General features: G+C 39.4%; 2 protein-coding genes and 3 pseudogenes across 5 annotated transcripts; 4 read left to right on the top strand and 1 right to left on the bottom strand.

Annotated features, from left to right (window-relative positions):
- Window positions 1–2,872: 2,872 nt before the first annotated feature.
- Window positions 2,873–3,422, bottom strand: LOC308550735 (ADP-ribosylation factor-like protein 6 pseudogene; annotated as a pseudogene). Its single transcript has one exon. The product of its transcript is annotated as an ADP-ribosylation factor-like protein 6 pseudogene (transcript).
- A 49,121-nt stretch (window positions 3,423–52,543) lies between these two features.
- On the top strand, window positions 52,544–87,754 carry GRPR (gastrin releasing peptide receptor). The gene is made up of 3 exons (XM_081125091.1): window positions 52,544–53,282; window positions 79,248–79,599; window positions 81,100–87,754. The coding sequence occupies exons 1-3, from the start codon at window positions 52,885–52,887 to the stop codon at window positions 81,487–81,489; spliced, it is 1,140 nt and encodes a 379-aa protein (XP_080981217.1). The 5' UTR covers window positions 52,544–52,884; the 3' UTR covers window positions 81,490–87,754.
- Window positions 87,755–92,052: 4,298 nt separating this feature from the next.
- Window positions 92,053–93,066, top strand: MAGEB17 (MAGE family member B17; the record flags this gene model as incomplete). The annotated part of the gene is made up of 1 exon (XM_081125429.1): window positions 92,053–93,066. The coding sequence occupies one exon, from the start codon at window positions 92,053–92,055 to the stop codon at window positions 93,064–93,066; it is 1,014 nt and encodes a 337-aa protein (XP_080981555.1).
- Window positions 93,067–94,688: 1,622 nt separating this feature from the next.
- LOC308551093 (ATP synthase membrane subunit K, mitochondrial pseudogene) lies at window positions 94,689–260,068 on the top strand (annotated as a pseudogene). The gene is made up of 2 exons: window positions 94,689–94,742; window positions 259,882–260,068. The product of its transcript is annotated as an ATP synthase membrane subunit K, mitochondrial pseudogene (transcript).
- A 22,590-nt stretch (window positions 260,069–282,658) lies between these two features.
- LOC308551092 (TATA box-binding protein-associated factor RNA polymerase I subunit D pseudogene) lies at window positions 282,659–283,289 on the top strand (annotated as a pseudogene). Its single transcript has one exon. The product of its transcript is annotated as a TATA box-binding protein-associated factor RNA polymerase I subunit D pseudogene (transcript).
- Window positions 283,290–288,358: the final 5,069 nt, after the last annotated feature.

The raw sequence follows: 288,358 nt of genomic DNA, 5'->3' as shown, positions 1-288,358 counted from the left end.
ACCACTGTTTGTTTTTCATTTTGTGCTTGGCACATCTTCTGTACATTTTAAATATTATTACAACTTCACTGCTGATTCTTTTTTTTATTACTTTTTTCCCCTCTTTTACCTTCTTCTACCTCCTCCACCCCCTTTCCCTCTGGTAATCACCACACTGTTGTCTGTCTTTGTGTTTATTTGGATTTTTTTGCTTGATCCATTCACTTTTTTCTTTTATCAAGTTTATTGCATATCTACTATATGCCAGGCACAGTTCTAGGTCCTGAGGAATACAGTGATGGACAAAATAGACATCGTCCTGCCATTATAGAACTTTTGGTCAGAGTGCATGATGAACATGAAACAAATAGTTGCACAACCCCTTAATTGATTATAATTGGGATAAGCGCTCCAAAGGAGAAGTTGTAAGAATGCACCTCTCATTTTTACTTTTCATTCTCAAATTACCAGTTCTATAGTGTTCTCTATACCTCCTTCAAAAACCTATTTGGAAACTGTGGTAATTGTAATGAGGAATGTTCCAGCTCATCTGGTTTCTCTCTCCCCACAAACCCCGTCTCTTGCACCACACACAGGACATGGTACCACCTCAGTTCCAAGAAGCCCTGGATTGCTTTGGGAAGGCAACATGTAAAGGCCCGCCTGGCTGTTGTGGCTCAGCAGTTGAGCATCAGCCTAGGATCCAGGAGATCGTGGTTTGATTCCTGGTCAGGGCACATGCCCAGGGTTCAGGCTTGATCCCCAGTGCGGGGCATGCAGAAGGCAGCAGATCAATGACTCTCTCATCATTGATGTTTCTTTCTCTCTCTCCCTCTCCCTTCCTCTCTCTGAAATCAATAAAGATATATATATATTTTTAAAAGATATAAAAGCCCTAACCCATGGAACAGGGCATTAAAAAAATACTGGCTTCATAGGAGGTCTCCAATGCAAAAGGACAAACCTCTGTCATCTTTAGAAATAAACCACTTAGACTAGTGACAAGAGGAACTTTTTCATGAGTTCAAGTCTGCATTTATTAATTTCTAACTTTACTTTTATCTCATCAGTAGTTTTTAAAAATATAAACAACACTTCACCTAGCACTGTTAAAAACTTCAGCAAACTCAGAAAGTCAGTCAGGGACAACCAGAAAGCATAGTTTTATCCAAGCAAGAAAATAAAACTAAAGCAAATGTAAAAATTAACTGGTGAAAATATACCAGACATTTCCTTTAAGTGGCTCTCACCCAGTTTTGAATGGACAGTTTTCAGAAGACCATCTTCATTATAGTCATTTTTTCATGGATCAGTAAGAGTTAGATCTTAAAATTCTGTTAAAGCTCAAACTGAAAGCCTGTTCTTTCTAAAATGAGAATTTATAGTGCAGTTACAATTGGGGTACTAGAGCAGTCCATCGGGCACAGTAGGATGCAACTTCACCTTCACATATTCCAGAAATCATCCCATACAATTGTAAATAATTCCCAGCCATGCTTGGTTGTAATAATTCTCATATATTCCTAGAAAACATCCAGAATCTTTTCAAAGCAAAACAGAACTGGAAAATTATTAAGTTTTAATCCACTAACATTTATACTCAAGTCCATTTTTGTATTGGCACAAGGTACGCAAATTGCATAGAATAAATGTCCCATGTCAAAGTCCTATTTCTTCATCCTAAGTGACATTCATGTTGTTGGACACTTTTACCTCAGTTAGAAAGTAGGTTTGTTTCCCATTCCAGACATTACAGTCTTAAATCTTTTCCCCTAATGCCTCTGTCCCTCCTTCCCTCCCCTAACTTTCAGCTGATGACATATCATACTTGAGAAAATTGAAGTCACTAGACAGGAAACCATCTTTTCCATATTTGCCATCTTTCACACTGCTACGATGGAAGTTATATGCCTTCATCTATTAAAAGTACATTTTTGTTGTAAGAGTTATCTCTATGTGCTGTTTTCACTTCCTTACCTCCCATTCTCTCCTCAGCTTATTCCAAACTGGCTTCCAAACCCATCACCCCACTGAAACTGCTATTGTCAATGTCATCATAGGTCATAACTTATTAAATCCAATAATCACTGTTTGCTCTTCATTTTACTAGACCTCTCAATAGCATTTTAAAGAGTTGACTACTGCTCTACTGTAGAAATACTTTCTCTTTTAGCTTCTATGAACTGACTGCAATGATTCTCAAAGTGTAGTTCCTGGACCACCAGCAACAGCATCATTTGGAAACTTGTTAGAAATGAAAATTCTTTAACCTAGCCCAGATCAGTTGAATCAGAAACTCTGGGGCCCAGCGATCTGAATTTTAACAAGCCTTCTAGGTGACAAAGTTTGAAAATCACTGCTCTATTGATTTTCCTCCTATCTCAATTAGAGTTCCTTTTTCTTTTCTTTTTCCATTACATTTTATGTTTTATTGATAGTGACATATAGTAAAAATATAATATACATTAGGGACTACCCAGTCCCTTATAAATATTTAAAGTTCTTTTTCACAGGCACAATCACACTGTAGTCATACTGTAAACTAATTTTTTAGAAGACAATTTAAAAATACACTTAAAGATGTCATAATTCATGATGATATATTGAGAAGGATTTTAACTCTAACTTTAAAGATTATCATTATAATCAGTGTAGACCTTTACCAAGAAGTTGATAATTCTGAGGAGCTCTTCTGAGGATTTAGTTTTCATATAATTAATGGCTAGATTAGCATACCTATATTCTTATAAAGCTCATTCAGAGTCCATAAATGCAAGCAGATTATAAAGTATCCTTAGACATACAAATATCTTTTTAAAAATTTAATGTATCAGTTTGCCTTAAGATATGTTCCTTGAATTGACCATTGTTGAGGTTTCCAAATACTATCTTTTCATGTCTTCACAGCCTGAATCTGATCTTGAAGCCAGTCTACACCTTCTTGCAATCCTATTATGCCATCACTAGCACAAATATGCCATGGCATATCTTTAATTTTTTCTAAACACAGCAACTGAGACACTTTCTCTGGTGTCACTGCATCTCTAAGATCCATTTTGTTTGCAAAGAATAAGATTGGTATTCGGTGTAGCTTAACATCTGGATGATTCAAAAGAGTATCAAGTTCTTATTTGACCATAAATATTCTTAATCTATTAGTACTATCAATGACAAAAATAATGGCTTGTCCATCTTTATAACAGTGTTCCCAGAGATTTCTGTATTTTCCTTGACCTGACATGCCAAACACTGAAAAAAACAAACTAGATTATTTGAATTTCTCTATGCTTAATTCTATCACTGGAGCTATATATTCAGATTGAGCATTTAAAGATTTAAGTTTCTTAATAACTGATGTTTTGCCACTATTATCCAGCCCAAGGCACAACATGAATCTCCTTCTTCTTCAGGCCAAGCAACCTTGAAAGGTCTGGCAATTGCATAATTTTGAATATTTACAAAACAGCTGGTCTTTGAGGTTAGTTCTGCAAGCCCAGGAACTGGTGAAGAACAGAAATGGATTCACTGGGATGGAAATCTGGTGCAGGTGTCCCTCAGCCTTTTTCTCTTTATGCCACCATAGAGAGAATCACTGGTCCTAAGAAAAGCCACCTATAGAAGTTGAGTGACCTGGTAGCCTCTGTCTCAGCTGGAGCAGGTGTCTAGGCCTGTTGCGTTCCCCTGGCAACCGGTTCTTCCTCTGAAATCATAGAAAGTCAGCAGCTATTCTCTTGCTTTTCCAATTGAAGAGTTCTTAAAAATGCCAGAGGCACATGTAGGAGTATTAAAGTAGGTATGAGCATGGGTGGCATGGTCTATAGTTCCTTCTTAGTGTTTTTTATTTTTTGGCTTGTATCAGTTAGCTTTTGCTAAAAATAATATACTCCAAAACTTAGTAGCTTAAAACTGCCAGAAGTTATTTGGCTCATATATATTTTTCCCAATTGCTTTGTATATTTTCTTAGGTTGGGCTCCCCAGAAGTAGGCTATGGGGCAAGAATTGGAGTATAAGTGGCTTATTTGAGAGAATCCCATGAAGCATTGCTAGCGGCCCAGGGAGGTCAGATAAGAATGGCTAATATGAGATGTAGTGACGACCAGGTTATTCACATGGACAACTGGGTTCTGTTCCTCAGGGGTTACTCCATCCAAGGGTGAAGAATTTGGGAAATGTTTCCACCAGCTCCCATTCTCCATTGGTTGAGGGCTGCTTCTTACAGCTATAACTCCCTTATACTTGCTCACCTATCTGGTATTGAGAGCCGAGCTTGAAGCAGAAAGTCCAAGTACAGTGGTGCCTGGGTTTTCGAATGTAATCCGTCCAGAAGACCGTTCTGAAACATTCGAAAACCGAGGGATCAACAGCCTACAGCTAGGCCTCAGAATCTTGCATTCAGCAGAAGCCACCGTGGCATGTTCGACTTGCAAGGCAAGTTCGAAAACCGAAACATTTCCTTCCAGGTTTACGGCATTTGTAAACCAGAGTGTTCATCAACGGAGACGTCTGAAAACTGAGGTGCCACTGTACTTCCGCAAAAAAGGCCTTTTGCATACGATGATGACCAGCTGATGTTGGTGGGGTACCACAACTTCTGGTTCAAGAATCCCTGATGGGCCTCAGGTGATCTCAAACCTTGGGAAACTTCCCCCAGCACACTGAGCATGGGTGGCATGGTCTATAGTTCCTTCTTAGTGTTTTTTAGGGTCTCTCTTCTCTGCTTCCCTGTCCTCTTAAGTGCATTTCACTAAGTTTTGTTCCCTGTCTACCCCCTTGAACTTGACCTATCAGTTCCTTAAAAGTAGTGATAGAATTAAGGACATACTAACACAAAATATGGTGCTTTGGCATATTGAATATTTTAAACTGAAGGAATTTGAGAAACAGGAGATAAGCATTTGACCCAAACTAGACCAATTAGAGTTTTCTGTAGAATTTTCTAGATTCAAAGTGTGTGTGCATGGGGGATGACTCTTCTTGGATTTTGTGTTAGGATGTATGCCAGGAACTGTTGAAAGGTGTTTAATTTACTATGTATAGCAACATCACTTCTAGTATGAGAGAATGAGGCCAGTACACAAGTAGAAGAACAGGTCAGCAGAGATGAGGAATAGATGGAAAGCCAGAGGGCATTAAGTTTCTGGTTCCAGCCCCTAATTCTGGACTTCTTGCAGACTCTTCTCATTTGCCTTTTAGAGCATGTTCTTTCTTGTTTCATCATCCCTGATTCTTTGACTCTGTAACTACCAACTGCTGCTTTATATCCTCTGGCTCTGATCCACCTTGGTGTTGGCTTTTGTATCTCCTCAGTCAGTTTTAGTTTTGTGAGCTATCCTAAGAACCTTCTTTAGCTAGGTGAGTTAATAACTCCCTTTCTTTGTTTATCATAGTTTGATTTGGATTTTACGGGGGATTTTTTTGCAACAGAAAGAGTCTTAACTAATACCAATGTGAATGCATGAATGATCTCAAGACAACTGAGACTGAAGCAAACCCATTACTGTAAGCCACCAATCAGGAGCCTAGTTTGTTTAGCCACCACTACTTGGCTACTCATGCATTCATGAAATTACCTCATCACTGGGTCTAAGAAATAAGGGGAGGGGGGGAATCTTGTTCTTAGAATGATTCATGAATAAGGGTCTATTGATATTGTTGATACCCTCAATGCCTTAAGTTCTGTAGTCTTTTTATGTCATCTTGTGAAGCCATCTAGAATGAGCAAGTATCTACCTACACTTCCAAAGTTCCCTTATGGTTTTCTATTTATCCATCAAATGAAGCTCTTCCACCCATTCAAAGAAGAGGACTTAACTGTGGCATTCTACTCCTCTTTCTGGACATTCAGCCTCCTTTCATTTGCCTGATGGGAATTGTTCCTCATACTTTCATCACTCCTGGTTCCTTAGCTCTTGCTTTGGGTACCCTGGCTTTGACAAACTACTTAACAACAGAACTATGGGAAGAGAGGTGGTTTGCAAAAGTTCCTTTCTCTCAAATTAGTTTAGATGGTTATCCCTTGATCCATTGTTTAAAAAAACTACAGCCTATTTACTTTCAAAACTGAAGGTGTTAGTAATGTGAGATTGTCATACTAGTTATTTTAATCTTTCAAATCCCACCCCCCAAAAGATCTCTCCTACCTCATCCTAAACTAATCAGAACAATGCCCATCTGGTGGCTGTTTTATAGTTTTGGAAACATGCTGGTCCACCAGCTTTCCTAAGGCTTCCTCTCAAGTTTAAAGATACTGCTTATTAGCCACACACACACAAAAAAAAAGATTAAAAAAGTACTCAACATTGGGTAGATTCCCAGCTAGTAATATGTAGAATCCTAAAAGGTGACACTCAGTAGAATTTGGAAGCCAATTAAGAATACTTTAAAATCAAGCTTTAAAAACTCTGTGTTAGAAATTTACATGAATATTTGAGTATGGAGAATTCCCATACAAGCTGTAGTACTTTAAGGAACTAACTTTATGAGTATTCTGAAACATGCAGAACAACACATCACTTGCAAAATTGTCTTTTATACTCCTAATCCCTCAACATAATGGCTTGAGAAAGCAGTTATGAAATTTCCAATTGGGATCACCATCATTCTAGCAGTTGTTCCTAGGGACAACTTTTGATTTTCCGTCTTAATGATGCTGATGATAGAATGAGGGAAAGAATCTTTTCCTCTCTTTGACACTTCAGAAAGCAATTTTGCTGTTATAGCATTTTTTTTTTACATTTTGTCTTTTTGTTTTTACAACTTATCTTTCAGAAAAGAACTTTTGGGGCTTTTTGATTAAAAAGAATATAATAGGAGAAATGTTATTAAAAATAAATAACTTCTCATAAATCACTATAGTAACAAAACAATCTGGTTCACCTTTGTGAAATTTGAATTTGTCTTTGTTCATATTTATCCACAGATATTTTACATAGTCCTTCAGAATGCATATGAAATTTACATATCTGCTCTTTCACTAAATCTTCATTGTTAAATTTAAAAATAATATATAGTTAATATGCAGATCTATAGTGAATATTTTTAATCCCTGTTGTTAGACATTTTGAGTATTTGTAAATTTTGCTGTTCTAGATATGTTTTGTAGAAGCTGTTAAGGATCTGGAGCCAGCCCAGATGGAAAGAGAGCTGGGATCCAGCATTCTTGATATTCTTAGTGAGCTAATGCTACTCCTCACCTACGTCTTTCCTCTAAATATTTTAGACAATGTTTTTTACCTATTTGTGATCATCCACAGTCATTTTGTACAAGCCATTGCTACAGATTGCCACCATGGTAACTGTAAAATATCAACTATATTGTAGTGGTTTTCAAATTGGGCTTTGAAGACTTTTCCAAAGGCTTCTACTAAAAGGAGTGGGGTGAATGGTTGAGGTTCTGAATCCCTACTCCAGCTCCAGCCAGAGCAGTTCTGTATTATCAGGGTCTAGTATTAAATAAAAGTTTGAATACAACTGGACTAAATTATTGAGGTTCACTGTAGTGGCAAGTGCACAGAAGTGGGCATGACAGAAGTATTTGAGCATTCAAAGACCTTGGTGGTATAAAATGATGTAACCACTTTGGAAAGAAGTTCAAGAGTTCTTATGTTAAACCACTACAGTTTAACATAAGTTACCATATGACTCAGCAATTCCACTCCTAGGTATATACAAGAGAAATAAAAACATATGTCCACACAAAAAAACTTGTACATGAATGTTCATAGCAGCATTTTTCATAATAACTAAAAAGTGGAAACAACCAAATGTCTGTTATCTGATGAATGGATAAATAAAATATAGTATATGCATAAAATAGAATATTATTCAGCAATATAAAGAAATGAAAGTGGAGGGAGTCAATGGAGGGAAAAAAGGAGACATTTATAATACTTTCAGCAGTAAAGATAAATTTTTTAAAAATGAAGTGCTGATACATGCTACAACATGGATGAACCTTGACAACATTATGCTCAGTGAAAGAAGCCAGGCATAAAATACCACATATTATATGATTACATTTATATGAACTGTCCAGAATAGGCATATCCATAGAGACACACAGTAGATTAGCGGTTGTTTAAAACTGGGTGGGTGGGGGGTGTTGTGGAATGAGGAGTGAGAGCTAATGGGTACCAGAATCCTTCTAGTGGCAAAGAAAATATTTTAAAGTGAAATGTGCTAATGGTTGCACACCCCTAAAAAATACTGAATTATACACTTTACATATGTGACTTGTACATATGTGAATTATATCTCAATAAAGCTGTCAAATGAGGAAAAAAGAGAAAGAAATAGAACCTTGTCAGTATCCAAGAAGCTCCTTTGTTTTAGGTTAGGCTTCCTGGAAGCATAACCAGAGATGGTGATTCTTGCGCAAGGGGTTTCCCGAGGGAGTGCCCTTGAGAGAAGGCGAGTGAGGAAAGCAGCAGAAAGCTAAGTGTGGTCTCAGCTGAATGTGCACCAGCCTCGGCCTAAGCCAGCGGGGTGCTCTGGAACATGCTGAATGATATTCTGTGAACAGCACCACAGCGTGTCCCAGACAGAAGCGAGGGAGCTGGTTTATTGTTTTGTATCCTTGTCAGTCAACAGTCTTTGGCTGTGGGCTTCCTCCCCTTCGCAAGTGTGTGCATGTGTGAGTGCGTGCCTGTAAAATCTAAAACCAATTCTAGAAAGGGCATCTGTGACCTATTAGCAGATGACAGTCACAGCAGCTGGAGGATGATGCCCCAGCCAGGACCGAGGATCTGGGCAGGACACCAACAGTGTCCACTACATGTCCTCATGTCCCCTCTCATTATTACGATCTTGATCCTTCCCACATTCTCACTTTGGTGGGGTTGTCACCAGCACACGATTCATGAGCAATCTGATTTATCTCAGTGTTTTACCTCTTCGAAAACTCTGTGCTTCACACTGGAGCTAATTGGTCCCTGTTCTGTGTCAAACAATGTATTAAACTTCAGTCTTCCATGAAAATTAATAGCACAGGCCTATTTACTTATTATCAGCATAAGTGTTTTCAGACATTATTTCCTCTAAGAAAACTAAGAGAGTCATAAAAACAGAGCATGAAGGTAGGAAAGAAAAGAAAGAACTTTCTCATAGAAGAATGCTGAAACCTAGATACTATGTCTCCCACTTCCCTCATCAATATTCCTGTGACAATATTTCTGTGACAGTAGGAATATTCACCAGGTACCTTGGAGTTATGAAAAGCCAAGAGGGTTTTTGATGCTGAACTAACCTATATTTCTGAGCTCATAAACAAGCCCCAAGAGAAAATTTGCTCCGGGAAAGTTGAAAAAAGAAGAAAAAAAAATTTTATTTAAGCTTAAGAAGAAAATCAAGGTTAGAGTGTGTATTAGTTTTCTACTGATGCATGACAAAATACCAGAAACATAGTGACTGCAAATAACCCATATTTTTTATTTCAGTTTCCGTGGTCACTCTCTAGGACCTTCCTCTCTGGGTCCTCTGCTCAGAGGCTCACTGGGCTGCAATTAAGGAGTCAGCTGGCACTGCAGTCTCCTCTGGAGTTTGGGGTCCTATTCCAAGCTCATGTATTGTTGGCAAAATTCAGGTCTTTGCAGTTGTAAGGCTGAGGTCCTCAACTTCTTACTGGCTGTGAGCTGGAGATTGCCTTCAGTTCCAGAGGCCTCCCAAACTTCCCTGCTACATGGCCTTCTCCACAGGCAGTTCACAACATGGTTACTTCTTCAAAGCAACCAGGAGAGTATCTTTCTCTAGTCAGCTACGATAGAATCTCATGTAACATGAAGTAGTCATGAGAGTGACATCCCAGCACATTTACCATCAGTTGGTTAGAAACAAGTGACAGTTCCCACTCACATTCAAGAGCAGGGAGGATTATACAAGGGTTTGACTCATTGGGAGTCACCTTAGGATGTTTTGGACACAGGTGGAAATGATTATAAATTTCTCCACTTCATTTAAAACTTTCTCTAAAGATCTATTGTCTTAAAAATAATTTAATCTTAATGTTTTGCTTTTAAAAACTTTTTTGGTAAAAAGATAATTGAATATGGCTTATTTCACTCTGAATATGCATAAGCTACACAGAGCTCCTACATGGTCTGGCTTCCTGGTACTTGCTGTTCCCTCTGCCAGAAAGGGTGCTTACATTACATAACAGCATGCCATGGTTCCAGGCACATAGTAGGTGCTCAATAAATACAGGTTGATTAAGTCAACAGATGCATAAAAAAGTGTATTTTCCATGCATATGGTGGATACCTGGCTTTTTTTTTTTTATACCGAAGAACAATATCATAAGTGTCTGTCTTAGCCTAGCTTCCCTGATGATGGAGGACTCAGGAGGAAACCAATAGCCTCTTGAGTGTGAAGGTGACAGTATCATCAAAAGTTATATCTTAGCTATAGTTTGTGGCACGCACAATGGGTTTCATGGTCAGCTACCCACTCTTCTAAAAAGAGTAAATAATATTTGGTTTACAAAAGCAGAGGCAATATAAGTGCCCAGAGTGTTACCCCTCTGAGTCACCAATTCTTGGATTAAGAACCCTGTGCGGTTTATATCAGGTTGATTGCTTATGGAATGGAATGTGCATGTATCAGTACAGTCCTACTGGGGACAACCCAAAGCACAGATAAGCTTCTTTGTTCAGTGAGCACATTTCCAAGACTCATGGCAAAAGATATTTGAAGTTGATTAATTTTCAGTTCTTGTGGAAAGGATGGTCAGCATGTGTAAAAGAGGAAAAATTTATCTTAAAGTATCATCTGACTCTTCCATGACAATACCCAAGGGTTTTATTATTCATAGTACCACACAATGAGTGAAACAAAGTAACGGGGCATTCAACTATTTATTCTGATGAGTTACTCCTTGGAAAGAAAAACTTGTATGTCTATAATTGTAATGGTTAATTACATATGTCGATTTGACTGGGCCACAGGGTGCCCAAATAGGTGATCACACATTATCTGGGGGTGTCCATCAGGGTATTTATGGATGAGATTAACATTTGAATTGGCAAACCCAACTAAAGCAGATTGCATTCCCTAACGTAGCTGGGCCTCACCCAGTCAAATGAACATCTTAATAGAACAAAGATCCTGACTCTCCCCAGAGTAAGAGGGAAGACCTCCTGCCTGACTTTTGAACTGGGAGCTCTTTTCCAGAGGTCAGACTCAAACAGAAACATCAGCTCGTTTTGGTCTGAAGTCTACTAGCTTTTAGGCTGGAACATATACCATCAGCTTTCCTGGTTCTCAGGCCTTTGGACTCAGAATGGAACTACACATTGGTTCTCTTGAGTCTCCAGTTTGCTGGCTACACATCTTGGGACTTCTCAACCTCCTATTGGTTCTGTTTCTGTGGAGATCCCCTACTAATGTAATCATATAATACTGGTGGGATTTATTACAGCTTAAAATGTGATAACAAATGTATTTGGTAATTATTTACTTTTCCCAGGTTGACTCCTTATGTCATCTTTACCTGTTTCCTAAATTCCCTTCCAGTGGCTTTTTCAAACTTTACAATTCTTCTCAGGCCCCCAAACTAATTTTTCTCAATCTCAGACAATGAACCAGGTCCCAGTTTCAGTGAACATGTCTTGGCTTGCTTGGTATCCCTTGTCTCAAGGTCAGAGCAGCTATCAGATAGTCCTTTCCATACGGCTTGTGCTTACGCTCACTCTTTCTCTTTCTCTTCTCATAATTCCTCTTGTTATTTCAAGCCTGGGAGTGGGAAACTGGTCCCGATTGTTGAGTTTGGGTTTGTACAACTTTCTCTGTGTAATTTTCCTGCTTCTCACTCAAATCTTCATATACAGTCTCTCTTTTTTTCAACTTAAAAAAACATATAAACTCACAAAGTCTTGGAAAATAGTACAGAGAAATTCTGTGTAACTTCCCCCAGCTTCCCCCAATAATAACATCTTACACATGTAAGAGTACCAAAATAAGGGAATTTACATTGGCACAATACTATTGACTACAGTATAGACCTTACTCAGATTTCATCACTTTTTACATTCACTCCTCTTTTTTTTTGTATAGTCCTATAACATTTTATTACATGTGCACATTTATGTAATCACCACCTCAGTCAAGATAAGATTGGTCCATCTGTATACAATTTCCTCATTAAAGCCTTCTGAAATTACCCAATTTGAGCATGCCTTCTGTTTCTTGCCAGCATCCCTACTGATGGACACTTAGATTTTCAACATTCCAATAGTGGAAAGTATCTATCCTTTTGTTTCTGAGTGAAGACCAAGAAGGCAGCAAGCCTCTGACAAAGGAGGGTTCAATGTGGCAACTGCAAAGTAAAAGTGGCAATTGGGCCTCTCTTGACAAAGAATATAGGAGATAGTTTTCACAGTGATATGGGAGATAATCTGAAGGTTTTATTTTACAATTGTTCTCACGCCTAACCATGTATCCAAATCACCCAGAGAGCATTTAAAAATCCCATCCATTAATCAACCAAACCAAAACAAACAAAACAAAAACAGAGACTTGGGTCTCATCACCAGAAGTTCTGATTCATTTTGTCCAAGGTAGAATGCAAGGACTGAAATTTTTACAAGTTCCTCAGGTGATTCTCATGTGCAGCCAAGGTTGAGAACCAGTTTTATGATATCTGGGTTTTATATCTTAATTAGAAAAAATTACACATTTTTAAAATGATGACCTCAAGCTTTCCTGTATATTTGCTTTAATTTTTATTGAATTTAAATGTTTAATATACCTTGAATTTATTTTTGTTATAGGGAGTGAGATACGAATTCATTTTAATTTTCCCAAACACAGGTATTTTGCTGTTCTAATATAATTTATTGCATAATCCATATTCTTTCCACTGATGTAAAATGTTACTCTGATGATTTACTGAATCCTTGAATTGTTTCACTCTATTTTAATAGTCTATATTTTGTTACATTGATCTATCTTTCTATTAAGTGCCAGAATCAAACTGTTTTAGTTATACTTATTTTATCATGCTTTAATTTCTGGTAGAAGTAGAGGGAACTGTTATTTTTAAGATATTGACTCTTTCCATTGAAAAAACAGATATATTTTTAAGTTCATTCCCCAATCTCTCTGTCTCTCTGCCTCTCTCTCTCTCTCCTCTTTAGAGTTTTAAAGTTTTCTTCATATAGATTCTATACTATATATAGGTTAAAAATATTTTTAAAAAATGGATCAGCTCCCTATTCACTAAAATTAATTTTGAGCCAGAAGAAAAAAAAAAGTCTGTGTTACTTATTCTTGATCATAAATGATGAAAATGACTGTCTTGTGTTATTCCATATGGGAATAGAACATGTGTTTAATATCTGGCATGATTAACAAATGTGTGCTACATTATCAAAACTTCTGGTATATCATATATAGAATAGTAAGTTTTAAAAACTAGAACCTAATAAAATACTAAATCCTACAGCAATAATATAAAATTTATTTTTTTGAAGACTCAGAAGCTATGTGTCATTATGAGCATGATGCACTGTAGATATTAATGGAAATTTTAGATGAGAAAATGCCAGATAAAAATGACTTTTCAGAAAGCAGGCACTACCCACAAAGACTCAGGATGAAAGCTACTCATTTTTTTCCAGCTTCTTTCCTGAAAGATAAAACTCCTACGGCCATGAGATACATAGAAACTTGGCTTTCTAAAATAAAATAAATGTTGGGATGAATCCATCTCAAGACCTAAATGCTCCAATATTTTCTAAAGCTGTAAATATTTAAAACTGAAAGATTTGAATCCATTTGCTGGGAGTCCTTTGTCCATACCCAAAGCTATACCAAAGGAATTTCTAGACTTATTAACCTGTGTCAAAGGTTTTTAATCAGTTAAATGGACAGTATTTGTGATTTCACAAAGAGTTAACATTTTGAAATAAATGGTGAAAATTCTGGAATAGGAAGAAGGGAAACACCCACAAAAACTTTAGAAATGCTACTTGGATATGCATATGGCAATATTATATTATAGTTAGTGGAAATATTATAAATATCAAGAAATAGCCATGACTGAACAATGTTTTTTATGTAACATTATCAAGGAAAATTAAACTATTCATAGCTACTATGTGTGTGTATTTTATGAATGTGTGTGTGTATATATATATGTGCATATATGTGAATTTATATATATGTATATGTGTGTATATAATGTCTATAATCAGGTTAGAGCATTCTTTTTGGGGGGACATAAATAGGCACGGGTGCATCTTGGGGTAACATTTCTGGGGCTACATCACTAGCATATATTGGCCTAACTGGCTGTAGAAACTTAACTTTAAACAACTTTTGTTATCGAGCTAACCACTTACTTACAAAAAGTGGATTGGTTCATTGTATCTAAATATGCTTTCCTCAAAAGAAGAGAGTGTTTTATGTAAATAAAATAAAGAGTAGTCCCCCTCCTTTAAAAAAAACAATGCAGTTGTCTGTTTACTTTTGAATACCTAATTGTAGAGTGCTGGGAACTGGCCAGCATGATTTGGAAATCAAAGGCAGACCACTAAAACCTTGCTGCTGCTCTTAGGCAAGTCCTGTGTCCCACCAGCAGCTTCTTCTCTTCTAAAAGAGAGCTAATCATTGTTCACACTTGCTTTCTGGGCAAACACAATCAATGATCCTCCTCTGTGTGTCAGACAGTATAGTAAAGTAATGAAGCATTCATACAAGCGCACTCGTGCCATCTACGTGAATAGCTGGGTGAATTCCTAGGAACTGTTTGGTGAAAGCTGGTGGTCTAGTTTCATTTTTTTGCATGTATGTGTCTAATTTCCCCAGCACCACTTTTAACAGCAAAATCTGTGTTTTAGAAAAAAAAGAATAACTTAATAAAATATTGCTAATATTTCTATAAATTCCAAATTTTGCTAAAATATTTTGCTTGTTTGGCACAATTATGTTGTTTAAAAATGTTAAATTGAATTTAACCCTGGCTACTGTGGCTCAGTTGATTGGGTGTCCTCCCTTGCACCGAAGGGTTGCTGGTTCAATTCCTAGTCAAGGCACATGCCTGGGTTTCTGGCTCAGTCCCCAGTAGGGCATGCAGGAGGCAGCCGATGTTTCTCTCTCTCTCCCATCCTCTCTCTCTGAAAATCAATAAAAATATTTTTCTAAATGTTAAATTGAATATAGACAAATTTCATGGAATAAAATTTAATTTGGCTTCTATTAACCTACTTTCTCCAATATTCTAAAACAGCTACATCTGTTAGAACCTATTTCTTTGCATGAGGTAGAAGCTCTGGCTTTTAGCAATGATCTGGGAAGAAAGGAATTGAAGAAAAGCAGTTGAAGTAGTTATTAGAAAGGAAATAAAAGATAAATAATGGTAGCAGAGCACAAGAGTGAGTCTGCAGGGTGACAGAGGACATGTGCTTTTATCACACACAGTTATGGTCACATGAGCATCCAGTTATGCAAGTAATTTTGTGTCAAGTCTGTTCCTTGATAAAATAATGCCATAGTGAGTCTTATGGGAAAAAAAAGGGGTGAGGGGCTAAAATGGAAAGGGCAGGATCTAGCTGGTAAAGGCAGAAATCTTCAGGAGAAAAAAAATAGGAGAATCTAGATAAGTTGGCAAGACTCAGCCCACCAATCTTGTCCCTGTCCAATTACTTAATAAAATATATACAATCTGGCAATTTTATGACTTCTACTACATCATTTTGGTGGGATGTTATCCAAATAGGGATAATTCCCATTCCTAAGAAATATTATCTGATGTGGCTGACTAGCCATTTTCAGTCAGCACAATGAATGGATCACCCACTAGGAAAATTGAATTACTTTAGGGAGATACTCATCTGTCTTTATTGAACACTTGTACTCAGAAGCTTTTCTGTTATTGAACTTTAAAGACACGCACTATGATATATGTCAATGCTGCTGTGCTAGAACCAAAACAAGTTAATTATGCCGACCCTAACACATGCCAGTTGCTACCCTTGGTGTAGGTTTGCAAACAAAGTTTTTGCAACCCTATCCACTTGACTGTAGAGGAGCTGCTGATCTAGCCTTGCATTTGTTTCTCTATTTTATATGTTTTTAAACATCTCAGTGTGATCCTAGCCATGAACAAGGACTATGATTGGTTCACCTACAATTCCCCTGATTCAGTTTATTTATTTATTATATACTTAATATATGCTGGACACTGTTCCACATGCTTTACAAATAGTCACTCATTTACTCCTTCTAAGGACCTTTAGGTGGGGTTTATCATTACCCCCGTTTTATAGATGAGGAAACCAAAGCACTGAGAGGTTAAGTAACTTGCTCAGTGTCATACAACTAGTAAGTCAAGAAGCCAAGTTTTGAACTCAGGAAGTCTAGTTCCAGAATCTGAGCTTAAACACTGTGTCCACTTTTTCTGGTTTCTTCATTCCCTTACTCACTCTTTCACCACCACACTTGATTGAGATGTTCTGAAATTTGTAATGCTCTTACTAGTTCATTATTTTAGCTAGAGCAATTTTATCATCATGCTGGTTCTTAGCTTCTGGTCAGACTGGGAGGGTAGAGGTAAAATGGTGTGAGATTACAGTGAGAGAGGTACACATTAGACTACAAGTCCTGGAAGAGCCACAGTTATCATGTAGTCATGGCAGTGAGTTTTCTTTCATAGATTTCTCTTTAATGTGGAATCAGAGGCCTGGATTCAGGTCCTAGGGGCACCAGTTGCCACTCTGTGACCTTGCCTTTGTTGCTTATCTCATTTCACAGACTCCTTTCCTACAAAATGGAAATTAATCTTAGTGCTTACCTCATAGGGTTATTGTGGGGATTGAAGGGGACAATATACAGAAACTAATTAGAATATGTCTGGCGTATAATAATTGCTCAGTGAACATTATCTAGGTTGTGATTACTGTGATGGCTCTATCGATTTCAGGCATGATCTGTCATGTAAGACCCAAAGCATCAGAGAATAGGTTATGTTTAGTTGTCAGCTGAGGCCATTCTCAGGCCAAATTTTCTAAACAGTTGGTATGTGATAGTAGTTTATTGAAAGGGGAAATGGAAGGCACATATTCTTTTTTTTTAAGTGATGAACGTTTTTTGTTTTTTCCCCATTTATGTATTTTGTGGGCTTTTTGGGGGGGAGGGTTGTATTTTATTTTTGTTCAAAATATTACAGATGTCCCTTTTTCTCCCCATTGACCCATTCCACCCAGACCACCCTCCCCAGTCTTGTACCACACTATTGTCTGTGTCCTTGGGTTGTGCATATATGCATATAAGATCTTTGGTTAATCTCTCCCCCTCCACCCACCAGCCCCCTCCATCCCTCTGAGATTCATCAGTCTGATCCATGTTTCCATGTCATTGAATCATTTCTGTTCATCAGTTTATTAAGTTCTTTAGATTCCACATATAAGTGAGATCATATGATATTTGTCTTTCTCTGCCTGGTTTATTTCGCTTAGCATAATATTCTCTAGATTGGAAGGCACATAATCTTAAGAAATACTCTGCTTCTATATTTTAATCATGAAAGGTCTCTCTAACATGCTGATTTGGGAATAGGGAATAATATTTTAAATTGACATTGCAAAATGAGTCTCAAAAGTGCCTGACACATAGTAGGTACTCAACAAATATCACCTTCTACTTATGTTATATAACCCACACCCCTGCTGTCATTCTTATTTCTCACATCCCCAAACCTTGATTCTAGTCAAACCACAGTCATTGCATTCTTGTTCTCACTCTATGCCTTTGTTCACATTATTATTCTTGCATGGAATGCCCTCAACTCTCTTTTCCATGCTTCCAAGACCTACATGTACTTCTAGGGCCAGATCAAGTATGATGTTCTTCACCAGGCATTTCTGAGCCACACAAGCCTGCTTAGGGGTGAAGGTGAATTGAGAAAAGGCACTGTGTGAGCTAGAACTGAATGTACAACCTTCCAGAGCCCCCAAGGTCGGTTGTCCTTCCAGAAAGAACAGATGACAAGACATCAACAGTGAACACAGAGGAACTTAAGGCAGAGTGACTCAAAAGTAGATTGTATCTTCCCCTTGAAGACACTTGGCTGTAGTTTTTCACAGTATCCTTCAGGCTTTGGAATTAGTGCCAGGGAAGAGAGGGGAGGGAGCTTGGAAGTAGACTGGGATTCTGCTAATAATACCAAATTTGATGGCAGAGTCACAGGACTGGAGTGAATTTACCTCACACCATCTAGAATAAGCTGATTGCCAGGGGTCAGGCTGGAAGTCCAGAGTCATAAATCAAAGTCAGTCCTACAAAAAATACTTTTGCTCATGGGAATTTTGAAATCTATGAGACTGAAATTCTATGCCTATTGCTAGTCAAACAGTTTTTAAATATAAAACTTGTTCAGAAAAATTATCTAAAACTTGGAAATAAAACAAAAGGATGACTGCATGTCCTTTCAGTGACATGTAGTAACCATTCCTAACAGGCCTGTCCACAGATTATTTTACCATAGAGGGAAACGTACCTCCGTTTGATTTCTTACTATTTGCTCTTGATTGAGGCCCACCCTCTGAGAGGTTAAATGATCACTTGAACCTTTTGGGGTTTGGTTGAGATGTAAATAATTTCTGTTCAGTGAAACAAAAAACCCCAAAGGTTGCATTTTTGTTGATCTATAGGACATTACTTTTATATCTAATTTAGTCATCTTACTCCTGCATTCCTTCTTTTAGTGCCTATATAGGCTCAGTCCCTCAAATTTTCCTTTGAACCAGCTTTACTATCTTGCTATTCTCTGATTACTGAGATAAATAAGACTGTGATATGTACTCACGCTATATTTGTATGAGAGTCACATTTTTAACATTTAAAATATTATACTTTGATAAACCCTGATCAGGTATTGGTGTGAACTCAATGCGAAAACCTCTGTGTGAAAGTTTTCCAATTCTTTTAGCAAATTTGAAAGAATCAGAGGTAAATAGCTGGAGCACTTAGTCGCTAATGAGACAGTGAGTCCAGACAGTGCCATTGTGAAGGATTCAAATGTGATCATCAGAAAGATGTACTAGGAATGAAATAATGCATAACAAAGAGCTGATGTGAGTAATTCACTAGCCAGGCGCCTTTTCCCCCCTTAGTTTGGGCTTATTTAACTTTAAACCCTGTGTCAGTTTTGGATTTAAAATAAACTATTACTTGACAATTCTTCTAACCTAATAGAAACCCAGAAAAATGAATTAAGATGAAAATGCTATAGCTTTTTTATTTTGCTTTCAGTAGCAGAACTTTTAATTTTCAACAATCTTCTTGATTTGTTTCATTCTTTGCCATGTATCCATGGGTATGCATCAAGGTTTACAATTTACTTTTGAGATACTACTATCTTTTGTTCTGAGAGATTTGATAGGTTTTTATTGTATTTTTCCTTGCAAATCTTTGGAAGAGACACTGGTGTTCCCCATAATGGAGATGTGTTAGAGTTGAGGGCCTAAGGGCGCTGAAAAGTTCAGGCTCACTGGGTAAACTCTCCAGGTTCAAATCGCAGCCCTACTGTTTCCTAGATTAATTCCAATTTTTTAACCTCGCTAAGCTTCAGTTTCCTCACCTGTAAAGTGGGGATAATAGTAGAACTTATCAAACAGAGTCCTTCTGAGGTATTTGACATAGTCACTGGCAAATAGTAAGCATTTAATAAGTGGGTGCTATTATTATTTTGGGGATGCAGAACACACAAATGTGTAATCTTTCCCATTTGTATGTAGTTCACATTTTGGGTATCTTTTCAACCATTCTCTCTCTTTCTCTTCTGTACGAAGTAAGGCCATAGTGAGAAATTAATAGAATTTGAATATTCATTTGTATGTATCCAATAAAGGTTTTGGCCTATCTTATTTGAAAACAGAAAAAGTGAAAATCAGAAAAGTTAAACATTTCATATTTCTGAAGGAGATGGTTGATTAAATTGTATTATTTCCCAGGAGTGCGTTCGTATATTTTTTTCCTTGTAGACAAGAATGCTCCCTCCACTCCTTTCATGGAATCGTTTGTCTTCTCCTGGGCCTTCAAGTCCAGTCATGGAGAGGAGGTCTTTGCTCCCTCTCGTTCTTACAGCAGCAGTCTGCGTGTAGCCTAATGCTGTGAGCTTGTACGAGAGGGGAAAAGCACATCCACGTCAGTCGCGAATTGAGCTCGTTGCCAACCCTGGCTTCATCGAGTATGACAGCCTAATTATGAGGCTTCCTGTATTAGTTACGTAGGCAACCAAGATCCTCAGCCTGCTTTCTTGTTCTGATGTGTGTCTCTTGTGTTGTAATGCAGTTTTTTTCCTGGCATATTCAAAGGACATGCTTATATGAGACTAATCTTTCAAAGGTCTCTGAGTGATTTTAGCCCAAATTTCCTAAAGTTGTCTAAGCTATTCTACTTATAATGATAACTGCAGGGGCCATGAGTGGCTTATAGAGGAGGAATTCTAAAGCGGCTGGAGAAGGCGTTGGTGCTTAGTATAAATATTAACTATGCTAACGTGAACAACTGGATGAGAGCATTCAGGGTTGACAGAATTCACTTAGAAGTCCTAGCTGGAAGAGGCTAAAAGTTTAGTTAATTGCAAGCCTAACATGAGCCAACAATGTGATTCAACCTAAACATGAAACAGAGTAGGCTATGATTTTTTGGTTCCCCTAACTGAAGCTTAGTGGTGATCCACTTGGGCTGTTGTGTGAAATTTTCTGACATTGAAATATAGGAGATTAAGGTGAAATGATCTTCAAGTTCCTTTACAAGTGTAAATTTGGATGCTACTATATTTTTATCTTTTTCTCAATTAAAGTGTAATATACTTCTAATGATATAAACGGATATTAAGTGTAGTGTTTGATGAATTTTGACAAATATTCCCTCCCCATTCAAGACATAGAACATTTTCATCATCCCATAAAGTTTATTGTAATCCTTTACAATCAATGCCCCCTCTCTATAGGAAATCACAGTTTTGATTCCTATTAATACAGATTCTAGAACTTCATATAAATGGAACTATATAGTATGTGCTTATTTATATCTGGCTTCTTTCACTTAACATAATATTTTTGAGATTCATCTATGTTGCTGTATGTATCATTGGGCCATCCTTTTTATTGCTGAGTTGTATTCCATTGTATGCATATAACACAATCTGTTTATCCATTCTCCTGCTGATGGACAATTGAGTAGTTGGCTATTATGAATAAAGCAGAATAAATGCTCTTGTATAAATCTTTCGGTGAATATGGTTTTGTTACTCTTGAGTAAATACCTAGGAGTAGAATTGCCTGGTCACAAGATAGGTGGATTTTAACTTTATAAGGAACTGCCAAAAAGTTTTCCAAAGTAATTGTACCGTTTTACACTCTCACCAGCCATAGGTGGGCTCCAGGTGCTCCACACCTTGGCCACTCTGTTTTTCTGTTCATCATGTGTTCATTCCTTTGGGTGTGTTCCTAAGGAAACCAAAAAAATGATCACCTGTTACTAGAAAAGGTTCACTTGAAAAATTACCCTAAGGTAATAGGATTACCAGAAAACAGCACACATTGATCACATTGAAGGTGACTTTTGATTAAGGATTAGTTATAAATCATCTTAAAGCAAGTTAAAGCTACAGTGTGATTTACAAATAACATGTGGGAGGAAATTTGCATCATAGCTTATCATTTCCTCATAGCTTGTTAGAATGGCCTGAAAGCTCTAATTTCTGGTGTTTTTATATTAAGAAATTTGGCAGTTTGCCCTGGCAATGGGCAGACAGTCAAGAGGAAAGTAGTAATTTGCTCATTCATCAAATTTTGAGATGCTTTTGGAAAAAGAATTCCTGGCAAAGTGGTGGTTTGTGTTAGTGGCTCTAGGAATAAAGAAGTAGGCTTAGACAAAATATGGATCTAGTATATATGGAAGAAAATGTTGTGCAGGGTGGCACTCATAATGTGAGTGAAGAGGTATTTTGCATGATAGATGAATGATTTGTCATCATTTATTAAATGCTTACTAGATGCCAAGCACTGGACTAAGAATTTTCATATATTGATTCATTTAATGTTTTCAACAACCTTACAAAGTAGGTAACATTAATTTCTCAAATATTGTGGAAGAGGAAACTGAAGTTCTTAGAGGTTAAATAACTTACTCAAAGACAGAACTATTTCACAGTACAGCTGGGATTTGAACCCAGCAGTGCCACCCATGGCTGAGCTACACTTTGGTAAAAATGTTGAACTGGATGGTCACATGGAAAAGTGTGTGTGTCTGTGTTTTGGATGACCAGAGTCTTTCCAACATAAAAATAAATTTCATTAGCACAATTTCAGTGGGAGAAATAGAGTGAAAATACGAGATTTGGGAGGAAAAGAAACTGTAAAATTTCTTTCTATATTAAAAAAAGTGAATGACGATAGGTATCAAATGGCATTTAGATTCTGTTGGATACATTGAAATGAATGATATATCTGTTTTATTTTAAAGTGTTCATATTTATAATGCATTGGTAATTCTAACCTTTATAAGTATTTAAACTTATGATGTAAAACTTGAGATATCAACTTAAAAATGGATGAGGAAGTTCGATGGGTTTTCAAACTTCTTTTAAGTGGCATGGCAGTTAAATTTCAAATACTGTGACTTGTGAAGGGTAGGGGTCTTGACTACTTAGTCACTTTTTTTGTTTGTTTTGTTTTTAATCCTCAACAAAAAATATGTTTATTGATTGTAGAAAGAGAGGAAAGAAGAGAGAGAAACATCAATGTGAGAGAGAAACTGACCAGTTGCTGCCGGTACGCACCCTATCTTTTGGTTTACGGGATGATGCTCCAACCAACTGAGCTGCATCGGCCTGGGCTACTTAGTTACTTTTTAATCCTTGCATTTAGCAGAGTGCCCAGAATATACAAAGTTCTCAATTTGCATTTAAGGAATGAAGATACAAGGAAAACCATGCATTGTGAGAAACTGTGCACAAAAAGAGCACAGGGCTGCAGAAAAGACTTCATGTGTCATCAGTACCAGTGCACAGAACTTTCCTCTGCCCAGAAAATAGCATTCTTAAAGGGTTACTGATGCCAACAAACTGAAACAATTTTAATGATGATAATTGCTGTGTTCATGGTATTTTACAGCTGAGAAACTCCTCTACAGATATCAGCTCATTAAAATCCTGGATGGGGAGTGTGGCATTTCCTTTCTTTTCTTTACTTTTAATGAGATATAACTGACATATAACATTATATTAGTTTCAGGTATACAACATAAATGATTCAATGTTTATATATATTGTGAAATGATCACCACAATGAGTCTAGTTAACATCTGTCGTCACACATATTTACAATTGTTTTCTTATGATCAGAACTGTTAAGATCTACTCTCTTAGCAACTTTCAAATGTACAGTACAGTATTATTAACTATAGTCACCATGCTGTATGTTACATCCCTGGGACTGACTTATTTTATAACTACAAGTTTGTACCATTTGACCTTTCACCCATTTTGCCCACCCCCACCCCTTGCCCCTGGCAACCACTAATATGTTCTCTGTATCTATGAGTTTGACTGTTTGAGATTCCACATATAAGTGAGGTCATACAGTATTTGTCTTTCTCTGTCTGACTTATTTCATTTAGCATAATGCCCTCAAGTTCCATCCATGTTGTTGGATGGAACAACATATGGAAATATCAAGGTTTACTTCTTTTTTATGGCTGAAAATTATTCCATTGTAAATACAGTTGACCCTTGAACAACATGGTTTTGAACTGCATGGGTCCACTTATACATGGATTTTTTTCAATAAATATATTGGAAAAATTTTTGGAGTGTTGCAACAATTTGAAAGAACTCGCACATAGCCTACAAATATTAAAAAAATAAGAAAAAGTTAGGCATGTTATAAATGCATAAAATATATGCAGCTAATAGTCTATTTTATTTATTTATTTTTTAATGCTCACCCAAGGATATTTTTTCCATTGCTTTTCAGAGAGAGTGGAAGGGAGAGAAAGAGAGAGAGACACATCGATGTGAGAGAGACACATTGATTGGTTGCCTCTCTCATGCACCGCAACCAACTGGGGCCAGGAATCGAGCCTGCAACTATGGTACATGCCCTTGGTTGGAGTGGAAACTGGGACCCTTCAGTCCATGGGCTTACACTCTAACCACTGAGCCGAGCTCGCTAAGGCTAGCTACTAGACTATTCTATCATTTGCTACAATAAAATATACATAATAATATACAGTAGGCTATTAGTAGTTAAGTTTGGGGGGAGCCAAAAGTTATATGTAGATTTTCAACTGTGTGGAGAGTCAGCACCCCTAACCCCTGCATTGTTCATGGGTCAACTATATGTACTACACCTTCTTTATCCATACATCCATTGGTGGATACTTAGGTTGCTTTCATATCTTGGTTATTATAAATAATGCAGAAATGAACATGATGGTGCAGATACCTTTTTGAGTTAGTGTTTTCATTTTTAAAAAATAAATATCCAGAAGTGGAATTGCTGGATATGGCAGTTCTGTTTACATTTCCTTTTTTTTTTTTTTGTCCCCGTTGGTTATGGACTTTCATCAAGTTTATTTCTCTGCCTCAAACAAGCAGCAAAGTGCTGGAATGTTACATGAAGGAGCTAAGGACAGGAGAGGGGAGGAAAGGGACTTTCCAGCTTGAGTATGAGTATTCTTTAGCCCCAAGACTATTATGGAGTACAGTATGGGGTCATTGATCTCTGTCCATACTGGGGATAAGTGGAATTTCTCAGTGGTTCACCCACCCATCCATTCAATCAACACACATTAAACACCCATTTTGTGCAAAGATCTTGGGATAGAGAGGTAAATAATACAAGGGCACTTTGGAAGAGGGAAACATATAGGTTAATAAGTAAATGCATATAACCAGGAGAATCCTGTTTTTCCTTCCAACCTCCCAACCCTGACATAAATGCTTTGCTGTTTTCATCAGAAGAAAACAGGGTCAGAGCCTTCTCTTTCCTCGCCTACCCAAGTGAATTATGAGGGCCCCAGCATTCTCTAAAGGATGTGCTGTCTAAACGTATAAGCTGAGGAATAGAATAAAACTCAGTGGGATTAATGTGAGGTGAGCTCCTGGACTTTTTCCTTTTGCTTTAAAAGGTTAGCTAGTGTAATGTGGAATATGAGTGGGGAAAGGTGAGCTTTGGGCTTTGCAAGAATGAAGGCAAGACTCAAACACTACCCAAAGTGGAAGAAAGAAAGTAGCTGGGTTTTACCTTCAAAGAGGCCATGTGATTGGGGTCAGCAGTTATAAGGGGTGGGCATAATATGTCTGCTAGCCACACACATCTGTTTAGTGGACAATTTGAATTCGAATCATGTTTAAACCGCCTAGGGCAGTTGTACCTCCCAGTTCATGCCTTTCGTCCTGGTGCTGTTACTAATAGCATTCCTTTTTGTTCTCACAAGTGTCCTAGGTTAGAAGATAAACTATATGGTCATGGTAATGACTCAGAAAAGCAAAGTCAAGCCCCATTCACATTCCGCATGGAGAGATATGACCAAAATATATTTGATATTAAAACCTTTCATGTTAACATTTTGCTGGTGTGGGAAGTTGTAAGTCTGCTCTAAAGTATACAGTTCAACAAACATTGCTTCTGGACTTGTGTAAGGAGAGTAAAAGAGGCAGAAGCATAAATAGGACAGAGGCCTACTCTGGAAGAGTTTATGGACTTATAAAGGTGACACATAATGAATAATGTATGCTTGAGGCACTAAAGGTTTACATCCCTGGAACTAGAATTCTGGAGCATGAAGAGACCTGGGAGCTAATCTACTCACCTCATCTTATAGATGAGGATGCTATTTGCCCACGTTCACATAGTCCTTAGGTGTGGAGACCAGAAGTTTTGTCTGGGACTGTCCCTATTTATGCTTGTTGTCCTGGTATAACTACTAATAGCACCCCCTTTCTATCTCAAGAAGGTCCTTATTTAAAAGACAAATTATATGGATCTCATACTATAGGGAACAGAGCCTCCTGACTCTGACCAATATTTCTCTACTGTGACACTGCTAGCATTTGGTGCTGGATAACTTCATTGTGCAGGAGCTGTGTCCTATGCATTGAAGGATATTTATCAGCATCCCACTAGAGGCAAGTAGCAGCCCCCTTCCCAGTTGTGACAGCCAAAACTGCCTCCAGACATTGCCAAATGTCCCCTGGGAGGCATAATCACCCTGGTTAAGAACCTCTGCCCTAGACAATGACCTTGACAATCGTCAGCCAGACTTTATGAGGCTGCCACAAGGCCCTAAAATACAATCAAGCAAGAATACTTTATTTGCTTATTTTTTGAACTCTTAATACGACAATCTCAAGATAATTATTTAAAGCAAATACTTAATGGAAGAATGTTTATTTTTAAAATCTGTAAGTAGAATTATTGTTTCCTGTGTGAATTAATATTTTCTGTGAACATAGTATCATCCTACACAAAGGCTACTGAATCTGAAATGTTGGTCCACCCACTTCGTGACAAGTTACAAGTTGTATGGATTGCTATTTTATCCTGTTGCCCAAGTGGAAAACAAAAAGGAGAGAGAGAGGATATTAACATTATTTGTAGAATACTTGGAACCTATTTTTAAAGTAATGTATCTGAGTATGTTTTATTCTAAACAGGAAGAGACAATACTGGCCTAAACTGGGAAATTGGTATTCTTCTCACAGACCTCACTTTCAACACTTCTTTCTTCTTTATTCTCTCCAACTTGGCATTACTATATTAAATTTTGATATTATGAAAAAGACTTACCTGTCCTCAAACAAGAATAATTTATTGATCTGAGCAATATATACTTAGTGGCTCCATGCCAGCCTGTTCCTGGTCACTGCTCTTGAGATGCCCATCGTCTAATCAGAACTCATTCACACCCTGGTGGACATCATTCATAACATTTAGCACATTGTGCTTCACAAACTTGAGCATACATCAGCATCACCTGCAGCAGTTGTTTCTGATTTATTAGGTCTGGAGTGAGGCCCAGAAAAATTTTTCAGTGATGCTGATGCTGCTGGTTTGGAAATTATACTTTGAGAACCATTGGTTTCATCTCAAGGATATCTATGCTTCATTAGGATTCAGGAACACCCAGGTAGATGGTAACATGGCTTCATTGGCTTCGTCTTCCTCCAGTCTCCCACATCTTTACCACTTTTCATGTTTTCATTCCCCATTTCACTTCATGTACCCAACATTCTCATGCTCCCTTGGCTCTCCTCTATCAAATATTCCTCTTAAGGAATAATTTCATATCAAACATCAGCATGGCATTAAGGTGATGTCTTACCTTTTCCAGGGTAATTGGTGTTAGGACATAGCCCAGCTTTTGAAATGGGATGCAATGTCCATGTCAACTTTTTAGGACTGATTTAAGAAAATCTCCTCTATATAAGTATCCTTACAGCACTGAACCTATTGGTGTAGATATTGGAGCTATATCAAGGGGTCTCTGTCATAAAAGAGAGAGAACTCATTGACATGGACAACAGTGTGGCAATTAGGGGTGGTTGGGTGGGTGGAGGTGGAAGAGGGCATAGAGGGGATAAATGGTGATGGGAAACATAAAATAAATTTTTAAAAGGGGGTGTCTCTGTCATATGGTATGCATACACACAAACATGAAAGAAAGAAAAGGAAGAGAAGAAAAGAGAAAAGAAAAGAAAAGAAAAGGAAAGAAAGAAAGAAAGAAAGAAAGAAAAGAAAAGAAAGAAAGAAGAGAGAGGAAGGAAGGAAGGAAGGAAGGAAGGAAGGAAGGAAGGAAGGAAGGAAGGGAAAGGGGAAAGGGGAAGGGGAAGGGAAAGGGAAAGGGAAAGGGAAGAGAGAGAGAGAGAGAGAGAGAGAGAGAGAGAGAGAGAGAAGAAAGAAAGAAAGAAAGAAAGAAAGAAAGAAAGAAAGAAAGAAAGAAAGAAAGAAAGAAAGAAAGAAAAGAAAAGAAAAGAAAAGAAAAGAAAAGAAAAGAAAAGAAAAAAGAAAAGAAAGAAAGAAAGAGTCTGTATAACAAGGGTATGATTGTTAAGGCATCTTCAAGCCCTGATCTTTTATGATGATTTAAGCCAATCCAGGGTTTGGGTAAACCTTGCTGAAGTGTCAGGATTGTCCTCGCTGTTGTTTAAATGCTAGTGACACTTAGGAGACCTCAGCTACCACCAACTCCACCATTTTCTTCATACCTATCAATTGGCAAGAGAGCAAATAAGGTATTCACACACTGGGATTTTGAAAATTAATCTAGATATGGAGGTGTGTGCAGAATAAAAAATTTTAGATGACACCTATGACTTGAAGACTGTTATTAAAGTTAAACCCTCTCAACATTCAAAGTAATCACTAGGTATTAACAATAGGAAGAAATAATTCTTTTTTAGAATTTTGATGGTTGCTTTCCTTCACCCCCAATTTACTGGGGTTAATCTTTGATAGATAAAGGGAAAGATCCTATAACTTCTACTGTGTGAAGTTGAGGGAAATCAAGATGAACAATCAACCTACCAATGAGTTTGTAACAGGTCATGTCTCTGTTCACTTGGGTTAATGTCATGTGCAGTTAATGAGAGAATAGTCTAATTGATTCTTGAACTAGTTAAATTTTTAGCTCAGTAGTTGGACCTGAATCCCAATTAGAGCAATTAGTGGAAAACAACCTATGTGCAAGTGTTGTAAATGATGACTTTAAGGAATAAGAAGGAAAGTGAAAAGCAAATGCTACAAAAAGGTGTTACAGGCAGAAACTGTCTTACTCTTTTCCAGTTCCTTACCTCCAACCTAAGGAGGAGCAGAGAGGAGCTTTGGTGATGAGCAGATACAAAAGGAAGGACGAAGAAAATTTCTACTTCGCCTAGAGGTTATATTTCAGGCATGATGTTTTTCTATTACTCTCCATTTCCTCTTCATATTTAAAAAAGTCCCATCCACTCATTCTCTTACCATCTGACCATTCTAGAAGCCTGATACGTAACGATGATGCAGACTTAGCAGCCTGATGAAATCAATACTGGATACAGGCTCTGTACATATAATTGGTAGCCTTATCATGCTCTGAAACTATTTGCAAAGCTATCAGATGTTTAAAGGAGGATGAATTGTCCAGTTAGATGAGTTGAAGTACCTAGAACAATAATGATAATGATATTAAATACTGATTATAAGATTTCACAGTGTATATTTATTTTGACAAGTACACTTTACTCCTTTGGTTCATCAGAGTATTGTACATTGAAACATTGTGATAGATGGTAAGGCTAAACGCATAGATAGTATATCAATTGGGAACGTATTTGGCTGCAAGTAACAAAAATCAAATTCTAAGTGCCCGGCAAAGTGTGAACTTCTTTTAAAACATGGTTTATTATCTTCACAACAACCTTTGAAGATATTTTTTAATAAGCTCAGAGTAACTAAGTAATTTGCCCAAGGACATAACCTAAAATAACAGCTTTGGCCTGATCGGCATGCTCAGCAGTTGAGCATTGACCTGTGATCCGGAGATCAAGGTTCTGTTCCCAGTCAGGGCACATACATGATCCCCAGTAGGGGGTGTGAAGGAAGCAGCTGATCAGTGACTCATTGTTGATGTTTTTATCTCTCTCCTCCTCCCTTCCTCTCTCTGAAATCAATAAAGACATATTTAAAAGATAATAATAATAGTAATAGCTTGGCCTGGTATTTTTCAAATTACTAAAGTTACAGTATTACTTGAAAAATATCAAAACTTTTAAATCAATCCAGAAAACTCAGAATCAATTTATATGTGGCCTGATGAAAAGTTCAGATGGACAAGTTCCTAAGTGGAACAGAGGTCCAGGGACAAGGTTATTATTTATTCGAGAATGCCCATGAGATGTATATTTGGTACTTGTTACAAGTGGATAGCTGAAGGTAAAGATTGCTTAGAGGTAGCAGTGATTGGGTACAGGGATCATGTATGTCTGTCCCCTTGTGGTAGACACTGTAGATGATCTCAACTCCTCTCATTTTTTTAAATTTATCTTTATTGTTGAGAGTATTACAGGTGTCCCATTTCCCCCCCCAATTTACCCCCTCCACTTTGCTCCCACCCCCTCCCCATGCCTTCACCCCAACATTGTCTGCATCCATGGGTTATGCATATATGCATATAACTTCTTTGGTTAATCTCTTCTCACCCTCCACCCCCCTTCCCTCTTTCCTCTGAAATATGATTGTCTGTTGCCTGCGTCAATGTCTCTGGATCTATTTAGTTCGTCATATTCTTTTGTTCATTAGCTTCTTCTTAAAGAAGACTCCTCAACTTTTCCTGTAGTGCTGGTCTGGTGGCGATGAACTCCTTTAGCTTTTCCTTACCTATGAAGCTCTTTATCTGACCTTCAATTCTAAATGATAGCTTTGCTGGGTAGAGCAATCTTGGTTGTAGTTCCTTGTTTTTCCTCACTTTGAACATTTCTTGCCACTCCCTTCTGGCCTGCAAGGTTTCTGTTGAGAAATCAGCTGACAGTCGTATGGGGGCTCCCTTATAGGGAACTAACTGCTTTTCTCTTGCTGCTTTTAAGATTCTCTCTTTGTCTTTAACCTTTGGCATTTTAATTATGATGTGTCTTGCTGTGGGCCTCTTTGAATTCCTCTTGTTTGGGACCCTCTGTGCTTCCTGGACTTGTAAGTCGATTTCTTTCCCCAGGTAGGGGAAGTTTTCTGCAATTATTTTTTCAAATAGGTTTTCAATTTCTTGGTCTCTTTCTTCCCCTTCTGGCACCCTAGTAATATGAAGTTGTCCCAGAGGCTCTTTATACTACTTGCATATTTCTGGATTCTTTTTTCTTTTTGCTCTTCTGGTTGGGTGCTTTTTGTTTCCTCATGTTCCAAATTGCTGATTTGATTCTCAGCGTCCTCTACTCTACTGTTGATTCCATGTAAATTATTCTTTATTTCAGTTCGTGTAGCCTTCATTTCAAATTGGTACTTTATTATGTTATCGATTTTCTCAGTTATTTCCCTAATAGTCTGCTTAAACATCCTTATAACCATTATTCTCAACTCTGTATCTGATAGCTTGCTTGGATCTATTTCACTTAGTTCCTCTTCTAGAGATTTCTTCTGTTCTTTCCTTTGTGACATGTTTCTTTGCCCCCCATTTTGGCTGCTTCCAGGTGTTTGTTTCTATGTATTAGGTAGAGCTGCTAAGTCTCCTGGAATTTGTAGAGTGGCTTTGTGTAGTAGGTGTCCTGTAGGGTCCAGTGGCTCAGTCTCCCCAGTCCCCTGAGCTGGGACTTCTAGGTGCTCCCCTGTGTGGGCTGTGTGCACTGTCCTGTTGTAGTTGAGCCTTGGTTGCTGTTGGCATCACTGGGAGGAACTGACCCCCAGGCCAGTCGGCTGTGAGGACCAGCTGCAGCTACAGCCAGAGAGCTGCTGTGCTGGAGACACCCCCATGGAGCAGAATTTACTTCAGTGGAGCTTTGGTGTTCACCAAGTGCACCCCTTGAGTGTCACTCGTGGATGTGTCAGGGTTGTAATCCAGGGTGGTCGAGTCTGACCCCCGGGTGCACTGTCTCTGGGGCCTCCTGGGAGATGCAAAGTCAGCCTGTGCCAGTGCCTTGGCCAGGGCCACCCAGCGTGAGCTACTCAGCAAACCGTAGTTGGCTGCTCCTTGTGCTGGGCTTGGAGGAGCCCAGGAGAGGCCCAGCTATGAGCCAGTGCAGCTGCCGCTAGTGCCAGGCCTGGGGCCGCTGATCAAGCTGCATGGGGCAGCTGCTGCTTGTTTGAGAGATTTTAGGAGAGTCCTAAGCATGGGGCTCGAGAGGCCACTTGCACAGAAAAGCCGCTGGAAAGGGCCCGGATGAGCTGCAGGTGGGGAGGGGCGGGGCCTCCGGGAATCACGGGGCGGGGCCAAAGGTGAGTCAGGTGCTGGCGACTCAAACATGGCGCCTGCCTGCGGGCTGTGCGGGGAGGACTCGCCACAGGAGCCATGGCCTCCGCCAGCCCTTCTGCCTGGGAGGAAGCCGCCCTCCGCCTGTCGCCCGGATCTCAGGCAGGTTAGTCCCTCCCCGAGTGTCCCGGGTCCTTTCCGGCTGCTCCCGGCGCTGGGCTCAGAGGGAGCGTCCGAGTGAGTCTGCACCGGGCCCTTGAGAGGAGCTGCTGGGGCTCCCTCGGCCTCCACGACCCTCAGGGACAGTCCCCGCTGGTTTCACAGCCCGGAGTGTGGGGACGTCTCTTCCCGGCCCTGGAGCCCTGGGCTGGGGCCTGCTGTGGGGCTGGGACTGCTGCTCCTCCGGGAAACCCCCGCCGCCGAGATTCCCTCCCGGGTTTCCCCGAGGCACCGGGTGTGGACCCGGCCGCGTCTCTGATTCAGCCCCGACCCGCCCGCGTCTCCCCCTCCTACCGGTCTCGGTGCTTCCTCAGCTCCCTGGTTGTTGGCTTCTGTTCAGCTGGATCTCAGGAGGCTCTCAGTGACGGTGGTTCTGCGTTTTAGTTGTGATTGTGATGTGGTTGCTGGAGGCGGCGGGTGCAGCTGTGACCTGCGCCGCCATCTTGTTTCTTCTGCCCTGTGAATGGTTTTTTAGGCAAAGAAACCTTGCATTTAAACTATTAGTCTGCTAGAGTTTAAACAGTTTCCCCTTACAAAGCCTTCAATATAGTGTTTTCAGTCAACTATAATGAGATTAAGCAAAATTGAGTTATATAGTGCATGATCAAATTGCAGGTACACAATCAAAAGGGCATGAGCAGGAGAAATTAATTTGACCAAACATGCACACACATGCACACACACACACACACACTGAGATGTGTTGGAAAGGGTTTTCCTCTTGTGTGACTTGCTGAATTTGCAAAAGCAGCACCAAATAATTGCTATTTCATTGAGAACTCTGACAAAAACTAGAAACAGCCCTAGCTGGGTGACACTGTGAATTCAGGGAAAAATCAATTGGGGATTTTAAAGACAAGCAGAAAAAGAATGAGAAAGTGAATTCAATAGAATTTTATTGACAACTTATGGCTTATAGGACTTTTTCTCTAACCCTTGACAAGTCGTCTTTTGCATCTGAGGGTTGTTTGAGTGCTTAGAAGGGGCTAAGATAACAAATAGACAACACAGTAGCTGGTTATATTAGAGACTGATATCTGCGTTCCTCAGAAGTGCTCAGAAGCAGAGGAGTGATTATGAAGCAGAATGCTAGATTTGGGGACAGCCTCAGGACTCCTTGTGCTCTCCAACAATTAGGGAGATAAAGGAGATAAACCTAAACTCTAATCTTCTTTGAACAAGCCTTGCAGAACTGAATTGGCTTCTGGGCAATGTTTGGAGTCACTGGGACAATGGGAAAAAAACAGATTATGACAGATCTCCTGAATATCTTTAGGCTAGGACATGGGTATTGGTTCTGCAAAAAAGAAAAGTGTAAATGTATCTTTGCATCAAAAATTCCACTAGTTGCCCAGCCGGGCGTGGCTCAGCGGTTGAGTGTCGACCTAGGATCCAGGCGATCAGGGTTCGATTCCCGGTCAGGGCACATGCCCAGGTTGCGGGCTCGATCAATGACTCTCTCATCATTGATGTTTCTATCTCTCTCTCTCCCTCTCCTTTCCTCTCTCTGAAATCAATAAAGATATATTAAAAAAAAAATTCCACTAGTTGATGAACATATATGCCTACATTCTCAAATTGGGGCTGGGCTCCCTCAGGAGGCTCTGGGGATGGTCCACTCCTTGCCTCTTCCAGCTGCTGGTGGCTGCTGGTTTTCTTGGTTTGTGGACATACCACTTCATTCTCTGCCTCTATGGTCACATTGCCTTCTCCTCTTTTATCTGTCAAATTTTCCTCTACCTTCCTCTTATAAGGATATATATGATTTAATTTAGTGTACACCTGATAATTCTGGATAATCTCTCCACCGCAAGTCCCTTAACTTAATCACATCTGCAAAGATCTTGTTTTTATATAAGGTAATATTTAAGGTTCCAGAGATTAGGACCTGATATTGGGGAGGGGGGGGGAGCATTTTTCAGCCTACCATATCCCATATCTTGTTCCATCTCTAGTCCTTCCAGGATTCAGCCCTATACCCTGTTTATCCACACACACACACACACACACACACACACACACACACACACACACACACACACACACCCCTTTCTGTCTCCTCTTTTTCTGTCTCCTCTTTCTCCTTTTCTTTATCAATAGATCTTGATGACCCAAATCTTTAGCCTGGAGAGCTCAGCTCTATGTTTGCCTTCTGCCTGGAGTGGCAAAGCTGGTGGTGAAGTAGGTTTTTTTGGTAGACTTTTCAATGCAGCAAAGAAAATGAAGAAAATCAAAAGACAAAGTTAACTTTCCATACTGAAAGAGATTAAATATTGTCATTTTTCTTTGTGAAGAAATCATATGATATAGCCAAGAAGTTGTTATAAAAATGACTACAGAGATATCTTACCAGGGAGGAGGCTAATGATAGCTGTTCTCCAAAGGTAAAATTTGATTGAACCCTTTTGGCTGGAATTCTGTAAGACAAAAATATAAATGCTTCCCAGGAGTCTAGGAGATGCTCGCCATTCTTTCCCTCACACCCGTCTGTCCAGGAGACATACTTATTTTCAATCAATAAAGAAACAAGGGTCTCTTTCCAAAACTTTTACTTGGAAGGTTAGAAATTAAGTGTATACTGTTTAGCTGAGGCTCAATCTTTGCATATTTCATGTGGCTCTTTAGCTATGGTTGAAAAACTTTATATTGCCCATATATTGACATATCCACTCATAAGAGCAACACTTCCAAAAATCATTGTGATTTAGAAGTACAAGAAAAAATAAAAATATTCAGCTACATAGAAATGAATAAAAGTTTATTTTAGAAAAAAAAAATAGGTTAAAGCTAAAAGAGATCTGAAGTTATATAGTAAATTTATACAGTTTACAGATAAGGAAACAGGTCCAGAAAGACAAGAAGACGTATCAATCAGCTATTGCTGCATAACAAGCAACTATAAAATCTCAGCAGCTTATAATAAGCATGTATTTAGCTAATGCATCTCTGGGCATTTGCTGATTTGAATTTGGCTGATCTAGGTTTTTGTGACTAGGGAAATTCTCTTTCACCTGTTAGGTCCTTGGGTTTGCTCCAAATAACTCTCATCTTCCTTCAATCAGTGATCCAACTAGAATAGATTGTACTTATGGTGATGGTGGAGGAACAAGGAGGCAAGTACCTTTGTTCTCGTAGAAGACCTTTTAAGGAACTAAAACAATGTTATTTCCACCCACATGTCATTGGCCAAAGTAAATGATATAGCCAAAGTCAAGGGGCAGGGAAATACTCTCTGCCCATGGTGAGGCCCTTCCAAAGGTATGGATTAAGGATGAGATGAAGACTAGGGCCAATAAATTAATCATTCATGTAAAATTTGTCTAAGGTCAAAAAGCTACATAACGCTCAATTAGGATACTAGATCCTGACCCCCACCTCCAAATCCAGGGCTTTCCGCACTAACCAAACAAGGCACTCAGTGGAGCATACAATAGATATATTTAAAATATCTCTCTGGAAGATTTCACTAGTTTTGCAAAATCCGCTTTTGATGGCTCATGAGAAGTTTTCTCACCTTCTTCCCCTAGACTGTGTCAAGAATATCCACGGCTTGGTGCTGTTCATTTCCATAAGCAGCCTCTCGGGGAGAGTGCTGATGTCCCACGTGCCCCAGAACTGTGAACCCTCTAGTGGCCAGCATAACATTGTGTTCCTTGAAGCCTTCATTCACAGTCCTCAGCAGAGCTATAGTACAATGCAGCCTGGACCTGCCGATTCAGAATTTCTCATGAAAATGGGTTCCTAAGTTCTTGTTATCCCATCTTTCCAGATAGTTCAGACATATTCAGAAGACCATTTTTTTACTCTTCTCTAGGTGATAAAGCAAATTTCTCTTCCTTCAACCAAGGATGTTTATGTAAACCAGTTTATAGATATAGATTCAACAGACATATTTGAACCACAGTTAAGGCCTAAACTAAGACTATCTCCATATATTTTGTTTGAAGGATGAACTCTCTGATTAGCATAAAAAATATTGTGGCCCAAAACGGAATTCAGCAAAGATGTGAGTCAGTCATTTCCATTAGGTAAAAGAAATTAATGATGAATAGCCAATTTTAGTGACCTGATTTGTACTTCTATTATTTTTTCCCCTTAGGAATTATTACTTGACATTTTCAGTAGTTTCTAAAATGCAATTTATAGGAAACTTCTCAGTTTCATGGGGCATAGCTAAGTTGAATTGGAGCATGGCGAACCCATTTAATTTTGCTGAGAATGCATTTAGAACCTGAGTCTTTCTGCTAAATGCTTGTGCATATTCCCAAAGGTCATTTTTTCCCTGCTGAGATAAACTCTCAACATGGCTCTAAAGATGTAGATGTAATTTCAGCTTTCTTTTTCAATTGAGAGATCTGCATCTTGCTTCCCTTTGGCTAGAAACACAAAATGGAAAGCCCATGTTATCAAATGCTTTCCTCCTTACGTACCACTTTGTCATGAGGGATCTGGCTTAACCCTTCTTAAATATCTTAAACCGCAAGACGCTTCTGAGACTCGTCTTTCCCAATGCTGTATTCTTAAAATTACTATCTTCTCTATATTTTCACCAACCAAAGAGATAAAAACAAAAAGTATTGTTATTTTCAAAATATAAAATTATATTAAGTATGGTTTTACAAACTATATATGCCTCTCAGATATTCTGATTCATCCTCATAGAAAAGCACTGCCCTCCCCCAGTCATTTTTATGTGTTGTCCTAGACCCTACCAGTGAAGCAGTTACTGTGTATGCCTCACCCATATCTAGTTGGGCCTTACCATTTTAGTAGACAGACCTGGTTTCTAGATTTCCAAATCTCATTTCTTTTCTTGGGGATATTCTCTGGCCACTGAAGCCCTATCTGCCCATGGACAGGACAGGCCAAGAAATGAATACCCTTTCCCACCCCCAGCAGTCCTCAATCAATGTGAGATGTGGATTGGTGTGTAAATACCCCAGCTCCCTTGCCCTTCTAGTAGGACAGTTCTGAGCCATGTATTCTACACTGGCTCCCAGGCTTCCCAGTGTGCCTGACCTCTAGTTGCTCACTGTGGAAAGTGGCTTGGTAACGCACCCTTTGTTCGCGCCTTCCCTTCCCTGACACTCTTTATCACTCACCTGACAGAACTTCCTGAGTTATCTCACAAATTATTGGCACTAAAATTTGTGTCTTAGGGTCTGCTTCTGGTGAAATTAAACCAATCAGATACAATCAAGACAGACATCACATCCTGATAACTGCATCAAGTAGTATACTCAGTACACTGGGAGAACAAAGATATGTAGGATATGGTTCCTATTTTTATGTTCTTTAGAATCGAGTGGGGAGAGATGCGTTGAAACCCAATGTCTTTGATATGTATTAATAGAGGTGCTGCAGAGGGTTTATGGCCAGTTTCATCACTTTCCAGGTCTGTTCCCTAAATTTCATCATCTGAAAAATGGGGAAAATAATAGTAATTACCCCATTGTGAGGATTAAATTAAACAGTATATATAAAATGCCTAGGACAGTACCTGGCAAATGGTAATGGCTTAATACTGAGTTCCCAAGACTTGTGTCCTAAGATACCCTGGGGTGCTGCAATAAATTCATAAGGGTGCAGCAGAATATTTTATCTATCCATCTATCTACTTATCTATTTCCAACTTTATTAAGAAATAATTGACAAATTGTATATATTTAAAGTGGACAACATGATGATTTGATATACATTGTGAAATGATTATTAAGATCAAGATAATTTAAAAAATCCATCACTTCACTTTGTTAGCTCTTTTGTGTATGTTTGTGTGTGTAATGAGAATGCCGTAGTTATCTTATAAGTGAATGTTTTTAACCTTTGATTTACACCTCTGTTTCCCCTTGCCCTCAGCCCCTAGCAACCACCATTCTACTCTCTGCTTCTATGAAATCAGCCTTTTAAAAAAGATCCTATAAATAAGTGATACCATACAGTTTGTCTTTGTCTGATTTATTTCATTTAGCATAATTCCCCCAGGTTCATCCATGTCCTTGCAAATAGTGGAATTTCCTTCTGTTTTACGGCGGAATAATATTTCACTGTGCACGTATACCACATTTTCTTTATCCATTCATCCACCAAGGACATTTAGATTGCGTCTGTAGCTTGACTATTATGAATAATGCTGCAATGAATGTGGGAGTGCAGATATCTCTTTGAGATTGATTTCTTTTTCTTTAGATATATAACCCAAAGTGGGATCAGCAGGATGTTTTTAATTTTTGAGGGAAACACAGGGCTATGCAATATCTTTTGGACACTATACAAACTACTAGCATGATGTCACAGTTTCAGCATTAGATATGGTGACATTACTTTTAATAACATGATGTCTTTGTGAAGCTGGGTGTTCAGCAGCTGCTGTGGTAAAAAGCAAATACCAAATGAAAAATCAATGTAGAACAGAAAATGGGGGTGGTGGTTTAAGAAATTGATTCAAGGTTTGAGAAATTGTACAGTGAGCAGCAGGTGCACACATCCCATTGGGAAGTAGCTGTGGTTATTTAAGAATGAAATTTTAAAATGTATATTTTTATTTATATGCAATACTTTTTTTCATATGGCTACTAAGTTGTTAAGATACAAATATTTAATAAGTTATTTGGACTTAACCACTTAGTAAATGGAATTGTTAGGTATTTCTTTTGGCCTAGGGATCCCACAAAAAAATTACAGAGACACAGAGAGTTGTGAAATTAGGAAGTTTTGGAACCTCTGATTTATTATATTGTAGGTATTAAATAGCTAAATGAAACGAAATTAATTAAAAATATTCGGCATGTGCAACTTTGACTATATCAGCCTACTACTTACAAATCTCAGTGTCTTCACATGCCTACCAAGAAACCAAATTTCCCAGGCCATTATTGCAGACCTTCCATGATCCACCCACCTCCAACATACTTTTTAGGTTTAGTCTTCTATCACCATCATCTGGCTAAACCAAAATATTTAGTTTTTCCCTCTCTTGCAACTTCGTTGCCTAAAATGCACTCCCTTTTGTTTATGATATCCTACCAATTCTTTATGAATCTTCAAGATCCAAAGTAATTCTGTCTCTTCCATTGAAGAAATTGGTCTTTCTCTTCTATCAGATGTGATTTCTCACGCTTTAGAAATCTGTAGAATTATTATACAACTTTCAAGAGCATTTATCTCCTATTTCCTATTTTCTTTTCTCTCCTATTACATGTAAAGTTCCCACACGGTAAAGATCATTTATTATATATGTTTCTATGCACTGTAATGTTACTACCTTGAGTGGATCGGTGGAATGGATAGGTGAATGGAAGGATGGATGCATGGGTAGATGAATGGTTGAATAATAAATTGATGGATGGGTAGAAAGATGGATGCATGGATAGAGGATGGGTGAATAACATTAGATAGATGATAGATGATAGAGAGAGAGAGAGAGATGATAGATAGATAGATAGATAGATAGATAGATAGATAGATAGATAGATAGATGATAGATAGATAGATAGATAGATAGATAGATAGATAGATAGATGATAGATAATAAATAGAAGAAAAAAATACATGGATGTGTGAATAAATGTTACAGCAGTTTAAAAAAACATTTTCCTAATGGTTTAGTCTCTCATAGTCATAAATTACCTAGGGGTTCCATTCAATTAATAATCCTTTTACCATTCCTTGACTTTTTAGGACTCTAACATCTCTTGTCATCATATCATGAATTAGAACAAAATTCCTCCCACTCACTAATAAGATTTACTTCTCCCAGTAAAATTTATACATCAGCTTTCTTATCAAATAATTTTATTTTTCCAAAAATGTAAGCACATTGATTATGACATAATATTTATTATAGATAATATTTTATATTATATAATCACATAAAGGCAGTTTGCTTATAGAGAGAAATCAAGACTTCCTGTAAAAGATGGAAATTAGCTAATTTTATACAAATATGGTTCAAGGGACTATAATGGAGCTGACTGTGAATATCGAGCAGAAAATTTAACAATAATCTTGGGAAAGGGAACCACTATTTATTGAGCATCACTATGTGTTATTGAATTCTCACAACTACCTTGTGAGTTAGAGATTATTATTCCTATTTTATAAATGATAAGATAGAAATACATAGAGGTTGTAAATCTTGCCCTAGGTTGACTGTCTCATGTATGGGGGAAACAGTATTGGCAGTTGCACTGTTTTTACCAATTTAACATGGCTCAGACTCATGCTCTTTGCTCTTTGCCACGTTGGGATATATACATGGACATCCAGCAGTGAAAACTAGGAAGAATTAATTTTGTACCTATATCACTGGGCAAAAATGACCAGGTCCTAGTGTTCCTGCCATGCTAGGTCTTTGGCTGGGGACTGCCAAGGAAGAGCATAGCGTCAGCTCAAAAGTTAAGGTGAATCTTGAAGGCATTTAACAACTGGAGGTTCTCAGCTAAACATAGTCCTTGTAGCTGAACATCACATTTTGTCTTGAAGGAAGATCTGAAAAGTGCATCTCCATGTTGCCATGGTTCCTCTGATGAAATGTGTCCTAAAAGAGTGCCATGGATGAAAGGTGGAAGAGGAGAATAGGTAAGCTCACAGGAGACCTGGTTTCCGACCCCCACTCAACATTAGTTTACTGTGACAGTCTCAACCTCTCTGGATCTTAGTTTTCTCAGCTAAGAAACTGTGTGTGGTGGTGGTGGGGTCTATTGATCTGAAAAATATTTGAATCTAGATAGCAAAAATTCTTATTTAGAAATCCCATGGATCTACAGTGGCATTAAGAGCATGGCCTCTGGGCCAGATTGCCTGAGTTTGAAATCTGAGTTTGCCTTAGCCCTAACTAATTGTGTAATCTTGGGTGAATTATAAAATCTCTCTGGACCATGGTTTCCTTATCTTTAAAATGAGATGACTACTAGTAGGGTTAAAATGGAAAAAGAAGATAGCATTTAGAATAGTGCCTGCTACATAGTGAATACTCAGCAAATGCTAGTTCAAACTCCCATCCCCTACCTACACATGTCCCCAGGTACTATTACTCCTGAAAGGACCTGGAGCTGAGAGTAAGAATTTAAGGGGCCACGGGGCCCAGCATACAGTCAGCAGCAGTTAGTTATGTCTAAAGAAAAATGCTAGCCCTGGTTTTTGTGTATCCTCATTTCTGAGAAAGGGTACAAAGCATTTTTCTCCCGAGTACAGTTTGTGCTGCTTCCAGATTGCCTAGTAACAGGAGCCTCTCCTCATCCTTTTTATAATCTGACTGTTTTCACCTGAACAATTTTTTTAATTGAAGGTTTTAAAAAAATTGTTAATTGAGTCCTGCTCCCCTGACCATTTGAAGTCACTGAATCTCAAACGAAATGTTTCAGAAGTCCATAAACATCATGGCCTGCTACAGCCTACTCAAAGCTATTAAATTCCCTTCCTTTCATTTGTTTATTTATTTATTTTGGATATTTGACAACCACGCTTTCTTTGCTATAGCCATAGTGAGGTGTCACCCTTAAGTCAACCTCACAGCTGGGGAGGTGTGTGGGAATCTGGCTAATCTCTTCTCAAAGGCAAGTTTTCCACATTTTCAGCCCTTTGATTGAGGAAAGGGAATGTGCTTTGGAAACTGATTCCAATGGTACAAAACCCAAAGAGCAAGATTATTGTCAATTATAATCATCAAAATGAGTATTTACAAATCAAGGAAGAGGAGTGTATGTTTTTGAATGACTAATTCCAACAGAAGAGTTTATCTGTTCGTTTTGAAAAGTGGAATCTTCATTGTTGGTGAAGGGATGCAGAAGTGGAATTAGGACAGGGAATAAGGAGTGCGGGAGGGAAATGGAATATAATGCGTTAAGCCTTGCTCTGATTCTATGAGTTGCCTCTGCTATATCAGAAACAGGGGCATGTTCATTGTTTTTAAGAGTCACACTGAAGCCTAGTGATGTTTTCAGCAAAATGGTGCATAATTTGCTTCATATTTTCATGAGGATGTTTCATCTTGTTTATTAAAAGAGGAATCACAGTTGAGCTCTTGTCACCACTGGGAACCAGTGAGTTCTCTCTACTCTACATCTTAAATTACTTTGATATTAAAGAAATATGACTGCAGACATGAGACAGGAACTGAGCATCCTGTTTACTTCCCTAGAGGCAAAAAACAAAATGAAAACCCAGCAAAACAAAAAACACAGGACACCATTGCCAAGAAAGAAATAGAAATCACAGCTGCTGGACTCTCCGTGATTTTTTCCCCACTAGTTTTTCAGCTCCCTAATTACTTATCCCTACCTTCTACTTACTTGTATTTCAACACACTTTTTTCTCTTTCCTATTTGTCCATTTCACCTCCCAGGAGAATTCCAAGGTATGACTATCTCTCTCATTCTTGTTTGTCCCCTGAGAAGAGTGTGGTCTAGTGGTTAAGCACCCACTTACCAGAACACACTGTTATCCAGTTGCTTCTCCTCCCTCTAGCTAATTCCCTCCTCTGTAAAATGGGTGTAAACAGTCCTGTATCATGGGGTGGCTGTAAGGCTCCCAGGGGGGAAAATGTATAAAACATCTAGAACCAACATTGGCTCTTACTATTATATTATCTGCCTTCACCCCTTCCCATGGATCCTGTACTACTATCTGGCAATTTAAAGGGAAGAAAAAACTGGCTAAGAGAAACAGAAAGGAGAATACTGGTAGTAGCTTTCTGGCAGGGGGAAAATGGAACATTTAGCTGTCATTGAGGTATAAGAAGGCCCTCTCTAGAATTTTTGTGTAAGGACCTAGAACAATCCTTTAAGCCTGTATAATTCATATAGAAAAATAAGGATATAGGCATAGCCGTTTCTCATTTTTCTGCCCCATTTAGCACACCTAACCTTAAAAAGAAATTTGGACTAAAAATTGAGCTCACATTTTTGGCTTCTGTAGAACACAAGTAGAATTTAAAATATACTAGTATGGCCTTAGTGAGGAATAAGAATGGGTGAGAGAGGGGATAGTAAAAAAAGCAAATCATTTCATTTCCCCACCACATCTAAGAGACATTTTCCTAGGCTGACAATCCAATGAACAGTGTGAAATCAGTTCCATCCCAAATCATGTGGGCTCCATGGCACTTCAATCTTGGGCCTCTGATTGACATGGAGCAGAAGAAATGGATATCTGAATGGCTGGAATGACGGTGCCACCCTTCTAGGAAGCTCCATTTTATGCCAGCCAGTCAAGGCCTCAAAGAGACATGTGCATCTTGGTTGGCATTATTAATCCTGTTAATAATAAATTACATTTTGACAAGCTTTTGATGTGGAGGATTTAAAACATATAAAATAGACATATGCATAACATGAAGCCCTACATACCCTTCACCTATTTTCAACAATTACCAACTCAGGACCAAGCCTGTTTCATTTTGCCCCAACCTACTTCTCTACTTTCCATGTGATTTTGAAGCAAATGTTGGCTATTATATCATTTCATCAATAAGTATTTCAGTAAGTTTCTCTGACACAGAGCTTGGCAAAATCTAGCCCATGGATCAACCTCCTGTTTTATAAATGAAGTGTATTGCAGTGCAGCCATGCCCATTTGTTTACCTATTGTCTACTGGCTGCTTCCCACAGAGACCCTATGGTCCACAAAGCCTAAAATATTTACTATTTTGCCCTTTAAGAAAAAGTTTGCTGACCCCTGGTGTAAAGGATAAGGACTGTTAAAAACATAACTACAAATAACTTTATCACACCTCCAAAATTAACAATAATTTACTACACAGTAACTTAAAATTGTTTAGGACTTCATACCTTTTTTTCCTAAAAAAAAAAAAAAGTGTTAGCTTTATTAGTATGAGTGCAAATGATTAAGTCATTAGATCACATTTTTTTCTTAAGTATTTTTTATCTTTATTGTTGAAAGTATTACAGATGCCCCCTTCTTTTCCCATTGGCCCCTCTTCCCCACTCCTGCTTCCTCCCCAGGCCTTCACCACACTATTGTCTGTGTCCATGGGTCATGCACACATGCATATAAGTTTTTTGGTTAATCTCTCCCCACCCTCCCCCCTCTTCCCTCTGAGAATCGTCAGTCTGTTGCATACTTCCATGCCTCTGGATCTATTTTGTTTGTCAGTTTATTTTGTTCATTAGATTTCACATATAAGTGAGATCATGTCATATTTGTCTTTCTCTGACTGGCTTAATTTGCTTAGCATAATACTCTCCAGGTCCATCCATGTTGTCTCAAAGGGTAGGAGAGCATTAAAATGCAAAGGGAACCCACTGTATGGGAGAACGTAGTTCCCAATGATACATCTGATCAGGGGTTAATTTCCAAAATATATAAAGTACTCATACAACTCAACAAAAGGAAGGCAAACAAGCCAATTAAAAAAGAAGGCAGAGGACCTAAATAGACATTTCTCCAAAGAGGGCATACAAATGGCCAAGAGACATATGAAAAAATACTCAATGTCACTAATCATCAGAGAGATGCAAAGGGGGGGGGGGGGGCACTTCATACCTTTTAATATGCCTTCTTATTTGTTATCTCACTTGAATCTCAATGTCATTAAGGAAAACCTTAATGTCATTTAAATCCCTTTTATAGTAGAAAGAAAAATGTAAGCATAGAAAGTTTAAAAGTGATTTCATCAAGGGCAGACAACTAATAAGAAATTTGAATAAAATTCTGTCTCTACTATGTTGTTGCAGGGTAAGGGGCAGCTTGAATTCTACAGTATGTGAATGATAAATTCCCTGTATATTTCTCAGTTGTTCCATTTCAAGAGTATTTGACTTGAAGAACCTGGTATGGGATCTATATTTCAGACATGACTTGGAGTTAATTTAAGGTGAGCCTCATTCAGGCAGTAAAAAGAAGAGTTTTTATATTGAGTGAGAGTTCCCATGGAACCACTCTGAGTTTAAAGTGCTATAGTGGTGTCTGGAGAAAAATCTACTTACTGGTAATCCAGTTTCCTAGAATCTTCCTTAGAGAAGAACATGGTGTATTATTTTACAGGCTGAAGAAAAAGGGTGAAATGTGAAGTGTGGAGATTCACTTCAGTTATACTAGTACCCAGAGTCTGGGGGTGCATCCCAGCTTTTTTGTCCCATAAAGCTCTCTGGAAACAAAATAAAAGCCAGAGTTTCTCATAAGAAACCTGATGGCATTTTTATTGGTCTGCCCATGAGATAATACTCCATCTTTGGGGAAAATCCAAGAGAGCATATAAAAGTGGGAAATAGTCACAGAAAATGCAATTGTACTTCAGAAAATGTGAGAAAATTAGTTTCCATTTTCACATTACCTGAAACTCTGTACAATCAAAGGTCATTAATGAAGTAGTGTCCAGATTGTTTAAAAGGAAAGTTTGTTAATAAACTGGCTTTCTTTTAAAAAAAGAAAGAAAATATTTTCCTAGTTAAGTAATTAATTCCTTAAAGGTAGGACCACTGCTTGTTAATTTTTGTATTTCCAGTGCCTAAAACTGGGTCTGGCAGGGAGTGGCACTTAATATAAGTGGCATCAAATGGTTATTACATAATGTCAACATCATTACTTTATGTGTAAGCACAGCCATATTTTTAGTAATTAAAAAGGAAGCTTTTCCCCTAAATAATAACTTAACAATGGAGAATCCTGGAAGACACCACCTTAACCAAGTGATCAAAGTAACATCACTACTGATAAATCATGTGGATATCATGCAGCCTGCATTTGGCTAAATAATGGCCTCCAATGATATTCAAGTCGTGATCCCTGGAACCTGTGACTATATGATATGGCAAACCTTATGTGGCAAAGGGACATCGCAGATGCAATTGAGATGTGGAGATTATCCTGGATTGTCTAGGTGGACCCAGTATAATCCAAGAGTCTATATGATAGGGAGGCAGAGAGAGATTTCACTTTGGAAGAAGAGAAGGCAATGTGATGACAGAAGCAGAGACTGGAATGATGCAGTCACGAGCCAAGGAATGGGGGCAGCCTCCAGGAGCTGGAAGATGCAAGGAACAATTTTCCCTGGAGCCTCCAGAAGGAACAAGGCTGCCAGCACTTTGATTTTAGCCCTGTAAGACTCATTTCAGAATTCTGGTCTTCAGAATTGTAAGAGAATAAATTTCTGTAAGCCACTAAATTTATGGCAATTTATTATAGCATCAAGTAATACATTCCCCCTGATATGTGACGAGAAGAACACCTCACTTCTGTGGTTTTTCTCCTCAAAATCCATATCCCCAGTCTCATAATGAAAAGATATCAGATAAACCCAAATAAAGGGATGTTCTACAAAATACCTGACTAGGACTCTTCAAAAGTGTCAAGATCATGGAAAACAGGAAAGTCTGAGAAACTCTCACATGTAAGAAGAAACTAAGGAATCGTGATGACTAAAAGCAGTGTGGTATCTTGAACTGGGTCCTGGAACAGATAATGACAGTAGTAGAAAGACTGGTGAGATCTGAATAATGTCTGTAGTCTAAATAATAGTGTAATAATAGTGTAATACCCATGCTAACTTCTTAGTTTTGTAGATGTCAACAATAGAGAGAACTGAGTGAAGAGTATATGGGAGCTCTTTGTACTATTATTGCAAAAAAAATGTTTAGAAAGGAGCCCATCCCAGCAACATATTGTCTTGTCAGATCTTTTATTGGAGGTGGAAATAATATGGGGATGTTTCAAGGGGTCTAGGCCCACACTGACCAGATTCTCTCAGGAGAAAGGAAGAAATATCCAGAAAGAGAGATGACTGAGGTGCCACTCTCTATTGCCTTAGGTGGCACTGGGTGGTACTAATGCCTCCAGTTGTCCTGGAGCATAGGCATGGGGAAAATGCCTGTACTTTTATAGATGAAGGCTCCATGACATGGAACAGTTCAGTGGTAAATAATGTTCATTGAATTGATTTTACTTGCCCAAGCTCACTGAGCAAATGCAGAAATGGAATATAAATTGTTTAATTTCCAGGTATATGGTGACTGGGCAAGAAAATTCATCTCATTTATATTTTAAAAATACGCATATTTTATTTCAGCCTCCATAACTTTTCTAGATATGGCCACACTTTCCTTTCCCTCACATCCTGTCTGACCACTCAAGGTTCAACTCTGTTTTATAACACTTTTCTGTTATTTCCGTTTTGTTTTATTTGTCTTTTTGGTGTTTTTCTTTTCTTCCCCTCTCCATCATTCTACTTACCAGGTGTTATCTATTGCTGCATAACAAATTACCATAAAGCAGTAGATTAAAACAAAAAACATTTATTAACTCACGGTCCCTGTGGGTCAGGAATTTGGGTATGGCTTGACTGGTGGTTCTGGGTCAGAGTGTCTCTTGAGATCGTTGTCAAGACATTGACTGGAGCTGCAGGCATCTGAAAGCTTGACTGAGGCTGGAGGATCCACTTCCAAAATGACTTACTCACTAGCTGTGGACAGGAAGCCTCAGTTTCTCACCATGTGGACCTGTCCATAGGGTCACTTGAGTGTTTGACTTCCTTCAGAGCAAGTGGTCTAAGAGAGTGAATGGAGGAAGCTGCAGTGTCCTTTGTCAACTAATCTTGGAAGTTACACAGAAATCACTGTGGTCTCATTCTGTTTGTTAGGAGCCAGTCACTAAGTGCAGCTCACATCCAAGGAAAGGGAAGTTAATGTTCACCTCTTGAAGGAAAGAATATCAACAGCTCGTGGATTTATTTATTTATTTATTTATTTTTAATATTTTTTTTATTGATTTCAGAGAAAAGAATGGAGAGAGAGAGAGAGAAACATCAATGATGAGAGTTATTGATCGGCTGCTTCCTGCATGACCCCCGGTGGGGATCTAGTGTGAAACTTGGGCATGTGCCCTGACCAGGAATCAAACTATGACCTCCTGATTCATAAGTCAATGCTCAACCACTGAGCCACACCTGCCGGGCTCGTGAATATATTTAAAAATCACCATACCAGGTGTTTTCTTAGCCTTGAGTCTGACAGAATTTGTCTTTCCCTCTAGGCTATTTCTGGGCAGCTACATTTATTCCTGTAGCTTGGTGAGGCTCAAAATGAAACGTGACTCTTTCTTTCAGTGTACTCCCCCCATCTCTTAAGTTTCCAAGCCCCATGAAGTCACAGTGTTAAGAAAAGAGAAAGGAACTTGAAATGATCCCAGCATTACAGGATCTGGATATAGTCATCTGTCTCCTTTGTTCTTGCTGCAGCACTAAAATTTCACACCTCTGATTCTTCTCAAGCAAGGGGCGCTGCAATGTTTTCAGCAGCTTCTCCATGGTGCTGTCACAAATATAATACTGAAATCATGCTCAGTACCCACTGACTTTCACCACACGACCTTCTCCTCAAAGGTTAACTTGATCTTCGGTGAGCCTTTCTCTATACATTTAAACTATTTAGCATTCAGAGTCCTGGCTCTCAGGCAGCTCTCATTTCCATTAACTTCTTTACTTTGCCCTGTTCATATAATGAACTCAATATGCCTAAAACCAGATTTGGCATTTCCCTCCAGGGTGGCTTCCCTCTTGCCCTTGCTCTTTATTCTCTGAGTCATGAGCCTAAAAAAAGAATTCACCATCTTGAGTTTCTCCATTGCTTATATTTCCTATATTTGTAATGGGATTTTTGCCCCTGTGTTATGGCAAAAACAGCTTACATGCCTTGCATTCCAGGAGAATTCCCAGCCATTATCAGAGATATCAAAAAGCCTCAAGTGCCTCTTCATTCCGCTTCATGTTGGCCCAGTTGCTGGTTCCATTCTGAACTTGAGATTCCGGTCTCCTATCTGTCCCCAGTTCCTGTCCTGGTTTCTTAACCTTTTCTGCCAGATCTCCCTAATATGTAGATCAGCACTTCTCAAACTTTAATGTGCATATGAATCGCTGGGGATCTTGTGAAAATTCAGATTATGATTTAGGAGGTCTGAGGTGGGGCCTGAGATTCTGTATTTCTAACAAGCTCTCAAGTGATGCCCATGCTACTGGCTCAAAGACCACACTTTGGGTAGAAAGAGCTCATAGCAGCGATCTTCTGAATGTGCTTCCTTGCTCACCCGCTCCCTCTGCAGAAGGAAAAGGACAGGCACTATCATGTTGTCACGATCCCCGGATCACTGTCTGCATCACTGGTCCCCACCATACGAGAGTGCGGGAACCCCCTGGGGACCCATGAAAAATACTGATTCTTGGGTTCCATCCCTGGAGATTCTGATTCAGTAGGTCTGGGATAAGGCCTCTGGAGCTGCACTTTTAAGAAGCACCCCAGGCAATCTTGATTTTTTAAAAGTCACTGTCATATAGGCTAAAGTGCAACTGAAACCTTAATGTAAAGTCTTCCCCAGCATATCCAACCTCATTTATTTCTCATTTATTACTCCTCTTCAAACCTTTGTTCCAGACAGACTATCTCTCAAACGGATCCAGAGCATTCCCTTCTCTTTACTCTGGTTCCACCTACAGATTCTACCCACTCTGTAACAACTTATTATGCCTATGTATGCTCATTGCCATTCTACCAAGAACACAAACTACAGGAAGCCACAGTGCCATGCACATAGCTGCTGGGAAGAGACTTAATCTCCACTCTCTTTGGTTCTGTCGAGTCTACCTGGCCTCCCAAATTCTACCAAGTCACTGCCCCCTCATATTCAAGTCACACAGAAAATCCACTTTTCTGGAAGAATGGAAAATGTGACTTGTTTGACTGAAATAGAATGAGAAGTGACACCCCTGCCCTGACGACACATAAGAAAGGATGCTGAGTCACACTCTAATTCTATTCGGGAAATGGAATCCCTGAGGACAGGGACTTTGTATTATATTTGTTCTATGTTGTTTTCATAAGTCAAAGGCATCACATGCTCACCATTAAATAAAAAGATAAGCAAATGTCTAAAAATCTTTTGTGATCTGCTGCAAGATGACACATAATAGTAAGGAGGAAAAAAGTCATTACAGCCAATTAGTTGAAATGACATCAAAATTCTCGAATTAGTTTTCTGAAACATCCTAGCTCCCAGAAAACATTAAGTGTTGAACCTCAATATATCTTCACTCCTTAAATACCATTAGAACAAGTCTCCAGGGCTGTGGAACATATAAGGCTAACACCAGCCCTGACAAATCAATATCTATCAGTATAGTCTTAACTTACATGAGAAGAAACACTAATGGCCCAGTTGGATTTAAGAAGTGAGGCTGACTCACAGTAGAGGGGTATCTAAAGAAATAATGAGAAACAGCACCCAGAAGTCCTTTTTGTGAACCAAAAATATGCCCTCTGGACCAAACTTCTTAATACAAAACAAGATCCAGCACAATCTCACCCAAACCTGCCTCTAACTGCATTTCACACTGCTCTTTCCCCACAACCTCTCCTCCAATCTGGATGGCCTTTCTGGACTTGTGGCTGTCCCCTGCTCAATGCCGTTCATACAAGGCTAGCCCTCCGGTAATGAAGACAAAAAGCAATGCCAGAAGCAACCATTGTCTTTGAAAGGAAGAAAGGTCAGTGATCAAAAAAGAAAGGCACACAGCAATTTGGAGAAGCAAAATTATTAACCCAGTGCGGAACAAACAGAATCGCTTGCAGAATCTACATGAAAACCCTGCTTGTGTTATTTTTTGAAACCAAGTCCTCTGACTATGAGCTGAGTAGTTGGGATCATGATGGTCTCTTAATAACATGTATCTTCATATTATTTTTCTCAAGCTCTTGCACAGTGCCTGAAAACTGGTAGATGTTTGATAAATGGCTTTCCAGTAAATGGAGGAGTTGCTGATTCACCTGTATTAGTAGGACCTTTTGCCTATTGATCCGAGGTCAATTGCTCTTCTGACATTGGGCTTTTCTAAAGTAAGATCATAATAAAATTTAAATTAAAATCTCTCTCAATCGCAACAATAATAGCTACAGCAATAACAACCAATACTGATTGAGCGCTTAGTATGTGCCAAATATTATGAAGTCTTAACATGGATAATTTTGTTTAACTTCACAAATTATTCCCACTTTACAGATAAGGAGCTTGAAGCTTAAGACAGGTGACTTGCCAAGGCAATAAATGAGGGAGCCAGGATTTAAGCACAGAGTCCATATACTGCATTAAGATATGCTGCTAGCAACTAAGCAACACCACTAGGCTCATGGTTATTGACTCATTACTGGTGATGCTGATCTCTAAGAAGCTCTTCCCCCTCCAGGCATGCAGTATCAAACTCTCTCCTGCTGGCTGAAAGGAGCACAGGCCCTTTGGATTTATGGAAGGAGCATGGCCACCATCACAGTATTGTAATCTGCCACTGAAAATTTCCATGACAACACAGTTGGAGGCTTTCTTGCTGGGCCCTGGCATGGTGATAAGTGAAAGCTTCTTTATTCCTATGGACCCTGAAAAAAACAAATCTTCAATGGCACCATCTGCTAGTAACTGGCTTCCTGTGATGTTCCTGCAATGGAGCTGGTTCCACATAAGTCTTGAAGATACACCCTTGTAATGTATTTATAAATTGTTGGCTAAAGGTCTAAACTCCAATCTAATAGTACCTCCTCAATAAAGCCTTTCCTGGCACCCTGTCCACTCTAAGTTATTTTTTCCACACCCTAATTCCTAAGTATTCTATCTGTAACTCCTTTACAGTTCATCTCCCACTTAGGACATAAGAGGAAATTTGCTATAAAACGTGGCAAGCATTCAGTAAAAAATTGCAAATAACTGCATCAAAATTCATGTAATTTTTAGATCCAATGAGAAAAGACCCATTTTTCTGGAAAAGATCTTTGAGAATTAAGAATACATCTAGCTCCTGATTTAATTTCTCCTGGTAGAGGGAACAAGAATGGCCTGGCAAACCCACAGGAAAGAGCATGTGTGTGTTCTGCTTCTGGTTTTTCCCAGAGGTCAGTTACTGAAGGTTTAAGGCGTGAGTCCCATGCCTATTTTTCCTCAGTAGTATCCCTGTTCAGAGAGGCAGTGGGAAGGCTGAGTGGGACAGCTCACACATAGGCACCCTGTGCATCTGTGTGCATCTCATTCAAAGACAGACCTCATTTTAGAGTAACCTTATTTAACATGTTATTCTAATGCATTGGAAATGTGAGTTCCATCTGGATTCATGGGCATAGCATCAGAAAGATTTCCGGTGCCTTTGCAGAGTGCTAGCACCACATTAAATGCCTACCATAGGTGCTGCATCTTAAGTGAGAAGCCAAAGGTATCCGTTAAAGCCCTGCGGGAGTTGAAACTGCAGTCTGCTGGTGGAGTGGGCGCCTGGGCGGTAATTGAAGTGTCCAGCAGGGGGCTGGCATTCTCTGTCTATAAGTAGCCCTAGTTCCTCTTCAGAGCCTCCGCTCAGCAGAGCTGCCGTTTGCTAGTGAAGCCAGTGACGTGCACAGCATCCTGCCTATAGGAGTTGAGGCTTTCTCAGTGCAGTTTTTTTCTACCCACTTTAAACCTTCAGGGTCTAAGTATCAGGAAAGACAGGAAATGCTGTGTGAAAATAGCAGACCAAAAGTTCTTAGTTAACTGCAGCAAGGGAGACTCGGATTGGAATGGAGGTAAAAAGAGCTGCTACAGAGTAGGTTTACTTCTGAGCCCTTTTTGGACTGAATTTAGAAATGTATTGCATTGTTCATGTGAAGACCAGAGCAGTACCAGCATCAAAATAGAGACAGAGAGTTTTGAATGCCATAGTCCATATGTACTCAGAGTATTTTTATTAAAAATAAAGAGCCTAGCAGAGACTTTGTCCTCACCTTCACCCAACTGCAAAATCAGAAGTTAAAGAATAGCGTCTGAGGGCACTTTTTAGGTGGGAAAGGATCTAGATGGCGGCTCTAAATGATTGCTTGCTTCAGAGCGTGTCCTGCAACATCTCCAATCACAGTGTGGATTTCCCCAAGAACGAGGACTGGTTCCACCAGGGGATCCTCTATGTTATCCCTGCAATTTATGGGGTCATCATTCTGATAGGCCTCATTGGCAACATCACCCTGATCAAGATCTTCTGTACCGTGAAGTCCATGCGAAATGTGCCAAACCTGTTCATCTCTAGTCTGGCACTGGGAGACCTGCTCCTCCTGGTAACGTGTGCTCCCGTGGATGCCAGCCGGTACCTGGCTGACAGATGGTTGTTTGGCAGGGTTGGCTGCAAGCTGATCCCCTTTATACAGCTTACTTCGGTGGGGGTGTCTGTCTTCACGCTCACGGCTCTCTCTGCAGACAGGTAAGTACCGGAGGAAAGTTACATTCTCTCTGAGGGTGGTGGGTGTTGAGGGGTAAATGAGCTACCAAGCTGGGACAGAGGAGCCATCTGCAGAAAGGGAAGTTTTACTCGAACTCAGATTCCCTTCCAGGCATATTTCTGTTCTGGGGATTACTTCTTGAGTTTTACCTGTTGGTTTAAGAAAGAAAAGTGAATGGATGGCAGGGAGAAAAGGGGGCAAGTGAGAAAAATAATCTCAGCATAAGATGGAGGTGCATTTTCTGGAGGCAAATCAGTTTAGCATGGCTTTTGCCTAACTTCTCCCTCCTGCAAAATTAATTGACCAGTGAGGGAAAAAAATCACAACTAACAGAGTTTCAGCCCAGGCAACTGTTTCCTAGAAGCAATTCAAAATCTTCAGAGAACAGAAAAGCCCCACTGCATTTCTAATTCAAAATATTCTTTCAGAAATGACCAACAGGAGAAAATAAGTGGCATTTCCTTGAAATTCATTTTCCTCAGTTGAACTTTCCCCACAGCTAATTTGTAGTTGGCTCTCTGTAACCGAACAGTTGTGTGCTGGTTTTTCTAAGAATCTCTTAAGTGAAATCAAGCATTATTGGATTTTTTTTCTTGAGAAAGCTCCATTCAAGTTTGATTTTGAATTTTAGTATCTTTGGTGATGTACTTCCATATGCAGTACCTTTGGAGTTGTTGGGTTTGAGGGGGTCAGTACAATGTTTTATTCTGGAAAATATACATATTTGTGAACTGCATTGCTTGTGTGAACTTGTTGCTTAACAATTTATTATTAAAAATCCATATTCATTCTTTGAATGCCTGCTTAAATTAACCAGTCAGAAAAATAACTGCAGGATGTTCACACAAGTTGCCGAATGCATCTTATGAACTTCTGAGCTCTAGAAACTGGACACTGTAATGAATAAACTTCAGACAGACACATCATAGACCAGATAGTCAAATTAAGGAAAATTGGTACAGTGAACCAAAGACTATAAATTTTTATTTTAAAATCAACTGTATGTTATGGTGTTAAAGATACATAAGGATTTGAAAGTGTACCAAGAAAGGCATAGAAGCAGCTCTTGAAAATTTATACTCTAAAGAAAATGTCCCACATTTTAATACATGTGTTGCTGGATTCTCATTTTGTAGAGGAACAAACAGTCCCCAGGTAATCTGGCTTTGTTGAGTAATGGACAAATAAGATAGTGTTATCAGTATTTGTAGACATGTGTTTATACTTAGCTGCCTGAAGTACAGTGCTCAGCACACTCCACATTTCCAAAGATTGAAAACTAACAGCCCAGAAAAGAGGTTTGCACATCACACTGGCTGGACAGGGTCTCGCCATTCCCGCTCCTCACCTCCACCTTCTTTGACCCTGAGCATTTGCCCACAAGGTACTAATGACCACAGGCAGTTTCAATTATTGATTCAGGGCAGGCAAACTTTGGAGCTGGCAGAAGGTCTGGGGCTCATTACCAATGGCCGAGGGCACTTCAGGATGAAGGGAATTTTCTTGATGGGAAGATGAGATTTTTTTCCGGGTTGAGTGCAGTGGTACAGATAGTGTTTACTGTCTTCTTGGTGGGTGGGGTGGGAGGGGGCAGAGAGGAAACTGAGGGCATGGGATGTAAAGATGTAGCTGCACAGAACCCCTCTCCAGAGTTTCAAAGCAGACCAAATTCACCACCTGCAAAAAGGCGCTTTCAAAAGCAGGGTTGCACGCTTTGTCAGCTCTAGTGTGTTCTCAGTGAGTTTATAGTTACTGTGCATCCTTCCTAAGTCCAGAAATTACTATGAGCTCCCATATAACTAACTTTTTGTGTTTTACTAAGGCTTAAAAAGGCTAGTGGATCACCTGAATCACAGGTAGTGCATCTAATCAATTCCAACAAAAATAGGGATCGAGCTACTTAAATAATGTAAGACTGTACTTATCTATTGAATTCACTTTTAAAAGATATTGGAGCTTTATAACAACCTCATGAAGTTGGCAGGGCAAACATATATATATCCACACAAACACAACATCTATTTTTTCCTCAATAAGGTATAATCTATATACAGTAAATTGAACAAGTGTACAGTTCAATATATTTTTACACATGTCTATATAACAACATAACCACCACCCAGATGAAGATATGGAACAGTTCCAGCACTCTAGGAGTTTCTTTTATGCTCCTTTCCAGATGATACCCACCCCTATAAAGAGGCGATCACCATTCTGAGTTTAATTATCATAGGTTATTTTTGCCAGTTCTTTAATCTCATATAAATGGAATCATACTTCTTATGCTTATGTTTGTAACAGTCATCATTCTTGGTGCACATAGCAGTGGTTGGTTCTTGTTTTAAAATTTTATCTTTATTTTTGAAAGTACTTGCCCCGTGAGCCTGGTTTGTTCTTTTTAATCATCATGTAGTATTCCATTGTACGAATATACTCCAGTTTATCCATTCTAATGCTGATGGACATTGAGTTGTTTCCAATTTGGGGTTGATAACAACCTGCTCTGGATATTCTTATTCATGCCTTTTGAGGTACATAAGTGTTTATTTCTCTTGGGTATATGCCTGGGAGTAGAACTGCTACATCATAAGGGTCATATACTTAGTGTTGTCAAAGAGTTTTCTAAAGTGGTAGTCTGTAGTGGATAAATTGGTAAAAGCATAAACCAAAAGACCCTCCAAACTGCATGATCATCACAATCATTTGGGAGCTTTAAAAATATACAGATTCTTAACTCCCATCCTAAATCTACTGAATCAGGGCTTCTGAGGTATGAACAGGCACAGCAATAATCGTCCGTCCCTGCCCCTTATAGGTTGACGAGCAATGCCAATACTCATCCCTACCTCCCTGCTGCAGTCCTCCAGGTGAACTCGAGTCTATGAAAAGAATAACATTTTTTTAGACAAGTTTATACTGCTGCCACTTTGTCAAAGGGAGTCTTCAACGTAGTCCCAGAAACCATAATTCTGGCTTTTGTATGGCCAACCAATTGCAGATTTGCATTCAACCCCTTTCATATTAGCCCCTGCCCTCCCTCTCCTTCCATGCTTTCTTCCCTTTACATACACACTGATGACCTCATACAAGGTGGTTACACTGAGTCCCTGGCTCTGCTTCCTTGCTTATGCTGTGTCTCACCCACTCTCCAGAATGCTTTCTCCTTTCCACTCCTCATCCCATGGAATGTGTGACTTGGAATGGGCATCGATAGCCCTGCACTTCAGGCTGTTATCTGCCATTACTCCCTGTAAGAGGGTGTCAGACCAAGCCTCATGGTGTGCTTTTTTTTAATCTGTCATTTTGCCTATCATTTAGAATCTGGCTCAAGCCTCCTCCTCAAAGCCCTAAGTTGGACAGTTCTAGCCCAGATTTCCTAACCCTCTTCTAAACATGAGACATTATCTGAGACATAAATTATCTTGTGACATCTTTCACCTTGCTGGTTTGAAATATTTCATTCATCTGTCTTTTCTTTAATCTCTTAGATATTCATTGCTTTAACTTTTCAAGTAGATTATTAACAATATCGAGGACAGAGATTTCTTATATATTCTTATATCTTACACAGTGCCTCACATGGTCCCTTGTACCAAATGGGTGGTCAATAATATTTATCAATTAAAATTATGGTTAATTAATACATGGTTTTATCTTCTCATTCTTATTATTCTTCCCCATTTTTTGGAATTTATCTGAAAGCATACTCTTCAAAATGTATCAGGCAGTCACCTGCTTCTTATTTGTTCCCCTCTGTTAAGCTCTCATTATTTGGGTAAATGAGAGAAAAGCTATTCTTTGTGAGTCAGGTGAATAGATTCAGGGAATAAATAGATGAGTGGATAGATGGAAAGATAAATAAATGGATGGGAAGGAGGATGGATGGATGGATGGATGGATGGATGGATGGATGGATGGATGGATGGGTGGATGGGCAGATGGTAAACAGGTGGTTTAATAGATAGGTGAATGGTTGGATGGATGGATATATTTTTTACATAATGGTCTTTCCTACTAGATGCCCATCTCTGTACTAGGTGCCTCAGTATTGTGTAAATGGAATTTAAGACCTGAATTGGACCCTCAGCAGGAAAAAGGTAAGTAGAGTTTGTGTTTTCTTTTCCAGTAAGTGTAAAGGTTAAAGCTGGATTTCATATTGACGGTATATAATGCCCAAGTTATGTGTGCCTGCTTCAGTATTATTACGCAGTGTTATTTCTGCTAGAATGGAGCTGGCAGAATGAATCCTAAGGACGGAGAGATGTAGCAGTTTCACTATAACATGGTCCTTGTTCAATCCCATGGAAGACTGTTCATAAGTTCCCCTTCCCTTGTGATTTGGAATGTGTAAAGAAAAAGGAAAGCATAACGTTTATGCAGACTTCTTGAAGTACAAATTCTTTGTGTTTATTGCCAGGAATTTTTGAGACAAAGTAGTGTTCAGCCTTCCCTGACACCTAGAGCTGCATGGTCCAACATGCTAGCCACTAGCCACATATAGTTATTTAAATTTAACCTAAATAAAACTAAAAATTCAGCTGTTTAGTCACACAAACCACATGTCAAGTGCTCAAGTGCTCAGTATCAGTAGGTGACTCTACTGGACAGTGCAGATACAGAACATTTCCATCATTGCAGAAAGTTCTATTGGACACTGCAGAAGAGAGTTTGCTCTATGCCTTGGGGTCCAAATCTCTTTCTCAAGGTCCATGATAGCTGCTCTCACTCATTGAGGGTGTCAGGAATTCCTCAGATAAACAAATATCAAATGCCTCCCAGGTGCACAGGCTCTTCCAGTCTTTAAAATATCTTCTATTGGAAGATACCCAAAAATGAAGAGAGAAAAAACCAGTCAACTCAATACAATCACCAGTCACAGGTTTGGGGAATTTAGGCATCCCATTAATGAGGTTTTGAGACCTTCTGAAGAATACATGTAGAGTTTGTTTTCTAGGTCTGCATTATGAACTTTCTGATCCTTCTATCCTCTTTGGCCAGGTCCTCTTGCACCTGCCAGTCTCCTCTCTCTTCTTCTCCTAAGACTCACCAGAACAAATATCCCTCTAGCTAAACTTTGCTTCTCATTGTCTGGCATATGTGCCACCTAACTTCTCCCTTCTGTGACTTCATTTCCCTCTCCCTGATGCCAGGCTTTATTCCTACCATCTATCCAAATCCTAGCAATCCTTCAAGGCTTACTTCAAATCCCTTCTCTTCTATGAAGCATTCCCTAATCTTTTCTTTCACTGATTTTTTCCCCTTCCCAAGATGTTTTTGTCTGTTCATTAAATACCGAATCTATCCTACCTTATATTACTAGGTCCTTTTTATAGATGTGTTTTCTACTTCCTTAATCATATGGAAAGCTCCATTGGGTCTCTGTCTTCTATGACACCCGGCCCATCTTACATCTAGTAAGAGGAAAATAAATACAGTTTGGTTGATGTTCAGCAGAAACAAAATGATAAAGTCCAATGGCTACAAATAAAGTTCAAACCCTTGTAAATGGTGTTCTGAAACTCAGTTTCCAATGGGGGGGGTGGTTCCCCACATCTCCAATAAGCAATGATCGGAACACCAGCTGGTTATCTGATAGTTCAACACAATTCTGACACAATCTGCCAGAGATAGTATCAGATTCCATGGGTTGAAGGCTTAGTCCTATAAGGCTGCAACACCTCCTCCCACCCCCCAACTTCAGACACCAGTCACAAGTCCAGATTGTTACCTATTCCTCTGACCAACTGGCTATATATCAAAGGCTCCCATCATCCTCTCTCCTTGGGTTCCATTAATTTGCTAGAATGGCTCACAGAACTCAGAGAAACATTTTCCTTACTAGATTACCAGTTTATTATAAAAAGATATAACTTAGGAACAGTCAGACGGAAGAGGTGAATAGGGCAATGTATGGTTAAAGGGCACAAAGCTTCTATAGGGTCTCCAGTGCACCACTCTGCCCACATCTTTGAGTGTTCACCAACCCAGAAGCTGTCCTTTTGAGTTTTTATGGAGGCTTCATTACATAGTCATGATTGATTAAATCACTGGCCATTAGCAACTGATGCAACCTCCAGCCCCTCTCCTCTTACTGGAGATTTGGGGGGGGGGGCGGGAGTAGGGGAGGGGGGTACTGAAAGTTTCAACCCTCCAATCACATGATTGGGTCTCCTTGTGACCAGTCCCCATCCTTCATTGCTTTCCAAAATTCACCTCATTAACATAACCAAAGACACCTTCATCACTCTCAACACTTAGGAAATTCCAAGAATTTTGTGAGCTGTCAGCTAGGAACAAAGACAAAATATATATGAGAAATATATTTTGGTCATCTTATAAATCCTAATATCACACCTCGTTTGACACAGATCAAAAGAGGTAATAGAATTTGGCCTTGTCACAACAAATTAAGAATAGAGTCAGACTAGAACCCTGCTCTCCTCATTCCAAGTCCCAGTTAGCTCCAAGGAGACTGGAAACTTCAGAAACCATCAAAACACAGAGTCTGGTTCTATTTCCCTTCTCTGGGCAGTGGGAGCTACTGATCCAAAGCCCACCTGTTTTGATGGAAGATATCCTGAGTGATTCTAAGGTGGTCCTTTCTAAGGTTCATCCAGTAATTTCAAAGGCTCTTTGGCTCTTCCAGAGGCCCGGCTTCACTAGTTTCATGGAGACTGATCCTTTCCCACAAGAAAGGACAATTTAATTTTTTGTCCCTCTGTTGGAGAGTGTATGTGAGCCACCAGTTCATAATTTCTCTATAGTATGATTTTTCTGAAGCATATGTTGTCTCCCCACAGTGATGGATCTGTCATAGCTGCTGGCAGACTCTGGGAGTGCTCAGAGGGCAGGTGCAATGGAAGTGGGGTTTCCCAGAAAGGCTCTTTTAACTGGAGCCTTTTCAACTTTGCTGTGGAGAGAAGGGCAGCAAAGAACTTTGACCTTGGCTCTCACACATTATCTTGTAGAGTGTTAGACTTTTATGTGATTAATTATCATTTCTGGTAACTCTATATGCATGGAAGCAAAAAAAAGCACAAACCTGATCATGAAACATAGACCATAGCCTGAAAGGACTCCCTGGTGAGGTTTTTTTGAACTGTGCTTGTCAATAACATCTTTAGAAAATAGACTAAATTTGCATTTTTGCACTTGTAAATCCTCCTGGTATGTAGGTTTTGCATAAATTCTCGCTTAAAACACGTTTTGCTGAATAAAAGACAAAAAATTTTCCATTTCTCTTTTTCTACCTCCCAAGGTATTTTTTTTATTACAGTCATCTTTTAAATTTTTGCTGCTACTTAAAATGCTTTGATTTTCTTCAAAACTGCTAAGAAGCTCCTGGCTCATTTTACACATTAAAGGTGACCTTCTGTAGGACGTCTTCATTGGCTACTCAATCCAAAGGAGTGACCAGCACTGTTTTATCGCCCAATTTCTTTTTTCAGGTTGACTGAGGTGTAATTTACATTCAGTAAATTTTTAGGTCTACATTTCTATGGGTCTTGACAAACTTATACAGTCACAAAAGCACTACCGCCACAATCAAGATACAGAACACTTTCATTATCCCCCAAATTCTCTCCTGTCCTTTGTTGTCTATCCCTTTCCTTCACCTCCAGTTTCTAATAATTTCTAGACTATCATATGAATAATATCATACAGTATGTGATTGAGTTTGGCTTCTTTCAACTCATGTTGTTGCACATATAAGTAGTTCATTCTCTTTTTATTGCTGAGTAGTATTCTATTGCATGGCTACACCACAGTTTGTTTATCTGTTCTTCAGTTAATGGACATTGGGGTTGGTTTCAGTTTTGGATGATTATGAATAAAGCTGTCATAAATATTCACATACAATTTTTGTATGGATGTATAGCTTTATTTCTCTTAGGTAAATATCATCCAGTATTATTTTCTTGAGAATTATTTTGTTCATTTGTTTGTTCACTTGTTTACTGTCTGTTTTCCACTACTAGAATACAATCTCTCCACAAATAGGAGGCTATTTCATTCATTATCACATTCTCTGACACTAGAACAGTTTCTAACCTGTAGTAGGTACCTAGTAAATGTTCATTGAATACATGAATGTGTTAGTGGCAATGTCAGCTCTTGGTTCTTGAGTTTGGCAAAGAAAGAATTCAGAGCCATGAACTCTAAAAGAGGAGGAAGTTTATTTAGCATGCAAACTGTAAGTACACTCAAAGAGAAGAATCGAGTGAGCTGCTCAGAGAGCTGCCTTGGCCTTTTAGAAAGAAAGTCACACAGGCAAAAGAAGTGAGCCAGCTGGGCTGTGTGGATTCAGGGGGAAAAAAGAAGGACCCTTGAAGACAGGTTTAGGGGTTTAGCCCAGGAAAAGCTGCCACTACCCGCTGCTCCCCTAATTGCAAGTCTCATGGGAACCCTTAGAGCTTAGGAAAAAGAAAGCAAAGATATGTGCCTGAAGAAAAAGTGTGGGCATGCTCTTAGAGAGAGTATGTCTGGGTCCTTTGTCTTAAGAGTTTTTATCTGTTTTCTAAAGGCAGGAATTTTAGGGGAAATCTCAGGGGAGGATCTCAATAGAATATTCATCAGCTTTGCAGGTGTGTCTTTTAATATGTTGATTCATCAAAATGAGCTTATAGGGTCAGTGTCCTTGTTTCTACTGATTGGTCAGTACTAGGGTAGGGGGTAGCCGATCATTGCATCTGGTCCTGATATCAGCCATGGCATCACTTCATCTGGTTTTGCTGCCTTTCTGGGCCTGGTGCTGAAACACAACTGAGGCCCACATGTTATTACTAGTTTGACCAAAACTCTGTCTCCGTTGTCAACAGACCTGACGCTTTGTTCTTAAGATTATTTAATGCTAATCAGAACCTCATTGTCCTGAGGGCTTAATGCTTAAGGGAGTGGGTGTGCAAGGGAGAAGGACGAGGGTGAGTCAGGGGCTGGATGAGGCCAGCTTGAATCAGCTATCTGTCTCAGTTTCCCCATTCTTTTGCCAGGGAATTTTCCTAGCTTCTTGCTATCCTGCCTCAAATGGATGGAGTAAAGGAATGAATGAATTCTGGCAGGTCCTGTTGTGCGAACCTGGAATATTGGGTTATGGTTTGTGCATCATATTTATCTCCTTTGATGGTTAACAGAGTGACTGCAGTAGGACAGCGATTTCAACCCTTGATGACAAAATCTTATCCAGGTTTCATGGGGACTGTTTGGAGAGTGATTTATAAGAAAAATAAATAAAATTATGAATACAAAGTTAGGTAGAGAAGTCAATGTTTTAAAATATTTAGAAATCGTATATTAGATTTACAAGTCACAATATGTTACAAATTTAAATAAGTTGATAAATTCCACAAACATCACAAAATCCAGAAAAACAACATGGTATCTAATAACTACCTGATGCACATCTGCCATGCTTGTTTTCTTAAACATTTGGCTTCTTCCTCACTTGTCTCCTCTTAAAATGACAATGGTTTAGAAATATCCTTTGCTATAGAGAAATTAGAAAGATAACTCAGTTTTTAAGGGCGTTTAAGGGCATAATTCCGTCATGTTTGATTAAAATTAGGTTATTAATGACAGGTTAGAAAAGTTTCTTTCAGTTTCATAACTCATTATTAGTAATGTCATATAAATGTTTAGGATTATTTGCGAAAGTCACTCTCAAGTTTCTTTCTTATATGAGCTGTAAAATTTCACAGCATTTCAAGTTTTCTTGTGCCTTGAGTAACCTTAAATATTTAATTGATGACGCCCATTAACCTATTTGCCATGGATGCCTTCACTTGAGTTTTAAGTTATCTTCATCAATGTTGGTATTTTTGTGGGTATACATGAATGACTTACACAAATATATTTGCTATTTGTAATTTGGCTACAGGTTCCTGTCCTGTAACACAGACATAAAAAACTCAATTTTGCTGATTTATTTGGATTTACATCTACTGTCTTTTTATTTGGTTTTTATTGTTCTCACCTGTTTCATACTCCTTTTTCCCTCCCTTCTTACCTTCTTTTAAATTAATTAAATATTTTAATTATTTTATTCCCCACTCCCTCACGAGCTTGTTAATTATACAAGCTCTTGTTACATTCTTTTAGGGGCTACTCTAGAGTTTACAACATGTATCCTTGACTTATTGGAATTTACTATAAATTGGAACTTTCCTACTTCCCAGACAATGTAAGGATAATAGGACACTAACTTCATTTTAATTCCCTCCTGCCGCTTTTTTGGTTATTGTTATTCTGTATTTTAATTCTCTCTATATTTTAAAACCTACAAGACATTATGTTTGTTTTTATATACTTTACATTTACTTACATATTTACGTTTAAATTTAGACTTATTCCTGTATTTACCTTTTCTGCTGCTCTCCATTCCTTCCTGTTTCTCTGGCTTCATCTGAGATCATTTTACTTCTACCCAAAGAATGCCCTTCAGTATTTCATTTAGTGTACATCCAAGGGAGATACATTTTCTGTTTTTGTCTGAAAATGTCTTTATTTCATGTAATTTGGGGGAAGATATTTTCACTGAGCATAGAATTCTAGGCTGGCATTCTTATCTTTCACACTTGGAAGTATTGTCCTCTGACTTCGGCAGTGAAGTCAGATGTCACTTTTATTGTTGCTCCTTTAAAATTATTGATTTTTTCTCTTTGACTGACTTAAAAAATTTTCTCTTTATCTTTGGCTTTCAGCAACATCACTATAATGCATTAGGTGTGGTTTTCTTTGTATTTTCCTGCTTGAGATTCATAACTTTTCTTAAATCTGTGGCTTGAAGATTTTAGACAATTTTGGAAAAGTTCTCAACCATCACAACTACAAATATTGCTTCTGTCCCATTCTCTTTTTCCTCTCCTTTATTCTGTCTGCATATAAAATGGAATAACTATAGGTTAACTTTCAGCTTTTCAAATCCCCCGCCCCCCCGTGGTTGTTTTTGCTTTATTGAGGCAGAAAATTTCATACTAGTGTCAAGCTTTTGTTACTGAAAACTATTTTAAGCACAATTTCATTTCACCATTTCACTGTGTCCCACAAATTTCCTACTCCTTTTTCTGTATTTTCCGTTCTTTTTTTCTCACTGTATTCAGTCTAGCCATTTTCAGCTCTCTAATCCTCTCTTTAGCTGTGTCTAGTCTGCTTCTGAAGCTTCCATTTAATTCTTAATTTCAGTTATAGTATACTGTAACTCTAGAATTTCCATTTGGTTCTATCTTGTCTTCTAATTTCTTGAATTAGTTCCAATATATTGTAAAATTCCTCTCTGGTAACCGTAATATGTGAAACCTCTCTAAGTCTGTTTTTATTATATATTTTCTTCTCTTGTTTTTTGGCCATTTAGTTTTGTCTCCTGGTATAAATGACAATTTTTGTTTGACTACCTGATTTTGAATATAAAGAACTGTAAATAATTTGAGGCTCTGGATAGTATTATCTTCCGGAAAAGATTAGCCTTTGCTTCTTTCAGTCAGTTGTGAGGTGTCTGTGTGTCTAACCCAATCAGGAACGGAACAGACTGGAGCTGGGCTTGGGTCTGTTTCTGGTTCACCCCTACTACTAGGATGTACTCCTTTGTGCATCTCATCTGAAAGCCTGGGTTGTTTACCTGGACTCTTCTCATTGGTTGGGCCTGACCTCCATTTATTGTCCCCCTTTATCCTAAAACTGTTAGAAGCTCTGCTCAGCACTCAGTTTCTGTGCTGCTGCTTGAAATTTGGGAAATGCCTTGAGGGGGAAATGATGCTGAATAACAGCTCCACCTCTCTGCATTTCCCTTCTCTCCAGGATTTTGGCCCCTCAATCCTTACTGCCTTAGTATTTCTCTGAGATTTTCAAAGAGGTTTTCTGGCTTTTCATTTCAGGAAAGTTGGTCAGCAACAAGCTAGTTTGCCATTATCTGAAGTGGAAAATCCTATGCCACCTCTCTTACAGGCCTGATCTGCTGCCCTCAAAGCTATCCACACCCTGCTCCTTTAGAGAGGGGTAAAGAACTACCTGGTCAGACCTGCAGGATCAGCTTTCAGAGCCTCAAATTATCTCAGCAATTTAGATTCAGAGGACTGAGCTCTGGCTAACCTCAAAGTGAGTAAGGCAGGAATCTCAACTGAGGCTTACAGCAGTGGACACTGCCAAGTGTTGTAGGTACATCAAAGTTCTGGGGTCTTTCAACTAGGCCAGAACTCTTAGCTCCAATAAGCAGGAGCTAGAGCTGACATTTAGTTACGCAGTGACTGATAACAGCTGAAATTTCATGGGAAGGAAAGAGCTAAAATGTTCCTACGGTACCTTTCTTTAAACTTCACTTCTTTATTATTCTTTTTTTAAATTGTATTGTCAGTTGGTCTGAACCTTTTGACCAGTGGTGACAGCTAAAGGTTACATAGGAGAGAAATAGGGGGAAAATGTGAAATGCAACACATAAAAAAAGTTTCTTTCCATGTGAGAATTTGCTGTGACAATTTGTCCATGTGATTCACTCATTTCTTGATGCTGTCTACGTATAAATAGAATAACTACAGGCAACTTTAAGCTTTTCAAGGTTTCCTTTTTCTCTTTGGTGGTGGTTTTTATTGTCAGGCAATTTCATGCCAGGGTGAGGCCTCTGTTATGAGAAATCCTTTAAACACAATTTAAGAACAATATAAAATTATGTAAAAACAAAATTACAATAGTTTCTTCATGAGAACATGTGGGAAATGCTTATTCCTTTTTAAACAAATGGTGATCAAAATAGATTAAGATTTTCATTATCTTTTCTTTTCCCCTTCCACTTTAAATGATTGGAAATATCACAGAAGAGTGGGATAATCAGTATTTGGCATCTTTTCTTTCCTATATTATCAACAGAGGTGAAATTGAAGGTTCAAAAGATGACTTAAGTAGTTTTATGCATTCTTTACTTGTTCTTTAAAAAGACATGAGAATCTGAAGTGCTAGAGTCAAATATAACTGAGGTGGGGATCCAGAAACCTAGGTTCTAGTCTTGGTTCTCAGCTAACCAGCTGTGGGACCTGTATGGGCACCAGTTTCCTCTTTAAGTTAAGGAAATGGGACTTGATGGCATCTAAATTTTATATTCCATAGTTATATATAAAACAGGTTTGTAATTAAACATGTACTCATATGTCTATACCATGCTAACAACCATTCATATACTGACCTAGCACCATTTATTCTAAGAGTACTTCACAAAGGGGAATATACATATGTAAGTATCATTTTATTGTTATTTAAGGGCTTTACCTGGTTATATCTCACCTCCCCAACCATACTTTAAATCCTTAATGGCCAGGGACTTTTATATCTATACTGCCAAGCAAAGCCTGAGATACTAAATTAGTACTGTGCTTAAATGTGCTTATAAATTGACTAAGGATCCTGAAAAATGTGTGTTTAATACTGGAAGTCCAATGGCAGATGTCAGCGGCCTAGTGTCTTCATTACCACAAATTAAAAAGCCTAACACGTGGTACTGTGAAATGTAAGATGGGCTTTCCTCCATTTAAAGAAGGAATCAACAGCTTTGGTGTGGACAGGCAGAGAACAACAGAAACGTCACTCATGGTTCACACATTCAGTGCACTTAAGTCAGAGACTGGTAAACTTTTTCTATAAAAGGACATAAAGAAAATATTTTTTGTTTCGTAGGTCATAAGGTCTCTATTGCAGCCACTTATCTCTACTATTATAGGGCTAAAGCAGCCATAGACTTTATATAAGCAGCTGGGGGTGGCTGTGTTCCAGTAAAACCTTATTTATGGGCACTGAAATGTGAATTTCATGTAATTTTTACATCACAAAATATTCTTCTTCTTTTGACCCCCCCCCCCAACCATTTAAAATGCAAAAACCATTCTCAGCTTGTGGGCCATAATGAAAACAGGCAGAGGGCCAGGTCTGGCCAGTGGGCCTTAGTTTGCTGTCCCTGATATTGAGGTGTGTACTGAGATGGTCATTTAGCAGTGAGAGTTTCCTATTTTAATGGAGTGGGACCTAGGGGAATCCATGAGCCCTGTCCAGTCAGCCTAGAGAGACTTCCTAGGGGATATGATCAATACGAATCATACAGCTGTGTGACACTTTAGGATATGAGGCACTGTCAACCATGCACATTAGCTTTTGAATCATCCAAAAGCTGAGTCAAGTCCACATCTTTAAGCAACGTGTCTCTTCCAGAATCCCCTGTGTCCTCTGTGATACTAACAGTTGTTTAAATGAAAAAAAAATGAGAGAGTTTTAAATCAAAGCTTAGCCTATTCCAGCTCCCATGGGTGATGGGCATGGGGACAGAGCCTTCCTGTAGCTCGTTGGGGGAGCAAAGATGTAAACAGATACTGCGTTTCTCATTACCTCCTCCCCATGTTTCACCGTCATGGTCATGCAGGAGGCTGCCTCTTCTAAGGTCTTTTCATTGTAGGCTCATGTAAGCAGATTACCTTAAAATTGTTAAAAAGAGGAATTATGCTCAGGGAAAATCAGTTCCTCAAGACCCCTGAGAATTCTTCTGGCCTTGAAATGGTTAGAGAAATAGGAAGTGTTTAGGCCATAGGAGATCTCTTGGGAAATGGCTAACCAGATGATGTCCAGAGTGATCTGGGGTAAGTAGGCATGAGAGGGATATTTGGCTAGGAGGGTGCAGGGGACAAATGGCTGATTTTGAGCATCTTGAGCCCTTTATCTGAAAATAAGACAAATTTGGTATATAGTTCTAGATTCTTAGTTTTAATTATATATTTGTTTAATAAATGAAATGGGCATAAAATGAATAAGACATAGGCCCTACTTTTAAGAAACTCAGAGTCCTGTGACCCAGGATACATGAACCTTTTTAATTTCCAGGATGGAATGATAGAAAATGTCACTGAGGGTCCAGGGCTTATGCTTCTTGACCTCCTTTGTATCTAGTACAGGACCATGCTTAAGACATGCTTTTGGTTGTTAGATGTGCTAGTTTTGGAGGAGTGGGGGTACTTTGCTTCATGTAAGCATGGTGTGTTTTCTGGAGCTAATCCTAGGAAGAATCTTTAAACGCACAGACGTTGCCCTCTAGTGACCACCAGGGCTCCTTGGAGCTGAATGGACATGGTGCCCAGAGAAGCCTGCTGGCATCTGCAGAGCGCCGCCTGCTGGCTTGAAGGTCATGGGCATCTGTGTGAGAAAGAAAAGCTTAGGCTACAGATCCTTAAAAAAAAAAAAGCTACAGAATTGTATGCTCTCAATTCTGTAAAAAAGACAAAGGAAAATTGGAAGGAAATATATCAAAACACCACACGTAGGACTTATAGGTGATTTTCTTCTTTTTTTGTTTTTAGAATTTTCTACTGTCTACATTTTTACAATGAGCTGTTAGCACTTTTGTTTTTTGACCTACAAAATATTTTTTAATGTTATTTTGTTTAAATTAACTCCATGTTACACTTCAGTTGCTTTAAACTATAAAACCTACTAAAAAACTGACAGATAAATGTAGTAAGTCTGAGCACAATTTCCTCATTTTATGCAATTGTCTACTATTTCTATGCATTTCTTCTGATTTTTTTTTTTCAATTACAGCTGACAGTATTATTTTGTATTAGTTTCAGGTGTACAACACAGTGGTTAGACAATCACATACTTTACAAAGTGTTCCCCCTGATATTTCCAGCACCCACCTGGCACCACACATAGTTATTACAATAGTATTGACTGTATTCCCTGTGCTGTACTTCACATCCCATGACTATTCTGTAACTACCGATCTGTACTTCTCAATCCCTTCACCTTTTTCACCCAGCCTCCCAACCCCCTTTCATCTGGAAACTCTGTCTGTTCTCTGTATCTGTGAATCAGTTTCTGGTTTATTTTTTAATTTATTTTATTGTGGAGAGTATTAGAGATGTCCCCTGTTTTCTCCCCTTTACCTCTCCCCCCGTCTCCCACCCCTCCCCAGGGCTTCACCTGTCTATCGTCTGTCCATGGGCTGTGAATATATGCTTATAAATTCTTTGGTCAGTCTCTTCCCACCCTCCTTTTCGCCTTCCCTCTGAGATCTGTCAGCCTGTCTCATGCTTCCGTGTCTGTGGACCTATCTTGTTGGTCAATTTATTTTGTTCCTTAGATTGCACTTATAAGTGAGACCATGTGATATTTGTCTTTCTCTGACTGGCTTATTTCACTTAGCATAACATTCTGTTTTGTTTGTTTATATTGTTTTTTACATTCCAAATAGCACTTTTATACTAAAATTTTTAATTGAAAAAAAAGTCATTCATAGTAACTAACTGCCTTTAGACTACCTTCCTTGTGTATGTCTTTGCTGACTCAAAGCAAAATTTTTCAATTGGCTCTTAAGATACCCTCAGAGTTGCATGGTGACAAATTTACAAACCCTTCCTTCCTTCCTTCCTTCTCTCTGTCTCTTTTTCTGAATTTTATTCTGGTAAAATATACATAACATAAAATTTATCATTTTTATCATTTTTAAGTTCAGATTTCAGTGGCATTAAGTACATTCATATTGTTGCACAGTCATCACCGAACATTCATCTCCAAAATATTTTTCAATTTCCCAGTCTGAACAATAACTCTGTTTTCTCTTTCTTGCTTCTTCCTTTCTTTTATTTACTAATTTTTAGAGGTGACATTTAGTAGAGCACTATTTATATGAGGATAAATCCAAAAGCATTCAGTTTGAAGGAATGCCTGAGTTTGAGACCTGATTCTTCTAATTGTCCACTGTGTGACTTTGAGCAAATCACTCTACAAGCTTTAGTTTCCTGATATGTAAAATGGGAATATCACAGGACTGTTGTAATTTCTGTGATGATGAAATGAAATAATGTGTTGTATTCTTTATGAAATGTTAGAATTCCTAGTCAAAGAGTGAGTGCAACAATAGCATGATTGTCACTTATGTTCATAAGGGAGTCGAGAGGGTATTGTTGAAATCTTGACCATTTGATATTCTAGTAGACAGTCATTCCTTTTCAGGAAAAGCAATAATAACCCTTTATTTAAATAGTGTTTCCTAGTTTTCAAAGTACTTTTGAAACACCTCATTTAGCTCGTGTTCATAGCAAGTAAAGTTGATATCATTAGTTCTGATTCACAGATGAAGAAAATGGAGGCATTAAAGTCTTGTGGTTTAAAGTTTGGACACAGGAGCCAGGCTGCCTCTGTTCAAACCCTAGCTCTGCCACTTGGTAGGTGTGTGACCTTGGGAAAGTTATGCAAACCGTTTGTACCTCAGTTTCTTCATCTGTAAGAAGAGGGCTACAACAATAGTACCTACTTCCTAGTATTGTTATAAGGGGTTCAAAGAGCTAATTCTTGAAAGCTGTGCTAGGCAATAAGTTAGTGCTATATGCAAAAAATAGCTAATTATGGAACTGGGAGCAGAATGCAGGGCTCCAGTCTCCATCCAGTCAGTGATGCCGCCCCAACACTGCCAGGACCAACCTCCTGGGCTAGAGGACCCAATAAGTTACAAAGTTGGGTCATGATTTCACCATGTATAAAGCCTCTCACAAAAGGTTATTTAAATATAGTGCTGTTAAATTTTTATAATTAGACACAGTGATTCATATGCCATAATGGTATTTTTGAGCTTTAATGATTCTTATTTTGAAAGAAAAAAAAAAAGAATGTGTTTCATTGAGATAATTTAGAAATTCTATTTTTATCCCTAATCATTTGAAGTACATTTAAAAACTCAAATTATCTCTGGTATTTCATTTTCTATAGATATGTTTGATTAACTGACTGGACTGGGAGAAGAATTTACATAGTGGGTGCTGTTGGTGGCCTGCTATCCCTTGCACTTCGGAGGTCACTAACAGACCTGGGATTCCTGTGTTTTTCTGATCTGTGATCTCTGGCCAAGGGAAGTTTGGGGCCAAAGCCAGAGTGCCCAGAACTAACACCGCAGGATAATTCTCAATCAAAAAGCAGTGAGATTGGTGTTTCAGGTTTCTTAGGATATATTCTTGGAAGTGGGAACACTGGTCAAATGGCAGCTCCATTTTTAATTTTTTGAGGAACCTCCATACTGTTTTCCATAGTGGCTGCCCCAGTCTGCATTCCCACCAGCAGTGCACTAGGGCTCCCTTTCCCCACACCCTCGCCAGCACATGTCGTTTGTTGATTTGTTGATGGAGCCATTCTGACAGGTGTGAAGTGATACCTCATTGTGGTTTTAATTTGCATCTCTCTGATGATTAGAGACTTTGAGCATTTTCTCATGTGTCTCTTGGCCATCCGTATGTCCTCTTTGGAGAACTGTCTATTCAGGTCCTTCGTCCATTTTTTAATTGGATTGTTTGTCTTCCTCTTAAGTTCTTTGTATATTTTGGAGATTAACCCCTTATCAGATGTACCGTTGGAAAATATGTTCCCCGATACCATGGGTTCACTTTGCATTTTGAGGATGGTTTCTTTTGCTGTGCAGCAGCTTTTTAGTTTGATGTAGTCCCAGTTGTTTATTTTTTCCTTTGTTTCTCTTGCCCTAGGAGATATATCATCAGAAATTCCACTATGTGATATGTCTCTGATTTTACTATGTTTTCTTCTACCATCTTTATGGTTTCTCAACTTACATTTAAGTCTTTTATCCATTTTGAATTTATTCTTGTGTATGGTGTAAGTTGGTGGTCTAGTTTAATTCATTTTTTGCATGTGTCTGTCCAAGTTTCCCAACATCACTTATTGAAGAGACCGTTTTATTCCATTGTATGCTCTTGCCTCCTTTGTCAAATATTAACTGACCATAGTAGCGTGGGTCTGTTTCTGGGGTCTCTGTTCTGTTCCATTGATCTATATGCCTATTCTTGTACTGGTACCAGGCTGTTACTAATCAGAAAGAATCTATGCACCCCGATGTTCATAGCAGCACTACTTACAATAGCTAAGATCTGGAAACAGCCCAAGTGCCCCTCAGTAGATGAGTGGATAAAAAAGCTGTGGCACATTTATACCATGGAGTACTATGCAGCTGTGAGAAAGAGGGATCTCTTGTTTTTTGGGACAGCATGGATGGACCTGGAGAGAATTATGCTAAGTGAAATAAACCAGTCAGAGAATGACAAATGTCACATGATCTCACTTATATGTGGAATCTAAGGAACAAAATAAATTGACCAACAAGATAGGTCCACAGACATGCACGCATTTAACAGACTGACAGATCTGAGAGAGGAGAAAAGGAGGGCGGGAAGAGATTAACCAAAGAACGTATAAGGATATATACACAGCCCATGGACAGACGATAGACAGGTGAAGCCCTGGAGTGGGGTGTGAGATGGGGGGAGGGAGGTAAAGGGGAGAAAATAGGGGACATCTATAATACTCTTAACAATAAAATAAAATTTTGAAAATTAATTTGTAAAAAAAACAAAAAAGCAATGGGAGTTGATGGGTAAACAGCCCAGCCTCCTCACCCTTTGATAGCATAGTTCTGGAATGTGCTAACCACAGTCTCTCAGGGGGCTCCCCAGCAGAACTGTGTTCAAGTTGCCCAGAGTGGGACCCCAATAGGTTTCTATTTCCTTGCTGTGCTTTCTGGACCCCTCCCAAAAAAACTACTCCCAAAAATCCTGTCTCAGGGTCTGTTTGGGGATGAACGACAATTTATGAAGACAGTTTATGACTCAGAGGCTATTACACCTTCCAGCACAGAGCATGAGTGATTTTCCCCCCATTTTCTGTGTATCTTTTATGCTATGCAGTAGAGTAAATGCAGGCTATGTCTAACAGCAATTTGGAAATGGGATTTATAAACATTCTTCAAACTTTTTGGCTCATAAATTGCTAAAAAAGTCTAACAAGTTATAAATATATGTTCTTCCCTTTATAACATTTTTGAGGGATGGCCCAGGAACAACTTGTGCCAGGATGTTTGCACACCTACTGAAATTTAACTGGGTGACTGCTCTCCTTTGTCATTTTAAACATACCCACTGGCAACTGTAATATTTCATCTTGATTACACCCTTCCTGATGGCTCCCATACAGGATTAGCACTGAGTTTTGGAATTAGATCATCTTGCTGAAACTCATTTTGGTCCCAAGGTTCAATAGCTGCCCAACTTCTTCTGCCAAAGCACCATCAGATGTCCAACAATTGCTTGCATCTCTCTTCCTATTTTATACCTCAGCTTCTACATCATTCATATCCCAGAACCAGTACCTGTACTTCTGATACCTTCCCCATGCCAGTGGTTCTTCCTTTAGCCTCGTTCCAGCCCTTGCAAGAAGCCATTTTCCACCTTGGCTCTAAGGTCTCACTCAGATGGCCTCTTTAGGCCAAGGCCTCTGAATAGATGAAGGAGCCCAGACCTCACTCGAGGCCTGAGGCTGCATTTGAACTTCGGGGTGCATATATGGGGATGAAAGAGGCAAGAAATTTGGTATAACAGATTCAAGGAAGAACAGGAATTTTGTGTCTGCCTAGAAACACACTACTTTTACCATGGCTGAAGCAGGTGGGGAACAGGCATCCTCATTATTTATTTGGTTTTCTTTCTTAATCCCAATACCAGGGAACACAATTTGCCACCCCAAATGTGCCTCTTTGGCACATTGTAATTAGAGGTAGGACTTTACATATAGGAAGGTGATCACATTGACTGCAATCCATACTAAAGAGCAAATGACTGATATGACCTCCCCTTCCCAAAGCAGGGTTTGCTCTCAGTGAGACAATGGTGCCTACAGGGAGAGAACACAATGGAAGGAAAATTGCAATTTACAAAAAGGTGAATTTTATTCTCGTTCTTTTTCTAATACACACGTGTGTGTGTGTTTGTTTTTTGTTTTGCTTAACTATGGAAAGTAAGGAGCTAACACTCTGACCTTTTACTTTTAAGTATTTATTTTAGTGTGTATTTCTGAAAAACAAGGACACTTCTACATAACCCCAATGCCATGATCACCCCTAATGAAATTAACGATAATTCCTTAATGCCATCTAATATGTAACCACAATCAAATTTCCCCCATTGTCCCAAAAATGTCTTTTATAGCTTTTTTTAAAATCCAGGATCAAATCAAAGTGTATGCATTTCATTTGGTTGTTATAGCTCTCTTTTCCCCCAGTTTTATTGAAATATAATTGGCACATAACATTGGATACGTTTAAGGTGTATATCATAATGATTTGATACAAGTATATATTGCAAAAAGATTGCTTGTTATATTTCTTAATCTTTTTAAAGGTAGAACAATAGCTCCCATACACTCTTCTAAAAAAAAATGTTGACTGCGCTGGTCTGGTGGCTCAATTGGTTGGAACGTTATCCAGTTGCCTAGGTTGTAGGTTTGATCCCTGGTCCAGACACCTATGGTAGGCAACCGATTGATGTTTTTCTCTCACATCAATGTTTCTCTCTCTCTCTCAAAATCAATGAAAGCATATCCTCGGGTGAGGATTAAATTTTTTATATGTTAACTGTTTTTGATGAATACAAGTGAGTTATTTTGTAGAATGTGCCAAAATTGGATCTGATTGTTTCCTCATTAGTTAGATTCAAGTTAAAAAATTGGGGGCAACAAGTGCCCATCAGTAGATGAGTGGATAAAAAAGCTGTGGTACATTGACACAATGGAATACTGTGCAGCTGTAAAAAGGAAGACAATTTTACCCTTTTCAACAGCATGATGGACCTGGAGAACTTTATGCTAAGTGAAGTAAGCAAGTCAGAGAAAGACAAGTATCACATGATCTCACTCCCATGCAGAATTTAATGAACAAACTGAACTACCAAGCAAAATAGAGACAGATTCATAGATAAAGAGCAAGCAGACAGCTCTGCTGAGGGGGAGAGGGGTGTTGGGGGGGGGGGTTGGAGAAATTGAGAAAAAAGAGAACTCATGGACATGGACAACAGTGATGATGATGGTGGGGGCGGGGAGGGGTGGGTGGAGGTGGAAGAGGGCTTAGAGGGGATAAATGGTGAGGGGGAAAATTTTAAATTAAATAAAATTACAAATATTTTTTAAATGGGGGTGAGAATATTGCACAGGCAATGTTATGTTCTTCCCATTGCATTGCTACAGGAGGTACATGATCTCAGATTGTGCCACTATTGATGATGCTTGATTTGATCAGGGCCACTTTATGAATTTCATGGGCCATTGGCACTTTTTTACTTTCATGGGAACTTTCCTCCATAAAAAATATTAAAAATTATATTTTATAATTGTTTTGGCACAGGGACTAATATAATTCAAGGTGGATTATATTCATTTTTCTTCTGATTTTAAAAGAAAACATTTTCCTGAGCCCCTAAATATATCATGGGCCCCAGACTTTGTGCCTACTCTGGCTAATGGAGAAGTTCACCCTGGGTTTGACCACTTGATTAAAGGGATGACCTCCGGATTTCCCCATCATAAAGGTACATTTCCATCTTTGCAATTAGATAGTCATCTTTAGGGAGACTTTTTGAGACTATGTGAATGTCATGTTCCCTAAAACCTCTCCTTCATTGGTTTCAGGAATAATCTGTTGTTTAGGGAAGAGCATACTGAGTTGCAAAGAGTCTGTGATTTGTTCAAGACCATAAATCTAGTTGGTAGCATCACCATTAAGAATCAGATCTGTATGCTCCCAAGTCCACATTAGAGCCCAGAGGAAACTAGAGGATTTTAAGAAGTGAAAAAAAGCATTGCAGTTATTTGGTCTGGAGTGAAGAAGAGAAAAGGATGACTGTAATCTGTTACATGCTTAAAGATAATGATCGCATGGGTACCCAGGGCCAGCAAGGTCTCCATTTGAAGAGTAATGGCACAAAGGGAGATGAGATTCCATTGCTCAGGATTATAGTCATTTTACAAGCCAGCTAATAATTGCCTTACATTTCTTCAGAAAAGTTCTTAGTGTTATTCTCAGGAGAAAATAAAAACTATGTTTAATAGTCTCGTCAATTGTTATTAGGTATTAAAATTCTAATTTAAATGCTGATACTGTGTCAGTTACGCCAGAGAGCATTTAGTTCATTTCATTTTCTCTTCACCTCAGTCCTCTCTAGATAGCGTGCATCAGGATTGTAATGGACATTTAAAAAATATTGTTGTTGCCCTGGCCGGTTTGGCTCAATGGTTAGGGCATGGGCCCATGGACTGAAAGGTCTCAGGTTCAGCTCCAGTCAAGGGCGTGTACCTTGGTTGCAGGCTCCATCTTTGGCCCAGTCGGGGATCATGAGGGAGGCAACTAATCAATGTGTCTCTCTCACATTGAAAGCAATGGGAAAAAAATCCTTGGAAGAGGATTAACAAATAATAATAAAATATATTGTTGTTCAACAATCCCTACAGACTTCAGAAGGTGATTATGGACAAATAAGGCTGAAATACTAGATCCTTAAAAATAAACAAACTGCTCATATTTGAATAAAAGACATACCTTTCTCTGGGCAAAGGTTTCCTTCCAACTGTGGGTGTGGGAGTCAGCTACTTCTACTTGCCAAGAATAGCTTTCATACATTAATCTTGTTGCAGAGAACATTTTTGACCTTTTCAATGTTTGCATTTAAAAAATGAAGCACAGATGTTTTCAGAAGTGGGAAGCAATTGTCATGAGCCTCATATTATCAGAGGAGTAAATTTGTCACACTATGGAAGAATGATGCTTACTAAATATGTAAAAAGTGGATCTGTCCTCTCTCATTTATGAGGAGTTGAAAATGAGACATATCTGCAAGTCACATATTATTGACCAATTAATCAATAAGTATTTGCTGAGCCTCTACTTTGAAATAAGTGGTATTCAGGACAAGGGACCTGGAAGGTTTTAAAGATACAGAAAGAAACGAAGAGAAGATGTAAGTTTCTGACTTCAGGAAACTTATGAGAAAGTCAGGTAGAAAAGACATACCCATGGAAAGCTAGAAAACAATTCAAGATAGTGCACAGTAAGCATGAAATGAGAAGAGTCAATAATCCTGTCATAAAATTAAACAGGTTAGGAGAAAGAATGGGAATTACTGGGGTCCACATTGGCCAGCAAAAGCTGTATCAAGATGATACTTATAAGCTGGAATTTGGAAGGGTAGGATTCAGATGAATGGAGACTCTGGGATCGGGCATGAAGAAAAGAGGGAGACAGAAAAGGGGTGGAGAATTTAGAAACAGGATATAGACTAGTTTATCTCTCAAATACAACAGCTCATTCTTTCAAAGGGCCCCAAGTAGGAGATGATCTATGCAAAATGATGCTGGAAATAAGTCTGATAACTTTAAGTGACCACCATGACTAATTGTTCTAGATAAGACTCTTGTTGATAAAGAACAGAAGCCACTAACACTCATTTTTGCGTCATTCTTTCTCTTTTTTCTCAATTTACCTTGCTTACTTACATTTTAAACTAGGAATAAAAATGTTTGAAGTCACTAGAGAAAGTTCAGGGGGAAGATGGAAAATTCTTTGAAATTTTTATGTTTTTTATCATTGTTTAAAATGAACTAATACAAACTATGGGTGGAAAGCAAACCCAGGTACACTGAAGCAGGACTATGGTGTTGTTCTGGAGTGCTGGGAATGTCCAATAAATACTAGCCCTCTCTTCCATACTTGAGCTGGGGACAGAGAGCTAGATAAAGAAATCAGAGAGACAACAATAAATACAATTGCTTCTGTGTCTGATAAAGCAGTTTGGAGAATGTGACTTAGGTTCACAGAAATAATGAACTTGCAGACACTCTGATCTCCTATATTAGATGTTCTGTTCCCCTAGTCAGGCATTTTATGGGGAGTAGTGTCAGATATGGAGATGTCCGGCTCAGGCTTCCCCTGAAGAAATGACTCACCATCCAGCTGCACGGACTGTGGTTAGCTAACAGCCTGTAGCTGTCAGCTCCTTCAGGATCCACTTCAGCTTTCAAGCTATGGTCATGCTCTTCTTGGACAGTTCCCGCCCAGTGACTGAACCAGGTAGTAACTGACGTCACATTCTTTTTGGGTGGCCCAAAAGAGTGTGACCTCAGCTGATGGCTAAGGAAAGAGGTGATACAAGGGCCTGGCTATTTCTACCCAAGACAGGACTCCTCCACTGGGCAATCTTTGCTCCCGAGCTTCCCACTGAGCTGGTGTGGGGTGGCCAGCAGTTTCAGTTTGCTGGGACTCTGAGATTTCCCAGGATGTAGGATTTTCAGTGCTAAACCTGGGAAATCTCCAGGCAAGCTATGATGCTTTGTCACCTTGACTGGTATAGACCTTGTCAGGTCTACATCAGGGTCTGATAGCTCTCTCTGCCTAATCCTGCTTCCTTCCCCTTTTCCTTTCACAGGTATTACTCCCCAATAAACTCTTAGTCCTCTTGACTTCATCTCAGTGTCTGCTTCCAAGACACTTGATCCAAGACAAGGGCACATGTGGCACAGGAACCAGGAAGGACCTAAATACTACAAGATGAGGCCAAAAGAAAGTAGGAGAGCTGGGGAAAGATTAATTTGATAATTACAGGGATGCTCTTATGTGTAACTTTTTCAGCAGACTATTCATTCTATATCCTTTGAAAAGAAAACAAAGGCATATATGTAAATAGTCAATGATTAACCTTCCCTACACTGCATTTGAATACTCAAAATGAAGACTTTGCCAAAAAAAAAAGAGCCAACCTTATTGTCCCTGTGTCCTTTAAACATGCTTTGTTATTAATTCCTATGATTTAAGAAGAAAAATGAAAGGAGCTTTATCTTTCCTTAGAATTAATCTTAAAATCAAGAGAGAATGTGGGCAGAATGTTACTGCTGGGGAAAGGGGAAGGCATCCTTCAGGGCCGGGACTAGAATAAGGTGAGTGAGGTACTTGGCGTGCAACATCTAAGTAACCACTCGCTGTCAGGGTTGTGTTCTGAGTCTGCACTTGCATGAACCTGAGAGTGAGCACCTCCTTAGATAATCCGCCCAGTGCCTCCCTTGTTGATATTAGGCAACTTACACAAAACATTTCCTCATTCTTGCCCCAGGTACAAAGCCATTGTCCGGCCAATGGATATCCAGACCTCTCATGCCCTGATGAAGATCTGCCTCAAAGCTGCATTGATCTGGATCATCTCCATGCTTCTGGCCATCCCAGAAGCTGTGTTTTCTGATCTACATCCTTTCCATGAGGAAAGCACCAATCAGACCTTCATCAGCTGTGCCCCGTACCCACACTCTAATGAGCTGCACCCCAAAATCCACTCCATGGCTTCCTTTCTGATCTTCTACATCATCCCACTGTCGATCATTTCTGTCTATTACTACTTCATTGCCAAGAATCTGATCCAGAGTGCTTACAATCTGCCTGTGGAAGGGAATATACATGTCAAGAAGCAGGTAGGTGCTTAGGATTGGTTCATTTCCTCCTTAGGGATTTGATCCCTTGTATTTATGTTGGACTCCACTGACAAATGCAGTATTTACATGGTCATGTCACCTGATTCTGCAATTAGAGGAGGTGGGTGATCTGCGTCCAGATAGTAAATGGAAACTCCTAGCCACAGAAACCCAGGAATTCAGGTGCTCTCTGTAATCATGTTCTCTTATTAAAGACCTAAGCTAGGGAGGTGTTGAAAACCTGAAGGATTTGGAGTATGGGTTTCTTTTTGAGAAATATCTGAAAAAGTGTTGTCATGTTGTTGTTGTCATTTAAAAAAATAAAATATTGAGGCTCAGAGGGATGTGACTTCTTTAAATTCCAATCACATTGTTTGGATAGGAAGAGGATTTCCACATGGGGAAAAAGAAGTGGTTTGATTAAGACAGGCTCACACTGATTGAGGTTCAAATCCAGGTTTTGTGACTTACCTTCTGTGAGCTTCAATTCCTTTATGCATGGTACACCCTAGACTGCCCAGAATGCAGGATGCCCTCTCTATGTGCTAGACTCCCTTGCTCATCCATGAAACCCGCTATAATTTCATCCTTGAGGTAAGAATTGTAGAAACCAGGGGCTCTGGTTTTCTCCTCTTTGTCAGTTCTTGCCTCCTAGCCTAAATGTGGATTATGTATTAATGATGGAGAAGCATAAAGATGCCCCATCCATTTCAATGTATAGCTGACTCAGTTGGAGGCTTCATTCACCCTTTATAGTTCTTTTTGGGGGGAGGGGGAGGCCTTAATTGTAAGGGGAGAGTGACAGTTCTTAGTGAAACTCTCTCCCTACTTGAAAGACCTCCCAATAGTGAATGTATATTGTATCCCAAATTCTTTAATGAGAAAAATGCTTCCCCTTGCAATAGCAGAGGGAGTAGGGAGCCAAAGGAGATGTTTGGCCCACTTCGCCTAAGAACCTTCCTGGATAGTATAGTCCAGAAATAACTTGAGAATAATAATAATAGCAAATTATCTTGGTTTGGCCATTGAGGAGAAACAAAGCTGACTGGTTTTTTGAGCATCAGAGGGAATAAGAAATTTCTAACTGTGGAGAAAGACATGAAGTCATATAGCTGATAAACTGTACTAATGCCCTCCTGAGAAAAAAACAGAGCACTTACTAGAATTTCAGTGTGCAGTCCATTCAAGCATGTAATCAACTTTGCTTAAAGATCTGTTCTTAGTGGCATGGTCTAACTGTATTCTACCTCATGTATTTCTGCTTCCTGGTATTTCCATTTCTGTGTTTCTGACTTTTTTTCTTTTTCTGTCTGTTTCTGTTGCTTTTCTCTCATTTATCTGAATCTCTCTTGTCCCCTTTCTCCTATTGAACTCTTTTTCCATGCCTTTATGAGCTTGTCTCTTTCCCTAATTCTTTTTCTCTGTCTTTTTGTCTCTCTGCAATCCTCCCACACTGTCCCTTGGTCCCTCTATCCTCTCTGTGTGTGACTCTTTCCTCAGATTGAATCCCGGAAGCGCCTTGCCAAGACAGTGCTGGTGTTTGTGGGCCTCTTTGCCTTCTGCTGGCTTCCCAACCATGTCATCTACCTGTACCGTTCCTACCACTACTCCAAGGTGGACACCTCCATGCTCCACTTTGTCACCAGTATCTGCGCCCGCCTCCTGGCCTTCACCAACTCCTGTGTCAACCCTTTTGCCCTCTACCTGCTGAGCAAGAGTTTTAGGAAGCAGTTCAACACCCAGCTCCTCTGTTGCCGGCCTGGCCTATTGACCCGGTCTCACAGCACTGGCAGAAGTACCACCTGCATGACCTCCTTCAAGAGTACCAACCCCTCTGCGGCCACCTTCAGCCTTATCAATGGAAACATCTGTCACGAGGGGTACGTCTAGACTGACTCTTGACCCTGCCCCCCTGGGAACCCTTGGTTTTGCTTTATGGCTGGTAAAGAACCCTCGAATCTGTTGTTGTCTCTAAAAACCCTTTTAAGGCTCAGGAGTGGTATAGGTGGGTTGGGGAGAGGCCTAAATGGATTACTATTGTGTTTGAAAGACCCATCAAGGCTTATCTTTTCCATTGCAACTTGTGAATACTTCTGAAGTAGAGCAAACTTTACTTTTTTAAGAAAAGGGACCAAATAGAAAATTATTATTTTAAGCATCAAGCCCTAATTACAGGTCAATTAAGTCAAGAAACTATATGAAGAACCAAATTTATATAGCAGAGAAATTATACATTGAATGTCCACTCCATGAAAGACTTCACCTTGTCATTTCTTTAAGCAGGAGCTAGTGCTTTAAAAATGTTATTTGAGTCATATTTCAGGAATATTTATAACCACAAAGCAAGAAACTTTTTTGACACTCATAATATGAAAAGTCAACCCTATGAAAGAGTTCCATATATGAAGGACAGTCTCCAAACTGATAACACTAGAAGCTGGTTCAAGACAAATCCAAGTGTTGAACATTACTGAAGACATAGGAGAAACACTGGAGACATCATTTTAAGGCAAAAAACACAACCAAACACATAGACATGTGTGTAAAGATCTATGTGTGGCTGTGGAGTAGTATCTCACATTCTGAATTCTAAGTTGATGGAATTTACTTTTGTTGTTGTTCAATTGTAATCAGTTCCACCATAGAAGAGAAATCCTCTTTGGGAGAAAAAGATTGATCATGCTATCAATTCATCAAACATTATAAGTGCATAAACTATAGTGTTTATTTTTGGTATATAGGATTTTCAGTCAAATGTACTTAGATTTTGCTGTCCTTGTCTGCTACATTGAAGCAGTAGCTTCATAGGAGAAAAAAAAAGAATCATATCTGACTGAAAATAGAAACATGTTTACATTTAACAAATGCTTCACCTATACTCTGTGGGGGGAAATTAATATAATTTCAATAATATGTATTTCTATCTGAATATATATTAAAAAGTTACAGGGGGCTTAGCTTTAAGAACTGATTAAACCAGCTACAGATATATTAAGTTTCTACTTAAGAGTATTCACAAAACAGCCCACGTGCAGAAAAATAATGGGCTTAAATACTTTTCTTTTTCTAAGTGAGTAAAAGGATTTGACTATCTTACTTTAGAAACCCGAATCAAGTTTTGTTTGTTTGTTTGTTTTTAATAGAGGACAGGCAAATTTGACAGATTGCAAACAGGTTAACGAGAAATCCAAATTCTGCAAATGTGCCCTAATGTGTATCCCTTACACGCTAAGACCATTTTAGTTCTAGTTTTCTCTATCCAGGTGAGATAGAACAATCAGCTCTCTTTTGCACATGACACATATTAAAAGATTTTTGTCTCTTGATACAAGGAAGCCCTCACTGTCTGCAGAGCTTTAGAAGTTAAGTTATAAAGATGTGTGTTTACAGTGGCATCAGCTGGAGTGAAACTGCTTCACTTCTGTTTGCTGCGTACACTTATATACTGGACACACCTGTTTTCCTGGTAATCCACAATTACAGTGGACAATTTCAAAGGAAAGACAGGTAGTGTCTTCTGAAAGAACCAAGATCTTTAGCTTGACATTCCAACTCTGTCTCTAGCTAAATGACTTTGGCCATCAATATCCCTTCTCTAGACTCATTTTGTCATCTCTAGAATGAGAGGACAGTGCTAAGGTCCCTTCTGTTGCTAAAATCCTCTGGATCTTGTCATTGCTTCTAGTGCTGTGTTTAAAGCATTCATAGAGCCCACCTGCTCACAGTTGCCCCACTTCTGCTACCCTTGCAACAACTTCTCTTGGAAAATCCTTCAACTGCCACTCCACATTCATGGAATGGAAGGAGATGCACTGTTCTGTAACTTCCAGGGACTCCTTGGAATAATTTTTATGAGTAATGTCTCATTAGCTTGTTATGTTTTGGAATTAGAGCTGAAAGAGACATGAGAAAACATTGCCCGATCTCATTATACAAAGGGTATTCTTCCTATTCACCTTTCTTCAATCTCCATGTACTTGCTATCTTGAACCACTGCTCCACAATTTTACCCTTGGCTTTCTTCAAAACTCTTGAGTATAAGTGACTTCATTCCTAGTCAGTTAAGTTGTATAGCATTCTGGGTACCTAGCGTAACTTGTTCAAGCATCTCTGATCTACCTGCTTCCAAAGACATTTTGGGAATAGGACTCACCTTAATGTCTCCTTTAGTTACTTTCATGGCATGGGTTGTGTCTGGTCCCCTCTCCAGCTTTTGGCCAAACAGTGAGGAGAATGAAGTCTAGGTTTAGCTTTGTGTCCTTAGGCAAATCCTATAACCTCTTTGAGAATCTTAAATGAAAGGGTTGGAGGAGCCTTTGCCAGCCAGTGACCTAGGACTGGTAAAACTATTGTGTGAATCAACTGATGGATTGGCTCAAAGCTAATTGGGGTTGACTTAACCGGGCCCTTCTCTAGGGAAGTCAAATTTTTATTTCACCTCAAGAACCTAAAATTACAGTAAGAAAGACCCACACTCTCATGTGGTATCACCTCTCTTCTAGGGTGGCGTGTGGCAGAGGCTTGGAACTAAGACATTTCACGCCTGGCTTCCAAAGATAATCATGTTTAGCGCTCATGTCGTTGGCAAGGAAAAAAATCAATTTTTGCTGTGGAAAACCATCTGTGTTTATTCAATTGACAGACACTACCTTTCAATCTATCTTAAATTGAGCCTCCCTGAGGCAGGCAGCTCAATAGTGATAGATTAAGCAATAAACAAAGCACTCTTCCCACCAATGGCTGCTGCTGGCAGGGAAGGTGCAGTGGCTGGCAGGAGCAATATTCCACAGCAAGATGATCCTCCCAGATTGGCGAAGACAAGGCTCCTCCCTGTTGTTGATTTGATGGTTCCCCATAAATGGAGATGGCTAAACCCTGTTGTTCTGGCTGCGCTCACTCCCCCACTGAACCTGGCCTTCTGCCTCATTAACAAGTCCTGGGTTTCCCACTTTGCACTATAAACAATTTGGTGTCATCTTGAAGAATGGAGAACCCTTAGGTAAATAAACAATTTAGAGGCTGCTCACATGAACCAAGCTCAGCTTATGAAAATGCACACTGAACAAAAATAAATGAACTTGTCCATAGGTCATGGGCACACTTAAGTTATAAAGTTTTCGTTTATGCCAAAAGTAGCAGTTGGTTATTGGTTTCAAAGTCAATTCATGCACCAAATGGCTTCCGTAACAGAGATTAGCTTTGTTTGGGGACTACATGTTGAATGACATCCTCAATCTGTGAATTAAAAAGTGGCTAAATCACTTTTCCCAGAAGCCAAATAGAGATGATCGCCCTGAGAACCTGGCTATATGAGAGTGAAATGAATAGTATTTATTCACTTGTGCTGTGATGAGTTGGGAGGGATACAGACTTTCTTGTCATTTAGGCCCTTCACATCCACACCAGGAGTTAGCCATTGTTAGAGAGCAGCTTAGAATTAGCTGTGCGTTCCAAGGAGGAATGGAACACATTTTGCACATTTGTCTAATTTTTGGCTGAATTTTCATAAAATGGATTACCAGCTGACAACAACGGAATTATTCACTCTCCTGGTATCAGGCTATTCAATGTGAGCTATTCAATGAAACCAAGCCCTAACAAGCTCTACTTTATTCTGTATCCGGATGCTCATTCCTCTCAGCCCTCACCTGGATGTATTCCTCTGGATATATTCCTGCTAAATATATCTAGAGCAATCAACAAATAGCACACTGAGAACAGACTTTTCTCTTGTGAAACTTCATGGTAAAAATACAGTTACTGGAACTTATCTAAATTTTTTAAAAGTTTAACAGCCCCTGGGTTAAAATATTACACGTCCACAACTAATTCAAAAAATACTTTGCATTTAGCTAGTGTTCATGGTCTATAAAGCAATTTTATACTCATTGCCTCATCTAATCCAAGCCTTCCCTGCTGACCTAAAAGCTGCTTTACATCACTGACCATGAAAATTTGTAAATGACATTTACTAGTAACCATCTACTATTAGATTAAAAGGCCTATGAAACTATAAGGATGAAACATGTGAAACTGCAGGTATTGGACCATATTTGACCTACAAAAAGGTGATTTCATAAGGTTCAACTTAATCTGATTGCATTCATTCTCATGGCTCATTCCGTGATATTGAAGAATACAACTGATCATTGCTTTCCCAGTTACAGGATAGTCTGTCATCCCCAAAGCAAGCCTGTTTAACTTGGCACAAAGGAGTGAGCGGTGTCATTGTCGGTTGCCCCAGGAGAGGCATATTAGTGGGAACGGCATTCTGCGTCATAATGAAGCGGAAGGCTAAGATAAGAAGGGCAGGATCCTTGGGAGCAAAAACACAAGCTACAAAACACATGGTATTTGTCTGAAACCTGAATGAAGTTCTGTGACTCTAGAAGTGCTGGAAGAAAGGGGCTCAACTTCACCAAGCAACAATGACATGCCAAATGCAGTACTAAGCACATTGCTGTTCATCCTCACAAGCACCTTGAAGAGTTTTCAGATGATGAAGCTGAGGCTCAGCGAGGTTACTTCATGATCTCAAGGTTACATGCCACAGTTGAATGGCAGAGCATTAATGTGGACCTGGATCTCTCTTAAGTCCATTCTGTTATTCAGCATTGCTTCCCAAATTCAGCCCATGTGAGAAACTAAGTTCATAGTACCTAACAGTCCCATTCCCTACTCAGATTTTGTCCTAAGGCTTGAACTAGAGATAAAGTCCAAGAATATACACAAAGAGCATCAAAGATGTTTCTAAACACCTAAGTTAAGGACTCACTGAAGGCAGAGGCTGAAATGAGGCACGAAGTAGGTGGGCAAGGAAATCTTTTAGCTCAGTTGCCTCCAGAGACACAATTTCATGGCAACCGGAAGCCCTGGGGAAAAGTCCCCCACCCCCCACCACCCTTGTGATTAACTAAGGAGAAAAAAACCTTGTTTAGAGAGGACCCAAGTGAGAATAGTCAATCCAAACGTCCTTCTTTGAATCAGGATTAGTTGGAGAAAAGAGGTAAAGAAGAGGTGGAGACATCCCCCACAAAAGAGTAAGATATGACAGTGGATGGTTTCCCAGCGCTTAGAGACCCAGGCTACCTGAATAGCCTCTAGTAGAAGAATCTCTCCTGGACTAAGGGACCAAGTCATGAGCTCAGGTTTGAGTGCCCCATCATAAACACCACCATCTCTCTGCCCTCTCAGTACTCATGTTCTAGAAGATAAGATTATTTTCCTTTTCCCCCCCAATTTAAAATTTATTCCCAGAGCTATATAATGACATGGAAGGGCTCACATAATTTTATGGTCTTTTACAAGGATCATGTCAATGGACAGTAAAACTTCACACATTCAGCACCTCTAATTCCCAGACAAGCTTGAAAATTTTGTATAAGTCAGGATTTCAGTGTTCAAGGTACATCATACAATTTGGGCCTATTGTGAATCCAAATTTTTTCATTACTTTGCTTCAGTTTTAGCTATTGATAATGTACAACATTAAGAAAGTAAAGCTGATTTTCTTTAAAAAAGTTTTTTTTCTGTAACCTGGCTTAACTGACTCAAACATGACCTTTCTTGCATCCAAGTCAGCAGGGTTGTAGGTAATAAAATTTGTTGAAATAATCAATTTATTGAGTTGTAAAAATATATGGCACGAAGTTGTTTAATGTCATGCTCTGTTTTGTTTTAAATATTAGACACATATTTTGTAAATTATCATTGTACTTGTTAACTGTAAATATTTATTGCATTAAAAATGTGCTCTGTGTTAAATAACTCAGAACAAGTTCCAGGTGTGGTACTTAGTATAAATAATGTCATGGCTTGGCTTTGCCTAGACAACTTACATTAATGAATAATTTATAAGAAATTCACAATATTAATATGAATGATTCAGATCCTTTTTAAATGTGCAAACTTAACTGTGTGACCATCTAAAAATTCTATCTATGAAGTGTGCTCATTGAATGTATACTTATTTTTCAAGAACTGTTTCCAGTGCTTCTACCACATTGTGCATGGTTTGCACAGTAAGTCAAATCCAGTGTTGTGAACTGAATATTCAAGTCATAGATGATAAATGTGTTTTATTTCTTAATATAATAAAGCATAATTTATGAAATGGACAGATGCATGTATTCAGTGTTCAATAAAGATATATCTGCTGCATGAATGTAGTCTGTGGTCATATGCCCTACAGTTCCTTAGTTCTGGAGCCATCTACATCAGAATCACCCAGGCTGCTTGTTGCAAAATACAGATTTACCCAATTTCTTATTTACTTGGAACATCTGGGGATGTGACTTAAAAATCTGCATCTTAAAACAAGCACCCGAGGTGATTCCTCAGAACACTAGAGTTTTGTTTAAATTTTTAAAATATGTATTTAACTTTTGAATAAATAAGCCATTCTCATGGTTCATAGAAAGGTATTCAATGACAAATTATCAAGTATGCCTTTTAGGCATATATTGATATTTACATTACTTATCATTCAGAATAGGATTGTCAAAAACAGTTTCCATTTGTAGTACAGAGTCACTCATCAACAATGAAAATGCATGCCTATGCCAGCACTAATCTTCCAACTGGACATGGATTCCCTTCTACCATGCTGTGGGCTGGTGAGCATCTTGGGCGGGTTTATAAGGTGCAAGCATCTGAATAGAGGTCAGTGCCTGTAAGAGGCAGCTGTCCAAACTGTAGGAAACACCCTAACTAGCAACACCAGGTAATGCTGACATAACTCACCATTATTAAAAAATTGTCTCCTCCAGATATGAATGAAAGTAACCACGGCTCCCCAACCTATAATGGCAGACAGGTGAGCCTTCTGAGAGCTCCTTAATGTACATCAATCACTGTCGGTGGTCAAGTGTCTTAGTCTGTTCAGGCTACTATAAAAAAAATACCATTGACTGGGTAGCTTATAAACAAAAATATTTATTTCTCACATTTCTGGATGCTGGGAAATCCAGGATCAACGTATAGGAAGAGCCCACTTCCTGGTTCAGAGATGACACCTTCTCACCGTGTCTCACACAGTAGAAGGGACAAGGAAGCTCTCTGGACTGCTTTTATAAGGGCACTAATCCCATTCATGAGGACCCCACCCTCATGAACTAATCACCTCCCAAAAGCCCCACCTCCTAATACCATCACCTTGGGAGCTAGGATTTCAACATATGAATGGGGGAGCCACAAACATTCAGTCCACAGCATAAGGGTTAATTTTAATTAGGGAATATTCTGATAAAATACATTCAGAGACAAAAGTAAATTTTCTCATGTACAGTCCCCAAAATGGCTTATTTAAAACAAAACTACTACCACACTATCCAGCTCATCCTAGCCTTGTATCTCTTGAATTCATTTCTCTTCTCTCTACTGTAAAATGTATCTCAGGGAGTAAAAAGAAAAATGGGTACTAACTACTGGATTGGAATACAAAGCCAGAACAACATAAATACGAATATAAATAAAGAGTATGAATGAAGAAAAAAAGATAATATTTGGTGACCACCTGATCAACTACATATGCAATGTCAGTTCACCTGAAAAGATAGGGGCTCACAAAATCATGGGTCTCCACCTCTGCCTTGTCAATGTATTAGAACCGAAGTAATGTACAAGGCCAAGTCTGGTTGGTGAAGAGAAGGACGAGGTCAGCTAACTTTTTCTCTGGCAGCCCACCACCTGTCCTGGGCCTCTTGCCTTGAACTGCAACTTCCTCATCTCTCATAACTCCAGGACAAGGGAGAATTTTCTGCAGAGTTTATAGTGGGAAAAATGCTCAACAGTTTGAAGGGATATGGCATTTCCCTGGAAGCCTTCAATGAAAGAAACAGGAGTGAAAATGAGGACCCCCCCATGTAGGAAGGAGTACTGGGAAGACCAACGCTCCAGAATGTAGACTACCTTCAGAGACTAGCCTATGGGTTGTCCAAGATGTATCAAGTCCCAGGCAGGCCTGTGAGGCTGAGCATCCCCTCAATTATCCTTCAGGGTTCTCAGGAACAGAAGGCCTTGGTGTAAGGAAGGTGACCTCGGGTCAGTAAAGGGAGGAGTGGAAGCCTCTGATAGACTTGGAGGTGAGGACTTGATGAGGAAAGGGGGAAGGACCCAATCAGAACAATGGGGTCCTATAGAGTCCCACCCCTGGCTGTCCACCAGTGGGGGCCTTCAACAGTTGTGGCTGGATCTGGCTCACACTGACTTTTTATTCTGTAGTCCCAGAGGGTGAGGGCCTTGATCTCAGGGGTGCAGCCTCAGGTCCTCCAAGAGTGGAGTCTGGAACTAGTCAGGTGTCAAGGTGATGAATTTTTAGGGAAGAATGAAAGAATTACCCGCACTCAAACACAGGAGACGGTACAAAATTCTGCCTCCTCCTCCTGACTTGAGAGGTCCAGGCACAGTTGTCAGGTTGAGGACCCCCTCATTTACAGGGAGAAGAAAGCCTTGGTCTAGTGGAAGTGGGCCCCAATGCTTCAGAGCGAAAGGAACCAGTGATATGAAGGAACCCTACCAGCAGAGAGGATCACACTGTCCCTGCACTCTGTGCCTAGTCTAAGTCAAACAGTGCTCCGCCCAGGGGCTTCCCATTTCTGCCTGGAGGGTGTTAGCAGTGGACGGTGTCGTTAGAAAGAGAACAGCCCAGTTATGCAGAGGGAGGAGTTCCGGCCCTACCAAGAGTTATGTGAGGACTCTTAATACTAAATAGAAGACCTGTCTGCAAAAGATAAGGTGGCTCCGGGCGCCGCCCCAGCCCACAGGCGTGGGAGGTTGAGTCAGGCGTAGCCACAGGTGATGAACCTGACGTTCCCTTCTAGGAATTCAGGGAGGGTGTGAGATTGGTGGACTCAAGTCAGTGGAGAGAGGCCCCCCGGGCTTGGATTGTTATGTTTGCGATTCCATAGAACTGTCCCTGCTGACAGCCCTTTGTGACCCCCTAGCAGCCTTGGCCGGATGTGGCTCACTGACTTCCGCCTTAGAAGGTTCAGGAAGCTGAGGAACTTGGTGTATGGCTGGTGGAGAGTAGAATTCAAGGAGTGGTCAAGTATCCAGACAAGGACCCGCAACGTGAACTGAATGTGAACATCCTGCCCATCAGCAAGGGAGCGCCACAAAATCCTGCCCTACCGTTAGCAGTGGGAAGCCCCAGTACAATTGGGCTTATTTATGTGTGGATGGCACCACGGACGGGAGGGCTTTAGTCTAAGCGCGGCGGCCACAGTTCTGTTGAAGAAGGAAACCTGGACCCCAACTGGAGTCCTGGTGAGACCCTGAATACTAAAGAGGGGACCTTTCTTACAAAAGAAGGAGGGACCAGGACTGGGAGCACCAGGCATCCATCGCCAGATTCAGTGTTCCCGTACTTCCTCTCTAGTGACTAAAGGAAGTGAATTCCATTTTGAGGCTGACCAACCCAGATCAATAGAAGGAGGAATCCCAGGCTTTGATACTTGTCACTGGGGTCCCAAATAGTCCCGTCCCTGCTGTTAGACCTTGCAGACCCTATACAGCCTCGGCAGTTAGTCCTTGGAGGTCCCATATACTCTTACCCAGATGTACCTCACCCTGACTTTCTCACCCAGAATGTGAGGATCTTGGTCTGTGGGGAACAAACTCCAGCCAGTGGATGGTGGACTTCTAGGACTAGTCAGGTATAAAAGGGGAGACCCCAAACATGAACTGATGCATAGCCAGTGCTCCCCTCTTCCCAGCTCTGGGAGATCCTGGCAGAGCTGTGTGGCTGACTTCTGCTCATAAGTTTCCAGCCTGAAGTGCACTCTAACACCTCCACAGGGTCCTCAGGGGACAGCCTGGCCAGGAGAATAAGACCCCTGTGGAGTCCTACCACAGTGTCCTGCATATACCTTAAAAGAGGCATTCTCCCCCCCCCCCCCAGTGGTCTTTTGCTGTTTTCATACTTAATTTTATATAAATTATACACAACAGCTAGGTAATTCTCTGTTGCTCTTTTCAATTGCTATATGACTCCATCATTTGCCCAGTTTTCCCAAAAGTTATCTTGGATTCCACTATCCCCTAATGATCTCAAAGTCCTGCCCACTAGAGCAATGCCACTGCCATTCCTCTTTCCTCGTCAACAATTATCCATTGCTGGATTACAATGACCGTCACCTGATTCATTTCCCTAATTCTCCAATCTTTATAAAGTCTCCTTCTCAAAATTTCTTCTGGCTCTCAAGTATCCTTAGAGTAAAATCAAAATTCCTTAATATAATTACATGTCTCTTCCAGCCTGCCTCACTATGTTCGAGCTAGAGAGTTTTCAGTTCCTTCCTTACTAGGCCTTTCCACAGGCTGCTCCAGAGGGACATTCTTAAACCCACCATGGCATCTACCTGTGCAAGGGACTCACATCCTCTTATCCTCCTCCAGGTGATTGTGTCACGTGCCTCCCTGTCACACTTCTGCCTTCTGCCCCTAACAACAGTCATGCCTCGTGGTAAGAAGAGTAAGCTTCGTGCCCGTGAGAAGCGCCACCAAGCCCAAAGTAAAGACCAGGGTCACAGGGATGCTCAGGCCACTGCAGGAGAGGAAGAAGAGTCTCCCTCACCCCCCTCGCTTATGTCAAAGGGTACACCCCCCAGCTCCTCTGCTGCAGGCACTTCCCAGAAGTCTCAGAGAGCCCTGGCCTCCACTTCTGCTGCAACCATTTCCTGCATGAGTTCTGGTGAAAGTGCCAAGAGCCAAAGGAAGGAAAGGTCAAGTTCTTCCAGGGCCCCCCCCTCTTCAGAGAGCTATAGAGAAGATCCTCTGGCCAATAAAGTAAGCATGTTAGTGCAGGTTCTGTTGCACAAGTATAAAATGAAAGAGCCCATTACAAAGGAAGAAATACTAAAGGTTATCAACAAAAGGTACAAGATGCACTTTCCTGAAATCCTCCAGAGAGCCAGTGAGCGCATGGAGCTGGCTTTTGGCCTTGACCTGAAGGAAGTTGACCCCACTCGTCACTGTTATATCCTTGTCAGAAAACTGGATCTTCCCATTGAAGAGAGTCTGAGCGACGGTGGCATGGGCCTTCCCAAGAACGGACTCCTGATGCCTCTCCTGGGTGTGATCTTCTTGAACGGCAACCGTGTCACCGAAGAAGAGATGTGGGAATTCCTGAATATGATGGGGGTCTATGCTGAGAGGAGGCACTTCATCTTCGGGGATCCCAGGAAGCTCATCACCGTAGATCTGGTGCAGCAAAAGTTCCTGGAGTACCGCCAGGTGCCTGACAGTGATCCTGGATGCTACGAATTCCTATGGGGCCCAAAAGCCTACAGTGAAACCAGCAAAATGAAAGTCTTGGAGTTTTGGGCCAAAGTCAATAATACAGCCCCCAGCGCCTTCCCAACCCAGTATGAGGAGGCTCTGAGAGATGAGGAAGAGCGCGCCCGAGCCAGAGCAGTGGCCAGGGCCCGCGCTCCGGCCAAGACCAGCAGCTCCTCCCAGCGCCCGTGAAGTCCTGTCAACCCTCTAAGTCCCGGGGGCAAGATGGGGCTAGAGAGAGCACACTTTATCTCTTCTTTGTGTTCTGTTTTCATAATTAACTTACAGGTTTGCCTCTTTTTCCCTTATTTTTCCAATGTGTTCCTTTTAAAAAAGCTATGAATCTAAGGTTATGAATAATATGGCTCACCTATTTATTGCTATTTGTTAAGCTTGAGAGTAATAGTTTTGTATTTTGTAAAAACAAATTGAAAACCCTTGCATCTTTTATTGTGGCCCAGCACCAGAACACAGAGCACTGGGTAGGAGTTTTCTTTAAAATGTGAAAGAACCCCACAGTGAAGTAGTTGGGATAACGAGAGAATGAAAAATAAAAGTAAAAGGTGGTTAATTCTTCCTTTTCCTCATTCCTTTTACTCTTTCTTTTGATGAAATTAAAAGATATATACCTAGATTTGCTTACCTTATTCAAGAATGTGGGAGAAATTAAATCATCATAAATTAGAGCTCTTGTGCACTGTCTCTTTTGTTCCCCAAACATGAATTGAGTTCTGCCTTTCTGGAAGGCGCCATGCTAGCTCTGGGGATGTGTAGATAAAGAAGACCCAGCCCCTGCCAATAACATTCTAGAGCCCAGGGGAAGCTGTCATATAAAGAGCACACTAAACCCTGAAGGACAATAAACAGAAGGAACAATGAGGGAGGAGGTGCCAGACGAGCAATCCAGTGTAAAGGCCCCATACAAGGCAGGCTGGGAAATAGGAAACTGCAGGTCCTCCGAGGGGAGAATTTTAAGTTTGGCTGCGCCAGAGGTCAGATGAGGTTGTGAAAATGGTAAGCAGGGCCAGGCTCTCAGATCTCTCAGACAGTGGGCCTCAGAGTGGAGAGGCTATGCCTGGAATGGAAAACTGCTCTTCACAGTTCCTCAGGGATGTGGTGAAGCCGACTGAAATCTCCACCCACCTGGGGCAGGATGGGTAGGAACCCTGTGCTCTGTTCCCATGCAGGTGAACACAGTGCACTAACTATGTGTTTTGTGCAGTTTGTGTCCAGAGTTTCTGAGAATAAGGGTGATATCCAGCAGTCACCGGGTTGGCCCACTTTTTCTGGGCCTGGGGGTGGGGGGTACCCAGACCATTCCATTAAAAGGGAACCCAAATATAGCATTCTTCTGTGTGATACAGCAAACTCTAAGTGAGATCTGATTTCATGGTGGTGGAATGAATGAAAATGGGGATGGGATAAACACGAGGGCAGCTGTGAGGGAGGAAGTTTGTTGGTCCTTTGCATACCTTTAATAGCTTCACAGTGCATCTAACTGGGGGAGTCTACCACATGCCCACATCAAATGACTGATTATAATGGGGAAATATTACTTAGTTTTATTTACTAAGCAGCATTTTAACTGATTTGCTGTGTTTTGGTCTTAGAACATTGCATATTGTCTGACCTGTTCTAGATTAGGGAAAAAAAATTCCAGCGTGGTATGTGGTATCACCTGAGGTCAAAATAATTATGGTAATAACTGCCATTTTAAAAAATCTCTAACTGCCAGGCATTGTGCTGGGTTCACAACATGCATTCCATACATCCACCAGTCCTAGAAGACAGGACCTAGCAAACTTGCTTCACCCATGAAGAACCTGAGGCTTATGGACTCTGATGATGTGCCTGAGTTCACATGGCTGGTAAGTGGCAGAGCCAGTACTAAACCCCGTGGTCTGTATTCTTTTAGAGCCCACACTACCCTACTCCTCCCAGCTTAATGCAGATACTGTATGTTATAATTCATATGTACTTTCACTACTTGGGATGTTTCTCAGGCAATAAAAACAGGGCTCTGTATACTAACTACTTGTTTGGAATACACAGCCAGAGCAATAAAAATATCAAAATAAATGGGTTGTATAAAGAGAAAAATACTCAGTGACAATACTATCACCTACATATGCAATGTCAGATCGCCTGAAGATAGGAGCTCACAAAATCATGGGTCTCCACCCCTGCCTTGTAGAAAGTCAATCTATGAGAACTGAAGTTACATAAGAGGCTAAGTCTGGTTGGCGAAGAGAAGGAAGAGATCAGCTAACTTTTTCTCTGGCAGCCCACCACCTGTCCTGGGCCTCATTCCTGTGACACCAATCCTATCTGCAGTTTGAAATAGGGAAACTTCTCAAGTTTGCACGAATATAACATTTTCCAGGAAGACTTTAATGTAGGCAGGAGCCAAAATGTGGACCCCTATGTAGGAGGACTGGTGAAATCAACACCCTAGAATACAGATGATCTCACTGAGACTAAGCCACAGCTGTCCTCAGACCTATAGGATCCCAGACAGGGCTGATCATCCCCTTGTTCTTCAGGGTTCTCTGTAGAGGGAGGAGTCCCAGACTCTGATCCTTATCAGTGGGGTCTCAAACAGTCCTTCCCTCGCTGTCAGCCCTTGGAAGCCCCTATAGCCCTCAGAGGCCCTTACAGCCTTGGACAGCCACCTTGACTTCCTCTTTGTGGAATCCAGAGGTGGGAACTTGGTCTGAGAGGCAAGAATTCAGAAAGTCGAGGGTGGAGTTCCAGGTCTGGTGAGGTGTCTAAGTAGAAACCCTGAATGTGGACTGAAGAGATCACTCTACCTATCACCAAGGAGACTGCCCAATGCCACACCCTGTCTTAGCCCTGGCAGGGCTGTGGCCTGACTTGTGCCCAGAAGGTCTCACAAAGGGGAGGGCCTTGGTCTAAGAGAGTGGTCCCTATCCTGCCAAGAGAGGAGACCTGGGTCTTAATTGGATTCCAGGTGAAGAAGCTGAGTGCTAACCAGGGGACATGTCTCCAAAAGGGGGGCTGTCCAAAGCCCAACCCCTGTTGTCAGTCCCAGGGGCCCCAGGCAGGAGTAGCCAAGTGTGCTGCACCTCAAACTCCCCCTCTAGGGAGGCACAGAAGTAAGGGCCTTGTTCAGAGGCCAGTGGACTCAGGTCAGTAGGGGAGTCCCAACGGGCCCAGCACAGAGAGAATACCCTCTGAGCTGTCAGCCCTGGGTGGCCTCAGGCAGGAGTGGTGGAGTGAGGTGCCTCTTCTCTTTCTCTTAGGGGATCCCAGGAAGGTGAAGGCGAGATTTTAGTTGTCAACTTCAGCACAGCAGAGGGGAGGGCTCAGGCCCTGCCAACAGTTGATGGTGCTGACTAAACCGAGAGGCCCCCACCCGGGAAGAGAGGATCCCCACTACCAGCCCCTGTTGTTACTCTAGGCAGCTCCAAGCAGAGCTAACAGGCTGCAGCCTAAGGCCCACTATAACTTCATCCACAGGGTGTTCAGGGGACAGGCTGACCCTGCATGGTCCTAGAGCATTGCCCTGGTGAATGGGCTTACACCCTCTTGTCCTCCCACATCATGTGCCCTTCTGCCACTCTCCTGCCTGCTGTCCATAACCACAGTAATCATGTTTCACAATGAAAAGAGCAAGCCCCACAACTGTAAAAAAAATCTGCCAGGCTCAAGGTGAGAACCAGGGTTTTAAGGGTGCTCAGGTCAATGCAGCAGGGGAAGAAGAGTCCAGCCCTCATCCTCTCCTTCTTTCAGGCATATTCCCTAGAGCAAGCATAATGTCAGGTTACATAGCTCTCTTCAGGGGCCTCAGAGAGCACCACCATCTGCTTTCTGTAGGTGTTTCATGTACAGTATCTTAAGAAGTTGCTAAGAGCAAAGATGAGGAAGGAAGAAGTTACTCCCAGGCTGATGTGAATATTTTTATGTCTATATGATAAAGTTCCCTTAAGTCAGCTTTTTGGAGCCTGGTAAAGCAGACACACTATGAAATTTCTTTTCATTTCCAATGAGATACTCATCATATCACTCTTTAAATCAATCCAATAAGCACACAAAAGAGTGGAAAAGAGAAATGGCTTTGAGCAGCATACCCAAATAATCAAGAATGGGCAAATGGAAACTGAGAAATAAAATTGGGAGGAGAACAGGGAAGGAAGAGTTTGCTTCAAAGAGAGATTTGAAAAGAACTTGTAGAAGGGCAAAGCTGTGAACATGGCTTTTGAAGGTTGGGCAGCTCTATGAGCTGGGTATGAAGGAGGAGAGAGAAGGACCTCTAAGGCAGAAGCCAGGCAGGTTGGCTTTGTGCTCGGGCAATAGATGACCAAGACATAGTTCCTCTCTTGTGTGGGCCAGCAGGTTAGGAATAAAGTATCTTGGTATCTTTTGGCATTTAGATTCTCCAAGGAATGAAAACCCTTAATCACAAGACATTAGCAGGGAAAAACAGTTAGGAATTTGACAAAGTCAAGCTGGTCTTTCTTTTCTGGGTTAAGGTTAATTTTGTTTCTTTTACAATAAACAGAGTCAGAAATTTCAGGACATCAATGCATTGAGCTTATCCAGATGGATTTTTATATCACCACTCCTTCTTTTTCACTCTGAAATGTATACTGCATACAAAAAAAGCATATCAAATATGTATGTAGAGCTTGAAAAATAATTATGTGAACACCTATGGACCCACAAGTCAATTAAGAAACAGAACACTACCAATTCCTCAGTAACCCCCAGTGATCCTTCCTCAATGGTATACCTCCTCCTACCTGCTATGGACTGAATGATTGTGCCCCCCACCCCCAAATTCATATGTTGAAGACTTAATGTCATAGTATTTGGATGTTTGGCCTTTGGGGGGGGGGCATAATTAGATCATAAGGGTGAATCCTCGTGATTGGATTAGTGTCCCTATAAAAAGAGAAAGGCAGCTGGCTCCCTCTCTCTCTTTCATTTTTTGAGAACATAATGAGAAGACAGCCATCAACAAGCCAGGAAGGGAGGCCTCACCAAAGGAATCCGCAGGCACCTTGTTCTTGGACCTCCCAGCTTCGAGAACTATGAGAAATAAATGTTTGTTGTTTAAGCCACCAAGGCTATGGTAATTTGTTACAGCAGTTCAAGCTAAGACACAACCTCAGAGGTAACCCCTATTCTGAATTTTGTGTTACTTGTTTTCTTCCTGTTCTTTTTTCCAACTTAGAATGTATTCCTAAACAATATAATCCTTTGTCCAGTTTTGCCTGCTTTTGAACTTTATATAAATGGAACTACACTGAAGGTAATCATCTGTGACTTGCTTTCTCCACTCTCTATTATGTTTCTGATACCCACCCATGTGGTTCTAGTTTGTTCATTCTCATTGTTGTGTAGCAATGAGAATTCCAATGTATAAAAAAACCACAATGGGTTTATCTACTTTCCTTTGGTTAATATTTGAGCTGTTTAATGCAGTTATGAAAATTTTTGTACGTATCTCCTACTTTACCTGTGAGGTTTTCTAAGTTTCATATCTAATAGTAAAATTACTGGGTGATAGATCATGCACATGTTCAACTTTACTAGGTGATGCCTAACTCTTTCTCAAGTGGTGGTACGAATCTTGACCACAGTGGAAGAGGGTATGTTGGTTTATATCTTTCACCACTTGATACTTTTCCACTTTTTAATTTTTGTCCAGTCCATTCAATGCGTAATGATGTCTCCTTAGGGTTTTAGTTTGCATTTCCCTGTTTACTAATGAGGTTGATGACCTTTCCGATGTTAAGTTGTTTTCAACAGGAAGGTCAATCCCGAATCTTTGCTTATCCTGTTCCTGAAAACCAAAGTCCAAAGGCAATATTGTTTTTGCATAATTACTTTAAAACTAGCTACTTTTCTATTGTAACACTAATCATGTAGTCAATCAACATAATTAGTAGCCCTCAGTCTCAACTTATTTATTCCCCTGGAGAAGCTGAGACAAACAGAGAGAATCATATATATTCTAGTACTTAAGGAAACATGGCATCCCGAAGATGGCGGCGCAGGTCACAGCTGCCCCCGCCGCCTCCCGCAACCACATCAAAATCACAACTAAAACCCAGAACCACCATCCCTCAGAGCCTCCTGAGATCCAGCTGAACAGAAGCCCCGCAACCAGGGAGCTGAAGCAGCACCGAGACCGGGAGGAGGGGGAGACGCGGGCGGGTCGGGGCTGAATCAGAGACGCGGCCGCGGGCCCACACCCGGGGCCGCAGGGAAACCCGGGAGGGAATCTCGGCGGCGGCGGTTTCCCGGAGGAGCAGGGGTCCCAGCCCCACAGCAGGCCCCAGCCCAGAGCTCCAGGGCCGGGAAGAGACGTCCCCACACTCCGGGCTGTGAAACCAGCGGGGACTGTCCCTGAGGGTCGCGGAGGCCGAGGGAGCCCCAGCAGCTCCTCTCAAGGGCCCGGCGCGGACTCACTCGGACGCTCCCTCTGAGCCCAGCGCCGGGCAGCGGCCTGAGAGGACCCGGGACACTCGGGGAGGGACTAACCTGCCTGAGATCCGGGCGACAGGCGGAGGGCGGCTTCCTCCCGGGCACAAGGGCTGGCGGAGGCCATGGCTCCTGTGGCGAGTCCTCCCCGCACAGCCCGCAGGCAGGCGCCATGTTTGAATCGCCAGCACCTGACCCACACCCTTGGCCCCGCCCCGTGATTCCCGGAGGCCCCGCCCTCCCCACCTGCAGCTCATCCGGGCCATTTCCAGGGGCTTTTCTGTGCAAGTGGCCTCTAGAGCCCCATGCTTAGGACTCTCCTAAAATCTCTCAAACAAGCAGCAGCTGCCCCATGCGGCTTGATAAGCGGCCCCAGGCCTGGCACTAGCAGCAGCTGCACTGGCTCATAGCTGGGCCTCTCCTGGGCACCTCCAAGCCCAGCACAAGCAGCAGCCAACTACGGTTTGCTGAGTAGCTCACGCTGGGGGGCCCTGGGCAAGGCACTGGCACAGGCTGACTGTGCACCTCCCGGGAGTCCCCAGAGACAGTGCACCTGGTGATCAGACTCGACCACCCTGGATTACAACCCTTCCACATCCACAAGGGACACACTCAAGGGATGCACTTGGTGAACACCAAAGCTCCACTGAAGTAAATCCTGCTCCATGGGGGTGTCTCCAGCACAGCAGCTCTCTGGCTGTAGCTGCAGCGGGTCCTCACAGCCAATTGGCCTCGGGGTCAGTTCCTCCCAGGGACACCAACAGCAACCAAGGCTCAATGACAACAGGACAGTGCACACAGCCCACACAGGGGAGCACCTGGAAGGCCCAGCTCAGGGGACTGGGGAGGCTGAGCCACTGCACCCTACAGGACACCTACTACACAAAGCCACTCTACAAATTCCAGGAGACATAGCAGCTCTACCTAATACATGGAAACAAACACCTGGAAGCAGCCAAAATGGGGACGCAAAGAAACATGTCACAAAGGAAAGAACAGAAGAAATCTCTAGAAGAGGAACTAAATGAAATAGATCCTAGCAAGCTAACAGATACAGAGTTCAGAATTTTGTTTACAAGGATGTTTAAGCAGACTATTAGGGAAATAACTGAGAAAATCGATAACATAATAAAGTACCAATTTGAAATGAAGGCTACACAAACTGAAATGAAGAATAATTTACAGGGAACCAACAGTAGAGTAGAGGACGCTGAGAATCAAATCAGCAATTTGGAACATGAGGAAACAAAAAGCACCCAACCAGAAGAGCAAAAAGAAAAAAGAATCCAGAAATATGAAGGTAGCATAAGGAGCCTCTGGGACAACTTCAAGAGGCTCAACATTCATATTATTGGGGTGCCAGAAAGGGAAGAAAGAGACCAAGAAATTGAAAACCTATTTGAAAAAATAATTACGGAAAACTTCCCCTACCTGGGGAAAGAAATAGACTTACAAGTCCAGGAAGCACAGAGGGTCCCAAACAAGAGGAACCCAAAGAGGCCCACAGCAAGACACATCATCATTAAAATGCCAAAGGTGAAAGACAAAGAGAGAATCTTAAAAGCAGCAAGAGAAAAGCTATTAGTTCCCTACAAGGGAGCACCCATATGACTGTCAGCTGATTTCTCAACAGAAACCTTGCAGGCCAGAAGGGAGTGGCAAGAAATGTTCAAAGTGATGAAAAACATGGAACTACAACCAAGACTGCTCTACCCAGCAAAGCTATCATTTAGAACTGAAGGTCAGATAAAGAGCTTCTCAGACAAGGAAAAGCTAAAGGAGTTCATCACCAACAGACCAGCACTACAGGAAATGTTGAAGGGTCTTCTTTAAGAAGAAGCTAATGAACAAAAGAGTCTGACGAACTAAATAGATCCAGAGACATTGACGCATGCAACAGACGATCATATTTCAGAGGAAAGAGGGAAGGGGGGTGAAAGGTGGGAAGAGATTAACCAAAGAAGTTATATGCATATATGCATAACCCATGGATGCAGACAATGACAAGGGTGAAGGCCTGGGGAGGGGATGGGAGGGAAGTGGAGGAGGTCTATTGGGGGGAAAAATGGGACACCTGTAATACTTTCAACAATAAAGATAAATTAAAAAAGAAAAGATGGCATCCCGCTTCATCTTTGCCCGTCTCACTTAGCAGTAATGAAGATTAGCACCATTGCCTTGGCATAGGGGCCCCTATGGAATCCCTACTGCTTCTTTATTCTCTTTTCCAAATAATATTAATGAGTATTCAGATTGTTCCCACCATGACTTAAACCCTCCACTCATGAGATTTCTTCTCCCCACAACCCATGTCCAAGTACATCTAAATCACAATGCTCAGTGGTTCTCAACCAAGGCTGATTTTGTCCCCTGAGATACATTTGGCAATGTTTTGATTGTTAAAACTTGGGGTGGCGGGTGCTACTTGAATCTAGTGGGTAAAGGCCTGAGATGCTACTAAACAGTTCCCCAGAACAAAGAATTATCTGGCCCCAAGTGTTCATAGTGCTGAATTTGAGACATGCTGGGAATTGAACCCAGAGGGTTTTAACCATGAATTCCTCAGAGAATGTAGGTGGCAGAAAATATGGGGTACAGTATCAACCAAAAGTAAGTCTATTGCTTCATGAGAAGAAAGTCTAATTGTTAAGCCCCTCTCTAATGTAAAAATGATATCATTAGAGCAAACTGGCACCACCTCTGGGCTGAGGGAAACCTTTCACAGAAATATTTAAGTACTACGTGTTTTATTCATTGCAGTACATATAAACTGTCTTTGGGGGCATGCACACAGTGTGACTTAGTTACGTGTAAGGGAAAATGTCCCAATTTTCAGTCCTATTTTCTTCCCACAAAAGTGGAAAAATCACTAATTCTATATTGAGTGTTAAGACAAATCAGGGCAATTCAGGACAATTTAAACTCCCACAAGAGGGGATTTGACCAAGGGTCTCCCAGGACAGCCATGTAGTAATTTAACTAAAATCCTGTTATTAGAGTTGCTGAATCAGTAAACATTGCCAACAATTTCAGAGGCTTAAATTCAGAAGAGCTTTTCCCTCAGAAAAAAAAATAATAATAATTCACTGGCACTTGAAAAATAAAGAGATTTTCATCAAGATGATTCAGTCACATTTTAATATTGAAGTCATTAATGAGAAGAGGTGAAATAATTTCTAGGAAAAATAACTGAATTAGGCTCTAGCAGAAAGGTAGAAACACTATGATGCTACAAAGTGAGGGATTTATTATAGAGTTTATTGTGGAGATGATGGAGCAGTTCGTGCAAGGCTATTTTCTCTGCATCTAGAGTTGAGCCAGAAGTCACTATAGTTCAGCCAGCCTGGCAATTGGAGGTAAGGTGGGCATAGATGAAAGCAAAGACACTGGAACCTGCATGTATGTCATATTACAGCCTCAGTGCCATGGGTAACCTTCAGGAGAAACTGGCTTTGCCATGGTACTGCACTGGCACTTGTTCCAGAGAGCTCTAAGGAGGGAACTTCTTAGGAGTTGAATGAGCTTTGTGTCCAGGTACTGCCCTCTGCTGACAAGGTAAGCCAGTTGATCAGGGACAACCTGCCTGCCTCTCTAATAACTGAGCTGTAAATATAGCTGCTAGACAGAACTGCTGCTTAACTTCTAAACTTTTAAATCTCATGCAACTTTCTCCTGTGGCCAACCCCAACCTGGAAGCATACAGGGAAAGGAATTATGGGAAACATGATTCAAAGGCACCACAAACACCCTGCTTTCCAAAGGAAGAGCAAATACTCAATGAATCAGAGCTTCCCACCATGAAATCAGTGGAAATCAGTGGAAATCAGTGGATGAGAAGCTGGCAGTAGCCTTGGGAATGTGGGTGTTAAAGAATAGAATTCTAGAGGGTGATAAATAAAAATAAAGAAAATAAAACTAAAATGAGTCTTTCTCAGGGAACTTTCTATCCAAGAGAAAGTGAACTGTGAAATAGACCATGGGCATCATGTGTAAGGTGATAGCTAAAACTATAATTATAACATGGCAACAGTGGAGAGTGGAAGCTAATTCCTTAGATTATGACTGATTCTACCTTATAAATATGGAACTGTACAAACTTATTTGGAAGACCAAGTAAGCTGGAAATTGGAAGTTTAACAAATCAAATGAAAAGGACATACAATACTTTCTATAGAATCAAGTAAGGCATTTGGTAAATTCAACATCTATTCATGATTTTAAATGAAATATTTCATAAAATAGGAATTGATTAATTTATTTTCTTATCATGATAAAATATAGCCAACAAGTCAGTGTTATGATTTATGAGAAAATGCTAGAAGCATTCCCATTAAGACAAAGACAAGGATAGTTTTTATTACCATTAATATTTTTGAATTTTTAGCCAAAGTAATTAAGCTGGAGAAATAAATCAAAAATCATTAAAATTGGGAAGGAAGAAACAAAGTTATCATTACTCATAAAGTGATATTTTTCTCCTAGAAACCCAGCAGAACCAATGTCACTCCAATTAAAGAAAAAAGAAAACCCAACAGAATGAACTAAAAAACTTTCAAATGATAAGGAATTTTAGTACATTTCTGCTTATAAAACCAACACACAGAAAACAATATCTTTCATACAAATAAACAACAACCAGTTGTAACATATTGAAGATCATACTTAAGGTCTTTTAGAGAAAAAGTTTGATTTCTATTCTAGATGATTGGAAAACATTAGAAAACAAATCACTCAAAGCAAAACAAAAAATCCTTGCCCCCATGGAACATATACACTAATGGATTCTAAAGAATGGTAGGCACCTATTATACAAAGAAAAAAATAAATTAAAAACCTAAAAACCGGGCTAAGAAACAAGATGGCGGCGCAGGTCACAGCTGCCCCCGCCGCCTCTCGCAACCGCATCACAATCACAACTAAAACACAGAACCACCGTCCCTCAGAGCCTCCTGAGATCCGGCTGCACAGAAGCCACCAACCAGGGAGCTGAGGCAGCACCGAGACGGGAGGAGGGGGAGACGCGGGCGGGGCGGGGCTGGATCAGAGACGCGGCCGGGCCCACACCCAGTGCCGCGGGGAAACCCGGGAGGGAATCTCGGCGGCGGGGGTTTCCCGGAGGAGCAGGGGTCCCAGCCCCACAGCAGCCCCCAGCCCAGGGCTCCAGGCCGGGAAGAGACGTCCCCACACTCCGGGCTGTGAAACCAGCGGGGACTGTCCCTGAGGGTCGCGGAGGCCGCGGGAGCCCCAGCAGCTCCTCTCAAGGGCCCGGCGCGGACTCACTCGGACGCTCCCTCTGAGCCCAGCGCCAGGCAGCAGCCGGAAAGGACCCGGGACACTCGGGGAGGGACTAACCTGCCTGAGATCCGGGCGACAGGCGGAGGGCGGCTTCCTCCCGGGCAGAAGGGCTGGCGGAGGCCATGGCTCCTGTGGCGAGTCCTCCCCGCACAGCCCGCAGGCAGGCGCCATGTTTGAATCGCGGGCACCTGACCCACACCCTTGGCCCCGCCCCGTGATTCCCGGAGGCCCCGCCCTCCCCACCTGCAGCTCATCCGGGCCCTTTCCAGGGGCTTTTCTGTGCAAGTGGCCTCTCGAGCCCCATGCTTAGGACTCTCCTAAAATCTCTCAAACAAGCAGCAGCTGCCCCATGCGGCTTGATAAGGGGCCCCAGGCCTGGCACTAGCGGCAGCTGCACTGGCTCATAGCTGGGCCTCTCCTGGGCTCCTCCAAGCCCAGCACAAGGAGCAGCCAACTACGGTTTGCTGTGTAGCTCATGCTGGGGGGCCCTGGGCAAGGCACTGGCACAGGCTGACTGTGCCCTCCCGGGAGTCCCCAGAGACAGTGCACCTGGTGATCAGACTCGACCACCCTGGATTACAACCCTACCACATCCACAAGGGACACACTCAAGGGGCGCACTTGGTGAACATCAAAGCTCCACTGAAGTAAATCCTGCTCCATGGGGGTGTCTCCAGCACAGCAGCTCTCTGGCTGTAGCTGCAGCGGGTCCTCACAGCCAACTGGCCTGGGGGTCAGTTCCTCCCAGGGACACCAACAGCAACCAAGGCTCAATGACAACAGGACAGTGCACACAGCCCACAGGGGAGCACCTAGAAGGCCCAGCTCAGGGGACTGGGGAGGCTGAGCCACTGCACCCTACAGGACACCTACTACACAAAGCCACTCTACACATTCCAGGAGACATAGCAGCTCTACCTAATGCATAGAAACAAACACCTGGAAGCAGCCAAAATGGGGACGCAAAGAAACATGTCACAAAGGAAAGAACAGAAGAAATCTCTAGAAAAGGAACCAAATGAAATAGATCCAAGCAACCTAACAGATACAGAGTTCAGAATTTTGTTTATAAGGATGTTTAAGCAGACTATTAGGGAAATAACTGAGAAAATCGATAACATAATAAAGTACCAATTTGAAATGAAGGCTTCAGGAACTGAAATGAAGAATAATTTACAGGGAACCAACAGTAGAGTAGAGGACGCTGAGAATCAAATCAGCAATTTGGAACATGAGGAAACAAAAAGCACCCAACCAGAAGAGCAAAAAGAAAAAAGAATCCAGAAATATGAAGGTAGCATAAGGAGCCTCTGGGACAACTTCAAGAGGCTCAACATTCATATTATTGGGGTGCCAGAAAGGGAAGAAAGAGACCAAGAAATTGAAAACCTATTTGAAAAAATAATTACGGAAAACTTCCCCTACCTGGGGAAAGAAATAGACTTACAAGTCCAGGAAGCATAGAGAGTCCCAAACAAGAGGAACCCAAAGAGGCCCACAGCAAGACACATCATCATTAAAATGCCAAAGGTGAAAGACAAAGAGAGAATCTTAAAAGCAGCAAGAGAAAAGCTATTAGTTCCCTACAAGGGAGCACCCATATGACTGTCAGCTGATTTCTCAACAGAAACCTTGCAGGCCAGAAGGGAGTGGCAAGAAATGTTCAAAGTGATGAAAAACATGGAACTACAACCAAGACTGCTCTACCCAGCAAAGCTATCATTTAGAACTGAAGGTCAGATAAAGAGCTTCTCAGACAAGGAAAAGCTAAAGGAGTTCATCACCAACAGACCAGCACTACAGGAAAAGTTGAAGGGTCTTCTTTAAGAAGAAGCTAATGAACAAAAGAATCTGACAAACTAAATAGATCAAGAGACATTGACGCATGCAACAGACGATCATATTTCAGAGGAAAGAGGGAAGGGGGGTGAAAGGTGGGAAGAGATTAACCAAAGAAGTTATATGCATATATGCATAACCCATGGATGCAGACAATGACGGCGTGAAGGCCTGGGGAGGGGGTGGGATCGAAGTGGAGGGGGTCAGTGGGGGGGGGGAAATGGGATACCTGTAATACTCTCAACAATAAAGATAAATTTTAAAAAAAAACAACTAAATACCTTACAAAGCCTATGAAACCTAAAACAAATTTTTTAAATAAAGGTATTTTAAGTATTAACCCCTGTGCAGAGAAAAAGTATCTGAAGGAAATGTACTTCTATCTTGTGCAATGAGTCCTGCTCTTATAATTTTTTATTGTTTCTCTGAATAAGCTTGACTATACGAGCAAATGAAAATTATAAATTAGCTATAATAAAAGTGACATTGACAAAGAGAAAATAAATGAAACAATAAAACCAAATGTGCCTTCTTTGAAAAGATCAACCAAATTGACAAATGGTTAGCTATACTGACCAAGAAAAAAGAGAGAACACTCAAATAACTAAAATCAGGAATGAAAGAAGGAACTTAATTCCCAACCTTACAGAAGTAAAAAGGATTATAAGGGAATTCTATGAATAATTACATGTCAACATATTAGATAGCCTAGCTAAAACAGACAAATTCTAGAAAGACACAAACAACCAAAGTTGACTCCAGAAGCAATAGAAAATCTTAGTAGACTTTTAACAAGTAAAGAGATTGAAACAGTAATCATTTTCCTATAAAGAAAAGCTCAGGCTCAAATGTTTTTACTGGCAAATACTACCAAACATTTAAAAAATTAATGCCAATCCTTCACAAACTCTTCCCAAAAACTAGTAGAAGGAACACTTCACAAATTATTCTACGAGGTGATAGCAAAAAACAGACAAAGACATCAGAATGAAAGAAAAAGAAAACTACAGACCAATATCCCAAATGAATATAGATGCAAAAGTTCCAACAAAATACTAGCAAACTAAATCAGTAACATATAAAAAAGGATTATATACTGTGACCAAGGGTAACCTATCCCAGGAATGAAAGGTTGACATATATATGTGTCTTTGCAAACTATAAAATATATGTGTTTAAATTTGTACAATGGTATTGTCTTGTAGATCTCATCTGGTTTTTTTTTACTTGAGAGTGTACTTCTAAGATCTTTCCACAATGCAGTTGCTTTTAATTCCTGAGTAGTATGCATTTCATTTATCCATTTCCACATTGATGGACAGCAGGTTGCCTCCAATTCTTTATTTTCCCAAACAAGGCTCCAATGAACAAGTTTATTCAGATACCATCTTGGATCTATGTGAAGGTGTATCTCCATTCTATACGGAGGAGTGGGCCTGCCAGCTCATAGAGAATATGCATAATTTCACTCAGAACACTATTATTATCCACAATGGCACAGGTTTAAATCTTTGATCAGAGTAGATGACTTTTTTTATTTCCTCACCTCTTCACAAACACTTAGTATTTTTTGAGTTTTTCTTTTTTGGCAATAAAATGAGAACAAGGTGCATTGCTGTTTTAATTTGCATTTTTCTGATTACCAGTGAGGTTGAGCATCTCTTTTTGTTCTTGTTTGCCCATTTAGAATTCTGTTCCTGTGACTTGCCTTTTCATATAATTTGCCCATTTTTCTATTTCCCCTTTTGTTATCTTGTTGATTTGCATTATTTCCTTGTATATTATAGATATTAACCCTTTGACTCTAGTTTTTGATGTTACAAAATTCTCACATTAAGCCACTCATTTCTTAATTTTATATGTGATGTCTTTCATTCCGAAAAAGGTTTTAGTATTGATGCAAACAAATAATGTCTCTGTCAAGTGAACAATAATTTTTTTTAATAATTGGAAAAATCCATTTACCAGTAGAAAATCATATGGAAAGTATACGATGTTGAGATTTGCAAAGTGAAGAAGTTCAGTCCGTGATTCCTTTCATTTTGATTTACTTTCAGGGTTTTGTGAAAATCAAATACCTTGTCTGGATGCAAACACTACTCTAAGGCACAGTGAGTGAAATAAGCATATACAGTATCCAGGTCATACGACCAGCAAAGAGCAGGATTCTCTTTAACAATGATGTTAAACTCTCTTTTAAAAATCTATTTTTTGATTTGCACATGTTTAATTTGTATGTATATTTTATACAATTTTTTATGAATCACATTCCACAATAAGAAAAATTAATAAATGTGATGCTTTTGTAGGTTTTTAATTGATCTTTATCAGAGTAAGAAGTTCCTTTATCTTTCCTTTCTATTATTTCTGGTAGATTTTTAACATTATTATAATGTTTCTCTTTATTTTTAGCAATGTTTTAAAATTAAACTCCACTTTATATGTTGCTATTATTGCCCATGTTTTAGTTGAGATTAACATTAATCTGATGTATTTTATTGTTTATTTTACACTTTTAGGTGTAGTTTTGTTTTAGGAGCTTTTTATAAATTAAAGATTTCAGGTTTGGTTTTTGTTTTAAAGTCAGCCTAAAAGTCTATGTCTTTTACTGGGTGAATTTAACTCACTGAAATTTATTTATATCATTTTGTATTTGGACTTATCTTTTTTATATATTTTAGAGCTCACCCATCAACTTTTATAAATAAATTCAAGTATAGTATTTTCTAAGTAAAAATTATTCAATTTTACTTATCCCTCCTAAGGTAAAGATTTTTGCATGCTTTATGCATTGAACAGTCCCCATTATTTTACTGTTGCTTTGAGATTTAGTTGCTCCCTTGTTTATAAAAAATGATTACCTTTTTTTAGTCATTAATTTGATTTACTGATATATTTTATCAATTTATTTATCCCCCTGTGTTCACTTTTCTTCTCGCCAAAGTATATACTTTAATATTTCTTTCAGCAAGGGTCTGTGAGTCATAAATTCAGCCTTTGTAAATCTGAAAATATTTTTATTTTTTCCTCACTCTTGAATGAAAATTTATACCCACGTAAGTTTTGAGCTGGACTATATTACCCCACTGTAAGCTTGCAACTATTGTTGTTAATGAGAAGTGTACTCTCTTTCTAATTGTTACATTATATCTGCCTTTTTATTTGGTTATCTTTACTGTTATTCATTCCAACTACAATGTGTCTTAAGGTGGGTATCATTTTATTTATCCTGCTCAGCCTCAAAGTGAACTTTGCTCTAAAGACTCAAGTCTTTCTTCAATTATGGAAATTTTTCATCAATATTTCCTTAAGTATTGCTTCTTCAACTCCCCCCCTCTTTTTTTTTCTCATGGAACTTGCATTATGTTTATGTATTTCTCAATCTTTCTCCATGACAACTGTTCTTTTATAGTTGGTATTAGTATCTATGTGCTGTATTGTGGATGAATTATTCGAGACTTGTTTTCCAATTCACAAGTTCTCTATTCAAATGTGTCTCAATTTCATCTTACCCTGTCTATGGAAGATCTACCCTATCTTATCTTTAATTTCAGTAGCGATATTTTCATTCTAAATTTTCTATTTGGTTCCTTTCATATCTACCTACTCTTATTCTTTTAAGTCTGCTTTGTTTGATAATTTCCTATTCACATTATGAAAATGTGTTTTTTAGCCTATTATCTTAGGCGCACTTATGACCAAGTTTTTTGAAAGCTGTTCTATTATTTCAATTTCATCTTGAGTGAGCTCCTGTTTTGATTGATGATTTTTGTCAGCTGTCTTTCTTAGCATACAATTTATTGACTTCCTTTGGAATTTTAGTTTGCAAGATCATTTTGAGACTTTCAGAGGGAATCCTCTTTTTCTCTTCCTGCTGCTTTCCAGCAGGTTTTTAGTATTTTCCTTTGGGGCTGATGATACAGGGCGGAGTTGTTTGGAGGTTCTGGGGCTCAGTCTTGTGATGGCATCAGGGGTACCTCAAATTCAGTCGGATCCATCCTGGGCTCCCTTCTGCTGTGACAGCTGACCGTGCCCTCTCCCACAGGCCCACCGAGCCACAGCCCAGGTGGCAGTGAGCAGCAGATCTTGACAGCTGCCTTCACCCTTTGCTATTTTTTCTCCTGCCTCTCTAGGTGAACAGAGAAGGAGACAACGCTTGGCACCCATTTCCAAAAGACGGCTGAGCTTGGTGCCACCCTGCTGCCTAAGTAATGCTTAGCATGTGCAGGGGGCTTCGAAAAAGACAGAGAAGCAGGCAGTCTCTCCAGATGGGGGACTGCAGGAGTCAGGCTTTTAAACAGGAAGGAGACAGAGACAGAGAGACAGAGAGGGGGTGGGGGGAAGGAAAGGGGGGGAGAGAAGCAGATAGAAAAACGAGGTAGGAAGATAGGCATGGAAGGTGAGGAAGGCCTGAGGCAAGAAGCAGACAGAGGCAGAGATGGGGAGGTAGGGTTTGGGGAGAAAGAGCCCAAGAGAGGAAGAAGAGAGGAACAGAGACAGTGTGAGAGAATCAAAGGCAGGCATAAATGGAAAAAGCTTGCAAAAAATAATGGGACTACGTTGAAGAGACTCAATTTTCATGCTTTAAAAAGAGAACGTGGCCACAACCATACGCGTAGATGGACCCTTTTTCCTGAGCCTGTTGAGGGATAACCCAGAAGACAGGAAGTAGTAGAAGGGAGTCATCTTCCCACCAGTGGGGTGACCCCTTCCAAGCCTAAGACAGAAGGCTGCTCGACACTAGCTGTTGCTGGGCACAGATAGGGGCACTCCCACTGCCTCTGGTCACTTACAGCCAGGCTGATTTGATAGTCTCTTCAATAACCCATTCATCCGCAGCCTTATATTAGTTTTCATCCTGAGGAACACTAATTGCCCTTCAGCTAAGAGCATGTGTGAAGCACTGATTGATGATATTACACTATTTTCCACTTCAGCAGCAGCCACATATGTCTTGGCTGACGCACACACCCCTCCCCACATGGCAGGTGGGGTTATCCCAGGACCAGTGACTTCAGGGAAAGTGAGCCCTCCAACAGTAAATTAGTAGTTGGCTTAATAGAATGAACCACAAGAGATTAACCCCATCCTAATGACTGATCTTCCCCCTTCGAAAGAGCACGGTCAGCTATCAGCATGAGGCAAAATATTTGCTTTTTTCTAAGAGTGCTTCCATTTAATCAAACCTGTCTTTGCTTGGGTTTGCCCAGAAGTAGAATCTTAGAGAAAGATATGAGAGCAAGAAGTTTATTTGGGAGGTGCAGATAACTCTGGTAAGAGAGTAGGGAAATGTGAAAAGGGAGAGAAGGCAGCCTCACAAAGGTGCGTTATCAAGCCAGCTTCCACTGAGGGCGACTACAACGTGATATTACAGGGCAACTCTGGGGACTGGTGTAAAAGCATGCCTCATGTTATTTAACCAAAGGGCCAAGGGAGCTGGGGTATTTATACACTAACTCTTATCAATCATTGGCTGCTCCTGGAAGGTATTCTTTCCTGGAAATTCCAGCCTGTCCCATACGTGAGCAGAGTGGCCTTGCACTTCAAGAAATGTAGACAATGGCAGTTGGAAGTTAGCTGGAGTAGATTAAGTAGTAAGGCCTGAGGGGTATATGAAGCTCCTAAAACACCTGCCCAAAATCCTTCGTGGAGACATTGAGGCTTGATTCAATGACCTGGCTCATCTGAGAGAAGCTTCCCTTGTCTAAAGTTTCATAACATGGCTTCATTTATAAATATAGTAGCCTTCATTTGTGGTGCACCTGAATTGGTCCCAACACTTAGGTTCTGCTTCAACTCTACTTGCTATATACCAACCAGGCAAAGATATTTAAGCTTTCCAAGTCTCAGATTTTTTTACATCTGTCAAGTAGAGATAATAATACCTGACTCGACTTCCCTAACAGGGATGAAATGAAATTGAAAATCAAAATAAATGTCAGTAGCCAAACTTTTCTCAAAAAAGGCCAGATGGTAGACATTTTAGGCTTTATGTGCTGTGTGGTGCATGGTCTTTGTCACAACTACTCACTTCTGCTGTTGTAGCAAGAAAACAGTCTATACAGTAAGTAAACAAATGAGCATGACTGTATTCCAATAAAACTTTATTTACAAAAATTAAGTGGCGAGCTAGATTTGACCCACCTCCCCACAAGCTTGGTCTGCCAACTAGTTATATACAAAAAGTCCTTTGTTAATGGCAGTGCTATGCAGTATTGTTTATTCCTCAGTCCATAAGTCCCTGGAGTTAACCATCTTTGTTTTCCTGGGAGTGGAATTCATAGTTTCTTTCTTCATGCCACACAAGTTTACTGAGCACCTCTTCTGTGAAAAGTATTGTGCTGGCCCTGGGGACTCAGTGCTAATAAGACAAACACTGGCCACACCTAAGACCTAGAAATGGAATCCTAACCCTGTTCTCCCACCAACCTGCACCACTAGAGAGCCATTCCTTTGGATCAACAGGTGGCAACTGAAACTGAAACTCTCTCAGTGCCTGGGAACTGGGAAGCTGGGGTGGAATGACAAAAGAAACTTAAGTTTTTGGGTCCCACACTTGCAATGGCTCCTTCCAAGGCCCTGGAAGGGCTCCTAGCAACGATTCATATGGTTATATACTTTTGTGAAATTCACACGTGCAATTTATTTTAACCACAACTGTTTAAAGTCACCATCTTTTTCCACTCTGACATTGCCCATCACACTTCCCCTTGGCTTTTCTGATCCTCCCCTTTGAAAAAGCACTGTAATCTAATCAACAGTCACACTAAGCTCTTTTTCATGAAAAACATCATCACTGTTTGGACTTCAGAGTTATCTATTGGGACTTCTTTAAAAGAACCCTCCTTTTAAGAGGCAATAAATAACAATAGTTAAATAATTATTCATTATGGTTCTTTGGTGTCCCTATGGCCAGAGCACTGCTGGGAAGGGCTGGTATTGGCAGCCATGATTACTTCTGGTCCGAGAACTAGTGGGAAATGCAAAATGACAAGAGGGGCTGTCACATTCTTTAAGGAAGACAACTACCTAAGTTTAGAAAAAACCTTGAGGAAATCCAAATAAAATTTATCATCACTATATTTGGAAATTTACAGTCACTTTTAGAACTTCACAGGTTTCTATTCATCCCTGAGCTAACCTGGGCCCTGTAATTTAATGACATTGACCCATTTAAGTACAGTATCCATGAAAAACCCCATGCATGCAAGTGTTTATCTATAGATAGATATGGACACATATGTATTTGAGTGTATATGTACACAAGTAACTACATAAGTACATATGACATCTATGTAAAACTCTTCCAAAACAAAAAATTCAAATATTAGATATAGGTAACATCATTGTGTTTCCAAATATAAACTAATAATATAAACAATGACTGCCATTTATTGAAAGCTTACCATGTGCCAAGCACTATGCAAACCCTTTAAACACACAAAACCCTACAAAGTAGGTACAGTTATTATTGTCTCAGTTCTTCAAATGAAGAAACTAAAGCACAAAATGTTAAGGAATTTTCCCAAGATCAACTTGTAAATGATGGAGCTAGAATTTAAAACAAGGTATTTCTGACTCCAGAACCTGATTTTTAACTACCACATAGTGCTTTAACTGTAATGCCCTGTCAAAAGGACAGTGTCTTGGCAAAACTACCTAGAGCCTTGGGGACATCGCTGTTCACCAAGAGTCTTTGCAGAAAACCGGGCTGTGTATGTCAGGGCTGGGGCAAGGGTTCAGGCACAGATGGCAGTTCCTCCTGGTGTCAACACTCAGGAGGGGTCCCAGGACTCGATCTCATTTTTCCCTTCCCTTACACTTTCTTCCGTTATGGTCATCACCCCAGGGATGCATTACTTGCCCTTCTCTAGCTTCCATGAGCCTCAGCTTCTGACAAGGATGTCTGTGCTCTCAGACCCACTAAAAATTGGGACCTCACACTTCTCCCCTGGGCATCTTTACCTAGAAAAGACACACAATCTGTAGAAAGTCTCTTTATGAGGTAGAAAGGTTTGGTTTGTTTGTTTTTGCTTCTAGGAGCAAAGAGATCAGGCTAAAAATGATTGAGATACAAGAAGTCTCATTAAGTGGCACGGAATTGATTTTTGGTAATGGCCTATATGCAGGTTATACTTGAGGTGTCATTTTTCTTGGTATTCATAGCAATTTCACTCAATTTCTTCGTACTTCTGTTAATGCCTCCAGCTAATGGCCACCAGGAACACAATTATAGTCAAAGTTGGATTTATTGATTTATTACAATGAAAGTGACTGTACATGATGGAGAATCATAGACCATCTCAATAATGCAGTGTTAGAAAGGACTTATTATATAGTATTTGGACTTGTAGTAGGTGATTTAGGGGAAAGTTCAGGAGGTAGCACTTTATTTTGGATTACAAGCTGTTAGTAAATGGGGATAATTCTATGACTTGGTATCTTAATAAATCTTATCTAAAGGAGGGAAGACTAGCATGATGCCAAAGCTGTACTTGATAAAGCAACAGCAGTCACTGATATTAGCCAGGAGAAGCACATTTGGGCATTTTTGTGGTTTGAACAATGTTCATGGTTTTGTCTGTGTTCAGACATGATTACAAGGTGGTCTGGCTCTTTTCCTGTTGCACTGTGATCTCAGAGTGGGCTTGTCTTCTTGGGGTTTTATGAGATTGCTTACGTTCAGCAGGAGAGCACAGCGGGCCCACTGTGAGTACCAGGTTAGCTCCCAGAGCACCAGGAATTAGCTGATATTCCAGGCCAACTTCTGGCCATTAAGGGTTTCTTAGTTTTCTTATCCTTGGGCCAATATTTTTGAGTTTCACCTCTTGGATGAATAAGTCAAATAAGTCTCCATGCCCAACTCTCCTGCATGTAGACCTCATAGGGAAAGACAAAAATACCTCGCAGATGCTATCAGTGGGCTTAGGCCTTCCAAAAGATCTTTCTATGTTACTATGGAAAACACAGATACAATGTTTTCCTTCCCTCCATTCTCCATTTCCTCATAGTTGTACGTAGAATAAACCAAAAAATGATGTGCCAAAGCCTCTGGTCTAATTAAAGTAGATTAATGAATGAAACGCAACATCAATGTATCTGAAACCTGAAATGCAACAGGTCAAAGGTCACACAACGGCGCATATTAACAATGATCAGTAAGGAAAGTGCAGACTAAGCTGTGTCATAGCAGTGTTTGTAGCTAAGCGTGGTAATGGAGAATGCCGGGGATTGCTTAGGACGGCTCTCGGAATAGGCACTCTGGCTTTGGAAGCCTTTTATAACTTGCTTCTCCCTTGCATAGCAGAGGGGACCTTCCTCCTTCCTTTTATCTTGAGCTCTACCTCTTCTCCAGGCCTTTTATCTTCTTAACTGTCACCCCTTCCCATACCCTTTCCCCCCAGTCGGCACACAGACTGGTTTCCTAGGAGCCATAAGCTTCCAAAGGCCTTTCTGTGCTGGAAAAGAAAGTGTCTGACCCAGACATACATGGTTTATGTTTTCTCAGCAGCTAAAAATAAGTTTCCATCTTGATAGTCTCAAATAGAAATTGAAGGTGCCTGCCGATAGAATTGGGGTTTATGTTTCAGACAATACAGTTTTTCTCCCTGCACTATAGTGTTTTCCCTGCGTGAAAAATATTTGCGAGAAAGGAAAGCTGTCAGCTGGTTCTGATTTCTATGACCCTATATTAATTTCCAAGTTGTATGACTTCATATAAATGAAATTAGGTGATGTAATATGTGTTCTTTGTGTCTGATATCTTTCACTTATCATAATGTTTGGGAGACTCATTTATGTTATTGCTTGTGTCAGTAGTTGATTACTTTTTTATTGCTGGGGTAGTATTGTATGAATTTACTGCAGTTTGCTTATCTGGTCTGTTGATCAATATTGAGCTATTTCTAACTTGGAGCTATCATAGATAAAGTTGTTATAAACATTCTTGAACAAGGCTTTTTGTAGACATGTTTTCATTTCTCTTAAGTAACTCAGAAGTAGAAATTTGGGGTCATAGGGTGGGGGAGTGCTTAACTTTATAAGAAAATGACAAATGGATTTCCAAAGTGCACTATTTTACACTCCCACCAGCAATGAGACTCCTGGCTGCTCCACATCCTCACCAACATTTTATGTTGTTAGTTTTTTAAATTTTAACCATTTCAGTGAGGTTCACAGTACTTTAAAGTTTTCTGATGTCCACATCAATAAGAATATTGAATTCAATCATTTTCTTACATTTTTATTGAATTCATTGAGGTGACATTGGTTAATAAAATTATATAGGTTTCAAGTGTACAATTCTATAACACATCATCTGAATATTGTATTATGTATTCACCACCCAGAGTCAAGTCTTCCATCACCATTTATCCCCCCTTTACCTCCTTCCACCTTTCCTCACCCCTTCTCCTCTGGTAATCACCATACTGTTTGTGTCTAAGGGCTGTTGGGGGTTTTTCTGCTTAATCCCTTCACCTTTTTCACCCAGCCCTCCCACACTCCTCCCCTCTGACAGCTGTCAGTCTGTTCTCTGTGTCTGAGTCTGTTTCTATTTTGTTTGTTAGTTTATTCTGTTCACTAGATGCCACATATAAGTGAAATCATATGGTATTTGTCTTTCTCTGACTGGCTTATTTCACTTAGCATAACACTGCCTTCCATCCACGCTGTAGCAAAAGGTAAGCCTCCTTCTTTTCCACAGCTGAGTAGTACTCCATGGTGTGAATGTCCCACAGCTTTTTATCTACTTGTCTGCTGATGGGCACTTGGGCTGCCTCCAAATCTTGGCAGTTGTAAATAGCCGCAATGAACATGAGGGTGCATATATTTTTGAATTAGTGTTTCAGATTTCTTCGGCTATATTCCCAGAAGTGGGATTGCTGGGTCATAAGGCAGTGCTATTATTAATTTTTCTTAGGAACCTCCACACTATTTTTCATAGTGGCTACACCAACAGTCCACGAGGGATCCCTTTTCTCCACACCCTCATCAACACTTGTTTGTTGATTTATTGATGAAGCCATTCTGACAGGTGTGAGGTGATATCTCATTGTCATTTTAGTTTGTATCTCTCAGATGATTAGCGACATTGAGCATATTTTCATATGTCTCTTGACCATCGGTATGTCCTCTTTGGAGAAGAGTCTATTCAGGTCTTTTGCCCATTTTTTAATTGGATTTTTTTTTTGGTGTTGAGTTCTGTAAGTTTTTTATAAATTTTGGATATTAACCCCTTATTAGATGCATCACTGGCAAATATGTTCTCCTTTTCAGTGGGTTGTCTTTTCATTTCATTGATGGTTTCTTTTGCTGGAATCCAATTCATATATATGTATATACACATATTTGTTTATAATTTTATATTTTTCTTTTTAAATTTATCTTTATTGTTGAAAGTATTACAGATGTCCCTTTTTTCCCCATTGACCCCTTCTACCCTGCACCCACCCCCCGCCCCAGGCCTTCGCCACACTATTGTCTGTGTCCGTGGGTTATGCACACTTGCATATACATTCTTTGGTTAATCTCTCCCCACCCGTCCACCCATCCCCGCCTTCCCTCCGAGATTTGTCAGTTTGTTCCATGCTTCAATATCACTGAACCTATTTTGTTCATCAGTTTATTATTTTCTTTAGATTCCACATATAAGTGAGATCATGTTATATTTTTCAATGCTTATATTTTATGAGTGAAACTAGAAAAGATATATTTTTAAAAAATATATCTTCATCAATGATGCTATTTTTTAAATGGTTCATAAAACACTGACCACAAAAGTAAAGACTGATATATTGGGCTTCAGTAAAATTAAGAATTTTTATTTATCAAAGACACCTTTATGATACTGAAAGGGGAAGGCACAGAGAAAAAATTTTATACATACAAAAAATGACTCATTTAGAATATATGAAAAACTCCTACAAATCAATATGAAAAATACAAATGACTAAATTTATAAATGAGCAAAAGATTTAAACAGGTATTTTACCTGTTTATCTTTTACCATTAAAAGATAATATTTTAATGGTCCATTAGTACATGAAAAGGTGCACAATTTCTTTAAAAGGCAAACTTAAACCACAATGATATATTACTGTACTATACACTAAGTAGAATAGCCAAAATTAATAATATTGATAATACCAAGTGGTGGCAAGGATGTGGAGCAATTGAACTTTCGTATACATTATTGGTGGCAGTGAAAATTGTTAAAGCCACTTTTAAACACTGACATTATCTACTTAAGCTAGACATGCATCTACTATGTGAGCCAGCAGTTCAACTCCTAGGGATAGAACCAAGAAAAATGAGTGCCTATGTGCTCCAAATACATGTGCAAACTTGTTCATAGTAGCTTTATTCATAAAAGTCCAAACTGAAAAACACTCAAATACTTCTGCACGGGATAAAGAAAAATAAATTGTGGTATATTCATATAATAGAATTCTACAAAATAAAAAGAGAATGAACTACAACAACTGATGGCTCTCACAGACTTAACGATGAATGGAAGACACCAGACACAAAATAGTCCATACTACATCATTTCCTTTATATGAATTTCTTGCACAGGCAAAACTCATGCAATGATAGCTGGTCATAACACTGCTTATCTCTGGGTATTGACTGGGAAGGGGTACAGGCAGCCTTCCATGGTGCTAGAAATGTTCTATATCTTGACCTGGGTCATAAAAATTCATCAAGTTGTACACTCATGATTAGTGCACTTTACTGAATGTATGATATACTTCAATATTTTCAAAAACTAGCAAAGATTACAATAGACATATTTGAGAACTAAAATGAGAATTAGTCCCTTAAAAATATATAACCTTCAGAATGCTTGTGTTATCATTTTTTCTCAAAGCAGCAATTTTTTACTTGTTTCCTAAGTTGAGACAGAAAATACCGTGAATGGATGCTGTCTAGTTTGTAAACCATTGCCCAGAGATCTGGTTCTTGGGATCTTTTCAAGATGGCCTATTAGCTCTGATATGTCATGACTTCATTTGGAAGGATTAGAAGCTCTTAAATGCCATTAACATTCCAATATCGGATTATAGCCCCCCAAATTAAATCATATATTTCTGGTCATTTGGTTTCACCAACCTAAATTTGGAGAAAATTACATTATAAACCATGCTTATGAGCTGTAACCACAATATTGAGATGCCAAACCAAGAGAAAACGGCAACATATTCAAGCATCCTGGCCAGAAAGTCTGGTTTGCAGCGTTATGATTTGATGGTCATCACACATGTCATGCGGTGTGTGGGTGTGTGGGTGTGTTTCCTTAGTGTGGCCCGAGGCAGTATGCTCTCCTTTTATAATCAGTGTTTCATGATTTAAGAAAGAGTTTCTGTTGTATTAGGTCTAAATGGGAGCAAAAACCATCTTCAAAACTTCACTCAATGTTTTTAAAATTACAGTTTACATGCAATATTATTTTGTATTCGTTTCAGGTGTACAAGATAGTGGTTAGATAATCATATGCTTTACAAAGTGTTCTCCCCAATATTTCCAGTACCCACCTGGCACCATACATAGTTATTACAATGTTATTGACATTATTACCTGCTCATATTAGAGTGTTCACTCAAGTTTGCAATGTAAACCCTTCCTTTGGAATAAATGTGATTCTAAACAAAGCAATTTCTATACACAATTGATAAGCTCAGGTATACATTCAGAGCAATGTAAGGTCTAGGAATGAAATAGTCATTAACTAAGAACAAATCTTCCTCCATTTAAGAAATATGTTCTGTTTTGACTCCTGATAGTTGACTCGTAGCTTTTTTTAGGGAGAGAGGGAGGCCTGACTGGAGAACACAGTATTGGTATGATTGGCTGTGGTGCAAAAATTAAAAAATGAGTTGTCTTCGTCTACTGCTGACTTTTAAGAGCTGGGCTAAACCTTTTTTTCTTTTTTCTTTTTCAAAAATGACCAAAGGTTGAAGATTATGTATGAAAAAAATAAAACCTGTACCATAGTAGCCCCCAAAACATTCCTCAAAGCGAAAAAAGAAACATGTCAACTAGTTAAATGTTCCTCCCTAGACTGGCCATCAACATCAAATAAGTCTGGATTTTACATGTTCTGGTTTCAGTAGATTTTTCATTCATTGCCTCGATTGTTTTGGTGATGACTTTTCAACTGCTATTTGAAGGAAGTTTCATTTAAGGAACTTGTGGGACATTGGAGTATAGTGACACCTGTTACACAATGTCGAACAGTGAGTGACTTCTTAAAGTTTTTAACAATATTTATTTCTGCTACTCACTGTTAAGCATATAAGCAGGGGGATTCAAATTAATCTTCTGGTCTGCCCAAAGGGTGCTAATCTTATTACTGCTAAGTGAGATGGGCAAAGATGAAGCGGGATGCCATCAATTGAACAAATCACTCGAGATATTTGAGCTAATTTTTCTTACTATTCAGGTTCCTATCTTACTATAGAGTCTAAGGCACAGATGATGCATTTGTATTCCCCCTTAGATTTTTATCTTGTGTGCACTATTTTTTTAATCAATAAGAAAAGGGAAAAAAGGCTGAAATGGAAGTGGAAGCATTTTGGACCTACCAGAGGTAATCCTTGGATTTGTTCCTCCATATGTATAAAGGTGTTGAGATACCAGAGAATCAGCGCACATCACTTACAGTGAGCCTTCACGCCTTCAAGGAAGTTTGTCATGGAAAGATGATCTGGAACAATTAAAATTATCTTTCTCAGGAATTTACACTGGGAGATGTGGAATGCATTAGTTGTTGAAAGGATGCATATAGGAAATGTCAAAAGGTCGATTTCAGGTCATGAGGGACCATGACAAATTAAAATAATGAGAAAGCAAAAACTGAGTCAGCGAAACATATGTGTCGAGGGGAAGACAGAAGGCAGGGGAGAATGGAGTAGACTCAGAGCAATGCAAAAATGCCATGGTAGAGGCTCCCCAGAAAGTCTAAAAACAGTGGATTCCCAAAATCACCTGTCACCTCCCATTTCAGTTCAGACCGTCACCTGGGTCCTAACTACAGATGACCACTTTTCTTGCAGTAGCTGGAGGAAGACCCTATTCCTTTAAGCGACAAAGCCTAACCAACACAATAAAGAATATTTAATGGCCTTTAGTTATATCCTAGAAGTAGAATACTCCTGTTAGCATCTTGTGAACACCAACGGCAGCTCAGTCCTTCATTTTGCAAAGGAGAAAACTGAGGGCCAGACAGCACAATAACGTAGCCAGTGTCACAATGCTGAATACTGTTACTGGACTGAAATCTAAGTCTCCTGTGATGGCAGCTTCTAAAATGTCTCCCAATGATGCCTTTGTGTGATCCTTTTTCTTTTTTTTTCTTTTTAATTAGAGAGAGAGAGATGTGAGAGAGAAACATCAATCCAAGCCTTCCATACGTGCCCCAATCTGGGGATCAAATCAACAACCCAGGTATGTGCCCTGACCGGGAATCGAACTGGCAACCTTTTGGTGCACAGGATGACACTCAACCAACTCAGCCATTCTGGCCATGCCGATCCCTTTTCTTTGAGTCTGGTCTGGACTTAGTGATTGGTTCCTAAGGAACAGAATATGACAAAAGTGATGCAATGTCACTTCAGTGATTATATTACAAAGGCTGTGACTTTCATCTTGCTTGCACTCTCTCTCTGGCTCTTCTTGCTCACTTTGATGAATCCAGTTATCAGGTTGTGAGCTGCCTTATGAAGAGGCCCACTTGGCAAGAAGCGGAGGGCTGCCTCTGGTCAACAGCCACAAAGGAACTGAGGACCCCAGTCTAACAGCCCATAGAGAACTGAATAGTACCAACAACCATGTGAGTGAATTTAGAAGCCATCAGGCCTTGAGATAACTGTAGTTTCAGCCATTACTTTGTTTTGGACCCTGTGAAAGATTCTGAACCAGAAGACCCAACTAAGCCACACCTATATTCCTGACTCACAGAAATCATGAGGTAATAAATATTTGTTTTATTAAGATGTTTTGTTTCAGTGTAATTTGTTAGACAGCAATAGATAGTTAATACACTCTCAATGCCCCATCAGTGTTATTTGCTCCACAGAAGATGCCTCCAGAGTCAACAGTAGCCATGCCTGTGTCCACTCCAGTGAAAGTTATGTCTATGATTAATCTTTGATTCCAACACCAACAGATTTTCACAGCTGACCTTGGCAAGGGAACAATATTAAAATGACATTGGAGCAAGGAAAGCTCAGGTGTGAAATTAAAACAAACAGTAACACAATAGAGTTGCTGTCTCTAAAGTGACTGCAGATTTCTGTGATCTGGAAGCACAAACTCAAATTATCTACAGCTGCCTCTTAAACATTTCATCAGTAAATGCGCAGCAACAATCTTGTTCCTGGTGATATTCAGTGAAAACAAACACTCTTGATTGATTTCCCCTGCCAATAGAATGAATTATCCACGTTCTTCGTCAGTGTAAGCAAACATGTTGGGGGGGGGGGGTGTAAAGTGCACAACAACTTTCTCACTTGTCCATTAGAGAGAGTTATGGAAAACTAAGGTTTGGATTCCATTTTCAAAGACTTTGATGGCTAGCAACGCCACAGCATCAATTAAGGGAATGAGCACTGCTTAGGGAGAAGAATTGTGTTGTCCTTTATTCATTCACTCACGCATTTCTTCTCTCACTTATTCCACAAATACTTATTATGCATCTACTATGTATCAGGCAATGTTCAAGGCCAAGGAGATCAAACAATGAATAAGATCAATTCCCTGACATCAAGGAGCTTGTGGTTCAGAGGGGAATGTAGATAAGAAACAGGGTCTTCCTATTACAAACCAGTAAAATATGACCAAAACAATTGAGTCTTTGGATTGCTGAGCTTTCCTGCAATCTAAACTATTACATTGAAATTTAACAGGACACTAGTTCTTGCATTTTTGGATCATGCTGTGTAAGAGGAGCCTAGCCATTCTGTCAAAACTTGAATAAAGCTTGGTAATTTGAGCTTGAGATCTGCAGTCAACCTACTTGTACTAACTCTTATATGAGGTAAATTATTTGAAACCTCTATGCCTCAATGCCCTCATCTTTAAAATGGTAATAATTACACCCACTTCATAGAGGAGTTATGAGGATTAAATGTAATAATACAGATAAAAACCCAATACATATTTCAAATACCTGACTAATTAATTAAAACTCTGCCAGTTCCTCCCAGCATCTTCTAGGACAGGATTTCTCAACATGGTTGCTATTGACATTTTGGACTATATAATTCTTTGTCATGGGGGGCTGTCCTGTGCAGTGTGGGCTGTTAGCTAGCATCCCTCTTTTTTCCTCACTAGATGCCAGTGTCCACCCCTCCTCACCCTCACAGTTGAGACAAACAAAAATGTCTTCATACATTACCAAGTGTCCCCTGGGGGAGGGGTCTAAACCACTCCAGTTAAGAACCACTGAACTAGAGTTCTTGAAGCCAAGGAAAAAGCAAACTGACATCCCAGAAGTGTTTTTAAATTTGACATTAATAAAACTCATCAAGAAAAAATAGCTCATAGCTCAAATATGTAAATAATGCTCTTTTGCGGTATTTTTAATAGAGGACGGTCCAGATTTTAAAGAATAAATCTTTAAGCAAATTTAGAATTGGTTGTGACCTCAGGTATGTAAAATTCTAAAATGTAATCCCAAAGCTGAATGCTTCTCCTGGTCTATGTAAAATTTCCCACGTGTGGACAAAAAAGGGGCACTGACATAAATCTAACCAAAAGTAATCTCACAGGGTGATCTGTTTATAAATTTCTAACGGGGCAGGTCTTGGTAGGTAGTCATGCCTCAGGCCTATAACTTCTACAGTGAAAGGTTTTTAATGCCAGAGTAATTCTCTTTTCCAGACCTCTCAGAAGGTGTAACCACCCTCAAGAGAGGACATAATCTTATTAACTAACCTGTAATCCAATCCCCACCTTGCTTTTTCCCCCACCTTCTTGTAATCTTCCTTACATTCCCTCAATTCCAAATGCATCAAAGAAACTGCAAACTGTCATTCTCCAGAACATTTGAGATCTTGCTTCTCAGCAGTTGTCATCGGCTCAAATAAACTCAAATAAATTCTTATAAAAATTCTCTACAGGTTTTGAGGTTCTTATGCCGACATGCATCAACCTCAGCTTGCTTAGTTTATTGCACTAGAAAATCTTAATGATCTGTAATTGAATATTCTCTTGTGTTATCTATCTTATTTTGCTTCATGAAAAATTATCTTTTTTTGGTAGAAAACTTCCAAATATTTCTAAAGTGTTGATGTGGTATGCTTATCAGTCTTTAGTATTAATTTTCATTCTATTTTTACTTTAATCTACATCAATAATTTTTCTTTTCCTTGAATATCTCTATTCTGGGGTTCTCAATCTTGGTTCTGTAGGAGCCCAGTTGCATCCATTAGTTAAAAGGGCTTTGGGACAGGGGAATGCAAAAATGACCAAGTAAAGGTAATTTAATTCACCTTTATTTATATTGTAGGGGAGGGAAAATAATTTTCCCTCTACCCTTCTAGGTTCTTGGCTGAGACCCACCTGTAATCAAAGACAGATTAACTGGAGAAAAACAAACAGAAGTTTAATAGCATGTATGCCTCTTGCATACATGGGAAAGACCCAGGAAAAATGAGTAACTCCAGAAATGGTCCAAGCTAGCACCTTAAATATCACCCCAGCTAAAGACAAAAGAAGATGAGGGGGTGAGGGGCTGGGGGCTTGTTATGGAAGGTGATGGGAAGAGCAGAGTAAATAAGAATAAAGTTGTTATTCATGTTTCAGTCCTTGCCTTCTCCATTGATAAGATTTCTAAAGATTTGGTTATCTTTCCCTTCCAGGCACAGAGGGGGAGAAATTCGTACAAATGGAGATTCCCTTATTAAAGGTAAATATCTCGTACAAAAGGGTAACTTTTACTCGGATTTCAGAGTTTCTCCTGTGTCTGCAGTTTCCTAAATATAACCAGCTCAAAATAATCCTTATTCCAAAGAGTCATATTTTGGGGTGGCAAATTCTGCTCCCCTTCAATATGAACATGAATTTTTAATGAAGGCTTGAAATCCTGATGTCAAGTGCAGGCAGAGTTTTTTTCTCCAGAAAAATGGGTGTTACTACTCTACACATAATAAGTATAATTTAAAACTTAAGGAAAAACATGGCCTTTAAAAAAAAGTGTGAACATTTATTTCGTGTGGACTCTGTGCAAGATCTTGAGATAGGCAGAGGCGATACAAAGATGAAAAGATAACAAATATATAAATGTGGCAAAAGAAGAAACAAATGACCTCAAAAAGCATCCCAATAAATTTGGTACACACTTCCTTCCACACTTGAGCCATTGGTATTAGGCATCTGGACTTCAAGGCAAGATCAAGGCTGAGTGGCTGGTCTTTCATGATTGTCTTGATGTAATCTCAAAAAGTTTTAAAACTTGTAAGAAGCTAGAAACATCGTCCTTAGATTAATACCTCTAGAATGTAATGTAAGAGGACCCAAATCTTCAGTCCAAGAGCAGCCATCATCCGTGGGATAGGGCCTGCATCTGCATTGTAATGCCTGAGAAGGTAAATTTGACCTTGCCCTCCATACTTTATCTGATTACCTTCTGTTAATAACAACCAAACTAATTAAAAGGTTAATTCCATAACTAGAGTTGGCTTCTTGTGGAGTCTTCACAAGTATGATTAAAAATCATCATAGGTAATTATCCCATCCAGCAAATCAAGATAATTCAAGTGCATGCCTCTGATAATTTTTCAGCAGAATTTCAGACACCACTTAAAAAGTGATCAATTATGAGTTGCATATGTCAAAGCAACTTGAAAAACAGACTCTAGGAATAGCTTCCTTCTCTGATACATATTGCTGTTACTTAAGAACTCATCCCAGACAAATTTTTGTAACCATTATTTTTCCTACTCTTCTTTCTTCTTCATCAATACTCCTCTATTCACTAAGTGCATCCTATTAATAGACAGTGCAAAGTATTTGACAGAGGACCTGGATTTTTACAGGCTTTGCCACTGAATCTAAGATTGACGTCATTGAAAGGGTTAGAACAGGTCTCCCCAGAATGTGCCACTTTGGCATGTGGACTATTTTGAACTGAAGAAAATCAAGACCCAAAAGACTCAGAAAAAGGTTATTACTTCCCCCTTAACTGCCTAATAGAATTTAGAAAGCCTGGTCCAGAAAGAGAGCTATCACCACAGATAATTACAGAGTATGGGCTAAGTGTGGTGGGCTGGGGGAGCTTGGCAGGTCCCGTTGTCTCTGCATGGGGTGGCAAACATTTGTTGACCAAACATTTGCTCTTCCCATCTTCCGGCTAATTCTCTTCCTTCCTTTTGAAGTCCCAGACCCTTACCCCTTTTCTCCTTAGCTCAGGATGGTATACACAAGCCTCAATTGTGTGACTCCCTGTGGGTCTCATATTCTTATGTAATTAAATGTGTTTTTCTCCTGTTAATCTGCCTTATGTTAATTTGATAATTAGACCAGCCAAAGAACCTAGAAAGACAGAAGGAAAAAATTTCCCCTCCTACATTATCAATTATAAGATACACCATTATTTATATAATACTATAAAAGAAAAAATATTTCAGATTAAATTAGGTCATAATGTTTTCTAATTACTTAGAAATTTTTTTGTATAATTCTTTTTTAAAATTTATCTTTATTGTTGAAAGTATTACAGATATCTCCTTTGTCCCCCCATTAATCCCCTCCACCCCACCCCCAGGCCGTCCCCATACCAATGTCTGTGTCCACAGGTTATGCATATAAGTATATAAATCCTTTGATTAATCTCTCCCCACTCACTCCCCCACCCCTGCCTTCCCTCTGAGATCTCTCAGTCTGTTTCATGCTTCTATGTCTCTGGATCTATTTTGTTCATCAGTTTATTTTGTTCATTAGATTTCACATATGAGTGAGATCATGTGGTACTTGTCTTTCTCTGCCTGGCTTATTTCACTTAGCATAATACTCTTCAGTTCCATCCATGCTGTCCCAAAGGGTAAGAGATCCTTCTTCTTTGCAGCTGCATAGTATTCCATGGTGTAAATGTGACACAGCTTTTTATCCACTCATCTACCAATGGGCACTTGGGCTGTTTCCAGATCTTAGCTATTGTAAATTGTGCTGCTATGAACATAGAGGTGCATAAGTTCTTTGTGATTGGTGTTTCGGGTTCCTTAGGATATATTCCTAGAAATGGGATCACTGGGTGAAATGGCAGTTCAATTTTTAAATTTTTGAGGAAACTCTATACTGTTTTCCATAGTGGTTGCACCAGTCTGCATTCCCACCAGCAGTGCACTAGGGTCCCCTTTCTCCACACCCTCGCCAGCACTTGTTTGTTGATTTGTTGATGGAGCCATTCTAACAGGTATGAAGTGATACCTCATTGTGGTTTTAATTTGCATTTCTCTGATGATTAGTGACTGAGTATTTTTTCGTATGTCTCTTGGATATCTGTATGTTCTCTTTGGAGAAGTGTCTATTTAGGTCCTTAGCCCATTTTTTAATTGGATTGTCTTCCTTTTGTTAAGTTGTATGAATTCCCTATATATTTTGGATATTAACCCCTTATTAGATGCATCATTGGCAAATATGTTCTCCCATACAGTGGGCTCCGTTTTCGTTTTGTTGATGGTTTCTTTTGCTGTGCAGAAGCTTTTTATTTTGATGTGGTCCCATTTGTTTATTTTCTCCTTAGTTTCTCTTGCCCTAGAAGATGTATCCACAAACATATTGCTACCAGAGATGTCTGAGATTTTGCTGCCTATGTTTTCTTCTAGGATTTTTATGGTTTCATGTCTTACATTTAAGTCTTTTATCTATTTTGAGCTTATTTTTGTGTATAGTATAAATTGGTGATCTAGCTTCTTTTTTTTTTTTTGCATGTACCTGTCCAATATCCCAACACTATTCATTGAAGAGATTGTCTTTACTCCACTGTATGTTATTGCCTCCTTTGTCAAATATTAATTGATCGTAATGGTTTGGGTTGATTTCTGGGTTCTCTATTCTGTTCCACTGATCTATATGTCTGTTCTTGTGCCAGTACCAGGCTGCTCATGGTGTCTGATCTTTTTAATATATTGCTGGATTCAATTTGCTAATATTTTGTTGGGATTTTAGTATCTATGTCCCTAGTGCCTTTTGAGCTGTTGCCCCAGCACTGGAACTCAGAGTGAGTTCATGTAAGTCCATGCACCAGCCCTTTAAGGGTAATGGCTGGGACTCCAGCAACACTTTGTTTCACTCAGCTATAGTCCCTGCTGGTTTTCACAACGAGAAGTTATGGAGACTTCTCTTCCCTGCACTGGAACCCTGGGCTGGGTGTCCCAGTATAGGGCTGGGACCCCTTGCACCTCAGGGCGGACCTCTGCAGCTGATATATGCCTCTTAATTTTTAACCACCTTATGTGGGTGTGGGGCCAGCCCATTCCACATCTCCACCCCTATTATCAGTCTGCAAGTGGATTTCTCTGTATATCCTTAGTTATAAGACTTCTGTTTGGCTAGACATCAGACAGATATGCATGACTGTTGTTCTGTAGTTTAGTTGTAATTTTGATGTGGTCGTGGGAAGATGTGAGTACCATATTTACCTACTCCACCACCTGGACCAGAAGCCTTCATGATCCAATTCTTTTAAATCAATTTTCAACACAGAATTTCCATGTCCATGTTTTGTTTTGTTTTGTATCTGTGTTATACTATAAGATATACATGACCTTGTCCTCTGTGCCATTGAGAATGCTGGTAATACAGCATTTCTTAAGCTGGTGATTCACTATTCTCTTTAAGATATTCTTCCAAGCTGCCAGCATCCATTCTGCAAATGCTGATGTTGCTAGAGTCCTGCTTGATGAGATATAAGCAAAGCTTTTTGCATAAACTGAATAACAAAATGTAACAGAGTTTTATCTACCTGTAGTTATCTTCCTTTCCTAGATCCCATCACACACGTAGTCATTCCATTGAAAGAAAATGTCAAATCGTTGCCCAGCCCATGTGGCTCAGTTGGTGGAGCAACGTCCTATGCACTGGAAGGTAGCCAGTTCGATTCCCGGTCAGGGCACATGCCCGGGTTGCGGGCTCAACCCCCAGGAGGGGGCGTGCAGGAGGCAGCCAATCGATGTTTCTCATCGATGTTTCTTTCTCTCTCTCCCTCTCCCTTCCTCTCTTTGAAATCAATAAAAACATATTTAAAAGAAAATGTGAAATTGTTATAATTCCTTCTATGATAGTATTTGTTTCACTAACAAGTTTACACCCTGATGGTTTGTTTCACTGCCACTCTGCATTTACAATATCTTAATGTTTCATCACTAAATCATAGAATAATCCATGGAAGATATTTTAAATACCAGTTAAATTTAACATGTGTGGTAAAAACAGCATATATAAGTCAATTGAAATGACAACATAAACACAATGATCATGTTTGTGCTCACTCATGCAATAACTACGTGACAGTGACCACCTGGCTATCAATCATTGTAAGACACCACCAACCAACAGAAACATCTTGATCTCAGAAAAGTTAAAATGGGGAGGGGGAGTGCATCTTAAAACTGATCCCACCATCTAGCTATATAATCTAGTACAGGTTACTTCACTTCTCAAAAGGATAAAGTTGGAGAAAATTATGTCTAAAATTCTGTCTATGTCTACATTCTGTTGGTAGCCTTCATTTCTGAGTGACCATATCATTTGAACTCTTTGAAAACCTTGTTCAGAGACACATATCAAAAGTTATTCCAGCTCAAAAAAAGAAAATTTAGAAAAAGAGGAAATGAATGAATGGAAATGTGATTTTAGATTCTTTAGATGAGTATTAGAGTAAAGAAAGAAGAAGCTTTAAAAGTCTAAAAGATAGGCTATGGACCTAAAACAATGTGAACATAGTCTATGATTTTATTGTGAAGACATTTTAATGAACATCTTTGGAAGGAGAATAAATGAGTACACACTATACCACTGACACAGAGAGAGCTAATAGTGTGTTTAATCAGGAAAAAACCCATTCTGAAAAATTGACTCAAAACCCCTGTGTGGCAGAGCGGTGATGATTTGGAAGAAGGAACAGGCGCAGCAGCAGCAGCAGCACAGAGCCCAAGGTGACAGCAGATACAGAGCAGCTCATGTTGAGCGTGAGATTTCAGAGCAGACACAGAGGTGATGATAGCAGGCTCCTTGAACATAGCTCCAGTCACAAATCAGGGGGCAACTCTACTATAAGGACCATGAGAATCGAGGTCAAACTCTTCAGTACACCAACAGCAATGGCCAACACTTGTAGCCAAACCAACGATCATATTTGAAATACCATGTCAAATTTCCTCCCAGATATTCTTGAAATGGATTTATAGCTTTATGCTAAAGATATTTATAAAACATTTATGAGATAATAAAAAATAAAATCATATTTGTAAAATAATTACAATTGACTGAAGAATGTGTTCGTGTATGTTGATGGTTCTTTGTGGTGTCATGAAAGTAATATCAACATAATAATTAATGCAAGAAAGGACAGAGATCTTCACTGTTAGTCAGTTATATATGACAGTGTGGTGTGCTGTGACCCCAAACAGGAGAAAAAGATTGAAACATAAAATTAACTTATGATAGTTGCAGCCTACAAGTAGAGACTGTGTTTTGATTATCTGGTTTCTGCCTTCACCCATAAATTCACCCTTTGAGCAATAACTGGCTCTCATACAAGGCAATCTTCCTCTGATTAGTTTTCACCTTGTTCCCTCAAAGCCATGTCAAAAAGGTACCAATTTAGATGATGAAACCAGACCTAATGACCTAACTGCATCTCATAAAAGCTCCACACTAAATGAGCTACACGGATTTAAAAGATAAAAAGGCAATTCCTGGGTTTAGGTGGTTTCTTTTCTCTTAAAGATAAAATTTGAAATCCAGTAAGATACTTCATGATGTTTTTCTTGTTCTGCTGTGTACCTGAAATGGTGACTCAATCTGTAGTTCATTAAACGACACCTAAGTTGAGTCTCAAAAGAAATTTAGAAAATGGCCCCAAAGTTTGAAAAACAATTCATTAAAAAGTATGTATTGAGCTCCTCTTAGAATCTAGGCACAGGCACCAAAAATGTGGTAAAACAGGATGTATTAGTTTTTTTCTGTATAACAAATTGTTTTGAAATCTCAACAGCTTGCTACAATGAACATTTATTTAGTATTCTTGGGTTTACAAGTTGGCTGTGATTTCAATCACCTCAGTTGGGCTAAGCCAAACTCCACACGGGGCTCATGTTTGCTCCACGTTTTAGGACCGTCTGAAGAAGCAATGACTCTCTGGGCCACACTCTTTTCATGGAGGGTAGTAGCTCAAAAGAGCTGGTAGAAACTTGCAACGCAATCCAGTTATCAGTTTAGAGCTTCTCAACTTCACATCCACCCTTCAGCACCTGCTCTGCAATAGCTGGCAGGACATGACCCTCCCAGAGTGGACAGTGGTGCACTACAGGCCTCATGCTCGCAATGGTGCCCCAGCTCTCTGCATCCCCACTCACCGGCCTTGGCTCACTTGTACCCCAGAGGCTGTTTCCTACAGCTGCCCCAACACAGATGCCACGTATCGCAGACTGTGTGCCATCTTGCCAGTGAGTGGGCTCCAGATACTCTCACTCGCTCTGTGCTCCTGACCATCAGCCTCAGCTCACCTGCACACCAGAAGGTTCTTTCCTGATTCCTGGTGACTGTGGGCCGGTTCTAGCCAAGACAACCCAGCAAGCTTCTCCACCATCCAGTGGGCTACAGCCATACCCTCTCCAGCACGATCTAAACCCACCCTTGGCAAGCAGCCCCCTTCCAACTTTATCTTCCCTTGAGTGCTCTCTCATTCCTAGAGTTCCCTTTATATCTTTATACTTACTCCTTTGTCACAGTTTAATAATTCCTTATCTTACACTTCCCTTATTCAAATAAATTATTGTGTGGTTTATGTCTCCTGACTGGACTCAGACTGATGTACTACGCTTTTTAACGCTTCAGTTCAGAACTGGCACACTGTCATTTCTGCACATATTACATTGGTCAAATCAAGGCATACGAGCAAACCCAAGTTAATGAGGCAGGGACATATCCCCCACTGACTTCAGTGGGAGCTACTGCCAAGTCACATGGCCAAAGGTGTAGATGTATAATTCTATTACAGGGAGTTAGTAAAGAAGTGGGAACAATTCAACCTACCCTTTGGAACCTGCCCAATGGAGCATACTGGGAAAGGAAGATATTAAGAAATTCTTGGGAAAATAAGTTATGAAAAGAGAATACAGAGCATTTGGGGAGAATAGAGTCTATAGGATCGTAGAAGATCTCTTAAGCAGAGTCACTATCTCTTAGCTGTGTGAAGAGTTGGGGGAAGAGCATCATATGTAAGCAGAAGGAGCAGCATATATAAGGACATGAAATCAAGAGAATACTTCAGCAATATTGAAAGAAATTGTACATCACTGAACAATGAGAGAGAAAAAATCAGATTTTTGCATTAATGGCAATTCACTGATAGATAGTGACAAGAAATTGCAAAATATATACATATATGTTCCAGGAAGCATTGTTTTCAGACTGTGATAAGATTTTAAAAGTCCAATACTAAATTATTTTTCATGGCATTTGTAGAACATACTCAAGACAGATATCATGTCATTGCATAAGTCCAAAGGAAAAGTTCATATCTAATACCAAAACTCAAGCCTTTTTATATCACTTGGGATCACTGCAACCCAACTTAAACTGGTTCAAATAACAAAGTGATTTTATTGACCCATACTATCATACAATCTAGACTTTGATGAAGTGGCTCCATGACATGATAAAGACCGAGTTTCCTTCTGTTAGTCCATTCAGTTTTATCATGAGGCTGGCCATGGCTGTGGTCATAGAAAGATTACTAACAGCTCCTGCCTCCACTTCCATCTAAATTACAAAGCATTTATCCAAGCTTCGTTTTGTATCAACATACAAATCATTGAGAAGGAGCCCTGGCTGGTGTGGCTCAGCTGGCTGGGTACTGTCCTGTGCACCAAAAGGTTGTTGTTTTGTTTCCCGGTGAGGGCACACACCTGGGTTGTGGGCTCAATCCCTGGTGGGTGGCATGCAGGAGGCAGCCGATAATTGTTCCACTTTCACATCAGTGTTTCTTTCTCTCTCTCTCTCTCCCTTCCTCTCTCTTTAAAAATCAATAAAAATATGGCAAAAATCAGTGAGAAGGAGTGTTACATATAAATAGGTATGTTTATTCTCTAAACTCAAAGAATGGTAAAAGAAAGTTTTTTAGGGTTTAAGTTTTAAGTAGACCATTAATACTAGTTGATACTAACAAATTAATTTCCCAATATAATACACTTCTGGGTGTAACAGAAGAAGCACATTCTTTTCCAGGAGTCTGTTTAGATAGAAATTATATACTCCATGAGAATACTGTCTAAACCAGATTGAATAAAGGTGACTAAATAGAGACCAAAGTTTATTTGACTAAGTGATTCCCTGACAGCCAGACCATATTGTGACATTTCATCATGTGTGGATTAGTCATTCAATGGAGGTAGGGCTGAAAGAAATATCAGTCATAGTTGTGAGATATCATTCTACTACTAGAGAGTTAAATGTATACATTTTGTGAAATATTAATTTGAAATGCAAGGCAGGTAGTAGGAAGATAGGGAGAAGTAAGTTAAGATAGGTGGCTAAATCCAGAGTCTAGTTAACCAATATAATAAAGAACCAAAACAAATTTCTATATCTCTTCTGAGATTTCCTATCTTTCATTTCATTGTGATTGCATTTTTCTTTACGTTGTTGAGCATGGTTATAAAGCTGCTTTAAAGTTCATTTCTAAATAATTCCAACATATCAGTCTTCACAGGATTGGCATCCATTGGTGAAGAGCAAGGTTGTGGTGTGTGCAGAGTCAGAGTAAAGGGGGAACGGATGGGAGAGGCTGGAAGGATCCAAAACATGACATGACATTTGTATAGACCTGAAATCATATCCATGATTTGTATTAATGAACTCAGTGAAGTCAAAATATTGTGCCAATGCACAGAAATATTTTCCACTTTCTTGAAATAAATCCAAGTTGTCTTTATGTGAGAAAAAAAATGTACATATTAACCCCAAGTGGAACTTGAGAAGAATAATATTATATCCACTGAAATTGTTTCTAAACATAAATCAAATGTGACATTGGCTCCCCAAATATTATGAGCAGCACCACATCATCCTTGTTTCCAACGGAGCAATGTTATTGTCTTAAAATCCTGCCAAAATTCCCCAGAGAGCAATATTTCTTTCTTACTTTCTGGAAAAAAGTTAGAATGACATTGCTTTACCGTCTAGTTTACACACACACACACACACAAATACAATCTCCTTGTTCTGCAAAAATTGAAAGGTTCGACTTAAGACTTACTCCTCTGCTCCAGTCCATTTTTTTTTTCTTGAAACACGCAATTCTCAAACCCTGTGACTGCTCCCAAACCTGGTCGTGAACCATAATTACCAGAGGAGGGGGGGACCCTTCAAAATACATTATTCCTCTGGAACTCACTTGAAATTCACAATCTCTGGGACTGGGTCTGCATTTTGAAGTTCCCCAAGTGATTTTTATTTTTGAGAATTCTTTGTATTATTATTTTTTGTTGCTGTTCAAAATATTACATATGTCCCTTCCTTCCTGCCCTCACTCCCCTCACAGTCCCTCATCACACTATTGTCTGTGTCCTTGGGTTATGCAAATGTGCATATAAATTCTTTGGTTAATCTCTCCCCACCCCCTTTCCTCTGAGATTCGTTAGTCTGATCCATGCTTCCATGTCACTGAATCTATTTTGTTCATCAGTTTATTAAGTTCTTTAGATTCCACATATAAGTGAGGTCATGTGATGTTTGTTTTTCTCTGCCTGGCTTAATACTCTGCAGGTCCATCCATACTGCCCCATGAGTACAAGATCCTTCCTCTCCACAGCTGCATAGTATTCCACAGTGTAAATGTCCCACAGCTTTTTATCCACTCATCTACTGAGGGGCACTTGGGCTCTTTCCAGATCTTAGCTATTATAAACTGCGCTGCTATGAACATCGGGGTGCAGATATTCTTTCTGATTGGTGTTTCCGGATTCTTAGGATATATTCCTAGGAGTGGGATCACTGGGTGAAAGGGCAGCTCCATTGCCTGTAACCTGTAACCGTCATACCCGTTCTTACTCCTTTTGCCCACTTCCCCATGTAACCTTTGTCCTTCTACCCAATACAAGGAACTGGCTTATGGGGGGTGGCTTAGAGCAGATTTTATCTGGATGACCTGCTGCTCTCCCATGCTGCCAGTATTATTGGAATAAAGGCTCATATAGGATTCAACATTGTCTCTGCTTAATTGGCTGAAGTAGTGACAGGCAGCCTGGACCCACTGTGTCCGGTTTCAATTCCTGTATGTTGGCCTCTGTTCTATATCAAGCCTTCTCAACCTTTGAGGTGTATATGAGTCACTGAAACATCTCGTTAAATGCAGATGCTGATTTGGCAGAAAATAACAAAAATACAACCAGCCATAATGCTGATCACCTTACATGATGGTTTAATTTAATTTGAATCCTCATAACAACCCTAGGAGATAATATTATTATATGAGGAAACTAGAGAGGTTAAGAAAGTTACCCCCTAAGTCTGACAGCTAATGGGTGGCAGACTGGGTCTAGAACTCAGGTTTCCTGACACTCTTTCTATTGTATTTACCTTCTCCTACCATAAACTATTTCACTAAAGGGTTCTTCCATTGCTTTCATGTATTCCCTGCCTCTATCCCATTCTTAGAAAGAATCAAAAAAATACTGAGAGTCACCAGCACTGAGAGCCACTCCAGCCCACCCTTTGCTCCATACCTGTTAGCCAGCCCCACCTTGCCATTCAGGCTGCTCACTTACAGAGGTGGGATAGGGATAATTTTAACTTATTTAGTGATGTTAAAAGATAATACTCAAAAAGATAAAATCATGACTCATAACAAATATAAAATGAACAAGTGCCACATATTTTTATTGTCATTAACTAACAGGGAACTGGAAAAGATATGACAAAGGCGAAGAACCACAAATTTATACACAGAAAAGGCATGTTGAAATGAATTTGCAAAAAGTGGTCTAGTCATTGGTCAACAGTGAAGTGCATTCCACTGGGCACAGCTAGTTTGCACTTGTATGGACTATAATTATTTACATTGTCATCAGTTTTCTGCCAATTAACTCCTGTCTCTTTAGAGTCATGGAATAGCCTAGTCAAAGGCAAAGGCGAACACCCTGGTAGGATGGGCTAATAATCTGTGGGAGGCTCCAGCATTCCATTGAAAGGATACTCAATGACATAGCTATTTTTATTAAACCAAAATTGTTTAACTAGTCTCATTTGCCAAAATTGCAAGAACTTGGACTCTTAAAACATTTTGAAGTTAGCTTTTCCTAAAAGCTTTATAGCACATTTAAACTATTAGAAATTCCATTTCTTTATTTTCTGAAATTTGGGGGAATATTCAATTTCTATATGTACTTATTTATGTTTATAAGCTAATACAGATTAAGACCTCAAGTAGCTCAGAACACAGCTCCTTTAATTTGAGATAATTTATAACTTAAATGATTAGTATTCTCCAGAGATAGGAAAACACTGTATACTCAAAAAGAAGTAAAGGCCTTTCTGAATTCCAGACACATAGACATGCAGACACATAGAGAGCTTATAGCTTCAGTTCTAAAGCTGCAGCCATGATTCAAGGGTAAATACAGAAACACAAAGGCTCACTAGTCCAGATAACAAAGAGCTGTTCTCAGTATGCATGAAATTCTTAATTGATTTGATCTCAAAATAGACAAATGGAAACATAAACAAAACACTAACAACCCAAATTTCCTGATGTTTCTTATCAACATAGAATAGATCCATACCATCCATTAACCCATTTACAGAGATCACCAGAGGGTGATACCATAAAACAAAATTTCCAACCGTTGCAGCATAGCGTAGTGCTTATTAACAACATGGGCTCTGGATCCAGCCTGCCTAGCATGGAATCCCAGCTCCACTACTTACTAGCTGTGTGACCTTGGACATGTCACATTTCTTTTCTCCAACAACATGGGGATGATAACAGTACCTACCTACTGGGTTGTTCTGAGGGTTATTATAATATTAAGAGTAACTGGCACATCATTAGACTTTTTTGCATGTTAATTCTTATTATTAGACAACAATTTTCAAATGTAAAGCCCCAGCTTACAAATTGGTACCTTCAAATGCAGCGGGGCTCTCCAAGATGCTCAGAAAATGCCTTCATGATCCTTCAAGTTTCTTCCTATCTCAGTTCCCTGAATGGATGTCCCCAACACCCAATACATTCTTTTTTTTACCCTCCTTATTAGCTGTCATTTCCTCCTACTTTATTAACAAAATGAGGGCATCAAGTAGAAATCCATCAACTTTTAATCCACACTAACCACCAACTCCAACACTACTCTCATTCTCTCTTACTGAGTCAGTAGAAATGAATCTCCTTTGCTTATAGAAGAACAATTCCATGTTTATACAGTGGTACCTCGATTTTTTGAACGTCTCCGTTGATGAACATTTCGGTTTATGAACTCCATAAATCCAGAAATGCTTCAGTTTTCGAACACGCCTCGGAAGTCGAACATTCCACATGGCTTCCACTGAGGGCAAGATCCTGAGGTCTAGTTGTCAGCTGTTGATCCCTAAGCACCCACGCAACATGGAGGTGATATTTGGGCTTATTTGGTGACTGTGTGCAATCAATCTGTGTTCATGTCATCATCTCAGGAGCCCTCTGTGAACCAGTCCTTGCTGTGAGAAATGGATAAAAGCTGCAAAGCTAAGAGAATCATTAACAGAACAACAATAGAGGTGAAGAAGGAAATTATTTCCAAACATGCAAGTGGTGTCTGTGTATATGATCTGGCAACACAGTATGGTATAGCCAAATCTACAATTTGTACCATCTTAAAAAATAAAGAAGCCATTACAGGAGCCAATGTTGCAAGAGGTGTTAAAACACTTAAGACAAAGAACACAGACAATTGAAAAAGTGGGAAAACTGCTTTTCATATGGATAAATGAAAAATAGTTGGCTGGTGACAGCATTTCTCAGAGCATGATTTGTAAAAAAGCTTTACATTTACATGCTGACCTCACCAAAAACACCCCTGGAACAAGTGCTGAGAGTGATATTTTCAAGGCAAGTAGAGGGTGGTTTGAAAAGTTTAAGAGGAGAAGTGGCATATATAGCATGGTGAGACATGGTGAAGCTGCCAGTGCCAACAAAGAAGGCGCCCACCAATCTGTTTTGGAATTTAAAGATTATGTAGAGGCAGAGGGTTTCCTTCCCCAACAAGTTTTCACCTGTGATGAGCCAGACCTCTTTTGGAAGAAAATGCCAAAGAGGACCTACATAACACAGGAGAAATCATTGCCAGGACACAAGCCCATGAAAGACAGGCTAACCCTTTTATTTTGTGGGAATGCAAGTGGGGATTTTAAGTTGAAGCCTTTGCTAGTCTACCATTCTGAGAAACCCAGGGTATTTAAGGAAAACAATGTCATAAAAAGCAAATTGCATGGGATGTGGAGGGCAAACAGCAAAGCTTGGATAACCAGGCAATTTTTTATTGAGTGGGTTCACGAAGTGTTCGGGCCAAGTGTAAAAAAATACCTCCAAGACCGAAATCTTTACATTATGGATACTGCTCCAGCTCACCCTCCAGGCTTGGAGGACAAGTTGATGGAAGAGCTCAGGTTTATCAATGTAAAGTTTTTGCCCAACACGACTCCCCTCATCCAGCCCCTGGACCAGCATAATTAGGTCATATCTAATTTTAAGAAGCTTCACACCAAAGCACTGTTCCAAAAGTGCTTTGAGGTGACCTCGGACACAGAGCTAACCCTCAGAGTTCTGGAAGAATCATTTCAATAGTCTACATTACTTACATCTCATAGACAAAGCAGGGAGGGATGTGTCTCACAGAACAGTGAAGCCAGCATGGAAGAAATTGTGGCCAGAAGCTGTCCCTGAACGTGCATTTGAGGGTGTTGGAGAGGATGCTCCTGTTGCTGAGGATACTGTGTCTCTAGGACAGTCCACAGGCTTGGAAGTGAGTAGCGATGACAGTGGAGGGGTCATTGGGGACCACAGGACTGAACTCGCCACAGAAGACCTTCCAGACGTTCTGACGGAGCAGCAACGGGTGGCAACTGAGGAACTGTCTTCAGAGGAGGAGGGAAGAGAAAGTGTTTCTATTGCACTGATCAAAGAAAGGTGTGCAAAATGGGTTGAAGTGCAAATTTTTGTTGGAAAATATCACCCTGATAAAGCTGCTGTAACTCACGCCACTAACACTTTCAATGATAATGCTCTGTCTCACTTCAGACAAATTTTAAAGCATTGGAAAAAGCAAATGTCAATTGCAAAATTTTTAGTGAGGAAAAGATCCAGTGAGTCTGAATCAGGTATCAGTAGTGTAAAAATCAAGGGAAGGAATGGCAGGAAAGGAGTGACCGACAGTGATTCTGGAACAGGGCTACAGAATACCTGAAGGACAGTCACCTATTGTGATTATTGAAGGGGACCCCCCATCCAAACCATGACTATCATCACTGCAGGTAAGAAAAAATTACACTTTCATATTTATCATCTATAGTACTGTTTTTGCATTGTGTTTATTTATTATTGCTTTTACAGTACAGTATATTGTGTTTATTGCTTTCATTGTGTATCATTTTATGGATCTGTGGTATCATTAGATAGTAAAATTCATGTTAAATTGCTGTTTTAGGGGTTGATATTAAAGGTCTGGGACAGATTAATCCATTTTGCATTACTTTCTATGGGAAACCATGCCTTGGTTTTCAAATGTTTCAGAACTAGAATGGTCTTCCAGAACATATTACATTCAAAATCAAGGTACCACTGTATACTGGATTCCATACACTTTCATCTCCTCAAAGATTATCACTCAGTATTTGCCTCTTTCTTTTCTTCTATCAAGAGCTTCTTTTACACAATTGTGTGTATTTTTATCAAGCATACAGGTTAAAATGATCCCATCCTATAAAAACCAAAAACTTCTTCAATCCATCCACTCCAATGTCTTTTCTTCCTGTAAAAACTACTCTTCTTTTAAAAATACTGTAATGTGTTTCTTGCCTCCACTTTCAAAATGCTCCTTCTCAGCCTACTTCTTTTTAAAGTCCATTTGTACCAAGTCACAAAGTACTCTTACTGTGACCACTGATGGCCTTAGTGATGGCATATCCCACAGACATGTGTCACTCCACTTATCTTCATGGTCGTGGTTGATACTAATGACCACTGGCTAGGTAGAAAAATTTATCTTACTTTGATCTCCTTCGAGGATGTCTGGCTAGTCTTGATCCTTAAGGTTCTCATATTAATTTACAATCAGTTTGCCAAGTTCTCAGGGGGGAAAAGTTGATATTTTATCAGGATTGCATTGAATCTTTATATCAAGTTGGAAAGAAGTGACATAATATTGAATCTTCCAACACTTAAACACAATGTATCTATCCATTTCTCTAAGTCTTCTATATAAAGTTTTCATGTTTTTTCCTATGAAGTTGAACATCTCTAGTTAGAGTTATTACCAGATTTTTGATGTTTTTATCTTATTATAAATGGCATCATTTAAAAAACATTTTGTTTGCTAAAAGTTTGGGAGGTACATAGAAATTCACCTTACTTTATATGTTAATTTTTATATTAAAATAGTGCTAATCTCACTTATAAATGCTAATAACTTATCTGTATATTCTTTGAGATTATCTATGCATGCAGTTGTATAATTTCCAAATGATTATATCACCTACCAAACAGTTTTGTTTCTTCCTTTCAAAACCTCATACCTTTTTTTATTTTTTAACCCTCATACGAGGATATTTTTCCATTGCCTTTTATTTTCTTTAGAGAGAAAGTGGAAAGGAGGGAGGGAGGAAGAGGGAGGGAGAGGGAGAGGGAGAAACATCAATGTGAGGGAGACACATCAACTGGTTGCCTCCCAAATGAACCCCCAGCTGGGGATCGAACCTGCAACCCAGGTACGTGCCTTTGACTGGAAATCGAACCCACGACCCTTCGGCTCTCAGGTCGACACTAACCACTGAGCAACGCAGACCAGGACAAAACCTCATACCTTTTATTTCTTATTTCACCTTGTTGCACTGTACAATGTTGAGTAGAAACAGTGAAAGCTGACATATTGGTCTTTCTTTCCCAATCACAGTGAAAAAGATTTTAATGTTTCACCATTAAGTATTTCTTGCTGTTTTCCTCCACTTCCCCCAGATAATCTTCACTCATCCTTCAACACCCAGTTTGCCACCCCAGTTGTGTTTATTTCCCCGATTCACCCAATCTGAGTTCGATTCCCCTTCTCTGCCTGCGCACCTCACTAACACAGTACTTACACTGTATTCATAGTGATAGTTTATCTGACTCTTCCTGTAGCTAAACAATTCTTAGAAACTAACAAAGTGCCTAGAACATAGAAGGAAATCAATAAGTACCTGCTGAATGAGTGATTAAAGTGATACATTGTGGTTTTCTTTTTTCCTGAATGTGGCTTTTAAACAATCACTACATTCTCATAGTCAATATTTTCATTGGGGAGAGGGAATCTATGAAGCAGAATGAATACAATTCATTATAAACTGTTATATACAAAGCATATAGCACTAAGGTATAATCCCAGTCTTTCAGGATTTTGTCTCCCAATTGGTGCCATAACAATCTTCAGCGGGCCATTCTACTTTTCTAACAGGCCACTTCTTCTGGGTGATGGGATTTTACCAGCGTATCCCATAGGTATGAGTTCAATGCTGCATTCTTTTTTAAACTGTGAAATTAGTTTCTTGGCCATTGAATACCTTGATGGTGAATAAAGTCTTAAATCCACTGATTACTGAGCTGGTGAAAGCTTTGCAGGCAGGCAGAAGCAAACTCATACCCAGAAGATATATCTATTTCAATAAGAACAAATCACTGTCCCTCTATGATGGAAGGAGTCCAAAGTAATCAACATGATGGCTAATTGGTGCCTCAGGAAATGGTGTCACATTAGAGATCCAGCATTGGCCTTTATGAGAGATAAATAGCTTAATAGCTAGCACAGAATTTGCGATTTGTTGAAAAGATTTTATCTCTAACTCCCTTGTTCCCCCTAGGAATGTCATAAAAAAACAAAACAAAAATTATGCTTAGTAAAAAAGAAATTGGCATGACATACATACAATAAATATATTGCAATATTAATTACAGTGCTTTTATATTTCTCAATAAAGTTAGTGTTTTCCAAAATTTTTATAATGAGCATGAGTTACATTCATAATGGGAAAAATAATTTTAAAAAAGAAAGTTTATATAATAAGTGTAAATCTTGCTGTGTATTTCATCTCCCCCACCAACACCAATGAAGAGAAATTGCTTAGTTTCCTTCCTTGTTTCTCCCCATGGTAATTATTTGCTCCATTGAAGAGTTAAATAATTTTGCCTTTTTATTTAAAAATTTAACTATGCCAAAATGTTAATTTTTATTTCATTAGATGGAACAAACTGCCTATGCAAACAACAAAAACAGCTTGCTGTGCAATGGAAATTAGAATTCAAAATACCCATCTATCCATCTATCACCTATCTCTCTCTATCAGCATTTATGATGGCTCCAATAATCCTCACATGCTGGTATACATGCCTTTGTATAATGCACTCCCCTCGAGGGCAGGCCAGACCTACTGACTTGCTTCTAATGAAAAGAATATGGCAAAAGTCACTTACAAAGTTAGGTTTCAAAGAGACTGAGTTTTTATCTTAGATACTTTCTCTTGCTCTCTCACTTACTTGCTCTGAGGGAAGCCAGTTGCCATGTTTTGATCTATCTTATGGAGAGGCCATGTGGCAAGAAACTGATGCCTCTATCAATGAGGATCTGAATCCTACCAATAGTCATGTGAAGTGAGTTTGAAAACAGATTTTTCCCCCAGTTGAGTCTTGAGGAGACTATATCCTTATCTGACTCCTTGACTGCAGCCTTGTGCCAGCACCACCCAGCTAAACTGCTCTCAAATTCTTGACCCTCAAAAGCTGTGAAATAAATGTTTGTTGATTGGAGCTGCTATAGGTGTTGTGTGTGGTTTTTTTTTTTGGGGGGGGGTAATTTGTTATGCAGCAATAGCTAACTAATACACTCCTCATCTCATTTTATGTGTAAGTTTTTTCAGATTACAAAGACTTCCACATACTAATCTCATTCAATCCCCACAGTGGTCATTGGAGTATCGTCCCCACTTCAAAGATGCAGAGGAGTGGTCACTCAAGATTACAATTAGTAAGTTCTAAGGGGGGGTGACTAGGAAGATCTTGGGAATTTTAACTCCCAGCTTAGGCTAGTTAGTCCTACTTGCAAGCTATCCATTTAAAAAATATCATTCCAAACTTCTCTGTCAAGGTTGTCACTATAGTGAATTTCATATCTATAAAATATACACTAACATGACTTTCCCTGAGATAAATATCCATTAAAGTGTTATAAAATACAGCAAAAGAATATAAAACAAAGCTGTTTATCCCTTTAAAAAATAAACTATTGCTTTATAGAAGTGTTTGAATATGAGTTTTTTTTCTAGCTAGTTAGCCCAATACAATCCAAAAAAGGATTGAGCTAGAGAAAAATAAGAATTATTATACTTTTGTCTCAGATAAAATTCAGCAGCAATTCACTGGATAATTATAGTAGTGCCTTGTTATAAAAATATCCTAATAGAGGTCATTATGTGAGGCACTTAAGTAACTAGGCTGATTATTTTCTCAGAATGTCTTGAAATTTTCAGGTAAAGACACTAAAATGATAATAAATATGGAGATCTTGCTAAGGCATGTAATTAACAGGCATTTTTATCTAATTCTCAATTATTTGCCTGGTTGTTTTGTAAGTTTCTGGGGGGTGAAATGTCACCTCATATCTCAAAGCCTCAGTTTTCTCATCTTCAAGGTTAGACTGATTAAACTGTTTATCAGAAAGGTTGTTGTGAGTATTAAATGAGGATGCTCTTTGATTTTCCTTTAATTCTCAGTCTGTCATCCCACTCCTGGCCTCCCTTTCTTTCCTACCCACCCTGGACCACTACTTCAGAGCCTCTTCTATCCCCATCCTGTAATTATTCCCATCCAGAAAAAAATCCTCTGGATTAATATCACAATTTTTATACTATGTTTTATACCTGGAAGCTGAAAACCGTTGGCAGAAATCACACAACCATACCGTTAGGCACCACTACATACTCATGGGTTCAATCTCAGTTAGGTCCACAGTACCACTCCTTGATCATTTATTTCACTTGTTCTTTCTTGGATTCCTCTCACATTCTTCTCAGTAAATATTGTAAATCTTCAGAATTTTCCTCAAGCTATTATTCAATTCATGAGCCCCATACTTTTAGCAAATGACAAAGCCTCTTTCTTTGTGGAGAATGGTTGAGGCCATCAGGCATGACTTTCTTTAACTTTAATCTCAGCCTCTTTACAAACACATCTTTAGTCATGGTCATCCTTAAGTCCTGTCCTCCAGGCTCAGAAAGTGCTGTTTCCCTTCTCTTTTTAACAACCAACCAGCCCTTTCTCTGCATGCCCTCCAACTCCTCCTTTGCCCCAGTGATAAGCTCTCTTGAAAGGCTTTGCCTTTCTGCTAGCTTCTTCTCCTTCGCCAATAAATATCCTAAAGTCTCTCTTTGCCTGAAATCCCTCTTTGAACATTTGTCCTTTCTATTTACCATCCAGTCTCTCTCACCTGCTTTTCATCTTTCCCATTGGCTATTTCCACCTCCTCACTTTCCATTCATCTGTCAATCCACAGCAACTTGGCTTCTATCTCTACCAAACTGCATTAAAAGTGACTGGGGACCTCCTAATTACCAAATCCATTTGACACTTTCCATCCTTTATCTTACTAGAACACACAGCTCCTCCTACTTTTCAATGTATTAGAAGGCAAAACAATCAACTAAAAGTAATAGTCTTTCCACTAAGTTAGAAATGCAAATAGCAACAGAAGGCATGTAGCATGTACTACAATGACTAAAATAATACCATCAATTTAATAATAGATTCTTTGAGTGATTTATGTATCAAAACTACTAATTATCTACTTATTTGTGACAATAAGCAAGAATTGAATGATGGAAATAATGTTATTTAAAAGTCCTGTGTTTTCAATATCATTGAAGCAACAAAAATCTCTCCAAAATTTTTGATTTAAATGATAGAAGCCTTTTTCAGAAGGCCAGAACAGGAGAGAATTAACAACTAATGACGAAGTACAGGCAGCCTTGTTCTTTGCTACCAACTTTACAAAATTCACTGAATATCATACAGACCTTAAACATAAAGTTCTACAGCTATAAGAAAAATCACATGAAATTAGAAATAACAATCTTTAGAAGTATATGCAAAGTACAAATTAGCAATATGTCCAAGGATCTGTCCAAGTTGTATAAAAAACGAAAATCACTGTTTATATTCACTTGAGGCAAAGTTAATAACAGAAATGCAATTAAGAAAGAATTTAATAAAAGAAAAGGTTGTTTGGAGAAAGTGAAAACAAAAGGTCATGTCATTCTTAGCAATTTAGAGTTCCAGAGGAAGGCAACTGTTTGATTTCCATGTGCTTCCCTACCATAATATCCAAGGCAGAATCCCAGGGAATAATCACACAGATGAAAATAAGGTATCTGCAATTCATGGGGCTAAGGGAGACAGAGGTGCTAGGTAACCATATTCTAAAAGGACAGCCAATGCTGTAAACTGAATTGACCAATATTACATAGCCAATTTACAATATCAAGTAGATACAGACCAGACATGTTGGATACCAAGATAACAAAAGAGTAAGCCACATGTCAAAATCGCTGAGGATTCAGTTCCAGGGTAAGGTATCTACAGCTACTGGAAATTTCTAGCAGAGAACAAGCAAGAGGCCAAGAAAGTGAGTGTAGTGATATGTCATCAGGTGCAGTGTGTGAGGACATAACACACAGGAAAACAGCAGGAGGTCCATCTTTAGGTAGAGCCCTGGCAGGATCCAAACTCTCACTTTCAAGGATTTTCAAGACCAAGTCTGGATCCCATGATGGAGATTGTATGAATTTCCTATAACTACTATAAGAAATTACCACAATCTTAGTGGCTTAGAACAACACAAATTTGTTATCTTAAAATTCTGGAAGTCAGAAGTCTGAAATCAGTCTCGTTGTGTTAAGATCAAGGTGTTGGCAGGGCTGCATTCCTTTCTGAAGACTCTAAGGGAAAACGGATTTCCTTGCCCTTTCCAGCTGCCAGGGACTGTCTACATTCTTTGGCTTGTGGCCCCTTCCTTTGCTCTCAAAGCTAGCATGAGCAAGTTGAGTTCTTATCACATCACTCTAACTTCATTTTCTGCCTCCCTCTTCCAATTTAAAGACTCTGGCATTACATTTGTCCCACCTGGATAAATCATGATAATCTCCTTATCTTAAGGTGGAATTTTTTTGCAACTTTAATTCTATTAACATAATATATTCCCAGTTTCTGGGGATTAGAACATAGACATCTTTGGGGAAGGGAGTCATCATTCAGCTTACCACAGAGATAGAGGCAAATTTCTGGAAAAAGGACTTGGACTGAGGACAAATGCAGAAATTCAGTCCAATAAAATGGAAAACTTAGTGAAATGTCTAGAGTTGGGAAATTTGGGTAAGTTCCATGTCAAAAGAAAAACAACATGGAAAAAATAACTGAGGAAACTTCATGCTTCAAGAAATAATTTGAAGGCCAATAAGTCACCCCTGGATGACCTTGATATTAAAGTAGGGGGTTGATGGAACTAAGCCTACGAAAGTACTTGCAATTACAAGACCCAAAATTGCAAACTGGTCTGGGACTCTTGGGAAGGGGACAGGATGGTTGTACTTAGTCTGCAAATATGATGAAGAGGAAAGTTATTGTGGCAGTTATTTTGGAATGTTAGCCTAAGTTCTTTATCGTCCAGTGATTCCCCCCCTTCTCGCCCTCCTTCCTACTCTCACCCCATCCATGGAAATACCTGGTCTCTGCTCACTCTCAGGGAAGAGATGTAGCAAAGCAGAAATCAAAAAATCTACGAACTTCCTCCTGGCTTTAGGTTTCAAAAGTATATCAGTGAGAACTGGAGATTTGAGGAGAATGAAACTTCCAGTAGAGACTTAAAGAGATTCCTCTACATTGTGGAAAAAGAGGCAGAAGACAAGTGATAAGAGTATATGTGTTGGTGGATCCAAGAGCAACCAGCCCAGCTGAAGGTCTGCTCCTAGAACAGACAGGAAATGGAGTCACGGTGAGTCCAGGCTGGCGGTGCCCCAACAGCCTCACAGGGAGGTAGTATCTCTGTGCCCCAGTGGAGTGAGAATGGAGCAAAAGAATTCCCATGGCCTAAACACTGACCGACAAGTAACACATCTGCTGGATGAGAAAAAGTCAGGACTGAGAAACTGCAGGATCAGATTTTTCCCATTTCCATCTCCTTGGTAATATTTAAGAACCTTCCATCTTAGAAAAAGTGTGCTTTAGAAGAAACTCTTGAATTGAATGAGATTAGATTTCTGTCACTTCCACAGAATGGTAAGTGGGGGGAAAACATCAAATTCCTAGAGACAATAAACAGCTATTCTAGGTAAAATTAACACAATAGCTCTAATGAGTAAACTCTTGAATGAGGACTACAAATAATAGGCATACATCTGAATATACTCTCTTCATATCATCTTTTTTTTACTAGAGAGATCAATGCAGACAAAATTAGACATTAACATATTATTGCATACTGCATAAAGTTGACTAAATTGGGGCTTAAAATCTATAGAAAATGCAGTTGAAAACAGAGGTGGGTGATGTTTAAGGATCTCTGGAGAGTGATGGTGCTTTTTCCACTGCACCAAGAGAGACCTTGTTGTTTCCTACTGTTTCCATTCAGGGAGATTTTATTCATTTTACCTTGGTGATCATCAGAAGTGAGTGATTTTCTATCAAACATTCTTCTGAAGGTAGGAATAGTGATGATACTTGAATTAAAGAAAATAGTTTGCATGTACCTGAGGTAACCCCAAGTGCCCCCAATGGAGTTCAAAAGATTTCTCTCACAAATTTAAAATATGCATGAGAAGCCTCCTAACTGTGAGTGTCCTCTGTCCTCTGGGCCAAGTCAGTCTGCTGTGGAGGGTCATGAGATGGAGAGTTATGCATGGTTCACGGGAATGCAGATTGGTGCCGCCACTATGAAGGTTCCTCAAAAAAAGTTAAAAATGGAACTGCCTTATGACCAGCAATTCCACCTCTGGGTATATATCAAAAAGTAATATACTAATTTGAAAGAATATATGCACCCCTATGTTCATTGCAGGATTATTTACAATAGCCAAGATATGGAAGCAACCCAAGTGCCCATCGATAGGAAAGTGGATAAAAAGTGGTGCTACATATATACAATGAGCTATTACTCAGCCACAAAAAAGAACAAAATCTTACCATCTGGGACAGACAGCACGGTTGGACCTAGAGGGTATTATGCTAAGTGAAATAAGTCAGTCAGAGAAAGACGAATGCCATATTATTTCACTTATATGTGGAATCTAAACAACAAAATAATAAACAAACAAAACTGAAACAGGCTCATTGATACAGAGAACAGACTGATGGTGGTTGCCAGAGGGGAGGGCAGTTGGAGGACTGGGTGAAAAGGTGAAGGGATTAAGAAGTACGGATTGGTAGTTACAAAATTTTCCCAGGGATATAAAGTACAGCATAGGGAATATAGTCAATAATATTGGAATAACTAAGTATGGTACCAAGTGGGTACTGGAAATATTGGGTGGGGGAACTCTGTAAAGTATATGGCTGTCTAATCACTATGCTGTACACCTAGAACTAATACAAAATAATATTGAATGTCAACTGTAAATGAAAAATAAAATTTTTAAAAGAAATAGGAGTTGGGGAAGAGGCATCTCAAAGATGCTAGTCCTCTGTGCACCATTCAGCCAGTATATCTCACAAGAATCAGTTGTGTTGGCCCCCAAATTTGTTTATGCTATTTTTACTTGTTTTTCTAATTCTGTGATTGAACTATAAATACCATGTAAACTGATGCAGTGAGTGTAAAAAGAAGAACATTGTTGTTATGAAAACTTGAATCCCTTTGGAAAGACTCATTAAATGCAAATTGCTTTAAAAATTGCTGCCAAATTAAACATGGGTGAAAGAAAAGTAAAAGATGGAGTGGGTGGAGCAGACAATCTCAAAGGGTGCTTTACTGAGATTGCTTCCCTGGAGTCTAAGTTCTCACTTAAGAAAAAAAGAAACGCCACTGGAAATAATAGCCTATGCACTATGGGAGTGGATTGTTCAAGTTTGTTTGTTTTTTAAGTGAAAATTTCAACATGTCAAGTACAAATGTGAAATAGTTTTTGTTTTGGAGTAAATGCCACCAACTGTGCTCTAGCAACCCCCTTGGGAGTCTTATTTTTATGATAAAACTTATTAATAACTTTTAGTCAGGAAAATAGTGTCTTTCTCACCTTGGTTGGCTGTAATTACTGATATAACTAAGTCTTTAAAGGCTGCAAATGGATAGATGTGGACAGGTGAAGATCTCAACAGACCTTACTAAGTAGTGTAAAGAAGGAAAAAGAATTTTCCTTCTACCCTTCTAGCTTCTTAACTGAGACCCCCTGTAATCAAAGTAGGAGAAAAACAAACAGAAGTTTAATAACATGTACCTTCTGTATACATGGGAGAGAACCAGGAAAACTGAGTAACTCCCTGAAATGGCCCAAGCCACCACCTTAAATACTGTCTCCAGCTAAAGACAAAAGAAAATGTTGGGGGTGGGAGGATCCAGTTATGGGAGGTGACCAGGAGGTTGTTGACTTCTCCATTGATGAGAATTTCTAGAGATTTAGAATCACCTCCTCTTCCTGGTACTGAAAAGGGATTACAAATGGAGATTCCCTTATAAATGTAAATGTCTTACAAAAGTGTAACTTCTATTTGGGTTTTCAGAGCTTCTCCTCTGTCTGCTGTTTATTAAAATAATCAGCCTAAAATAATCTTTATGCCAAAGTGGCATATTTTGGGGTGACAAATTCTGCTCCCCTTCAGTAGAATCTCAGTCCAAAACATCTCCTTTGGAAACAGTCAAAATCCATCTTCTACATTCATGGGGGACTCAAGAGAGTGGTCCATAACATCACTCCCTAATGTTCCTTTCCCCACCTGGCTATCAGCAGGTGAGGGAAGTAAGCAAACAGACATCCATCTCAGGAATGTGACATCAGCCTTCTTTCCTACAAAAGTTCCCCAATTATTCAGGGTGTAACCTCCCTTCACAAGGAGAAGGGATCACCTCTCTTCTTGAGCACCACTCTTCCCAAAACCTCCACCTATCTCTTCCTCCCAGTCTTTCACTTGCATGGAGTGGGGGCAGAGGGAGGAGTGAACAAAAAAGCTAGTAATTCTCGCTCCTTTCCACACTCCTGGAAGCAGGTGGCTGGCCCCAGTCAGGGCTACTTTTTTATACAGCTAAGGTGTGGCCTACTTAACCTCTTTTGTTTTCAGCTATAAGACTTAATTTTTAAAGCCAAAACAACAACAACAACAATTAAAAAAACAAAACAGAAAATTCCACTCAATACCTAACACCATTTTTTTAAAAATCCTCAGCTGAGGATATTTTTTCCATTGCTTTTCACAGAGAGAGGAAGGGAGGGAGGAAGGGAGAGAGAAAGAGAGACAGAGAGAGACAGAGAGGGAGAATTACCAATGTGAGAGAGACACATCTATTGGTTGCCTCTCACGCAGGCCCTGACTGGGGCGAGGGATCAAGCCTCCAACCAAGGTACGTGCCCTTGGCTGGAATCGAACCCAGGACCCTTCAGTCTGTGAGCCGACACTCTAACCACTGAGGCAAACCCACTAGGGCCCTAACACCATTTCCTTATATAAGTAAAACAATTTGGAATTCCAATGAGACTTACACTGAAAAGAGGGCTTGACCACAACAGCAAAGGCTTGGCAGGAGAATGTCATGTTTGTGATATGCATGCTTTTTATTCCTCTTATTTGTTATAATTGCTAATCATCTAAAGTGTTGGTAAAACAAAAAGAAGGCACTCCCCTTTTCCTTCTTGAGGTTCTGAGGTTGCAATTCAGCTTACTACTGTCATCTTTTTAAAATAGCTATTCCTGAACAACTTCCTTAAATTTTGCCTTTATATAATTTGCCTCAACATGGTTATTTCTTACCACTTTTCCTCTAAAACAGTCTGTGCAAAATCTTTTTTTAAGCTGTAGAAGATTCTAGAACAGAGATTATAAATAGTTTCTCATGTCAATCTTGCCTATTCTTTCAAAGTGTTCTAACCTGTTGCTTTCACTGGGTCTGTGTCCTATCAAATAAAACAGATCCTTTTCAATGCAAAAGTTCCTTTTCAATGCAAATCACCAAATCGGTTTTCTGATTTTTTAAAACAAATTTCTTATTCAGCATGTGTTAATCCTGCTTATAAAATGCATTTACAAGTACAGGTACGCAATATATTAATAAGTGAGAAGCTTCAAGTTGGCTTTTGAGTTATAACTTGTTACTTTCAAGACTATTGATATCACAGAAACCCAATAAAATCTCTTTAAAAAATCTGTCCTTGAAAAAACAATTTCAATTGAATTTTTTTCTTTAGCTGGTCCTATGTTTTAGCCTCCTTTCAAATATACACTTGCCTAAGCATTTAGACTCCCTTCATCCTTATTGATCTAGTAACAGTAAATCATATGCCAAGTCAATAATGACTAGAATAACCATTATAAGTGACCTATTAATTCCAACTTCTCTTAAATCTTTATTAATCACTGTTAACTTTGTGTCATCTCACATATTGCAGTAGCTCTGCTTATCACAGCTTCTGATAATAGCAAAGTCACTTTGCATTAATGATGACTTGTGCTTTTGAAATCTTAATTTCTATCTTCAAAATTATTCTCAAGCCAATGGTATGTATTTTCAATTTAGAGGGTTTTACTTACAAAGACTTCGGTGAAACCTTAAGGATCAGTGTGCTTATCTATACTCAATAATAGTCTCTTAAAATCTGATCTACAGGTGTTAGCATAGGTAGCTAAATATTAATAAAGTAAAGGAGTAAAGGAAATCAGACATTATTAAGCACAATCGACTAGGAAGCATAAGCCTGCTTTGCTAGGAAATTGCAGCATTCATAAGCACCTCAGAGAAGCACAGCATTATTTTGCAAAGGGGATTAACACCCCCTCACCCCTCACCCACCCTGTATAAGGAGGAAAGAGCAACTTTTCTATCTCCCAGGTCCACTCAACCAGATTTTAGGGGGAGGAAATCATGTGCACAATAGGAGCCAAGATGGTGACCATAAAGGCCTGTGAGTCAACCCTGGGTAAAGGATCAGATTGGATAAGGGACACAGAACCCAGGAAGACCTAGAAAATGGTTAGGGGTAAGATCCAATGCAAGCCTGCAAAAGCTTGGGAAGTTGATTGGTTAGTTGGAAAGAGGGCCTGGTCTTTTCCATGCTGGAGGTAATACAATCAGCCTAACAAAGAAGCTCTCTCTGCATCCCGGGAACGCGGGCTCAGCCCGGTCCTTCACTGCTCTCTCCATGGCAGCCACGTGGCCCCAGCAGCAGCATGGCCAGCAGCCATGCGGGCTTCAAGCGGGCTCCAAGCCAAGCCTGGCAACTGGGCACAGCAGTGTCAGCAGGCAGAGCGCACCCAGGAACAGGGCTAAGCTCTGATACGGACTAAACTTTGCCATGGCACAGACTGTCTGGACATTGGCCCTATTTCTGGGCCTGATGAAGACAAGGTTGGGCTTTTTTCACTTTGGCATGGCACAGAATCTCTGGACATTGGCCCTATTTCTAGGCCTGATAAAGACAAGGCAGAACGGATGGAGAGGAGACATTGGGAACCTGGGAGCAGCCTTCTATTTCCACCCAAAATAAATCTTACCATGCCACAGTCTCCCATATGTGGGTCCCTGGAATGTTTTCCTTGCTATCCCATGAAAGGACCCCACTTCTGCCAGTAAGGTTTGGTGAGCCAGCCAAGAGGGGAGGAACCATGGCTTGTAGTAAGAAAACTGCTCCGAGACCCCACTACCACTGGCAAGACAGGCACCTGCATCAGAATTACCTGGAATGCTTCCTTACAGTCTGGCTCTTGAACAGGAATCTCAGAAGATGAGGAGCTGAGAACCTGCATGAGTGATTTTTATGGATACTAACTTTAAAATGTCAGGGAAAACTTCACTGTCCAAAAGGATCCTGAAATAATGAAAACCACCAAGGCAATCAGGTATAACAAGATATCTCTAGTGACTCATATAGGAAACACATTTCTACCATTTAAGGCCAGTATATAAAAAGCCTATTTTTCCCAATATATAACTGCCTTGGATTAGTTAAAAGCCACTTTAAGTCACTTAGTTTTTGCAGCATATGTTAATTCAACATATACAGGGTGTCCCCTCAAAAATGTATATACACTTTAACGGCTGATAGCTCAATTTTGAAAATATAATTTATTTTAATAAACACTGCCTTTATAATTATTCAAAGTGTGTGTATACATTTTTTGGGGACACCTTATATTTATGTGCATACTATATACCAGGCACTAAGCAATAAACCATGTTCCTAATGACCTAAAGACATATTCACCTTTCCATAGCGGACAATGCACTATGAGAGACTTGGCCAAGCATCTTTCTATGAACATTTCAAGATAGGCTATAAATTTAATAACCAGGTCCAAGGGTTCTCTGGATGATAGTTTACAGAACTAGACTAGAGTCTCAATCCAACTGATTAGTTTAAACTTTGTAAGAGGTAGGGCTAATTATCATTTATCTTTGTGCCTCCCCCTCCCCATGGTGCCCAGAACAGTTTTTCTTGCAAATGGAAAGTAATCAATAAAAATGTTTTAGCCCAGCCAGTGTGACTCAGTTGACTGAGAGTCATTCCATGTACCAGGAGTTTGCTGGTTTGATTCCTGGTCAGAGCACATGCCCAGATTGTGGGCTTAATCCCCAGTAGGGGTCATGCAGGAGGCAGCCAATTAATGTTTCTCTCTCTCTCCCTCTCCCTTCCTCTCTGAAATCAATAAAAACATATTTAAATAAATAAATAAAATAAAAATGTTTTAAGTGAGTATTACTGAATATTTTATATACCATTCTATTTCAATAAGATTTGAAATATGCCATGCATTTTACTGGAGCAAGATAAAGGTCAGAAATATAACTTCTTATGTTTCTGCCAAACCTATATTTTTCAAGATAATTAGGCTCTTGGTTTTGACAAGTGTTTTAATAAATATACCCTAAAAACGCTGAGACAGCTAGCTTCAAAAACTAACAAATGCATTATGACTATAAAAAATACCAAGACTTTTGAATGGGACACCTAAAGAGAAAGTAACTTGTTTTCTGAAGTAAGTAATAGTAATTTGGGGGACATAAAAATTTATCATTAAATGCTGAATTGAATCAACCAGAAAAACAACAACAAAAACAAAAACTTAATCTACAAGCAGTAATCCTCATACAGCCTTTCTGGAATTCCAACTTTAATTATCTTCCATGACCTGAAAAAAAATCTACAAATACTTAAGAACTGCTCTGTCTTCTGGAACAATGCTATTGCTTAAAGTTGAGGCAGAATAGTAAGAAGGCAGGGAAATTTCTTGGCAACTGGAATGGGGTAAGTGAGACAGATAGCTGATTCAAACTAGCCACACCCAGCACCCTGACTCACCTGCCCCCTTCTCCCTTGCACACCCACTCTCTTAATCATTAAGCCCTCAGGACAATGAGGTTCTTATCGGCATCAAATAATCTTAGCAACAAAGACTTGGGTCTATAGACTACAGGGACAGAGTTTTGATCAAACTAGAGATAGCATCTAGGCCTCAGTTGTATTTCAGCTCCAGTCCCAGAAATCAACAAAATCAGATGAAGTGATGCCATGGCATCAGGACCATATGCAATAATCCCCTACCCTGCCACCAACCAGTCAGTAGAGAACAAACATGACCCTGACCCTATATGCTCATTTTGATGAAGCAGCATATTAAAAGGCACACCTGGAAAGCTGATGAATATTCTACTGAGATCCTCCTCTGAGACCTCCCCTAAAATTCCTGCCTTTAGAAAACATAAAAACCCTTAAGCCAAAGGACACAGTGCAGGGTCTCTCTAGAGCATGCCTGTTCCTTCTTTCTTTAGGCGAGTATCTTTGCTTTCTTTCTCCTAAGCCCTAAGTGTCCCCACAAGACTTGTAACCAGGGGAGCAGCAGGCATTGGCAGCTCATTCTGGGCCAACCTCCTGAACCTGTCTCCAAAGGCCCTTCTTTTCCCTCTGTAACTTGTTTCTTGAGTCCACGCAACCCAGCTGGCTCACTTCCTCTGCATCTGTGACTTTCTTTCTAAAAGGCCAAGGCAGTTCTCTGAGCAGCCTGCTTGATTCTTCTCTTCCAGTGTACTTTTTTTAAAATTTATCTTTATTGTTGACCCCTTCCACCCAGCACCCAACTGCCCATCCCAGGCCTTCACCACACTTTTAGTACAAAAGTACTTTAGTGTACTTGTGCTTTGTATGCTAAACAAACTTTCTCCTGCACTAGAGTTCTTGGCTTTGAATTTTTTCTTTGCTATCTCAAGAATCAAGAGCTGACATCAACAGTAACAAAGTTATTGTGGATTTTATGAGAAAGTGAAAGATCAAAAGTAGAGGTGAAAATAGGATTTCTATGGTGTATTACAAAGTATTGTTTGCTTCAGCCAACCCGGTTCCTGGCAGTAGATTCTGAAAAGCATAGTAAAATTAATGTTCTGTGAACAAGTAAAGGCCTTTAAATTTTCACTTAGCTCTGTTATTAAAAACAAAAAAAAAGACACAGAAATGAATACTTCAAAAGTAGAACTTGAACTCTTCCATGTGAATTTGTGTAGCCTTTTCTTTTAACCTTTGATTCTTTCTCTTAGATGTAGAATGAAACTTGATATGATCAGAATTCTGGCTCATTGGTTCCAGTTAAATAAGACTTTGCAGTTTAAAACTGGATGAGTCGTTGCGCTCATATAGCCCAAATTAGCTGACATCTAGCCAATGGCATACTGTGAAAAAATGCTCTATCCTGGGCCTTTACATGTCTTATTTTATTTGAGCTCTAATGCTTCTTTTATGCCTGATAGGGAGAAGAAAGAAAAGGAGTTTTTCAAGCAGCATATATAGCAATGGATGGAGCAGTATTCTTTTACTCTACCAGCCATTAGCCTACACTTATTTTTCAATATTGTGTGATCTCTTCTGTAACCTACCCCACAATTCTTTTAACATTTACATTGTTTCTGTAAATGATGAGCTGTTAGCTAATAAGTGACTGCAGATAAATAGCCTGTTTGCTTCAGAATTCTAGGAACTAACTTCAAAAGAAGCAGACTCCAACCTTCGGACATTCCAGCTCCAGGAGAGTTGTTGACCTTCAACCGGTTATCTGAACAGAATGTGTTGACTTATACATAGTCCCCTCAGTGGAGAACTCTCAGCTGTCTCCTTTCAATTCCTTTGTTCTGTTTTCTTCTTCCTCCCTCCTCCCTCCTTACAAAACCCCCTGCCCATGCCAATTGCTAAGATGGTCTCTGCTATGAGAGTTCATCATCTCAAGCTGCTGCTTCTTGAATAAACCTACTTTCCTTCCACCAGCCCTTGTCTCCAATTACTGGCTTTCAAGCAACAGCCAGCCAAACCTGGTTTTGGTATCACTTCCTTCAGTAAAGAAATTTACTTCTAAAGTATATGTCTAACTACTATGCTGTACACTTGAAACTAATACAAAATAATATTAAATGTAAACTGTAATTGAAAAATAAAATTTGCAAAAAGAAAAGAAAGAAATTTACTTCTTTCTATTGTGTTCCACAGTGATTTTTAGAAAGAAAACATCAAAACAAGGACTCTTTTCTTGTTGAAATTCCTAAAACAATTAAGGTAGAACTATCAGGAACTGTAAGGAAAAGAGAGATTTTTAACATACATATGTAAAGTATTATTGGTACTTTGGCTTCATATTTTTAGATAATATTGAAAGCATCATGTCAGAGTTTAGCAATAATTTTTGCTTTTATAAGTATTATATGAAATAATTTCCTACAATTAAAGGTATTTTAAATTTACTGAATTAACCCAGCCAGGCGTGGCTCAGCGACTGAGCATCGACCTAAGACCCAGGAGATCGGGGTTCGATTCCTGGTCAGGGCACATGCCCAGGTTGTGGGCTGCAACCGATCAATGACTCTCTCATCGTTGAAATCAATAAAGATATATTTTTAAAAATAAATAAATAAATAATAAATTTAATGAATTAAGAAACAATTACAACACAACACGATGAATTCAGAAGTGAGTTATCTCTGTTTATGGATTCTCTGTGCCTGAGAGTCTGCAATCTAGCCAAGGTATGTTTTCAGTGGGTCACCCATCTGGACATTTAGCCACCTCATTTAAATTCCAATAAAATTGAACAACTAGAATTTCTAAAACACTAGGGAAAAAGAGTTAAAGATGATCATAAATAATCTCACATATTTGTGCAATGGAAAGAAAGACTTCTCAAGTGTATTAGAAGTAATTTTCATGAAAGTGAGAAAACTTTTTGTCAGTCTCAACTGTGGTTTCCAACCTGCAATTTCAGACCCCAAGACTTAGGAATTCTTGCCAAGAATCCATGAACCCATATGTAAATGAAACATTTAAAGTAGAATGGCTAAATAATATTTCAAACAGTTTTGAAACACTATTTTTCAAAAGCATTAATGATGCTTTGTTATTAATTAAAAATATATTATTTTAAAGTAATTTTTGACATCATCTTAACTTTTTATTGTGGTTGATTTAATCAGCAGACATTAGAAATACAGCTACAGAGAAGGGATGATAGCAGCACTCTCACAAGAAGCAGTGTGCCCTTGCGCCCAGCCATGGATTGGGTTTACAGCTAAAATACTATGTAGCCAGCTTGGAAAAACAAAGGAAATATAGGTGATTGGACATATTTTGAGTACGGAGCACTGAAGAAACATCATAGGGTCTGGTAAGAAATGGGGGATAGAAAAGGGGAGTCCTCCCTGAAACTAGTGCTGGGCTGCGAGGCCTGAGGGTTAGAGGCTGCAAAGCTCCCTCCCCTCGGGAGTGTGGACCGGCCTCCAAAAGCGGGGATCTCACACCCGGAGCAGAGAAGGGAAGGAGAGCTCGGGCAGGGCAGGGAGAGTGACCCAGGGGAAGAGTGTGCCTGCAAGGAGGGGACGGCGCCTTCCCAGTGAAACAACAGCCTAATGGTGGCAACCGGGGCAGGAGACTTTCACCCCAGGTGCCAACTGCAGGAAAGGCTGTCCTGCAGGGTGTGGCTTCCGAATAGAAAGGGGCCAGAGGGCTGCACTCAGCAGCAACCTAAAGGGATCTTCTGCTTTCTGTAAGGCATTATGTAGGACCCCAGAAAACATTTGAACTGTGTGGCATGGGGAAGGGGAAGAGAGCCCTCCTGCCACCAGAGAGGGGGACCAGAGCTGCCGGTGCAGTGAATCAGGGATTTTTGACCTGATCTGAAGAGAACCGGGATAGTGTGCGGGGAGCTGCCCCAGCTTTTCTGAGATCAGCTATGCAGGAGACCTGTGTGGGGCTGACTTTTCAACCCCTCCTGCTTGGATCTGGTGCAAGAGTCCCAGATTCTCACAAAGCAGGTTCTCTGCCTGTTTGTTGCTGTGTGTATTTTTGATTGCTGAACAGACACCCACTTTCCTGGCTTGCATTGGAGGGGCAGACCAGTGAAAGCTGGGATTTGTGCCTGTGTTGTATAGAGCTTGAATTAAATACCCTGTGCAATCAGCCAACAAGAACTGGAAAAGGAGGGGTGGAGCCTGCCTGCCTCTCTTACAGGCCAGGAGCACCACCCCCAACAGGAAAGGGGCTGGTTCAGCTCACTGAAGCCCCAGATATCCCCTCAGGGCACAGTCCTGAGAAGGGAGGGAGAACAGCTCACAGGTTGACAATACAAGAGTAAGAATCTCAGGGACTATTGTTTGGGAACTGAAGGAAAAACTTAAAACCCCTTCTGGGGGCTGAGGAGGCAACATGCTTTCTTATGACCAAAGTCTCTGACCCCAGACCACTGAAACTGCCCATACAGAAAAGAAAACAGACTGAATTCAATCTGAACCTGCAGGAGGACATTATATGGGGAACTAGAATTGGAGGACATGGTGAAGACCGAGGAGTTGGCTTTGAAGCAGAGACTAACTTCCCCATAGTGAGTGCCTGACCGCAAAATCTCTAAGTAAGGGGAGCAACAGCCCGAGCTACACTAGCCATCCTGCACCCTAAAATCTCTTCAGAAGACTCTGCAGAAAGACCAGGCAACCACAAGGGGGAGGCAAAATAGCTGACAGGAGGAGGTGGTCCACAGGGAGCCTCAAACCAGAGGCAAACCTAGACAACTCCTGACATTGGTTGACACACAAGTACCTCCCAGGAGACTGGAAGTCAGCACACAAAACAGTGAGCCTCAGACAATATAAGCTGCCCAGATGACACTCACCTGGTTGACTTTTTAAATTTTTTTATTTTATTTTTTATTTATTTATTAGGGGGAAAAATGAATTTTTTTTTTTTAATTTTTAAATTGATTTTAATTTTCTTTAGGATTTGTTTTGTCTTGCTTTGCTTGTGTGTTTTTTTTGGGGGGGGTTGGTTTGCTTTGTTTTTTGTTCTATTATCAAGATTTTCTTGATATTGTTTGCTTTATTACTGGGATAGCATCATTATAATCAATAAATTTATTGCTTTTCTCTATTGTTCCTCTATATCTCTTATTGGCCTCCTTCCCTGCCCTTGCTGTACCACTCTCTCTCTTGTTGTTCCATTGGCATAACTTTTTTTTTCTTTTTCTCCCCCTTTTAGTCTTTGTCTTCCTGTCTTTTTGTTTGTTTGTGTTTGTCTTTTTATTTTAAACCATTTTCCTATTTCTGCTCTCTACTATTATTTTTTTTTGCTAGCCCTTCTTTCCTTTCAGATTTTTTCTCTGCCCATTTTATCTCCCAGTAACCACTATTTTTTGAATTTTTATTTTATTTTATTTTATTTTATTTTACTTTTACTAGTAGCAATAAATCTTGTTCTCTCTTTCTTTTTTGCTTTAGTACTTGTGGTCTCACTTCGCTTTCCAATTCTACTTTCTCCTGGGTGGTTTTCATTGTGATTGTCAATATATTTTGTAAGTTCTTGTTTGTTTCCTGGAAGTTTGGTTGTGTTTTGTTTTTACCTGTCAACACCTGCAAAACAGCTCACACAACGTGGTTGTGGCTGAGCCTCACAGTTTGCAAACCTGAGAGGAGGGTCCTCCCATGAATAGATCAACAACAATCTAGACCCAATCACAAAAGGAGAGACCAAAGAACCTATAAAAGGGACACCCAAAAAAGGGACACGCCTAGAGCAAATAGCTCAGAAGTATAAGAAAAACACACCTCTGGGTCCCACTGGACATACATTACCAAATCTCATCCGACAAGACTGAAAGACAGCAAATATATCTAATATACATATAAAAACACTAAGAGTCACTAAAATGGGGAGACAAAGAAACAACTCCCAAGCTAAAGAAAAGGAAAAATAGCCAGAAAAATACCTTGATGAGATGGAGTTAAGCAAGTTATCAGAAATAGAGTTCAGAGTGATGGTTATAAAGATGCTCAAGGAAATTAATGAGAACAAGACACTTAATGGGAAGGTCCAGAAACTTAGTGAAAGCATGAAAAAAGATATAGATGTGATAAATAAGAACCAGGCAGAAATGAAGAATACTATATATGATATCAAGAATACGCTGGAAGGAATTAAAAGCAGGCTTAATGAAGCATAGAACAGAATAAGTGAATTAGAAGATAAGGTAAAAAAAAAAACAACAACACTCAATCAGAGCAGCAAAAAGAAAAAACATTTAAAAAGCATGAGGATAGTTTAAGGGAACTTTAGGACAACATGAGGAGAAACAACATTTGCATCACAGCGGTGGCAGAGGGGGAGGAAAGTCAGCAAAAGATAGAGAACCTAGTGATACAAAACTTCCATAAGGTGGTGAAGGAAAAAGCCACATGAGTTCAGGAAGCACAGAAGGTTCCAAACAAGAGGAACCCAAAGAGACCCACTCCAAGAAACATCATAATTAAAATGGTAAATGTTAAGGACAAAGAATATTAAGGGCTGCAAGAGAGAGACAAGCAGTGACCTACAAGGGAGCCTCCATAAGGTTTCTCAACAAAAACACTTCAGGCCAGAAGACAGTGGCATGAAGTTCTCCAAGGAATGAAAAGCAAGAACCTGCAACCAAGATTGCTTTATCCAGCAAAGCTATAATTTAAAATTGAAGGTGAAATAAAGAGCTTCCAAGACAAAAGAAGGCTAAAGGAGTTCAATACCACCAAACCAGCATTGCAAGAAATGCTAAAAGGACTGCTTTAAGAAGAAGAAAAAGATACATTGGCATAAAGGAGGGAAATAGCATTAAATAAGTATATATCAATAATAACCTTAAATGTAAATGGAATAAATGCTCCAATCAAAAGGCATAGGGTTGCTGAATGGATAAGAAAACATAATCCATATATATGCTGTCTACAAGAGACCCACATGAGAGCAAAAGATTCACATAGGCTGAAAATGAAGGGATGGGAAAAAAATATTCCATGCAAATGGAAACTACATAAAAGCTGGAGTAGCGATACTTATTTTTGACCAAATAGACTTCAAAATAAAGGCCTTAACAACAGACAAAGAAGGGCACTACATAATACTAAAGGGATCGATCCAACAGGAGGAAATAACTCTTATAAATATATATGCACCCAATATAAGAGCACCTAAATATGTAAAAAATTTCTTGATGGACTTTAAGGGGAACACTGACAGCAACACAATCATAGTAGGGGACTTTAACACCCAACTGTCATCATTGGACAGATCTTCAGGACAAAAAATCAACAGGGAAACACAGGCTTTAAATGACACATTAGATCTAATGGATTTAATTGATATTTACAGAACATTTCATCCCAAAAGAGCAGAATACACATTCTTCTCAAGTGCACATGGAACATTCTCAAAAATAGACCACATGTTGTGGCGCAAGGCAAGTCTCTACAAATTCAAGAAGATTGAAATCATATCAAGCATCTTCTCAGATCACAATGCCATGAAACTAGAAATCAACCACTATAAAAAACTCAAAAATATTCAAACACATGGAGGCTAAATAGCATGCTATTAAACAATGAATGGGTTACCAATGAGATCAAGGAAGAAATCAAACACTTCATGAAAAAAAACAAAAATGAACAGACAACAAACTAAAATCTATGGGGCACAGAAAAAGCAGTCATGAGAGGAAAGTTCATAGCAGTACAGGCATACCTCAAGAAACAAGAAAAAGCTCTACTGAACCACCTAACACAACAACTAAAAGAACTAGAACGAGAACAGCAAGAAAAGCCCCAAGGAAGTAAACGAAAGGAAATAATAAAGATCAGAGCAGAAATTAATGACATAGAGACGAAAAACAAAAACAAAAAAAATCAATGAAACCAAGAGCTGGTTCTTTGAAAAGATAAATAAGATTGATGAACCTTTAGCCAGGCTCACTAAGAAACAAAGAGAGAGGACCCAAATAAATAAAATCAGAAATGAAAGAGGCGATATAACTGACCTAACAAAGAAACAAAGGATCATAAGAAAATGCTATGAGTAACTATATGCCAACAAGCTGGACAACATGGGGGAAATGCACAAATTCCTAGAAGCATACAACCTTCCAAAGCTGAATCAAGAAGAGGCAGAAAACCTGAATAGGCTGATAACAAGTAATAAAATTGAAGCAGTAATAAAAAAACTCCCAGCAAACAAAGGTCCTGGACCAGATGGATTTACAGGTGAGTTTTACCAAACATTCAAAGAATTAACACCTATTCTCCTCATACTATTCCAGAAAATTCAAGAGGAGGAAAAACTCCTAAACTCTTTTTATGAGGCCAGCATCACCCTAATCTCAAAACCAGATAAAGACACTACAATGAAAGAAAATCAAAGGCCAATATCCCTGATGAACATAGATGCTAAAATCCTCAACAAAATACTAGCAAATTGGATCCAACAATACATTGAAAAGATCATACATTTCAACCAAGTGAGATTTATTCTGAGGATGCAGGCGTGGTATAATACCCACAAATCAATAAATGTGATACACCACATACCCAAAATGAAATACAAAAATCATATATTCATATCAATAGACGCAGAAAAAGCATTCGACAAAATCCAGCACCCATTTCTGATAAAAACTCTCAGCAAAGTGGGAATAAAAGGAACATACCTCAACCTAATAAAGGCCGTATATGACAGACCTACAGCCAACATCATACTCAATGGGCAAAAACTAAAACCACTTCCATTAAAACAGGAACAAGACAGGGATGTCCACTTTCACCACTCTTAGTCAACATAGTACTGGAAGTCCTAGCCACAGCCATCAGACAGGAAGAAAACATAAAAGGCATCCAAATTGGAAAGGAGGAAGTAAAACTGTCATTATCTGAAGATGACATGCTATTGTACATAGAAAACCCTAAAGACTCCATCAAAGTACTACTAGAGTTGATAAATGAATTTGGCAAGGTAGCTGGATACAAAATTAACATCTGGAAATCAATGGCATTTTTATACACCAACAATGAACTCTCAGAAAGAGAAACTAAAAAAAAATATCATTTACCATTGCAACTAAAAAAATAAGATACCTAGGAATAAACTTAACCAAGGATGTAAAAGACCTGTACTCAGAAAACTACAGAACACTGAAAAAAGAAATAGAGGAAGATATAAAGTTGAAGAATATACCATGTTCATGAATTGGAAGAATTAATATCATTAAAATGTCCATACTACCCAAAGCAATCTATAGATTCAATGCAATTCCTATTAAAATACCAACAGCATATTTCACAGATCTAGAATAAACACTTCAAAAATTTATATGGAACCAAAAAAGACCCTGAATAGCCACAGCAATCTTGAGAAAGAAGAATAGAGTTGGAGGGAACACTTTACCAGATATCAAACTATATTACAAAGCCATTATCATTAAAACAGCTTGGTATTGGTATAACAACAGATATATAGATTAATGGAACAGAACAGAGACTCCAGGAATAAACCCACACCATTATGATCAGTTAATATTTGCAAAGGAGGCAAGAGCATACAATGGAATAAAGACAGTCTCTTCAATAGTGTTGGGAAAATTGGACAGACACATGCAAATAATGAAACTAGACCACCAACTTACTCCATACACAAGAATAAATTCAAAATGGATAAAAGTCTTAAATGTAAGTCACAAAACCATAAAAATCCTGGAAGAAAACATAGGTAGTAAAGTCACAGACATCTCACATACTGGAATTTTCACTGATGCTTCTTCTAGGGCAAGCAAGAAACAACAGAAAAAATAAACAAATGGGACTACAGCAAACTAAAAAGCTTCTGCACAGCAAAAGAAAACAGCCTCAAAATAGAAATCCCACAGTCTGGGAGAACATATTTGCCAAGGATGTATCTGATAAGGGGCTAACTTCCAAAGTGTACAAAGAACTCAGACTACTCAGCAAGAGGAAGACAAACCATCCAATTAAAAAATGGGCAGAGCCGGATAGCTCAGTCGGTAGAGCATCAGACTTCAAGGACATGGACAATGGTGGGGAGAGGGACTGGGGAGGGGGAAGGAACAGGGTGGAACGGGTCATTGGGGAAAAAAAGGGACATCTGTAATATTTTAAACAATAATAAAACTTAAAAAAAAAAAAATGGGCAAAGGACCTGAATTGACACTTCTCCAAAGAGGACATATGGATGGCCAAGAGACACATGAAAAAGTGCTCAACATCACTAATCATCAGAGAGATGCAAATTAGAGCCACAATGAGGTATCACTTCACACCTGTCAGAATGGCTCCATCAACAAATCAACAAACCACTCCTGCTGGCGAGGGTGTGGAGAAAGGGGAGCCCTAGTACACTGCTGGAGGGAATGCAGACTGGGGCAGCCACTATGGAAAACAGTATGGAGGTTTCTCAAAAAATTAAAAATGGAACTTCCCTTTGACCCAGTGATCCCAGTTCTAGAAATATATCCTAAGAATCCTGAAACACTAATCAGAAAGAATCTATGCACCCCTATGTTCATAGCAGCACAGTTTACAATAGCTAAGATCTGGAAACAGCCCAAGTGCCCATCAGTAGATGAGTGGATAAGAAGCTGTGGCACATTCACACCATGGAATACTAAGCAGCTGTGAAGAGGAAGGATCTTGTACCCATGGGGCAGTATGGATGGACCTGGAGAATATTAAGCAGGGCAAAGAAAAACAAACATCACATGACCTCACTTATATGTGGAATCTAAAGAACTTAATAAACTGATGAATAAAATAGATTCAGTAACATGGAATCATGGATCTGACTGACAAATCTGAGAGGAAAGGGGGGGGGGGGGCTGAGGGGAGATTAACCAAAGAATTTATATGCATAGTTGCATAACCCAAGGACACAGGCAATAGTGTGGTGGAGTCCTGGGTCAGGGAGTGGGTGCGGGGTGGAAGGAGTCAATGGGCAAAAAAAGGGGATATCTGTAATATTTTGAACAATAAAAAGATAAATCAGAAAAAAAAAAGAAATATAGCTAAAGGTATCCCCAAAAAGTGTATACACACTTTAACAGCTAATACCTCAATTTTGAAAATGAAATGTATTTTAATAAACGTTGCCTTTATAACTATACAAAGTGTGTGTATACAGTGGGGGGAGGGAACCCTATATTGTTCAAGTGGAGAAGAGTCCATGAAACTTTTACTATATATATAAAAAAAAAAATACCCTCTATGACAAGAATTCTGGGAACCACCATCTTCAGGCTTCCTGAGTTGTAAACCTAAGCATGTTCAGAAATGATTCATTTTCTACATAACCATCCCTTTTGGAAAATCATTCATCTCTGTGTTACTGGATGAATACTTATCTCTTGCTATCACTCTTCCTTGTTAAAATTTTATAATCATAGATAAAACTTTTCATGATTTTAGAAAGATCTCCATTTTTATTCCAACAGGTTGAAAGGAAATTCATTTTGTTTCTGAGAATAATAAATTGAATCCTAAGAGGATTTCTTTTTATCTCTTGGTTCCTTAAAGTCAGATTTTTCTTTTAACTAATGGCAAGCCATCTTTCATTTTTTTAAATGCCATTACCCTAAGAATGTTGGCTTAATTTTTTTGCAATTTAAATGGTGGAGTCATAGAGCAATGATGATTTTATTATACAATTAAGAACCCAGAATATAAAAAATTAGCCAAGATAGTAAATCTATTAGTGCTCTCTCACAGCCAAAATTAATTTGCTTACCACCAGATTATTAGTCACAATTCAGCTACATATTTAATACAATAAAAAGAAATAGTTTAGTAATATGTTTTCTGTTCAGAAGAGGCCTCAAGTAGCTCTTGATATGAGATCTAGGGTTAACAGAAAATTTCAAATACATGATCACATTATTCTACACATAAATTGATTACAGTTGTCATTGATTGTAGGTTCAAGATCAAGAGAGTGATTCAATTTGAGTAGGTGTTGTTTTGAATAAAATAGGCTTGAGGACCATATCCATACTAATATAAGGCAAACTAAAGGACATCTTCCTACACCCCTGTTTATTTGATAAATTTTTCAAATATCCACTTGGTAAGGAAAACAAAAGTAAGGAACTCTATTTTCAATTGGCAATTGGGCATTAGGTATAAGAAATAGGTATGGATAGCTGGTCAATCCATTTAAGTCTTCAATCAACAGTATTTACTGAGTGACTTGTATGCTCCCAACATAAGGCTAGAGCTGAGCAGATAGTGGTGAATGAGATACTTGATGCCTTGTCCTCAAGAAACTTGAAATATATTGGGGATTCAGAAAGGAAAGAAATCACTACAAATTAGTGTCAAAGGGACTACAAAAGGTGTCAATCCAGGATGCTTTGAAATCATAGGAGGCTTTCCCAGTCCAATGATAAAAAAAATCAAGAAAGACTTTTCAGGAAAAGTTAGCGCAGCAACTGGTGGGGTTGTGGGTGGGGATGGGGTAGAAGAGTGTTTTGAGTATAGAGAAGAGTGTGCATGAAGGTCCCCAAGAGACAGAGCATGGATGGGATTGGGGAAGTGAAACTAAAAGGTTCAGCCTATTGCTATTAAGTGAAATAGGAAATAAAATTTCCAAAAGGTTTCATCGCTTTTGTGGACATCTACATCCAAAAATAGTGGCATAGTCAGTGTGATATTTTACATACTCCAGATACTTTATAAAGTGAGTGACAACTTCCAGCAATACAATGGAGTGAACAATATGGCAAACTTTGACTACATGAATGCTTTTGGAGGACATTGTGCTGGATTACCAGTTTGAGAGATTGGCATGCCCCTCTGTGAGCTAAAGGAAAATATTCTTCACTGGAATGCTGAGATGCCTCTGTGGGTTTTTCTTACATTTTCTGGGATACGTTTTTTGTGTATATATGCTTAAGTCAGTAATAAAATATGATCTAGACTGTAAATATTTTTTGATACAACAAATTTTAGTAAGTCATCTAGGGCTTAATGTGAGAGTAGACTGTGGTCAGGGAATTCAATCCAATGTTAGAACATCCATCAATGATGCCTTCATTCAAGATAACATGTTAGGACATGGACAAAAGTGTGGTGATTGCAGGGGGAGGGGGAAAAGGGCATAGAGGGGATAAATGGTGATGGAAAAAATAAAATAAAATAATACAAAAAATAATAATGTTAACCTGTCATAACAAGATATCTAGTTGATTGACATTCTTGTGGAGATTCCAAATTTCTTTCTTCCACCCTGAATTCCCACTTCTATCACTATACAGGCTTTAAATCAGACACCAAACCAAGAATGTGACACCTATCAACAGTCTCTTGGCACAATATTTCAATTTCTGTTTGTCAACTCCAACTGAAATGTAGGCAAAGCAAACATTACACTTCCAAGCCCCAGACAGTCTAGTGCTGGGGGCTTGAAGAGGGGAAAGGAAGCTATGGGATGTCAGTGGATCATGCAGGTGTTCCTAAAGATGATCATAACAGAACCACATGTTCTGTACTTCAAAGCATTAACACTAGAAACAATAATTATTCAACATAAGACATAAAAACTAGAGATGTGCTAGAGCTATTCGAAACATCTGTTTGGATTACAGCTAAATTGTAATTAAGGGGTTGCAAAGTCTAGTCAGAGCATACATTTCTAGAACTAAATCTTAGGATGCTATTTGCATAAATTGTAATGTAAACTGTACCCCCAGGAGTTTTGTAGTGTGGAAGTCCTATTAGTAAGAATATTTAGATGATTGATGCCCATCTGCAAAGTATCTCTTTCTATGAGTTCATATGCTTTGGAGGTGGTACTTTTTCTGTTTCTTTTTCTCTCTTTCTTTCTTTCTTTCTTTTTTTTTTTTTTTTTTTGGCTAAGGTGGTAATTTATGAGCGTGACCACTGGAAGAGGAGGGGGAAAGTCAGTGGAAAAAACAAACGGGTGTCTTTCCCTATTCCTTTCTCTCCATACTCTCCTACCCAAACACACACCTAGTCAGACAGGCTACTTTTGAGCCTCACTGGAGAGGGAAATTGGGCACAAAAGACAAGAGTTGCGTTGATGAAAAAGTTTATAAAACTGGCTTGTTCTTGCCCAGCTAGCGTGGCTCAGCGGTTGAGCATCCACCTATGATCCAGGAGATCACGGTTCGATTCCCAGTCAGGGCACATGCCCGGGTTGTGGGCTCGATCCCCAGCAGGGGGCGTGCAGGAGGCAGCCGGTCAATGACTCTCATCATTGATGTTTCTGTCTCTCTCCCTCTCCCTCCTCTCTCTGAAATCACTAAAAATATATATTTTTTAAAAAACTGGCTTGTTCTTGAGCCAAGTTCAATGGAGAGAGATGGAGAAGGCATTCATTTCAGTTCAGCACTGGGATCCAGCAGCAGCAATGGAGACCAAACAGTAGCAATTATGCCCAGCTGAGAAGCCACAGTGGCATGTAAGGACCAGAGTGGCAGTGATAGACACAGCCAGCCATGATTAGGCCAGAGCTGATCAGGGTTAGCTTTGTACAACACTGCCCCAGGAACTCCGCCCACATATTTTGGAGAGCCTTTGAAGAGGAGCTAAGGTCTAAGAACAGCAAAACAATTTTGGGTATTACTGTTAGTGTGATCACATAGTTCCTCACAGGCTGGAGCAGCCTGAGATATTTGGGTTTCAAAAAGGTAACTTCAATTTGAAAAATAAACATATAAACTTAGAACTCTTGCTTTCTTACATACCATGAAAATACACACAGTGGTTAAAAAAAAGAATGGTCAATGTTGTTTAATAACTATTGCAGCTGATTTTGAAAACCCATTGCATCCTAATTATCACAAATTTTTAAAAAACTAGGATGGGGCTGGTAGGACGGGGGAGTGGAAACAGAAAGAGCTGGAGAGATTCTGGATGGATGAGAAAAGTAAGCCAGGGAGAGGTCCAGCCTCTGCCTCCTGGGGCTGCCCAGCATGCCTGCCTACCCCCTCCCCAAGTGCCCCTTCCTAAAATAACTATGACACCCATCTCCATTTGTCTCAGAGACAAGCCATGCAGAGTTTGCCTAAATAGCTCTATTGACTGACTGATCTTCACTTCCGCAGGTATTTGCTCGGGTCAGCAGCAGCTTTTCTCAGCCTCCAGTACAGCTCAGGTGCTCAAGAGTAATCCATGTGTAAGATTATATTGTAGCGGGATGACTAACTCCGCCAGCCAAACTCAACCTTTCTTATAACAAAGTATTTATTCAGCTTTTCTTGCTAGATGGAACTAAGCCCAGGAACGTTAGAGCTGAGAATTTCTTCTTTGTACCAAAGCTGTAACACCGAGCTGGGATGTGATTAAAAACTATCACTAAGCAAAAAAGTAAACAAGCTAAAGCAAGGGTGAGATGGCTGGCTCAGAAAATGGCTTAAGAACAGGACCTCTCTTGCTGGCATTCTATTTGCTCTAGTACATATCTATCCATCCATCAATCCATCTTAATTTCTTTTTTGATTCATTTTCAAAGCAAACAGCAGACACCACTAAATTTCTCCCCAACACTTAAACCTGAAGATCCTCGGATTTTAATGCTAAAAGGAAACATTGGACAAGAACAGGCACACTCCTCTCTCTGTGGACCAGGGTTGGCTGAGTGGTGCATGTACCTTCCGTTTAAAATAGTAAATGACATTTTTCAAAAGCTACTTTTCTTCAAAATGTGGTGCCTTGCAAAGTTAGACAATACCTTTCAAGATCCTTGGGATCCTGTTTCTATTATGATGAAGAGAAATAAATTCCCGTCAGTAGACACACAAACCAAGGGCAAGCATACACCTGTAAGCTCCAAATTAATTCCAAAAGGCATTTCTGGGTTATAGGACAGTCACTGCTTCCAAGTCAGTGTAACTCCTAGGGTGTTATTCAATTCAGAAGAGAAGGAACAGCAGACTGGGGCGGGGGGGGGGGGTGCCTTGGGAGAACACCCATGAACAACAATAAAGGGAGAAGCCTGAGCTGGTGACATTACAGAGGACTGTACCATCCAGCTGGCGTGGCTCAGTGGTTTGGTATCGATCTATGATCCAGGAGATTGCGGTTTGATTCCTGGTCAGGGCACATGCTCCGGGTGTCAGGCTTGACCCCCAGTAGGGAATGTGCAGGAGGCAGCCAATCAATGACTCTCTCATCATTGATGTTTCTATCTCTCTCTCTCCCTCTCCCTTCCTCTCTCTGAAATCAATAAATACATTTTTTTTTTTTTAAAGAAGAAGACTGCATCTCTCTGAGTCTGGGAAAAGCAGGCTAAGTGTTATCTATTCTGAATCACATTGCACTGGTTTTTTGTTCCCCAAAGGGCTTCATAAGAAAACAAAATAAAAATTTTACAAGGTCAATACTTAATTTTACAATAAGACATTTAACTTGGCTTACTTATAATCTGATTTAATTTTTTTCACAGCAACATTTCATTTTGAAAATAATGTCATGTAAGCAATACAAATAAAACTCCCCTGAAATTTAATTCATCTCAAGGTTCAAGTGTATGATTATAATATTTGAGGTACATCTTAACTATGTTATAGTTTTCCAATGCTGAAAACAATATGCTAAGCAGTCTTAGTTCAAAGTGTTGTCTAAAACATTTAAGAAAAGAATTGTTTTTCTTGTGGACTGTGAGTAGCAATTAAAAGGAATATTGAAGCCTAAAGTTTGAGGTTTTTTTTAACTATGATATTTAAGAAGCAACATAGTCCTGCTCTAACAGACACCAACTCATCACTGTGGAGTTTAAAGTTAAGATCAGCTCTATTCAGCCCTGGCTGGTTGCTCAGTGGTTAGAGCATCGGCCCATGGACCCATTACTGCTAAAGGGCAAGTACCATGGTTGCAGGTTCAATCTCTGGCCCTGGTCCGGGCTCGTGCGGGAGGCAACCAGTCAATGTGTCTCTCTCGCATTGATGTCTCTCTCTTTCCCCTCTTCCCCCACTTCCAGTCTCTCTAAAAATCAATGGAAAAAAATATCCTCAGGTGAGGACTTTAAGAAAAAGATCAGCTCTATTCAAAAATTAGCAGATGAGTGGTTTCTGGATAGGGTTGCTACATTTACCAAATTAAAATATAAGACACCCAGTTAAATTTCAATAAGTATATCCCACTGAATTTCAGATAAACAACCAACGGCTTTTTGTGTAAGTATTTACCAGATATTGAATGGCACAAACACTAGAAGATATTCTTTGTTTATCTAAAATTCAAATTTAACTGGGCATCCTGTATTTTATTTGGTAATCCCATTTCTTGAAGGCATTTGGAAGGCTCCCAAGTTCACTCACATAAAAAGATCTCCTTCTGAGATTTTAATTTCTTCTATTGGTATAGTTTCACCTTCATTAAGCTAAGCATTGATTTCTTCCTGAGGTGAAGAAAAGGAAAACTTCCCTATTAAAATTCACAGTCCCACTATGCAATCTGTACAAGAAAGACACAGTTCTACATCTTCTGATATGGAATGATCTCCAAAATAAATTAATAAGTGAAAAAAGCAAGATTCAACAACACGTGCACACTGGGTACTTGGGGGAGCTGGGGACTGTGGGAAGAAGGGGTCGGCTTTTTTATTCTACTATTTTGTACATTTTGAATTTTCTATCATGTGTATATATTATTGATTCAAAGACAAATAAGTGTAAATGAACAGCCAAAAAAGCAAAACAAAAATATTTCTTCCCAAGCAAAACAAAACAGAGCATCCCAAGAGATGTCTATTATTTGATGAAAATTATTAACCCCTCTGATTCCCTGCCTGACCTTATCAGGTCACCTTAAGAGCTCTGGAAACCTGGAGGTGAACTATAGTCGTGCATGGATTCTGCCTCTTGCAAAGTATCTAGGGATGCGAAACAAGCAACAGATGATCATATTTCAGAGGAAAGAAGGAAGAGGGGTGGAGGGTCAGAAGACATTAACCAAAGAAGTTATATGCATATATGCATAACCCATGGGCACAGTCAATAACGGGGTGAAGGCCTGGGGAGGGGGTGGGAGTGAAGTGGAGGGGGTCAATGGGGGGGGTTAAATGGGACACCTGTACTTTCAACAATAAAGATAAATTTTAAAAAAAAATAGAAAAAGTATCTGGTATTTTAAAGTGGAAAAAACAATCTCTTTTATATAAAGCTGTAAACTTTATCTGTAAAAGTGTGCTTCTTTTATATGCTTTTATACATTTTACTCTCTGCATTCTCGACACATTCCTCCTCTCTGTTTTTACTCACCCTGGGCTTAAACACACACACACACACACACACACACACACTCCCCTTCTAGCATAAGATGAGAAATATAAGATGTCCCTTTGTGAATAGTAGACAACACGGGTCTGTTTTGATCTAAGTTTTTCCAGCCACATGTTCAACACAGACTTCCATTACAAAATCAATTTTCAGGCTACATGGATAGAGGTTAATTTTAAAGGAAAGAACAAGATCATAATTAAATCTAATGTTTGACCTAAGCAAAGCCAATGAAACACACACAGACCATTAGCAACATTTCAGACTAATTAAAAATACACTGAGATGTTTGACAAACCCAAAAATCCTAGTCAGGAGTAATTCACCTCAGTTTACATTCAAAATAAAGCTTTGTTTACTGATCTGAGCTTTCTCCTGGGGGATATTCAATACCTCACGCTTCTGAGCCATCTCCTCCCCTTCCTGGCTCTCACCACATCTTCTTTTTACTCAGCTCTGGTAGCTCCTGATATCCTGCTTTGTTCTTGAAGCTTTTCCAGGGTAACAAAAGGGCTGTTGACCCCTCGTTCCCCAGCTGAACCTGCATCTGCCTCTTTGTTTATTTGGTTACCCGTCCACAATAATTTATTGAGCATCTATTATGTGCCAGGCACTGCTCTAAGTGTAGGCAAAATCGCTTCTCTTGTACAGCTTATATTCCAGTTTGAGGAGACTGGGCAAAAGGCAAAGTAATCAAAAGTAACTGAGGCAAGTTTACATTTTAGAAGGTGCAGTCTGGAAAGGTGTTCCTGACTTTCCAGAAAGGTAGAATGGAGCCCTGTAGATATCTAAGGGAAAGAGTTGTAGACAGAGGAAACAAAATGCCAAGACATGAGTCTGGAGCATACTGAGTATGTTTCAGTACAATAAAGGTGCTGAGGTGACTGGAGCAGAATGAGAAAGGAAGAGGAAACAGGAGATGGAGTCAGAGAGGTACGACGTGGCCAGATCGTGACAGCTTTCTGAGCCATCGTAAGGATTTCGGATATTACAAATATCTGGATCCACTTAACACTAACTCCCCATTTTCCCCCTCCTCTTGGCCCCTGGCAGCCACCATTCTTTCTGTCTGTATGCAATGATAATCTTTAACAAGTACTGTAACAAGTTATGAAAACAAGAGTTCTTTTACAGCAAGAAATACATAGAAAGACTTCCTCAATAATTTGAAAATAAGATAAAAATATTATCTGAGAAATAAACTTTAATAGCAGATAATAAATAATCAATAAAGTCATGTTGAAGAGTGAGAATGACACAGGCTATGATGGACAATCTTCCCCTTCCCACCCTGGTTCTCTATCCAACCACACTGGCCTTCTGTTTGTCTTAAATCATACCTAGGCCTTTTCCAACTCTTATTGAAGATATAAAACATCTGAACAAATAGAAAGACATATGTATTCTTCAACAGAAAGACTTGGTATCATAAAAAGTCATTTTCCTATAATCAAACATAATTCAGTGAAATATTAGTTATAATCCCAATGGGAATTTTTAAGTGTGTGTGTTATGTAACATTAAGTTGGTTCCAACTCCTGGTGAGCGTAGGAATGAGTGATGTCCACAATATCCTGTCCTCAACAGCCCTGCCCAGCTCTTACAGACTCCTGCCTATGTCTGTTTTTATGGAGTCAATCCGTCTCATATTTGGTCTTCCTCTTTTTTAGCTGTCTTCTATTTTTCCCAGCATTATTGTCTTTTCCAAAGAACCCTGCCTTCTCATGATGCATCCAAAGTAAGACAGCTTCAGTTTTGATGTTTTTGCCTCCAGCGATATTTCAGGCTTAATTTGCTCTAGGGTCCACTTGTTCATTTTTCTGCTGGTCCAGGGTATCCATAGAGTGCTCCTCCAACACCATATTTCAATTTCTTAAAAAAAATTTCAAGTACATATATATTAAAGTCCCTCTAAGTCTAAACACCCAAAAAACTACTGAAGAGAAGGTTGGAATATATGTGAGAAGGCTTAGCTTAGATATTAAACATATTATAAAACCACTATAGTCAAAATAATGTAATATTGGCATAGAGATGTGCAAATAAAGCAGTAGAGTGGAATAGTGATCCCAGAAATAGATTCCAGTAAATGTATTAAAATATAAGATATGATAAAGATGGAATTTAAATTCAATAGGAAAGGAATAGTGTATTTGATAAGTGGTACTGTCACATCTGTATATACATGCTGAAGAAAATAAAATTGAATCCTTAGCACACACCACATCCAAAACTAAATTCCAAATGGATTAAAGATTTAAATGTAAAAAATAAGCCCAGCTGGCCTGGCTCAGTGGTTGAGCATCGACCTATGATCCAGGAGATCGAGGTTTGATTCCGGGTCAGGGCACATGCCCAGGTTTTGGGCTCCATCCCCAGAAGGAGGTGTGCAGGAGGCAGCCGATCAATGACTCTCTCTCATTGATGTTTCTGTCTCTCTCTCCCTCTCCCTTCTTCTCTCTGAAATCAATATGTATTTATGAAATAAATATAAAAAATAAGCAATAAAATCCATAGAAGAAAAATCTCCCTGGGGGGCATCAATGCCATTGATCTCCCCAGCAATCTCAAAAATCCTTTGCAAGGCCCTGCTGTTGACATCCCCATGGCCAAGGTAAGATCCACTGCTGATCTCTGTAAAATGCCAGTCATTATCAGAATTAAATGGTTTGATGAGCTATTTGCAGACAGTGCTACCAATCTAAAGCAGTCCTTCATTGTTTTTGTGTTTTAATGGCTATTTCTTTGGAAGGGCCTTGCTTAGGGAGCTTTTACATACTCAGGGAGGAGATGGCCTGAACACTTCCAGGTAGAACAGGGACCATCAAATCCTAAGTCCATTGCAAAACATCTGATGTCTTCTTTCATACTCTCCCAAGAACTAAAACCAAATCGTTAACCTGGAAAACTTTATCTATGCCCTTCCTCCAGAAGAGATGGACTTGTCAACAGTTTCCCAGAGAGGTAGAATAGTTCCCATTCTGCATCCCCTCCTTTGTTTTAACCAATAGGATGTTAGTACACATAACACAAGCAGAAGCATGAAATTTGCTTGCAACGCTGAGCATGCCATTGCCATTCCCATGAACAGAGTTCTCCTGCATAACCGCTAATCACTTAACTAGGGCCCCAAAATGAAACACAAGGAGAAATTAATCCACCCCAGTCAACTCTCAGAACAAAAGCATAAAGCAGAACTTCCCCAGCTGACCTACAGACCCACGAGCAAAATAAATGCCAGTTAGTATGCCACTCAGATTTTGTGATCACTTGTTACAAAGCTATAGCTGACTGCTAAATACATTTACAATGTTTCAATTAACACCCACAGACTCAAGGTATGGGAACAGTTAATAACATTCAGAAGTTCTTGTCAGGGGGCTAGAAAAGCCCATATGAAATCTTTCTTTTATTCTGACTCTAATTTTGAAGAGGCAGGCTAGCTATTTCTTCAACCATAACGCACACCATGTTAGTATTGCTTACAATGGTAAGCAAGATAAATCTTTTCCAAATCTTCCCTAAGACTTTAGTTCGGTAAAGAACTTGGAAAGTAAGCAGAGCATTTTAATCCCATGTGAGGAATGCTATGATACAGGAAACACACAATGTCACATGAGGCTGTCATATGAGTACACAGTGCCATACCTAATGAAGACCTGAGGAATCCAGCAAGTCTGAATGAGGAGACATCTAAGTTGGGACCTGAAGGATGAAGGGCAGCTAAGCGGTTGAGAAGAGTGTAGAAAAGCAGCTGTCAGTGACGAGAAGCCAGCTTTGCGACCCCAGAGATAAATGAGCATATGGCATATTGGAAGATTTGAAATCCTATGGTCTGAAGTAAACAAGTCACAGAATGGGGGAAGGGAAATGGGAAAGGGAAAAAGAGAAAAAACAGTCCGAAATCTGATATTTCTCTTTTTTTTCTTCCAAATCTGGTATTTCTTCTCTTTTCCTCAACATTCTTCTTCTGTGAAGGGCAGAGTGTAATACATTTGGTATCCAAAGAACATTTTTTTTCATGGCTATTCCCAAAAAGTTTCTCGTCAGACATCAGAGAGAACTAACCTAGAGCTAGAGAGAGGTAAATATTTGGCTATTATGCAGACAGTGTAAGCAAGTGCTGGCCCAAATATAATTTTCTTAAAAACAATATGTAGGAAAGTTTTAAATATTCAAGACCTTTTAAAACCTACTTTTTAAGGAGTTCATAGTCTGTTAGTGGATAAGGGAGAATAAGACATTCACCAATAAAGCTAAGATACGAAATTTTAAAACAAAATGAACTTTGTGGACCCACCGTTTCTTTTGCTTCAACTACTCCCCATTTATGTGGAATTTTCTCTCCACCTGCTTTAACTGGCCAAGTTCAAACTCTTCCTATTCATCAATCCCTATAATAACTTATCTCAGGAAAATTGCTGAGGTTCATTTATACTAAAGTATAATTGTCTGATAAGGCTTAAAGGACAAATACCATTTAAATTGCAATTACATTGCAATGGGCTGGCAAAGCACTAAACTAAGAATATAATTGCAGGCATCAACCAAATGGTGGCAGATTGAGACCTGCCTTTCCTCATTACACCTAGCTTTTTCTAAGAGACAGAAAGTAATCTATTCTTCCTTTTAGGGTACAGTTCATTCTTGTTATTCTCAGTAGTTATGGTCTGAAAAGTCACCATGAATACTTGAATACTGTATTAGTGAATACTGAACCATTGCCCCTGGGGGAAATACAGGTTAGGTTCCTGAGAGTCTCCGGTCACAACATTTTCATCAACCGATCAATATTTAACCTTGTTTTATGTGTGTTTCTGTTTAAAGACACCTTATGTTGTATATATTGTTGATTCATTAACATTGAACTCATGACCAACAGCACCATAACTCATGCCTGAACAAAGCTTATCCAGCACACATATTTTCTCCTTGTGACACATGGCAGCCTTCCTGCACTTAGGAACATTAGATAACACTAGCAATACACTGGGGGGCCATTTTCAAGAGCAAAATTGCCAACATAGAGCACAAAAATGTAAAAAAATGTGGTGCTAAACAGACCACGGAAAGGACACCTGTTTACATTATGAGAGCTGAGACAAGAAGGCAGAGTGTGGCCTTTTTCAACCTCAGCTGGGAACACGGGTGACTCAAATTTTTTGCTTCACTGTGCATGTCAGAATGACCACAAAAGTGCCACGAGTATTGATTTTTGGTTTACAAATAAGTTTTAGAAAGTAGGTGAATTTGAAAATACAGAACCCACAAATAATAAGGACTGACTATATATGCATGACATTTTTTTTTACCCTTTCTGCCTACCCCCTGTTCACACACTGAGTAAACACTGTCCAGGACCCACCCCATTGCTGCTCCCACTCCTGTTACCATGTGCTGGTGTTCCCTGCTTCCAAATCCTGCTGGCACATCTTGTATAAATGAGTCCTATGTCTTTCTATGGGTTACATCTGCAGGTTGCTTGTATTTTGTGATCGTGTGTGTGTGTACATCCATACAAATAAGATCTTATAAATCTTTTTAGATATAGAGTGTATTCTCAAGATGTTTAAATGACTAGAATTTATTATGCAGAGGACTGAATATATCTTATTCTTTAAATACAGTGCTGTTTTCTATCTCTTTTGGAGATGGATGACTTGTCCCCCTGACATAAAGAGATATCTTCTTAGTATGTGCTTCAGAAATGTTTTCAGATATCCTGCTGAGTTGTTCTATCAACTTTTTATGCAGGGAATTAAGTTTTTCAGAATCTCCTTTCCTGTATGGGTCTGAGTTAGAGTAGGCCAGAAGTGAGTTTGTGTAAGATTTGGGATGCAGATTTGTGCTCTGAGGTCATAGTTGGTTAGAAGTGGTGACACAGTTGCAGAGGTATCAGCAGGTTCCAGATGGTCATCACTCTCTTCACCTCCACCTCAAGCTCTCCAGCCCCTGTTGACCAACAGCAATCTCAGGCCCACCATCATGTTCTTCTCTGCAACTTAGAGGCAGTGGCCCCAAAAAACCAACAGCTTCCAATGGTAATGCTACCGGCTCCCCTTTTTGGTGCCACTACAGCTTCTGGATGAGCCAAGCCCCAGGGTTTCCTCAGAAGCTCTGACTCGTTCACTGATGCCAAGGTTAGTTAGTGACCTTCCCCTGACCTTCAGCTCCCAGCTCCCATTGTTCAATGTTTGCTTTCCCAGCTCCTCCTCCACTGCCAAGATCTAATTCTTATAACAAATTTATTCTTTCATAATATTCATAGTGGTTCTGCTTCCCTGACTCATACAGTTATCACCTTCCAATTTCTCCTTTCAGTGTCAAGCATTACGAAGTGTGTAACAGGCATTCCTGTGGACAAACTAAGGCACGGAGCTGGAGCATCGATCTCTGCTGTTTGCAGACTGGTGTTAGGAGGCCACATGGCCTCCAACGAATCATCCTCAAGATGGCTCAGTGCCTCCATGTTATGATTTCTAGTTACTATGCCTTGAACACAGTCATTCCTTACACTTGCACAGCTCCTTACAACCTACGAGGTGCTTTTATGTACATATTCCAGGAAGCACCAATATAGGAAAGGCTTTCTCCATTTTACAAATGAAGAAAATAAGAAAGGTGAAGGTCATGAGGCTAGTAAGTAGCAGAGTTAAGACTCAAACTCAAGCCTCCCAGAAGGAATTTTTTTTCACTTCACTTAGGTGACTCAAAATCGAATGTAAAATATTAAGTAGGCACCTGTTGCTAATGGCTAATACCTTTACAACAACAAATTTTTCCTAAGACAGCTGCTCCCTCGGTGATTTAATTTATGTGCTATCATTAGCCATCTCCACAAGCAAGAAAAATTACAGGCATTTTCAGCAGGGCAAGTAGAACAAAATCGAACCTCAGGAAATTTTACAGGGCCAGAAGAGACCTGAGTAATCATTGAACATAGTAGACTCCTCTTGAGAATAAGGAGCATCTAGGCTAAGACTTCCTTGCTTCTCAAAGTATGGCCCTGGACCGGCAGCACCAGCATCATCTGGGAGCTTGTTAGAAATGCAGAGTCTCAGACCCTGCCCCAGACCTACTGCATCAGAATCTCTAAGGATGGGGTCCCAAGATCTGTATTTTCAAAAGCTCTTCATGTGATTCTTTAAGAACCACTAAAGTTTGAGATCCACTGGGCTAAGGTCACATAATTAATTTGTAACAAATCCAGCTCTTCTAATTTTTAAATTCAATGTTTTTTCTATGGTACCAAATGGCAAATAAATATCAATGTTACCTCTCACTGTCCATTCACCATTTCCCCAGGCAAATCATAGCTGAAAGTTTTATTTTGTATTATACCAAAATAAGGAGGTCCCCAAAAATATACTTTATAGAAAACTTTTTGTCTCATAAAATCCTTTAGATACTAGTTTTGAAATAACCTATAAGGAATTCTCCTCTGGCCATGTCAATCCATAGTTTTCTCTCTCTTCTGAATTGACTTGTCAGTGCATTTGTTTGATGCTGAGAAGTAGTTATGCTTATAGTCCCTACCTTGGGGAGATGTAATAAGAACAATTATGATGTTGGAAAATGTTAAAGTTTCCTGGCCAGAAACCCAAGTTATTCTGCTTATCTGTCTCTTTAGGAAGCCTGCACTCCCAAATGTGTGAAGATCTGGTCCTCCTTTATTTCAATAACAAGCCCAGTCTTCTCCAAAGTTATCTACACAGACCTAGGACAACATCTGTCTTGGAACTTCATATGATTCCATAAGGCTCTTCGGGTGCTATTATTGTGAACCATTTTAGATGAGTTGCTCTGTTTTGTTTGTTTTAGAATAGTTTACTGATTTTTAGAAAGAGAAGGAAGAGAGAAATATCAATGTGAGAGCTGAACATTGAATCCATTGGCTGCCTCCTGCACACCCTCTATGGAGATTAAGCCCGCAACCTAGGCATGTGCCCTGACTGAGAATTCAACCAGCAACCCTTTGGGGTACTGGACAACGCCCAGCAAACGAGTCACACTCGCCAGGCTTTGTTCGGGTTTTTATGCTATTCCAGAGAAGGCTCCTGTAGGTATATGGTAAGGGGAGGGGACGGCTGTGTCAGGTGCCCCCCCAATTGGCCTTTATTTTGAAAGCTGGGGATTGTTCTTATTGTCAAAGCTGAGAAGAGGCCTCCTGGAGCAAAGCTCTGTCTACTCAGAGATGCCCCTGAGGGACAGAACAAAGGATGCAGGTAGAGAGTTCTTTTTTGTTGTTGTTAATTCTCCCCTGAGGATATTTTTTCCACTGATTTTTAGAAAGAGTGGAAGGGAGGGAGGGAGAGAGAGAGGGGGGAGAGAGAAACATCGATGTGAGAGAGACACATCGATTGGTTGCCTCGAGAATGGGAGCCAGGATTGAACCTGCAAGGGAGGTACGTGCCCTTGACCAGGAATTGAACCCGCGACCCTTCTGTGTGCAGGCTGTTGCACTGACCACTGAGCACACGTGCCAGGGCGAGAGCTCTTCCTCAGGGAGAGTTCAGCATGTCATGTGCCTGAGCATCACTGCTCTTTGGAAACCCTGCTCCGGAGGGGGAGGGGGAAGGTGGAAAACCTTCACAAATGGAAAGCATCACAGAAATGCATAGCAGAAGCTGCAAAGTAATGGCCTGAAATAAAATTTAGAAACTTTGAAGACAATCTCAGTACATTCCCTTCCCACATCCCTATAGAATCCCAGGGAATCGTTATATGTTAACCATTGCCATCTATTATTCGTGCCCTTCTTCAGGATGCCAAAGACAGGATTTCAGCATCAACTGATTCAGACATTTTTTCTTGAGATTCCTTAAAGCAAAACCATTCTCTTCCTTCATCATAATTTTTTATGGAAGATTTTAAAATTTTGATAGTTTTCCAAAAACTTAACAGTAAAATAAACACTCCGTCAAACAAAATGTTATGACTGAACAAACAAAATAGACAAAAATTATAAGCTAAATTCAGAAGCTGGAAGGCATATAAAAATGAATCTTGAAATGATATTCAAGTAAATTTCCACGTGTCATAGCTGAAACTTTTTACTAATTAGTTTTCTGACCTTGCATGAGTTACTTAATTTCTCTGAGGACAATAATACAACAGCCTTACCTTTAATATTGTAATATAAAAATATGGTATATGTGAAATGTTCTAAAATATAGTACAGAAGTTCTAGGCACACACTGACTAATTATTATCGCTCTGAAAGCCATGATATTCTCATTTGTGTATCCTCAAAATTAAACTAGGGTGTACCCATGTCTTTTGGAAGAATTGGGCCATTCCATAGCACTGCAAACCACCTTTTTGCCCCATCAACAAAACTGAATTTATGTTAAAAGGCACATTACTGTGCTTCCAGACAAGAGGAATATAGCTCCATTTTTTTCGCTCCAGAGCTAACCTTACCTAATAAAAACATGTTGAAGTCATTTTCATCTCTTTTCATTTCATGTTCATATGGCAGATCCAAAGAGTAAATATCTTATCCCTTGAGGAAACACAAAACACAATAATACCCTCCATGTGGTTCAGCCAACTAGCACATCTTGTTTCTCTGGCAAGGATCTTTGTGTTATACAAACACTGATTTGCTCATTTAGTGGGCACTACAAATGTTAATTTATTGTGAGTTTGAGTTAGACAGAAGCTTAGTGACCATTTACTGTAATTCTCTCATTTTTAGCACTGCAGGAACTGAGGCTCAGAAAAGTGATGAGACTTGCCCAAAGCTACACAGCTGGTTAGTGGCAGAGCCCAACTCAACTAATCCTACAAACCATGAGGGAAAAGGCACTTAGCAGGGAAATTTTGTTGTTCATGCTTCTTCTAAATTCAACTGTTTATTTCTAATTGAGGATGCTTTCAGAAGGCTTAATCTCACCAGTGAGAACCTTCACTACTAAATCTTAATTTTGTTGTTGTTTAGTGTTCATTGAGTTGTGCCAGTGCTAGCTTATCTGCTCAAGGCTTTGCTCTGGAATGCTTTTTCACTTGTCTCTAGTAAACAGCAACACATATTTCAAAATAACTCTCCATTTTCCTTCTTCTTCTCAGCAGCCACTTCTTTAATCTTCCAGGAAAACTTGGGAGTGGTTTTTAAGAGCAGATGTTTCCAGGTCAGAGAGCCCTGGATTGAAATCCTGACTCTGCTCTTGACTCTGTGATGGGATAATTCTTGGAGCTATTGGCAAATTCTGTCCATGTTTCCTGGTGCTTCTCAACATTTCCCTGCTTAAATAGATGCATTTTTATTAAAAGGAAAAGTTGAAATAGCCAAAAAGCATTGAAAAAGCTTTTAAATTTCACAAATTCAGGCTCTGTGGCTATAGAGTCTTAGGCATTGAAGATCTCGAGGAATAGATAAGGCACCGTGATTCAAGAGTGAAACTAAAAACACTCCTAGGATCTCAAAGATCTGATGTTGAGTGAAAAAAAGGCTAGACACAAGAATATATGATTCCATTGATCTGAAGTTCCAAGTCAGACTAATACCTTGAGCTGACAAATATTTCCTCCTATGTTTTCTTCTAAAGGTACTATAGTTTTAGGTTTTGCATTTAGGTCTACAATCCATTTTGAGTTAAATTTTGTGTACAATGTGAGGTAAGGGTCAAGGTTTATGTTTCTCAATCGATATTCAGTTGTTCCAGCATCATTTGTTGAAAAGACTTTCTTTTCCCCACTTGAACTGACTTGGCACCTTTGTTGAAAGTCAACTGACATATGTGTGTGGACCAGTACCTGTATTCTCTATTTTGTTCTATTGATCTATGTGTCTATCCTTATATAAATGTAGGATTTTTGACTACTGTAGCTTTATAACAAATCTTGAAATTAGGAAGTGTGAGTCGGCCAGCTTTGTTATTTTCAAAATTATTTTGGGTATTCCAGTTCCTATGCATTTCCTTATAAACAATAGAATCACCTTAGCATTTTCTACAAAAAAAATATTGCTGAGATTTTTATTAGTGTTATATTGATTTTATATATTTATTTGGTAGAAAATTGGGATCTTAATAATGTTGAGTCTTCCACATACCATAAGTGGTATATGTTCTACTTGTACTTTAATTTTGTATCTGGTAAAACAACAAACAAATAAACAAACCCCAGGATATTTTTCTTCAACTTGTTGAAAAGATGTGCATGTTATGTGAGTCTGTTTCTGAAAATCCTGGCGTACTTCTTCCTCAGGGCCAGCAGAGTACCTGTGCTTGACTTTCTCTTCCATTGTCTACTCTAAATCATTATGCTGGCAGCTTGGGACCAAGAAAGGATCAAAGTTGAGGATTTATACCTACACTGCACACTGGCTTAGATTTCCTTTCAACAAACTTTGGAGATTCAATTAAAAGAATTTTGAATGTCATAATGAAGCCCCTTAGTACTAACATTACCCAGAACTATTTATTCTTCCCTTTGTATAAAATAATGCTATGAAATACCTACTCTTAGTGAAGCAGGTGTTAAGAAATGTCATGTTGCTTGAGTAGGGATGGTATATTCTAGTTGAAAACTGAGGTGTATAAAAAATACTTTTTTTTTTTTTTTTTTTTACTGACAGCTTTATCCCTGTTATGAGCATCATATCCATTTGGTGGTAGAAAATTGAATCTCAGTTACTTTGGAGGTCCTCTCTCTCTTTGTTGAGGTTGCATCAAATGTTTCTCAAATAGGATACAAAAAGAACAAACCATAATAATAAAAAGCTGGTAAAGTGGACTTCATCAAATGTAATTTTTCTCTAAAATACACCATTAGAAAAATAAAAGGCAAAAGCAAGACATATAAAAGAAAGAAAGAGCCTGGCAGGCATGGTTCAGTGGTTGAGCATTAACCTATGGTCCAGGCGATCAAGGTTCGATTCCCGGTCAGGGCACAGGCCCGAGTTTTGGGCTCGATCCCCAGGCGGGGGCAGGAGGCAGCTGATCAGTGACTCTCTCTCATCATTGATGTTTCCATATCTCTCTCCCTCTCCCTTCCTCTCTCTGAAATCAATAAAAATATATTTTATTAAAAGAAAGAAAAAAAGACATATAGAAGAAAATATGTGTATTTCATGTCTTAGTAAGGAATTGTACCCAGCATACATAAATATCAGCTGAAAGAATCTTTTGGGAGAAATTGAGAAAATGTGAATAGGGACTATGTATTAGATTTTATCATTGTTTCTCTACCATTTTTTCATTATCACCCCCTCCAAGGAACTTTTTCAGACATATTTTCCTAACTTCCTCCCAAAAGAAAATTTACTGCCACAGAATAGTATATATCTGTTTATGTACTACATGTATATCTGTCCTTTAAACATAAAAAGAGTAAGATTTTTTTACACATGCCTCCAAGAAAAAAGTTTCACCTGTTGAGAATTTTTGGATCATATTAAAGAAATTTTAATATGAAAAGATGCTCAGTGTCAGTAATTATCAGAAAAATGCAAATTAAAACCACAATGATTAAAATCACACCTGTCAGAATAGCTGGCATGAATAAATCAACAACCTAGAAGTGTTGGCAAGGACATGGGGAGAAAACCCTCGTGCACTGTTGGTGGGACTGCAAATTAGCACAGCCACTGTGGACAACAGTATGGAGGTTCCTCCAAAAATTTAAAATAGACCTACCTTATAACCTAGCAATTCCACTTCTGGGTACTTATCTGAAAAAATGCAAAACATTTATTCAAAAAGATATATGCACCCCTATGTTCATTGCAGTGTTACTTACAATAGCCAAGATATGGAAGCAACCCAAGTGTCCATCAGTAGACAAGTGGATAAAAAAGTTGTGGTGCAAATATACAATGGCTATTACTTAGCCATAAAAAAAGAATTAAATATTACCATTTTCTACAGCATAGGTGGACCTAGAGGGTATATGTTAAGTGAAATAAGTCAGACAGAGAAAGACAAATACCATATGATTTAACTTATATGTGTACCCTAAAGAACAAAATAAATGAACAAGCAGAACAGAAACAGACTCATAGATACAGAGAACATTTTGACAGTTGCCAGATGGGAGGGTGTTGGCTGGATGAGTGGAAAAGGTGAAGGAATTTAGAAATACATATTGGTAGTTACAGAATAGTCATGGGGATATAAAGCACAGCATAGAGAATATAGTCAATAATATTGTGATAACTATGTATGTTGTCAGATGGGTACCAGATTTATTGGGATGATCACTTCTTAAATTATATAAATGTCTAATCATGGGATTGTATACCTGAAACTAATATAATGTTGTATGTCAAGTGTAACTGAAAAATTAAAAAAATAGGGGAAAAAAGCTCAAACCTTGGACCAGCTCAGGAAGCATACTCTGACGACACACTTACAGACAAAGGACTGCATATTTTTATTTCTCTGGGCCATCAGTGTCTCACTTCTCTAGAGTTTGAATGTGTCACTATAAAATGACTCCAAAAGAAGAAACTTTTGCATTCAATTTTATATCAAATGCGCAAAGCATGGAGTTAGATTAAATCGCTTCTTGGTGCCCTGAGTCTTTTGATCAAAATAGAAGTGGTTCTCTTCTTTCATTGTGATAGATAATAGCATATGACTTATCCTAGAATTGCAGCCAATTTTTCAATAATAATTTTGCTTTCCATTCAGACTAAATAAAAGCACACTATTTCACCCTCTATGAATACTTTTCAAGTGAGGGTCACAAGCCTTCTAAAAGCCTAGGATTTAACATCTTGTAGTTAGCACTGACATTATTATTCAACAGCATACTTCTCCCTGTTTAAAACACTGAATATTCTCAATTTATCCTGGAATATTTCCCCCCTAATAGCTAAAGTTAAGACCCAAGAAGTCATCAAAACACTTCAGACACACTTCCTTTTTTCAGTCCTGCAGAACTGAGCGGCTCCTTTATGCTCCCACACACAGTCTCCAACATGCTTCCTTGAGTTAAAGGCAGATCACAGGCCAGCAGCTGGGATTTCGCATTGATGCTCTAAGCAAGTGTGTATTAATCACCTTGGACTGCCATAACCAAATACCATAAACTGGATGACTTAAACAACAAAAAGTTCTTTTCTCACAGTTCTAGAGACTGGGAAGTCCAAGATCAAAGCACTGGTTAGTTCACTTCCTGGTAAGGACCCTCTTCCTGGCTTGTCGATGTCTACATTCTCTCTGTATCCTCACATGACAGAGAGAGAACCAGCTCTCTAGTATCTCCTCTTATGAGGACACTAATCCTATTGGATCAGGGCACCACCTTATGACCTCATTTAACCTTAATGACATCCTTATCCAAATATAACCACAACAGGGGTTAGAAATTCAACATATGAATTGGGGGGGGGGGGGGGGCACAATTCAGTCCATAGCACAGCACATCTCACAGTATCTATGCTGAAAGATCAGGTTGGTTTTGTTTAAGTTTAATCTGATGTGGACCAATACTTTTGTACAAAGTCAATAAAAATGGATCTTTAAATTTAAAAATAGGGGAGAAAAACCTAAAGACATGCAAGATACAAGATCTGTTTTTTGTTTATTATTAGGTTCAATAAACATTAAATTATTCTGTAAGATGCTTTTAAAAACACTTTTTTTATTGTGGTAAAAAATATATAACACAAAATTTACTATTTTGATATATTTGATATACTAATTTAATATATAACACAAAATTTACTATTTTACTATTTTAAGTGTACAATTCACTGGCATCAAGTACACTCACAATGTTATAGAACCATCATCACTATCCATCTCCAGAACTTTTTCATCTCCCGTAACAGAAACTCTACCTATTGAACTCTAACTCTCTATTCCTCCCTCTCTTCAACCTATAAGAACCACCATTCTATTTCCTGTCTTTATGAATTTGCCTATTTTAGGTAGCTCATATAAGTGGAATTACATGTTTATCCTTTTGTGTCTGGCTTACTTCGTTTAGCATGTTTTCAAGGTTTATTCATGTGGAAGCTTTTTCAATGCTTCTAAGGCTCTTACTCCCAACTTTTCTACTTGCTGGGAATGCTAACTTCAGTCTGTGGCCAACAGCACAGCACAGGCTGCTGCGAGACCGCTACTCTGCGCTGCTATGTAACCAGACACGTGCTTATCATCATACTTTACCAGACATTATCCCTCATGTAAAACTTGGGAAGGATTGGATAACACCAAGGAAAATAAAAGTCATTTATTTAGTCGGTAAGACCATCTACATCAGGGATAGTTTCAGTGAAAAAGAAAAGAGAATCTCATATTTACCTGTATGTATGTATGTATACCAGCTTGAGTACCACCAATACAGTGAGCTGGTCATCAGATTAGATAGTGGTACTAATTAAAATAACCAAAATTTTGGCACACTGAAAGCATAAGCCTTCTTATCACAGACAGTTGTGCATTTCTCTTTTTCAGAACCAAGCCTCCAAGCTGCTGCCTATTAGTATGGGTTCCATTATCAAATGGTCCAAGTCTAAAACCATATTTCATCAGCCTTGAGAATTATCACCAGAGGGTTCAAGATGGTGACCTGAGCACACATCTATCTCCTCTTCTTCCTAAGGGACCCCAACTCCTCCAGGATGTACAACTTCCAACCATTTTCCAATCCACAGCAAATCTCTCCCCTACTCCTCTTGCTCTCCTCAAAAACACTTGCATCTTCTCCCTTGCTCCATCATCTCACCTCAAATGAGCAAACTGACGTTTTGTGACCTGCAAAAAATCTCTGAGACAAGGAAATACTAGGGCTCACAGTATTTGAAATGAAATGGGTAACATGAGGAGAACAAGTAAAAATTCATTTTATAATAAATCATCTTGCCATGTTCCCCCTCAATACTGACTTACATCCGGACAAGGGGACTCAGGGAGGTCAAGGGGATGTGCTCATTCAAACAGAGCCTGAGCCTCCTCATTCTGGACTGCATTTCGGAGACTCCGAGGCCTGAAACTCTACCCGAAAGGCCTCAGGCCTGCTTCCAGGGCCCGTGCAAACATCTTCCCCAAGATTCCCCAGCTAGTGTGTACTATGCTAGGCTCCAGGGGTGGGCAAAGAATTGCTCTGTATTGGGAAGGAGCAGTTGGAGCTTTAATATGTGGACTGGGGTATCTACATGTGTGCAGGGGATTCCTCTCATGGTGTGGGGCAGATCTTAAAGGAAGAAGAGAAAACAGGTGAACCTCTATGCTGTCACCCTGTGGTGTGGATCCCAATGCCACATCCAAACCTGGCCTCCCAGTTATAACGACAAAGCAGCGGGAAAAAACAGATTTCACTTAACAGTTCCTTAGCTTAACTTAAAACTTACAACTCTGAAACATTTAGACACACGGTATTGTAGCTGAGCCCCTTCTGATTTTAATGCCCCTAGTATTTCTGGAAGCCAGAATTCAGTAATTTAATCCTTAACTAGGACATAGGTATAGGCTTTAACTGAATGTTTCAATTGCTTTGGTTGTCACATAGCTTATAGACCAAGATTAAGAAAGTATATTAGTCATGTTCTGCAGGCCTGCCTATAAAGCAAGTTCCAGGAGAAATGTTTAAAAGTATACTTGGCCTGAGATAATAGAAAAACATAGCCAGTTAAGTACAAAACCATGATAGCTTAAACAATGGTAGTAGTCACAAGATGTCTAGTTTCTGTTTTCTGCTTTCTGTTTTAAAGATAACATTACTGACACAAAATTATGACATATTTTGCAGAATCTTGGTTCTTCCACCCAGCACCCTTTGCTCTCACAATAGAATTTTGCGTTGCTGATGTACTGTTTCTTTGTCAAGCAGGAGGAGATAACTCCAGAGCCACAAGGAGTCTGATACAAAAAAGCATTATCTTAGGACTAAAGAAACACAGACTTCTCTCTCTGTTTCCCGGAACTCCCACTACTCCCTGGCTGCATAAAAACTCCCCACTTTTGCTTTCTGAGAAAGATGCCCTCCCGTCCTCTAGCCTAGGCCAAATCAAATAAACTTTTCTTTATCTCTAAGCACCGGTGTCTCAATGTTCTGACCTACTAGTGCATTGACTCCATAAACCTGAATTTGGGGAGGTAATTCTGCAACAGTATGTAGGCATCCGTTGTACTCTTGCTTCAGACCCCACAAATGTTAACAGGACCATGTCTCTCTTAACATATTCTCATCCAGACAGTGACAGTTCCCCTTCTCGCTGCTCTCCTTGCCTTGTCCAACATTATGGGGAATGACACTGAGAATGGACAGGCCAAGCTCTGAGTTCTAAAGTCTCTTGAAATATACTTTCTATGTGGCCATGTTACCAATTTGATATTGAGTTAGAGCATGTATTTCCTTCTATTTTCAAGTTAGACATTTGTTTTTGAATATGTAAAACATTTACATATATCAAAGTATAAAGTACGCAAATAGGTTAACTCAGATAAGTTAACCTTTCTCTTCCCTTCCACCTCCCACTCCCTAGAGGTAACAATTTTAACAAGTTGTTCACTTATCCTTCCATCATTTCATCCTGCAAACAGAAGCAAATAGGTCGATGTGCTCTCATCCCTTGCCTTTTTATTGTCAAAATACGCCTTACTGCATACATGGTTCTAAATAGCCCAGAGACCACACCATACCATTATCTTTCTCTGTCCATTTTTATGTCGGCATAGGCTCCATGGTATGAGCACACAATAGTTTAGTCCTATATCATGTATGTTTGTGTTGTTTCTAATCTTGTGCTATTACAAATAATACTCACTCACTGACCTCATGCACCTGTCACTTTATAAATGTGTAGGAATATCTTTTAGATAGATTCCTAGAAGAGGGTTCCTGGGTGAAAGAATAAATGCACCTGTCATTTCATTAGACATTACAAACTTCCTTCCACAGAAGTTACAGTTTGCGTTCTCACCAGCAGTGTTGTATGTGAGTGCTTGTTTCCTCTCAGCCTTGCCTACAGGGTGTGCTGTCAAACTTTGAAATAGAAATGGTCATTCAATGCATTTTAATTTGCATTTCTGCTATTACTGGTGAGCTCAGTCATCTTTTTAGATGTGTAAAGCCCTATTTACATTTCTTTTGCTTTATTGCTCATTTTTCTACTTGCTTGTGGTCTTTTTCATATAGATTCTAGGGAAGATACTAACCTTTACTTTGTCACATGTTACAAAACCTTCTCCAAGTTTGTCATTGGTCTTGTGCTTTTTCTTATTGTACTTTTAGCCATGCAAAGTTCGTGGGTTTTCTAACTGTAGTCTAATATGTAAACTACTCTCTTCTTTTGTGGCTTTGGGATTTTTGAGCCATAATTTAAAAGGCTTTCATCACTCCCAGGTTATAAAGAAATTCACCCATAACTTTTTCTGCTATTTCTTTTTTTTTTTTTTTTTTTAATTTAGATCTTTGACTGATTTGGAGGAATTTTTGGTGCGTGGCATTGACACCAGTCTTGAAGGGTTTTTTGTTTTGTTTTGTTTTGTTTTGTTTTTTATCACAAATGCCTATACTTTGCTTAGGTTTTCTACTTTGAATGTGAATCTGCAGCTGCTTCTCACCCCCATTAGTAATCTGTAATTAGCTTTGCCATCAACCCATCCAAAATATCTCTCAAGAATATTTGTTTGCTGTACACATTAGTTCCATCCTTTCCCTGAGAGACTCCAGGAGCCTCAGTTGTTCCAGGCACAACCCTTATACAGGAAGCTTGACAATTACCTTTTTCATGACATGCACAGAGCACTAAAAGTCCTGCCCTTCCAAGGGTGAGATTCTGAGTTGTTGGTGTTATTCCTACTGCTTATGGATTTGTATCTGGGCTGGAAAGTTTGGGGGGATGTCTAGGGAGGCAGGAGGCACTAGGGAAAGACAACACTGTAAATGATGTGGGAAAGGGCGTGGGTGTGAGTTTCAATTTGCCTTTCATTTTCTTTGTGGTCCCCCTCTGGCTTTCTTCTTGGCCTCAACTTTGTCTTGGTTTTCATTGAATCTTCTTCATCATTTGAGCATGTCTTTAAGAATTTTGAAATGCAAGCCTGACTCTTAAAGCTTGCATAGCACTTTGTCTCTAGGGAAATGCAAAAGCACTGTTTCACTAATGAAGAAAGTTTTCAAATGCGGAAAAATAGATGAGTGTTTGCTCTCTGTGAAAAATTATTTTCATACTGAATAATGCAACTGTCGGTCCCTGAATTGGTTTCTCAAAAACTTACTGCCAAACAGTTACTTCCTGGTCCATGCCAGCAATGAAAGCTGTTTATTCATTTACAAGTCATATGCCTCATTTGTGTACTTTCTGTTCAAGCAAAAGGCCCCATGTGGTCAGTTTAAATGGTCTAAAGCCTAATTTCTTTACTATATTCTAGAATGTTAACCATTCTAATGACTTAATATGCTCTTTTCTTTTAAATGTGGAAAACAATCATTAAATGGACTAGCTTTTCCTTTACACTAATCTTTATTTCAATTTATTTTCAATTTATTCAATTGACCTTTATTTCGATCCAAATGTGCTGATTTTTGAAGTGGAGAGTTGGCTTCCAGGAGTAAATAGGAAGCCATCAAGGAAATGTAATGTAAACCTGAACTCTCTACTTCACACATCAACCATTCTGTCATCCATCTTCACATTTTGTTCTATATCTGAGCAAGCAATACTAAAGAACCTCAGTTATAACACTGTCCAAAACAACTAGTGTGAACTAATCTAAAATGAAAATGAAAACTCAGCATGCTGGAAGTGAAGCTGGTGGCTTTTCATCTCCCTCCATTCACATGGATGAATACTCTCTTCAGTTTTAAACATACTTACAGACTGCTATGCTTCTATTATGTGCTAAACCTATGATAAACCAAAAGAGGAAAATAAATTTTGCTTCTGTGAAAAATGTCTACGACAATAAAATGCAGATTTTATTCTCATGAAGCATCAAATGATCCACTGTAAAAGTAGGAATGGGTCAGAATTCAAAAAAACAAATCTAGCTGCATAAAATTAGAGTCCTGAGGGGGGAAGAAAGAAAACATACAGTAATATTCTTGGGTCTAAACATTTTGTTTTGGTTTTGAATTAGACAAATATTATTTCACCATCCTCGTTTGCTCTGAAAGAGTAAAACCTGTCTCGCGGGCAATTTTTATTTCAACATGACTCCCTTTTGTAAAATACCTTTCTCAGTTATAGTGCATGAAAAAAAGGCCTTGGGCAGATTCATACATTTGCTGCTGCTGCTGCTGCTGTGGTTCGCATGGTTGCTGCTGCTGCTGCTGCTGCTTCTTCTCCTTTTCTTCTTCTTTTCTTCTTCTTCTTGCGGCACTCATCACTGTGTACTGTAATTATTTAACATGTCTCACGCCCTTGCTAGCCTGTGAGGCCCCAGGAAAAAGGATAATGCTTTGCATCCTGCAATGCCAGCGCTACCTTCCCTAGAGTGCACACCCAATGAATACTTAATCAGATAAATTAAAAATGAATCAACCTTGCCTTCCTTCTTTTCTCCCTTGAGGGGAACATTCTCAAACTAAAAGAGAACAGCATCCCTCCTGTGCATCCTCAAGAGTGAAGCTAGTGGCTTGGGTTTTCTTTTTAACTTTTGTATTTGTATCCGCATGTTCTATACAAGCTTATGTAAGATTTTGTTAGATTGAATCCCTTAGACCTAAGGTTGGTAAACTTTTTTTAAAGGGCCAAATAATAACTATTTTTGGTTTTGTGGCCCACATAAGTCTGTATTGCAATCTCTCAGCTCTGCCCCTGTAGCACAAAAAAGCCTCAGATAATATGTATCTGAGGAGGAGGAGGAGAAGAAGGAAAAGAAATGAAATGAATAAACTGAATTAATCTCTAAGACTGAACAATCATAATTAGTGTGATAATAAGCATGTATTTGCAACATCTAAAAGTGTTTTCTGAGTTATCAAAGGGAGAGTAAAATAAGGTCACATTCTTAGGTCCTAGGGGATTAGGATTTCAACATATATTTTGACAGGCACAATTCAACTCAATATTTTCCCATCAATAGATACCATAATTTAGTCCCAGTAAATACCTATCTACCCATAAACTGAAGGAAAAATAATTTTTCATTGAACGGTCAGCTAGTGCATGGCCGGAGAATGGAATGGCATGGGGATTGGCTCAGAACTTTCTGCAGCAGTGAACACTTTCCATTCTCTTGAATTCTTCCCAGTCCAGGTTTAAGCTGGGAAGCAGAATGCACAAAGCTGGGCTTCCCAAGGATGACTTCAGAAGAGGAAGGACCCACTGAGTCTTTGATGGCAGCAGCAAGCTTGAGCTCCTTTGGCTTTGGGATCACTGCCATGACACAAATAATGCATGGCAAAGGCTCTCTCTCAGAAGTCCAGCTCTGCTCTGTGTCCCATGCCAGCACTGAGATATTCCAGATATTCTTTATGGAGAAATCAATGCCAAACTCATTTCTTCTAGGTTAGGCTAGCCATCTTCCCAACTCCAGCCAGACCTTCCTTTGTTTCAAGAGCTCACCTTCTATTATTTTTTATTAGAGTCACTAGAGAGTAACAAGTTTTCAAACAGCCCCCTAATCCTTTTCCTCACCTGTCATCAAGGCAGCAAAGCAAAGTTTATAAAGCATAAGAAGGGAGATGGGAATTAGTCTATCAGTTAGATGGAACTTTGAAGGCATAAAATTGAGTGAAAAAACAAGTTTACAAATATTTTATGCCTCATATAACACCATTTGTGTCAATGTAAAGGAAAAACTTACCTAAAATGATACTAATATCATTTGTGAATATGTATGATGAAATTATAAACACAGAGACTAGATATTGTCAAATTCTTGGTAGAGGATTCCAGCTGGGAAGGAAAAGAAGAAAAGATAAAAGGGGTAGGGAGAATAGGTTTGGGGCAGAGATCATAGAACATTTCAATTATATCTTTAAAAAAACTAAAAGAAAATATGAAAAATATTAATATTATTGGTTGTAAGTGGCTATTTGTCACATAATATGTAATCATTTCTTATTTTTTAAGAGTAAATACATAAATAAAAAATAAGATAACTGTTGTCGAATAATACAGAAGAGGGGAATAATTGAGCAAGAGGTCATTTCTTCCCGTTTCTACATTGTGGTTAATCATCTGAAGGGGATTTTCCCAGCTCTGATTAGGATTACCTTAGCAACATTTAGTTCCAGTTGCACTGTCTTCTAATCTAAATTAACTGCACAGAAGATTACCTTCTGAAATAGAAAGAAAGTTTGAGTTGAGATGACCAAAGCCTACTCTCTGTATAATGTCCCTGACCCTGGACTAGCAGTGGTTCTCACACTTGGTTCTCACTTCAGGATCACCTGGAGGGCTTGTTTAAACACAGACGGCTTTGCCCCACTGCAAGAGTTGCTGATGGAATCTGCATTTCAAGCAAGTTCCCTTTACTTTTTTCACCCAACCTCCCCAAACTCTCCCCTCTGACAGCTGTCAGTCTGTTCTCTGTATCTACAAATCTGTTTCCATTTTGTCTATTATTTTTTTTGGTTCATTAGATTCCGCATATAAGTGAAATCATAAGTTTGTTTGTTTTTTTTGTTTGTTTGTTGTTGTTTTTTTGAATTTTAGAGGACGTTTATTAAAGCTGGGGATAGTGAAACAAGGAGGGGCCTAGGATAACAGGAAGGGGATTATTAGGGAAATGAGCCTAGGCTGGGCTGCTTTGGCTCACTAGGGAGTCAAAGAAAAGGAGGCTTTGGGGGCAGGTTCAGGGTGCAAGCCTCAAGGGGTGTCTTAGAGTTTAGAAGATGCAATCCTATGAAGGGGAGGGGGAGGGAAAGGGGAAAGGTGCAGTGTGCTCCTGGGAGGAAATCATAAGTTTTTACACAGCAAAAGAAATCATCAAAAAAATGAAAAGAGAACCCACTAAATGGAAGAATATATTCGCCAATGATACAACTGATAAGAGGTTAATATCCAAATTTATAAAAAACTTATAACTCAATGCCCAAAAAGACCAAACAATCCGATAAAAAAATGGGCAAAGGACCTGAATAGACACTTCTCCAAAGACAACATACAGATGTCCAATAGATATATAAAAAGATGCTCAACATCACTAATCATCAGAGAAATGCAAATTAAAACCACAATGAGATATCACCTCACACCTGTCAGAACAGTTATAATCAATAAATCAACAAACAACAAGTGTTGGTGGGGATCTGGAGAAAGGGGAACCCTCATGCACTGCTGGTGGGAATGCAGACTGGTGCAGCCACTATGAAGGTTCCTCAAAAAATTAAAAATGGGAGCCACACTTTGGGAACCACTAGTCTAAGGGAAAAAAAGAAAGAAAAGCTTAATTGAAATGAAGACTGATTTTAATGCGAACAATTTATAAGTGATAACAAAGCTTTAAATAATTGGTAGAGGCTTTTTATATAATCATTTTAGATGAGAAATAAAATTGGTTTTGGTTTTATTAAAATGTTCATTAATTTATTTAGGACCAAATAAGCCCAAGGGAAAGAGTCCTATGCAGAATTCAGAACACAGTGTTGAACTGGTTTAATAAAAATGCAAAATATTTCCAGAAGATGTATGTAACATGCAATATAAACCATAAATTAATGGCTAGTTTCCTGGTCATCTGTTTTGGGAACAAATAAAGACAGAAAACTTCAATCTCTCATGTTGAAGCCTCTAGTCCTACTACCTACAATAAGTGCTCCCACTTAATCCCATAGCATTTACCTTGCACACCTGTAATCCCACAAGGTACCCTTCCAACTCATGCTTGCCGACTTTCCAGATATTTGTTATTTTATATTTTGCTTCTGGCTTCCCAACATCCCCTATCACTATTCAAATTACTGCAGTATACAAGCTCTGATGATGCTCTCAGAAAAGAAACATCTTGCTCTTAGAGCTGTTTCATGGGGCCCAGTTTCACAATTCATATTTCACTGAGCAGTTATTTTCAAAACTATTTGATGGATAAACCATCTCCCTAAAGTTATATTTTGGTTTCTCATTGCAATCCAAAAATCTTTGAAGATGCGTGCATGAAAATCCAAGGGTAAAATTATAAAAGCCAACAAGCACCTGCCTTTAAAATGCTACTTTCATAAAGCTAAATTTATCAGATGCCTCCTAATGTTTTTCATGGGGAGCAAAGATAAAACAATTCTGTCAACTGACTAGCAGTTGTTGCTACTCTTCCCCCATCACGGCATCTAAGGAAACTAGAACTCTTAGCAAATTAAACACTATGGAATGAGAGAGAAGGAAAGTAGTGACAGCCTCCATCAAAGTTCTTCAGCTTCAGTAGAACAAGACTTCACCAAGAAGTCTTTTCACAACATAGCACTTGAACGTGGATTCTGGATGCTTAAAGTATCACACCATAGCAAAAACTCATAAAAATAATGGTAGTTGAGCATAATTCAAGATTTTATAGCCCCAGGATCTAATTCAACTAAATAACTTCTACATTAATTCAAGAACTTTCCCCTGTGGTTATGGAAGGAAACAGCCAAAAACTATTATTCAACACCCCTAGGTTCTAAAACACTGTACTTGGCACATGGACAGAATAAGAGAGGGAAGTTGCAGTCTGTGACCTGAGTCAGCTTATTCAAAAAAATTGGCTCACGAAAGTTTACCAAAATATTGGCATAAGTAAAGGAAAACCAAACATAAAATATAATATAGAATAGTAATCTTAATTAACTGAAACATGCTGTTGTAGCTAATGCAGATTTCTATTCCAAGGAGCTCTAAGCGGAATGTTTTTTCTTCTTATTGCTCCAATATTGTTGCTAGCACATGGTTGTAGCGGGGTTTGTGGACTGGCTTGCTCAATTCTGTTCCAACCCTCTTCTGTGCCTTCCTGGATTATAGACACTTGAAAGCAACCAGCTCTGTTTTTCAGACTCCCTTACAACTAAAATTGTGGATGAGATTTAGATTCTGCACAACAGATGCACTCATCCAATATTTGGATTTGGAACCAAGTTAAGTAGGAAGAGAGGCCAGGTGTGAGAAATTCATTTTGTGGATGCAGATCATAGCTGCGGCAGCCTAGTTCCAATGGCAGCAGCTGAGGTTGTGGCTGCCTGACGTAGCAGAAGTGGCTTTCCTATCACAGAAGAGGCAGTGGCTCCCAAGCCAGCACTTTAGTAGTAGTGGCCCACTCAAAGGGCACCTTTTAGTTTGTAGTAGGAGCAGCAGTGGCCCCAGAAACCCAGTTTTGTAGTTTGCTTTGAAAGTCACTCCTGACAGTCCAGCTTATTGTCTGACTCTTCAGCCATTCCAGTGATATTGCCACTTAATACCCCTTACTATTCCCTTTCCGCTGAAGCCAGCTATAACTGATTCTGTCTCTGTAAGTAATCTCCAGTAAATGCAGTAGGTGTTCACTTCCCTGCCTTTATACAGTATAATAAACGTACTTGATAAATAAGTGCCTTAAAATTCTTCAAAATCATTAAGAAAATAAAAAAGGAAAGGGTGACCACAGCACAGTCCTTATCTCTGTGGCCAAGGTCAGTTTGTTGACAAGTCTGGAATTCAGGATAGCAGGAAGAGGGACTTAGCAAAGGAGCTGGAAGCTGTACATATTCAAATGGCATTGAGGAGAACTTGGTCACATGAACATACCTAATCCCAAGGGAAAAGAGGAGAATGGATTCAGGGGGCAACAAGCTGCCTTCCACAGTCCCTTTCTTGGTCTCTGCACGGAGCAGAGCAGTGAAGTGGCGCAGGCTTAAACATCTAAGAGCAAGGGCTAGAGTTCCTGCTTTATTATTTGCACACCATGTGCCCATATTTTAAAAGCACTTCCCCATTGAAATTATTGGCCTGTCATGTTTTCCCAGGTGTGTTGCTGAGTGGGGACTCAAGCTAGATGAAGGGGAACATGCTAAAGAGATCTCAAGCATTTGGGGAAGGATCTTTACCCAATACACAAGGTTTAGAATAAACAACTTTTTGGTGACTGGCTCATAAAAGATGTTTTAGAAATTGTCAAGTGGCCTTTGACTACATGTAACTATTTCAAATTTAACAAAGTCCCTTCTAGGTTTGGCTAAGTAACTTTCTCTCTTTTTCTTTTCATATTTCACTGATGTTTCAAAGCCAATATCTAGGGGGAGAGCTTGTCAACTTTTACCAATCAAGTCCAAAATGGCATCCCAAATGTATTTTTCTCTGCTTTGTGCTCTTCATTTATCACATGCTTTGACGTTGTTAAACCCAAGGCCATCTTACAGTCCCTTTTACTGAAAATAAATCACATTTATTTCTAATAAGACACCCTTGGGGAGAAAGGAAAGAACAAAGCAGCTGGTTTACTTAAGTACAGAACCAAGAAATGTAATATCCCTCTTCAGTTTTTGTCAGCCCTTTCCCAAGGCCATAATGTGTTCCTCAAAATAAGCACATATGACAAAGATGTACAGCAACAGCAGAAAAGGAGATATTGTTCAAAAACACAACCTTTTCACTAAAAAATGTAATCATCTCATTACTGACATAGATCATAATAATCCAAACAATTGCATTTCATATGAAGATTGGTCTAAATGGAATCTGGAATTAATTCTAACTTGGGTGAGTGTTTGGAAAAACAAAGCAGTCCTTCCTTAGGTGGTTAAGTCTCTGAGCTGCTGATTACATATCTGTGTTGGATAGCACCTTAAAATGGATAAAACCTCATGGGTAGAGTAAAAAGGCTTCTCTGTGGCTGCTTTTCTATAAACTACACAGCACTTCTGTTTACTTTTACTAAAGAATGAGATGAATGCAAGTTGAAGAGTGTAGCAAATGACGTGGCTGTCGACATATATTTCTAAGGAATAAATCTTTTCAAAAAAATTAAACTGCTGCCCAGCTGGTGTTCCTCAGTGGTTGAGTGTCGAACCAAGACTAAGAGGTCACAGTTCAATTCATAGAATGTCCATAGCTGACAAAGTAAAAAATGATTCACCTATTTTGAAAAAAATACAATGCAAAAAAATATTAGTATATATTGAATGCCCTTCTAGGCCTTATACATACATAGGTTTTTCACAGAACCCACTTATACCCACCACAATCTATATTTTGTCACAGACATCCTATCACTGCACTCTCGAACATTCAGTTATTAAACTCATTGAGTGTCCTTTCTGAGAAGTGTTGACGTAAGAAACGTCCAAAACTGTAGAGAATTTTTTTTATATAAGAGTTTATTTGAGCCAAAACTGATGACAATTGCCAGGAAGCAAGATCTCAATGCTCCAAAGAATGACAGTTTTGCAGTTTCTTTTAGGTATTTGAGATGAAGGAGGGAACATAAGGAAGATTACACAAAAGTGGAAAAAAATAAGGTACAGGATAGTTTACAAGATTATGTGCTCCCTTGAAGATTGTTACACCTTCGAGGTGTCTGGAAAAGAGGGTTACTTCTGGCATTTCAAAGGTGTGTTAACCTGAAAGCACAACTAAAGAAGTTATATGCCTGAGTGTGACTGCCCCCCATGACCTGCCCAGTTAGGAATTTATGAACAGCTCACCCTGTGAGGTTACTTTTCATCAAATTTATGACAGTGCCCCTTTTGTCCACAGAAGAATAAAGTTATTAATGACATCGATGATGAAGTATATGAATAAATAATTAAATGTGTCAATACTTGATGAATAACTACTGTTGACCACAAACAAAAGTCAACTAGGTATTTCAATACCGAAAAGGATTTATCCAGGCAAAAGGAAGGATTGCAATCCAGTACCTTCGCCATGGTGAGCCCCGTGCACACAGGGAGAACAAGAAGAGGCAGGGAGCTCCTTTCACAGAGGGGAAGGGGAAGAAAAGAAGAGTGGCTGTTGCATCCATAGAGCCCTGTTGTAAACACCAAGTTCTTCCTATAGGGTTTTCATATCAACGTAGGGTGTGAGAACTCTTCCCACAGGCCCTTCCAGTTCCTGTCTAGGTTAAGGTCTTGGTCATAAATCTTGACATTACAAAGAGCTGCTAAAAAAGCATCATAGACCAGGAGCAACTGGTTTAGTTCAATCATCAACCTGTTAGATTAATACCTAATTAACCTTATTAGGCTCCTTTTTATATATGAGGAAACCAGGACTCCCATTAAAACTTCCAAGATCACACAGCAGTTTTATAGCGAAAACATCTGTCTCACTCCACGTGTAACCTCGAAATGTATGAACAAAATTCTTTTGATTCCCTTATAGATATTAAGATATTCTTGGACACCAGGGACTTTCATAGGTTCATAGTGAGAGACTTAGATTTGGGATCTGAGCCCATAAAATGATAACACTGTATATTTTTTCTAATATAACTACTCTGCAATCAGGAATTTGAGACCTGAAAATGCCTGTTCCCAAATGGAATGGAAAAAATTAACTGTGGCATTTGTAAAAGTTATTCAATTGTGAATTAGCCTCTGGGCTATCATAAAACTATTTTCTAGTTTCCTGATTGCTATGAGGTTAATAATAACTTGGGAATGATACCTATAGCCCTCAGTCATTTATTTAGTGCCGGCAATATCCGAGGACAAAAAAAATGCAAGCAATTATTTAAGTCACCTCACATGTGATTTATGAGGGGGGAAAAAAGAACAGGATTGTTTATTAATGAATAAAAATCTCCACCCTTTGAATTTTTAACTATATTTAAAGTTAGAGAAAAATAGGAAATAAATCATAATTGTGTTTGCATCATAAATGGCACATAAATGGCCCTATAGTTTGATAGAAAATATCTTCCTAACAATATGTACAAATTCCAATGTGAGAAGGTCAAATAATATCATCACATAGGAAAGAAGGGGAGCAGAATTTGCCACCCAAAAATATGCCTCTTTGGCATAAGGATTATTTTCAGCTAGTTGTGTTTTTCAAAAAAACAGCAGACACAAGAGAAGCTCTGAAAACTGAGTAGAAGTTACCTTTTTTTTATAAGAAACATTTACATTTATAAGTGAAATCTCCATTTGTAAGGATGTCTCCCTCTCTGTATCAGGAGCCCAGTATATTTTGTATTTAGCTGAATATGGTATTTAAAGTGGTGTCTTGGGCTATTTCAGGGAGTTACTTAGTTTTCCTGAGTCTCTCCCATGTATACAGGAGGTATACATGTTATTAAACTTCTGTTTGTTTTTCTCCTATTAATCTGTCTTTCATTACAGAGGGTCTCAGCCAACAACCTAGAAGTATGGAGAAAAAACTATTTTTCCATCCCTACAAGAGGATGTAATTCTCAAAGATATTAAAAAAATATTTAAAAACTCAAAATACATTGATCATTTTGACATGCTCTTTGATAATATATTTTCAGCACTTTGGAGATATTTATTATTTTTATTCATTTTCTTCACAATTAACATAGTCTATCTGTGTAAGTCTGATGAGCATCCAAATAAAGTCAAAGATTATCAGCTTTCAACATGCTTAAGGATCTATATTGAGTTTGAAACCTATACTTCTCTCACTGACATTTTTATTAAATAATAAAGACAAAATGTAATAAAACGGTCACATAACGGCATGAGTAGTGCTGTGCAAAGATGGATATGCTTCCAAACCTGATTGTTGAATGACAGATAGCACCAATATGTGACAGCTTGAAATACTAATTCATCACCTGATGTATGAAAATTTCAATTTGGCTTAAGAAAGGCAGCTTAAGGATTTCCCAATGAATAATGTATTAATATGTGGGAAGTATAAAACTAAAATTTCAAAGGTCAGCCCAAGTATAAAATACTTCTAAATTTCCCTGGTGTCATGATAGCAAGCTAGCACTGATTCTCCATTTTCATTATTCCTGCAGAACACCCACTGATACACAGGACATTTCTGCTCACAATAGCATTGGAAGCTGAGCAAAGCAATCGCTGATTTGTCACTCTCTGGGGAAAATTCTGGGGACCGTACAGGAGATGTGCCAGACTGAGAAATTGACCACTATCTAGTCCTTCAAAACAGGACAAAGTCAGGGAGGAAGCAAGTGGGAGTGAGATATAACTGACCCCTAACGTCCACCCCTAAGTCAAAGAGAACAAGTCTGAGCCACAACTTTTCTGCAGGAAAATTTTCCCTAGGCACTTAAGGATGTAGATTCCAAAAATTTGGAATCTACATCAACCCACCACCTGAGTTAAAATCTGAGTCAGAAATTGTAACAACCCCCAGTTGGTCCATAAACATAATAAGGGAAGCAGTGTCCCCTTGACTTTTGCAAGCTAGGTCTTTTTCTTTCAAGGATGAACTAACAGGAGGGGGGAAAAGAATTTAAAATTGAAGGACCAATAAAAATGTTTTGCAACATTGAAAACTGATCATATAGCAGCTATTTTTCAAATGATCATGTTCCAGTTCCTCGGCTTGGCACTTTCTCTACTTAGCAAATTTAATTTTGGAGCCTCCTCCTAAGATGGAAGTTATTATTCCCATTTTAAGGATGAGGAAACTGACGTTTGGAAAGGATAGCTAAATATCCCAAAGGCTGGTTGGTGGCAAAGCTGAGATTCAAATAAAAATTGAAAGTCTGTGCTCTCAATTGCAGCCCCAGACAGTCTTCCAGGGAACCACAGGTCTGTGCTTCTCAACCCCTCTCCACCCCATTACACCTACAAATCACCTGGAGCTCCTGTTAAAACGCAGATTCTGATTCAGTAAGTCAAGGGTAGAGTCTGAAAAAATGCATTTCTAGCAAGCTCCCTGGTGATGTTGATGCTGCTGGTGTTCAGACCACAGTTTGAGTGGCAAAGGTCTAGGAAACATGCTATTATTGGAAAACAGAAGAAAACTAGCCGTCCAAAAATATATATGAAAATGTGAACTCTCTGAAGTAGGTAATGAAAGGTGAAAGCACAAAAGTCTGGCATGAAAATACAATGATCTGAAAAGGCAAGGGCAATGAAAGAGCTGGAAACAATTTAAAAGAATTCAAGGAAACTACAAAGAAAGGCAGAGGTAAAGTATCCACCAGAGCCAACAAAAGAGTGGAACCTACGTTAGCAAACAAACAAATCAAAAATGGATAAGGCAAACTTGAAGAGAAGAGCACTCCAAAATAAGAGGGACAAGAGCAAAAGGATGAAAATGATAGAAAAGATTAGAGCTATAGGAACAAAGATGCGAGCTTCTGAAAACAGGCATTGCGGGGGGGGGGGGGGGGGGGGGCAGGACTAGCGGGGCAAATAGTAAACTTGAATACATGGTAGAAGAGAACATTCCTGCACTTACAATATTAAGACATAACACTGGTTTTGAATAATTAATGGTAAGACATTACCTGTGGCAGGCGCTGTTGGTGCCCTGCCCAGTTTCGCCTCCACCCACTTTGGAGTCCACCTGCAGCTACAGCTGATGGTTCCCGGACCCCCCCCCCCAGCAGCTTCCTACCTCAAGCACCCATGTCCCTCTGCTACTGAGGCAGTTCACTCTGCCTGTGCACCAGGCAGCCCAGACTCAACACCCCCGGATTAAATCAACCAAACAGGGACAGGAGTCAGTGGCTAAATGCCAAGGTTCCCCTTTGTGGGTGTGTTCCACATGGTCTGAGGTTTATCCTACATTGTCTTTCGATATCCCCAGCAGGACTGAGCCCCAGTTGCCCTCTGTTGTAATGCATGCAGTAACTCACCCTTTATAAGCTTTTCTCTCTTCCTTGCCTTACTTCCCCACTCCCTCATTTATATAATCTGGGGTCATCTCCCATTTAAATGTACCCAAATCCTTGTCTCAGCATATGCTTTTGGGGAAATGCAAGCTCTGTCCCAAAGATGTCAGAGGAAAATCCCTATATTCCAAAAAAAAAAAGTATTCCACATTTAATGGTGTGTTATTTAACCAAGTATTAAGTGAATCCCATGTTTTGAGTTCAGAAGCTGGGAGGCCCTGATATGGGTAAAACATAAACCTGCACGTACTTCACCACTTCCCCCTCTTTTGGGCTCCACTGTATAAGGTTTGTAATACCTAGTGTGCTCTATGGCAGTGATTTTCAATCAGTGTGCCACAAGAATTTTTAAAACATGCAATACCTGACTATTTGGTCAGGGGCACTGACCTCTTTTCCCTTAGATTGTCAAGTAAAAAAATGACAACAGCCAACACAATAGCCTTCTGGTGTGAATGAATCAAAATTATACCTATTTTTTTGTCAGATTGGCAAAAAAATATATTTTTGGTGTGCTGCAGAATTTTAGTAATTAGGTTATGTGTGCCATAAGATGAAAAAGGTTGAAAATCACTGCTCTTTGGCATGATTCCTATTCTTTGTCTTCCCCTCTTACTTGTAAACTTCTCATGAACAAGAACTTGTTTTATGAGCACAGTAGCTTGCACATAGAAGGCTCTTGATAACCTTGTTAAATAAATGTTCAGTGAATCAATGGGTCCTAGTAGTGGTTCTGACACTGACCAGATGTGTGACCTTGGACAAACCACTTAACCAAACTGAGCCATAGTACCTCCATCTGTAATATGAAAGAACGCAAGTCAATATTCTCTGAGGTCAAGTCATTATATGAATCCAGATAAGCAAAATTTCTTCCCACTAGCCAATCTCTTAAGCCTAATTAATGCAGCATAAAGCTGGCTACATTATTATAGGAGCAGCCAAATCTTTGTGGACCACATTAATCTATAACTATGGTATCTCCTAAAATCCTATTATTTAACAGCCTCTTTGGGGCCTAAGTAAAATCCTACTGGTGATTATTGATGTACTGTCATTGCTCAAGGCATGGTCTTGACATGTGCTGTTCAATATGGCAGCCACTAGTCCCATGTGGCTATTGGATACTTGAAGTATGCCTAGTCCAAAAAGATGTGAAGTAAATGTAAGACACACACCAGATTCCAAAAGTTTAATACCAAAAATGTAAAATATCTCAACAATTGTGTTATATTGATTACATGTTGAAATGATCGTATTTTGAATATATTGGGCTAAATAAAATATATTATTTAAATTAACTTTACCTATTTCTTTTTACTTTTTTTATATAAATATATCTTTATTGATTTCAGAAAGAGGAAGGGAGAGGGAGAGATAGAAACATCAATGATGAGTCATCATTGATCGGCTGCCTCCTGCACGCCCCAGACTGGGGATCGCGAGCCTGCAACCTGGGCATGTGCCCTGACTGGGAATCGAACCCAGCATCTCCTGGATCCTAGGTCGACCCTCAACCACTGAACCAAGACTGGCTCAGCTCTTTTTACTTTTTAATGTAGCTATAAGAACATTTAGTATGAAGAAAATTTAGTGACTCATTCTATTTCTACTGGGCAGTGCTGGTCTAAAAGCTCTGAGGGATAAAAAGATGATTGTCTTGTCTCTGACCTTCAAAATTATTTTAGTGTCGTGGAGAGTGAAGTGGAGAGAACAGATCCAAAAGTAACTAACAGAAGGCAATGCAACTATTCGACCAAAGAATAGAGCGATCAAGTTCTACTGGAGTGAAGGGGAGGGGCCATTCTTTACCGGGGTTTTATTTGGAGGGGTTTGTATGTGGGTGGGAGCAGATTTCCTACACAGGAAATCATCCTGCTGCGTTTTGCCATCATTTTTGTTACAAAGATTTGCTCATTATCACAACAGGCTTTTGCTAACAGTTGCAGAGGAACTAGAGAAAACCAATCCAAACCCGGTCTCAAAGATATTGTCCCCAAAATGCTCTGAGAACAAGAAAAAAAATCTTGTTTTTATTTCCTTTTTATAGTGTTAAAATCTATCGAGGGATGGGATAATATAAATCCCCCTAAATAAAACTTTATGGCTTGACTTTCCCCGTACTCCTCTAAAAAGACAAATTGTGTTCAAAATGCAATCTCTTGAATTGGCTAAATGGTCTTTCAAATAAACATTTTGAGAACTAGGTCTCCCAGATGCTTGTAAATTCCTCCAGTCCTTTAATGAATGTATCAGTGTGACTTCATGACAACTGGATGGAAAATGAAAAAAGTGATGTGTGGCAGAGTCAGCTGGGGTGGGTTGAATAGACATCCACTTTGTAATTCCAGCTTAACAGTGATTTTGTGTGATAGCAAGTGAGACTTAAAGGCAACAGAATTCTACCTTTAACAATCCAATATCTATTCCCCCATTTTTCTTACTAACAGAATTCTGCTTTTGCTGGAAGAGGCAATATGCTCACCTAAAAACTATATTCCCCAGTCTCTCTTGCTGGTGGGATCACCAAATGACCCAGTTCAGGCCAATGAAGTGTAGGTGGAAGTTGTGACCTCGTGGACCCCTTGAAAGGGCCTCAAAGACCACCAAGAGTCACAAGACCACACTTTGAGAACTGTTGGCCTAAGATGGTCTCACTCACAGATATGACAATTGGTACTGGCTGACACCTGGTCCTCTCTCTCATTATATGGCCTCTCATCCACAAGGAAGTTAGCCTGGCTATGGTGATCTCAGGGCAGCAAATAGAGTGAAAGAGGATCTGTAAAGAGTCTTGACACCTTGACCAGAAATCCTACAAGGATGTTCCCACTACTTTCTACTGGTCAAAGCAAGTCACAGGGCTATCCCAGATTCAAGGGAATAGCCCTGTGATGGGAAAAGTGCAAAGATATGGGTTTTTTCCAAACTATCTCCCTCAGAAAACTAACCCCTTCCAGAACTGGGTGGTTGTGGCAGACCAAATATTTGATGCTGCTGACTCAGCTAATCACATGATGAGTCATCTAGTAGTGCACCTCAGTCTGTATTAGCCTGAGAAATACACAAATGAGTCAGGTCACCAGTTAGTGGTGCTGGTGGGAACACAAGACAATTTAGGTTAAGATTATGTGAAATATGCTGGGAAATAGAGGTTGGACAATAATCCTTCTGTAGACTATGTGGAGAGTGGGCTGAATGTTCTTTTTACAGTGCTCTTGTCATTTATGATATGGGGTAAATCTCAACCATTTATTTATTGTTTGGCAAAGATTTCTTCTTTTATTTTGCAATAAACTCTTCTGTAGCAGTGAGCTCACAAAAAGTACATGTTTACTAAAAAACTAAGTACTGAATTTTCTTTCCTCAAGAAAAGTATTGATGAATGTATAATTTGCACAAAATATTTATTAACATTTACCATCTACAATGAGGGTCTTAATGATATCATTTTCCACCTGAAAACCAGAAGTCCAGCCTACTAAAAAAAAGCAAGAGTAGCTGCTTCAAAATTTGTTATTTTAAAAAGTCTGTAGCTTAAGATAACAATATAACACAAGCATCTGCCAAAGGTATGAAGACCTAACACTATGCAGCAAAGTTATTCATTTTGACCAAATGACTACTGTTTATTTTCTCATTTTCCGGTCCAAATATTCTGGTGCAGATGCTTATGTTAAATTGTTATCTTCAGCTACAGACTTTTTAAAATAACAAATTTCGAAGCTGCTACTCTTGCTTTTTTAGTAGGTTGGACTTCTGGTTTTCAGGTGGAAAATGATATCATTAGGATCCACATGGCAGCTAGTGTGTCAGGTCAATTAGCAAAAAAGAACTCTGCAGTTAAATGATGCCAAATGTATATCAATGATTTCAGGTGTTTCAAATGGAAAATCAGTTAATACCAATGATGATTTCATTGTTCCATCCATTTCATGAAATCAAAGTAAAGCTTGGACATTCATCCTGCTGAAAGTGAAACATCTGATGTGAATGTTATTACAAATTCAGTTATAAAGTTCAACACGGCAGATAAAGGTATTTGTTTTTATATGAAACATGCACTTCTTTATTTCATGGAGGACAGTGATGTGGTCCAAACAATGGTATTATTTCATTAAGAAACCTATGGAGAAAATACGTTCTTGGAATTGCTTTGCAGCATACATTATTCATGTTTGTGCTCAAACAAGCAAAAGTATTCCACCAACCAAAATAGAAGCTGTAGCTGTCAAAATTTCAAATATGTTTCTATATATACACAGAGTAACTAAACTACAAAATTTTTGTGACAAAGACAATGTTGAACACAAAAATAATCATAATAATCAGCATGACAATACATCCTTTCTTTCTTTGCTACCCTCATCCATCAGATTTTAGAAATGTTTGAGCTTTTGAGTCTTCCAATGGTATAAGATTTTTGGGAGTGTGCAAAGAGTTCTCCAAATTTTGGTTGCATTTTTCCAAAATCTATTGAAAATCTTTAATCAAGTATTCAACAAATGGAGAACCAAAATATTTAAGCTTTTAACAAATTGAAAAGTGATTGAAATAAAGCCTGCACACAGAAGTCATTAATACATATCTGTACAAATGCAGAAGAGAAACCAAACAAAATAAATGAGAAGTCCTCAGACCATGTACATTATTTAATTTTGAGATTTTATTATTGTGTTTGGGATATCTTGCTATGGGAAGACCCTTTGGATGGCACCTTATTAATAATCGGATAAATTTATATATTCTTCAGTAAATGCATTCAAATTGATAAAGTTTACAATTTTGCAGCACGAAATTTGGTGACATGCAAAAAGAATCATAAAAAAATAGACAATTTTTAAGATAAGTTTTGTCTTATAAAATATTTGTTGAAAACATCTGGAGGCAAAATGATAGCACCTATTAAAATTATTTGGACTTAAATACTTAGACATTTCAATATTCTCAAAAATAGAGATGAGAGTATCCCCTATTTAGCAGAATTTGCTCAGAATTTATAAAGAGAGTAAATTCTCAATTAAAAATATTATGGTCTAGAAATAAAGAGTTGACTGATGTGCCAACAATCTCAAGTTATCAACCACATAAATGCAACCTTAAAGGCAATTTTATGAAAAACTAATTAAAAACAATAAAACCACATTAAAATACATTTTTAGATAAAAATCAGTGTCATGGTCTTACAGAAGAAATACAGCTAAGAAACCAATAAAAATGTGCAAATTATAAATACTGAATCATTGTGTTGTGTACCTGAAACTACTATAGTGTTACATGTCAATTATACCTCAATTTTAAAATGTACAAATATATACAAGAATAATTGTTCTGTTATTTTTAATGTCAAAATTATCAACATACAAATGCTTTTATTTTGCTTTAATATATACACATACACATTACTTTTATTTTTGAAGGATTTTATTTCTAATAAAACTATTTTTAGATCCATCAGTATAACAAAACCAAATTGTTGGTCAATAAATAAATATTTTATTTATTTTAGACCTTCCTCCCTTCCTGGTTTGGACTACAAGTTACATGGTTATCCCAGTTAACTGTATGATTTATGTTCCCACAGAGCTTTCTAATATAACTGTATTAAAATAGAGAGGCTTTGATGCTGTCATAAGAGGAAGGAAGAGATGCTCAATTTTCACTCAACACAAAGCATCTTATTTTTTCTCTTCTTTTTTGCCTGAGAGCTTCAGGGTGCAGGTTTTGATGTTATATCATTCTATTAATTATATTTCTCATTCCTTCTCATTATGCTGCATTTTTATGATGCTGAAGGAAGGATTTCTCACTCTGGAGTACCCAAGGGCTCTTCTTGTAATGGTTGCTAAGGATATTTGCCCTGGGCTAGCACAGTGCCTCTTTCCGGAGTGCTCACACCCAGCAAGACCTACTCAACTTTATTTGGATCAAGTCCTGAACCAGAAAAGCCAGTGAGAGAAAGCCAATAGCTATTCCCTTACATCTCTCCTTTCTTTCTCTTTCCTCTTCCCGCCTTCCCCTCCACACACCTTTAATAAGTTACTATAGTAAGTAAAAAAGCAATAAAACCTCATGGTGACTGAGTTATAAATAAGGAAGTATCCTTCTTAATTAATGGGTTTTTAACTGAAATTTTTTAGAATTAGATTGGTTTTATTTTTGTTTGTACTTATTAAGGCCCCACTTCAATTATTTCCCAGCATGTGGGCAGCTACTGCATAATGTTTTGAAAGTAGACTGGCCCAGATCACTACAATGGGAGAGGTCAAGCATGCTTTCATACTTTTGTTGTTTCTATTTTTACAATTGTAATGATCATTTATGTGTTTCTGTTGCTTCTGTTCTAGAGTGTTTCCAGTCTCTATCCTATATGTTAGTTAAGGTAATGCTAATTGCCCTGAAATAATGGTTTAAACAATCAAAGCTGATCAAATAAAGTCCAGTCAGCTAGAGGTTGGGGATGTGGGTTGAGTCTCTGCTCCACAGTGTCTCCCAGGGACTCAGGCTGACAAAGACTTGGCCACCTTAGAGTGAAGGATCACATGGGAAGTTGTAATGCGCCAAGCCTTAAAGTGACCCACATAGCTTCCACCTACATTCCACTGGCCAGTCCTCAGTCACATCTAACTGTACCTAACTGCAAGGGACTCTGGGAAAGGTAGTCCAGCAGTGTGTCTAGGAAGGAAAGAAAACAAGTGTGGTGAATGGCTCACTAGTCTCTGCTACAACTAATTAGACATAGTTGCTATAGTCATTCAAACCTCAAAATAGGCTGAATGAAAGCTTTTTGAGGAATAAATCTTAAAGTACATGCTCAATACCAAATGCACATTGTGAGTGCTTGTTAAATGCTGCAAATTGCCTTCAATTACCAGGGGAAATGGTAATTTATTTTAAGAAGTGGTAACATAACTTAGTTAGGGACTGAAGAAGTTTGTCTCTGAAGAGAATGTGTAATTCAAATTAATTCTCCTTTATCTTACTACTTTTGAGTATTTGACTGCCCATACACCTTGACTGCCCATTTGAAAACAATTAGCAAACTGATGTTCCTAAGCCTCAAATCCTCAGCATTACTGAACTTCTGGATCAAATTTTACACATAATTACATAGCATCTAAATCTGGTGCTCTTTAGAATTGCTTGTCTAAAACTTCATAGCAAAATGGAATTCTCTAACATAACTTTGAAACTGCTTGCTGCTGCAATGATAATTTCACAAAATCTCTTTGTATTTTGCAAATGCCTTGCAATCATAGCTATTCCTTCACCATCTTTGACAGCATTTCCATTCTCATTTTGCAAGTGAGACAGAAAATGGTGCTCAGTGATTCTCATTGTTATGCAGTCTTCAACTGGGCTCACTTTCCTGTATCTATATCTAAATCTACAATTATATTTATTTATTTGCATCTATAGTTTCATCATCCTTTTTAATGTATGTGTAAACATGTATTAATCTATATTATCAGTAATAAAAAATTGATAGCATTTGTTTTCATGAATTTCTGTCTAATAAGTGATAATCATATTGTTAGTGCTTATTTCCAAAATTGTCTTCATAAAAGCATTTTTTTTTAAAGCATTTAAATGATGGCAGAGGGAAATTACATAATCCAAACTGTTCTTTTTAATTTTTTCTTATTTAAGTATAGTTGGTATACAATACTATATTGGTTATATGAGTTTCAGGTGTACAATATAGTGATTTGACATTTTTATAGCTTACGGTGTGATCACCCCAAACTCTTCTTTAAAATTATTTTTTTAACCAAGTTCATTTTACCTGTGTGAGTTGAGCTCATTTGTTTCATTTGTTTCATTTCTTCGTTCATTCCTTCAGTCAACCATTCACAAATATAATTGATCTCATTCTTTTTGTTAAATTAAAAGTAGCTACATATGCTGGGGTTCTTTGTGAACGGCACATTTTGGGAAACATGATTAGGATTCAAGTTACATGGACACAAAACCGCAAGCAGAAAGCGCTTGTGACTCTGAGTAAGTTGTATTCATGTGTACTATTTGTACGTGCTGCAGTGATATCCAATTCACTAATTCATTTCTTTTTTTCAGCTTAATTGGGGTATAACTGACAAAATTATAACATATTTATTCATTTATGCATCCGTTCTTCAGTTACCTATTGAGCAGATACCATGTGCTGGGCACTGTCGTGGGTGCTGAGGATACATGATGGACAAGATAGACACAAAGTCTCTCCTCTCATGGAACTTCCATTCCAGTGGGGAAGACGCTCAATAAGCAGATGGATGGATGGATGGATGGATGGATGGATGGATGGATGGATGGATGGATGGATGGATGGATGATAGCTAGATGATAAATGATAGATGATAGATGATAGATAGATTAGATAGATAGATAGATAGATAGATAGATAGATAGATAGATAGATAGATAGATAGATAGATGATAGATAGATAGATGATAGATAGATAGATAGATAGATAGATAGATAGATAGATAGATAGATAGATGATAGATAGATAGATGATAGATAGATGATAGATGATAGATAGATTAGATAGATAGATAGATAGATAGATAGATAGATAGATAGATAGATAGATAGATAGATGATAGATAGATAGATAGATGATAGATAGATAGATAGATAGATAGATAGATAATAGACAGATAGATGATAGATGATAGATGATAGATGATGATAGATGATACATAGATACATAGATACATAGATACACAGATAGATGATGATAGATAGATAGATGATAGATATAGATAGATAGATAGATAGATAGATAGATAGATAGATAGATAGATAGATGATAGAGATGCATTTAAGATAATATATATTTGTTATATTTTATATGTATTATATATATTAATTGTAGCATCTATGCAGAATGTAACTGTGCAGGAAACTTATTTTCTTTATTATGCCTTTTTATTTTGTTTTTTTTTCCTCTGACTCAAACTAGCCTCATCTAGTGCCCTGACTCACCCACTCCCTCTCCCTTGCTAAATCATTAAACCCTCAGGACAGTGAGGTTCTGGTCAGCATCCAGTAGTCTTAGAAACAAAGCCTCAGGACTGTTGACCACTGAGACAGAATTTCGGTCAAACTAGAGATAACATTTAGGCCTCAGTTGTATTTCAGCTCCAGGCCCAGAAAAGCAGCAAAGCCAAATGAAATGGTAACATGGCTGACATCAGGACCAGATGCAATGACCAGCGACCTCCTGCCTTAGCACTGACCAGTCAGTAGAGACCATGAACCTAACCATGACCCTAACTCTATTAGTCACCATGATTAATTATGTTTCCCTATATAATCCTTCCCTTGGAAGCTGTCGGGCAGTCCAGTCTCTGAGTATGAGCTACCTGTGACTCCGGGCATGGTGCCATCTCCTTAATAAATCCTTACTTTCTTGGCTGCAAACTCTTGTTCATGTCTCATTGAGCTTTGATGCACACAGGCAAATGGACCCTTTCAGTCCAGTAACAATAACAATGATATATATTATATCATTGGCGAAGCCAATTTTGTGACTTTTCCTGCCTCTACAACAGCCCTATGTAAACATTCACATTCTACCTCTGCCCTTGTAACATTCAACACTTTGGGAAAATTTCCACTGTTGGGAATTTTTGTTCCCCCACTGGTGAACAAAAGGGCTCCAGAACAGTAAAACAGAAGTAAAGTTCATTAGTAACTTGAATACAAATACAGTGCTGCATTTTGCCATTTTTTTATATTATTTTAGAATTGCATCCCTCCTCCTTCCCAACCCAAAACAAAACTTGAAGTTGTTATTTTGAGTTATTTCTTTTCTTCCTGTCCAATGAACACAAATTTATAGAATTCTAAAGTCCCTGAGAGATCATCTTCACTCGTCACATTATTTTACAAATAAGGGAAGTTCGTTTCAGAAAGATGGAGCAATTTGCCCAAGATCACAGAAGTAGTTGTGGGGAAAGGCTGGGTCTGGATTCCAGTTCTAGTTTTCTATCCCTGGGAGAGCACAACAGTGAATGGCAACCTATTTTGTCATAGTAATGAGAAAATACTATACTGGCAAACTCAGCTACATAAAGTGTGACTTTGGGATTGTAAACTAGAAAATTGAAAGTCTATTCCCAAGTTTTTTCTTTTCTTTCTTTCTCTCCATGCTTCTTTCAAGGAAAAAGTTAGATTTTCTTCACAAAGTTGAATGATTTTGTGACATAGTTGGGAACTGAATCTGAGCTGAAAATTAGGAAAACAATACCCCTGAGAAAAAGAAATTAAAATCAGTATAGTCCTTCCAAGCATAGGCCAGCTGATGTTTTTTCTAAACACTGACCTCTTAATGATTAAAACATTCAACAATTTACAAGTCAGATAAGAAGTAAACAAGTTTTTAAAAGTAAATAAATAAAAAAGAATTTATAAGTTAAGTAAAAGGAAGTAAACAAATTTATAAGCCACACATGAGAAAACTTTACTAAAGATCAAAAAGTGCAAATTAAAATATCAGAATCTCTCTTTTTTTGACCTGTAAATGTACCAGGAGTGTTTCTAAAGATAATCCTCAGTGCTTATGAGGGTTGGTAAGATGGGAACACTTACACATCACTGTCTGGTATATGTGTATATTTATACAACCATCTTGGAAGGCACTTTTTCAGGAAAATATACCAGAAGCCCTGAAATGTCTATGCCCTTTGACTCAGAAATGCACTTTTAGGAATTGGTCCTAAGGAGATAATCAGAGATCTCATTATTATTCATGCTGTTCATGCTGGTAATATATGTATAAAATAGACTCAACAGCCAACAGAAAAAAGCCATAAGTAAAGTATGGTACATCCATCACATGAATGTTTCAATTATTATTACTGATATAGGAGAAAATGCTCACAATATGAAGTCATATCAGAGATTCTTACCTAGGGATAATTCTGCCCACCAAAGGACATTTGGCAATGTCTGGAGACATTGTTGATTGTCACAACTTAGGGGAGGGGTTCTACTGGCATTTAGTGGGTAGAGGCCAGGGACGCTGAACACCCTACAATACACAGGCAACTCTCTCTGAACAACAAAGCATTATCCTGCCCAAATGTCAATAGTGTCGCAGTTGAGAAACTATGAGTCAGATGAATAAAACAGTAAGCAATATTATGAATGTTGATCGATCTCAAGTTTTAAGAGAAAAAACCAGGATATCACTTGGTGATAAAACTATGAGTGATGTTTATTTTCTTCTTTATACGTTACTTCCCTAAATATTCTACCTTCAACATGTATTATTCATATAGTCAACTAAAAGATTTTAAAATAATCCTTCAAAAGCTCTCTGCAGCCTTTTGTATCAAATCAAACTCCTCACCTCCACCACCAGGATCACAAATAATTTGGCCCTGCCTAACCTATGGAAACCTTATTCTTCCCTAATTTTCATTAAGAACTCTCCACTTTAATTAGACAAATTTCTCCTGAGTCCAACACTCTGCTTATTTGCTCATCTCCTTGATTATCTGTGACACAAGATAACTGCCCATCTCACAGGATTGTTGAGAGGATCAAATGAGATAAAATGTACAGAAGCATTTTATTTGTATTTTTTTAAATTTATCTTTATTGTTGAAAATATTACAGATGTCTCTCCCCATTGATCCCCTCCACCCGGCATCTGCCCAACCCCCAGGTCTTCACCACACTATTGTCTGTGTCCATGGGTTATGCACTTATGCATGTAAGTTCTTTGATTAATCTCTCCCCACCCCTGCCTTCCCTCTATAATTGTCAAGTCCACAAATGTTTATTCTCTGTTGCCACACCTACCTTATCTCCAGTTGATCTACACCTATCCAGAGTTCAACTTCCAACCTATGAATCTCTTTTTCTATAAGTCTGTTCTGACTTCTACCAGGCTGTTTTGGGAAACAGAGAACCCTACAATTTTTCCACCCTAATAAGAGAAAGTTTGAAGTTGAAGCATAGTTTCCCAAAGTATATTCCTTGGAATGCTAATTTATTGAGATATTATAGCAATCAAGGTCATGTCAGAAAATAAATGGTACATTCAAGTTGGACAATTTGAGGAAAGTTTAATATTAGGCTGTTCACAAAGAGGATGACAGAGTGTAGAGAAGCCACAATAGATAGTGCAAGACCCCAGTTCTAGTAACAGCAGAGAGTTGTGACTATCCCTAAGCTTTAAGGGGAAAGAGGGTGAGATGGTTTACTAAACCCAGAATCAAGAAGGAGAATCGCAGGGAGAAGGCTTCAGATAGGAGCTAGGATTTCCATTCACAGACAGTCAACTATAAGCGACTCAGCAGAATGTGACCTAAAGAATAAATACCTTAACCCTACTCCCCTTCTAATCGTCAAACCAACCCAGAAGTTGAAAGAGCTTATCATCAGGGTTGTCCAGAGAAACAGAACCAATGTTTAGAGAGAAAGAGAAGGAAGGAAGGAAGGAAGGAAGGAAGGAAGGAAGGAAGGAAGGAAGGAAGGAAGGAAGGAAGGAAGGAAGGAAGGGAGGGATTAATTTTAAGGAATTGGTTCATTGGTTATTGTAAACTTGAATCACAATTTCTTCTTTGGAAAATCTGTTTTTGCTCTCATGGCCTCAACACATTGGATGAGGCCACCTACATTATGGAGGGTAACCTGGTGCTTTACTTAAAGTATACTGATTATAGATGTTAGCCACATCTACAAAATATCTTCACAGCAACATCTAGATTCATTTTTTATTAAATAAGTGGGTAATATAGCCCAGCCAAGTTGACACATAAAACTAACCATGACAGTGTTCAAGGGGGACTTGTTGATGTGTTTCATACAGGTTGGCCTCCCTCATGAGCATGTAGCAGAGTGGAGGAGGGTTGAGGGTAGATCTGGAAGAGCAAAGGGTAGACAGAAGCTACCCAGCAGTGTTTTAATACCATAAAATATTTTTATTTGAATTATTTCATTTAATCATGTTATCACTCTAAGATAAGTTATCTCCATTCTAAAGGTAAGGAAGCAGGTTCAGAAAGTGAAATGGTTTGATAGAGCAAAATGGCAGAGCCAGAGCCTGTACCATCCAACTCTATGACCAGTGTCTGTTCCTTTGGGCCTTGGTATGGGCCAGAACCTTCTTCCCAGGGTCTTCCCTGTCCATGTGGCAGGTTGGGTGGTTGGAGAGAGTGAGGCTATATGAACTGAAAAATATAATCTAACCTATGATATTATTATTCACTGGGGTCCTTTTGCTGTGAGCAGTCACCCCAACATTCATTGGCCTCACCATGGGTAGAAAGGGACATTTGGAGCTCTAACTTGGGTGCACTGAGAGCCACAGCAAGATTCCTTAGGGTCCCCAATGAATAGGAGAAAAGTACCTATGGCCCAGAACTTGGTCTCCTCCCGTATTCCTATATGGTTGTCATGGAAACCCCTAGTCATACTGTCAAGGATTCGACCTGCCATTTTGACTATAATAGAAACAGAAAAATTGGCTTTAATATAGTTAGAATTAAGTACTTCCATTAATTGCTTTCACAGAATTTTTCTGCCATTTAATAAAGAAGAGAGCAAACCACAATAATTTCCCCAAAAGGTCAGTAAACAAGAAGATATAGATAATTTCCCCTTTCTCAGAATGGCTTGATTTTTGCCTGAAAAAATACCATCTCTCCTGAGTCATAAGTTACTGTTTTCCCAGAAGATGTGGAAGGAAATTAGAAAATGATCGCTGCAATGGCAGTTCCCTTTACAGAAGGCTTGATATTAAGAAGCAATCATTAACTGTCCTCCTCCTACCACATCGGTCATTAAATTAGGAGGGATCCAAGACCCTAAAGTTTCCAATGATATCAAGGTAGTCTGGTCATCAAACCATGTTAACAACTCCAATGGTTCTATGAAATTGAGAGTGTATGCTTCAGACTGTGGATGTGATAACAGCACAAAGATAGGCACATTTATTGAGCATTTACAATGTAGGCCAGGCTCCTTCCCTGAAGCAGCTCTTTGAATCCTCAGCAAAAAACCTCATAAAGTAAGTGCTACTATTGCCCCCATTCTACAAATGAGGAATCAGAGGTTTGGGGAGTTAAGTAAATAAGGAACACAGCCACTGTACCTGCATGTGTAGGTATGAGAATCCTAAGGTCAAAACAGCCTGTCCATAAATTCAGGTGGATTATCATTAGCATCTCAGTGTTCTTTTATTTACCTCTTCCTTCTCACACACATCCTCCAAAAATCATCCCACCCCAAAATATCACTAAAAGTCTTCAAAGGATGCCTTTCCGGTCCCCATGGACCAACCTGTCAGCTGGTCAGTATCTGGTATCTTTATAGTCCTTCCTCTCCTGTCCAGTTCCCTCCATTGATGTCCTTGCTAATGCAGCTACTAGGGGGAGCCTCAAGGCTGACATGGCTGGTGGGCATCTTGGAACACCCTTGCCCATGTCTCCTAGTAGTGCCACAGTTGCCACTTTTGAAAGTCTGACAGTGATCAAGTGTGCCATGGAGAAGTGGCGACACTGGCCCTTGTTCCTTCACAGGGATGCCCATGGTCATCTGGATTCTGAAGTAGCTCATCCAGTAGCTCCCCTTCCCTACGAGTAATCAAAATTTGACCTTCCTCTCCCAGCTTTCCCAAACCCCCTTCCCCTCACCTCAGCCACAAAAGCAAACACAACAGGACAGAATGTCAAAGTCAGTTTATGCTAGCATATTTTCTGGAACACCTTTCATAATTCAAACTTCCATAATTTAAGAATAATTTTTTCATAAGACTGACAAAGAATAGTATTACATAGTTCTGTTTATCAGCTACCATGGCAAAGGCATAAATAGAGTTTTCAAGTCACTCAGTCTACCTGCTTTAAACATATGTGATGATTGATTTTTTTCTCCCTCATTTGGGAAGGTTCACATTGTTTCAAATTTTGTTCCAGAAATGAGACTTTGTTAAGTATATTTATACCACATTATTCCATATTTACATAATATAAATTTACATAAGGCTATATTAATATATGAATACTTCAGCCCTTCCCACTCTCCCCTCCCCCCATTACTAAAGGGGAAGGAATCTTACTTGAGAGTTGAGCGCCAAGTTTCTTCTGTGGTGTGTGGAATCTGAATGAGATGATTCTTAGAGAAATAAAAAGAGATTACCCACCCCAGAGGTCCAAATGTATCATGGAGGGTCTGATGCAGGGAGCACTAGTTTTTAGGAAGGTATCACTGTGCATGAACAACATGAGGATGGAAAAGAGAAAGTGAATGAGGGAGTATCACAGTGGTGAGGGGACAGGAAAGAGATTTTTAGCTTTATACTTGAGTGGGGACTCATCGTCAAGAGACAGACGAGCCATACATTTTGGTTTCAGGGAAGAATTTTCAAAGACTAAAGAAAAAAATGAGAAAACAACATTTTATATTTTCATGAAGAGTTCTTAGGAGCATACTAGAAAGATTAAGAATAACAATGTCTAAAGAAGATGTTCCTTTAAGCTTTGCTGGCAATTAGAATGTACTCTCTTGTTGGCATTTTTTTCCCCAAGAGATTGAGTACAGATGTGAATTGTCAATTATGTTTTTCTGCCACAATGCTGGTTCTTTGAAAGTATCGCTGATCAGAGACTGAACCATGTGGGGTCCCAAATGCATTCAGGTTATACAAAATAACAAAGAACTCCCTCTCTTTTCACACCCCCCCCCCAAAACATGGCCCTCAGGCATATCACACATACAAACGTATACCATGTAAGGTCACGAACCTCTGAGCCTTAGTTTGATCTGAACTGGGACATATGTCACAAAAGTTGAGTGCCTTCTAGAATCAGGACTGTATTCCTTCATACCAGTAGGCATGTTTAAGATACTCAGACCCATTCGAATACTCTGAATTTTTCACAGCAAATGTTGGCAAGAAATTTGTGCTTCCTGGGTAGTTTTAGATATTTACATCTTCATATCCCTTTTTCTTCCCTTCTTCTCCACTTTGGGCCACAAAGTCAAATTTTATAGATCTTCACTCTATTGATGAATGCAGATACATCAACAGTAGAGCAGATTGCTAATCTCCATTTAAGATAGGATAAAAATCATCTCATATGACTGCTTATATCAATTAGCTTTTGCTGTGTAACCAACCATCCAACCTAGTGGTTTAAAACAACTACCATTTATTTAGCTCATGATTCTCAGAGTTGCCTGGTTGTTCTGATTCGATCCCTGCTGGACTTCTGTGTGCACCTAGAGTCATCTGGCAGACAACTAATGACTAGATAATCTAGGGTAGTCTCACACATATGTTTGGTAGTTTGCAGGCTGGAGCAACAGGGCCACATGTCTTTTATCATCTAACACAATCCCCTGGGTTCCTTCACAGTGGTCACAAGGTCCCAAGTCAAAAAAAAAAGCAGAAGCCACATGGCCTTTTAATACCTAGGCTTGGAACTCACTTGATGTCACTTCCACCACTTTTCATTGGTCAAAGCAAGTCCCAAGCCCAGCCTGGATTTCAAGGATAGGGAAACAGATGCCATCTCTTGATGGGAGGAGCTGAAAAGTATTAAGGCCATTTTTAGCAATCTGTTCTACTGTTGGTGTATCTGAATTTACTGCCCCCACCCCAGAGAAAGACAGTTGTAGCTGAAGCTTTGTGTATTCCTCCTGCCATTTACTATAGAGGAACTTGGGCAAGGACAATTTACTGGCTACTCCTGAATTTGGAGTGGTATTTTGGCAAAGCTCATATCAAGACTACTAATATTAGCAAGGACACGGATAACATTGCAGGTGGGAATGTAAAAGAGTTCAGTTGCTGTGGAAGCAATATACTGATTCCTCAAAAAAGTAAACACAGAATAACCATACGATCCAGTGGTTCTACTCTTGGTATATACCCAAAATAATTGAAAACAAGCTCTCAAACAAAGACTTGCACATGAATGTTTGTAGCAGCACCATTGGCAATAGACAAAAGTTACAAAAAACCCAAATGTCCATCAATGAATAAATAGATAAACCATGTGGTAAATACGTATGACGGAATACTATTCAGCCATCGAAGGGAGTCCTGATACAGACTGCAACATAGATAAACCTCAAGAACAATGTTAAGTGAAAGAAGCCAGACACAAAGGTCATATATCGTATGATTCTATTTATGTGAAAATCCAGAATAGGTAAATTCATAGAAAGCTGATTGGTGGTTGGAGGAATGGTGAGTAACTACTTAATGGGTATGGGGGTTTTATTTTGAAATTATAAAAAATATTTTGGAACTAGATAGAGGTAGTCATTGTACAACATTGTAAGAGTACTAAATGCCACTGATTTGTTTCATTTTAAAATGGTTAATTTTATGTTACATGAATTTCATCTCAATAAAAATAAAATAATTAGTTAGGCATATTTTGTGGGTCTATTTCTAGATTCTTCATTCTTTTCCATTGGTCTATATGTCTATTCCTCTAATTGCTGTAGCTATATGGTGAGTCTTGGGGTTGGGTGGAGCGATTCTTCCCACTGTTATTTTTTTCAGGGTTGTTTTGGATATTCTCAGTCCTTTACATTTCCTTACAGATTTTATAATGATCTTTCATACACTGACAAACACATGTGCATGAATTTTGGTAGGAATTGTGTTAATACTGTATATCAGTTTGGAGAGAATTAAAATGTGTCTTGAATTTAATTGCTAATTTGTTGAGTATGGCTTTCTACTTATTTAGATCAGCTTTGATTTCTTTCATTGGTATTTTGAAGTTTTCTCTTTATTTCTCTTTTTTTTAAGTCATTGTAAATAGTACTGTATTTTTAATTTTGGTGTCCACATGCTAATTTTAGGTATAGAGAAATACCATTGATTTTCTATGTTTGTCTCGTGTCCTGTAATTTTGCTGAGCTCACTTATTATTTCTAGGAATGGTTCTGATGGATTCCTTGGGATTTTCTGTATAAACAATCATGTTATCTGCAAATAGAGACCATTTTAATCCTTAAAACAAAAAAGACTACTAATAGGTAACCTCTTAAATAGTGTGTATTTTTTGTAGTGAAAGCCTTGCCTGTCTGCTAAGTTCCATTAAAGCCACTAGGGCTACTGCATTGCTGAATCCCCTTTTATGTATTTTCATTGGCTGGTTATCAAGATGGAAAGACTAGCCCTTAGGACAGGACCCTGTCATATCAGAGTGGGACATAAGACATGTAGATGAGACATATTAGGAGGGATGAATCCACAGATTAGAAACAAAAACAGCCATGGTGCCCCAGGGGAGAGTAGAAGTGGGGTTGGGAAGGGAGGAGGCCTTTACTAGTTACAGAGCAATAAAATGTCCTGGAAATTTGAGGGGGCACCTACTAACAGATATTAGGCATATGAAATGATGATAGAAATTTTCAGTCACCTCACAACTTTGCCTAGCCTCTTTTTTCCCAGATTCCCCCTTCTTTTCTGCATCTCTCAATCTCATTCTAATTGATTGATCCCCATTTGCAATTATCTTAATTCTCTGCCCATGCCTGACACAGTGAGCAATTCATAAAGGTAGTCAGCAAGAATGAATAATTGCAAGACCCAGAACCTGGAAATTGGCGAGTCAGTCGATTCACTTTTTCCCTGAAGTTTTCCCTATGTCTGAGTAGTTAGGTAACAGATAAACATCATTCCCAATTATCAAGTCTTCTATAATTAACTTCCTATAAAGTGGTGTTCGACAAAAGGTTATTGGATGGAAGAATGGGTGGATAAATGAACACCAAGAGCAGGAGGGAATCCTGAGACGCGAAGGCAGCAGCAGTGAGAAGTGGAAGCCTGGGGACAGATGGGAGGGTTGCCAAGAGGCTTTCAATACAGAAGGAGCATGAGGGGGTGCAAACTGCCCGTCCCTGCTGCTCCGGAGCCACGCACTCACACAATAGCCAACCTGGCACTTTCATCCTCACAATGGCTCTCAAAAGATTCGGCCTTATGTTCTTGGGTTGTTTTCGTTTTTTACTGATCAAGCTAGGCATTGTTTTAAAACAGAAGCTTCTTTTGAACAATATTTTGCATAGCCTTTTGACTACTCAATGAGTTCTCTCCAAAATTTGTTTCTCATTTCCATATTTATATCATCCCCAACCTCAACAACATTTTTATTCTGTAATAGAATAATAAGATCATGTAGCTTACAGACATCCAGAGCTTGTGGTGTTTTAGAAATACAGATCTGTAGTGTCAAAATCTTAAAAGATAAAACTTGTAGTCATTTTATTTCTCTGCCTATGCAGTTCAACAACATTATAAAAATACCAATATGCATTGCAAACTGTGGCATCAAAAGATAATTTAAATAAATGAAATATTGTTCTGCGTTTTGTGTGTTTAATTATGCACTCTCAAATCTGATTTTGGATTGAAAAGCCACCTGATTTATTCTAGAATTATACATATCAGGAACAGTTACTTCAAATTATATCAAAGTGAAGAATTTTTTTAAGTTGACTTTTTAAAAAAGTAAAACCTACTCATATCTGGTACCTTTCTTCTGTAGAATCTGATATTTGATAGCATATTTTATTATTGTATTTCAAGTAAGCATTCAAAGAAAGCTTTTGAAACCATTTTGATTACTCTGACAGCTGAAATGAAGTTTTTACATGAATAGCATATTTGGAGCCAAAGATCTGGTTGACACAATGAATGCAATAATGAAAATAATTTTACAGCAGCCCAGCCTAGTGCATTAGCTTCATGTAAAATTTATATCACATGGGTTTTTAAACAAAAAAAACCAAAAAAAAACTCTTATTCTAAAAGAAAACAGTAGCTTTCAATTTTTTCTGTTGGCCAAGAAAAATTGAAAGCTTTAAAGGTGTGAATAGTTACCAGAGTCCCAGAAACTCATTGTCCAGCATCCTATCTTAGAATTATTTTCAGAGGTTTTAGACAGAAAAGGTGTCCTGGGAGCCACACAATTAAGAAACTTGCCCATTTTCAGAATAACAGTAGAGTCCTGTAGAGACTTAATAAATTGTTCTTGAACATGTGAAAATGCCCTCAATAAAAATCTGCCCTCTCAAAACTGTGTTCTAGTTGACACAGCAATGGTTGCAGATTCAAATTGGCAATTAAATTCAAGACACATTTCAGGCTTTCATCCCAATTTATATAGCTCTGTAGAAGCATAGAGGACAGGAAAGAGCCCCTTCATCTCATCAGGATGCCTGTGGTAAGCACGGTTATAGTCCCCCAAAGATGTCCACATCTAAGCCCCAAACCCAGTGAATATGTTACATTAAATGGGAAAAGGGAATTAAGGTTGCAGATGGAATTAAGGTTGATAAGCAGCTGACCTTAAAATAAGGAGGTTATTCTGGATTATCCAGATTGACCTAAAGTAACCACAGGAGCCCTTAAAAGTGGAAGAGGGATGCAGAAGAGATTAGAGTGATACAGTGTGAGAAGCACTCAATCCACCCTTCTGACTCTGGAGTAAAGGAACCACAAGCCAAAGAATGCAGGCAGCCTCTAGAACCTGAAAAAGGTGAGGAAACAGATTTTCAACTAGAACCTCCAGAAAGGAACACAACCCTGCTGAAAACCTGATCCTAGCTCAGTGAGATTCATGTCAGACTTCTATCCTATAAAACTATAAAGTAATACGTCTATGTTGTTTCAAGTCATTAAGTTTGTACTAATTTGTTACAGTAGTGAGAGGAAACTAATACAACGCTCAACAGCTCCCCAAGTGCATGGCTTCTTTTGCTCCCACATCCATACAGGACACAGGCCCAAAACCTGCATGCCAGCTCAAAAGCCCCAGTCCAGGAGCAGCCCCCCAGATCAAGGCTTCACAACAAACAGAATAGGTACAATAGTTCATGTTTCCAAAGCAACAGGACTCTGAGGTCATTCTTGTAGGCAGGCCTGGATCAGCCCAGTGCTGAGGTTAACCATTTACTCACCTTTGTGATGTCAATGTCATTATATATTCATATTCTAAATCTGAGGAACATGTCATTGTTTGAATCAGGTCCGAGTAGAGTCCCTTCCCTACAGACATCAAAGACCAAGGAAGTTCTTGCTTTCCCTGAACCCAGGCAGCTAGGAAAGACATGGCACACGATCTAAGCTCAGTCAACCAGGATGTCAAGAACAAAGTTTGGGATCCCTTCCAATATTATCAGTCATAGCAGCATTCAGTGCTCAGTGGACATTTTCTGTGGTTCTGCCTGTCCAGAGTCCCCTAGTTACCGTGCATTTTCTGAATCTGGTTCAACAGCTTTCCCATCAACCCCATGAAATACTTGATGTTCCTTTTCTGCTTAAGATAAACACAGTCAGTTTATGTCATGAGCCCTAATTGGATCAGCAATTATTACCAGGAGAAGGCTTCAGACAGCAGATCTTCTGGAATTGAGAGGAATCTAGGATTGATTATATAGCCTACTTGAAGTAAAGGCTGTGAGCATTCAAGAATGGAAATCTAGTAATGTGTGGCCAAGAGTGGAAAAGCAACCAATCAAATTCCAATTTTTACAGTATCTGTTGAAAAGGACGCTTGGGAGATCATTGGTAATGCCATATATGACAACATGAGAAATCAAGACCGAAGAGCGACATGACTAATATTTTTAAATTTAAAGAAATGACACATTCAAACCCTTAATTCTTGACTGAAAGCAAAAACTGAAACTGGGGACTTTCTATGTCTGTGCTAAAAAGAATGTCTTATTTTTTGGTTTTTTTGTGTGTTTTTGTTGTTGTTTTTCAAATATATCTTTATTGATTTCAGAGAGAGGAAAGGAGAGGGAGAGAGAGAGACAGAAACATCAATGATGAGAGTCACTGATCGAGTCCGCAACCCAGGCATGTGCCCTGACCGGGAATCGAACCCCGATCGCCTGGATCCCAGGTCAACGCTCAACCACTGAGCCACGCCCAGCCAGGCAGAATGTCTTATTTTTTGTAGCAGCAGTATGAAACCACCCAAAATCAAACCTGCACTTTAATGCAAAGCTAATCTATAATGTCAATGGAATCACAGCCTCATCAAGACCCTTCTATAAAAGTTGGGGCATCAATAAAGAAAGAGACCCAGCCTGTGTAGCTCAGTGGTTGAGCATCGACCCATGAACCTGGAGGTCACAGTTCCATTCACTGTCAGATACATGCCCAGGCTGTGGGCTCTGTCCCCAATAGAGGGAGTGCAGGAGGCAGCTGATCGATGATTCTCATCATTGATGTTTCTATCTCTCCCTCTCTCTTTCTCTCTGAAATATTTTTTTAAAAAGGAAAGGAAGAGCTTACCTTGAGAATTGCAGTAGTGTTAACTGGAAGGATGTCAAGAACTCAAACACCCAAATCCCAAACTCCACTGGACCTCAGTTTACAGCTCAAGCCGCCCTTCCTCTCAAGTCTGATGGGGCAGTCTGAAGACTTTAACTGTCTTTCCTTGCTATAGTTGCCTTACACAGGAAGCCTACGTCAGTTCACAGATCCTGAGCCCCCTAATGAAGGAAAGCCAAGGGGCTTAAAGAAGAATCCTGCAATCAGGTGATAAAGGAGTTTGAGTCCAAGTCCAAGTGTGCTTTAAAGTGAACATAATGACACTCTGAACTCAGCCCATGATGGTTTACTTGTTTGCTAAGGATTTATTCACCACTGATAAAATCCCTACATTGTCTCTAATCCACAGGTAAAATAAGCTAATGGAAGCCCCCAAGGTTACCCCTTTCACTCAAAATGGAAAATAAAGAACAATATTATATAAAAGGGAATTACAGCAATTAGTGTCACCATGAAATTCCTAAGAAATGCAGGGAGGGTGATTCTTAGTACATCCCCACTTAACTTTTCAGTTGTGCAGAGAATGGGGGCTTCTTACAGGATGATGGTGGATTGACATGAGCTTCATCAGGAGGTGATTCCTATTGCAGTTGCATTTCCAGATATGGCCTATTTACTGGGGAAAGTTAACCTAGTCCCTGGTGTCTAACCTTATATTTCCCCCAGGAGCAGTGGTTCAGTATTCACAAATTCAGTGTTCACGGTTCCTTTATAAAGCATAACTATCACAAATAATGAAAATCACTGTGTTTAAATCACAAAGAATTGTGCAGAAGTAGTACTGGAAAGAATGACAGAAAGCCTGAAGATACTTTTTTCTTTTTCTCAAGGAAGAAGACTGACCTGGGTATCTGGAGATGACTGCAAAAAAAGAGTAGAAGGTGGTGAAGCCTGATAGCTGGAGGATTTTAGGAGAGCAGAAGAAATTTCTGGAGGAATCTTTAAGGAGCAATTAAACACAAGGAATGGGCTAATCTCAGAAATGTGAGACAACAGGAATGGGTTTGTGACAGAAATATATATACAGGGTGGGCAAAAATAGGTGTATAGTTGCAAGTACACAAAGCACAAAGTTTATTCTTGTATTATTATTTATTAATTATTGTATTATTTTCCATAAGAACAACTGTAAACCTACTTTGGCCCCACCCTGTATACTACATACAATTGAAAATCAGTGAACCACAGCTACTCACATCAAAATGGATTAATCTCATAAACAAAATTTTTGGTGAGTAAATCAAGTAAGTCACAGAAGACTATAGAAGGTGGGGTAAAAGTAGGCTTACAGTTATGAGTATGTGAAACAAATAATAATATTCTTGTATTATTATTTATTTATCTTTGTATTATTTTCCTTACAAACAACTGTAAACCTACTCTGACCCCACCCTGTACATGCAGATATTTGATTCTGGACCAGCTCTAAACCTCACCATACCCATGGTCATCCCTTCCTTCCATCTGTAACGGGAACCCTGGTTCTCTCCCACACTACTCCAATAGCAGCTCAGATCTCTTCTGAATCTCTTCTTCTAAAGCTCCACATTTGGAAAAAGGAAAGATTACCCGCAGAGTACGGAAGTGTATAATTCTGTTTTACAACTCAATATGTCACAAAGTATAATCCATTTTCCTTTGTTACTTCTATATAAACACTTCTATTATGCCCAAAGAAGACAAAAGTAACCTTTTGAGGAAAATTATTTATAAAGGAAAAGACATTAGAATTTTGCACCAGACTTTCAGGTGACCTATACAGATGTATAAAAATAGGGTTTCAATTTATATTAGATGACTAACCCGAAAAGAAGAAAACATAATCAAACTGCAGCAGCACTCCTCAATTTAATTTAACCTTTTAGGGACCTTAAAATTAATTTCACCCAGTGATTCTCCAGGGAACAGAGAGAAATAAAACTTATATTTAAACATATGCATGCACATTTATAGACAAACTGTAGTGTATCTGCCTTTGTTTCTCCTACCAACAAAGAATTCTAGACTGCGTATTAAGTCTTTTCAGCTTAAAAAAAAAATCTTTGGAGAAGAGGCCTTATTCTGAAAAACTCAAGGGTTAGTGCCCAATCTTGAAGTATTTCTGAAAAAAATTCACCAAAAAATGTAAAATTTACTCTGCTCAAATAAGTAAGCCAGTTCTGATGAGTTGTCTTTAGAGTTCTAGCAATTATGAGATTCTTGACTTAAAATTCACCAAAAGTTTAATATCCAATGAATGGTTGAAAAAATACTCAGACTTGCTTTTCTATACTTATTTTGGATTTGTCATTTAATTCCTTTAAAAATCTTAAATCAAATAACGTAACCAGTTTGACAAGGTCCTCCCACCTTTAGGAACAAGAAAAACAATGAATTGTCAGCACTAATGAGAAAAGATTGAATATCTAATTGACCGAAAATTTAATAGAATAACTGACCTAGGAGACAGTGGGGAGTGATGTTTCATGGGGGAGGGGGATGAACTAATTTATATAAGAATTATTTTAGGATCTAAGATGGCGGCGTAGGTCACAGCTGCCCCCGCCACCTCCAGCAACCACATTGAAATCACAACTAAACACAGAACCACCGTCACTCAGAGCCTCCTAAGATCCAGCTGAACAGAAGCCAACAACCAGGGACATGAAGCAGCACCGAGACCTGTAGGAGGGGGAGACGCGGGCGGGTCGGGGCTGAATCAGAGACGCGGCCAGGCCCACACCCGGTGCCGCGGGGAAACCCGGGAGGGAATCTCGGCGGCGGGGGTTTCCCGGAGGAGCAGGGGTCCCAGCCCCACAGCAGGCCCCAGCCCAGGGCTCCAGGCCGGGAAGAGACGTCCCCACAACTCCGGGCTGTGAAACCAGCAGGACTGTCCCTGAGGGTCGCGGAGGCCGCGGGAGCCCCAGCAGCTCCTCTCAAGGGCCCGGCGCGGACTCACTCGGACGCTCCCTCTGAGCCCAGCGCCGGGCAGCAGCCTGAAAGGACCCGGGACACTCGGGGAGGGACTGACCTGCCTGAGATCCGGGCGACAGGCGGAGGGCGGCTTCCTCCCGGGCAGAAGGGCTGGCGGAGGCCATGGCTCCTGTGGCGAGTCCTCCCCGCACAGCCGCCGGGCAGGCGCCATGTTTGAGTCGCCAGCACCTGACTCACCCTTGGCCCCGCCCCGTGATTCCCGGAGGCCCCGCCCCTCCCCGCCTGCAGCTCATCCGGGCCCTTTCCAGGGGCTTTTCTGTGCAAGTGGCCTCTCCAGCCTCATGCTTAGGACTCTCCTAAAATCTCTCAAACAAGCAGCAGCTGCCCCATGCGGCTTGATAAGCGGCCCCAGGCCTGGCACTAGCGGCAGCTGCACTGGCTCATAGCTTGGCCTCTCCTGGGCACCTCCAAGCCCAGCACAAGGAGCAGCCAACTACGGTTTGCTGTGTAGCTCATGCTGGGTGGCCCTGGGCAAGGCACTGGCACAGGCTGACTGTGCCCTCCCGGGAGGCCCCAGAGACAGTGCACCTGCTGGCCAGACTCGACCACGCTAGATTACAACCCTGCCACATCCACGAGTGACACTCAAGGGGCGCCCTTGGTGAACACCAAAGCCCCACTGAAATAAATCCTGCTCCATAGGGGTGTCTCCAGCACAGCAGCTCTCTGGCTGTAGCTGCAGCTGGTCCTCACAGCCGATTGTCCTGGGGGTCAGTTCCTCCCAGGGACGCCAACAGCAACCAAGGCTCAACTACAACAGGACAGTGCACACAGCCCACACAGGGGAGCCCCTAGAGGGCCCAGCTCAGGGGACTGGGGAGGCTGAGCCACTGGACCCTACGGGACACCTACTACACAAAGCCACTCTACAAATTCCAGGACACATAGCAGCTCTACCTAATACATGGAAACAAACACCTGGAGGCAGCCAAAATGGGGAGGCAAAGAAACATGTCACAAAGGGAAGAACACAAGAAATCTCCAGAAAAGGAACTAAATGAAATAGAACCAAGCAAGCTAACAGATACAGAGTTCAGAATAATGGTTATAAGGATGCTCAAGGATATTAGTAAGACTATTATGAAAACAAGTGAGACCATCAAAGACCTAATAAAATACCTATCAGAAATGAAGGCTACACGAACTAAAATGAAGAATAATTTACAATAGACTTACAAGTCCAGGAAGCACAGAGGGTCCCAAACAAGAGGAACCCAAAGAGGCCCACAGCAAGACACATCATAATTAAAATGTCAAAGGTTAAAGACTAAGAGAATCTTAAAAGCAGCAAGAGAAAAGCAATTAGTTACCTACAAGGGAGCACCCACAGGACTATCAGCTGATTTCTCAACAGAAACTTTGCAGGCCAGAAGGGAATGGCAAGAAATACTCAAAGTGGTGAAACGCAAGAACCTACAACCAAGATTACCCAGCAAAGCTATTATTTAGAACTGAAGGTGAGATAAAGAGCTTCTCAGACAAGGAAAACATAAAGGAGTTCATCACCACCAGACCAGTACTACGTGAAATGTTGAAGAGTCTTCTTTAAGAAGAAGCTAATGAACAAAAGAATCTGACGAACTAAATAGATCCAGAGACATTGAGGCAGGCAACAGACGATCATATTTCAGAGGAAAGAGGGAAGGGGAGTGGAGGGTGGGAGATTAACTAAAGAAGTTATATGCATATATGCACAAGCCATGGACACAGACAATGACAGGGTGAAGGCCTGGGGAGGGGGTGGAAGCAAAGTGGAGGGGGTCAATTGGGGGGGGGGTAAATGGGACACCTGTAGTGCTTTCAACAATAAAGATAAATTTTAAAAAGAATTATTTCAAAGGCCTACTTGGAACTCCTGCTTGGTTAAATTTAAGAAAGAGTAATATTGCCAAGGACTGGCACAAGTAGAGTGAAGCAGGCACTCTTATACACACCTGGCAGCATTATAAACTGGGCCCAACTTCCTGGAAGGCAATTTGGCAATATATATCAAAAGCCATAACAGATGTTCTCATTGACCAGGACTTCCACTTGGAATTTATCTTTAAAAAATAAAGAATATAATAGCATTTTATGCAGCACTGATTGCTTCATTGCTAAAATTAGAGAAAATTGAAAACAATGAAAACCCCTATCAATAAAGAATTTTTTAAATAAATGGGTCTTTCTTCTGCTCTCCCCCCCATCCCACTCCCACCCCCTGGGGTTCAGCCTATTCTCAACACAGCAACCAGTGTCATCTAATTAAAATGCAGTGACCTGATGGTTGCATCACTCCTGCACCTAAAATCCTCCAGAGATTCCCCTCACTCAGGATCAAAACCAAATATTCATTATGGTCTAGTGCCACATTTTGCAGGGTATAGAGTTGCCATTTAAGTGGTTCTTCCCTGAACAAGTGTATGTGCGCCAGGTAATCCATGGTCTTCACTTTAGACACCTAGAATCTTAAGCAGCTCCCTTGTGATATTCCATTTGATATTCGCCTTGACAGACACACTCCTACGTACATTTTCTCCAGAATTGTAATTATAATAGAGATCTGAAGAGAAAGCTGTTTTTCCCAACCATCATCAAGCAACTAAAATCTTTCACCTGGATTATTGAAAAGCTGCCTACCCAGTTTCTTGACAGCCACCTCTGTCCCCTTTAAATTATTCTCTACACTATATTCAAAGTAATCTCTCTTTTAAAAATGCAATCATAATTTCACCATGCTTAAAACTCATTAATCCTTTCCATTTCTCTACAGATGAAGATCCAGATTCCTAATGGTCAAGGTTGTAAAACAGTGTTATGCAATGGGAATATGTTGGAAGCCATGTATGTAATTTCAAATTTGTTAGTAGCCAAGTTTTCTCAAAAATTTTCAAAACGAGAAATTAATTTTAATACTATATTTTATTTTAGTCAATCCAAAATATTATCATCTCAGTATATAATCAATAATTTAATTAGATCTTAAATGTTCTCACTACAAAACAAATAGTAGTTATGTGCGGTGATGGATGTGTTAACTGTGGTAATCATTTCACAATATATATATGTGCATCGAATCATCACATTGTACATCTTAAACTTACACAATGTTATGTATCAATTATATCTCAATAAAGCTGGGGGGATTAAAAATATTTAGATCCTTTACATTCAGTTTTTCTATTAAGTGTCTGAAGACTGGTGTGTATTTTACCCTTGCAGTGCATCTCAAATTGAAGAGGCCTCATTTCACATACTCCACAGCCCCATGTGACTAGAGGCCACCATATGAGCCAGTACAGCTCTACAAGGTCAGGACTATGCCCACTTTTTCAGCTTTCTCAGACTATAGACATATTTAGCTTTGAGGTGCTGAAAGTTGTCATTCTCTCTTTCCCAGTTCTTTATACATGTTGGGTTTTCATACAACAAATAATTTGAAAGAAGACAACCAAATTTTTAAATGGACAAAAGATCTGAATGACATTTCACCAAAGGAGATATACAAGTGACCAGTAAACAGACAAAAGCCACTCACAGCATTAGTCATTAGGAAATGCAAATCAAAACCAAAATAAAATACCACTTTTATTATTATAATTTTAAAAACAGATAATAACAAGCATAGGTAAAAATGTGAAGAAACTGGGACTTTCACAGATTGCTGGTGAGAATCAAAAATGGTGCACCTGCTTTGGAAAACAGTTTGGCAGTTTCTCAAAATGTTGAACATAAAGTCACCATATGACCCAACAATTCCACTCCTAGGTATCTACCCAAGAGAAATGAATGAAGACATATGTCTCCACAAGACACGTGTTCATACAAAACTTATGGAGCACCCCAAACGTCCATCAACTAGTAAACGGATAAAGAAAATGTGGTCTATCCATACAATGCAATACTACTCAGTAATAAAAAGAACAAAGTATTGACACGTGCTACATGAAAAACCCCAAAATGCTGAGTGAAAAAAGCCAGACACAAAAGGACACATTGGATAATTTCATATTTTTTTAATTTTTATTTTGAATATATCTTTATTGATTTCAGAGAGAGGAAAGGAGAGGGAGAGAGAGAGAAACATCAATGATGAGAGAGTCATTGATCGGCTGCCTCCTGCGCGCCCCCGACTGGGGATCGAGCCCCCAACCCGGGCCTGTGCCCTGACCGGGAATCGAACCCCGATCGCCTGGATCCTCGGTCGATGCTCAACCGCTGAACCACGCCCGGCCGGGCTATAATTCCATTTTTATGAAGTATTCAAAAAAGGAAAATTTATAGAGACAGGAAGTAGACCAGTGACTGCAAACGGTCACAGGGACTTTTTCAGAGTAATGGAAATATTCTAAAATTAGATTGCAATAATGGTGGCACAACTGTATAAAATTACTAAGGATTACTGCATTATGCACATAAAACTAGTAAATATTATGTCATAAAACATATATCTCAATAAAGTTATTTTTAAGAAAAATAAAATATTCACAGAAATTTAAAAATGAACTTGAATGTTTACATCTCGCTATAAATGTTTCATAGCTTTTGTACTCCCAGCCTCCTGTCTCCAGATCATAAGTTCCATGAAGGTAGGAACCATTAATGCCTTGTTCCTTGTTGTAGCCCCAACATCCACATTATGCCTTTCACACAGCAGGGGCTCAAACAGCTGTTGAATGTATTGTGAATGAATTACTTGGGGAATTTCAAAACAATCCTAGACACTTGAAAGTTTTAAAACTCTTCCTCAGCAATAAAACACACACAACAACATGGATGAACATTATGTTGAGCAAAAGAAGCCAGAAACAAGTGAATATGTACTATATGAATATATACTCTATGATTATAAAGTTCTAGAACAGGTAAAAGGAGAAATCTGAATGGCAGTTTCTTGGGGAGCAGGGGACACAGGAATTGATTGGGAGGGTTATAAAGGACTTCTTAAGGGTGATGGAAATCTATATGCTAACTGAAGTGGTGGTTACACAGGTGTGAATTTGTCAAAATCCATCAACATGAACACTTAAAATCAGTGCACGTTACATATAAATTATATCTCAATTTTAAAATGTGAATGACCTCTGGCAAAAAATAAAATAAATAATGATTTAGTAAAGAAAGTCCCCTAGTTCTTTACTATAAAACACAAGACCTTCCATGGTCTGGTCCCTACATGCCACTCCAAAGTCACTTCTCAGAAAGTTACTCCACTGCCCTTCCTGACCTACCCCCAGGCCCACCCCCACAAACCCTTGGCCCCAGCCTTGTTAAACTGCTGATATTCCTCAAACACACCACATCCTCCATGCCTCTGTGCCCTTGCTCGAGGTGCCCTCCCTTCCTGAAACCTCCTTCCCCGCCCCTGATGGCTGGGCACCTACTGATCTCACAAAACTTCAGCAAGTTGAGTTATGTTTGCCTGGAGATGTGATGTCAATGGGGACTAGGGATCTTTTGGGGGCAATAGAACCACCCTAAAATTGGATGGTGGTGATAATTTCACGACTCCATAAACTGACGACGATTCTTTGAATTGTACACTTAAAATGAGTGAGTTTTATAGTATGATATGTAAATTAAATTCCAATAAAGCTGTTAGAAAAAAACAAACTTAGCTCAAAGATAACGCAGCCATGAAGATCTTTCTGTCCCCTCCCAAATCCCCAAACCAAACCCCAAACTTTTCCATCCACCCACTGTGCTGTGTACTGACTCCTGCTAATGGCTTACATGCTTCAATGCACTTTTTTCTGTGTCTTTTTCCACCCAGACTCTGAAGTTCCCCTGCCTAAAACCATACCTGACATGGAAAGCAGCTCAATAACTGCTTATTGGATAAACAGGTAGCATTTTAACTTCATTATTCCTGTTACTACGGCTAAATTAAGCCTAAGATTTGGGTCCTGGTTAAAAATGGGTGTTTCATTATTTTAACAAGTGTGGCTTTGGGTCTTTGGAGCGGCTTTGGTGGAAGCACAACAAACACCCACAGTGTTCTTAGTTGTGATTCCTACCCTTGAATTTGTACTTCACCCACTTCCACTCTCCCCAGTTCTACCTACATTTAAAATACCCAGCTCATTTACACAAGCAGCCTCCTTTGGAAGAAAATTAGTGGTCTATTAGACAGTTGTGTGTGCTTTAGGTCAGTAGTTTTCAACAGAGGCAATATTTCCCTTATGGGGTATTTGGCAGTGTCTACACATTTTCAGTTGTCACAACTGGAGGAAGGGAACTGGCATCTAGTGGGGAGAGGCCAGGGATGATGCTAAACATCCTACAGGGTAAAGGACAGCTCCCATGACACAGAACTCTCTGGTTCAAAATGTCAGTAGTGACATGGTGGAAAAACCCTGCTTTAGGTTCAGAGTGAGCCCTCATTGGTCCTAAGGATGCACCCACAGCTCCACTCAGGATTGTTCCATGGCTGGATCAATCATCCATTCAGGGGAAAATCAATCTCTGGGCAACGACCCCAAATTTTCTCTACTCAACTGAAATCTCAATAATGTGTGTGGAGCTTCCCACAATTCCCCGGTTTTGATAGACAAACTAAGCTCTAAATAGAAGCTTGGTTTCATGTACAAAATGATCTTATTGTCTCTTTATGTATGTTCAACCCCACTGACTCTGAGAGCAATTTTCTCAGAAAAGAGGAGTGCTTAAAGGTTTTTACAGCAATACAGTTAACAGCTTCAGAAAATAAAAATGGCTTCCAATGGAGAACTGCATTGTGGGACTTCTCTGTGAACCATCGAAACCCTTTCATAAAATGTACATTAGTTGCAAGAAATAAATGACAGGCATTCAGCGGCGATCCAACCTATGATTAATACCTTGGAAGCAGCCCACTCTATTTCCTGACCGTTTTAATCATTAGGCGCATTAAAAAGACTCTCTAGACTGTAAGTTCCACAAGAGCATGGGTCTTAGCCCGTGTTGTTCATTGATAACATCTCAAGCGCCTAAACAGTACCTGGCACAGACAGGAGCTCTAAAACTATTGTTAAATGAATGAGTGGCTTCCCACAGAGATTCTATTTCTATCCTGGAAAAGCCAAAAGAAGTCTATTTTTCTTCACTATGACAGCATGTTTACCCCTCCTCAGCCTCTACTGCAAGTTTTATCTTTTCCAAGTTTAACATCCCTGGTTTGCTTAACCATTTCTTATAGAGTGGATAGCCAGTACCCTCCACAAAGATTTATTCGGTGCCTGTGGCACAGTCACCACTGGGGAGAGGTGGGACCCTCAAAGAATTCTAAGTAATATCGACTCCATTCATCAGAACCTGGCTCTGCCATTCACCCACATTGTTCTAATTTGTCCATCAAGACAGTTATAAAAGACTCTGGCAATGGTAACGTAAATCCAGATGAACTGTGTCTACTATTTTGCCCCAATAAAGCTATCTGGCTACCTCATCCAAAAAATGGGAAAGAAGGAAGAAGAAGAGAACGGGGGGGGGGGGGGGGGGGGCAAGCTGAGAAAGAAATGAAGTTAAGCCCAGCCAGTGTAGCTCAGTGGTTGAGTGTCAACCCATGAACCAGGAGGTCACAGTTTGATTCCTGGTCAGGGCACATGCCCAGGTTGCAGGCTCAATCCCCAGTAAGGGGCTTGCAGGAGGCAGCCAATGGATGATTCTCTTTCATCATTGATGTTTCTCTCTCTCCCTCTCCCTTCCTCTCTCTGAAATCAATAAAAACATATTAAAAAGAAAAAAAAAAAGAAATTATGTTAACCTGGAACTACTTCATGACTACATGAAAGTTCTCTCAACCTTGACTTTATGTCTGTAAAAGATGGACTCCTAAGACCGCATCTCAGAGATTCTGATTAACTTGGTCTGGGAGGCAGGCTGGGCACCAGGATTTTTCAAGGCTCCACGGGTGATTCTAATGTGTAGCCAGAGCTGAGGCCCACTACCTTCATGCAAACTCCTGGGGATCAACACATCTCTTTTAAAGGGCTCACAATCTAGTTTTTAAGCACATTCTAGAATAATGCATCTGGCCCTCCACCCATTTTTAAAAATAAAGTTTTATTGGAAGACAGCCATGCTCATTCATGTACATATTGTCTGTGGCCACTTTTGTGCTTCAACAGCAGAGTAGAATAGTTGTGATGGAGACTGGATGGCCCACAAAGCCTGAAATATTTACTGTCTGGCCTTTAGAGAAAAAGTATGCTGACCTCTAACTTAAAATCAATATCAAATTCACCAGTTTATAGTTTGGGGAATTTGTGACCTTTCTCTTTTGAAAAATCAAGGCACTGTTGTTTGTTTGTTTTGCTTTTTAATATTTGGACATTCCCACCTACAATTCCCCTGGGCCCTCTCCTACTTCCCATGATTACTTAAGGGACTGGCAATATTATGGCAATATCACCTATCACAACTCTAAAGATTAGGAGTAATACATTTTATTCTGATATGTGAAGGCATGTAGTAGAAAACCACTTAAGGTTGCCTATGACTGCATTTAATAATTATCATATGCCCAGCCAGTGCTGCTCAGTGGTTGAGCGTGAACCTATGAACCAGTAGGGGCCGTGCAGGGGGCAGCCGATTGGCGACTATCTCTCATCACTGATGTTTATATCTCTCTCTCCCTCTCCCTTCCTCTCTCTGAAATCACTAAAAACATATTTTAAAAAAATAATTGTCATATACATGAGATTATTGACCAGAATGAGTGTGCATTTTATAAGTATTTACTTATATTTCCTATCTGAGCAATCCCACATACCGTGTGCAGCCACACTTCCTACTCCATTGTCTGAACCTGCCAGCTACTAAAACCTAAGATTATAATATATCACACATAATATTTGATATATAATGTTTACTATTTCATATATACCATATGTTATATGATATGTAAGCTACATCTGCAAGACAGATATTGCTGTCACACTCTTTTGGGAGTTTTTGGATCCCACCCTGCAGGTGTTTCTAAAGCTTATGATCAATAATCCTTGGGAAATGAGCCTGAAAATAAACATGTTTCACTGACTCTTTAGGCATGAAGAATATATGGGAAGCCCTGGCTGGGTAGCTCAGTTGGTTGGAGCATTGTCCTGAAACGCCAAGGTTTCGGGTTCGATCCCTGGTCAGGACACATATAAGAATAAACCAATGAATGCATGGATAAATTGGACAAGTCAATGTTCCTCTCTCTCTCTCTCTCTCTCTCTCTCTTCATCTCTGTTTCTAAAATCAATAAATAATAATAATAATAATAATAAAAGAATATATGGTAAGACACTTGTAAGAATACCCACCCCACCTGACTTTCCCTAGATTGTTCTGATTTTGCTCAGTAATCTGAATTTCTGATATCATTCAGCATGATCTGCTAGTAGTGTAGCCTGAGCATTTATAATTACGTGTAATTATTACACATGCACCCCCACCTCAGGCGAATTACAATTAGTGATATTTTTCTCTTTCACTAACACAGTTAAAGAGGGCTTTCTCAGAGACTTGTTTTCCATGGGACGTTAATAAGTCCTAGAAATTGCCACAGCCAGAGAAACAGCACCAGCGCTTGGGCCTGCTTCAATCACACGCTTGCTCTGATTCTAATAGCTTGCGGGTTCAGAGGACACAGTACTGAGCTGAGCTGCCGGCAGTCCTCAGAAATTAAGTGTGTAATCATGCCTCCTGCATGAAAATCGCTTTCGTTCCAGTCAATAAGTCTCTGAAGAAAATAAAATCATTAACTGGAATAGTAAAATCTGAGAAAGCATTTTAATGCATTTACTGTATGAAATGCTTTCAACACTAGAAAGTCCTTTGATTGAGGAAAAGAAAATTGCTGAGAATTTACAAAAGCTAAATGATCTTCAGAGCTACTCCTAAACCTTTTACTCAGTGGTGGCTGGTCCCACTTCCTGGTCCCTCACGTTGTGACAGTCGACACCATTGCTGATTTTTGGAAATCCACTTCAAACCTTCTCAAAGGGCTGCTGTACTTTCAGTGTTGAGTGTGTGGTTTTCATGATCTAATTGTTTTCAAAAGCAATCTAGCCAGAATGTTTCATTAACCAGGAGACCCCATTTTCACATGTAGCGTAACAAAGTTTGGTACATCAAGTCACAGAAAAAGAATTGTTCCGATTCGATCCCTGAACAGAGTGCCCACAGAGTACCCACATATCAGATAGATTCCCTCTCAGAGTGCCCACATCTCAGATAGATTCTAAGGGTGCTGATTTGACACTGATCGGACTGACTTTAAAGCCCAAATTATCTATACTTCACTATAATGCTGTAGATTATGTTTTAAATGTACCGAGGTTGCTTGCTAATTAAAATAAGGCTGGGTTCAATATTTTAATACAGCAATCAGGGCAACAAAGAGTGGATTTGAGTTGAAAGGCAAGAGATTGACAATGGGCACAGACATTAACAGCTGTTTTTCGAATAAAACTTTTTGTGTTCAAATAAGTTTGGAAAACACTGCTTCGCATACCACCTTGATGACACACATTACTGTTTTAGTAGGGCTAAGATGGCCTATGGGAAAGAACCCCACTGAGCTCTGCTCAGCGTAGCAATCCAAAACTCACTTGCTCACAGAGCTCTGTTAATTAACCCCCACAGAATAATCGCTGGGAAACAGCTCCAAGTGTGCAGTGGGGAGACCGGCATGAAATAAATGACTAGGAAAGAAGCAATGGTGTTGGGGAGCAGCTTGTATGCCTTCACTGAATCACAAGGAGTCCGTCTGCTATTTCAGGGATTCCTCTGGAAGAGAATCCACACAAATGGAGTCATTTGACTGGACTCCTTCATGGCATTTCCATCACTTTATTTACTGCACACAAACCATAAGCTCTACAGACATTATGGAAATACAGTTTATTTAGGTAACTAAAAATATCCCCCAAATGGCATTTGGCCACTGCTGCATTTCCCAACTCTTCCTGCTTGCCCATTCTTTGCTCTGAATTATCCTTTGATGGTACAGTGGACAGAGGGTGGGATTTAAAAGCAGGAATTGATGGTATTTGGGTCAGGGACTTTGGAATCCTATAATCCTACTTGGCCACACACCCATTTTCCCTTTGGGAGTTCCTGAGGAAAGCAGAAGCACAAAAAATAATGGATAAGACTCAAAATAGTGTTTTATTATTTGCTCACTAGAAGGGGAAGAATGCAGCTAAGAAAAGAGTGAACTTAGGTGGGCTACATGGGGAGAGAGCCCCTACATCATTCTTGGGTTTAAAATCCAGTTTCACCCCACTTCTGACAGTGTAGGGTAGGGAAAAATAACTTCCCTCTACCCTTTCAAGATCTCAGCTGGGGCTCCTATCACTAAAGACAGATTAACAAGAGAAAAACAAACAAAATTAACAGCTATACCTTGTGTATACGTGAGAGATATCCACGGGAAAATGAGTAACTCACAGAAGTAGCTTAGAATCTTCCAGCTAAAGACAAAAGAAAGATGTGAAGTAGGCCAGTTATGAGGAAGTAACCAGGAAAAGTACAGTGAAGAAGAGTAAGGTTTGTTATTCAGATTTAAGCTGGTGCCTTCTTCATTGACAAGGGCACATAAATGGCAATCTAAGCTACCAGAAAAATTCAGATTATCTATATAGAATGTGCAGAAGTCTAGCCCTCTCTTGGATCACTTGCTCTGGGGGAAGCCAGCTCTCATATAATAAGCTGGCCTTTGCACAGGTCCATGTGGTCAGGAACTGAGGGAGGCCTCTGACCAATAGCCGTAAGTATCTAAGACCTCCTGACAGCAGCCATGTGAACGCACCATCTTGGAAGCAAATTCTCCAGCCTCAGTCAGGTCTTCAGATGACTGCAGTCCCAGCTGACAACTGGGCTACAAACTCATGAGAGACTGAGCCAGAACCACTAGCCAAACTATTCCCATATTCCTGACTCTCAGAAACTATGATGTGATAATAAATTTTTGTTGTTTTAAGTTACTAAATTTTGAGATAATTTGTTACACAGCAATAAATAACTAATACAGATTCTACAAATGTAATTCTGAATAAGCGATTCTAAACTCTGGGGTACCATCTCATTTTTACACACACATACACAAATCCTTGAATAAATTCTCTGGTCATGATATATGGTAAAACCAGGATTAAGATCTCCAAAATCTATTACACTGCAACTACATTCTTTGCAACATTATCAAGCACTTACTATGCATCAGGCAATGTTCTAGATCCTGAAGATACAACAGCAAGCAAGACAGACAAAAATCTCTACCCTCATGGGACTTTCACACTAGTGAAGGAGAAACAAACGACAATATATAGAATGTTAGGTACTACTAAGAGCTAAGGAGGTAAAATAAAGCAGTGACTTAGATCAATCAGACTTCACTTCTGCCTCTCAAAATAGCCCTGATCCGTCTCCCTCCATGTGGTGATTCAGAGATCATTTCTTTCTATCTCCTGGCTCCACCTTCCCAGGGTCTCAGAGTCCTGTGAAGATGACCAGCAGATGATTATCAGGAGGAGAAGGTACATCTGCTTCTCAACCACATCCAACCAAAAGCAGCACACATCCTTTCCATTCACAAAGCATGACAATAAACTGTTGCATGGCTCCACCATGATCCAAAGCAATCTGGGAAATAGAGCCCCAACAATAGCTCTCTGTTACAAAGGGGAGCAGAATCTTCGGGAGGCAGCATCTTTTCTCTGCTCCAGTCTCACTGAGCTATCCCACCTCTGTCTGTTCTACCTGCTGGGCCAGACTTAAGCCCAGGCACAGTCACTCCAAGGGTTGGGTGGAGGATGTTTCCCACACTGATCTCTCAAATCCCATCTCAAGAAATTCAATCCTTTATCTGAATCATTTCCTTAGTTTTTAACACCTTACCAAAAATATAGTCACCTGCAGTGGCGATATAAGGAGTTCTCCGTCGATCTTTAGAGAAGTTTATCAGATTTTCTTTCTCATTCCATGAGATAGAAACACCAGCCCAGCTGGTAACCCCACGAGTCTTAAGGAGGGAAAGGACTCAGAGTTAGCACGTGCCAATAACCACGCCCAGCTTTGCTAAGAGTGAGTGAGTGGATTCTCCACCACAAACTAAATTATTCAAGGCATCATTTTAACTGCTCATCCACAGCTACTCTCCCCAAGTCAAAGGAATACTTTACAAATGCATATTAGATGCACACAGTCCTCCAAAAGGAAAGAACAGCCCCAGTTAATTGCACAACCAGTTAATGTCAGGAGTAATCACTGAGATGAGAGTGGTTCATTAAAGCAGGTCAGGAAAAAGGAGTCTATTTAAAAAGCTAAATGGGGCTCTGAAAGGCAGAGCTTGAAAAGAACGATTTCTAGGCTGATTTTCTTTTAATACAAGAGATCTACACTTTCCTCTCACTCCCTATGATTATTTTATACAAATTGCATTACGTAAGTCCCTCGGGAAATACAGGTACAAGCTTTATTTCCACTTCCTAGGACTGAAAATGACTTCCAAGGGACTGAATTGTAGATTTTTTTTTTAACATTCTTTAAACATTCATATGTTCTGGAGGCAATAGATGCAAATGCAGAGACGCATTGCGTTGGTTGACAATTTCAGAGTGTCTAACATCAACCTGTAACCTTCCATGTTAAAGAAATTTGTTCACCCCTAACAATTTACCGACTTCTCCTTGGAAAGGCAAATCATCAGCATATGTCCATAAAAGTGAATTAATTTGTTAACCCACAAGAAGAATAATAAAATTTAAAAAAACTCAGGTTTTTATTAGCAATCGCATCTGTTCCCGTTCTGCCTTTGAAAGTGAATGTGTAAAATGTCACTACACACACAGAATGTTGCAGCCATTTTAACTCAGGAGACACTAAAATACATGCTGGTCCTGGAGTTTCTGTCTATGACATTAAAATCAGACACTGCATGAACACAATACTCTCATCCCAACTTCTTAAAGCCATTTGAGGACTCCTTGTTGGAAACCAGTTTGCAACTTGGTCAATGTTTACCATTGACAAAGGCTTCAAGAGAGGATCTCTCTAAACAATGAGGGTGATTTTCTTTAGGTGGCTCCAGAACCAACTTAGAAAGTGTACTTGTTTTCTAGGGCTGCTGTACCACAGACTTGGTGGCTTTAAACAGCAGAAATGTAATCACGTGAGAGTGAGTCCAGCCGAGAGCAGCAGAGCCACCCAGCCAACCACCCCAGGTGTGCGAGCAATAGATCGTATTGTTGTCTAAGGTCATGGCTTTGTGCTTGTTTGTCATGCAGCATGATTGTGGCAAGAGAGAACTGATACAGAGTTCTAGCTTCTGGTTTCTGCTCTTATCCAAGGAGTATTCAGACAGCCAAAGAGGGCTTCATGATACCTGACCCCTCAAGTTTTGTGGGCAGCCAACCAAATTCACTTCTTGTAGCCTTTTCTCTTTATTCCTGACAGGATGTGAACACGTGGGTAAACTCCCTTGGCATCTTTCATTAGCAGGCCACATGCATCATGAAGATATTGAAAGAATGAGGAAAGCGTATGCCTATTAAATATACTTAGTGGTAGCATAGCATGGTTTCATTTATGTAAAAAATTATAACAAAATATGTACATATGCACACAAAAAAGACCTCAAAGGGTACATACTAAAGCTCCAAAGTTTTTTTTCTAAGAAACAATGTGGGATTATAGGTTAATGTTCTCCTTTTGCTTGTCCATGATATCTGATTTTTCTGAAATGAACATGAATTTGTTTGTAATTTTAAAAATAGAGAAACTTAAACTAAGAAAAACACAGTAAAACATTAAAAGAAAAAAAACAAACATTTAAATTTATGTTCAGGAGTTGAGCAGGTTATTTTCATTTGTGGTTTAAGTCAATTATGCAAATTGTTGGATTAAATTAAATAGCTGAAATTTTAAAAGCAGAAATCAGGGGAAATTTCTTGTAAAAACAAACAAAACTACTTGCAGACATATAAATAGTTGCTAAGTGCATCCAAATTAGTAATACTTTAGAAAAAGATAGGGACTGGGTCTGAGCATATTCCAGTCAATTCGTTGCCTAGAGCACAGTCAACTAACGTTTTCTATACAGGCCTGATAGTAAATATTTGAGGTTTTCTGGGCCAGATTGTCTCTTAAAACTACTTCGCCAGTGTAGCACAAAAGTGGCTATAGATAACTTATGAATGAATGCACATGAATGTGTTCCAATAAAACTTTATTTATAAAAGCAGATGGCAAGCCAGATTTGGCCCGCAGCCATAGTTTGCCTACTCTGGTTTAGACACATTGCTACCATAACAATAATAGCTAATGACCATATTCACAATAACTTATTTATATCAGAGTGGTGCAGAGTTCTCTGCACCAGGCAGTCTCTGTCCAATCTTTGCCTGATGTCAAACCACTGCAAGTATGAAAACACAGTGGGGAACTTCCAGGTCAATTTCTGCATAAAACTTGACACTGTACAGTTAAGTGGAAAAGCAAAGCCTCAATGTTTGCTTAGTCTTTTGGCCCCTCGTGACTAACACAAACAGTTGTCCTCAATTCCATGGCCATTCCAGTCCAGATTAACTGAGCCTGGAGTCCAGGGCACACAGAAAGGGGGGGGGGGGGGGGTCCGGTCCTGGGAGAAGAACAGGACAGAGATCCAGACCCATTTGTCTTTCCTGTCCCCCACATCACCACCATCAAACAAACCTCTGGGAACTGCCTTGATTTGAGACAGAGCAGGAAAGGAAACATGTCCCAGTTACAAAATGAAGCCTGGAGGAGCCAACTCTAGGGGACAGCCATCTACTTAAAATATTGGATGTTTTAAAAATATTTGAAACAAATTATCATTGTAATCCCAGTTCAGCCATTCTAATCCTTTTTTTGATTAAGACTGATGTTAAAATTGATGATTAAAATAAACTTCCTGCCCTGGCTGGTGTGGCTCAGTTGGCTGAGCATTGTCCCATGCACCAAAGGATTGCCGGTTTGACTCCTGGTTGGGGCACATAACCAGGTTGTGGGTTTGATCCCCAGTCAGGGTGCATATGGGAGGCAACTGATCAATATTTCTCCCTCTCCCTTCCTCTCTCTCTAAAGTCAATTTTTAAAATTTTAAAAAAATAATCTAAAATAATAAACTTCCTTTCTTACATATATATTTTTTAAGTGTTATAAATGACAATGTCAAAAGTTTAATTATTTTACTCACTTCACTGGTTGTGGGTTCCATTTCACAGAAGACAGCGACCAATTAATTTTTGTGAATCTCCATAGTAAAGTGAATAGAATTGCAGAAAGAGCACTCCATTGTTTTTTCCAAGTCTGTCCCCAAAGTCTCTTTATTTAAACAAAAGGAGAATTCATTTCCTTTAAAAGAAATAGCACTTTGATTACTCAAAAATAGGGGATGAAAAGTTATACTAGATCAAGCCAAACAACAGCCAAGTTTTATTCCCACCTAATTAAAAAGTAAAAAAGAAGCTTGTTTCCATTCCATTATAATGTTGTTCCTTTCAGCAGCAGTGTGATAAGCTAAGGCATCATGATAAAATGCAATTACTTAATCCTGATATTTTTAATTATCCCAAGTGTGTTTGATTCTATTCTATATTTTCTTTTTTTTTCTTTTTTTAAAAATATATCTTTATTGATTTCAGAGAGAGGAAGGGAGAGGGAGAGAGAGATAGAAACATCAATGATGAGAGAGTCATTGATCAGCTGCAGCCCGCAACCTGGGCATGTGCCCTGACCGGGAATCGAACCCTGATCACCTGGATCCTAGGTCGATGCTCAACCGCTGAGCCACGCCCGGCCGGGCTCTATTCTATATTTTCTTAAAGTACTTGCATTACTCCCAACATTTTACTTTATTATTGATAACTTCATAAATCCTAATGCATTCGTTTCTGACTTGAGTGTACACTTTGCAAATATAGTTTGTCCGTATTAACTAGAAAAGAAAAAGTGATCCTATTATAATCACTTAAGACAATAACAAAAGAATATACAAAGATGCTCTTAGGAAAAATTATCAGACTTGTGAAAGGGCAAAAGATTACTGAATGTTGCCCTGGCCGGTGTGGTTCAGTTGGTTGGAGCGTTGTCCCTTGTATGCAAGTACAGGACACAACCAATCCATGTTCTCTCTCACATCGATGTTTCTCTCTCTCTACCTTCCCCTCAAATCAATGAGCATATGTTTGAGTGAGGATTTAAAAAAAAAGATTGGATGTCTTTCCAGTAGAGTGCTGGGTATTTTCCAGTGGACTCTTCCAGGATTATCTAATTCGATAGGGGTATGCAACTTTAATGGTCATTATACTGATTAGGCTATTTTACAACTCTACAAAGGTAGAAGTTGTAGAAAACTGTCAGAAGTGCAAAGAATTGCTACCCATTGAAATGCAAATTAATTATATCTGGTAGAAACATAATAAATTTCTGCCTTGTAGAAAGGATGACCTCAAACATTACATTTTTAAAAATTTATCTTTATTGTTGAAAGTATTACAGATGTCCCCTTTCCCCCACATTGATCCCCTCCACCCCGAACTGCTCCCCTCCAGGCCTCCTCCACACTATTGTCCATGGGTTATGCATATACATATAAATTCTTAAATTAATCTCTCCCCACAAACCCACCCCCACCTTCCCTCTGAGATTTGTCAGTCTGTTCCATGCTTCTATGTCTGTGGACCTATTTTGTTCATCCGTTTATTTTGTCAAACATTACACTTTATTGCCATATAGGACAGCACGGTCATATATATATACCAAGCCATATATGTAACTTTGCATGTTCTAGTAGCACATTAAAAAAGGTAAAGGTTAAGAGATGAAATTCATTTTAATAATATATTTTACTTAACTCAATATATCCAAAATATTATAATTTTAGTAAATAATCAACTTTAAAAATATTTATACTTTATATTCTTTATATAAAGATACTTTATATTCTTTTTTTCTATACTAAGTCTTCAAAATCCAGAGTGTGTTTTACATTTATAACACATTTCAATTCATACTAGCCACATTTCAGTTGCTCACTAATCACATATGGTTAGTGGCTACCATATTAGATGGTGCAGCTATAGTTTTTCTTTGTCTGCGTAGGCCTGGATGGCTCAACCATGGTTCCCATGCCAGTCTGTGTTAAAACTCTTATGGTGTTAACCCTAGAGATTTCTTCAGCACCCATTATGTGCCTGGCTGTTTGCTACTTACTATGGCAGGCATAAAAACTGTGTAATGAGCCCTGGCCAGTGTGGCTCAGTTGGGCGTCATCCCATGCACCAAAAAGTTGCCTGTTCGCTTCCCAGTCAGGGCACATGCCCGGGTTGTGGGCTCAGTCCCCAGTAGGGGGTGTGCAGGAGGCAGCTGATTGATGTTTAGCTCTCACATTGATGTTTCTCTCTCTCCCTCTCCCTTCTTCTCTCTCTAAAAAAATCAATAAACTATTCTTTAAAATAAATAAATAAAAATAAAGACACAAGTCATATTTTTTAATAATAAATAAATAATAAAAAATAAAAACTGTGTAATAAATGTACCTTACCCTCAAGCAGTAAGGTAAGACATATAATCATTAAAAAATTAGAAAACAAGACCTTGTATAAATGAGTTCTTGAATTTAGTGGATAATAGAAAAGCAAAAAAAAAATCAATACAGATAGGCATAGTCAAGGAGGAGGATATTTGGTAGGGAAGAAAGGAGTCAAGGATATTCAGGCTTAATAAACAGGATGAGAAAGGAAATTGGTAAGTTAGAGCTTAGACAAATTAGACAAACAGGAAGTTACTGGCCTGATGTTATCAAAGACTATTTGGTTCAAATCATGGTTTTCGTAATACCTGGTTTTCTTGGTTGGAAAATTAAAATAACTTTAGAATGAAAACAGGCTTTGTATGTTACATGTTGTATGATTTCAACTTTTTAAAAAATGCATTAAAAGACAGGAAGAAAACACTCAGAAATGGCCCCCAGATAACTGGATTGATTATGGTGGGGTGATCCTGCTTCTTTGAAGTTTGTTGTACCTTTCATTTTAAAAAACAATCATTTAATATTTTTATAATTTAAAAATATGCATACAGTTTATAATATGTAAAGAGGTTGCATTTATCTGATGGCTCCAAAAATTCTGAAATGAAGTTGGACAAATAGGGATGTCTAAACACTCCAATATGATCTCTTGATGTTTTAAAAACTATAACCAGAGCTTTTCACATCTTCCAGAACCAAGGGCTACTGGACTGATAAACTATGGAATAAGCTTGCATTCATTTTCCATGAATTTTGTCTTGCAACTGTCAGAAGAGTCAAATATTGCTCAAGTTAATAAGTAGCCACCTAGGGTTGATTTTACTTTTGGAAAAGCAGCTTCTAAAGGTGACTGCCTCATTGTTAAGTAAAGTTCACAGCTAATGGTTTTGACAAGTAAAATTAATCAACTGCCCAAAGTGATTCCCTTGATCACTCATTCTCTGCTGGTCACACAACTATTGGGAACTTTAAACACAGTTTCATCTTTGACCTTTGTCTTTATGATTTAGTTCATAGAGCAAACCGTTGTCATATTTCCCAGTTAACTTGACCAAGCAGCCCTTGAAGAATAATTGGATCCTTTACTTTCACTTTGGCCACCCTACCTCTAGCATAATCATTAAGCACGTCTTATCCTTATTTGCTTTTGATATTTACTGATTACTATTACCCGTTGCTCTTTGTCTACTTCATTCTCTCATTCTGACTCTTTCCACTTACTCAGCTATTTCTCGTCCTTCCCACACATTGTCCTGCTTTAGCCCAATAGTTTCAAGTTTCACTTCTTGAAATAAGCCTGGCACATTTTCAAAATGCTAGAACACTCAGTAGACTTATAATGAGATGGCTATGGGTACCACCAAGCTCTGTCTATTCTTCAGCATCCAGGAAAAATGCCAATGTTCACAAATCCAACCTTATTATTTTTTAAATGTCCCTCATCTGCTTGAGGCCTGTTGCTAAGCCCCAGGTTCCTGATGGAGTCACATACCTAACTTCACATCCAAAGAAGGGCAGTGGTGACTAGCACCCTTGAACACTCAGTGAATGATATAAATCACATCTCTAAAACCACCTGCTCTGCCACCCTTGAAAGAACTCAACAGACTTCTCCTCTCCAGCCCCACAACACTCCTATATATATAACTGCAGAAGGTGTTCTCATAAACTTCACAATATAGCAATTTCTTAACTTTATTAGAAGACTAAGATTCTGGGAGAAAGCTCACAGACACTAAGAAGAAGGAAAAGGTAACAACTTGTGTAACTTAAGTAACAACTTGTGACAAAAGTCTGTTTTGAGAAAGCTCTAAAAGAGTTTTTGAAATTCCCTTTCAGTACGCTTTTTCAGCAAAAATATTTGAAAGTTATAGTGATATTCAACGAAGTGGGGAGTCCTCTTCCCCACTGGGTACTGCTGGGGGTGGAGTCCTTACAATATCTCAAGAAAAAGAATTTTCTGATATTCACAAGGGAGGACGAGTAATTGCTATTTGCGTGGAATTACATCCTGGGGTTTTTCAAGTTCCATTTCTCTTAGTTCAGTCATGGACGTGTAGCTGGGGTTTCAGTAAATCTAGAAGCAAATCCAGTGTACAGAGTCTCCTTTCCATGCTGTAGGGGGGTCCAGTTCATTATCAGGCTAGTTTCAGTCCCTTAGTCCATTGTGTGTGGGGTTCACATGGCCATGGGCCATGTGGGCGAACACAAGGGGAGCCTCACAAACCTAGAGCCACACAAGTCCCAAAAGCCCCAAGAGTCCCAAGAGCAGTAAGAGCACAAGAGAGCGAACCCCTTTGTTCAGGGGATTAAATATCCCAAATGTCACGCCCTTGCAGTGGCCACACCCATTCTGGCCAATGACCTTTGTCCTCAGGTGTGAATGACAGCAAGCACCTTCCATATGTCACCCCAGCTTTACAGGACATGTGTCTATCTCCCCTTTGTTGGATACCTGGGGAGTGTAAAGTTGTAGCTTCCTGGTGAAACTGCCCAAATGACATGCTTATAATATCTGTCCTTCCCTTTGCTCCTTTCCTGTTATTAATAACTAGTTAATTACAACAGTATCGATAGGAACTACAATGCCACCAGGAACTCTTAGTGTTCACCTGGAAGTGAAACCCAAGCATCGTTTCCTACTCAGAGTGTCCTCCGGAAGACTGTAGTACTTGTAGCCAAGTAGAAAAGGGAAATCACCTCTTGTGGTGGATCATTTCCAGAGATGAGACCACCAACAATTCCTTCCATCCCTGTACACACGTGCCACTCTTCCCATCAAGAGGTGGAGCCTATTTCCCCTGGACTGGTCTTATAACTTGCTTCAGCCAATAGACTGAGGCAGAAGTAACAGTCTAGTACTCCTAAGAACTACAAGAACCTTAAGACCTGAAGATTTGTAGTTTCTGCTTTTGAAAATTAGCTGACAGGTTTAAAAGTTCAGGGTAGGCCACTAAATGAGAAAAGAAAGGCCTTGCCAGGCCCAAGTTATTCCAGCTGTAGTCAGACATGTATGTGATACCGTCTAGAACATTCTAACCCCAGTGAAACTTCCTGCTGAGTGCAGCCAGCAACACATCTAGCAGAACTACAGAGTGGAGCCCAGCCAATTTACAGAATCCATGAGAAATAGTAAGTTGCTACTGATTTAAGCTACTAAGTTTTGAGGGAGTTTGTTATATCAAAATAGATAGCGGAGATAACTGTTTATTGATTCAAGCCATCTTAGTGAAGGATATTAACAAATCTGGGTCCCAGATAACCTCTTAATTTTTCTAGTTTTTATGTTTGAACTGTCTTTCGTTACTTGAGTGTTCAATATGGATCTCAACCATGCATTCCAGACAGTTCCAATTTCAAATATTATACCCTATCATTCTCATAAGAATTGTAAAAGTTATTAGAGCTTACTTTGAGTTCAGAAACTCTGAACACTTTCTATTACTCCCTTAATATACTTTAGATTTTATTATTGGCCTCAATTTTAAATTTTACTTTCAAAATGTCCTGTCTGTATTTGCTGTGATAATTTCCTTTGAATGTGTTTTGCAGTTTATTCCTGCTTTTCAAATGTAAATTAAATGATGCGTGAGCAATGCTCATTCAGACAATAGCATTCATCAGATGTCACCGCTGAAATGGAAGGATTCTCCAGGGATTCAACTCTAATCCTTCTCTCTTCCTTACTCTATAAAAATCTCTGTGTGACTTTATCAATGTCACTGACTTCAATTAGCATCTGAAAATGATGAGGCACAAATTTAGACTTTCTATTTGAACTTCTCTCCTGAGATATGTTTCCAACTGCCCATCAGGTATCTCTACCTGGATGCTCTACAGGTTTCACAAACTCAACATTTCCAAAATGAAATTCATTGCCCCCAATATTTATTCTTCCTCCCTTAATCCTTCACTCAATGAACGATAGTGACATTCTTCTGGAAATCTAGCATGTGGGTCTTCCCACCAGGCCAGGAGCCCTAGGTCCCATTTCATCTCCAAGTCTTCAAATCCTAGCACAGGACCTAGCATATTATAGTGCCCACTAAGTATTTTTTCCAATAATAATTAAATGAACAAGTTTATTCTGGTTCTGATGACCCCAGTAAGAAATATCATGCCCTGTCTAACCCAGGTAAATATGCCCATACTTTCAACACCATCTAGTCATGTCCAAGGCAAGCCTTTGTGAGTAACCTTGTCACCACCAGCAGAGGGTATAGGAACCAAATGAACCACCATAGGCCACAGATGCTTTGGAAAATCTTATCCTCAATATTTCCATGATGTGCAGCTTTCCTTACCAGGGCTTACAGAATTCATTTGACCAGGTTGCATGACGGACCCATTGCCTCAGTTCCCAAGCCCCTGCTGGACGGAGCTTTGTTCTGAGCAAAGCACATCACCTTCCTGATTTCAAGAACGAGACCCCTTCCCAGTCTTTCGAGTTGCCATGCCCCCAAGGTATTCTTCTACTGCACAGTGGCACAATATCAAATGGCTCTACCTTTGGAAAACAAGCTTTTCACTTTTTTTTTTCCTGATTACAAAATTCCAGCCACTTATTTATGCATTCACTGGTTGATTCTTGTTTGTGCCCTGACTGGGGATGGAACCCGCAACGTTGGTGTATCAGGACAATGCTCTAACCAACTGAGTTACCCAGCCAGGGCTGAATTTTGTTTTTCAGCAGGGTGAATGAACATTATATTATGATTATGGTTGTACATCCTGTTAATGTAACCCAAAAAATGTAATTATACACTTTAAACAAGTGAATTGTGTGCTGTGCAAAATTATATCTCCATACAGCTGTTAAAAAATAAAAGTAATCTTCATCTCACCTCATGTCAAAATTCATTATGAAATCTGAATTATAGAGAATTTTATGAACATTTTTTTTCCCATGTGGAGGAAAAGGGGCCACATACTAAACCTGACAAGCTCGGGGGAAGCCTGCGAAGCAGACCTTACAAATTCAGAGACCTAAAGTAACCACATAGAATAGTCTGAAATTAAAACTCATTAACTAAAAGCAGTTTATGGTGGGTAGTGGTGTCCAAGGCCATTATCTTCCTTGACAAAGATCATTCTTTACCTTAACTGAATCTATTGTCTTTTTTGCATTGTCTTCAATAACCTACCTTTTTGCCTCATCAGGGTCATTTCCTTTTTTCAGATTCCTCAGGGCACAATCTCCCACCACAGCAGGAGACCACAGAATCCCTCATTGTTATTGTTATCACGTTAATTGTTAACAGTTAACTATCCTATACCCACCTAGGTAAAAAAAAGTATGTGGCTGTTCCCTTTACTTTTTATCCAGTCCCAGAAATTCCTCCACTTTGCTTTCTCCCACCGCCCTAATATATCACCAAAAGATTTATTGTAAGCCCTTACCCCTCCTCCTTTGATTCTGATATATAAAGTAAGGTGCAAAACTGCCAGTCTCTGGAGTATTTTCTCAGCCCACTGAGATTTTGCTTCCCGTTGATTGCGATTAGTTTGGCTCAAATAAATCATAAAAATTCTCTACAGGTTTGAACGTTTCTTAACGTCAACACCCTCAATAGTTTTGATCTGTAGCTGAACGTTTTGTAACTGAAGTGCTTCCTAATTGATCCTATTTATCTCTTCAGGGCAAATTTGATCAAATTTCTTTTCGATTGTTCTTTCCCCAATAGAGATCAGTACCCTTGTACTGAAAAGATGCAATCCCAAATGACTCCACTCATCTCCTGGGCAGCAAGCTGTGTTGCAACAAGAAACCACTTTTCTTTTGATGCAAAAGACTTGGCTAGTTTGCAATCTACATTCTGTTTCCTAATAGACTTCTCAGAGAACATTTCCGTACTTCTGTCAAAAAAACTTGTGAGAAACTTTAAAACAGAGCCCCCCCAAAATTATGTTCTGGGTGTCCTGTCTAGTGCACCCTTCCAAGTTATATGAATCTGTAGGGGCTTGTGCCTTTCTATGTCTTTGAGCTATTTTACAGTTCTGTCAGTTGTAGAAAAATTATAATAATATAATCAATTCACATCCATCAAAATCCAAATGAATTGTATTTGTGGAATGGAATAAATTATTGCCTATGGATATTGACCAAGAAAATTGTTTAAATGAAAATCAAACTATTCAATACTTCAACATCAGTATCAACAACTTAATTTCCCAAGACTCTTTAAAGCATTCACTTCAAAATCCACACCTTGCTGTGTCCACCAATCCTAAACTATCATTCCACGATCCCTACCCAATGCTAATCAAGTCTCTACATGAAAGGCTCATTTTCAATTGGCCCCTAGAACCTCGTAAATATCCCAACTGAGCCCTTCTTCCTAAGGAAGCTACTAAGAATCTGTCAAGGTATGTTCTCCCTCACTTCAGAAAGAATAAACTCAGCTTTGTTTTATCAACAGGTTGTTTTGGTGAGATTTTCAAAGAGCCAGCATTCAAAGGGGATGGAGACCAGGGTTGGAAGCAATATCCTTGGATAAGTAGATAGAGTTTCATTAAAGTTGAGCTTTAGATTGTCATGACAGGTATTAGAAGGAGGTGGTCTCCCCGATGAGTAAAGGTTCAAGGTCAGGAGAGCAAGGTTAAGAACCAGGACCATGTTGCATCTCCAAGAGGGACTCAATCGCTGGGTACACTTTCCATAAACCATGTGAAATAAGGCATAATCAATATATGGTTTAAAAATCCTTCCTTCATAGGTTATAATTACCTTTAGTATTATTTGACCCTGCAAGAAAGCCTGATTCACCTACAAATTTTTGTCAGGAGGTGCCGTGAAGGGAAGTGAGGGACAGGGTCATGAGGGGAGGGGATTCTTGACTATATTCCCCCTCCTCCCCTCTGGGGACACCCTGGTTAATGGCAGCAGTGGAGGCACATCAAGGAGGACCGCAGTTTAATGCAGATCAGCAGCCAGGGCCATGCCCAGCTGTGGCCCATGATGGCACAGGAAGTCACACAGCCTTTAGACGATAACAAGGAGGGACCAAGGGAGCCTTCCCTCTTTTTCAACTGTACCTGCGCGGCACCATCCAATAGAAATACAACATGTGCCACAATGCAAACCGCATATATAATTTGAAATTTCTCGCAGCCACATATTTTAAAAAGTAAAAAGAAATAAGTGAAATGAATTTTAATTATGCATTTTATTTAAATTATGTATCCAAAATATTACCATTTCAACATATAATCAATATAAGAATTATTAATGAGATTTTTTTTACTACGTCTTTAAAATCCAGTGTGTATTTTGCACTTACAGCACATTTCAATCTGGAGTAACCACAGTTCAAGTGCTCAATAGCCACATGCAGCTCATGGCTACAGTATTGGATGGTGCAGGCCTAAGAGAAGGTGACCCTGAAAGAGAACAGACCCTGGGATAATAATCTCTCATTCACTATGTTTCATTCAGCAGCTGAAGTAGGCCTCTCTTTAGAAATCAGAGACTAAGGTCAACAGGAGTGAGCCATAGAAGAATAATAAGGAATGAGCCAGAAACCAGCCCTCCTCTTAGAGATAATTGTGTGTGTAGGTAGCCCTACCGTCTAGGCCACATCTGCTGTCTCCAAATCCAGTTTGGATTTTTTCTTTCTACTGTGTCTGGAACAAGTTGTAACTTCCTGATCTCTTTATTTTCCCCTATTAATCCTTCTATAAGTTTCTCTTTTAAAATAAGAAAAAAATTCTGATTCATTCCGTTTGCTGTGCTGTGAGCAATAAAGTCCTTTGTCTCTGATCCAGGGGTCTTATTTCTTCTGCCAGCATCCATGAAGCTGGGACAGGCTTACTTGTTGGCTTGCAAGAGGGGTAAAATCCCAGACTCTTCACAGTTCTTGATATTATCATCCCATCCCTCAATGTCTAACCAAAGTCTAACTCCTCCAAGGTGATTTTACTAACTTCTCAGAGCTCTTACCATGTACCCCACCTAGAGAGTATAGATCATCATACTTTTGTCTATTTTAATTTGAAAAGTTCTGAAAAAACATTACAGGTCATCTTAGTGGTGCAGAATTGCTCTCAGACCACAAGATGTGTCTCTAATCTGATTGAAGGTTAATCTATCTATGCAAAATGAGTTTTGTCAGCTGCAGAGTGAGTGGGAGGATAAGGCAGAGTGAACTAAAGCTTCTCCCCCACACTCCCTTCCTCCTTCATCGGAGTTGGAGGTAGGAAGAACACTGAACTTTAGAAAACAATTTCACTGTGATACCATTTCTCATTCATTATCATGGAGAAGTTGCATACTGAAAGTCAAGGTGTATAAGCAATTAATATGCATTTGCATATTAAGGAATAGCTCTAAAGCCATATGGATACTATTATGCAATTTTCAAGTAGTCTTTGGAAGGCAATTAATGCCCTAGGTGGTGAGTGGCATTTTTTAGGAACCTAGGAGGGAATTCATTTACAGCTTGCCATCTTTTCCCCACCACATTCACAGGGCCACAGGTAGTACCAGATAAAGTAGAGGGAAAAACTCTTCACTACTGGGAAGTCGGAATTCAAAAGTCTCAAGAAGAGATAAGAACTTTATTATTCTACAGAGAGGGTTAGCAATGCCTGGGGAGGTGCGAGAATGGGGCACTCAATGGAGAAGCTCTTAAAGAGAGAGAGGACTTAAGGAGAGGTGGGAGAGTATAAGAACAAGGGAACAGCCACATGAGACGTAGTCCAATGGCTTTGACAGTGATGATTTTGCCTGTATGTACAATACAAAGGATCAAGAGAGCCAAACCAGGATCGTAATACTTGATCTCAACCCTCCCCTTTCTCACACCACCCCCGAACTCTGTACACTGGGATCATTTCCTGAAGCACTGAGTAAAGAAGTGAATCTTCATGAGTGTGCTGTCAGTATTTGGCTTGAGAAAGACTGAAAAGGCAGAACTCAGAATGGACAAACGCTGACCCCACTCTAGAGTTATCTGAGGGGCACTGGTCCACCATCCCAGTGAGAAATCTCAACCAACCAACTTAGATGCACATAAGACTATCTACCCCACCTTTCCCTCCCCAGGAAGGTAGATAAATACCCACCTTATGTAAAAGAACGTAGCAACAGAGTCAATATCATGCCCAATCAAGTACCAGCCAGGTGAGAGTACGCCCAGATCCACAGAAGTTACACATTCCTGATAGCAGGTGTCTCTACAGTGGAGTAGGATGCATCAGGCTTGCTCAGCCTAATCTCATCTGGGGTGAACATTTGTTGTTTTTGACTATATAGCTTCCAAATACCATTCCTTTTGTGGAGAGCCCTCTGACGGCAGGTCCTAACTTCCCATCACAATTTTAGGGAAGTGCAGCTCTGTTTAGTAGGCACTGATCAGTTAAGCTGAAACTTTATTCATAAGGAAGTTTTCTCAATAGAGAAAGCACTAAATTGATACACATATACATTCTAGCACAAGTTCTTTTACTCATCACAAAATAAAAACAATTCGTTTATAACCTGGCACCAGTCTGCAGACTACACTTTGGGAAGTACTCCCTTTCCTAGCATTCTGCTAGCTGTGTAGATGCATATGACCTAAATTCAGCAACCAGATGTTTCCACCTGGGTGCTTGGATTTTGAAGGAAAGACACAAAGATGCAGGGACAAGTGAGAAGCTATACACGGGTGAACATTTTCAAAGGACCAGAAGTAGTATCAGTATTGAGAGTCCACAGGTAGCAGCAGTGATATATTTAAACACTGCCCTCTGACACCTGGGGCTCAGTTACCTGATGGCTTTTTTATAGAGTTATTGGAGACTGAATCAGGCTTACTTACAGGCATTAACTGAACAGGTTCAAATGAAGCTCTCAGAAGTTCATACCTTGCCAGCAAAGCAAGTTATGAATCTTGAAATAAATGTATCACATTTGCATAGTTCCCCATTTATCACCCGTAAGCATTCCATAGTAATCCGTATGGAAAGAAATTATTATTGAAAAGCAATCCGTGTCTCTATATTGAGTACGCCTCATTAATTTCTGACTGGATTCTCTCTAACTTGTATCATTTAATACTAGACTTATCAGGGTGATCACTTCAAAATTTATATAAATGTCTAATAACTGTGTTGTACACCAGAAGCTAATATAATTTTATACGTCAACTGTAATTGAAAAAAAATTTTAATATTTAAAAAGTACATTTGCTCATTGGTTTCATTTCTTTAAACGTAAGTAATGATAATAGTTATTTCACCTTATATTTACAGTTTTCACAGAATTTTATCACCCAGTGTCTCATATGAATCTCACAATGATCCCTGGGAGAACTTTCAGCCTTTCTTACAACTGAAAAACCAGAATACCCAGTCCTGGGTCACACAGCTACTATGTAACTGAATGTGGACTTGAACCTGTACCTTTCAAAACCCAACAACCCAACCCAGTGGAGGTTCCTGCCATTATCTGGAAAACTCATAACAATTCTATATTGCATAGCATCCCTTTATCCAAAATATCTGGATAAAGGTGCCTCCAAAATATTCTGATATTACACCTCTGCTGTCAACCCAGGTATTAGACAAACAAGTCAGTGTTGTCATCTTACTTTAGAAAACAGATAATTAAACAATATTCTATCAGACTAATCTTAAACCTCCAAATAAGTAAACTCTGGATCCCTAACAATGCCATTAAGAAGTCAACTCTTGGCAGCCGGGGGGTAGCTCTGTACATTGAAGGACACACGTGCCTGTGGAATTCGTGCTCTTTGCAAGATTGAAATCAAGGCAGGTCCAGAAACTGATGCCCAATTACAGTTCACTGGTATCAAAAAATATTTCAGCTCTTATACTCTCGTGGGTAGAATGAATTGTGTACTGGTCACATAATGGAGGCACCGCTTTGCTAGTTTTATACTTCAAGTTACGGTCTAAAACATCCCCAGCTGTGAAAGCGACATAAAAGGATTCTAAACTGTACCTCATCTGTTAACTTCTTACGCCTGAAGAAGCTAATGCCAACTCACCATGTGGTACTCAATTTGTACAATAAATTATGAGCCTGGTGGGGGAGGGGAGTCAACTCTTAGTTTGATGTTTTATATTCTCCTAATTTTACAGAACCATCTCCTCATTAGCAGGGACATGTCAGTGCGTTGTATCATGTGCAGTACTTTACAGCTTGCACAATGTTTTTACAGGCATTTTGTTAAGTTCTTACAAACACCCATGGGGTGGTACATGGTGTATTTTTATCTCCATTTTGCAGGTGAGGAAACCAGGGCCCCTGGTGGTCCAAGGCCTTTCTCAAAATGACTCCTCCCAGAACTGCCAGGGCCAAGACTGGCTCCAGTCTCAGTACTATCACCCTTCCCCTCGCCAGCATAGAAAGCAATGAAGGCCTCCACACAAATCCCACTAGGTGCATTCTTTCTTCTCGAAACAAACAAAAGGCGTGACTTCACTGCCTTGATATATGCATCGTATTTTTCCCTGAGTCTCCTTTTCTTCACAGTTGCCTCCTCCAAAGGATTAGTATAAGCCTGTTCTTAATAGATCCTTTTCTTCCTGCTCATTTTATGGGATAGTTATGAGGATTAAATTTAAAATGTATGTAAAAGGACTTTATAATCATTTATAGGCATAGAGAGGAAAGTGTCATTATAATAATTACTAGTTACTCAGAAGCCAACAATAGCAGCCCCCCTTCCTCCTCCCTTCTCCTGTTCTTCCTCCCTTTTCCCATTCCCTCCCTCCATTCTAATTAATGCCGAGCAAAAAACAATAATCCATCGAATCAATAGCCAATATAGATGCCACAAGACACAAAATACCAAGAATATAAAAGACCACAGTCTCCTGAAGCAATAAATGGCTCTGAGATTGGCCTGAATTCAGGGCAAAGCCATGGCTGTGGCTTTGTATAGTGGAGTCCCCATTTCTTGCCCCATTTCTATTTGTAGGATAGGCTAAGTGATGAAAGACAGCAAAATAAATGCCATATGCTTAGATATCAATGAAGTGTGTTTTACATTGTTCAGCTAAATATCAAAATTTTAAACGTAATGAAATCAGCGCAGATTAAATATTTAAAAAATAATAAAACGCATAGTTTCCTTTTAGAGGACAAGTTCAGCCTTTATTTACACATCTCAGCTTTTGGGGGTTGCAGAAAGATAGGTCCTCAAGTTTTGGCTTTGCCAAGGGAAAAACAAGTGTGGCCATAGAAAGAATTAGCTTTTCCCAAGCACAGATTATTAGATGTACTTTTTCATATGTTGATTCCTTTCTCAATACACACAACAGTCCCAAAAAGTTATTATTCTCACCTTAGACAAGAGCAAAAGCGAGGCTCAGAAAAGGAAGTAACTTTCTACAGGCTTCTGATGCCAAATGGTGAGAGATTGAAATGGAAAGACAAAAATAGGAGGGATCACACAGAACAAAAGTGGGAGCAGAAGAACCAGTGAAGTTTTGGGAGGTGGATCAGTAGGGGAATCCATTACATGACCAAAACAATGTCAAACAGTAGAACTAACAAGCTAGAAGACCTTCCGTGCCAAAGTAGTAGCAGATGCTATCTGCACCCTAACAATATTCCCATCACCAGTCAGCTTACACCTGCCAGCACCTGCCATCCTCTGGGGGCCAGAGCAGCTCTCTCTTCTGGAAGTGCTGGGGGATTAGCATCCCCCTGAGAATATCCCTCCACCAATGACTCACAAGAGTAGGTGAACAAATACCCCAGCTCCCTTGCCTCTCCGGAGAGCTGACTCTGAGGTGTGTGCTCCCCAGTGGGATTGCGCCCCAGTAGTAACTGGCTTAATAACACACACTTTATTGGCTTCCTTCTTTTCCTTTCTCACTTCCACTCCCTACCAGTGTTTCTTAGAACTAACTTGCCAATTAGCTATTGGCATAGAATCTTTGTCTCAAGGTCTTCTTCTTGAGGGGACCCACACTAAGAAAACAGCCCCATTTCTATTTGTAGGATAAGCTAAGTGATAAAAGACAGCAAAAAAAAAAAAAATGCCATATGCTTAGATATCAGCGAAGTGTGGCAAATTTAGAAGAGTGGCAAACTTGAATTGCATGATCTAACTCCAATAAATACAAGAACTAGTCTGTAAAAGAGAAGTGACTACATCACTCATCTCCTGGCTGCACGAGCTAGTGGGTACTCTGCAGAATGTGAGCCACACCTCACTCTCTCCTAAGGTCCTCCTAAGTTACTTTCAGAAATCCCAAAACATGTGTCACGTATGCTGCCAACAAGTCAGTCAAGTCTGCCACTTGAGCTGCCTGTGTCCCCTGTCCACTGCGCCCAGTGAAGGTCACCATCCCTTCCCTGGGGTTCTCACCACTCTGAGGTCACACTGAGCTCCACATGAAGGCGGAAGAGTGTCCTTTTCCCCGCCTTTGTCACAAGGGCACCCACATGGTATTGTTTGTGCTCCAGAGTCACATCAACCTTCTGTGGAAAAGCCCCTCTGGGATCTGCTGCCTGCAGCCCCTCCAACCACAAATGTCATCCCTGAGCCCATGGGGTCATTTTGGAGAGCATCTCCAAGAGGGGCCATGCTGCCCTCCCCTAAGTCATTTTCCATAATCATCCCTGAGTTCCCTTGCTCTTATTCCTCCCCAAACCCTCCTGCCCACAGCCCCGTGATGCCCCATTATCATCTTTCTCAGGTACGTGTGAATTGTAGGACTAGTGAGTCACAGCTTAGGCCCCAGCAGGGATCCTCACTTCACTTACTATCAAACACAGACATCATCCACACTATCTTTACTAAGTCGACCTCAAAAATCAGAGCTAAGGTGATTTTAGACACTGGAATCAATTGGATACGGTGATGAACCAGTCTGATAATTCCCATCATAAAACCAGCTCAGTGACTTTCATTCTGTTCTGTCTGAAACCCTATAATCTTTTCTAAAGAACACAACGTACCTTTAGTCTGTCCTGGAAATTTTGTAAAAGGCTTTGGTCCAAGCTCATAAACGTCTGACCTGATTAGACTTGGGTAGATAATGGGAGAAATCAGAGGTCCAGAGGTTTTGAAGTGTTTCAAAGCAGAGTACAATTGGAGTATTAAGATCAAGACGCAATGAATTGAACATAGAAGCACATGAAACAAGAAAGATATATCTCAATAGCTCAAAGGCCACATCCTCTTCAAATCCCATTCTGTTCCCTGCACATACTCATACACACACACAGACACAGACACACACACACACACACACAGTCATGCATGTGCACATGGGATCACTCACTAATTTGAATAGGCACAAAGCACTTGGCTTAACACAAGCAGGGTAGCATGCTGCTTCTGGAACTGGACTCTGGAATTAAATCCCACATCTGCCACTTACTACTTTAGTAACTTGGACAAATTACTTAACCTCTATGTGCTTTGGTTTCCCCATATGAAAATGAAGATAATAAATTGTTTAAAGTCTTAATTAATTATTTTTAAAGTGCTTAAAAGAGTGACTCATAGAGTAAGCACTTTATATAATAGTATGTATTTTAATAGCTTTTCCTTTATTTTAGTCACCTGTGCATTTTGTATTATCCTTTCTATAACATTTTAGACGTCAGAGAACAGGGATCGCATCTTCACACTGATATTTCTCCTGCAGGGCCCTACATTTGCAAGATGCTTAACAATAAATGCCTACAGAATTTGATATCATTTAGTATCCACCCAGACTGAGGCCTCCTTCAGCCCCACAGGGAATATTTTTATCATGGCATGAAGCCACAATGATGAAATTAATTCGGTAAAACAAAAGTAGATAAAAAAGGAATTTAAAATAATGCAGATGTACAACTCAGATGAGGGATCTACTGAGACTAAACAGAAATAATGGCAGGGACCAGGTCTGATGACACATATACCACTCCCCCCATAATCTCAACAATGCTTGAGAAGATCCTGTTTCCTTGTATTACTCACAAGAACAATTCAAATTAAGTACTCATTACAAAACTAAGAAGAAACAAATAATTCAAAAATCTATTAAAGCATAAGAAACATGTACATTTTATATGTATCAGGTAGAATTAGCTCATCCAAATTTATCAAAAGTCCAATCTCATATACACAACAATAAATGAAATACAGTCGATTCCTAGTGCTGCACCAGCCCCAATAATAATAGCTACAATTTATTGTGTTCCTATTCTGGGCCAGACACTTTAAATATATCATGGTACTTTACCAGTTAAAATGACAGATTAAAAACACATTTGATTTTCTTCCCCCAAACTACACTAAAACTATCAAGAAAGGATTTTTTAAAGTGGAGGGAAAGGAGAGGAGAAAACAACATAAAAATTGTGGGAGTTGGGGAAAATACCAATCAAAGTACTGGAGACACTCTTTAAAAATAATAATAATAATAATAAAATAAAATAAATAAAATAAAATAAAATAAAATTATATATATATATATATATATATATATATATATATATATATATATATATATATATCTTTATTGATTTCAGAGAGAGGAAGGGAGAGGGGGAGAGAGATAGAAACATCAGTGATGGGAGAGTCACTGATCGGCTGCCTCCTGCACGCTCCCTGCTGGGGATCAAGCCCACAACCCGGGCATGTGCCCTGACCAGGAATCGAACCTCAGTCTCCTAGATCATAAGTTGATGCTCAACCTCTGAGCAAGGCTGGCTGGACTAGAGACACTCTTTGAAAATAATACTATTAATAGTGAATTTTAGTGAGTAAGTTAGGTAACCTAATCTTTTCCATTTCAGATTTCAGTTGCAATGAAATGGTCTGTGGTATGGAACAAAGTCTTCAATGCCTGAACAGAGAAGTAATATTTATGTTTTATAAGAAATGTTAATTTAATTATGAGTGAAAGTAATTATCTTTCTATCAGCATTAATACATCGTTCGAAATATCTTCAGACATCTGTGAATTGCATAAGAAAGGTTCACAGTTTAGGGAACTATTTGTAAAATTTCCTTGGCCAAGGATCTAATCTATTATGTTCAGCAAGTTTAAATGATCATGAAGATTAGATGTAACCCCCAAATGTATTTACTAACAATAAAATGTTCTTTAAAAATAGCATAACAAATGATCGGATCCCCTTATTTTTAAAACCCACATATAAGATAATATTGATTCAATATGTATGTGTTGTGTCAGTCAGGACATTTCTGGTTGCAAATGATAATAAAACCAACTCAAACTCATTTATATTAAAAAGAGAAATTATCGGCTTGATTAATTGAAAAGTAAAGGGGAAGAATTCTAGTTCAGTACCAGTTGTATTAAACAATGGCTTCAGGACTCTCTATCGTCCACACCTTGACTTCCTAGCATCTATACACCTTTTTTTTCATACATACAATTTTCAAAATGTATCCTCCCAACAATATACAATTATTCTCTGTACCACCAAATTGGATTCACCCCCTTCCCAAAAGGCTGTACCCCAATGCCGAGTCTCATTAAGTTATTAAGATATCTCAGTGATATCTCCCAGACAGCTCTACATGTTGTTGTCTGAAAGTCTATGGATAGATTATTTAACCACCTCCAACAGACCCAGTACCCAAAGGCTAGGGGGACAGGTGAGTGGAAAATAGGACTACTGTTATTAAAACAACTCCCATTTGGGGGGGAAATGGAAAGGAGGAAAGAAACACAGTGATCATGAGCAATAAGTCCTACTTGAGAGGATTATCAGCTCTCTGCTGTAGAAAACCAGTCGCCTCTGGTTTCGCTCTCTGGGAGAAGGCCCTTATTCATTGTCCTCCATATCTGCATCTGAGATGGGCGTTGGTGGAAGAGTCTCCTCTTAGGGAGTTGCACCTTTTAGCAGCTTGATCTCCAGTGTTGCAAGTTTGGGCGCCTGAAAATAATCTTTTAGGTTAAACAGGAGATCACAGACCTTTGCTGAGTGGACTTAGGGTTTCTCCTGCAATACAACCTTCTTAAAAGCTTGATAAATTTTTTGCTTATACTTATTCAGTTAATTCTCTGAGCTAAGAATTTAAGAGATCTTGTAGTCATAGCCCATGAATTTGAACCCTAACCTAAGAATTACTACCTTTCAGTAACAAATGTTAAGAGCTCTGCCTAGCCTCCAGCTTTCAACTTAATGGCCTCCACCTTGACATCTGATTCAGAAAAATGCAAAACAGTAGCAGAAGTAGGGAGGCACAGCTACTCTGCATCCTCAGGCTGCATGTTCTAAAACTTTATCAGGGAGGACACATACTGTAGAAGGTGCCCAGGAGGAGCAGGAATATGGAGTGTTTCCCAGGCCCCAATTTCATTACCTACTGTTCCCTGCCTATCTCTTTTTCACTTTAGTTTCTAACAGAGAATTCACTTTTTCCAATCCTGCGTGGGTCATGATGTTCTAACTCTCAGACAGCTTCGATGCCAGCTGCAGGCAGAAAGATCTCTAATAGCAAAGTTTTGAAATAGCCTCAAGTTGACATGCTTTTCTCTTTCTTGTAAGAATTCTTGGAAACCACAGATAATTGCCAACATATTCCAACACCCTAACTTGTTTTCTTACCAATTCCCCCAAAGCTTTAGCCTCGGTACATATGTCTGAGTCCCAAGATGCCACGGCAACAATTTAATCAACTTGTTTGCTAACATAAAACAGAAACTGCCAACTTCCAAGCCAGGGTTAGAGAATCCTCATAGCTCCCACACCCATCTTGGTCATCCATCCTTTTATTTTTATTTTTTAATCTTCACCTGAGGATATTTTTTCCATTGCATTTCAGAGGGGGGGAGAGAGAGAGAAACACCTATGTGAGAGAGACACGTCGACTGGTTGCCTCCGGCACACGCCCTGACTGGGGTAGGGGATCAAGCCTGCAACTGAGGTAAGTCGTGCCCTTGGCTGGAATTGAACCTGGGACCCTTCAGTTCACTGGCCGATGCTCTAACCACTGAGCCAAGCCAGCTAGGGCTTGATCAACCGTCTTGACTCCACCTCTTGGTTCTGTCACTCATAGTCCTGTTAGAAAGCAACAACAGGCCCCAAATGAAGTCACTTGTGCTAAGCCCACAGCAGCCAACTGTCAATGTAAGAATGTCCAAACCTGTAGAGAATTTATATAAGAGTTTATCTGAGCCAAACTGATGACATGTGTCAGGGAGCAAGACCTCAAATGCTCCTGAGAATAAGGGTTTTGCAGCTTCTTTTATGCATTTGAAATTAAGGAGGGAACAGAAGATTGCATGGAGGTGAAAAAAGGCAAGATGGGGATTGGGTTACAGGGTGCTTAACAAGATTATGTGCTCTCTTGAGGGTGCTTATGGCTTATTTCAAAGGTGTGTTAACCCAGAGGCACAGAAACAATGGCCAGAGCTTGCTTAAGGCAAAGATAGACCTTTTACTATAGGCCTGGGCTATGATTACCCACCAGCACCTGCCCAATTAGCAGTTTATGATCAGATCACCCTGTGAGGTTACTTTCCATAGAACCCCCCTTTTATTTGTCCACAAGACCAAGACTTAATTGCAGTTTCAACCTCTCCCAGGAATGAGACCTCTAACCAGTTAATCTGGAATTTCCTGATGAGCACTAGTGAAGTATTCTGCAGGAAAGACACCCCCACATACAGCCTTCCTCCAAAGGAAGGGGGCCTTGCCTGAAACAATCTTTTCTTTTGCTAATAACGTCCTTGTCTCACCCGTTTCTGCCTATTAAAAGCCTTCCATTTTATACTCAGAACTCCTTCCAACTTGCTAGGTGGGATGCTGCCCGAGTCATGAATGGTTCAATAAACCAATTAGATCATCAAATTTATTCCGTTGAATTTGTTTCATAACAGTCCCTATGTACTGGTACACACGTTGATGCTCACTCCGGGCAAGATGCTCAACAAGGCTAATCAGAAACCTCTTAACATGCTAAGTCCCTCTGCACCATCACAAATAGTTCCTTCTTTAATTCAGTTTTCCCCCTCATTTTCCCATTTCAAAGAAATTTGGGGAGCCCCAAGAGCCCTCAGTTTGGGGGCAGGCCCTTGAAGCCCAGCTTTTACTTTTTATTTGCAATATTTCTCCTAGTTTTCTTATGCTCACACCCTTCCCACCACCCCATCACACTTCTGCATTTAGGGTCCTCTATGAGGTCTCCAGGAGGCAATCACTGTATCCCTTCTCCCTAAACCGCCCCCCAACACACACCCACACAAGAAAGGTAAAGCCACATTTCATTCCCAGTACATACTGGCCTATTCATTGCCTTAATTGAATTCTTACCCTCACACATAAATAAATATCTAATGTAGTCATTCAGAAGTCAAAAATTCAAGTTCTTTAAAATCAGTAAGATAAAAAGAGATCTTTGTTATCTTAAAATTGTTAATATGTAGCTACCGTGTGCCCAGATCTAATTGACATCTCAGCAAATACTAAATAGTACTTTTCCTTCTAAGATATGAATAGGTAAATAAATAAAGAGGGGTTAAATATATGTCAAAATAGCAGTGATTATCTGTAGGTTGTGGAATAAAGATAATTTTTATTTTCTCTTTCTGCTTTGAAATATTTTCTAAATTGTCTAAAGTGACTTTGTCTTGTTTTTGTAAAAAGAGAAAAAAGGTATAAAAATTTTTTTTAAATTCAGTTAGCACAGGAGATCTTGGGGTCATGGAAAGGTTCTAAAACTGGATTGTAGTGGTGGTTGCACAACCCTGAATTTACTGAAAACCATTGAACTGTATACTTAAAATGGATGAATTTTATGGCGCGTAAATTATACCTCAATAAAGCTGTTAACAAAGAGAGAATTTACATTTGACTAAATTTAAAGGGCAGTAATTCCATCAAAACACCCATATAATAACCTCACAAAATGCTGGGAGAAAATAACAAAAGAGGTGAGATGGGAAAGTGATGTGAGCAATGAAAGAAGAAAGAAAGAAAGGCAAGAAGGCAGGAAAGAGCAAGAGAGAGAAAGAGAAGGGAGGGAGGGAGAGAAGGGGGGGAAGGCAGGGAGGGAGGGAGGGAGGGAGGGAGGGAGGAAGGAAGGAAGGAAGGAAGGAAGGAAGGAAGGAAGGAAGGAAGGAAGGAAGGAAGGAAGGAAGGAAGGGGAGAGAAACCCAAAGCGAAGGAAGGAGAGAGGAAAGGACGTGGGAGGGAGAAAACAGCTTGAAAATTAAACAAGAGATGTCCCACTATAGCATAGCTAAAGACAGTTTTGTGGAATATACGCGATCCATCAACATGTTAGTAAATGAATCTCTTTTGGCCGTCCAACACAGCAGCAGAAGGCTGGTGCTTTGAAGATGTTGATCTAATTTGGAAAATCTATCCCCAGCTCTGCCAGGGGGCCCCATGTTACTAGAAAGGGGGACTGGCCCTGAGCAGGTCTGCTTAGGGCCACAGGGAGTGTGCGGGTTCTTGGCTTTGTGCAGGAAGCATTTCACAATACGAGTCCAGGTGATTTTTAGGGAGTAGGTTATTAAAGCTGGGGATGGTGAAACAAGGAAGCTGCCTAGGACAGAAGAAGCGACAGGAGAGAGACTAGGCGGGGAAATGAGCCTAAGATGGGCTGCTTTGACTTATTAAGAAGTCAGAGAAGCCCTGGCCAGTTTTGCTCGGTGGTTAGAGCATCAGCCCTCAGACCAAAGGGTCATGGGTTTGATTCCTGGTCAACAGCACATACCTGGGTCTATAGTCCTGGTCTGGGTGCACGCGGGAGGCTCTCCTCTAAAGGATAAAATGTGGCAGAAGTGATAAATGTCACTTTCAAGGTTAGGTTACTTCCATTGGGGGACGGTGCTCACACTCTTGGATCACTCTGTCGGAGAAGCCAGCTTCCATGTGCTAAGGCAGCCTGCTGGAGAAGCTCATGTGGTGAGAAACTGAGGCCTGCTAAAAATCTTCTGAGTGAGCTTGGAAACAGATCTTTTCCCAACCAAGCCTAGCAGGACTACAGCCCTGAATAACATTTTGATCACAGCCTCTTGAAAGCTCCTGATCCAGAACCACCGAACTAAGCTGCTTCCTGGCTTCTGATCTATAGAAGCTGGAGTTTGTCATTTTAAGAGGTTAAGTTTTGGAGTAATTTGTTATGCAGCAGCAATAGATAATATAAATGGCTTAGAGAGATCGGAAAAGTCAAAGAGATAAGTTAGGAGAGTTGGCATTAGGCAAGGCAAGAGAGAATGAAAATGTAAATCAGAACAGTAATGATGAATACAGAGGGGATCTACGCCCAGGGCCTGAAGGAAATTTAATTGACAAGATTTATGGGCTGATTAATGGGGGGGGGGGGGGAGCTGTAGTACTGAGAGAGAGAGATGTTATAAGGCTCTTTCCATGTCCAGATGAGATGACCAGGGAAATGGTAACGTCATTAATGAAAAATGGAATACAGAGCAGGAAGCACATGAAGGGGGCCATGACGGTGAGTTCAGTGTGTGCTCTCATGACTGTATGTTTGAGTTTTAAGCATGTTGACTCTCATATACTAGCTGATATCCACACAGAGATATCTAAAAAGCTATTGCAAAATCATATGTGGCACACTAGGGCACAGTTAATTCAGACTAGAGATGGAGATTCAAAGTTATTAACAGAGATGAAACAAAATGACCCATACTTTGAAGAGACAGGCTGTAAAGCACCTTCCAGACTTTCAATTCTTCATTGCCTGAAAATAAGGGAAGGTTGTTCACAGTATAATACGGTTCAGAGGGTCCAGTTGAAGGGGATTTGGAAAGCAAAAGACTAAGATGGGTAGAATGAAACTATAGAAGAAGATCCTTTGTCACTGGGATAATTAGGGCTAGAAAAATTCTTACTATATATACATCAACAGGTGTTTTATTTGGTTGGTTTCTGGGGTTTTTGTTGTTGTTGTTTGTATGTGATACAAGAAATCGGGAAAATCAGAAAAGGAATGCTTTGGGACATCTAGTCTCATTACCAACAAGGTAATGGTATAAATAAATGATTTAACAATAACCTAGTCAAGAAGCCAGAACTCATGGCTTTCTTATGATGCCTGATATCATGACCAGCTTCCTATGGAAGTTTGTTTCACTTGCATGAAAATATGCATCTATATATTAAACAGGATACAATTAGACAGCCAATCTATTCTCTTAAATAAAGTAACAACCTGTGACACTTTAAGCCAATATTTGAAAACACATCAAAGAGTCAAAGTTAATATAGAGGACTCCAAGGAAAGAATTAACAGCCTCAAGGAAAATCATGCTGCCAGAACTGGAATGCTAATGAGCTGAAATTTCAAATTTTGTTCTTGCATTAGTTACTACATTTGGGCAGAAATATTGCTTAGAATAAATTCATTTCAGTGCTTCCAATAGCCAAATGTCTTTCTTTCTCAGCCTCTGCCCAAAGCAAAATCACAAGTCCCTCAAGTGCCCTTCTTTAGGTCAAGTAACCCTACAAGCTTGCCTTCTCGGCACAAGGATTTTTATTTCTCTGCTTGCTCTGCAGTCAGAAGTGGGCATATTCATCTTGGCAATGTGGTGCATCAGACCGTTGCTGCTTCAACAGCCATGAGTCCCTCAGCGCACAGTGCCAGATGCAGGGAGCTGGATAATTATGGATAATTATGGATATTCCCCACATTAAAGGCTACCGTTTATTGAACAATTTTAACAGGAAACAGGTGTGGATCTCAGCTAACAAACTTAACTGTTCAAGAAAAGCCCCATTTCTTTATTGTCTTTAAGTTAACCTAAATTGGACTGAGCCCTCATTTTCCTGGCTAGCAGGAAACCCAGTCTTTATCATTTGTGCCCACCTCCCCTTCTATCCCCCTGAGCCATAAAATGTGTCTACAGTGGTGACAGCTGAAAAGTCCAGTGATGGGTGAGATACAATTACTTCCTGCCTCCTGGATGCATACGTTCATCAGTGAGTAATAAGAGCCGGAGAAAACTTCCTTGGCCCTAGAAGCTGACTCAATGACAGTGCCATAGTCTTATTCTAACACATACATTACATTTCAGACTTTTGCCTGCCCTGACTCCACACTTTCTCCTAGAAAAATATCCATATTCCTAAGCCCTTGTAGCCATGATGAGGAATGTAGACAACCTTAGGCTAGGGCCATGGGAGCTGAGGCAAGACTGAGTGACTATAAAGGACAGAGTCAAGGAACCAGCTAGACCTATACAAGGGCCCTGAAGTTCATAGTCAAGGTGTAGGTAGGGGTTTTGAGGTAAATGAGCAATCCAGGGGTAGCTGGCAGAGGACTGAAAAGTATCCATTGGATTGAGTAGTTAAGAAGGTCATTTGGTCACTTTGATAATTTCACAGTAATAAAATGAATAATTTCAGAGCAATAATACAAAGGCAAATCTGATTGAAACATGCTTAAGAGTTTAAGAAGTGGGAAATTGATACAGCAAGTTTAGTCTATTCTTGCAAAACTGTGATAGCTAGAGTCAGTTTGGGGGGTCTGCCAAGGCTTGTTATAGTTTTAACATAACAGCAACTTGAGTATCTTTAAAAGCTACAGAGAAGGAGCCAGCTTGGCCATAAAAAAGAAGTACTGGAGGAAGCCATATCTTCATTCTAGTAGAGATGGAAGGTAAGGGACTCAACAGAGAAAAAGGACAAATAGAGAAAAAGACTTATTTGTAAAAAGAAAAAGGAAAGAGATGTCCCCTATGAATATAGGAAAAGAGGCAAGGGTGGGGGCTACATTAGGTAAGTTTGAGGTCATGAGGTCAGGAAATGGTGGGAGCTCCAACCTCAGGGCCTCATTTTTTTCTCTGTGTAGTCTGTGTAAGACAAGGTCATCTGCCAAGTAATGGAGTGGATAGTGGGTCTGAAACACGAGGCAAAGATTTTAGTTTCGTTTACTTTTTTATTTTGCAAATATATACACAGTAATCTCATTAAACCCAATTATTAATTTGAATAGTTTCAGGATTCTTTTAGATTTTCTAGATACACAATCATGGAACCTACAAGTAATGAATTTATTTTTTCCTTTATAAAACTTGTGTCTCATTTCTTTTTCTTGCCTTATGGCATTGGCTACAGCTGGGCTTACATTCTTTGGTCAGGGATTCCCTCACCATGTGGAGACTATAAATTCGGGCTCCACACCTTTATGACACAGGTTTGGGGTTTTAGTTTCTTCAGGTGACTTATTTTTCCTCACCCCAAACCACACCTGGAACAAGATTACTTCTTTCTTAGACCCATGGCTTCTAGTTACCCTTACACACAGGGGTAGCCTTTCCTGGGGGGCAGCTTTAGTCTGGGATTCCAATTTCAGCTCCCCATCTCAGGCAGAGCCAAGGATACCGCTCTTGAATGGACAGTCCTAGCCTCCCATGGTCCTCGCTTCCCATTGTTTCCCTATGGTCCTAGCCTAGAATTGTCTACATTCCTTGTGATGACAACAAGGGCTTAGGAACATCAATATTTTTCTAGGTTGTGGATGTTAAACTTTAGCCTCCATAGCTGGGCTTACATCCAGTCTTTTGGGCCTCCAGAACATCAGTTTGGGTGCTATGAGTTCCCTCTTTCTTTCTTTCTGGCACCTGATGACTTCCCTTTGTTATTTCCAGTTCAGCTCTGAAATTATTCCTTTTCAACCAACACTATAGTGAGGTGAGATAAGCATTGGAGCCTTGCTGCTGATGCTTTAGTGGTCCCTTCATGGTGTAAATCTGCAGAATTAAATGTTTGTTTTTTGTGTTTTTTTCAGGAGCCCTCAAAAATCCAGGTGGAGTTCTGGCTTGTGTTGCTCAGTGGTTAAAGCACAGGTTCAATTCCAGGTCTAGGGCACATGCCTGGGTTGCAGGTTCGTTGCCCGCCCCGGTTGGAGCACATGCGGGAGGCAACTAATTGATGTATCTCTCTCACATCCATGTTTCTCTCTCTGTCTCCCCCTCCTTCCTCCAGTTTTGAGGAAGGAGACCTTTTTTTGGTGCATTATCAGAGTGTCTCAAGGTTGGTGAGATTTCTTATTACTATTGTTCTTGCTATTGAATTATTAATTATGATTTTGATTCATCAACATCAGTTTAATTTGAGAAGGGTTGTTTGGTTAACTGCAGCAGGTAGCAAAACATTTGCAGCCACAGTATTTGAGGCCCATTATGTTCCAATCAATGGACATTTAAATGCATATCCATTGAATTTTATGATTTCCTACCATCATCCTGGTATTTCTGCAGATGCTGAGAGGAAATTCTAATTTAACAAGGCTGACATGCTTGAGACATGCTAATCTTTCCCATCAATACAGAAGAGCATTATGTGGGGATTTCCTACATCAAATATTTTACAGACATTTAACTTGAAAATCTCATACTATATAAATCAGAAAGGCCCAAGCAAGTTAAGACAGCAAGTGTACTAGGTGTACAAAGTCACTTTGATTCTTACCAAAACACAAAGGCCACAGATACCCACAGTTACCTGGTGGTTGAGTTGGGCCTAGATGGCAAGGGTCTGTGGCTCTCAGGCTGGGGTTCATTTGTGTGTCCAGTGTTGTGGCTTGAATCTTGGAGCTGAGTTGAATTGTGATGACTTGCCAACATAAATAATTGCTTGGCTGGTAGAAACTGCAGGGAGCAGATAATTCTATGTAAAAAAAAAAAATACTTGGAGAGCTCAAATCCAAATATATTCTACCATATAAATTAGCCGATTTCAGAGTATACAATAAAAAATACTACTTGCCATGGCCTGTTGGAGACTAGAAACTAATTTGTGGCAGTAAAAAATTTTTTGGAGCAAAATATCTTTTACTGAGCACTCATGGAATCATAATCTCATTTTCCAAAGTGTTCTCTCTGAAAATGTAATCAAAAGGAAATTTCTCTCTTTACATAAATTAATGCTCGCAGCCACTTTTTCATGAACACCTCCGTTGAAGGCTACCACTCAATGAGATACACGTATGCTTGCAACCACAATTTATCTTGGTTAGTGGGCATTTTTGCTCTCTGGGAGGGAATTTTAATCTTCTCTGGGAGCAAAGCCACTTGGAAATGAGGTGGTCCGTCAAAATGCCAACAAAGAAAAGAAATGAAAAGAACCGAAGGACCCAATTTAAACTCATTCAAGGACGGAGGCACTATAAGAAGACGCACCGGGGTAAGTCTCCATTTGCAGGAATTCGGGGAGGGCTCTGCCTCTGTGATTAACTCTGTGCGTTATTCACTGACCTGTGATCCCCTTGCGTCCCCTTGCCCTCGCTACCTTAACCACCCGAGGCCTGAGCAGCCCCAGCGGGTGCTTCCTGGGCACCCTCCGAGCCAGAGGAGACTCAGTCCTCAGCCGGGAAGATGTCAGCTCAGTCGGGAGTATTGGCACCCAGGGGACAGCTGCCCAGTGCCCATCTACCCTCGGGGGGGTGGCCCATCGCCGCAGGCTCGTGCTCCCTTGCAGTTGCGTTTGCACGGCCACCTGTGCGAATTGCACCCTCCATAAGGTGCCAAAAAGGTGATTAGATATTTTGAATCCTGCCTCTGGTTGAAACCATGCTCTCTATTCCATTTGTGCCAAGGAGTTTCCTTTTCATTGAAAACAACACCATCCTCTTTGCCTCGTGTCGGCATGAACTTCGGGCAGCGGCTGATTTCACAGAAGAATCTGAAATTGCTTCCAGTGTCCCTGAACTTCTTCCCTGTGCTTGCATTTCAAATAAGATTAACTTGAGCATGTGTCCCTATCAAAGAAGAGGAAGGAGGAGAAGAGGAGGAGGGGGAGAGATGAATATTACAATTTTAGTTGTAATGATACAGCAATAAAGCTGAAAAATATATGCACATCCACAAGGAGGGAGAAAGGGGGGTGAGCAATGCGGTTCTCTGAATTCTCTTTGCTCCTCCAACCCACCACTGGTTGCAGTGCTGTGAAGAAAAAGTCCATTTCATTAAATATATTAATAGAGGAAAGTAGAATGGCATAAACAATAAGCCATCAGATATTTAATTAAGACCAAGCTACTTTTATTAAAGATAGTGTGCCACAAAGATTTAAGCAATTCCAGGTTTATGTGATCCCTGCACCTCTCTCCATAAATCTCTCTCTGGTTGGGTAGTATTGGCTGTCATAGGCTACGACTAAATATTATAATCTTTCCCCACCCTTTTTTCCCCTTAAGCTATCTTATTTTTAATGTCTGGTTTCATAGACTGCAAGGTCTTTCAAGAACAGATGTTATATTATGGCAGAAACGCCATTATTTAGATTGATTTCTAGCCTGCTATTTTGTGCTTTCTATTCCATGCTATTTCTACACTTTCCTCTTTTTAAATTATTTACTTCTTTTGTACTGAGTAAGGTTTTCTTTTTTATTTCTACTGGTTGGGAAGTTATAGAGTTTATTCTTTTCAATGTTTTTTCCTTAAAATTTTGACATTACTATCTTGCTTAACAAAGTTAAAATAAAATTAAATATCTCTATTCTAGAGCAACACAAGAACCATAGATGGATTCTTTTCTGCTCACCTTCACTCTTCCTTTACACTACTTTGGATCAATATTTTAGTTTTGCCTTGTTTCTGTGTCTATGATATTAATATTTGTATACTTCTTTCACAAGATCAATATTCTAGATGTGCCCATCTGTTTATAAAATTTTAAATTATCACTCCTTGCATCTTGTTCCATTCTGGATTCAATTTACTTCTTATTGAATTATATACTTTGTCGTTTTTTTCAGTGAGAATGTGAATAGTTGATTTAACTTTTGTTTCTCTGAAACGTTTTTCTTTGACCTTCATTCTTCAATGAGTATAACATTCTAGATTAATAATAGTTTTATTTCAGCATGACAAAGATTCCACTGTATTCTGGTTTCTTTTGTTGCATTTGAGACATCTGCTATCAATCTGTCTTTCTTTCATTTCATATGTAATCCTTTTTTTTTTCCCTCTCTGGTTCCTTTTAAGCTTTTACTTGATTTGCCCTTTGACTATTACGTGTTCTTGTGTGGATTTACTTTTTTAGTTATTTTACCTAGATTCAATTCTGGAAAATTTTTGGCAATTATCACTTTGAATAGTCATTTTCCAGGTTATCATATATAAGGACTTATTCTCTTCTTGTGTTTTCAATTACTTCTTTATGTGATAGATTATTTTAAAGACACTTATTTTATAATGTTTATCTGATAATTCTAGGGTTCTAGTTTCGTTGTTGTATCTGCTGAATTTTGTTCTTAATGGATTTCTACTAATTTTCAAAATTTTTAATTATGAGCTCACATTCAGTGGAATTTTATCTGTGAGAATTACATGTTGCTTGAGTTGAAGGTATGGATCTCCAGAGAGATTTTGTCAGGAACCCCAAGATATTATCAGCCTCGGCAGTATTACTTGTCAATTTCTTGAGTCGAGGATTCCCTTTTCCTATAGGTAATATAAATTCAAGGCCCAAATTACAAGACTGTGTGCCCATAGTTACAAGTTCTCAAGGAATTTGTTTCGCCACAAAGACAAAAACAAGACAGACAAATATTATCTCCCTGTGACAGTTGATAATGACAGATTATTTTCAAGTAAAACTTTCATTGGGCTTATCTAGAGTTTCAGTTTATGATTATCTCCGTTCCATCTCTCTACCTTAAATAGACCCAAGGCCTCTTTTTCTGTTTCTACATGGCCTTTAAAACCCAATTTCCATAATTACTGTAGGACTGACAATCACCCTTTCATCTTCCAGGGACCATCCAAACCTTTCATTTCTGTTTGTCAGACTTGGGTTGAGGGATGGGTTAGTTTCCCTTTATTTTCACTCCCCAAGAAATTCCTTTACTTTCTTGTGAACTCAGCTATATATTTTAAATGAAGTTAGCTATATATTTTCCAGTATTTCTGGTTATTTTGAACTGGGAGTATTATCTGATCATTTGTCATAGTGTCATTAGTAGGTTTTTATGCTCATAAGTCATAATTAGGTTTCAATTATAATATTTGTTTGAAGAATAATACAAAACTTACTCGCATTGGGTTTGGTCCAAACTATTTTTTTTTTAACCTTCAAAAGAGCTTCGCATACAAGGGAAAGTGAAGAGTAGGTACTAGGTTGTACATTTAGTCAAATATATGAAAGACTAGCAACCTGAAAAATCCATTAAACCATCACATTAATCTGGTACAACTATAACTTCAGGTCTTCTGATTATTTTAACTCAGTATATAACATACTTTATAAATGTGGGGTTTTTATATTCAAATATTACCATAATTACCTTTTAAAAAACAACACAAACTTTATTGCTGAGCAGTTTTTATATAGTACAATTCCCAAATTATTGTTTCTCCTAGACAATATCTTTGCAGTTACTTCTATGTGTTCTTTACCTGCAATTAGTAGGAAAACAGTATTTCAAAAATAGAGTTCCTTGTTGCAATCATTGCCCAAGCATTTACTCATTTCCTGACACTATATTCACACACAGGGTATAGAGATCAAAAAAGCCAAATAGCCTCTGCCTCCAGGAACACAGATAGGTAATAATAACAAAAGCAGAAATATTGATGACCCCAAATAAAAACCTCCTTATACATTGAGCTCCACACTAATTTCCTGCAATATTATTTCTATCCATATATATGTAGAAATGTTCCCCCAATTCTGCATGCTTTATATAAATGCACAAATATTTAATTTATATATATATGTAAAATGCAGAATTTGGGGAACATTTTTATAGACTTTACATAAGATTTGAAGTTTCATGGTTTCCAAGCTCTATGCTGAGAGACAACAGTGACAAACTCAAATAATGTTCAAACACTTGGGATTCTTTTTCCTTTCCTAAAAACATCAATAATATATTTTTAAAGAATATATTTTTTTAATTTTAGAGAGAGAGGAAAGTAGAGGGAGAGATAGAAACATCAACATCGCTGGCTGCCTCCTGCACATCCCCCCACTCCCCTGGGATGGAGCCCAAAACCCGGGCATGTGCCCTGACCAGGAATCAAACCGGCGGCCTCTTGGTGAATGGATCGATGCTCAACCACTGAGCCACACCGGCTGGGGCAATCAATAATATTTTTAACAGCTATCATCTTTTGGGAGAATATCATTTGACAGGTATAATGTTAAAGACTTGCCTAACTGAATCCTCACAATCTTATGCTTAGATGGCATTCCCTTTACACAGTGAGGAAAGGGGCTCAAAAAGGTCAGCTAACTGTCCAGTCACTGTGCTGTTTCGGGTTTGTCTGACTCCTAACTATTCTGCCGTGGTCGCTTGTGCCCTGGCCCTGCTCAGACATCTGACGCCAATGCTGAAAGGAACAAAGATTGAAATTTTACCTTGGTGAAGATACCAGAAAAAAAAGATTCAGTCTTGCTCTCAAAATGATTTTTTTTTTTTTTTCAAATAAATGCTCTCATTTACTCAACAAATATTCATTGGATACATATTGTGTGCCTGACTTACTTCTGGGAGCTGATTACTGACTTAAAATTGAAATGGATGCTACTCACTGGATAACTTACTACTTTACTAAGGAAGATAAAAAGGAGGGGAAAATGTAATTTAGAATATTCTCCTTAAGTATAGCAGGGAACTCAGCTTGAATCTAAATTTGTTCACCACAGAAATCAGGTATATTTAGGGGCTTGAGGGATAGAATAGGGGATCCTTAAGCATTTATGGTAATGTGCCTTTTAAAGAAACTCATTCTAAGGGAAGAGAATCATAAAGAACAATTTGGGCACTAGGCCAGTGGGCAAGGTCGAAGGAGACAGGTCTTCAGACTGTCTGAGATGATGCAGTCCCAGAACCAGGGGTCTGAAGCAAAGAGAAAGTAAGAGCTGAACAACCAGGTGTCGATTGTGACAGTTCTATTCATGGGCAACAGGCCCCACTGCCCATGGCTTTGGCAGCAAAGGGAGACTGTGCCTTCCAGGCAGGCATCGGTGCCCTGGGCGTGAGACTTGCGCAGCTTCAGGACTCAGCTCTGGCCTCATCTTTGGAAACCACCAACAGTGAACCAGCTGCTGTCTTAAGCATTAGCAGTATAAAGAGACACTTTCCCATAAAGGTCTGGAGCAGGAGAAGAAATAAATGTGGGTGCCACAGGGTGGCCAAGGGAGGTAGTTCCTGGAGCCTTAACGAGATGCTTTCTTGATACTCCAAAGAGCATCTGGAAGGAATAGGGGACCAGAGTTCCAGCAGAGTGCTGGAAGTGTAGGCTGAGCCTGAGAATTTAAGAGTGTGTTCATTTTCTGCCAATTTGTATTAAGCAGATTTGTAATGTTGCAGTGTGAGAAGATCTCACTTTATGTGTGAAATGTGAAATAATTCATCCATAATTCTTTTTAATTCAAGAATCTCATAATTCCAAAGCTGCATGGCCAAGTAAATTTCATATTGAGTTGATCCTATTGTCATATGGCACAGCCACTTTAGCTATTAAACAGAAATAATATTCCTATAGAATGTTTACCTGAATGCTGTGGGTTTTGAATTATACAAGGTGTATGAGCTTTGTCACTGTTGCTTTGACCTATTCAAACCCTACACTGGTGTGGCTGGGATGCTTGGGTTATATAAACAGCAGAGACGCCGCGGTTGATGAGTCAGATATAGCCATTCTAATCAATGAAAAAGCGCCTTTCCCTTTCATTCTAATAAATTAATACCTCCTTTCTTACACCATGGGATTTTCTCAGAAGACTACTGAAAATAAATTAAGGAGGAATTGCATTTTTAAGCTAGCTCCTGCAGAGATTTATCACATAAGCAACCATTATACTGACATTGCTATGATATTTTTATTTTTCAATTTATCGGTGATTACATCAATCTATTTTTCATTTCTCTATGGGTTTAATTTTGTCCCCCCACTCAGAAGTCACCCATGGCCATAAGCAGCTCATGAGCCTTTTGTAAAGACAGTCTTCTAAAACAAAGAGACTGTGTATGCTATTATGGATTTTTGTTTTTATTTTTTACGGCAAAGGTAAATGTAGTCATTGAAATAAGCAGGCTCTTACAGGAAGTTTTGTTGGTTTGTTTGTTTTCAAAGGCTTTGGGATTATTTTAGTAATCACAGGCTATAAAGAGGTCCAGGTATCTCCAGAATATTTCTCAATATTTGCAGGGAGTATGTGTAAGTCCTGACTGTGACTCTGAACTGCCTTCATGAAAAACAATTATTATTTGGTATGAAAGAATTTTTTCTGAGCCTAGAAGCACTGACACAGCATTCTTTTTTTATTCTGAAAATTTGACTCAACTTCTCATAGGAAAGAAGGACTTATGCGGGCACATTCGTAGCTTGGAGAGGCGATTTTGTTCCATATATCAATACCCGAGAATTACCTAAATGGGTTTTTTACATTCTTTTCTCTTGATTTTTCATTATGATTTTTGATACCTGGATAATTGGAGCATCGGTGGAAAGTGACAGAATGTAACCAATGTAATAAGTTGTTAATTAAAAAATAATAATAAAGAGTAATCAGAAGCATGAGTTTAATCCTGGCTTTATCTGCACATTATTAAACAGAATTTTTCTGGAGAGGTCTACAAGGCAATAGAAACATCTGCAATACCTGTACCCTATAAATGAACAATTGGATGAATCCCAGAAGGTTACATGACCTCGGTATTCCAATATAAATCATAACTTTACGGATGAAATAAGACCCAAAGATTTTTTTCCTGAAGCATCTAATATGATTATGTATGTTTTAGGAAGGACAGAAGACCCAAAAATAACTTTCTGAGATTGTATTTTGTGGAAATCACCTTATAACAGCAGCAGGCATGCATAACTGTACAATCTGAAGGCTGATTATGCTATGTCAGATCTTTCTCAACAGTTATATTTTGGAAGGTCAAGATATGACTTCAGATAATGACAAATGTGAGGGAATGACATTTTTCTTCATTTGACAGAAATATTATTTTGATATGAGAAGGCCAATTCAGAAAAAAATAACCCCACAAATTTAACTAGCAGGACACTGGCTTTTGCCTAACAAGATGAGTTAAAATAGCTATCTGCTACTTTCTATTGACACAGCCTTTTGCAGTCCCCTGCCAAATCCTGCTGTGATTTTGTTTCACACATTATTTAAAAACTCGGTCTTCGTAAACCTTTGGAAATTTCCCAAAAATAGTGTTCTCAACATTGGCTGCACATGAGAACCACCCCAGACCAACTGAGTAAGTACTTTTTGTGGGTTGGGCTGAGGCGCTAGCATTTTCCACATCACCCCAGGTGATTCTGATTTGTGGCCTGGGTTGACACCCACTGGCACAAAGGAGCCCCATTCTACCTGTGTGACTGAGTCGAGCCGACTCAAGTCTTGCTTGAATTCAAGTGTACTGAAAATTTCCTTTCTTCCGTGCAGTTGCAGAGGTAGGCTGTTGTTTCCTGTTGGGGTGCTGAGGCCCGGAGGTTGCTGGATGCAGACCATGGAGGCCTGGGCTGCAAGTAGGCAGCTAAGGCCCATACTGAGCTGAGGCTTATACACCAAATTTCCTAACCTCGGTGGAAATTTGGTGACCAACAACAATTCTGAGAAGTACTTGGAGAATACACGTCAAAAATGGATTCTCTGGACTATATAACAGCATCTGATTCAGCTATGGAAAATTGAAAATCAAAGTGATATCTCTTCCTCTGGTAGCAGCTTATTTAAAACTCAGTATGTTCCTTACTCACCTAAACAGAGGCAAAGAAATCCTATTAGAAAATTTGTTCATTCACCTCAAAGTGTTCAAGCAAGCGATTCATCCAGTGACTCATCTTTAGCACCAAGACCATTGATTTTTAAGAGCTATTTTTGAAAGATTAAAAAATAGGAAGAAGAAGAAGAAACGTAAAAAGAGGAAATAAAAACCAACAGGAAGACCAAGGGGATGACCAAAAGGAAGGAAAAACACTAGGTCACAAGTAAATAAGAAACGATTTAAAGATAAAAGAACTCGGTTCCCATTTTTAGAATCAGACAATGGATGAGAACCATTACCTTGGAGAAAAATTTTAACCTTTGAGCAAGCAGTGGCAAGAGGATTTTTCAACTACTTTGAAAAACTGAAGTATGAATACCTCTTCAAGGAGTGATTGAAACATGAGTGCTGGTGAAGATTTAGAAAAAGAAGACCTTGATAGTTGTAGAGATAAATACCTGGAGGACAAGGGTCTCTCTCTCTCTTATTGAAGGGTCAGCACAATAAGATAAGGCTGTGAGAAATCTTGAACATAACAATGAATATGATGTCAAACTGGTGGGCTTTATCTTGAGAACACAATGTCTGGATTTAAAGGGCCCTAAAGTAAATTGCTTAAAGAAATTGTGTCCCAACCATGATACGTGGGGAATTGTTGAATTACGTCCATATTCAAATGGAGATCAAAGGAGCCCAACTAAAATGATTGTGTACAGACTGACACAACTACTGTGGATTGAGCAAAAAATATGTTTCAGAGAAATTAAGACAGACTCAGGAGGAACTAAGGAATCACAACATGTGAAATTCCTTAAATAAAAATGTATCGCCCGGCCGGGCGTGGCTCAGAGGTTGAACATCGACCGAGGATCCAGGAGATCAGGGTTCGATTCCCGGTCAGGGCACATGCCCGGGTTGTGGGCCCCATCCCCAGTCAGGGGCGTGCGGGAGGCAGCTGATCAATGACTCTCCCATCATTGATGTTTCTATCTCTCTCCCTCTCCCTTCCTCTCTCTGAAATCAATAAAGATATATTTTTTAAAAATTTATTAACTTTAAATAACTATACCTATGTTACACATCATTTTTTTAAAAACCCTTTACACTTTTTATGTAATCCTCACCAGATGATATTTTTTTCATTGCCTTCCAGAGAGAGTGGAAGGGGGAGGGAGGGGGGAAGAGAGAGAGAAACACTGATGTGAGAGAGACACATCGATTGGCTGCCTCCCACATGCACCCGACCGGGGCAGGGGATCGAGCCTGTAGCCGAGGTACGTGCCCTTGACCGGAACTGAACCCAAGACCCTTCAGTCTGCGGGCTGACGCTCCAACCACTGAGCCAAACAGGCTAGGGCCCCTTACACTTTTTGTATAAAGTCAGCATATATTTTTGGCTCGAAGTTTCTCTAGTGTTTTTTATGGAGGTAATAAAAATAAAATTTAGCAGTTTCAGTTGTAGTATAGCTTTGACATGAAAAATTGTAGGGCACCCTGCTCACCTTATGAAATTCTTTTGTCCTTGCTCTGTTTGGGGCATAAGCATCTTACTTTGCTTTTTCTTGCTTTTGCTGTTTTACTTCAGCGAGCTGATCGTATAATCTGAATCTATAAGAAATTTATATGAAATTAAAGGCAAATTCAGAAAAAAATTATATATAACTGAAAGTTAACCCTGTCATCCCTTCCTCCAAATTTAGACTTTCCCCTCACATGCTCATGCCTACTTCATTTTAGATAAAGGTATCAAAAAAATAATTTCCCAAAATAGTTCCCTTTCACAGTTTTATAGTATCTGGTTTGGCCCAAGTCTTCTCTAAATAAAACCAAATTTGTCCTTGGCAGGAGAGAGGAGAGGTTAAGACAAAGTAAAGGACCAGCTGATTCCTGACCCAAAATGGAGTCAGAGAGAACAAATTAACACTCTCTCCTTCCCCTTCACAGTCCATCTGCAAACACCCTCTGCTTCAGGTAAGGGTTAGGTGTTTCCAGAACCATTTCTGAAACCCAAGTAATAAATAGGGGCTGCACCTTTAATCTTGCTCTGCTAGACCAAGATCTCACTAAAACATGAAAGAAAAATAACTGCTAATGTTGATAACATCTTTTGATCATTCCCACTCCTGGGAAGTCTTGCTATTTGAAAGTAGTCTCTTTCTACAGATGATGTATTATAGAATTGTACTCCTGAAACCTATATAATTTCATTAACCAATGTCACCCCAATAAACTCAATTAAAACAAATATAAAATAAAATAAATAAAATAATAAAATAAAATAATTATAAAATAAAATAAAATAATAAAATAAAATAAAATAATAAAATAAAATAAAATAATAAAATAAAATAATAAAATAAAATAAAATAAAATAAAATAAAATAAAATAAAATAAAATAAAATAAAATAAAATAAAATAAAATAAAAAAGTAGTCTCTTTCCTCTCTAAGCATCAAGGGGGTGGTTATGAGGGAGTGGAGGATGTTAGATGTCCAAGCAACCTCATTAATGATTATTGAGTAATTCTGGATAAACTAATCTGGATTCACCCAGAAATTATGAAGATAATTTGATTTCCATATTAAGTCTGCTCCCTCATGTCTTTGCTACATGAAAAAATCAAAAGCTATAAAAAAGACACTGTTGTGCCCTGGCCAGATAGCTCAGTTGGTTAGAACACTAACCCAATATGCCAGGGTTGTGGGTTTAATCCCTGGTCGGCATATACAGTGGTACCTCAGTTTTTTAATGTAATCCATTCCAGAAGACCATGCGAGTTCTGAAAGGTTCAAAAACCAAGATAACCACTATACAAGAATCAACCAATGAATACATGGATGGGTGGAATGACAAATTGATGTTTCTCTCACTCTCTCTCCCCCTTCCTCTCTCTAAAATCAAGTTTTAAAAAAGACAATGTTGCATAGCAAACTAAAAAGTTACACATGAGTGTGTATTAAGTTATGCAAAATTGATTAAGCTAATTTTAATACCTTTCCTTCTCTCCAAACTAATCATGATACAAGGTTTTCAGTAGTTCTCACAGCAAGAAGAATTTCATATTCAAAATGACATACTTGAAATGTTGGAAATACTTAAACTATTAAGTGATTAACTAAATGAGCACTATTTGATGGTTAAATTGCGTAATGTAAAATGAACATTACTTTTAGATATTCAAATAAAATACATAAAACATAGAGCATCACTGCAGTCAACTTTTGATTATCTATACTCCCAGAAAAGAAAAGGTGACCTGAATAAATGGAAAGTTAGAAACATATTTCTGCAAGAGAAGACAAGCGTCAATTCTAAAAGTAATATATAAATGCCATTATAGTCATCATAAAAATGGGACTTTTTTTAAAATTTATTTTTATTGTTGAAAGTATTACAGGTGTCCCATTTCCCCCCCCCAATTGACCCCCTCCACCTCGCTCCCACCCCCTCCCCAGGCCTTCACCCCGTCATTGTCTGTGTCCATGGGTTATGCATATATGCATATAACTTCTTTGGTTAATCTCTTCCCACCCTCCACCCCCCTTCCCTCTTTCCTCTGAAATATGATCATCTGTTGCCTGAGTCAATGTCTCTGGATCTATTTGGTTTGTCAGATTCTTTCATTCATTAGCTTCTTCTTAAAGAAGACCCTTCAACATTTCCTGTAGCGCTGGTCTGTTGGTGATGAACTCCTTTAGCTTTTCCTTGTCTCAGAAGCTCTTTATCTCACCTTCAATTCTAAATGATAGCTTTGCTGGCTAGAGCAATCTTGGTTGTAGTTCCATGTTTTTCATCACTTTGAACATTTCTTGCCACTCCCTTCTGGCCTGCAAAGTTTCTTTTGAGAAATCAGCTGACAGTCATATGGGTGCTCCCTTGTAGGGAACTAATAGCTTTTCTCTTGCTGCTTTTAAGATTCTCTCTTTGTCTTTCACCTTTGGCATTTTAATGATGATGTGTCTTGCTGTGGGCCTCTTTGGGTTCCTCTTGTTTGGGACTCTCTGTGCTTCCTGGACTTGTAAGTCTATTTCTTTCCCCAGGTAGGGGAAGTTTTCTGTAATTATTTTTTCAAATAGCTTTTCAATTTCTTGCTCTTTCCTCTCCTTCTGTCACCCCAATAATACGAATGTTGGGCAGCTTGAAGTTGTCCCAGAGGCTCCTTATGCTATCTTCATATTTCTGGATTCTTTTTTCTTTTTGCTCTTCTGGTTGGGTGTTTTTCGTTTCCTCATGTTCCAAATTGCTGATTTGATTCTCAGCATCCTCTACTCTACTGTTGATTCCCTGTAAATTATTCATTTCAGTTTGTGTAGCCTTCATTTCAAATCGGTACTTTATTATGTTATCGATTTTCTCAGTTATTTCCCTAATAGTCTGCTTAGACATCCTTATAAACAAAATTCTGAACTCTGTATCTGTTAGCTTGCTTGGATCTATTTCATTTAGTTCCTCTTCTAGAGATTTCTTCTGTTCTTTCCTTTGTGACATGTTTCTTTGCCTCCCCATTTTGACTGCTTCCAGGTGTTTGAGTCTATGTATTAGGTAGAGCTGCTATGTCTCCTGGAATGTGTAGAGTGGCTTTGTGTAGTAGGTGTCCTGTAGGGTGCAGTGGCTCAGCCTCCCCAGTCCCCTGAGCTGGGCCCTCTAGGTGCTCCCCTGTGTGGGCTGTGTGCACTGTCCTGTTGTAGTTGAGCCTTGGTTGCTGTTGGCGTCCCTGGGAGGAACTGACCCCCAGGTCAATCGGCTGTGAGGACCCACTGCAGCTACAGCCAGAGAGCTGCTGTGCCGGAGACACCCCCATGGAGCAGGATTTACTTCAGTGGGGCTTCGGTGTTCACCAAGTGCGCCCCTTGAGTGTGTCACTCATGGATTTGGTAGGGTTGTAATCCAGGGTGGTCGAGTCTGACCACCAGGTGCACTGTCTCTGGGGCCTCCCGGGAGGTGCACAGTCAGCCTGTGCCAGTGCCTTGCCCAGGGCCCCCCAGCGTGAGCTACACAGCAAACCGTAGTTGGCTGCTCCTTGTGCTGGGCTTGGAGGAGCCCAGGAGAGGCCCAGCTATGAGCCAGTGCAGCTGCCGCTAGTGCCAGGCCTGGGGCCGCTTATCAAGCCGCATGGGGCAGCTGCTGCTTGTCTGAGAGATTTTAGGAAAGTCCTAAGCATGAGGCTCGAGGGGCCACTTGCACAGAAAAGCCCCTGGAAAGGGCCCGGATGAGCTGCAGGTGGGAGGGGCGGGGCCTCCGGGAATCACGGGGCGGGGCCAAAGGTGGGTCAGGTGCTGCGATTCAAACATGGCGCCTGCCTGCGGGCTGTGCGGGGAGGACTCGCCACAGGAGCCATGGCCTCTGCCAGCCCTTCTGCCCGGGAGGAAGCCGCCCTCCGCCTGTCGCCCGGATCTCAGGCAGGTTAGTCCCTCCCCGAGTGTCCCGGGTCCTCTCAGGCTGCCGCCCGGCGCTGGGCTCAGAGGGAGCGTCCGAGTGAGTCCGTGCCGGGCCCTTAAGAGGAGCTGCTGGGGCTCCCGCGGCCTCCGCGACCCTCAGGGACAGTCCCCGCTGGTTTCACAGCCCGGAGTTGTGGG

This window comes from Miniopterus schreibersii (genome assembly GCF_964146895.1).
Source record: "Miniopterus schreibersii genome assembly, chromosome: X".
In the NCBI taxonomy this organism is placed as follows: domain Eukaryota; kingdom Metazoa; phylum Chordata; class Mammalia; order Chiroptera; family Miniopteridae; genus Miniopterus; species Miniopterus schreibersii.
This window is presented reverse-complemented; position numbering and strand designations above follow the sequence as displayed.

Bases quoted from the DNA above. Each gene is read 5' to 3' on its own strand.
- GRPR (XM_081125091.1), top strand. From the start codon at position 52,885: ATGGCGGCTCTAAATGATTGCTTGCTTCAGAGCGTGTCCTGCAACATC. The intron at 53,283-79,247 runs GTAAGTACCGGA...TTCTTGCCCCAG, and splicing joins ACGGCTCTCTCTGCAGACAG to GTACAAAGCCATTGTCCGGC. The intron at 79,600-81,099 runs GTAGGTGCTTAG...CTCTTTCCTCAG, and splicing joins ATATACATGTCAAGAAGCAG to ATTGAATCCCGGAAGCGCCT.